Genomic DNA, 238,910 nt, shown 5'->3' on the forward strand with positions numbered 1-238,910 from the left:
TGGATATGCAGACATAAGTAAGTAGATTAGTTTGTTTTAGCAGATTCTTGCACCTACTAGAAAATATTTTCCATCAATGGGCATTCTTTCTCTTTTATTTTAAAGGACTTTTTTCATTTTGCTTGCTCACTTAACATATAGGATTAATCATTAAGAGAGCAAGAGATTTGTCTTTAAGCAATGCTATTGCATGTTTTCACTATTTAAAGATTATCAGCCATGATATGAAAACCAGATACTCCTACAATGTTTACTATTTTAGCTATGTGAACAAGTTTCTTCTTTCTTGATTTTTTTTCTTACCTGCTTAGAAAAACAAGAAGTTATTAAAGGCAGATCCAAGTCTTACTTGTTGTAGGGCCAGTGCTTTTGTGCTCATCGAGAAGCTGCAGAAACACTGCCATAGATTTCATGTTCACTCAGCATCTGATCACTTGGCAATTTTTGGACTTCTGCAGATTTACAGATTTAAGACATACATAGTAACATTTGCTGTGACAGATTGGGCTTATAGCTGGAATAAATCGGCAATAGGCTTCAATTGAAGATAGCTCACTTATGCTAAAGAAGAATTGGATCCAATAGTCTACATTAATATTGGAAGTGCCATTTCCCACATATTTGTAGCCAATATCTTGTTCCATTTTCTACAACCAAACCAAAAACAGCCACCAAAGGAACTCTTCCAAGTTGTGTAAGTGGTATAATTTACTTCCTTTGATTTGATTTTCAGGAGTTAATCTGCATGAATTAGAATGACTTCAATTTAAAGTGAAAATGGCATAGAGAAGGAACTAAACTTCATCCAGGCCCCAGCTGGATCTAGGAGACAGGAGCAGAAAGGAGACTATTGTCTTAGTCCCATATGACACCAAAGATGGGCAGAGAAACAAAATTCAAGCATTAGAGCAGAAATTTCATACTTTTTCTGGCTCCAGATCCTATTAATTTAAAAAAAATTCTCAGAACACACAGAAAAAAATCAAGATACACTAGTAATAAAAAATTGGCTTTATTGGGTGTTACAAGGGATAGCGATTAACCAGTCTTTTATAGAAAGAACTCTATGACATCTTCATGGAACCTTGGGGGGGGGGGGGAATTTCCAGAGTTTGAAAAACATTAGTATAGAGAACTATAGCAAATCACAAAAATCCAAATGACCATTAAATGTAGCAAGGAGATACTGAAAACACTATATTTGGCTACCATTTAATGATATACATCTAGGTTTTTTGCAATCTAAATCTAGTACCCATATAATTTTTATAAGTAGAAGAAGGAATTCTGTGTATACTTCCCTCTTTGAAGAGATCACTAGGAATGCTTGTTATTGCCATACCTATGATAACTCTGGAATTGAAGTACATAAGTAAGTGAATGGGGAACACATATGAAAAAATAATATTCTTATCTTTTTTCCTTATTCCTCACCATGATGAAGGTGAATGCTATAAGCTTAGAGCCACCAGAGCAAGGCTTGAAAAATCAAGCTGCACACTAGAAAAATCCAGATGACGTGCTAGTTGCCATCAAAAGAACTACCATTTTCTGTATCTTTTGTACCTAGTGGGTTTTTAGTAAATATAAATAATGCTGAACCATTCTAAGGTGTGTGTGTGTGGGGGGGAAGCTGCATTGTTACTAGCAGTGTAACCTTAAGTTTACAGCTCTCAACAGAGTTTCCTAGCCCTAAGATTTGTTGTGTTCAATGGGAATAACTTCTGAATAGGTGTACATAGGTCTTTTGACTGACAGGTTTAGAGCCCTGCAAGTATTTTGGGAATTAGTAGAGCCAAGTCTGGTTTAGAACTATAGGCAGATAAATTGAGTAAACTGGTTAACCTATCAAAGCTTCATGTAGCATTGGAACAAAGTCAGCATTAGAACAAAAGGAGCCAATATTGTTTTGTTTTAAACTGCCAGAACTGTTATTTTTAAGGAGTGAAGCATTTGGTAGTAGAGATTTGGTGCAAAGGAGTGGGGGGAGGAGATCCCAATAATCACAAAAATGGGAAAATTGAATAAGACAAGTATATGTTGCAAAGCTCTATTTTCATTTTTAAGGGTTTTTGCAAACAATTGATCTAATAGTTTTTCAGTGCAAGAATATGACTCATAGTTTTTAATTACTTCATTTTTTACACTAAATTACTTTTGCCAGTAGTGAAAGATATAGTAGTAGAGCAATCACGCTGCCATTCAAGGATTTTAAGTTAGGGTAAGGTGCACTTCAATGCTGACCATATACAAGTTGTGGGATATGAATAACAGCTTGTAATCTTGAGTGAGGGAAAATTTTGAAATTATCATTGTTTTTCAAACTGAGTTCTAAAGAATTCTGAGGTTTCTTAGAAATAGGTTAAGAATTCCAATACAAAATCAAATTAACTTCCATTGAAGTGAATTTGCCTGCTAATGTGCAATGCACATGGTGTCTAGTGATTATTCCTGAACTCAGGAGACTCAGATCCCGGTTCCCACTCACTGGTGATGTATTCTGAGCATCTAGTCGTGTTCCACTTGTTAACTGTCCTATGCCACAGGATGGTTATGAGAGTAAAGGAAGGACAGTGCTACTGTATATGCTACCATGAACTCCATGGCAAAATGGTGGGTAGAAATGTAATAGAATAACAAAGCTTTTCCTGTTGCAACAGGGACTGTATTATTGACTGTACTGTGGAGTTTAAGTTCATGAAGGGGAAAAGTGAGATCCAACAGGGCTGGACAGTGCCTTGTGTTAATAGTGTGTGCACTTGAAAAGTATCCCTCTAAACCACTGGAAGGAGTTAATATGCCAAGTGCAAAAGAGTTCTTCGAAGGCAGATGTTTAAAAACTGCTGTACTGGACGTTAAATTAACTGAAAGTATAGCGGTGGAGAAGCCAATGTTTTTTTTAAGAGTTGGACAAATTAAATGCTTATTTTCAGGAATGGAAATGGATGGTAACACCAATATTTCTGTTTTCCTAATACACTACATTCATTTATGTGCTAATACTTTAATACTTTTTTTATTTACATCAGTTTGTTATGCTATATGCCAACTTGTGTGAGCATTTGTTTTCAGCGTAGAATAATATGCATACATACATATGTGTATGCTTGAAAATCAGAAGAAACAGTTATATCCAGAGTTTGTTTCTTTTTAAAAAAAACAAAGTATTTCTTTATTATTGTACAAGAAAATAAATAAATAAATAGTAATTGATTTAAACTTCCTGCTCTGTGTGTTGGTTCCACTTATTCCTTGGAAAGAGATAAAAAGGACTATACTGAGTAGAGATAAGAGTGTTGCCACTAAAAAAAACTATGGTTATGTTCCCGTAACCCACTCTGGTAAGAACTGGGGAGGAAAATCCACACTTGCAGTTTACTCCATTACCATCACAAATCTCCCCACCCCCCCATGTTTTGAAGTTCCAATTTAACTTTTTCTGACCCAACTCATCTCAATTCTCACCAAGCAGATGGTCTTTAGTATTTTAGTATTCTTCTAATCTAGTAACAGTCTCAGCTCTGGCCACAGCATCTAGCCTTTCTCTGTTCAAGACTATCTTGTACAATCATTTTGTCTTCGGATGCCCAGCTTTTATGTTCTCTGGTGGTGTGGTGCAATCTCCAGCTAAACTAGAAGGAAGATTGAAGAGATTAGTGAGTTTAGAGTCATTGCAGGGCAGAGAACAACGCAGACCTGAGTGTCTCCCCCCCACCCCCTTCTGAAACCCTTATCTGGCTATTCTCAAGAGTATGCAATCAGACTGGTGAGGTTATTGTAAATCGGTCAGCAACAATTAGCAACTGTGATCAGTTCATGGTGTCATTTGGGTTCATTGTGCCTGATATAGTGGCCAACAGCCACCTTTTCAAAAATCAGATTGCAGTCAGTCCAAGAATGGCAGAAGAGTATGAACCCTTTTTTTCTGCTATGCATGGCTTATTAATTAAGGCATCAGGCTTACTATTTCATTTGAATCCTAAATGACCACTAGCTTGGACTTGTGTACTATAAATTGTTGCAAATTAAACCAATCCAGAATGGTGACTATAGTGGATTTCTGAACCAGAGATTAAACCTTGAACCTTAATTAAAGAACCCTTGCATGATGGGAGTAGTGACTTTTTACACATTGAAAGCTCGTGATCCAAGCTTTCTTGCCAAGTGGGTTCTACAAATACATATAAGAACATGGTATTTTGGTTCACTCACCTTGCTGTTCTCATGTTCATCGCATACTTAGGACATTACTAAGCATGAGATGAACAAGGGAACAGCAATGTGATTGAACCAAAATAGTGATGTCGTAATGGGACCTTATTTGGACACAGTGCTGATCTATGTTTAGAATCATATGCACATCAGCTGAAATCAGAAGCTGTTGTTTCATCTGGAGTACCCCAAATCCTCCCCAGTCGGATAAATAGTAACGAAATAGCACTCCTGTCAAAGCTATATAAACACAAGAAAAGGAAGAACACTGGGTTCCATCCTAACAACTTGTTTGTGCCGATACCCACTGAAATAACTGAATAATTATGGCTGACTTCTCACTAATCTCAAAGAAAATAAGTAGAATTGACCTTAAATATCTCCAACCCACCTGTCCCCCCCCCAAGGATACAGCAAAATATTACTTCAGTTTACAATTGTCCTTCACTACTGGTGGTGGATCAGCAAACCAGCCTTCCATTTTTTTTCTGTTTGTTTTTATGAAACAGAAATAGACACTTATAGAAGTTGTTAGGTGAGAAAAGACAGTTTGATCTTCCGGTTCATTGGTTTCTACAGCAAACCTCCTGCACATGTTCAAAGCAAACCAAAACACTGGAGTTTGCTCTCGCCACCCAGTTCTCTATCTAAAAATGGAACAGCCCATAAATCTGTATTCCAAGAGTTTAATTTGTGCAGGCTGCAAACTTCAACACAGCAACAACTATTCAAGCATACTAAGCAATAAAATACTTATTAATATTTCTATGTACTTCAACTCATAGAAAACTTTGTATCAGGATACGAGGCAACGCAGATCCATTTGAAATGGGAAGGGTTGCAGTCTCCCAAGTCTTTCCATGGGTTTCCTTCTCTCAAGAAATGCAAAACAGCCCCCCATTATTTGATTAAATGGCCACCTATTTCACACACATGATTCTGGCTAGCACACAACTTTGAAATAAATAAAAATGCATAACATTGCTAAAATAAAACCAAAGTAAAACACATAACTGCCAGAGAATCATAAAATGCTCTCAACACAGACAGAATTGTGAACCTGGTCACAAGAGGGCAGTAAATATCTTTCTCTGCAGCACTTTCAACCAAAACCACTAGATATGATGGCATGTCTGATACTGCTAATGCTCAGACTGCATTTTTATACCATTCGGTGCTTTCCATTTGTTATTTGCATCACGAACGGTAGTGTTTGCAAGGCATCAGAGCTAGTCAGTGTCTAGTTTTTAATTAAACGTTGTATGCTTCCCAGATTCATTTTTATGTGAGGTAGGCAGTTATGCAAATATGGTTCTCAACCTGTGGCCCACGGACCTCTGGAGAGCCATGATGTTATCACATGGGGTCCACAAAGGCTTAAAGAAACGTTATGATTTAAATCTGAAGTCTTGGGGTTTTGTGTCCGTGGTTTGTGGCCACAAAAGGTATTTAAAGGGGGTCTGTGGTGAAGAAAAGGTTGAAAAACACTGTTATAGTTGATAGGTAGGAGAGAGAGAAAGAGAAAGAAAGAGGAAGGGAGAAGGAGAGGGAGGGAGGGAGGGAAGAAGGGAGAGAGAGAGGGACTGTCATTTCTTCTTGAAAATTATGCAATATGTGAAAACCAATAAAGGTTTACAATGCATGCCTAGAGGCACCAAATTCCTGGGATGACCTGGTTTTGCAAGGATCTGTAAGGTTTTATCTTTGCCTCAATAGCAGTCTCCCTCCCCCCACTCTCTCTTTCTAACCTGAATGCTGGCTAGCATTTGCATTATCTTGCTACTTCTTTCCTAGCTGTTGATCTGGTTAAAAATGTTGTCTGAACACAGACTTTTTAGATGACTGTCCATTTCAAGGTTTGACAGAATTTTTTTTCTGAGGGAAAGCATTTATAAAAACTCAGAAATTGCATAGCTCTTACCCTAGCAAATGAAATGCGAGCTTCCTGAGAGAATTTGCTTTGAAGGAAATTGGACTTTTATTCTCACTTCTTAGTTTATTTGCGTGTTTTCCTTGTTCTATAAGTATTAGAATCATTCTCAAAGAGTGCATGTTCCTAATTTCCAAGTTCAACTCAAGAAAGTACCATCGTAGGGATAGTTAAGTATCCATAAACTTCTTTGTGCCTTTGTTATCTACGTGTGACATTAAATAAAATGAAGCCAAATGTTTACTTCCCAGAATGACCCTAGAAAATAAAAATGCTGTTGGTTGATTCTAGCATGCTGTTTAAAAACTGGGCCCAGAAAATAACAAAGATAAGTTCGGATAACAAAAATTTTTCAGGTCAAGGATGCAGATAGGGCTAGTTGGAATGACTATGTTGTCAATAATTACTACAGTGAAAATAGACTTTTTATGAAAGGGTGGCTAATAATAATAATAATAATTAATAATAATAATAATAATAATAATAATAATAATAATAATAATAATAATAATAATAAATAATAATAATAATAATAATAATAATAATAATAATAATAATAAGAAGAAGAAGAAGAAGAAGAAGAAGAAGAAGAAGTTGGAAGGGACCTTGGAGGTCATCTAGTCCAACTGAGACCGGCAACTCCATCGCTAAGCAATGGTGTCCTAAAGAGTGACATCACATAGCCCTGTTGACTTTTGGTGGCAATTATGGCAGTTCCAATTGTAGTTGTTAAGCAAATCCCATGTGGTCGTTAAATGTGATATCATGTGATTGCCATTTGCAGCCTCCTGCTGGCTTCCCCATTTATATTGTCTATTGGAAGCTGGCTGTGAGGGTCACAAATAGTGATAATGTGATTGTGGGGATATTGCAATGGCTACAACTTTAAGGAAGTAAGTGCTTTTGTTCAGTGCATCGTAACTTTGAACATTAATTGAACAAGCAGTTGTTAAACAAGGACTATGTGTAGCAGGATAATGGATAGCACTTTAACTAAATAGTGGGGAAGGGCCTTTAATTTCCATGAGAACTAATTGTTAGAACAATGGGAACAAGACAATCAGACTTTGTCTTCTTTCTTCTTTGGATTTAAAATGATGACGCAAATAAGTCCAGATTGTGGTTTTGAGAAAGACTGAGGAAACACATTGGGTTGAGTTTTGGGCCCTGGCTGCCTTTTTCTAGAGACTGGATATGGGAACAGTGAACTTTCTGTAATATGTTGGCATGACAAAAATATGTCCTTACTGATCCTGAACCAACATATTCATAATGAAACAACATCTACAGGTAGTCCTCGACTTAACGACCACAATTGAGTGCAAAATTTCTGTTGCTAAGCGAGACATGTGTTAAGTGAATTTTGCCACAGTTCTTAAATGAATCACTGCAGTGGTTAAGTTGGTAACACAGTTAAGTAAATCTAGCTTTGCAATTGTCTTTGCTTGTCAGAAGGTAGCAAAAGGTGATCTCGTGACCCTGGGATATTGCAACCATCAATATGAGTCAGTTGCCAAGCATCTGAATGTTGGTCATGTGACCATGGGGATTCTGCAACAGTCATAAGTGTGAAAAATGGTCATAAACCACTTTTTTCAGTGCCATTGTAACTTCAAATGGTCACTAAACAAACTGTTATAGGTTGAGACTACCTGTATTTATCTTTATAATTATTAATTTAAAAAAATAACTTTTTTTCAATAATAAGCTTTCAATGACATCCTTACAATATAAATCAAATCTAACTAGAAATGCTATACAGTTGAAATTTCTCAAGATAGAAAGATGTGTGATACAGTATGTGATTTACGAAGGTTTAAGTTACATAGGTATAGCCTTTAGCTCTGCTGGCTAGGAACTCTGGAAATTGTGGTCCCAATCTAGGGATGAGCCAAAATGACTAAGAGCTGCCCCAACACGAAGGGCAGTAATAATGAAAGATTTGTAGACAGGATATTAGAAGCCATTAATAGAATTCCAGGCCCCTCTGAAAACTAGCCAGATTCTTTTAATGAAATATAGAAATCTAAACAGTTGTACAGTCAATACAAAGTTTCTACTGTGACATGCTCTTAGAACTTTAGGTATTTTTTTCTGAAATATTAAAATGGTGACTTTGTCACTGAAGGCACTGAACCTCTGGTTACCTGCATTTAGGAATGTTTACTATCATAAGGACTTTGAAACATGTTTGCATAAAAATAGTTAGTGGTTAGATAATATTCTCCAGGTGGGGAAATTGTGGAATCAAGCTTAGCTAACTGGGGCTAGCCAAATAAATAGTGCAAATAAAAGAACAGATAACTATGTACAGCAAAGATGCAAAAGTGGCAATTTTATTTGTTTCAAAATATTGGCCTTATTGAGGTGTACAGATTTTAGTAACAGATACAATACTATTCACAACATGCTCTTCATGTGAGGCTGTCCAAAACATGAATACTTCCTTGCGGCTAGTAGAATAAAAGCCATGGCTCTACTTCCATATGGGGTAAACCAGCTGGGCTATGGCAAGTGCAGGCAGGAAGCCTACAAATTCTGGAATAGCACTCACTGTTCTTTTTCCATCTGGCAAACTAATATAGGTCATATTTATGGTGCAGAGTGATATGGGAACTCAGTATACCATTTACATCTTAAAAGAAAACTATCATTACTGAAGGAAGGGAAAGGAGGGAGATACTTAAAAGTTGTCACTGTTTTACAGCTAGACCCTCTACCCTGTGGTATGTTCCACATGAGACAGAAAGCAGAAAAAATAATCTGGAAAAAAGTGGGAGAGGAAGAAGCAAAACTACACCTTTTGATTTCTACATGGCAATTCTAATTAGCCAACTGCAATAAAGTCTATGTTACCTTTGAATGGGGTGATCATAGCAGCCTTGAAAGAACAAATTAACAGAGTGGTTGACATAAAAAGACTGACTCTTTTCTGGAAACTAACATCACAAACATCTGTTAAGCTAAAAGGCCCAGTAGCATGAATTTGCAACCACTGAATCTTCCATTTCAAGCTATTTGGCTAGTAAACCAGCCATTCAATTTTCTGATTTGTTCTAGGTAGATGCAGTCCACTTTATACTACCACAAACTTTTAATTCCATTATGGTTTATTATTTTTATATCACTTGTTTCAAAGTAATGTTCATTTGGAAAATAAAATAATTCTATATACTAACACAGTAACATACAAAAATAGCTATGAAGGAGCTTAACATTTGACTTGTAAGAATACAAACTAACATGCAATTCTTGAAAACAGTAATTAAGAAACAATAGGGAGTAATGGAGGATAAAAAAACCCTACACAGAGTCTATAAGCATTCCAAATGTGAACTTCTATCTCACACTCCTGTAAATTATTGTTGTTGTTGTTGTTGTTGGTTGCATAGTCATCTAAATGTTTTGACTGGATTTGGCATTTTTATCCACCTATTGAGTCCTTCCCAAGGATCTGGGCTAGGCAAATGTTGTTTGATGGTATTAAAGGTATTGTCATTACCTTTACATGTAAGGTATAATTACAAATTATTATTATTATTCCATTTATATGACTTATATCCAACATAAACAATCTTTACATAAACTATAGACAAGTGGTTTATAATTTTGCTTCTTGATGGGAAAGAGCCAAAATTGGTAACCAGTGTTGTCTCAAATACTTTGTCTTGGGGGAAAAATTATTATAAAAATAAATATGCTTTAGTCCAATTGGTGCTAAATATGTGAGGAGAAATAAGCGTAGGAAGGAAAAAGTGATTCTCCTACATTATGAGAAAAGACTCCTCATTCCAGGCCTCTTTCATGTAAAACACATGTGGCCCATCATATCAAGAGGAAAGTCCAGAAAGGATATTCTGTGTTGTCATAGCTGATATATTGTAATCATCTTCTTTAAACTGTTCCATTTCCCTAAAGAACAAAGAAAAATAAATGTTGGCTAATGTTAGTCATAGTTTAACATTCAGATAGCATTTTATTGCAGTAAGAAACCCAGGTAAAATTTACCCTATCCAGGGGTGTCAAATTGCTGGCCTGTGGGCTGGATGCGTCACGTAGAAGCTGCGCCCACTCCATTGCCGGCAATGGAGAAAAAGCTCTGATACGTCACGCGAGTTTGACATGTCTGCGTGTAAGCCCTAATTTAGTAGCCCTCTTTTATGTCTAAAATGTGAATCTTAGGGCCAAAATCCAATGTGGAAATACTCCTAATGTGGCAAAGCCTTGTTTTCCCAGTGGTCCCTTCACCCTGCCTTGAAAATGAGATCAATAAAGTTGACATCCTCACACAAAGGCAGGGGTTATGATTTTGACTGCTGCTGCTATCAGAAGAGTGAGGAGCTGGGGAGAGGTTTTGTCCACTTTCTTCTGCTGCTTCTTTCCACTGTACCATCCTAGAATGGGTCCTTCACCACCTCCCACCACAACAGCCCCAATGCTTCCCAGAAAGCATGGAGAAAAGGACAGGGATTCATGTGGAAAGAGATAGCAGAGGTTAATGGTGGGAAAAACAACCTCATATAATAAGTCAATATTGCTACAGGGGCGAAAAATAAAAAAAAGAGCTCTGATTAGCATTCAGGAGCAGGATGTGCCAGAGATGGTGTGAGGATGAGATCTTAATGAGTGGTAAACATGCCTAGTGAATTCTTTTAGATGGAGGCTTGGCATGCACAAATTAGAGAGGGAAGTTTTATATGGAAGGAGATCAAGCATTGCCACATACAAATGGCTGCTCAGAAGGCCATTAAAATAGATCTACAGTATTAGAAGCTAGTTTAAGACCTAGGCTGACAAACTAAAATATGATGATTAATTAAATTATGGCACAAATAACATGTATGCATATGGACATGCTTTACAGCAGCTACCCATTTTTGCTTTTCTCACGTGTATAGATTTAAAGTACTTTTTTTTTAAAAAAAAGTCTGATAAAGAAACAATTCTACTGCAAAGTTCTGGAAGCAAATATGTTTTTTTCTTAGAACACTTCTACACAACTTAGCATCTTACAAGCCATAGTAACAACAAAGAAATGGTGCTCCAGCTTAGGCATCTTCTCTGAAAATAAAATTATAGATCTAGAAGTCTCATTTAGACCAGGGATCCCCAACCCCCAGTCCGTGGACTGGCACTGGTCCACAGCATGCCAGCAAGTGTCCCACACAAACAAGCAAAGCTCCATCCTTGGGATGCAGGCAGTATTCAAAACCACACACCCTCTGGTCCATGGAAAAACCTTTCTCTATGGCACCAGTCCCTGGTGCCCAAAAGGTTGGGGACCTCTGATTTAGACCACTGAGTCTCATCCTGTGCTGTGTATAAGAATCAAAATTAAAGTATTACTAAGAGATGACTGTTCAGTCATCAGAGTGTTGTGACTCAGGGCCAGCCTGTGGGTCCGACAGCCGGGTCCGATGTATCGGAGGACTCAGATGTGGGGGAGGAGGGAAACGAACCGGCTGATGATGATTTGGAGACTTTGCAGAGTCCTCAGCCGGGAACCTCTGCTCAGCTGTGTGAGCCCGAGAGTGCGGAGGATGATGACCCACAGCTGGCCCTGTTCAAGGACGCCCGACGCAGGAGGCAGTCGAGCAGGGACAAACAAAGGAAGGCTATGGGACTCCTCGGGAGGAGGCACAGGGAGACCACGCCCTGAGCTCTCTATAAAAGGAGTGTTTGGGGAGGGGCTGGTTGCTGAAAGCAACTCTTTTGCTTGAGAAGATAAGCTCTTGTGTGTTTACTATTAAATCTTGGCAGAAGCCTTTTAGCCTTGGACGCTTTCCAGTCTCTTCTTTTGATTAGGGGTGCGAGAAGAGGGCTGGTTCAGAACACAGAGAAGAAGCTTTCAGTTTCTTAGATTCCACCGTCAATCTGAATTTACCAACAGAAAGTCTTTTCTGGTACTCAAAGAGAAACTGCCGTCTTGTCAATTTGTCATAAGTACTTAAGAAAACACAATAAGCCAACAATAAGCAAATCAATATGGAAAATGAGAAGCTGGCATACTGGAATATGGAAGCATTCTTACCCCACAGCACCCACAACATTTGCAGTCTCCACAGATAGTTCCAAAGAGACCATTGATTGCCTGAATGGCACACAAGACCAGCTGAACTCCACTCATTATCAGCAGCAGAGAAAACAGTGTTAGATTCCAGGGCACAATGGATTCTGGGGACTGGCATAGGTTCCATAAATTATGATCCGCAAGGTAATCCCTGCAGGGGAAAAAAGAATATTTCTCTCTTATAGAAGCCATGGTCTGCATATTATGTTTACTTGGCTAGCTCATGTGTCTGCCATAACCCAGGATGGATGTATGCACATTATAAAATAGTATTGATCTATGGTATCTACTGGGTTCTATGAGGAATTAAACTAATACCCCCATTTGAGAAAGGATTAAACTGTATCTTGCTGGACACAATGGATTACAAGAAGTATGTGGCCGGTGAAATATCTCCCACCCTCTCAATATTTTTTTTCAGAATTCTTCCCATACAGTCTACATGGAACTGATCTTTTAAAAAACTTCTTCTGTTACATTTTGGCCAAGTTTAATTTATGAAAAATGTGGCCATCAAATCTGGAAAGGAAAGGACAGCTGGAATGGAACATAACAGGAATTGAGGTTCCTTTATTGTCAAAGTGGGATGGTTCGCTGCCTGAAGGATTCACCAGAATTATTCTCTTAATTTATTAATAAGAATGAAACAATCCAGTAAAGTTTCTAAGGGATCTAATGGTGGCAAATTTATAAGCTAAAATAAATAAATACTTTAAATAAATCTGCTATATCGAATGATGTTCAGATATATTAGACACAATAACAGGGAACTGAAGCCATTATCAATAAGAGAATATACTTGGCATTTGAAAATAATTATAGCTCAATGTTTCTAACAGATTTTGAGAACTGAGACTAATCTGATCCACAATACTTGCATAGTACTTCTGTGAGTTCGTATGGAAATATATATTTTTTTAAAAAAATTCCTTATTTTGTCCAATCAACAGAACTCAGATAATGATAAGTTTCCACTAAAGAGTCCTTATTTATGTTTTTTGGAATGATAAATTTCAGGAAAGGTACTAGCCATCTTTATTTTTTTTCCTGTGTTATACTTAACACAGAATGTACTTTGCCATTTCATATTTTTGTTATGGCTTCCTTTCTATATTCAAAGAACAAATCAATCCAGAGTTGTCACTCAAAGCACAGATAAACAGACTCAAATTGTTATATTTTGAATATATTATGCACAGATGTGGGTCTCCTGAGTAGTCTGTAATGCTGGGAAAAGTGGAAGGAAGGGGAAGGATGACCAGTAGCATGGTGCATGGACTCAATTACAGTGGTAATGGATACACTTTTGGAAGACCAGAAGGGCCAGTTTATTGATAGAACATCCTGGACATCATCTATCTCTGTAGTCAACACCAATTTATGGCACATAACCAATGTTTCTTATAATTTTTTTTTAAAGGTGAGATCACAGCATGCCTTCCAAAACTATTTCCAGCAAGTTGTCCTCAGGTTAGTAGGACTACAATACCCACCCACATGAGGAAGATGTAGCCCCACATATTTGAAGAGCATTGACTAAAAAAACTGTCTTTCAGTAACACCGCACAATGTCAATCATGTTGCTACATAATGGCTAAATAAGAATAGCAATAACAATAAAATCTATCCCAGGTCCTTGGGAAGGACACCACAGGCAGACAAAAATGCTAAATAAAGTCTGAACATCTGGCTGACTGTGTGACGAAACATAATAGTACATAAAGATAACAGTGTTGAAAGTATCTTACCCGTTATAAAATGGATATGTCCAGTTGCTACTACTGCTGCTATCAGTGTTACACTTCGGGCCTCTGTTCAAAGCCACAACTGACACAATAAAACTGTATCCAGCTCCCACAATTCCAACTGCTGCAAATATTATAGAACTAAACATCTGCCAGCAACAAGAGAAAAGAAGAGATCAAACCTGAAACTTGCATGTTTATATAATTAGCTGGTTTATTTCAGACATAAATGGCATATGAAAAAGTAAGAAATCACTATTTCTAAATCTACTGAAATTTTCTTAGTTCAGGAATCATATGGAACTTCATGATAGAAGTTCATGATTAAAGTAATTGGCCTTGTAGGAAAGCTGAGTGGTGTACTCTAGTCAAGACCTCAGTCCAGAGTTTTTAACTTTTAATTTAATTTTAATAAATCAATTTTATGTCCCTTTATCCTGGGGGGTACAAAGCCAAATATTTAGCCTTCTTTATTTCATGAATCTGATCACTACTTCCCAAAATTTGTTTCAAATACCCACAAATAATTGTTAAGATAGTTTGACCAATTTAACTTTTAACATCCTAAGTGTAAACCCACAAAGTCCCACCACACGTTACAACTGGATTACAATTTTTAATCTAGCAGAAGGGAGAAATGATTAAGCATATAGGGAAAAACTGTACCAATCAATGAATTATCTCATTACAATCTATATTCAATTTAATTAAATCATGTTTTGTCCTGGCCCCATCCCTTTGGGGAAGTAGCATCGGCAAAGGGTCAAAAAAGAGGCTATGTTTGTGGAATGTTGTCTAGGAAAATGATCAAGGGGTAGAATGGTGATACAGGATAACAAAATCATGAATAGGGCAGAGAAAATGGATAGAGAAAAGATATGTAAATCCTTTACCTATTATAATAATACAACTGAGAATCATCTAACTTATTAGCAAGAGATGTGGTCTTTTCCGCCACTGCATCATTGCATTATGGAATTTTCTGTCAATCTAAAGTCTCCAAAATACAGTGTGCATCTAAGAAATTTAAAATTACATATTGTTGTCAGTGAGCCAGACAAAACCATTTCATTCAAAAAAATTCAAAAACTTTGCAAAAAGAAAAGTTGGGGAGGGAGGTTCACAAACTATTCGTGATTTTGTCAGGGATAAAATCTGGAAAACCAATAAGAGTCTATTTTCAGAAGTAAAATCTAAAATGCTTTTTTTCTTATGTACTTCTTTGGGTGTGATTATAGTTTAGCAAGGCCCTCCTTTATAAGGTAATGTAATGATGAATGGAATATATATTTCCTTCTTAATCATTAGACTGGGATTGGAGATTGTTATTGCTTCTATAATTACCGCAAATCTTTTCCCACAGCTTTCATTTCCACAACATCCACAACAATCATTATTCTTAAGGCCCAAAAAGACCACAGCCGGAAACACCATCTGGAGAAAACAGAAAATCACAATGAGGCCATAATCTTTCTCTATTTAATGGCATCTAATCTAGATCCTACAATGCCATTTCTTCTTTCTTTCTGAAATGTCATCATTGCAACCAGCAGGTTTACTGTTGTGTAAGCAACAGGATCATTCTAGTCCAATGATGCTGTCACCCTAAGCACATTGAACTGGAAAAAGTCACTGAATGCCGCGGGAGTCATTTTCAAGTTTAACAGTTAGCATTGACTGGAAATATCCCAACACAAAAAGAAAAACAAAATAGAAAAAAGAGGAAAGTTAAACAGTAATATATTTTACAGAAATCTGTTTATATTCATACTGCTTTAACAAAACTGCTCTAATATAGTGTCGGTCTGATTTAACAAAATGATGCTTATCTCTTTATTCACCAAAGACATCTAGATAGATATGTGTTGTTGTTACTGCATCATCAGATAAGCATCTGCTTTCTTAATAACAGATTTCATTCATATTCAAACTATATTTTTAAACCTGCTTATTCATCAGATAATAATTTAATTTCAATGATAGATTGCAGCAAAGTTCTCTATATTAGTAGATGAACTTCTATAAAGCCTGTAAACTCTAGATGATAAAAAAGAAAAAGAACATGGTACTTGACATACTCACCAGTACACCAGAACCCAAAATTCCTCCAAAGTACCAAACTTCATCTGAAATATTGTCACTAACTTCAATTGTTCCCCCAGGAAAAAATAAGAGAATATTCGCGAGAACGCATAGTATAGTTAAAGGGATGAGAGTAACTCCAACACACTTGGCACACCCTCCACAGCACATATTTCAAAATTGTACTGCAAATTCCACTAAAAAAGGTAAAACTTTCCTTGGATCTTGATGTAATTTTTAGCAGAAGCTTCTTACAGTTTGCCTCAACCCACTTGTGTTTTCGATCCCACTTTCTTTCACAGAGTTCAGTCTGCCAGCAGCCCAAAGCTCTGGCAATTTATAAGCCTGACATTGTCGTGATCTCATATTTCTGCATCTCTCCCGCCCTAATGAGATTATGTTCAGAACAGCCTCTGAATTTGTCATGACAACAAGAGGCTCTGTTAATATTCTACTAGCCACCCCAAGAAAGTCAGTAGTTTGAAGAAGATTATTGTAACCTCTCTTCCCAATGATAGTAGATTTGGACCAGTGTACTTTCTCTCTCATCAAATTGAAAAAAGGAAAAGATTTCAGATTCTTTATCCACAGTACAAATAAAAATGAATGATTATTTTATGTACATTACTCACTAATTTCAGTGGGTAGCATACTAATAATCTATTGGATCTTTCAAAGAAGAACAAGATAAAAGCTGTAAAAGCAAAGAACGATAGGCAGATGACACACAGAAACTGAGTAAGCAGATCAAAGGTTTGTTAGCTACTTTTTCTACATGGTTCAATAGAATTTTTATATTGAAAAAGAAGGCTAAGAATATGCATACATTTCATAAGCTCTGTGGAAATTTCATCCTACGTAAATACAGCTTGGACACTTTGGATCATCTATCAAATGTTTGTGTTGTATCGTGTGTAATTTATTCAAGAAACCATAATTAGGCCAACCCTGAGTGAACAGAATGTATGTATTTCCCAGACCTGCCCCAGTCTGATCCCTTAGAGAAGGAAAACTCTCAACTCCATTTGGTTGAAGCAAAAGGTACTTTTACTAGGAGATGCTGATTTCATAAAGCCAGGCAGAATCTAAAGTTCCCGTGCAACAGTACAAAACTATGCCTTTGGTTCCCCATCCCTCCCCCCATGACCAGTCGTGTCTTTAACCAATCTGACATTGCCGAGATGATTTGGGAAATACTGTGGTGTTTAGGCTGATGAAATTCCACTTCCAAATGGCCTTGAAGATGCCAGGCACAAACCGGATTCCAAAATAATCTGCTCTTCTTCAATGGTTCCTCCTTCCTGAGTTCTCACCATAGACACAGACAGCTTTCTTGCCCATTTGTTCCCCCTCCTTTCTCCAGTGCTTTGATGGCAGGACACCAGTGAAGCACCAAGCCAAAGATGGTGGATCTGACAGTATTTCTATTATTAATATCACTGGAATCACTTCAGGTTGGGGTACTGCACATTTTTTTACTTAATCTGTTGAAAGATTAATGTATTTTTATATTACCAAAATTTCAGCGGATTTAGGGAAAACTGACCTATATCTTAACAAACACCACCTGATTTATGCTATCGCCAGTTATCTGTTGGAAATCAATTAAAATGTTTTGTTCAATTTCATCAGTTTCTCAACCTTCACTTTCAGCTCTGTTTGTAAAGAATGGAACATTATCACGGAGAAAATATTTTTCATTTTTTTAGTTTGGAAGGAACAAGGCTTCAAGCTCCTATAAGAATCTAATGCCTGATGATCAGAGGTGGAGCTGATGCTAGCTCTGGGGAGTGGCTGCATATACAGATGAAGCTTCTCTTGCTTGCCTGCTGCTCACCCCCAGCTGTACAGCCCAGTTCCTAACAGGCCACGGACCAGTACTGGTCCGTGGTTGAGGGTTGGGGACCCCTGGTGTGGGGGGAAAAAGTGAGAATGGAAGGGATGCTGCAACCTAGTGTGTCTGGTCTCCTGACACTGAATTCAGAGATCAGAAGAAAGAGCTAATTTCATGTTAATCTTCCCTCCTGGAAACAGATGGGAATAAACCTATGATGAATCATGCATCAAACTGTCATCTCAATCACAGTGGAACCTATTGTGTGGGTTTGTATGTCATACTAGGTGAATATCTATCCAAGAATGTCAAATGAATTAAGCCATTGATATCAGTGCACTTATGTATCACTGATTTCATCAGATCTGTTTTAAGAATGGTTAAATTTTAATATTCGTCAATTTTTGTCTAGCTTTTATATTATGCATTTCCGTGAATTAATTCCTCTGGGCACATTACAGGTGAATATGTACTTGAAAAGCAGAAACATTATCTCTGAGTGGAATAACAACCAATGAGAGAACTAGCTTTTTATTTTTTAAATTAAGCTGTTCTTAGTATGTACAATAACTTTGTGCTATCAAGTTTTAGTTCTACTTGCATTTTTTGTGTACATAATTATTTCATTGGTGCAAAACTCAATCTGAAATTATTTAATTTACATCTGTATTCTATATTTTGAGTATATTAGTAAATTACATGTATTTCCTTACTGGTGAGCTGAATGCAAGAGTAAATTGAGTTACAAATTATTGTCTAGGTTAGAGATCCTACTCTCAGGCTTCCCCCAATCAATAATGAAACTAGAAGCTTTGCAAATGGAGATTCAAGGACAAATCATAAACTCTATTGGAACTGAATAAACAATTTAATAATGAATCTAACAATTGCTAAGTATAAAATAAAAGCTATATTTATAGGAAAAGCAAGGTATATTCTTGCCTCTCTTTCATCCATCCTAAACAGGCTCCTGCTTTGGGGCCAGAAGGGCAATTGATCCATCACCTATCTCTTATTAGTGTGATGGATGCTTGGTTGTAACTTTGCCAGATCTAATCTTCAGACTAACCTTGCACAAACTATCATGAGCAGCCAGGTTAAACTGAATGTTGCTTGACACTTATGAAATGCCAAATTATGCCAGAAATTATTGGTTTTGATCTTATCATTACCAGAGAATGCTGCATGGCCATAGATAGGACTGAGTTGGTAACCTAGGCAACTGCTCATGAGAAGTGTTACACGCTAGAACTAGATGCTATAGGAGGCATCTCAGTGCAAGTTGGTGCCAAGACGTCCTTCCTATCTATGTTTACTGCACAAGGCTGGGCTTTTTAAAATAAGTTCATTGATGGAAGCCCCAACCAATCAGCCAATGTCTGCCCCCCTCCCTCTTTTTTTTGACCAGGTGAAATTGAGAAGAGTTTTGCCCATTGTTCTTCAAGTCCCTACAATGAGAAGATGGTAAAGTAGTCTGTCCATTCATCTTTTCAAGCACTCCACTGATAGATGCATCAGATAGGTAGATGCTGTCAGAAGAAAGGACTCATTGGAAGACCCTGATACTGGGAAAGATTGAAGGCAAAAGGAGAAGGGGATGGCAGAGGATGAGATGGTTAGATAGTGCCATCGATGCAATGAAGATGAATTTGAGCAAACTCCAGGAGACGGTGGAGAAAAGGGAAGCATAGTGTGCTATGGTCCATGGTGCCATGAAGACACTACTTAGTGACTGAACAAGATAAGAAGCAGTCAAGGAAGAGGAGTTGATACAAAAGGTTTACTAGTGAAAACTACATGTCAGATACCCAAACATGGAAATCTGTTGGAACTTGCTTTCCTGGCCAAGTGGCAAGTTAAAGTTTAGTTCAAGCTTGATAAATAGCCATATTTATCTTGGCAACAGTGTAGAAGTAGTTTGTTCTTACTTTTCTTCAGAATATTGTTTCAATATTCTTTTTCAAAAATATTACATCATACCAGCGTATCTTCTGAACAGAGACACAAGTATATATTGGTCTGGAAAATTTTATATGTGTGTGTTGCAAGGTATATCACAACTGAACAGGATATTTTTTAATTTTTTTTATACCGGTACTTGTTTTCCATTAAATCCCAAGAACAGAACTTCTGACTTTGGAGAGATTAGTAATTAAGTTTATTTTGACAGTGATAGGAAATTGGAGTGATCACTGAAAGTTACATACCAGCAACCAGGATTAAGAAATTAATGATTTATAAATGAGACTATGCTCCACTCCCAAGAGAACAGATGCAATATTTATTTATTGATTATTTAATTTTTATAATTGCCCATCTCAACAAATGACTCTGGATGGCAAATAATCATAGAACAATTAAAAACATGCACAATACTACTGTATAGTAATCTGCTGCTGCATTTTTTGGGGGGAAAATATCTGTAACCCACATTTTGATTGTTGCAAGGCTCTTAAGGTCAGTACATGAATTGAATGAATATAGTAAGTCTTAAAGTACCTTAATGAATTGAGATAGGTTACTATAAAAATTAAATAAATATTTAAATATTTAAAAAGTGTAATATATTGCCTTTATTCAAATAGCTCTGAAGAAGATATTATTACTATGTGAAAGGCATAAGGCTTGTCATTATTTTTGCAAAATACATTTTTGCATGTTTTTCTTTCTGCCCTTAATAAGAGCAGTAAGAGCACCGATGCAATGTTTGTTCACTGCTGGTTAAGTCCCACATTCCAGATGGTTAATTATTTTGTTATAGCATATATTCAAACAAGCCCTGTAATATCTTAAAGGCTAACATATTCTCTTAGGATGGACTAAACTTTTGTGTTTGTGTTTAAATGCATGAAATGTATTTGTTGCAAATACATGCTATAATACATGGCTGAGTGGAAGGGAAGGAAAACAAGTGTTAGGGTAAACAAAGCCACAGAATGCAACATTAGTAGTATTTCTAGTAGTAGTAATACCAGTAGTAGTATTAAGCCTTACATGGCTTGAAGCCAGAGTATTTGAAGGAATGCCCTTCCACTTTTACCCAGCCCAGTAGGACAAGAAGGCAGGGTATGTCCCATTGATTAGGGGTGCATATCTGGTGGGATCATGGAAAAACGCCTTCATGGTAGTGGCCCCTTTTCTATGGAACATCATTCTCCCCCCCTCCCCCCAGGTAAGAATGGTCCCACCCTGTTGATTTTCCAAAAGTCCCTAAAGACATAGTTTTGTCAGCAAGTCTAGGAACCATAAATGAAGATGAACCATGAATGGAATCAATCAAATGCTTTATTTAATTATGTTGCTGCTGCCATGGGCTGGGGAGGAGGTGGGTCTTTATATTGCATTTTTTTAATGTTGTAAGCTGCCCACAGTCACCTATGTGTAAGTTAGGTGGCCACATAAATTTAATAAATACATTTCTATGCAGTTTCCTTTTTAGTAGTGTTTGTCAACTTTAGCAACTGTTAAGTGTACAGACTTCAACTCCACATGAATTGAGGTCCACACAGCTTAAAGAAGCTAAGGTTGAGAAATTCTGCTTTGCAATAATAATATGTAGAGTTGTGTTATCCAATATAAGAGTACTCTAGTTACTTTGAAGGACTATCTTCATCATCTTCAGAGATGGTCTGGCTAGCTGAAAAAAATCAGTAGTCTTATCACTTCTGAACCATGCTCACTTCTGGGAAGCCAATGGAGGGATCAAAGAAGTCCATGTCTACTGTTGCATATCAATGTCAGACCACAACATTCTTTTGCTGAAGAAAGGAGATTTTTAGTGAGGAGGCACTGGGGAAAAATTGCTCCCAGACCACACATGAAAAGGGAGGTCATTCAAAGTATGATTCTGTAATGGGAATAGCTCAGAATGATCAATATTTTTCTTCAAGGCTGTAACTTAAACCAGTTAAACTATAATTCCAACACTCCAGTTTTGGGGGTTTTCCTAAACATCCCTGCTTTACCAGACCCCCCCCCCCCATACAATGAGCAAAAACAGTGAAAAAATGTACTAATGTAAGGTGCAATTAGAGGAGGAATGATGCAAAATTGTTTTGAAATGGAGTTGAACCGCAGATGTCTATCAACCTTCGAACTGTTGCAACATCGGAATGCTAAAAAAAATAGTTACCACGGACTGACTGAAGGTCACACCTGTTAAGTGCATCAAAGTATTCTGCCGAACACTTGTAGCATAATGGATAACTCAGATCTGCCTTCTTTAAAGAGGTATAAGGCTAAGGCTGAGTTCTTTTATAACGAACACTGCCGTGGTAAAATACCTCACAAACGCACATTGGATATGTTAACACCTCATTAAACAAGCTAGCACCACAACTGAGGACACTTCCAGATACTCCTGCTCGAAGCGCCAACCCCCGTTTTCTGTTCTATATAACATCTTTGACGCCTAGCGGCAGGAAACCAGACTGAACAGTCATCACGTGTTCTGCAGTCACGTGAATACAGCCCAAATACTGGTACTTATTGATCTGGTTTCCCGAGGCGTTTTTTGTGTGTGTTTGAAAGTCAAGTGCCCTTGTTGCGTCGTAAGTTGCAACGCGAAGGTAAGAGGAGGCGGACTTTCGTCCTGCTAGTTAAAATAGGGCTTTTGCTCCGTTTGCGTTTGCCTCCTGTCGACGAAGGAGCAAGGGTGGAGCTGTCTCGTCTCGTCTCGACCTGCCTGCGTTAGGAGAGGGTGCACGTGGGGATGGAGTCATTCTCGTGGTTGGCTTAATTCGTGCGAAAGAACCGTCTTCTGCAACGTGGCGCCTTCTTCCAGATAGGTTGAACTTACGGTCTGGTGGCCAAGCATGTCCTTGACGTTCTTCTTGATGCCAAGCTGAAGAAACCACGATTCCCCCCCCTCCCCATAACTTTTTACTGGCTCACACCTAGAAAGATGCTTTTTCTGTTGGCTAAAGTCATCAGCGCTTTCTCCAAATAACACGTGCTTGCCCGGGTAATCCCGACTTCCTGGTGTTTTAAAAATAAAGGATGCCCTTTGAGAAATTTTAACTCTACAATATAGTTCTCCAAAATGCTCAGCACTGTCTCCCAATAATATGTTTCATATACATATTTGGGGATATCGATGAGCAATTTGAACCTTCATGAAGGGGTCAATGAGAATTTGGGGACTCCTGCCCTATAAGAACATAAGTGTAACTTAAAAGTTAGTAGAAATACACTGATTGGGTTGGAGCAGTTCTCTGAGCTTGTTTTCACATTTACAGACATTTCTTGCCAGGTGTGAAAAGCAAAGTTCAGAGAATCCCTGTATCCCAACTATTGTGAATTTGAAAAGCTTTGTGCATTTGTCTTTGGTGTACAACAGCAACCGATCTTTGATGGGATATAATAAACAGACTTTCTCAGTTAGAATACCTGTTGTCAGGAATTATGTTTCCTTCTGCCCCAAGATTCATATGGTCTCCACCTTGCCCCTATTGAACTGAGCTCTTAAAACCTGGCTGTTACCAAGACTTTGGGTGAGGGTGATTGGTAGATCCCTGGGGTATGTTTCTTTTGGTGGTTGTGCTGGTCTTTTTCCAGGTACTTGTTTTGTATGATCTTGATATTATTTTATTTTTAATGTCTTCTTGCATGTCAGCCAGAATTGAGATGGAGTTGGCCAGACTATGTAATTAAAAAACGGAAAGTATATTTTAATGTATTTATTTCTTTATTAAACTTAAATGCCACCCAACACTCCATGACAGCATGCTGGCCACATGACCACAGAAATGTCTTTGGCCAACATTGGCTCAATGGCCTTGAAACAGAGATAAACACCACCCTTTATAGTCATCAATTCCACTAGCAGACAGGGACTCCTCTCCTTTCCCATCTCAAAATCCAAAGCACCTCTGGACAGCATACAAATTGAATAAATATATAAATAAAAAGATACTTTCAATTTTTTTATTGAATAAACATTTGATACCATCCTGATTCTGGCTAGCATACAACGTGTGGCTTGACGTGCCTTGTAACTATATTCCTTTCTTTTCTATGCAGATTTCACATTGACCTCAGTTCCAGAAAGATGTCACAGCTTAAGTTCTGTTCCCGACGATCCCCCGTGGTTTGCTGTAATGCCTGTGTTGCGTCAAGCCAGTCTCTTGCCACGAATATTGGCCTTGGTATTTATTTATTTTTCTTCAGTGGTTGTAATCTTTAAATTTGGGGAGGATAATGTCTTATTATTTCATAGTATTATTCCGCTACTGCCGTATTCTTAATGAAATTCTTGGTTGCAGATATTTTAAAGATGGGCGGCAATGCTGTAGACGCTGCTGTGGCTGTCGCCGCCGCTTTAAATGTTACGGAACCTTTTAGTACAGGGCTGGGTGGAGATTGTTTCTGCCTGTACTATGAGGCAAGGACAAAGCAGGTGCGTGGTCTCAATGGAAGGTGAGTTCCGAAAAGGTATATATGAGGCTAGCACTAAAGGAAAGGGCTGGGCTCCCAATACCAGGTTCAAGAAAAGAAACAAAATATGCAGACGTGCCTAATCAAACTAAAGCATTCATTCATTTTTGTCCCACCTTTATTATTATTTTTTATAAATAACTCAAGGTGACAAGCATACTGAATATTATTTCCTTCTCCTATATTCTCCACAACAACCCATCCTGGGGGAATGGCTGGCTCAAAATCACCCAGCCGTCTTTCATGCCTAAAACAACACTAGAATTCACAGTCTCCTGGTTTTAGCCTGCTGCCTTAACTACTAGACCAAACTGGCTCTCCAGGCAGAACAAAAGCAGTAAACAAACAAGCATAACCAAGTAAAAAATAAAGCTTAGGATATAGGTTGTAGAAGTAAAACCTCCTAGAAGAATAGATAGAAGAAAGAAAAAGTTTCACCATTCACAAGGAGTATTTGCTCAATACCCAATACAGGGTGCCTGAAACTTTGCAATATAAAGGCTTATCTGCAACAAATTATTTATTTGTTTATTAGATTTTAGACCAACTGAGTTGCACTTGAAAATTAGGGTTAAAATAAGGAAAAACAATTGGAAAACCCATTTTGGTGAAAAAGAAAACCTATTATATATCACATAAATATAAATTAAAAGCAGGGTAACATACCACCCCGCTCCAGGGCTCCTTAAAAACCCCAGGTTTTGTAGCCTTTTTATAAAAGGAAACAGGATTGAAGCTTCAGGAGGCTATACCAGACACTGATAATTCCTTTGTGATAGAAATAGGAGTGGAAGGGAAAGAATAGATGAATCGTGTCTAAATGAGTTGTGGAAAATATAGCTGAGACTCTGGATAGCTTCATTGAATTACGCAAGCCCCTTCGCCACGACAAGGCAGTAATCCATGAAGGGGATAGGCTCTTTGCTCAGAGCCAATAAATTAAAAGCAGAAAAAACACTTGAATCGAGGACTGATTAAGCCTTATTGGTGATACAGTATTGGGAGAGGATGTATAGCTGTTGCTTGAAGTGTGGAAAAATTGGTGATGGAGAAATAATGCAAAGAAAGACTCATTTAAGGAAATAATGCAAAGAAGACTCCAGCTTATTACAACTAATACTTCCTAAACAAACAAAGGCACTTTTTCTGAACTGATTTTCTGGATTGAATTTCCCTGAACATTACAATGTAATGATAGCTATTAGGATTGCTGCAGTTCTCACAAGCTTTTTGTATGTGCAAATAGTAATTGCTCAATTTTTGGATTTGTACCAAAAGGCTCGTGTGCCCGATGCCACTTTATTTTTAAACTGTCCCTGCTAGTGATTTTGTGTATATAGAATATTACAGTGGATAGAAAGTTTCATTTGGGAGTTTTTTGTATTGAATTAGAAGGTCAGAATTCAGCTTTGTACCTCATTTCCTTTTCTTTTCGTTCTGATTTTCTTACGTCTGACTTTTGTTGAACTTTTGGCCAGTGCAAAGGGAATGGCTGCCCTTCTGCTGTTGAGCTTCACTAAAGTGAATAGCAAGGTGCCGTAAAAGTCCACTCAGTTGATTTTTTATTCTTTTTCTGTTGCGCTTAGTCAAAGGGCAAAGAGCAGGATGTTCTGTCTCTCATAAATCTGATTTCCAAACATACCCGTCTCTTTGAACATTTCACAAAGAAACAGGAAACAATATCAAATACAAATGACTTTTTCCCATATATGACATTAGAGCAAGCACTATGGTGAAAGTATAATTAAAAGGTTTTTTTCTAATGGAAAATATTTTTTATGATTCCATGCAATAATTTGCAGTAAAGGCATATTAGGTGTATAAAAATAACAGTATAACAAACTAATCAGAATTCAGGCTTAGGGTTTGATTTAAAAAACAACAACAAGACAAATGTATGAGAAGTTTCAGAGACCCTGGCTGTATTCATGCACAGCTGGGAAAAAGGATAGTGATACTTGACTTGAAGAAACTATTTTTCTGAAAAAGGAAAGTAGTAACTGCCATGGAATTAAAATGATATTACAGTTGCAGAGAATGTCTGCACTGCTTAATACACCTGTATGGATGTGTAACAAAATGAGAGGCGCCATTTTCTGGCAAAATTTCTACTGTTATCAGTTTATCAGTTGTGATTAACATATAGAACCGTTTATTATTTGAAGTGTGGAGTCATTAGTGCTCTCTGAGCTTGGTTGTTTGCTTGCAGGTGTTTCATTATCTGAATAGGTAACAACTTCAGTGCTAGCTTGTACTAGCCTTCAGTCCTGAGCTACATATATTATCCTCTATTGGCATCACCAGAATAACCAAGCAGGCCTGATTTTATCCATCTTCCGTATGATACTCTCTTTTGTTCAGTTCTCAGGCCATGATTTAAGAACTGCTATCATTTCCATACCACAAAATATCCAGAGCAACACATGGGAGTGATTGAAGAAAGAGAGGATGATATAAACATTATTTCAACAGTTCTTTCTCTTACCACAGTACAGGTTGGATTCTGCTAAGGTTCACAAGTGAGGAATCATTCTTATTGGATGAATCTTTTCTATGGTTGCATATCCTTATCATGAAAACTTCATATGTTAATATTTTGAAAAACACAGAAGCCTGTCAATGAAAACTATGTTTCTGTGAGATCTAAGTGAAAGTGTCATTAGAAGTATGTAGACTTTCACATAATTTTATATCTATATGTCGTAAATTCCTGTGTCGCACTGAGAAGTTAAATCTTAATATATTATTATTATAAATCAAACACTGTGTTGGGTATTATACTAACTCACTATTATATACTAACTTAGTATTATACTAACTGATTTATTATATTCATCACAAATCAATATAATGTACATTACTAAATGTTTACTTGAATGCTATCAAAATTCCATGTGCATTTTGCATCCCTGGCACAAAAAAGAAAATCTATCTGGAATTGCATTCCATATCCTCGCTTGAAAATTAGATTAGCCTCCTCTTTCATTGCTTTTTAGATACAGCTTTTCTGAAGAATTTTTGAACAGGAGGAGGGTTATTTTGTTTTGAATGTTACTGTTTTAAATTTTTCTTTCACTTAGCCTTGACAGTTTAATTATGTTGTGTGCTTTTTTTAAAAAAATGTTAACTACTGGGAGTTCCTATAGATATACAAATTTACTGACTAAATAAATACATCACAAAAGCTTATACATTTTATCCATTTGGAAAAGGGATGGGATAATGGCAGCTGCTGGAGGAAACTATGGCCTTCATACTGCTGTAGCTAATGACATTTTTGGCTTCTTCATGAGCTGGGAACGAGATGAAGACAGCATTATGTCGACAAGGGAGAAGACGGCTGGATGAGATGGGATTATTGTGGGGCAAAGGGCAAGTGGGATAAGGCCTGAATGAACAAAAGGTTATTTTCCAAGTACGTTCTTAATTATAAATTATGTGTGACTTTCACATGATCCAGGCTTCCGTCTTCCATTTGCAACTATCCTTTCCATTTTTTTCCTTATATCAGAACACCTATGAAGGAGGGAAAGACAGAATAGCCTTCAGATGGACTTTAGAAGGGTGCTACTAAGAGCTGTTGGGAAGAATCCTAAAATGTTGAGATTAATTGTAGAACAAGAATTGGTTGAAATAACAAGAGTTTCAGGAATATGAACTGTAATGTTGTAACCTATTTAAAAAGCCTGGAAATCGCTTGCATTATTTTGAGTGGTTGATCCTCGGGGCTCTGTTAAGCTGATTGTGATGCATCAGTCTTTTTTCTTTTTCCTTTTAAAATTGAATAAAGCTTGGGTTTTATATGCCTCACCTGTGTATCTCTGATTGCTTTGCAGTGGACGGTCTCCACAATCCCTCACCCTGGAGCTGCTAAAAGAAGATGGCTTTGATGAAGCGAATCCTTTGCCTTTACGACATGCATGTAACATCACAGTCCCTGGTGCTGCTGCTACATGGTGTGATGCTGTCACTTTGTATGGAAGTAAACAGGTAAAAGTCTAGCAAATGTTCTTGCTCAAAACATTGATTACAGGTAGTCTTTGACTTGCAACCATTTATTTAACAACTGGTCAAAGTTACAATGGCACTGAAAAAAGTAATTTACACTTGGTCCTTGCAGTGACCCCCACAGTCACATGATCAAACTTTGGCTGCTTGGCAACTGGCATGTAATCAATGTTGCAGTACCCATGAGCCATGTGATTACCATTTGTGACTTTCCCAGCTGTCTTCTGACAAGCAAAGCCAAGAGGGGAAGCCAGATTCACTTAACAACTATGTTATTCACTTAAAACTGCAGTGATTCACTTAACAACCATGGCATAAAAGCCATAAAATCAGGCACAATTCATTTATCAACTGCCTTGCTTAGTAATGGAAATTCTGGTCCCAGTTGTAGTTGTAAGTTGAGGACTAGCTGCAGTTTTATTTCATAAACGTTTGCTTTTTTTAAAAAAAAAGTACCTGAATTTGCTTTTCCTTTAATTGCACCGTTTCTTCTGCTTGCCTAAGATATGGGGAAGGGCAGGCAAAAGAACAGGCCATTGACCTCTCCCCTCCCTCTTTTAAAAATATCGCTGTTTCTTATTGTCACCTGCTGATATTTTACTAATTTCCTTTATGTTTTCAAGCTAAGCTTATATTCTGCCCATTGTTAGATTAGAATTCATGTGTGTGTGTGTGTGTGTGTGTGTGTGTGGATTGACAACAATGCAATATTCCTTGATTCAGCTTTCCATGGGGCAGATTTTGCAACCAGCAATAGAAATGGCTGAGAAAGGCTTTCCAGTGTCTGAAATTACTTCTTACCATTGGAAGCAAGATGCTTATGTCCTTCAGTCACCTGGAAATCAACATGGAAAGGACCTCTTGATCAATGGTGAAGCACCAGAGCATGGCCAAGTCTTCCAAAATCCTCTTTTGGCAAACACTTTAAAGGTAAAGAGAGTTGCTCTTCATTGTCTCTGAAGGTGCAGTTATGCATTAACTTAGTAAAATTTATTGATTGTAGCCACACACCTTTTGAGTTTTACTGTTGGTTCGGTTATGTCACATATCATCACGGTATCCATGTATGTTGTTATAGAACAATTGAAATATATTTACTTAGATGATATACAACTAAGCCATACTATGATAATTTGGCTTAGAACACTGTATGAAACCACCTGTTAACATACCTCATTATTATGAACTAGGCCATTATGGCTTATTCAGTAACTCATGGTTAAAATATATTGTAGCCTTATATATAGATGCAATCAGTATGGATATTTCTATTTAAAATCAGTTCTGTATATTGGTTCTGACACTCTTTTCATCCCTTGCTTTTATAGAAATAGTTGAAGAATAATTATTCAATATTGGGGGGGTGTTCCCCCTTGGTTAACACAGAGCATTTTCTGAAGAATAAATGACACAATTGCTTCACATTCTTTTATGAGTGCTTTTAGAAGCAAATAAGGGCTTTTTGAATAGTACATAACAGACAGACTGTTATATTTGGTAAAAACAAACGTAGCTACTAGTTACATTTTTCATTTCTTTAATAGCTTCATAATAGGAGCTTTTGAATTAGGAGAAGGTTGTCTACTTTCCATATACAGAACAATGGACATTGTAGACTGATTCTTGAATTGGAAGTTGATGAATACACATGCATGTATGTGCCATTCACATGCAGGTAGTCCTTAACGTATGACCACAATTGGAATCAGCAATTCTGTCACATTGTTAAGTGAGTTGTGCCCAATTTTCTGAACTTTTTGTGCCATGGTTATAAGTGAATCATGTGCCCTTTGAGCAAATCCAGCTTTCCCCATAGACCTGGCATGTTGGAAGCTGACTGAGAAGGTCGCAAATGCAGTTATATGACCGCAAGATACTGCTACCATTTGTAAATTCATGCCTGTTGCTAAGTACCTGAATTGCAATCCCATGATCACTGATGGTCGTAAGTATGAGAGCCAATCATAAGTTAATTTTTTTCAGCACCATTGTAACTTTGAATGGTTGCTGAACAAATGGTTGTAAATTCAGGATTACCTGTATACCACACATACATTTTATGTAAACTCAGACACTCACCCACCCACTCACTAGTGTGTTTATTAGAAGCAATCAGAGATCCTGAGCAGAGTTGCCAGGAAACATCTACCTCAGTCTCGACAATTATTACAGATGATTACTTTTCCACTACTATCAGCACAAACCTAATTTTTGATTGCCTGGAAAAGCAGTTGAAATTCTGGGTGTTTCTGCAGCCTGTACGTTTTACTAGGGGTCATCCACATCTAATACACACTGAAATTTATTGAAGAGTTTTATTTCAATACATGAATTTCAACACAACATTCAGAATGAAGGCAAATGTACGTGTCCTAGGATAATGTTACAGGATCTGGTCTAGGTTAGTCACCAGGACCGAGGGTTTTGTCTTCTGAGCTTTTGGATTTGTGCTGGAGCCCATCTTCAAGGAACTTCTCTCTAGCCCTGAAAATGGGCTCCAGCATTAAGGGCTGACTGACCTAGATTGGATCCTACAACATTGAGAGAACCAGATTCTCAAGACCATGTAGCTCATTGTGAATTTCATTGTGCACAGGTTTGCAAAAAAACACCATATCAGTTTCTAGTGCTTTGGGTGCCTAGTTTCAGTGATAAGATATGCCTTATCTCTTTCAACTCTAATTCAAACAAATGATAAATGTCATTTAAGAAGTGGTTTTTAAATTGCATTTTGAACACAAAGAAGATTCAGGACAGAATTCCCCCATAGAATCTGACCCTTTGTAACCTACTTCTGTAGCTGGCTTCTTCTGGGTCTCTTGGTTGGAATCAAGAGTTATTGTCTTTGAAAAAACTGAAGGCTGATATTTATCAAAAGAGGGATATTTCATGTGATGCAGGGAAATTAGTGGAGCATAGCAATAATGTACATCAAATTTAATTTTATTTCCACAGCAATTGAATTTGCTTCCTGGCTAACTTAGTTACGAAAATCGTAAGAGATTAGGTAGCTGTGTCTGGATGCTATTCAGCAGCATCTCTGTCTCATTTTTTAGCTAATTATAAATCTTAGTATCCTGATTTGACAGATACTGCTTTTTAACTTCATTCTGAGACTTATGTAATGTTGAAAAAGCATTCAGAGATAAATGCCATAGAAATCAGTAAATGGCAAAAGGTAAAATGTATAGATGGTGTCAGATTGCTTACTTTCTAAATTCTCTCCTGGAGGGAGGAGGCAGAAGCTTACTTGCTTATGCCTTTTTTCCACCTGCATTTGAATTATTTTATTACATGACACCTTAATGTAATAATTTTCTTACTTCCCCTCATTTCTATGCATCTATATATTCCTTGTATTTAGAGTAGTGTGTAACTTTCATCCTCAGTTTTACAAGACGAAAATGTTGGTTAACATAACAAATATTCAGTCTATTGGCTAAGAATTGTTAGATAAAGTATCCGTAGATATCTATATTAAAGTGTACAGGAGGAACATGCTGTGATTATATGTTTTGCTTGGAATCATATTCTGCAGTGTACAGAATGGAGTGTAAAATGAGGAATAATACATCTAGGACTAAGGAGTGACCCTTAGTTTTAGATGTACTACTTCTTGAGATAACCTTCAGGTAACTTCAGGTGACCCTGAGGGCACAGTTAAGCCCCCAAGTGGCCTCAAGAGCTCTTAGGGTGAGTGTTAAGACCAGATGACTGCCAAAAAAAAAAGATCCTTCCAAACCCGTCCCCCCATCCTGCCAGAACTAATCCCTCCATAGCGCCAACCATCCTGCCAGAACCAATGAAGCTTTTTCAGTGAGAAGCAAAATGTCTTCTTCCTCAAGGAAAAAACAGTCCAGTTACCTTTTGAAAAAGCACCTTTGAGACAGCTGTGACCTGCATGACTGAGAATTGCCATAGATATAAGGAGGTAAAAGAATTCTGCAACAGATCCTTTTGGAAGCAAATTATGAGAGTCAACTACAATCAGGCTTTATAGAGACAAAAATGCTGTTAAGTATTTAAGTATCTTTTTTCAGATCGAGAGACTTTACAGGGGAGAATTTGAATTTGATCTTGGATCATGAACTCTTGCGTGTCAGAAGAATAAAAGCAGGATATTTTCACACATAAAATTTCCTTGGCCAGTTATGCTACTATCTGTGTAACTTAGATGTGTACAAAGTTCATTATTTATATAAGTGTCTACAAATTTGAATTTTAATCTACAGAGAAATCCATCACACAGGAATATTGCTTTTAATGGACTTTGCATGAATAAGCTTTTACTAATTTATACATATCAACTAAAATTGCACTATTTGTATTGATTTGATTTTCTTCTTAAGTGAATCAGGTTCACCACATTCAAAGTCATCAAGATGTTTGCTTGCAGATATTTCATTACCTATCTGTAAAGGCCCTGGATAGATGAAATTTTGGATATGTCAAATTCTTTGAGAAGGTGGGGTCTGTGAGGTAGAAGAAAGGTCTAAGGGCCCAGCCAAATGAATGACATTAACATGAGTTTCTGACATTCTTGATTCAACAGAAAACCTGCTGTGAATTGTGCTGCCCCCACCTTTATTGTTGGTCAGTAATAAGACTGGGTGGTGTTGCTGCCTTACACAATTTAATATGGGCACTTTCAGGGCAGTGAATGGTGGATTTCCTGGTTTAGTTTCACTCTTATCACAATTCTTTCCCGTCAACAGGAAAAACAAACTCTGATTGATGTCTCTATGATAAGCAGGGTCAGAATAATCCAGGTCCTCTTTCCAGATAGGTAATGTGACATCTGCAAGCAAACATGTTGATGACTTTGAATGTGGTGCTGGTGTAAATTATTGTCTGTACCATAGAAAGCCAGCAGCTATTAGAGAGATGCTGAATAGATACATCACTAGAAGCCAAAATCAGAAGACTATGTCTGATTTACTTTGGCCATGTCATGCATGCAAAATCATTGGAGAAGTCAATGAAGGTGTCATGGTTCTGATAGATAGAGGCAGATAAATCAGAACTAAGCCTAGAGACTTCCTCAAAGAACCTGTTTATTGGATACAAAATATCGGCATGGTCAAAAGTGAAATCAGGTCTAAAATTCCCTACTAAAAGATACACTATGACAAAGTTAAACTTCCCATCCTAGAGGTATGCAATCAGCTATGTTCCCCAGTAGAATAGTTTGGTAGGCTTTCTAGCAATCCACCCAAACCTCTAGCATAACCGACAGAATAACCTTGGTTCCCATGGGACACAGAATTGTTTAGATTAGCACAAATCCTCCGCACCCCCTCCCATTCATATGGCAACCTAGAATGAGCAAGATGGCTGCAGCCAGGTTCGCTGTAGAGTTGACATGTTAGGAATGGTTAATGGAACAAGACGAATGGCAAGTAAAGAAAATGCTGGCTTGATACCATCAAAATTGATGCAAAGATGAATATCCAACAACTGAAAGAAGCTATGCTTGACAGGATAGCATGTAGAGCACTTGCCTATAAAGTTGCCAAGAGTAGAACATGACTAAATGGTTAAAACAACAGTCCAAGCAAACAACCGTGCTCAGAGAGCACCAAAGGATTCCTCAGCCCGGAATTACATATATTCTCTTCTATTGGTAATGTTATAAAATATCTGACTGTTTGTAATCAATTTATTGGATGAAACTGTTCAGCTATTCAGCTTCCTTAGTGGCTAATTACATCTTGTTAATATTTAACAATTTGGTGCCAGATGGTAATCCACTGCATGGTGAAAGGTATTCTTATTTGTCTCAGTATATGAAGTGACACATGCTGTTTTGTCTTGGTACCAGGTACGAACAATTTGCCATCCCTTTTGAATTATTGAGGTTGACGTGGCTTTTCTTAGAATTAGGTCAAAGGCAGGGCAGTTTCCTTTTGTATACATAAGCTTTCCTTGTGTTTTTTTGCCTTTTTTAATGTAAATTTTATTGGTTTTTATAAGGGTGGGGAGGAAAATGAAGGGATAGGTTGTGGGGTTGGGATAGCGGGGAAAGTTGGGGGAGGGGTTGGGGTTTCCCCCAATTACATTCAATATTTAGCAAATAGCATATTGTCTGGGTTGATATATATCAATAGAAGTAGTGAGAATAATGATTGATAACAGTAATAGATATAGCAAATTATAGTAAACAATGTTAAATTTTCAATCTATAATATTTTTCTTAGTAGAATAAGGTAAAAAATAAGTATCACATTCCTTTTTCTCTAATTCGTTTGTCTAGCCCAGGGGTAGGCAACCTTGGCTCTTTTATGACTTGTGGACTTCAACTCCCAGAATTCCTGAGCCAGCCATGCTGAGGGAAAAGAGAGAGGTTTCCAAGCTGAGCCATGAGAGAGAGTCCAATCAGCAAGGACTTAGCTACTGTGCCCCTCCACCCATTCTCCTTAACTCAGTTTTGTAGCTTTTCCCAGCAGCCTCTGGCGGTTTAAAAGCAAAGAGAGTCCAATCAGCAAGGACTTAGCTACTGTGCCCCTCCACCCATTCTCCTTAACTCAGTTTTGTAGCTTTTCCCAGCAGACTCTGGCGGTTTAAAAGCAAAGAGAGTCCAATCAGCAAGGACTTAGCTACTGTGCCCCTCCACCCATTCTCCTTAATTCAGTTTTGTAGCTTTTCCCAGCAGCCTCTGGCGGTTTAAAAGCAAAGAGAGTCCAATCAGCAAGGACTTAGCTACTGTGCCCCTCCACCCATTCTCCTTAACTCAGTTTTGTAGCTTTTCCCAGCAGCCTCTGGCAGTTTAAAAGCAAAGAGAGTCCAATCAGCAAGGACTTAGCTACTGTGCCCCTCCACCCATTTTCCTTAACTCAGTTTTGTAGCTTTTCCCAGCAGCCTCTGGCAGTTTAAAAGCAAAGAGTCCAATCAGCAAGGACTTAGCTACTGTGCCCCTCCACCCATTCTCCTTAACTCAGTTTTGTAGCTTTTCCCAGCAGCCTCTGGCAGTTTAAAAGCAAAGAGAGTCCAATCAGCAAGGACTTAGCTACTGTGCCCCTCCACCCATTCTCCTTAACTCAGTTTTGTAGCTTTTCCCAGCAGCCTCTGGCGGTTTAAAAGCAAAGAGAGTCCAATCAGCAAGGACTTAGCTACTGTGCCCCTCCACCCATTCTCCTTAACTCAGTTTTGTAGCTGTTCCCAGCAGCCTCTGGCAGTTTAAAAGCAAAGAGTCCAATCAGCAAGGACTTAGCTACTGTGCCCCTCCACCCATTCTCCTTAACTCAGTTTTGTAGCTTTTCCCAGCAGCCTCTGGCGGTTTAAAAGCAAAGAGAGTCCAATCAGCAAGGACTTAGCTACTGTGCCCCTCCACCCATTCTCCTTAACTCAGTTTTGTAGCTTTTCCCAGCAGCCTCTGGCAGTTTAAAAGCAAAGAGAGTCCAATCAGCAAGGACCTAGCTACTGTGCCCCTCCACCCATTCTCCTTAACTCAGTTTTGTAGCTTTTCCCAGCAGCCTCTGGCAGTTTAAAAGCAAAGAGAGTCCAATCAGCAAGGACCTAGCTACTGTGCCCCTCCACCCATTCTCCTTAATTCAGTTTTGTAGCTTTTCCCAGCAGCCTCTGGCTGTTTAAAAGCAAAGAAAGTCCAATCAGCAAGGACTTAGCTACTGTGCCCCTCCACCCATTCTCCTTAATTCAGTTTTGTAGCTTTTCCCAGCAGCCTCTGGCTGTTTAAAAGCAAAGAGAGTCCAATCAGCAAGGACCTAGCTACTGTGCCCCTCCACCCATTCTCCTTAACTCAGTTTTGTAGCTTTTCCCAGCAGCCTCTGGCTGTTTAAAAGCAAAGAGAGTCCAATCAGCAAGGACCTAGCTACTGTGCCCCTCCACCCATTCTCCTTAATTCAGTTTTGTAGCTTTTCCCAGCAGCCTCTGGCGGTTTAAAAGCAAAGAGAGTCCAATCAGCAAGGACTTAGCTACTGTGCCCCTCCACCCATTCTCCTTAATTCAGTTTTGTAGCTTTTCCCAGCAGCCTCTGGCTGTTTAAAAGCAAAGAGAGTCCAATCAGCAAGGACTTAGCTACTGTGCCCCTCAACCCATTTTCCTTAACTCAGTTTTGTAGCTTTTCCCAGCAGCCTCTGGCAGTTTAAAAGCAAAGAGAGTCCAATCAGCAAGGACCTAGCTACTGTGCCCCTCCACCCATTCTCCTTAATTCAGTTTTGTAGCTTTTCCCAGCAGCCTCTGGCGGTTTAAAAGCAAAGAGAGTCCAATCAGCAAGGACTTAGCTACTGTGCCCCTCCACCCATTCTCCTTAATTCAGTTTTGTAGCTGTTCCCAGCAGCCTCTGGCGGTTTAAAAGCAAAGAGAGTCCAATCAGCAAGGACCTAGCTACTGTGCCCCTCCACCCATTCTCCTTAACTCAGTTTTGTAGCTTTTCCCAGCAGCCTCTGGCGGTTTAAAAGCAAAGAGAGTCCAATCAGCAAGGACTTAGCTACTGTGCCCCTCCACCCATTCTCCTTAATTCAGTTTTGTAGCTTTTCCCAGCAGCCTCTGGCGGTTTAAAAGCAAAGAGAGTCCAATCAGCAAGGACTTAGCTACTGTGCCCCTCCACCCATTCTCCTTAACTCAGTTTTGTAGCTGTTCCCAGCAGCCTCTGGCAGTTTAAAAGCAAAGAGAGTCCAATCAGCAAGGACCTAGCTACTGTGCCCCTCCACCCATTCTCCTTAATTCAGTTTTGTAGCTTTTCCCAGCAGCCTCTGGCGGTTTAAAAGCAAAGAGAGTCCAATCAGCAAGGACCTAGCTACTGTGCCCCTCCACCCATTCTCCTTAATTCAGTTTTGTAGCTTTTCCCAGCAGCCTCTGGCGGTTTAAAAGCAAAGAGAGTCCAATCAGCAAGGACCTAGCTACTGTGCCCCTCCACCCATTCTCCTTAATTCAGTTTTGTAGCTTTTCCCAGCAGCCTCTGGCGGTTTAAAAGCAAAGAGAGTCCAATCAGCAAGGACTTAGCTACTGTGCCCCTCCACCCATTCTCCTTAATTCAGTTTTGTAGCTTTTCCCAGCAGCCTCTGGCGGTTTAAAAGCAAAGAGAGTCCAATCAGCAAGGACCTAGCTACTGTGCCCCTCCACCCATTCTCCTTAATTCAGTTTTGTAGCTTTTCCCAGCAGCCTCTGGCTGTTTAAAAGCAAAGAGAGTCCAATCAGCAAGGACCTAGCTACTGTGCCCCTCCACCCATTCTCCTTAATTCAGTTTTGTAGCTTTTCCCAGCAGCCTCTGGCGGTTTAAAAGCAAAGAGAGTCCAATCAGCAAGGACTTAGCTACTGTGCCCCTCAACCCATTTTCCTTAACTCAGTTTTGTAGCTTTTCCCAGCAGCCTCTGGCAGTTTAAAAGCAAAGAGAGTCCAATCAGCAAGGACTTAGCTACTGTGCCCCTCCACCCATTCTCCTTAACTCAGTTTTGTAGCTTTTCCCAGCAGCCTCTGGCGGTTTAAAAGCAAAGAGAGTCCAATCAGCAAGGACTTAGCTACTGTGCCCCTCCACCCATTCTCCTTAATTCAGTTTTGTAGCTTTTCCCAGTAGCCTCTGGCGGTTTAAAAGCAAAGAGAGTCCAATCAGCAAGGACTTAGCTACTGTGCCCCTCCACCCATTCTCCTTAACTCAGTTTTGTAGCTGTTCCCAGCAGCCTCTGGCAGTTTAAAAGCAAAGAGAGTCCAATCAGCAAGGACCTAGCTACTGTGCCCCTCCACCCATTCTCCTTAATTCAGTTTTGTAGCTTTTCCCAGCAGCCTCTGGCGGTTTAAAAGCAAAGAGAGTCCAATCAGCAAGGACTTAGCTACTGTGCCCCTCCACCCATTCTCCTTAATTCAGTTTTGTAGCTGTTCCCAGCAGCCTCTGGCAGTTTAAAAGCAAAGAGAGTCCAATCAGCAAGGACTTAGCTACTGTGCCCCTCCACCCATTCTCCTTAACTCAGTTTTGTAGCTTTTCCCAGCAGCCTCTGGCGGTTTAAAAGCAAAGAGAGTCCAATCAGCAAGGACTTAGCTACTGTGCCCCTCCACCCATTCTCCTTAATTCAGTTTTGTAGCTTTTCCCAGCAGCCTCTGGCGGTTTAAAAGCAAAGAGAGTCCAATCAGCAAGGACTTAGCTACTGTGCCCCTCCACCCATTCTCCTTAACTCAGTTTTGTAGCTGTTCCCAGCAGCCTCTGGCAGTTTAAAAGCAAAGAGAGTCCAATCAGCAAGGACCTAGCTACTGTGCCCCTCCACCCATTCTCCTTAATTCAGTTTTGTAGCTTTTCCCAGCAGCCTCTGGCGGTTTAAAAGCAAAGAGAGTCCAATCAGCAAGGACTTAGCTACTGTGCCCCTCCACCCATTCTCCTTAACTCAGTTTTGTAGCTGTTCCCAGCAGCCTCTGGCAGTTTAAAAGCAAAGAGAGTCCAATCAGCAAGGACTTAGCTACTGACAGCATTTAACAGCTTGGTCCTTCCTAAGTTTCCTTTTCTGATATTAAGCCACTAGCCGATTACTCCCTAGACAGCTTCTCTTCCCTTCTTCTTCAAGGTCATTCCCACATAGCATTTCAGAGCGCCTAAATAAGCTATCTCTTCTTGAGCTCCTTTTCTCCATAGACCATGTTGTCCCTAAAGAGTTGTATCTGCAAATTTACAAGTAGTCCCCAACTTAAAATCAGTTGTTCAGTGACCAAAGTCACGCCAGACCACAAAAAAGATGCTTATGAACCTGATTCAAAGTTCCAATGGCTACGTGCGCGCGCGCACACACACACACACACACACACGTACACGTTCAGGCGACTACATTTCAGACACTCAGCAACTGGCCTGTATTTACAGCTATTTATAGCATCCTGCGATTGGGTGGCCTTGATTGATGATATTTTTTTGCCGGAAACCAGCACTTACTTCCACTTTCTACTGTCCCTGTCTACGTAACTGAAAGGTACCAGAGAAACATTTATGAAAAGATACTATTGAGAAATGCTCTTGAGGACATCACTATTCTTTTGATTTTGTAATTTAAGGACTTTTTTTCCCCTCAGGAGTTAGCAAAATCTGGCAAAAGAGGCTTTTACGAAGGCCATGTGGCTAAAGCAATCGTGGATGTTATTCAGAATAATGGTGGAGTAATGGATTTAAGAGACCTGAAAAGTCATGTCACTGAAGAAGTTGAGCCTATTGTCACAAATTACAAGGTATGCCAGACTCAATCATATGGAAAGATATAACTACATGGATGCTTATATGATTCTTCATAGGTTTTTCTCAGAGGTTTAAGAAGTACTTTGGTTTGACTTCTAAACATGGAGCAAGTTATTCTTAACCTATCTGAATCGTCCCCTAACGTCTTGCAATATTTGATAGTGCTGGCTTTCCAACATATATTATGCTATTCTAAGGAAACCATACACAATAGCACGTGGCCACAATACAGTGGAAGTTAAATGGCATGCAAGGCTAGAAAGATTTGGAAAGGTATAGTGAATGATGCTAATGTAAACAAGATTTAGTGAGGTGTTATTTCCTTTTATCTTCTGCCTTTAACTTTTTAGTTTATTATTTTTGATCCCTTTCCTTGCTCTGTATAATGAATGGATGCATGGTACTGTACAGAAAAGATGAGAGATTTGAGGGGCTTCCAGAAAGAAGAGAGGGGAAACTTATTTTCCAAAGCACCAGAAGACAAGACAAGAAGCAATGGATGGAAACTAACCAAGGAGAGAAGCAACCTAGAACTAAGGAGAAATTTCCTGACCGTTAAAGCAATCAACCAATGGAATGGTTTGCCTTTTGAAGTTGTGAGTGCTCCAGCACTGGAAGCTTTTAAGAAGAGACTGGATAGCTATTTGTCTGAAATGGAATAGGGTCTCCTGCTTGAGTAAGAGGTTAGATAAGACCTCCAAGATCCCTTCCCACTCAGATGATGTTCTTTGAAATGCTGTAATAGTAAAATGTACCATCAGCTATGGAATAGTAGTAACCAGACAAATCATTGTCACTTTTAACACATAGTTTAAACACATAGCATCTTTTTCATGAATATAACATAAAATACATATTCTTTGTATCTATGTATACTTGTCTGTCCATTTGTGTTTATTCCATTACAGATAGTCTTCATTTAGCTGCTGCCTCATTTAACAAACATTTGCAGTTATGATAATGATAAAATAGTGATATTGTGATTAGCCCTCCATGTGTATGACATTTGCAGGCCTGTAAAGCAAAGGCCTGTAAAGTAAGATCATTAAAAAATGTGATGGTTCATGCAATTGCTTCACATAACAACAAAATTCATCATCCCAACTATCTAGTGACTAAATAGGACTACTTGTGTTCTTGTTATTAATTGCTAAAGATTAAACTCCAACTTTGTAAAATACTTAAGTTAAACGGGACTTAACTTTAGAAACTGGATGTAGACTAAAACCAAAAAATGCAAAGATCGGGAGACTGTTCTGTGTGGTGATTCCTTTTTTGTGTTACTTCTACCTTAGAACATTCCATAAACAAGAATACTTGACACAGTCTGTTTTTCTCTACACTTCAAAGGAGTTAATTTCAGTCATGTAGCCAAGTCTAAAATGAAAAGGAATTTTCCTTGCCAGGTCATTCTTGGGACTTCACTCCTGCCTTTGTTCTATAACCTCTTTTTGATATTTTTCCCCTTAGCATTATTAATAAATCTTTGGCAAAGATCCATATCCGGAATACAGATCTTGCAAATCAAATTCAGCTTTAATAGTTTCCCCTGCAAAAGAGAAATAGAAGATTGGAGTTCAAAACTTTCTTGTAGCTGATGTAAATGGAGTGATATAAAACAAGTGTTCTTCAAAACTAGCTCCAGTATTTATATACAATGTTATGCCTCTAACTCTTTGAAATGATAAATTAAATGCATATTGGCATGCTTGCGTTGCTGTTTTAAAGGAGACTAGGTAAATTAAATTTAATCTCCTTCAGAGTGGGACACTGGGTAATCTGAAATAACCTGTTAAGATATAAAAACAGTATATAAAAACTAAAAATTTAGAAGGACGCAAGGATGATTAAACATGATTAAAATAAGTTCAAAGGTGACGGGAGGGTTCTCAAGAAACCAGCCAGGTGCCCCTCCCCCAGCTGCAAACTGTTCTGGGCATCCCCAAACAATACGGATCCTGTATCAGGATTCCTTCTTCAAACTTCAAATGCTGACAGCCTTAGCAGGTAGACTAGACAGGAAACAACCAGATAAACTAATTCTATTTTGCTGTAAAGCTACAGGAACAGAATTTTACAAGTCTGAAAGGACAGTTCTCCTGCTGTCACTTTTACAGCCAGGGAGCTTAGGAAAGGTTTCTTCTGAGCTTCTTATTCTCTGCTGCCTCTTATCTGACTATTCCCTAGGCAGCATCTCTTTGACCCATCTCCCAAGAACTTTCCCACATACCATTGCAGAAGATTCTGGTCTTGACTGCTTCCAAAACATGAAGGAATGGTGTTTTGGATCTCTGGAGGCAAGATGTTCTATAAGAAAGAGAAATTTGGTGATATACTTTGAATTGTTGTTATATAATTCATAAGTATATCTCACTGATCTTTGTAATAACTATATTATGAAACCAAACAATATATATATAATTTATACAGATACCTATCTTACCCAAATGACTTCGGCATCTTACAAGGTTTAAAAACATAAAACCCAACTACATAAAAACCCCAAACACCCAAGGTTATTGGTAGTTCAGGAATGACTTGTGGAGTCCTTGGTACTCATTGAGCTGGGTTATTCGTTTGCAGATGTTTTATTACCTGACTGGGTTACATCATCAGTGCAGGGACCAAGAACTCCACCCAAAGATAAACAATAGTTAAATACAGAGTACCCTCATCAACAGCAGAGTTCATCCTTAACCATTTTAAACTCCCAGCACTCCTTTTTTTAAACTTCCCTAAAGTTTCCAGTAAACATAGTTGAATTATTTGCCTTAAAATTGTAAGATACTCTTAGCTTTTGTTTTGTTGCTATGGAATATTACAACTGTTTATTCCAGAGTTCTGGCAAGTAATTGTTCTAAAGGATAAATAATATCCTTATAATTGTTTATATGAATTCAAACATATTCCAATCTGATAGTAATTTGCAACTTGAAAGTGTTGTTAGTTAATGTTGCTGGACTAATGAAATCAGAATATGCTTTAATTGAATATTTTGCCATTTTTCAATTTTAGACAGTTTACACTTCTCTTGTTGTTGTTAGCTGCGAAGTCGTGTCCGACCCATCGCGACCCTATGGACAACATTCCTCCAGGCCTTTCTGTCCTCTACCATCTTCTGGAGTCCATTTAAGCTCACGCCTACTGCTTCAGTGACTCCATCCAGCCACCTCATTCTCTGTCGTCCCCTTCTTCTATTGCCCTCGATCTTTCCCAGCATTAGGCTTTTCTCCAGTGAGTCCTTCCTTCTCATTAGGTGGCCAAAGTATTTGAGTTTTAGCTTCAGGATCTGGCCTTCTAAAGAGCAGTCAGGATTGATCTCCTCTAGGACTGACCGGTTTGATCGCCTTGCAGTCCAAGGGACTCGCAGGAGTCTTCTCCAGCACCATAGTTCAAAGGCCTCAATTCTTTGGCGCTCAGCCTTTCTTATGGTCCAACTTTCACTGCCATACATTGCAACTGGGAAGACCATAGCCTTGACTATACGCACTTTTGTTGACAGGGTGATGTCTCTGCTTTTTAGTGTGCTGTCTAGATTTGTCATGGCTTTCCTCCCCAGGAGCAAGCGTCTTTTAATTTCTTGGCTACAGTCCCCATCTGCAGTGATCTTGGAGCCCAGGAAAATAAAATCTGTCACTACCTCCATTTCTTCCCCATCTATTTGCCAGGAATTGAGAGGGCCAGATGCCATGATCTTGGTTTTCTTAATGTTAAGTTTCAACCCAAGTTTTGCACTCTCCTTCTTCACCCGCAACAAGAGGCTCTTTAGTTCTTCTTCACTTTCTGCCATTAGAGTGGTATCATCTGCGTATCTTAGGTTGTTGATATTTCTTCCGGCAATCTTAATTCCAACTTTTGATTCATCTAGCCCTGCCTTTCTCATGATGTGCTCTGCATATAAGTTAAATAGGCAGGGCGACAGTATACAGCCTTGCCGGACTCCTTTCCCAATTTTGAACCAATCAGTGGTTCCGTGTCCAGTTCTCACTGTTGCTTCTTGACCCGCATATAGGTTTCTCAAGAGACAAATAAGATGGTCTGGTACTCCCATCTCTTTAAGAACTTGCCACAGTTTGTTATGATCCACACAATCAAAGGCTTTAGCATAGTCAATGAAGCAGAAGTAGATGTTTTTCTGGAACTCCCTAGCTTTCTCCATGATCCAGCGTATGTTGGCAATTTGATCTCTAGTTCCTCTGCCTCTTCGAAATCCTGCCTGTACTTCTGGTAGTTCTCGATCCACATACTGCTGAAGTCTAGCTTGTAGGATTTTAAGCATGACTTTACTAGCATGAGAAATGAGTGCAATGGTGCGATAGTTTGAACATTCTTTGGCACTGCCTTTCTTTGGAATTGGAATGTAAACTGATCTTTTCCAATCCTGTGGCCACTGTTGAGTTTTCCAAATTTGCTGGCAAATTGAGTGTAGCACTTTTACTGCACTGTCTTTTAAGATTTTGAATAGCTCAGCTGGAATACTGTCACCTCCACTAGCTTTGTTGTTGCTCAGCTTTTCTAAGGCCCACTTCACTTCACATTCTAGGATGTCTGGCTCGAGGTCAGTGACCACCTCATTGTGATTATCAGGGACATTAAGCTCATTCTTGTATAGTTCTTCTGTGTAATTTTGCCACCTCTTCTTAATCTCTTCTGCCTCTGTTAGGTCCCTGCCATTTTGGTCCTTTATCATGCCCATTTTTGCATTAAACGTTCCCTTCATCTCTCCAATTTTCTTGAAAAGATCTCTGGTCCTCCCTATTCTATTGTTTTCTTCTATTTCTTTGCACTGTTCATTTAAGAAGGCATTCTTATCTCTTCTAGCTATTCTCTGGAATTCTGCATTCAATTGGGCATATCTATGTTTTTCTCCCTTGCCTTTCGCTTCCCTCCTTTCCTTAGCTATTTGCAAAGCTTCCTCAGACAGCCATTTTGCTTTCTTGCATTTCTTTTTCTTTGGGATGGTTTTGGTTGCTACCTGTTGTACAATGTCGCGAACCTCTGTCCATAGTTCTTCAGGCACTCTGTCTATCAGATCTAATTCCTTAAATCTATTTGTCACCTCTACTGTATATTCAACAGGGATATGATTTAATTCATACCTGAGTGGCCTAGTGCTTTTCCCTACTTTCTTCAGTTTAAGCTTAAACTTTGCAAGGAGAAGCTCATGGTCTGAGCCACAGTCAGCTCCTGGTCTTGTTTTTACTGACTGTATAGAGCTTCTCCATCTTTGGCTGCAGAGCATATAGTCAATCTGATTTCTGTGATGACCGTCTGGTGATGTCCATGTGTAGAGCCGTCTCTTGGGTTGTTGGAAAAGAGTGTTTGCTATGACCATCGTATTCTCTTGACAAAATTCTATCAGCCTGTGCCCTGCTTCATTTTGTACTCCAAGGCCAAACTTGCCTGTTATTCCGGTTATCTTTTGGCTTCCTACTTTAGCATTCCAATCCCCCATGATGATAAGAACATCATTTTTTGGTGTTAGTTCTATAAGGTGCTGTAGGGCTTCATAGAACCGGTCAATTTCATCCTCTTCAGCACTGGTGGTTGGGGCATAGACTTGGACTACTGTGATATTGAATGGTTTGCCTTGGATTCGAACTGAGATCATTCTGTCATTTTGAGGATTGTATCCCAGTATTGCTTTTCCTACTCTTTTATTGACTATGAAGGCTACTCCATTTCTTCTGAGGGATTCTTGCCCGCAGTAGTATACCTGGTGGTCATCTGAATTAAATTCACCCATTCCTGTCCATTTTAGTTCGCTGATACCTAAGATGTCGATGTTCAGTCTTGTCATCTCTTGTTTGACCACGTCCAGCTTTCCTTGATTCATGGATCTTACATTCCAGGTTCCTATGGAGAAAAAATCTTTACAGCATCGGACTTTCCTTTCACCACCAGACACATCCACAGCTGAGCGTCCTTTCGGCTTTGGCCCAGTCGCTTCATTCTTTCTGGCGCTACTAGTACTAGCCCTCTGCTCTTCCCCAGTAGCATATTGGACGCCTTCCGACCTGAGGGGCTCATCTTCCAGCGTCATATCGTTTTGCCTTTTGGTACTGTCCATAGGGTTTTCATGGCAAAGATACTGGAGTGGGTTGCCATTTCCTTCTCCAGTGGATCACGTTTTGTCAGAACTCTCGGCTATGACCTGTCCGTCTTGGGTGGCCCTGCACGGCATAGCTCATAGCTTCATTGAATTACGCAAGCCCCTTCGCCACGACAAGGCAGTAATCCATGAAGGGGACACTTCTCTTGTAATAACTCAAAAGGTTTAAAAGCTGACTGACATAAGTTGATCTGAAGTATAGATATCTATAATTTCCCATATCATGTTAATCACTCCTTTCCAATATTTTAGCTGTTGTGTTATGAAAAGAAACTAGAACTCAGTGACATACTTATGACAATATTGAAATTTATTAAGTACATATCAATAAAATTTAATATGTGTGGTCTAAAACACTAAGGCTTAGACATTCAGATTCTTCAGGCCCAGTGAGAGGAGTCATAGGAAATATGTGAACATAACAATAAAGCACGGTATAACTATTTTTCAGCTTCCAAATGGATTTTGTAGCCGACGATCTATACAATTCATGATAGGTAAAAAAGATAAAGGAGTCCCTGTGGATTTTATTCTGCTAGTCATTGCTTATAGGGGGCAGCACTTACCTTCATTACAAGGCCATTGAGCCATCACTGTCTGAAGACATTTCTGCCCTTGTGTCCAGCATGATGTCATGGAGAGCTGTTAACCTTCCCACTGTAGTGGTACCTATTTATCTACTTGCATTTGCATTTTTTCGAACTGCTAGGTGGGCAGGAAACGGGGCAAAAATGGGAGCCCATCCTGTTGCATGGCACTTATACCCTGAGCTACTGTGCCATCCCACAATTCATGATAGCATAATAAATATATATACTAAATGCATGATAAAATTGTATAATTCATAATTATATAATATGTAATATGGTTATAAAATTTCTAATAATATATAATACCATTATATAATTCATAATACAAAATTCATAATGACTAGTTTCATCTAGCACCCAGATGATATTTGTTGCAAAGTTATTCTTTAAATGAAAGATGAGATAAGTGATAATTTGGAGAACTGAATCAAATAGAAGATGTAGTCAACATTTTTAAGGTTCAGAGAACTTCTTATTGCAGAAAGAAAGTGAGGCAGTTTCTCACTGATTTGGCAAGTGTATACTGTAAATCTGATTATTCAGCTCTTGCTCATGGATATCAAATAACCTACTAGCAGTTTAGAATGTAACAGCTGTCTGTTACAGAAACCATGACGCCAAAAAACTCACGTAAGAAAGAGTAATGCTTATATACCTAGTTGTTAGTAAAAGTGTGCCAAGTTCTTCAGTCATGCCAAAAATGGTATGTTTTAAAACCCAGGTGTAATATTACATCTATTAGTCATGTTAGAACCACAAAAACATTAAAGAACCGTGTGTTAAAAATGATCAAGCAATTGTACGTTAATGAAAAATATATTACTAATAGCTATTATTATTAATAATTATTTGATTGTTTGTAAAATCTATCTTCCTAGAAGTCAGAATCTATTAGAAAGATGCATTTCATTGTTAAATGTCTTTGTGTGTGTATATATAGGATCTTCAGAAATGTTTTCAAGAAATATCAGAAACGTTTTAGGAATTATTACTATGAGCAAGTATTTAATTGATACGAGCATATAATCGATTCAAGAATTTAAATACATGCTGCATTGATGCATATATTGTTGCTTAAAAATTAATGACATTATTTTAATGTTATTTGCATCATATATTGCATGTATGTTTGATTATATTTTTCTTATTAAGGTAATCCATGTTAAAGTGTTAGTGTTTCATTAGTTGAAAAATAAGTAAAGAATTTCATTTAGAATAGTATCAGAAAGATTTTATTTATTTGGTTGATGGTCAGTATTAAATAGTATCAATCATTTTTTAGGGCATGAATATTTGGGAAATTCCTCCAAATGGACAAGGAATCACAACTTTATTAGCCCTGAATATTTTAGAAAATTACAATATGAAAGGTATGATCAGCTTCTAATTTGTACATATCTGTTGTTTCTAAGAAAAAAAGTGCCAGATATTTCTACTTTAGGAAAAGAGGAGAAAAAACCACCTTTTGTCAAAATTTATATTGAATGAAGGATCATTAAAAATAAGACTTATTTAAGAGACATTTATAGAACTATGCAAAAGATTGACAAATTTTGCCATGTCAGCAATTCTAATAGCTATTAGCTTAAATACTAATAATGGAAAACCAGAAGAAAAAAAATGAGAAAATGGCAAATTTCTTCTGTGATGTTTCCAAGGTAACAAATTTAACATATCCATTTAATTTCCCGGATTCACTCAATTTGAGCAAAAATTTATTTATATAAATCACAATATTATTCATTCAAACATAGAAATTCATAGACATAATTTTAATATAGGAGGCAATTAAGCCTTTTTAGAAAGAATAATGTTTTATTTTTATATTAGAAAAATTCCTAATCATGTAGCAATGTATGTAAAATTACATCCATTGTAATTTAGATCCCAATCTAATTGTAGCAATATATGAAAAATTGCTTTCATAAGGAAAACAAAAAATGATCATTCTTGATAAATACCCGTAGCACTACACCATCCAACTCTCCAGGAATGTTCAGGGCACAATTGTAATCTAGCTCCCTATTCTAATGATCTCAATGATGATAAGATAAATTACAGTTCTAAAAAGCTGATTGTAGAGAATATGTAGGTGAGATCACAGGTGAATATAAGGAATACTTGAGAAATCATAAATTTAGGCCTCCTAGCCTGAAGTATTGGCTTTTTTAAAGTATATCGGTGGCTTTGGAAAGAGTATTAGTGTAGTGAAACATTTTTTAAAAACCTGTCAAATACCATCTTGAAAATCCTGTCTCTTATGGTGGAGATTAGCTTTTATGGATTGATTTTATGATTTTATTAACGGTTTATCTCAGATATTGTAAGCCAGCTGGAATGAGAAGAGCAGATGGCATATACATTTTGATAGCAAATGCCAAAGTACAAAGACAAGTGGATGGGAACAAGGGGGAAGATCCATGAGAATCAGCAAGAAAGGAGGAATATTAGTTTACCTTGGAAGAGAATGGAGCAGAAAAAGAATGGCACTTTTGTCCTAGGCCGGGGGTAGGCAACCTCGGCTCTTTTATGACTCATGGACTTCAACTCCCAGAATTCCTCAGTCAGCTGACTGAGGAATTCTGGGAGTTGAAGTCCATGAGTCATAAAAGAGCCGAGGTTGCCTACCCCTGTCCTAGGCTGTCCCATAGGTCTGTTTTGATTTTTCAGGGAAATATTTTTCCAGACAAAGTCAGAAATTGAATGGTATGATATGATAGTAGGGCCAAAAGAAGGACTGGACCTGGGGCAAAAATAAAATTTAATTCATTTTTAAATTTAATTTAAATTAATTACATACACTTAAATATGATTATTTTTCATTAAACCCATAATCTTCCTTTTTGTCAGTTGGAAAAAACTAGTGACAATTTCTGGAGGTGCTCTGGTGACGATAGGGCACATCCAATGCTCTCAGGCATCATCTTAATTAAATTTGTATGCTGCCCAGCTCCCAGCAACTCTGGGTGGTTTATAAAATCATCAAGAACATTTTAAAGCAAGAAAATACAAGACAAAAAGTAACAAAAATAGCCAGAGATAGAAAGCTTAAACAGGAATAAGAAAAAGAAGAAAAGGGGCTTCAGTCACACTAACCAAATGCCTGGGCAAAGAGCATCCTCTGTTGTAGAAAACAATGTATGAATCAATATACTATTTCTCATCAGTAAGTACAATATACACAATTATACTTCTATGTATGTGAAGAAATTTATGAATTGCAAACAATAATTTATGGTGGTTTCTTTCTGCAGATCTGAACCATAATTCTACTCGTTATTTGCACATTTTAATTGAAGCATTCAAGCTGAGCTTTGCTGATAGTTTTTGGTTTTGTGCTGATCCAGAAAAAGAAACAATACCTGTAGCACAGCTCCTTTCTAAATCTTATGCCAGAGACCGTTCAAAGTTAATCAGTTTACATCGGTAAGCTCTCTTGCTGTTACAAGTGCTGCTACTTATTAATTACTTATTAAATATCAAATAATACCACAGTGTTACTGTTAGTGGCTTCACTTTCTTTTAAAATAAGTTTTATTAAAATATTTACTAGCTGTTCCAGTTGCTTAATTATGCAGTTTTTCTCCAAACTGCATGAGCTGCTTTCAAAACAACTTTGTTTCATAATTAATTTTAGATAGATTGGGAGTATCTACACTTGGAAAATCCAAGAATAATTCTTCATAGGAAAATAATTCTTCATAGAGGTTGCAGAGGCGGCATGTGGAACTCGGGTTAAGGTCCACTCTCAGAAACTGAAGCTTACTGAGGAATTTTGGGTCAATCATTCTGGCTCTACTGTATCTAACCTACCTCACAAGATTGTTCTGGAGAAAAATAAGAGGAAGGCATGCTAATATGATCTAAAATAGCAACAACAACAATAATAATACAACGGTAATCCTTGCTGAACAACCAGAATTGGGACTGACAATTCTACCACTAAGCAATGTGATTTTATTTGTGATTTTACTTCTTCATAGACTGTACTTGTTGAAAGCTGGCTGTGATGATCACAAATGGTGATCTCAGGACTGCAGGATGTTGTGATTGTCTTAAGCACCCACTGGTTATGAAATGCTCAAATCCTAGTCTTGTGACTGCAGGTAAACTGTCCTAAGTGTGAAGACACAGTTATAAAGTCTCTTTTTAGTGCTATTGTAACTTTGAATGGTCAATAAACAGGACAGTTTACCATTATGCTGGAATATTTTCAGATTGGCCATAATGACAGAATACATCTTGAAAATCCCAGGGATCTGTCTGTTAAAAATACCAACATTTGTACTTTAGATAAAATGTTTGCTTATTTTGGGATTAACCTCCCAGTGCAAACACTTCTTAAAACAATCCAGTTGTTACCTGTTCACAGTAGGTCATTTGATCATTTCCTATGTAACTTTGCTTCAACTTTCTAAAGTACACAGTGCAGTAAAAAAAATGTTGAAAGTTTTCTTAATTGGCCACTTTAATTGAAAAATAAAATACTCTACAGTCCTGATCCAGAACATTTCTATATGTTTTGAATTCCCACACCATTTTTCTGCAAAAAAATAAATAAAAAGGTGCATTATGCCTCCATGTTTTTTTTCATAGTCTCAAAACCAAAAAACAATGGACAAAAAATCCTGGTCCCGTCTCCTCTTGTAGTCATAGCAGTTCTATTTATTACTCAGTTGTAGAGTGAGAGTAGAATAAAACAACAGTTGAAAAAATATAATTATTTGCAAACATTTTTGTGGATTTTGGATACATAGAAGTGGATCCTTGCCATAGACTCTGGCCCAATATAAATAAACAATATCCTTAAATAAGTAAATTGAGAAATATTGCTGCAGCTAGATTTCAGCTCTCAACACTTCGTAAATATTACAAACAATACCATCATTTTAAGTTTTCTGCTTTCTTTCCTCTCACCAGAGCAACTGCCCAATATAGTCATGGAAATCCCTCCCCGGTGGGCAGTGACACCGTTTATTTTAGTGTGATTGATGCTGAAGGCAATGCCTGCTCTTTCATTAACAGCCTGTACAAAGGATTTGGTGCAGGGCTGGTGCCAGAGGGCTGTGGATTTACCTTGCAAGTGAGAAAGTATTTTTCAGCATTATGAATGTGTGCTTGGTGAAAATATTGTTTTAGCATTAATTTTTCAGTGTGGTATGCTGTTAATCCAAATCAGGATTGGCTTGAAATTATTCCTAATTTAAGTGTAGCCATTTCAAATTCTTGTATTTTTTTTAAATCAAAGTTAGTTCATTTTCACAGCCAAACTCAAGGCTTTAGCTTCATCCGTATGTGCAAGAATTTCTTCTCTATTTAAAGGTTTCCCTTCTATTTCTCTTAGTCACCGGAATCTTTTCAAAAACTATGTTGAAATATTATCACAGCCAACACAGTGCTAGGCTGCATTAACAGAGGGATAGAATCAAGATCAAGTGAAGTACTAATACCACTGTACAATGCTTTGGTAAGGCCACACCTAGAATACTGCATTCAGTTTTGGTCACCACGATGTAAAAAAGATGTCGAGACTCTAGAAAGGGTACAGAGAAGAGCAACAAAGATGATTGGGGGACTGGAGGCTAAAACATATAGGGAACGGTTGCTGGAATTGGCTCAGTGGGTTAGGACGCTGAGCTTGTCGATCAGAAGGTCGGCAGTTTGGCGGGTCGAATCCCGAGTGCCGCAGAACAGAGCGAGCGCCTGTTACTCGTCCCAGCTTCTGCCAACCTAGCAGTTCGAAAGCACGTAAAAATGCAAGTAGAAAAATAGGGACCACTCCGGTGGGAAGGTAACAGCGTTCCGTGCGCCTTTGGCGTCTAGTCATGCCAGCCACATGACCACGGAGACGTCCTCGGACAAGCGCTGGCTCTTCGGCTTTGAAACGGAGATGAGCACCGGCCCCTAGAGTTGGAAACGACTAGCACGCATGTGCGGGGGAACCTTTACCTTTACCTTTTTAGTTTAATGAAGAGAAGGGCGAGGGGTGACATGATAGCAGTGTTCCAATATCTCGGGCTGCCACAAAGAAGAGGGAGTCAAGCTATTCTCCAAAGCACCTGAAAGCAGGACAAGAAGCAATGGATGGAAACTAGTCAAGGAGAGAAGCAACCTAGAACTAAGGAGAAATTTCCTGACAGTTAGAACAACTAACCAGTGGGACAACCTGCCTCCAGAAGTGGTGAATGCTCCAACACTGGAAGTTTTTAAGAAGAGACTGGCCAGCCATTTGTCTGAAATGGTCTAGGGTTTGCTGCCTGAGCAGGGGGTTGGACTAGATGACCTCCAAGGTCCCTTCCAATTTTTTATTATTATTATTATTATTATTATTATTATTATTATTATTATTATTATTATTATTATTATTATTATTATTTAAATATCATGTAATTAGGAATCTTTTCATCTTCCTTTTACTGATGTCTATTTTATACAAATATTTTTATTAGCCGTGGTGACGCAGTGGTTAGAATGCAATACTGCAGGCTAGTTCTACTGACTGCCGGCTGCCAGCAGTTTGGCAGTTCCATCCTGACTGGCTCAAGGATGACTCAGTCTTCCATCCTTCTGAGGTCGGTAAACTGAGGACCCAGATTATTGGGGGTAATATGCTGACTCTGTAAACAGCTTAGGGCTGTAAAGCGTTGTGAAGCGGTATATAAGTCTAAGTGCTATTGTTATTGCTATTATTATCAGTCAATGGACTGTTACTTTTTTGCAGTTTTTTATTATTACATTGTTTTATTATTTCCTCTATTGATAATAAGAGAATATTTGTAGCTCAGGGTTGAACTGTGGAGTCCTTAGTACTCTCTAAGCTTGGTTGTTTTCTTGCAGATGTTTCATTACCCAAACTGGGTAACATCAGTGCACTGATTACGTTATCTAGTTTGGTAATGTCTGCAAGAAAATTAGCAATCTCAGAGAGCACAAGGACCCTACAGCTCAATACTGAGCTACAAATGTTCTCTTCTATCAGTACTGCAGATAACTAGGATTCAACTCCATGAATTGCTTTATCTGGCTGTGACTTTTAGTGTACTGATTTATCTCTAGAACAGAGGAGCCAGTTTTTCACTACAACGTGGTCATCCAAACTGCCTAGGCCCTCAGAAGCGGCCCTATCATACACTTATACCAGCTCTGGCCACTGCAGCTGATACAGGAGAACTTTTGTGCTGCTTTGGAGTTATGGGAGGATTCATGCAACCACAAGCTCAGGTTCAAGTAAGTATCTGTTCCCTCTGGGTGTAATTTATTCTCAGAAAATCCTTTGGACCTCAAAGCTTACATGACTGAATACAGTTTACGTTTTTAAGCAAATTTGGGGAAAATTTCATGGGCACTTTCACAAAGTAACTGTCATGAAGTCAAGGTCAGCCAAAAAAACAGCAAAATTGACACAGGGGTGTGACTGTTTCTCACCATCATAACTTCTCCAAGACAGTTTCTTCTAACTCCACTTCCATTTACATGTTAACCTTTGTCAGAAGAATTTCCCAGTTCGTTTCCAGCTGGGGAAAGCTGACGAAGAAATTTGAGGACAGCAGCTACCGCAGAGCAGGTCTTTATTTCAGGAAGGCAAAAAAGTGACAGAGAAGTGACTTCAGCGTTCCTGCCTTGCAAGGTGGTCTCCCAGTCCTGAGTTGTGATTTTTATATGCTTTTTCTGCCCTAGGGCTGTGGGTTTGCTGGTCCCTTCTTTTGTGTTTTAATGGTTGTCCGATGTTCCCTTTCTTGTCTTAAGTGAAATTTCTTTTGTCCAGTTTCTATTTTGGGAGTTAATCCCATCAGGGGCAGGGGCAGGGGCAGGAGTTCTCCTCAGAGATATTCCTTTTGTCCAGTTTATGTTTTGGGAGTTAATCCTATTGGGCAGGGCAAGGAGTTCTTGGTGGCTTTGCTATCGTTTCCCAATTGCTGGCTTGCCTCAGGCAAGCGGGGGTGTTGCAACATTTTAGAGGTGTCACAGAAGTTCAGCAAAAGGCTTTTACAGAAAAAAGTGTGTCTGCATGTTTTTCTAATGGGGATGAGAATATGGGAGTTTTGTCAGGGTAAATCTTCCAACACCTTTTTCACCGTAAAGCAGGTATACTTCCAAAAAAAGAAGAGTTGTAGCTGCCTATTATTTTCATTTGAATAATAATCATACTCAGCGGCCTCTATGACATGTGTGTTTGTTTGCTTAATGTGTTGTTTGAGATTGGGATTCTACCTTGTAATATATCAGCTTTTGATTTATTTTTTAATTAAAAGAATATAAAAATAAAATAAAGTCAGCTGAGCATTCAGCCTGTATTTTAGTGGATCTAAGGTTTAGGCAGGATATGTTGTTGTTGTTAGTTGCGAAGTCGTGTCCGACCCATCGCGACCCCACAGACATGTTCCTCCAGGACTTCTTGTCCTCTACTTTCTTCTGGAGTCCATTTAAGCTCACGCCTACTGCTTCAGTGACTCCATCCAGCCACCTCATTCTCTGTCGTCCCCTTCTTCTATTGCCCTCAATCTTTCCCAGCATTAGGCTCTTCTCCAGTGAGTCCTTCCTTCTCATTAGGTGGCCAAAGTATTTGAGTTTTAGCTTCAGGATCTGGCCTTCTAAAGAGCAGTCAGGATTGATCTCCTCTAGGACTGACCGGTTTGATCGCCTTGCAGTCCAAGGGACTCGCAGGAGTCTTCTCCAGCACCATAGTTCAAAGGCTTCAATTCTTTGGCGCTCAGCCTTTCTTATGGTCCAGCTTTCACTGCCATACATTGCAAAGGCAGGATATAGTATGCTTGAAATAAGCATCAAATTACCTTGAGAGTAATTTCGTGAACATAGCAAAATATATATAGAAAAATATGTTTTTATGCAACAATATTGTCTAGATTGTTGGTATTTTATGAATGAATTATTCCCATAGTAATCCAGGTTGCATTTTCCCCTCTGTGTCCCTATAGGTACTACTGAATATGTTTGAATTTGGAAAGAATCCACAAGAGGCTTTGGATGCATCTCGTTTTTATTTGGAATATAGCAAAAAAGGTAAGACTATAAAATGGAATTTATGTTCTATTTAAATGAGCAGGAAGAAATCCAGAGTAATTGTCAGACCCTCATTATATTGACACTGTGCTACAGATGCCAAGAAAATATTGTTGATTAAGATTTAATAGCTCAAGTTTGTATAGCGGTAAGTATTCTACTATAATTAAATTTAGTGATGGATTCTTTTTCTCCAATTAGCAATGAAATAAAACCCATACAGTTTGTTCTATGTTGAAATCAGTACAATGGTATTTCATACTCTTATGTTGCATTTGGTTTCTATTTATTAATTTGTTTTTCCTTTTGGTTTATTTCATTTGCCTGATTTTATTTTACTGGTGCTCTTGGGTCAATGGCTGCAGTAGATGTAGCTCTCATAGAATAATAGGCTTGAAAGAAATGGCAAATGGAAACCTGTCATTTCTCCACCCACCCACACATAGATTTACTTCTGATGATGTATTTTAGTCTCTGTATGTTACTTCCAAAGGACCAATGTGGTGCAGTGATTAAGGCATCATGCTAGAAGCTGGGAGATTATTTATTTATTTAATTAATTTATTTTATTGAATTTGTATACCGCCCTATTCCCGTAGGACTCAGGGCGGTTTATAGGGCAGTTAAAACCATGAAATACAGAAATTAAAATCAATTAAAACAATTAAATTAAATTGAAGCCCCAAGAGTAAATCTAAAACCCAATTAAATTAACAACTCCACAGTCTGGACCAAACAGCTCAAAGAGCCAAGTTTTCAGGTCCCGGCGAAATGAGCGAAGGTCGGGGGCAGTCCTAAGCTCCATGGGTAGTTGGTTCCATAGGGCAGGCGCACCCACAGAGAACGCCCTCCCCCTGGGAATAACCCACCGGCATTCATTAACCGGCGGTACCCTGAGAAGGCCCTCCCTGTGGGGGCGCACAGGACAATGGGAAGATGATGCCGGTAGCAGGTGTTCCCTTATATAGTCCGGACCCAAGCCATTTAGGGCTTTATAGGTCATTACCAGCACCTTCAATCTCACCCGGAGGGCAACCGGAAGCCAATGTAGCTCACGGAGAAGAGGTGTTACATGGGAGTATCGGGAAGCTCCCATCACAACTTGCGCGGCTTAATTCTTCACCAGTTGAAGCCTCCGAGTGGTCCTCAAGGGCAGCCCCATGTAGAGGGCGTTGCAGTAGTCTAACCGGGATGTCATGAGCGCATGAGTGACTGTACATAGAGCATCTCGGTCCAGATAGGGACCGATTATGAGTTCTAATCCCATTTTAGGCACAAAGCCAGCTGCAAGACCTTGGGCCAATCATCCTATCTCAGCCCTAGGAAGGAGGCAATGGCAAACCACTTCTGAAATCTGTGTAGGCTCCACTTGATATAGCCCAAAAAGAGGAACCTATCCTGAAGGCACAGTAGAATATAAATTTTATAAGCACACATATGTATGTATATAAGCTTGTTTGTGTACACACACATAGTCATGTGCTGGTAAATATATGAGAACTAGCTTAGGTGGCTCCACGGGCACGACTGTGCTGAACCAATAGCCATTGAACAGATTTTCAGCACACTAAGCATAGTAGCTCAACTCTTAACAGTTTTTCAAAAAAATTTACCAGTCACTTCTTATGAGCCAGTACAGGCTGGTTCCAACACACCTCTCTCTCTCTGTCTGTGTATATGTTCATTTATTTTTCTGTATTTACAATATATAGGAACATAATTTTAAGAAGTCATAGAACGTAGGTTTTGTATTTATCTTAGTTGAAGAGTACTCAGTTAGATCATCTACTTAGACCCATTTCCTGATGGTAAAATGAGACAAGGTTTACTTAGAAGCAGGTTTCAATAGTCCTTCAGGCAAGCATTAACAGCTAATTGCACAGGATTGTCTGTTAAAACAGTCTTTCTTAACCTGGTGGCCTTGGGGATGTTGACTTTCTTGATCCTTTGTTGATGCTAGGCTGATGTGAAGGCTGCTTGAAAGCCTGTCTTTTCACCCAAAAACTTACTCAGAACCAACCTGGACAAAGATCTCTATTGATGAATTGCATTATTAGTAGGAAATTCTTAAAGCACAAGCTCAACATTCCTCTAGCCTTCCTCATCTGCTTGACTGAAACATAAGGTGTGAAAGTGAACAGGAAGGAAGGTCGTAAACGTGCAGTGCAGCAGTTAAATGTTGTCCTTGGATCAGGGTTATCCCACCTGGCCATGAAACTCACTGGGTAATTTTGGATCTGTAATTCTCTCTCAACCTATCCCACTTCACAGGTTTCTTCTCACAAGGATAAAATTAGCAGGGACAGCCTTTCTGCCCCTACCTGCACCCTGTATATATCCCACCCTGAGGATCTTGGCCATTTTACCGAGATTTAGCATAGTGTGCAATGCATACACTTCTGCATAGTGTGTACAGAAAGAAAAGGAGAAAAGGAGATAAATAAAATCAAATCTGTTCTTTAAAGCTCCATATATTCACTACAATTGTGTGGCTGGTGTCACAGCCAAAACGATTTAAAAGAATTGAATGTACGTGTGTGTGTATATATATACGTATATGTATAAATGTATTTGTCCCTGCAGTTATGTTGGCACGATTTTCAAAAATGGTTTGCCACTGCCTTCTTCTTAGGGCTGAGAAAGAGTACCTGGACCAGCTGGCTTTGTGTCTAAGGTGGGACCAGAATTCATGGTATCCTGGTTTTTTTTAGCCTAATGCCTAAATCATTACACTGAACCAGGTCTCAGAATTGAATGTATATTCCAGTTTAATCAATTAAATGCAGTGAATATTATTTTGGTGTATTTCATCATGTTTTCCTGATGTTGCATTAATCATTACAGTTCAGCATTATGGAGGCTACATCCAATATGTTAAAAAAAAAGTCTGGTTGTAGGACCACAGGTTGTGTACAAAATTACCAATTAACATTATATAAAGAAGCTACATAGAACAAGGGCTCCTGCCCACCTACCAGTTCAAATGTATACAAATGCAAGTAGATTAATAGGTACCACTTTGATGGGAAGTGTTCTGTGCTCCTTTGGCATATAGCCAGTCTGGGCACATGAGCAAGGAAAATGCCTTCAGGCAACGCTGGCTCCTTGGGCGAAGAAATGAAGATGAGCACCGCCCTCTTGAATCAGACATGACTGGACAGGGAAACTTTTATCTTGGGCCTCCAAAAAGGATGCCTTGTTTTCCTTTCTCAGTTGTAAAGAGGATGCAGGTTATGTAGGATGCTTCTTAGCTACAGAGTTATAGCTGTCGTTCAATAATTTTAAAGGAGTTGCTTTACAAATGTTCCTATTCAGACTCCCTTTCCTATTCCTCTGACGATGGGTGAGAATATTTTATTCTACTTTTGTGGGATCATGCTTAAGCGCTGAAAAAATATTTTAGCTGGTACTTGTAAAATAATTAAACATTTGTTCAGTATTGCAAAGCTGCAAATAAAATCCTGAATGCTGTTCTTTCAATCATTAGATGCGTGGCAGGTGTTCTTGGAAGATGGCATTCCTCGAAACATAAGAGATGATTTGAGAGCCATGGGCCATAATGTCATGGAACCTGTACTTGGCTATGCCAGGAGCATGTTTGGATGTGGTCAAATTATCACCAAAGGAGAATGGTGGAGACCAAAACCTGTCTCTTCTTCCTACAGTGTACTTTGGGCTGGATCTGATCCTCGAGCTGATGGTTGTGCATTGGGATACTAGTATGAAAAGAAAAGATGGCTAGATTGAGTGAATAGAAACAGATTTCAAAGGGACACAGTATGATGATATGCTAGAAAACGAAAGGTAGTAGATCAAGATCTGTTTGATCTATTAGCATAGTTAGATGATAACAGTCCATGTTTTGGATGGAGAAATCCCAGGTTCAGTTATTTCATTTATTTACGTTTGAGTTAGGAATGGGATACTTATCTGCTACTCAGAGCATATTGGCTGTTTCCCACCCCTCATAATGCTTAATCATGGTTTATTAAACAAACCAGGAAGATAAAAGTAATTCTGATTTTTTTCAACCACTTCTTGGTTTGTTTCCTCCATGTTTTTTCTTCCAATATTCTTGGATTTTCCGCGTGTAGATACTCCCAATCTATCTAAAAACCAGAAGTCAGAATTCCAAGTTTAAAAAGAAAAGAACTGTTTTAAAATCAAGACCTGAAAATCAGTAAATCATGTTATCCAATTATAGTTTGTTGCAAAATCATTTTTTTTATTTTTTGAAATGTGTTTGCATATTGTATATCATTTTAAAAACATATTATTATTTAGTGTTTGTATAAACTGAGTAACTATAAAGTATGTTGATTATATTCTTTATGAACATTTTTAGTCACAATAATATAAAATGTTTTTGTTGACATTGTATTTGTTCTTCAAAACAAATATAAACATTTGAATAACTGACAAGCCCAGGTTATTTCTTCCCTAGCCTTCCCTAGTTTATATGTTTAATCAACTACTGTTAATGCATTCTAAGAAAATGTTGGTATTTTAGATTTTTATGCTATACTTCTTTATAAATAAATATAAATTATCTAATCAGCAAATAAGAGATATCCACAAAAAGGATTTATTTGTCAGGATAATATTTCTTAATTATCTTTAATGTATATTCTAGTAGGACATGTTATATAAGACAGACACAAACATTTAAAGAGTTTAAAAACAGGAGTCTTAAAATTCACACTTTGTATTCAGAAATGATATATGCTGAAATATTTTTAAAAAGATTTTTCTTTATCTCATTTGTGATAAAAAATTATTACTGAAAGTAATTAAGAAAAAAAAATGTTGCTGAAAGTGAAAGAAATGTTAAATTCTCATGGATATGTGTAAAATCCCCTAACTCTGCAGTGTTTATTACTGCATAAACTATGCATTTCATATTGTTCTGCACTGATACAGGAAGGCTAATTTAAAAAGTTGGATTTGGGTTTAACTTCCCTTCAGTGAAAGGAGCAGAGTTCATAAAACAGGGCTTTCCTGTCACTCTGCTCTGTTGATCTCTTAAGATGGGTGATATTTAGAAACTGTGCTAAACTACAGAAGAGGAAGCAGGTGGGGGAATTGGCAAAAGTGAATAGAATAGCAGCAAATAGAACTTTTGACATTCATACTTATTTTTGTAATATTAGGCTTGCCTCTGTTGCAGTTTTTGTAAATATTGAAGCAATAAGGAAAATTAGTTACTTCATTTTAAAGTTGCCTTATCAGTTAAATGGGTGGCATATAAATTTTATAAATAAATAAATAAGAAATAAACCAATTTATATAGCTGCCCATCTACCAAAAGGAACTCTGGGATGGTGAACAAAAGTAATACTAAACAGGGCCAAGGATACTTTTGCAATAGAATGTTCTGGTCAATTGTTCTGATGATAAATAGTTATTTCATTTATTTTATGCAACTTTGTGTAATCAAAATCGGTTCTAAAGTCTAAACATCAATACATACTGTAAGAGGATGTTACTGAATAGAGCAGATGGAGGAAGTTTTCACAGTTTGATTAACAGCTGGGTAAGATGCAGACTTCCCTTTCTTTAGAGTAAAAACAGGAGTCTTTACCTCTGACTTAACTGCATCAAAGCCAAAATGCTATCACTTAAAAATCCTGCTTAATCTGATAAGGTTGGAAGGGGAAGGATATTATTGTGTTTTGGAGGAAATCATGAAGGCCAACATCTACTTAACTTGAGAGAAGTCCCCACCCCCACCCCATGGTCTTATTGTAGCCTTTGGTGAAAGATCTAGTATTGCTTAGCTGCCTTAAAAGCAATTCCAACTAATGATGCAGGAGAAGGGGGCAGAAAAGAACAAATTCCATGAAATTCCCAGTCATAACATGAGACTTCACCTAAACGTGGCTTGCAATTTTACTTCTGGCTTTTCCATTGACCCTGCTTGTCAGAAGCTGTCCGTGAAGTGCAATTGCAGGGACACTGCGACCGTTGTATGTGTAAGAACTGGCTGTAAAAATTACATTTGGCAAATATTTTTATTTTATTAGCTCAACATTGGCTCATATTACAAACCTTGTTCCTGTTCAATTGTTTGTTTAAAACTTAACAGATTTTTTTTAAAAAAATCTGATAACAAGATTTTGTTACATATGCGCAGAAATTTATCAGTATATTTAGTAATCTAATACAATACAGCAATGTGTTATTTAGGTTAAAACCTACATCTACTTGAAAATTAATCCATATGGAAATCCATGACACCATCATTTGAATGGTTTAGTATAGGATTGTCTTGATACAGTGAATATAATTCAAATGTTTATGTCTGCTCTGGTAATTGTCAATGATACAATTTTCCCTGTTCTCCCAAGGTTTTATTCATTAAGACTAGATGACCCACAAGCTCCAGAAACCTACCTGTGCAACTCCAGAAACCTACCCTAATTGTTATTGTTAAGCACTGATGGCACCTTGAGCCTCTCACATTCTCTTAGCCTTAAGAAGAAAGCAATGGCAAATCACTTCTGTAAATATTGCCATGAAAACTGCAAGGACTTCTTGAGTTGGTCACCAAGGAACCAAGACTGACCCAAAGTCATCCCCTCCCCCAGTCTTCAAACTCTTTATGCTTATCTTGTTCCCATTCCCGTCATCTTGTTCCCTTTTAGTATAAACAAAAGTATGTAGAGTGCAGGAACGCAGCAAGAAATACTTAGCCAAATAAATTTAGTTTGTATCAATACCCATCCCTGTACACCATCATACCTTTCTATTCCTATCTTTGCTTCTGTCATATCCAAACATTGATTCATACTTTGCTTTTTGTTCTTTAGCTTTTATATTTCAGACCTAAAGTTTAAGGAACCTTTATTTTTATCTAATTATTTCTATTCTCCTTTCCATTTGAGAAAAAATGGAAGATGCAATTTTTGTGCATGGGCTAGTTTCCTTCAGTTTGACTTATTGTATGAATCTAAGCAGTGTAGTTTTTCAAGTGGGGTTTATAGGTAATTAATCTCCAGGAACCCTGCCCAGTTTGGTTTATTTGGGATTAAGCAAACCATGTTTTTTTCAGATGTGAAGGCAGCAGATATTGTTTATTCTTAGAGTACAGTTCCATACCTAATTACATAGAAAAAAGTCCCTTTAAGCCCCAGTTTATTGTTGGGGCTCATGTTAATTCAAAAGTCAACTGTGTCCTATTTTTGTATCTGCAGTTTAAAAATAGTCTTGCTCACTTGCTCACATAAGCATAATTTTAAGCAAATACATTTGAAGTAAGGTATTTGTACGGTACTTAGAACTATGTTTGAAATAGTATTTTAGATGTGACAAATTTCTTTCTGGTTCCTACATGAATAGAATCCTATTTTACATTGAATATTACTATTATTCAAGCCAATTACTTCTAGAATAATTGAAAATTAAGAATTTTAATTTGGCAAATGAATTGAAGTTGATTAAATTTGGAAGAGGCAGTCTTGTGATCATTGTGGGAAAGATTTATATTATTTAAGGATGACCAAAAGCTTAATCCTGGTTCATATATATACGTTTAATTATCTGGAAACTTGAATTCATTTTTATTTTATTTTTACATCTCTTTATCCAGTTTAAGAAGTCGTGCTGTTCTGCCCCAAGTACTTTCTTCTTAGAGTCCCTCTAGCCATTTTTACCTCTGTTGCCCAGAAGTCATTTGATTAACCATTAAATGGTATAATCTTTTGGTGCATAGTCCAGCCTAGGTGCTATCTGATCTAAAGAGATCCCAGAGTTCCCTGTGGGAGCCAGCCAACCAGAAGTCCTCCAATGGAAAGTGCAAGCACAAGAAAAGGTTGGTTGCATTTCTACTATTCTAGGAACCTTCCTCTTCAGCTTATTGTTACAGTTTGGCGGGTCGAATCCCGAGTGCTGCGTAACAGAGTGAGCGCCTGTTACTCGTCCCAGCTTCTGCCAACCTAGCAGTTCAAAAGCACATAAAAAAATGCAAGTAGAAAACTAGGGACCACTACGGTGGGAAGGTAACAGTGTTCCGTGCACCTTTGGCATCTAGTCATGCCGGCCATATGACCACGGAGACATCCTCGGACAAGCACTGGCTCTTCGGCTTTGAAACGGAGATGAGTCCCGGCCCCTAGAGTCGGAAACGACTAGCACGCATGTGCGGGGGGAACCTTTACCTTTAAGAATTATTTATCTACAATTTACAGAAATACCAATTAAGCCATCTATCAAAGATAGCTCTCCAAGTCTTTTAAAAACCCTTTAGAGATGAAGAACCCACAATCTCCATCAGTAGGCTCTTCCACTGTTGTATAGATCTCTTACCATCAAGAAGATTTTCCTTATATTTAAACAAAATCTACATAGCTGCAATTTATATCCATTATAAATTGAGACTATGGAAAATAGCTCTTGGAACATTTTTCCTCTAGCTTTCTTTATGTATCTGAATGTGACTAACAAATCTCCCCTATGTCTTTTTTTCTTCTCACGCTGGAATACCCATGTTTGTTCAGTTTAAGAAACAATAAACTTTCCTGGGCTATGTGAAAGCATGATATAATCACCATTTTAAATGGGACTTAAATATATTTTTTATGAGAATAGTAAATGTTAAGTTTGGGGTCTTCCTCAGCTAGTGCCAGTAGTTTCCAAGTAAGATTCAAACACTATGGTTGGATGGATATATCTCAGTTAAGTGCTAATCAGATTACATGCTGCTATGTAGACAAAAAGCAATCAGTCTCTACTTCCTTATTACACACACATCTAATTCTTACTTTTTTCCTTTCAGATGATTTCTGTTTTCCTCAGATTGATTGAGGTGTCTGAGTAGAACCATAGAGAATTCCCTTTACAAGTAGAGTTCTCCAGAGGAACGCCCATCCCACACCACTTCCAGCCCCCACTTCTCAGGATAAGACAAGAATTCAGCCAGTGCTATTTCTCTGACTGTATTGTTCTACGACAGCAATACTTTTATTTGCCAGGAACTGGACTTGTCAGACAAGAAACATATCCCAGCAACTGATTCATGTAAATGCAAAATGTCTCCATTCAACCAAGAAAACAAGAGCTTTTGAACACTTGAGCAAGACTGTGTCAGGTGTTTTCTCTGCTCTTTTGACATGGGATTACAAAAGTGCAGCGGCTGTTTGAGTTGCCTGTTAATCCCCCTGGCACTGTGGAGTATTGTTATAAATATTCTCCTATATTTTCCTGATGGGAAATCTTCATATGCTTCCAGCAGTAATCACACCATCTATGTGTGGCATTTTGAAGGAATCTGTTTCTCAGGTATTATGGTAAGTATTGCTTCTCTGATTAGCTGAATACATCTTTCATTTTCTCCACTGGACTCTTTGATTCTGAGATGGTAGATGGTCCAGGAAGGGGAGATTTCAGGAAGGGACAGAATCAAAATAAGTATTTTGGGAGCAGTATCAAGAGCTAAATCAACATGTCATTGTACTGTACTGAACATTTTAATGTTGATAAAGGGATTTTTTAAATGTAACTTGGTTATTTTTTCCCTCACTGATGGTTTATTTTATTTTATTTTATTTATTTTAATCCCATTTATATCCCACCCTTCTCTGAAGACTCAGGGCGGCTTACAATCTAAGCACAAATCAAATATGCTTAGCAATAGCCTTCATTCTATGTATATGCCTGCTTATTAGGGCTTCCCCCCCCAAGCGGCATTATTACAAAGTCAGCTTATTGCCCCCAACAATCTGGGTCCTCATTTTACCTACCTCGGAAGGATGGAAGGCTGAGTCAACCTTGAGCCTGGTGGGATGCGAACCTGCAATAATTGCAGGCAGCTGGTGTTACTTAAGGAGGCATTAGCCCACTGCTCCACCAAGGCTTTAAACATCATTTACTGCAGATCGTTAAATAGATTAGAATGATTGATCTAATGATGGTTGTATACATGGATTAATACTAATTTGTGTGTGTGTGTGTGTATGTGTGTGTGTATGCATGTGTATATACACACATACACATGTGTATATATATACACACACAAATACACACACATACACACACACATAGTGAAATTTAGTTGGAATAAAATCACACTAACATTTTTATTCATTCTTTTATATCAAAAGACTTCTATCCCAATTTCCTATTATGAAGATAAATTTCAAACATCTTTGGCCTGTAGAATTAAAGGATTTGTTTATATTTCATGATGATGATGTTCCAAAATTATTGAACTCAATAAGATGGTTAACTTGAAAAAAAACCAAAAATGGCTTTTTGTTTAATTGTGGTAACCATTATTTGGCTTGCTTTTAAAATCTGCTGTATTTATATCTCTTAAGTCAGTTGTGGGATCCTCAAGGATCCCACAACTTTTAGGCAACATCTTTATTGTATAATCACTCAAATTTGGATTTTATGGAAGAACCAACCAGGGCCTCTTTCATTTGTAATGCTCACATTTTCCCCAATACTTCTTTACCCTTTTTTGTATTTTTGTAAAGGCTCACAACTGCATTCATATAACTAAACATTGGGAGTGAGGGAATATTATTTCTTAGATACCAAGTGCAGATATTCTTGAATAAGTTTTGAGGATCCCACAACTGACTAAAACCGCTTCCTTAGTTTTTGTTCAGAAAGTGCTTAGTTCTGCCATTCATTTGGGTCCATTTTCCAATTATTTTCCAAGTGAAAATAAGTAGTGCACAGAAAAAAGAAATATGAGTATTTCTTTAAAAAGTGAGCCACCTGTCACTGTTGGTGTTTCAAGGCATTCTATTGACTTGTAACCAGTATATAGTTAAGGTTTAATGTTACATAGTCACTGGCTACACTCTGGTGCTTCTATATATGTTTTTACGCACCCATGAAGATCTTACCTATTATAGTCTTCCCAACTTACTTTACCAAAAGAAACAATGCAAGGGATTGGTTTATTTGCCCTTTGATCTATCTAAAGTGAGAGATATTTTTCTTAGGTACAAGATGATTCTTTGGAAGATGTCAAATTCTTCAAAAAAACAAGGTCTTCTTTTGAACAAATCACCTTTTACCTTGTGATCTGCCAGTTATCCAGACTAGAACCCCCAGCATCCCAGCCAGAATGCAAAATGGTAGAGAGATTTTTTGTGTCCAAATTGATACTGTTACATTTAGGGTTTTTTTCCCTTTAAATATAATACAAATACAAAGTATTTCACAGTTTTAATATCAGGGAGAGTGGTTTATCCCTTTCTTTGGCAGCCATGAATGGAACAAAGATAAAGGACCCAGCGCCCATAAAGAAAACATAGGGGGGAAAATGCCAATTGGTACCAATTCTATTATGTCTACACCACCCATGCAATTTAGAATATTTCTTTTTGGGAATTATTCATTCTTTTGTTTTTCTGTCTTACTAGTTATATAGGTGTCTTTCAAAAGCTAACATTATAAGTTCTATATTTTAAAACATTTTATATCATATAGTAAGGGAAGTACCGGCACGTACCATATCCAAAAATTGGCAATGTTCAGCATAAGTTGAATGTTCACGCATAAGTTCTACCTTTATAATTATCTATGCCTATGAGGAACACATAGACTACATTTTCCTTCTATTTCTTTTGCATATGTTTTTCTTCTGTTTCTTTTGGAATAAAGCATTTCTGATATATCTTGGTTCTCTACTTTGTGGTGCAAAGTAGCTACTCAACATCATGCATTATCTAATCAGAATATATGTTTCTGAAAGAAGGACTTTGTGAGTTTAATGTTCGGAGACTCAATATCTTCTGTGCTACTGTCTTCTAGATTCTTATTCTAGCAGCACTTCTGGTAATTCTGGACCGGGACACCTTTTATGAATGCTTCCAAAGTGAAAGCTGCACCAGAACATATAGAGTGAGTGTATGGTTTGCAAATGTATTATGTTTTGCTTTAAAAAGACCTTCCTTCCTTTTTTTGATACTTCTGACTCCCTGCTGTTGTTTCCTTCCTTAGTCTGTGATGGAGATTAAAAAAAGAAAAAGAAAGAAGCTCTTTGTTATCTCTGCAGCAAATCTGCAAAGGCAAAAAAAACAAGAACAGGAAAAATAGCTGACCACCATTCTAAAATAGATGGACCAGTATCAACAGACATAACTTTAGACTTGTTGCCAAATGTTTTTTCCCCTAAATTCCATCTCTCTGTTAAGCGGTCTCATGCTCTCCAAGTCTGTTGAACCAATTAGTGTAATTCTGAGTCCATATTAGTGAAGATGAACCTAGTGTGCACTACAGCATTGAGGAGGAAGCAACACAAAGATGATTGGCCTATCATCATGTTTCAAATGAACAGTTATTATTTTCCTTAATTCCACCTTTTGCCTCAGCCTTAGAAATGCAAGTCCCAAAAGCTATTGCCACAACAATCACCCCCTGTCTTCCTCCCAAGAAGCATGACATAATATTGCCCTCTCTGTCATCTTTAGTCACATGAAGAGCTTAGCTCTATGAGATCACCCTGGTCTTGAGAGTTTAAGGATCTGTTTGGTGTTTTGTGAGATGTCAGTTTTGGCATATTGCATTAAGAATAAGACAGTCTTATTTTTATGGAGTGATGCATTTGCTTGATGTTGTATACAGTAAGTGGGAAAAATAATATTTTGTAAATGTAAGTACATGAAGAACAGTTAATTTTTAAAAAGAGAACTACAGTAATGACTTATAGTGACTAAGAACTTATTCTGAGAGACTGATTCAAATTTGCTACAAACTCATCTACGTGACTATGGTTCTTGTACACCCATATCATTGGGCAACATTGGTGGCAACCAAATGTCATGATTTTGAGTATAAACGAGCAAAAACTGAATGGTTGTATATATGGTAGCAACAGTGAGAGGTGTTTATGGGATTTTTTTGGCTCATAACCAAATAATGTTTGCTAAACATTCCAATTTAGAGGAGAGGTGTTTGTTCCATTTGATTCGATTTATCAGGTGGAAAAGTTATTTGGACTAGGCTAGCTTCAATAGAGAAAATACCCCGTGAAAAAGCAAACTGCCAGTTTTCATTCTTCCTGCACTTTAATAAGGGTTATAGCAACAAACTAGTTTTATATTGATTCCTTTCAAGTCATATCATCCCAAACTACTGTAATGGCTTTACAGGAAACAGATCTAATACTGCCTGAAACTCCCTTAGCTGGAAAAGAGCTTTGTTGCTAAGTTTGGCCTAGAGTCCAACAACCTTTTGGAGTTGAAGGACACATTCAGCATTTGCAAAATGGCATAATGAAGCTCACAAATTACCACATAGATTTAATCAGTTCCAAGGGCATCCAATACTAATCTGTTTACTTATGCCTTATTTATACATTGGGGTTATTTTCAAACAAAACACTTGGCTGCAACTGCCCATTGTGGTGGTGATGATGATGATGATTTTCAAACTGCTCTCCTCTGTATCTTTACAGCTTCTCATTCTTTTTTTAAAAAACCAAACAGCTTAAAAATATAGAGCCAGTGGTAAAGGGAGATTGGAGAGCGTGATGAAAGTTGCTGGAATCACATGTACAGTAACTTTGAGGCTTGCAGGCAGGATGCTCATGACTTCCAGCCTTGCCTAACCACAGGACACAACTATACATCTATCAGCCATGTTCTCTGATTAGCTGAGAAGAAATGCATCTTGTGTTCTACAAGTGGACAGTGCACTAAGTTTTAGATCAGCACTACCTGTCTTCCTAACTATATTGCTTTCTACACTTGAGCAAGGATAAAATATATCTAAGGATATAGATCAGGAGTGGGCAATTAATTTTCCCAGGGAGCCACATAAGAAACTGGAACAGTTCTGGAGGGCTAAACCAATAGGGCCGTGAAGGTGCACAGGCACACAGATACATAAATTGAAGGGGGGGAAAAGTAGATGCTTTGAAAATAAAAACAATGCAGCTGCTTTTCTACACCATGTTCAAAATGTACACCATGCAGTTGTGTGCATGGTGTACATCAGACATGTCAAACACAAGGCCCGGGGGCCAGATCCGGCCCGTGAAGTGGTTTCATGCGGCCCACGAAGCCATCCTGGAAACAGGGAGGGAACGGCCCCCACTGCCTTGGCCCTGGCCCAGAGACCCTGAGATCTGTCCCACTCCTGCCCAGGCCCCCATAGGCACCCTTGATGTGAACGATGTAGAGCTGGCCATGCCCACCCAGTAGGCCATATGCACTTTAGCCACGCCCACCCAGTAGGCCACACCCACCCAGGCCACACCCATCCGGCCCCCTGAGGGCAACCGCAATGCTGATGCGGCCCTCAATGAAATTGAGTTTGACACCCCTGGTGTACATTTATTTACATTTGATTTTTGATTTCCAATGGACCTCATATGGATCAGACAGGGACAACCAAAGGGCCAAATGTGGTCCAGAGGCTATTAAAATGCCCAGGTCTAATGTACATACAGTAGTTCATTATCTGTAATGATGGAATCTTTTCATTCCCTCTCACTCTGCTTCTTCTTCTTTTAATGCAGCGTTTCATTTCTGTTGTGCTTTCCCTACTAGGGATTGCATTCTCTGGCTACAGTCTGATCATATCTGCTTTGAGCTTAATGCAAGGCCCTTACTGCAAAACCTCAGCAGGCTGGGAATATGCCTTCAAAAACACTGCAGGCAGGTAAGAAACAGGCTTATCTGTAAAGCTAACTTTAGATACATTGATGTCTTTAGCCAAATATTAAAATGAAATGGCCAATTGATGTGGCCTTTTGACCTTACAAGGAGTGGGTTGGACGGCTTCTCCTTTCTATTTTCAAAGAGCCTTGGTGGAGCAGTGGGCTAATGCCTCCTTAAGTAACACCAGCTGCCTGCAATTAGTGCAGGTTCGAGTCCCACCAGGCTCAAGGTTGACTCAGCCCCCCCCGAAAGCCCTAATAAGCAGGCATATACATAGAATGAAGGCTATTGCTAAGCACATTGATTTGTGCTTTAAATTGTAAGCCACCCTGAGTCTTCGGAGAAGGGCGGGATACAAATGGGATTTTTTTTTAAAAAAAGTTGTTTCATTCAGCCAAGTCCATTTCCAGATTCTTGAATTCATCTCTGGAAGTCTGATAGATGAATGGACAGAGTCCTTGGGCTGATAACTGTGGGATGAGATCACCTGACAGTATGTTTACCTATATTCGTGGTAATAATCTATTTCCATTTTCTTTATGCTATTGTTTCCTCTGATAGCTACCTCATGGATCCTACTTCCTGGTCCCAATGCACTGAGCCTTCTTATGTAGTGGAGTGGAACATCATTTTGTTGTCTATTCTGATAGTTCTTAGTGGCCTCCAGATCTTGATCTGCTTTCTGAAAATAATTGCAGAATTAAGGCAAATCCTGTGTGGAAATTATCCTATCTTTGTTCAGGTAAGAAGACACAAAGTTTTCTTTTTACATACCATAATTGCTTATGTTATTTTTTATTCTTCCAAATGTTATAAGACTGTTTATTTTTCTAAGCAAGCTCTAATACAGTTCATAAATAGCTGAGAGGATCAGCATCTTCAGCTTTGCCTTGGCATGTGTATACTTTAGCTGTCCAAATTCCCACACTTTCTCCAGCCCTATCTGACTGCAGTTATCAAGCCATGATTATTTATTACTTTATTTATATACCATTTTTCTTTGAAGAGGACACAGGGAATATCCCCTTATTTAACCTCACAGCAGCAACCCTGTGGCTATAAATAATTTGTGGTCCAAATATGCTTAGCTAAGAGTAGATATGAGCCTGTATCTCCCCATCCATTACCTTAATCACTACACCATTCTGGCTCACATTTATGGCTTTTTTACTGACCAATTAAAAAGAGAGAGAATAGTTGTGGGTTGCAAAGCTCTGGACATCCATTAGATGGCATTAAGGAGAGTTTTTGGTATCTTGTCCAATTAAAAAAAGGAGCTAGTGATGTGATGAGGCTTTGCTGATATTATCCTGATGTGAGATCTCATTGGGTGTTAGGCACTTCTTGGAGAAAGCAGCTATGGACTCTATTCTCAAAATTATAATTTAGACCCAATATTCATATGCTGCTAGAACTACTGATTCAGTCATTGATCAATTGAGACTTTTGTGTTATGGATCCAATGTGAATTCACAGGAAAATCTTAATGTGCCCAAGTTGTCTTGACTGAAATAATTTGGATATAAAGGTATTTATTTATTTATTTTAACTGATATGACATGCCCATCTCAACATCATGATTCTGGGTGGCTAGCAACAGTTCAAAACACACAATATTACAACAATCTCGTAATAAATACAATCAGTGCCCAGATTTTAAAAAAATCACAGCTGTCAGCACAATCATCCCACAAGCTGTGGTTCTGTCCTAGAACCACATCCATTAAAATCTTGTATCTTTCTGTTCTTTTTTACAGCCTGCACTGATCTAACGGCCTTGGGGAATGACTCCACCATGACTCCATTGTATCCCTGAGCGTACATTTTAATACTAATCCCATTTTTAAAACAGGCTTTTCTGTTTCTGTGTTGACACAAGGACTACCAATTTTTTTTCAGTGTATTATTCATGATGCTCCACACATTTCAGCTAAAGTGAACAGTTTTTGGATAGTCTGTTTTTCTCGTTGCCTGTTTGCATACCCTTTCCCTTTCTTGCATTTATTATATATCTAAATTGCGAGGCTCTTACTCTTGAAAAATGAAGAATTTTTTGTGTTTACATAATATAAAGCACTTACATATCATCGATACTACATGAATGAATATTTGGTTCATTGAACTGTCACATTGTGAACAACAGCAACTTTCTTAGTAAAGAGATAGATTACACCTTTTTGGTTTTGGCTGTGGTTTGTTCTCCAAGCTGGTTTTGATATAATTTCTGAACGTTTCGTTAACAAACTAGGTAACATCATCATCGGGGTTTTCTTGTCCTATTCTCCTTAGCTTATAAATGTCTTGTGTGCCAGTGTGGTCAGTTGGTCATGTGATTGGTTTTTTGTTTGGAGCTATATTTGAACTCTGAGCAGCTGATTGGTTCTCTTGTTGATTGGCACTTCAGATAGTCTGGATTCTTATATTTTCATATGCTGGATCTAGATCAATATGCATCTAGCATGATTAAAGGAGCAACTGAATAAAATTTGCCCTGCACAGGTGTTGGGAGAAATGTCATAGTCTGAGATGATATTTAGGGAATGTCTTGCATGTAGAAATCCATAAGAATAGACTTATATTAGTTCACCCATTGAGCAAGAAGACTTGAATGGTTCCTAATTTGCCTTAATGAAATACAGTCATATTCACTTTGGATACTTCTTCATAGGGAGTATTAAAAAACACTCCATATTAATAAAGATACTTTGTACCTCTTCATATCATTCTGATCTCTTACAGGTAGTTTTCAACTTAAAAGCATTTGTTTAGCAACTGGCATATATTTACAATAGTCGCACATTATGGGTCAAATGATCGGCATTTGCAACCTTCTCAGACAGCTTCTGACAAGCAAAGTCAATGGGGAAGTCAGATTTGTTTAATGACCATGTGATTCACTTAATAACCATTTTGTTTAGCAACAGAAATTCTGGTCTCAGTTGCAGTCATAAGACAAGGTCTACTTACACTGTCTTTTTATTGTTCAACAGCCATTTTATTTGTGGCTCAATTGCAATGTTTCTGGAATCACTGTAAGGGCTCCCTTTGCATTTGTAGTACAGAAGCTCTGCAGAATTTACCCAGCCGATCATTTCCTCATTGGTGATAGCTGGCATTTTTACCTCTTAGGAAAAAAAGTATTGCTACTGTGTGATAAGTGGGTCAGAAAAATTGGATAAAGTTGCTCAGAAAATCTAATAAAAAACATACATGAATTAGATGGGTACATTTTAATTAACAAAAATGTAAAATAATTGTGGTTGTGCTGAAGTTAATTTTTGGTTCCTACAAATCAACAGCCTTGTAAATGTCAGCTTTTGATGAGAAGAAACTGAACAGGTATATAACGGATTAGTAGAACAAAAAAAAATTAAATATTCAGATTGAATTGTAGAGCTTTTAATATAATGTTGCAAGATTTGTCCCAATTAATCAGTTATGATATGAATCACCAAACAACCAAGTTTTCAGGAAAAAGTGTTTTTAAATAATATGGATAAGTAATGCCAGTCTTATCTGAAATGTGATAATAATTGCACTGACATATTATTAACTGCTTGGTACTTTGGACATTGTCCTGCAGTTTAAAGCTGAAATATAACTTTCCCCATGTTGTGAAATGCAGGAAATTTCAGCTGTATCAAACAGAAGGAACAGGAGAAAATTGATGTGCTGGGAAACTCTCAAAGCATTTCACCTTAGCATGGACCTCTTTAAATTTTTTAAAAATTGTTTGATTAAGAACTTTTTTCAAATTCACATATTGAGATATAAAACATTATTTTACATTGGAACAACATTAACTGTGATAAAAATGGGGATTTTAAAAAACTGTTTCAATAATCCATGAGTTGCCTAAGAGTTATTGCCATCAAATCTGACTGACAGGATTTGTTTAAACAAGAATTGTGCAAACTTCCAGGCTGTTGAAACTAAACAAAAGCTTGCAAAGGGGGAAATACTGAAGATATTTAAAGAAGCTGTTCCTGGATGAGTTCATTGGACTAAAGCAACCTCGAACATGAAGCTGTCTGTGCTAAGCCATTTGTTGGCTTATTACTTGTTCCAAGTCTCTGCAGTAACCAGAGAATACTACATTGGAATTAACGAAGTTGATTGGAATTATGCTCCAGGAACAAACAACATCCTATCTGGGAAGCCCTTTTCAGAAGATGAGTAAGTCTTAACTTGTATTCGTTGGGCTCATACTGAGTTTTACATTTTATTATGAACTCTTTATTTCTAGCCAGCAATTACTGTATGCAAAGAAGGATAAGTGCTTGACATTTATGCTAGCCATGGAGAAGACATTTCAGCCTGAAAACAAATTTGCAGAAAACGTTTCGCCTGCCAAAATCTTAACACAGATAACACTAAAGGAATTGGAGCTTTGCCTCTCTGCACCTGCATGTGATTATAATCTGACTTTTATTTTTGTTTGTGTTGCATATGATGCAGATTTAGATCTAGAAAACAGAAGTTTTATGATTACAGGTTCAGGTGTTGGGTTTGGGAGAAAGGAGCACTTTCTGCTCACTGGATCAAAACCTGACACTAGATCCTACTTTGCACAGGAGGTGGCATAAGAGAAAGGAAATTATCCAAGAACAGTGTAAATATGTTTATCCTAAACTATTTAGAGGTAATTTGTTTTACTGCTTAAGAGAAGAATCAGTAACCTTTTCAGGCATTGCAATGCATTTATTTGGGTGTACTTTCATGAGATATCATTTGGAAACACCAAGAATATAACCATTTTATCATCATTTAAATTCATTTTGGAAGTTCTGCAAGTGCTTTTTCTGAAGATCAAAGGTGCTCTAGAAGATCCCATGGTTGTGGCACTGCTGACCCTTGATTCTCAATCTTGGAAACATTATGAAGTATGGACTTCCAGAATTCCCCAGTCAGCATGGGAACTGGGAGTTGAAGTCCCCAAGTCTTAAAGTTCCCAAGGTTGAGAAACACTTCTACGTTGTTCAAACAGAGAGGTTCTAGTGGTAACAATGAAAAGCTGTAGTGAAACTATTCAATTTTTTATTTTTCAGTTTTCTTAATAAATAGAGAGTGGCAGGTAAACAGGAGGCATATGGATGGGAACAGTTATGATAGCTGGACTTTTTGTAAAATGCCTGGAACAAAGAGTAATTGTAGAATATGGAATTCTAGTGAAAAGTTGGTACAGAGTACAACTAAAAGTTCTACTGCTTGGTATCCTGTTTAAAGATGATGCAGAATGCTGGAGTAGACTAGGCTGGCACAGATTAGTCTAGATTTTTTTAAAGGAAGCTGAATATTCAGGCAAATATTTGCAGTGTTACAGAAGCAGATTGGCCCCTAAGTGTTCTCATGTGGCCATAATACTGGGCTTGTTTCTTCTGATGGTTTCTTCCTTATCATATTTCCTTTCCTCTTTACAAGAAAAGCCAAGAGGCAACCTGCAACCAACGTCTTTGAGGACTTGGAGACAGGATGTGTAGATTCACATTCTCTCTTCCCTATATTAATATATGTTTTATTTCTTCCATTGTCTTTTCTCCACTGAAATCAATAACCCAGTAGTCATGTTTCTGCAGAGAAAGTTGGAGTGCTGAAATAAATCTTGTCATTATAAACTGAAAAGTATTGTTGTTTGAATGAAGAAAAATGATGCTTCTGGTCCTTTCAAACAGTTAATTATACTTTAGAAGGGATCCCTTCATATGTGAAACCTGACATGATTACCTTTATTAATACACCTGTTTTTTTTTTAAAAAAATCCAGGGATATATTTCTTCTCCCCAGCATAAATGAAATAGGATAGATGTCATCATAGCAGTGAAAGATATGTCACCACCTTGTAGATTCTACCTTTCTGATACCTGGATACTTTCTTTAGTTGTGAGAATCAGAAAAGAGCAAGGGTTATTTTTAGAACTACCAAGACATTTCTGATAAATCAGAGTGAAGTTATTGAAGTTATATTGAAATGGAAGAAAAACCCTTAGGTCTACAGGTGAAACTCAAAAAATTAGAATATCGTGCAAAAGTTCATTTATTTCAGTAATGCAACTTAAAAGGGGAAACTAATATATGAGATAGACTCATTACATGCAAAGCAAGATAGTTCAAGCCGTGATTTGTCATAATTGTGATGATTATGGCTTACAGCTCATGAAAACCCCAAATCCACAATCTCAGAAAATTAGAATATTACATGCAATCAATAAAACAAGGAGTGTACATAGAACAATATCGGACCTCTGAAAAGTATAAGCATGCATATGTACTCAGTACTTGGTTTGGGCCCCTTTTGCAGCAATTACTGCCTCAATGCGGTGTGGCATGGAAGCTATCAGCCTGTGGCACTGCTGAGGTGTTATGGAAGACCAGGATGCTTCAATAGCGTCCTTCAGCTCTTCTGCATTGTTCCGTCTCATGTCTCTCATCTTTCTCTTGGCAATGCCCCAAAGATTCTCTATGGGATTCAGGTCAGGTGAGTTTGCTGGCCAATCAAGCACAGTAATCCCACGGTCATTGAACCAGGTTTTGGTGCTTTTGGCAGTGTGGGCAGGTGTCAAGTCCTGCTGGAAAATGAAGTCAGCATCCCCATAAAGCTCGTCTGCGGAAGGAAGCATGAAGTGCTCCAAAATCTCCTGATAGACGGCTGCATTGACCCTGGACTTAATGAAGCACAGTGGACCAACAGCAGCAGATGACATGGCTCCCCAAATCAACACAGACTGTGGAAACTTCACACTGGACTTCAAGCATCTTGCAGTGTGTGCCTCTCCATTCTTCCTCCAGACTCTGGGTCCTTGGTTTCCAAATGAGATGCAAAAGTTGCTCTCATCAGAAAAGAGGACTTTGGACCACTGAGCAACAGACCAGGTCTGTTTTTCTTTAGCTCAGGTAAGACGCTTCTGACGTTTGTTGTTCAGGAGCGGCTTGACAAGAGGAATACGACATTTGAAGCCCATGTCCAGGATCCGTCTGTGTGTGGTGGCTCTTGATGCACTGACTCCAGCCTCAGTCCACTCCTTGTGAAAGTCCCTGTTGTGATTGAGGGTCAGCCTGTGGGTTCGGCAGTTGGGTCGGACGACTCAGAGGAGGAGGAGGAGGGGGGTGTTGAAGAGCTTGATGAGAGCCCCCAGCCAGGCCCCTCTCATCTGGTCACGACGCAGACCCAGCTGTGTGAGCCTGACAGCGTGGATGAAGATGACCCACAGCTGGCCCTGTTCAGGGACGCCCGACGCAGGAGGCAGTCAACCAGGAGTAAACAGAGGAAGGCAATGGGGCTCCTCGGAAGGAGGCAGAGAGAAGCCACGCCCTGAACTGTATTTAAGGGGGAATGCGTGGGAGGGCTGGTTTGCTGAAGGCAACCGCTTGAATAGTTCCTGTTTCATAGCTCCTGTTTCATGGTTGGTGTCTGTTTTATGTTAATAAATTTGGCAGGCTTTATTCCAGCCTCTTGCCGTTTGTAAAGGGGTTGTCCCTGCCTTTTCTGCAGGGCCGGTAGCAGGCTGGTACAGAACAGTCCCCAACACTTATGAATGGCCTTTTCTTGACAATCCTCTCCAGGCTGTGGTCATCCCTGCTGCTTGTGCACCTTTTTCTTCCACACTTTTCCCTTCCACATAACTTTCTATTAATGTGCTTTGATACAGCACTTTGGGAACAGCCAACTTCTTTTGCAGTTACCTTTTGAGGCTTTCCCTCCTTATGGAGGGTGTCAATGATGGTTTTCTGCACAACTGTCAGGTCAGCAGTCTTCCCTATGATTGTGATTCCTACTGAACTAGACTGAGAGACCATTTAAAGGCTCAGGAACCCTTTGCAGGTGTTATGGCTTAATTAGCTGATTAGAGTGGGACACTTTGAGCCTAGAATATTGCACCTTTTCACAATATTCTAATTTTCTGAGATTGTGGATTTGGGGTTTTCATGAGCTGTAGGCCATAATCATCACAATTATGGCAAATCATGGCTTGAACTATCTTGCTTTGCATGTAATGAGTCTCTCATATATTAGTTTCCCCTTTTAAGTTGCATTACTGAAATAAATGAACTTTTGCACAATATTCTAATTTTTCGAGTTTCACCTGTATGTTTTGACAATGCATTTTTAAAATATTTCCTTATAGTTCATCTCAGGTTGAATGCATCAATAATAATAGGTAACAATAATTCTTTTAAGCATTTCTAAATGAGTAAAGCTGACCTTGGCATTCAGCCTTCATGCAACTTGGGATTAATCAGCTTATGTTTTCTGTAAAAAAAAATGTAGATAAGGAAAAAATGGAAATTCTCAGTTCATTCTATTATCATCCAGTGGTTGTCCAGATTTTTATAACTTGGATCTGTAGTTCTAGCAAGAGCAAAAAAGAACATGTCTGAAGAATGCTTGAAAAATACAAAGTATGGTGTTTCCCCAAAAGTAACACCCGCTCTTTCTTTTGTGCTCTGAAATAAACACTAGGACTTACTTTTGGGTAGGGCTTACTTTTTTACTGGTACCAGCAGGCCGCAAGCACATGGGGGCTGTTCAGTCCCAGCCTACTTGAGTCCTTGTTAAGTTCACAAGGAGAAACCCCTCTTCCAATCAAGCAGGCAGAAACTGCAGGAAAAACCCAAACCCCTTTTATAACTCACAGACCTGAGGAAAACACAGTTCATGGAAACTCGATCCTTAACATGAACAGTTGCCTTCGGCAACCAGCACCTCCAACACCTTCACTTTTATTATGCAGCCAAGGCGTGGCTTTCCTAATGCCTGCTTCTTTGCCTTTGGAGCTGCCCCATTGCATTCCGATCAAAGTGGCAGGTGGAGTGCTGGAGGCTCGGGGAGGGAGGGTGCTGAAGCAAGTGGGCTCTTTCCATCAGTGCCCATGTTGGCTGCCCTTTCCCTGTGGAGCTGGAGAGCTTGTTACACCACTGCCCAGTGTCAAAGCTCGTCCTGCAGCAGGCAGAGCGAAGAACCGAAACAGGAACGAGAGACCTCCACTGCGAACTGAAAGCACTTTATTTCTCAAGGCAACAGCTGCAGCAAGAAACAAAGCCAGCGTTGGCCGCTACCCGCAGCCAACGCTGCTATATACACGCCCAAAGCACCCACCCATACTCCACCCAAACACGTCCACGCCCTCCCATTCCCTATATCTTCCCCACCCCTCCTCTGCAAACCCTTTCGCCCAGCGCCTAATCAGGTAAGCCCCCGCCCGTGCTCCGCCACCGCCGTGCTCCACCCCCATTCCCCCTCCCTGCTGCGCCCGGCTCCGGTCCCCTCCGTGGACACCTGCGTTTGGGCCCCCCAGCCACCCAGGCATCGCGGCGGGAATGGGTCCGTCCCCCAACAGGTACGTCGGCTCCTGAGCGGAACTGTCCCGCGCCCCGGGCCCCTCCGCCGAATGTGGTCTCGGCAGTTGTAGGTGTGGGAGGGCCGGTGAACTGTACTGCGCCCCGAGCCGCTCCGCCGAACGTGGTCTCGGTAGTTGTAGTCGTGGGAGGGCCGGTGACGAGATGTGGGGTCCTGAGGCAGCGGCCGCCGCGCCAGTCGTCCCAGAGCCTCTGCCGGTCGTGCCGCCAGCCAGGGTGTCCTGTGCAGGCGCGGCGTCGGACGGAGACAGCAGTGGCGGCGCGGCTGCCCAACGAGCCTCCCGAGCCTCCCGGGCCGCCGTGGAGTAGGGTGAGTCCGTCGGGCGCAGGCCAGGAGGTGCCGTAGGGGTGGAGGGACCCCCCCTTGAATGTCGGGCTCCCGAGGCCCGACACCCAGATGCCCTCGATTCCCCCAGGAATTCCATGTCTTTGCTTACCTGACTTCCAGCCCCGTCCCATTTCTCCTTCATGTTCTTCCACCACTGTGTGCAGAGAAACAAAATAAGTTTGGGGGGGGGAAGGTCAATCAATCAATTTCAACTTCTTGCAAAAAAAAAAGTAAAAAGAAAAGATCTCGCGAAGTTGGACTTGATTGATTGATTCCCCCCACCCAAAACTGCTTTTGTTTCCCTGCATGTGGCAGCGGAGGAGTATGAAGAAGTAACGGGACAAAGCAGCCGGCATGGGCACTGGTGGCAGTAGGTTTATATTTAAATGAAAGCCATTATCTTTGCAAAGAAGTATAAGGAAAAGGACATAATGCCCATGTCAACAGGAAATCTGTACAGTTCTAGCAAGTCCATACATGCATCTCTAATCTAGTTAGTGTCTCACAAAGCTTCCTGAAAAACAAGATTGTTAATAATTTTTACAAGGCAATATTGGTTTGCTTTTGAAACTGTACAGTCCTCTGTGTTGGTTGAGGCTTTGAAGCAACTCATTGGTTAACTGAGAAAATCAAATTGCGAGACAGTCCCAAGGTTGCTGGAAATCAAACAGTGAAATGAAATAAAAAGTAAACGCTGTGATGTGTGGAATTTTTGAACAGAGGCAAAAGTGACTGATAGAGTTAAGAGGTTAGCCTGGGGAGACAAGATGACTCTGAAATGTAAATCAAGTGATCAAGGTGACAAAATAGTACAATGTTTGTTGTTTTGTCAATTCGGGCACTCCCATCTCTGCCTTGTTCTGCTTTTTGAGTGGCTAGATAACTTCTAAAATGAGGGTGCAATGCAGTTAAAAAAACACACCAATGTCTTAAGTACAATAATGGAAGTTATAGGCAAGAAAAAGACAAGACAAAGTAATCAGGTCAAATTTTTAATGAAAAAAACAGGATTCCCAAATGCATAGTCAAGCCAGGCATGAGCGAAAGCTATGACACAAACTTTGATCCAGCACTGACCTGTAAATTTTTATTCTTCGGACTATACAGTTAAGCTAGTTAAAATTGGCTGCTAAGCTTTTGCTGTTAAACAGCCATAATCCACATATTTGAATTTCTGTTCTCAAAATGAATTTAAACAATGCTGCACATTTATTTCCAATTTGCACAAGTATGCATAATGTGATCAAAAAGCAGATAACAATTACAATATGGTATTTCTGTTATTATTTCCCAGAAGCAAGCTCTTATATGCTACTTGAGATAGGAGAATATCTTATTTCTTCTTCCTTTTCCTTATTTACCATTCTCTTCTCTCCCCCATTATTAACAGCAGAGATGTAGACAACTGTTTCACCAATGAAACATAACTATAAAAGAAAGAGCAAGCCAGCATCAGAAAGCAATTAACTGGTCATTGTTATTGTAGTAAATAATATATATTAAATCTTCAGTTTAACAGACACCATATTTCAGATATGACAAAACCTGAGTACGGGCATCAATCCAAAGTAACAAAATCCTTATCCAAAGTACTCTAGAGAATCCACATACAATAACATTGTTTGTGTCCGTTTACCTCAGAAATGGTATACATTTGGTGCACATATTGTACAGCTGGATTTATCAAGACATTAAAATATAACAAACCTATTTCGTCAAATAGTTCATTAAATGACTCCACTGTAGTAACTTAGCCTAAAGTTGGTCTCCAGACCATTGTTTAAACAACTGCAAAGAGACTCCCTTGTCAGTGAATAGATAGATTCCTTGTAGGTTCATAGGAAGACTATGAAGCAGAGAATCAGAAAACTTTTACCTTAAAATATATCCATTCTAATGTGAATATACTTGCCATCTAATATACTTGCATTCCTATCTTTCTTAATAAACTTTACCAAAGAGAATTCTGTGAGAACTGTGCTTGGGGGAAAAAATTAGCTCAGGTAATTGCTGTATACTGTATGGCTATCATATCTGTGCTGAAAAAAATCCAGATGACCACTAGCTGACCACAAAGAAACAATGAAGCCACTACTTCTTGTGTTGCTTATTTATTTATTTGATATAACTGCCTGTCTCACACAAGTATCTCTGCATAAGTTACAAATATTAAAACATAGAAAGCTTGCCCCATTAAACTCTGGCCTTCCAAGATTTTTTTAAAAAATCCATCCAACAAAAAACACATCAATAGTAACAGAGCTCATCTATTCCCCTGACCTGGATGCCCAGGGAAACAGTGAGGCTAACAGAGTGACTCAAGATTTTAGCAGACTAGATATGATATCCCAGAGTAAATAATCATGTAATAAAGATAATCTTGTTCTGATATATGGAGAGAATTATAATTCCTTCTTTAAATACTTTGGATGGAGACACTTAAGACATGCAAATGTTGGCCTGAAGTAGATAGCTCAGGGTCTATGTTGAGGTATGAATCTGTCAAAAGAAGCAAATGTGGTTGTACAATTATGGTCACCTTGTTACGGAACAGTGAAGAGTGAGTCACACTTGATTTTTACAACCTTTTTTTGCCACGGATGCAGTGGTGGGATTCAGCCGGTTCTCATCACTTCAGCAGAACCGGTAGCTAATTTTTTGTTGCCCAGGCCCAGAATGGACTTCTGAAAGTGGCACCCACACAAAGAACCGGTTGTTCACATATTTGAATCCCACCACTGCATGGATGTTAAGCAAAACACTGCAGTTGTTACGTGAATCATGCAGCTGTTAAGCAAATCCAGCTTCCACCATTGACTTTGCTTGTTGGAAGACAACTGGGAAGATTGCAAATGGCCATCATATGACTCTGGGACACTGCAGCTAATGTAAACACATGCTCATTGTCAAGTGCCCGGATTTTTATCATATCACTGTGGGGATGCTGCAAAGATGATAAGTGTGAGGACCCGTGTAAGTCTTTTTTTCAGGGCTGTTATAACTTTGAACCATCATTAAACAAATGGTATTGTAAATAATACATTATTTTGAAAGTCTTGTATTGATATAATTGCCTATATGTTTCTGTTTCAGGGAAGCTAGTGTCTTTCTACAGCAAGGCCCAGATCGCATAGGACGCACATATAAAAAAGCTGTGTACATGCAGTACACAGATAACTCATATAGTCATGTTGTGGAAAAACCACCATCGCTGGGCTTCATAGGGCCAATTCTGAAAGCAGAAGTTGGGGACATTTTTATGATTCACTTAAAAAATTTTGCTACAAGAGCCTACACTCTACATCCCCATGGTGTCAAATACACAAAAGAAAATGAAGGTAAGTGTTATGTATGGGGATAAATAAAATACAAGCAGCGGCTCACTGTCACGATCAGGTGGCGCTGTACCGTGACAGGATTGGCCGAAAGTGCCTGGCAGGAAAACCATACAAGGGGATTGGCTACCTGTGTACCTAGCCAGGTATATAAGGGGGTACAGGTAGCCCCCATTGTCCAGCTCAGAGTTTTCCTAATAAAGAGTGGCCATGCTGAAATTTGTCTGTTGTATCGCCATGCGGTTGAGAACCCACAACACAATAGTAAGATTTATGTACTCTTTTAACAAGGCTTCAGTTGAGTGAGTTTAGAATTCCTTTTGGGAAAAAATATGAAAATTGTGTTGTATCTTGTAAGGATTGCTTTTATTTATAACCACGCGATTCTGCAGACCTCCACATATCAATCCAACATTTACATCAGTTGGATTCATATGACACCTTTGGATGTTCAACTGAAAGCATAAAGTGGAGTACATAACATAGATTGCCAGCTCCTGTTCAGTCCTGGGGTTTCACCTCAAAGTTCTCTGCTTAAAACTGTATAAGTATAGAGCTTTCAGTGTAATCCAAAATAGTGTTTAGTGTATTTTAATATTGTTAATGTTCTGCTGTGCATATATAATCCATGAGAGGAATGTGTCAACCCATTCTAATATGTATTTATAAATAAGTCAGACATGCGCCTACTCCCATGATCCCATGTGAATCTTGTACATTGAAAGTATATGTAAGTAATTAGTTGATTATAGGTAATTTTTGCTTTTTTATTTCTATCAAGGACCAACTTTGAAAGAAACGAAAATCATTCTGAATGCTTTTACTTGATTTCAATAAGTCTTTTTATATTTTCTATACCTACAGACATTCATATTTAGGTATTAGGTAAAGGTAAAGGTTCCCCCGCACATGCGTGCTAGTCGTTTCTGACTCTAGGGGCCAGTGCTCATCTCCGTTTCAAAGCTGAAGAGCCAGCGTTTGTCTGAGGACATCTCCGTGGTCATGTGGCTGGCATGACTAGATGCCAAAGGTGCACGGAACGCTGTTACCTTCCCACCGTAGTGGTCCCTATTTTTCTACTTGCATTTTTACGTGCTTTCGAACTGCTAGGTTGGCAGAAGCTGGGACGAGGAACAGGCGCTCTCTCTGTTACACGGCACTCGGGATTTGACCCACCAAACTGCCGACCTTCTGATCGACAAGCTCAGTGTCCTAATCCACTTAGCCACCGTGTCCCTCTATAGGAACATATATAGGTATCTGAATGCATATATTTGATGTACATGCAAATACATAATAAATCTTTCTGAGAAGTCACAGGTATTTAAAATCACAATCACTGCAGGACAAATTAAGAAACAACACAAAAATGCAATAACTATATAACATGAATAATTTCTTGTACTTCTTAGGATCTTTCTATCCTGATAATACCAGCCATTCACAAAAGAAAGATGATGCTGTGCAGCCAGGAGAGCAGTATGTTTATAGGTGGGATGTTACTGAAGATCATGGTCCAGCAGAAGGAGACAGTAACTGCTTGACAAGGATCTATCACTCTCACATAGATGCCCCAAAGGATGTCGCCTCTGGACTTATTGGACCTTTAATCACTTGCAGAAAAGGTAAAAATATGATAATAAATTCATTGAATCATAAAGTTGTGAAGTCTATGGAGATTCTCAGTCATCCAGTTCATAGTTATCTCAAAGGTGCTTTTTCAAAAGGCAATTGGACTGGGGTTTTTTTTTGGGGGGGGGGGGGAGGGTTGAAAAAGAAGACGTTTTGCTTCTCATCCAAGAAGCTTCATCAGTTGTGAGGGTAGAGGGTGGAAGGATAGGTTGCCTTTTGAGAGAGAAAAAAAAGCACTTTTGAGACATAGAGTTGGGAGTTTTGGACAATGCATCCATTCTCTTGCTTGGTGCAAGAATCCAAATTCAATATCTCAGAGAGGGGGCTGGCTAGCCTCTGTTTGAACACTGCTAATGAAGAGAAGCTCAAATTATCTCTGGCTAACTGGTGATAAGAGACCTATTGGATATTTTAATTGTAGCAAATGAGAGTCAAGGCATATTCCGTTCAACTACAAGTGTGCTGCTCAAAATGTCTTTGAAATTTCAAATGAAATTTTGTGAAACTCATAAGCTGTAAAGAATAACTACATTTTTTACATTTCTCATTGTTTGTAATGATTGAAGGTGTATGAATTCAGGAATTCTTTGGGCTACATTAACATTCCATATTCCACTCACTCATTACGAAGAAATAGAATTCAAAAAGTTGGAGTTTTATAGATGGCAACCATTGGTCTTTCCACATATCCCTACCTCATCTAGTATGATGATGGTCATAGTGGTAATGCAGCTTTTTGCTACCTTGTGCCTCTAGATATGTTAGGAGTACAACTGTCAGTGATATGCAGTTAGGGAATTCTAGGTACTATTGTCCAGATGTGCAGATGGCATCAAGTTAAAGAAAGCAATTGAAATAATCATTTTCATTGGGGAATTGTCTTAAAAATGATATTTTCTCTTAAGGCACTCTGCAGAATGGAAAAGATAAAGATGTTGACCGTGAGTTTGTCTTGCTGTTCTCTGTGATGGATGAAAACTTTAGCTGGTACTTAGATGAGAATATTAAGAAATACTGCTCTGAACCTGACAAAGTGGACAAAGAGAGTGAGGACTTCCAAGAAAGCAACAAAATGCACTGTAAGAGCATCTTCCAGAATAAGTTTTGTTCTTTTAAGAACTTTGTTTGCATGAATATTTACATTGCCTGGCTAAGAGAAACTTAGCAAGGTTTCTGCAGTTTTTCCACAAAACCATCTGATTCATGAATATGGAGCCTTATTTTTGCGATAATGAATAATTTTGCATAGTTTCACAAATGTTTGCACAATGTCTCCACTGAAACATATAAACAGTTTTTCATTTCTGCAGATATTTCTTTTATGGCAACTCTTAAAGCTAAGCAGATTTAGCTCTGGTTGGTTAATAAATGGGAGACTGTTGAAATGCCACTGATGTAAGTTATAAAATATAAATGCAAGATGTACGTATCATTACCACCATTGATAAAACCAATTTAATCAACATTTCTATTGTGTAAGATTTCAGGAACAACATTTTGTTTAATCTCACCAACCTTGATTGATATTAAAGGTTTGTTAAAACCAGTATAAGTGATATTTCTCTTACTCTCTCTCTTTTAAAGCAATCAATGGATATATGTATGGATATCTTCCCAATGTCACAATGTGTGCAGAAGAGAAAGTGAAATGGCATCTTTTTGGCATTGGTAATGAAGCTGATGTCCACTCCGTTTATTTTCATGGACAAACCTTGACAGAAAGGAAGCATCGTGTCAACACAATCAGCCTCTTCCCAGCTACCTTTGTGGATGCTCTTATGGTGCCCAAGAACGATGGTGATTGGTTGCTTAGCTGCCAAGTCAATGATCATATAGAAGGTATGAAATAAATGGCTGCTTTCATAATGAAAACTTCCACAGGGCTCTGAGCTAATTTGAAAGCTTCAGAATTCTGTGGTCTCAATGGTACAAGAGCTGAGCACATTTATCTGGATTATTCCTGTAGTGTTTCTTCCCCCTCCCCAACATCTCCTGGTCTTTCAAATTGGAAAAGTGGAATTTTAGTATATCACTGTGTTCCCACATCATGCTACAGTTGATTTAATTAATTAACAACTAGTTAGTTGATGAAGATTCTCAGTCATTCAGGTAGAATTGTCTGGCAGTTGAGTCATAGCAACTGAACTTACTTTCTTGTTGATTTGAAACATTTTGCTGACCATCCAAGCAGCTTCTTAAGTCCGAACAAGTTGGTTAGGGAAATCTGAGTAGGCAGAGAGTCACTGGAACGTGCCACTTATAAAATTCTAAGGAATATCCTTAGGAATATGCATTTTGGGAGGAAATCCTGAGGTTGGTGTGGGAATACTCCTAAAATGTTTAGGAGTTGGCACATTTCAATGAGTCTCTGTGTCAATGCTGCTAACATCGAATGTTCTTGCTTTGACAACAGATGGAAATGCAGCCATTTTTCTTTTCTGCTTTTAGAGTTAGTTGATGCTGGCAGGGGGGATGTGGATGAGTGTCCAGTTAGTCATAACAATAATAACTCAGCCGTGGGAATCCAAGGTTGTTGCGCCCAGAGCTGATAAAGATTTGGCAGGCTGGAGAGCTGGGGAGAAAGCCCATGCTTCAAGCTAATAGGGGAATGTGATTTATGACTGTTGATTGGAGGAGGGAATTGTGCTTTGCTACTTTGTGCCCAGGGGAGGGGAATTCAGTTTTTGGCTTTACCTATGTAGTGCCGATATTTTGTTTCTCGAATAAAAGATTCTTTAAGGTAAACAATGCCTTGAACGGTTTCAATGGTTGGAACCATGACACTCTGCCTACTCAGATTACCTTAATCAACTTGTTCAGACTGAAGAAGCTGCTTGGATTGGCAGCAAAAAATCTCAAACCAATAAAAAAATAAATCCAGTTGCTGTGACTTAACTTCCACACAAATAGTTAGATTCACAAAACATATTAAACTATAACTTGCAAAGAAATGTGGCTTAATGAATTACTACATATAAATCCAGCAACTTATATTGCGGTGGTGGTGAAGGTGGCATGTGTGTCTTTAAGCCAGTATTGACCCTGGCAACTGTTTGGCCCCAGTCTCTACAAGGTTTTTTTTCCAGCAGTTTGCCATTGCTTTCTTCCTAGAGCTGAGAGACAGTGATTGGCCAAAAGTCACCCAGCTGACATTGTGCCTAAGATGGGACCAGACCTCACAATTTCCACATTTTTAGGCTGGTACATTAACCACTACCTCAAACTGGTTCTCATATTTTGGCTTAATGAGACTTCATTCAATTTAAATCTTGATACATCTTTTTGCACATAGAAAGTAAAATAAAAACTTAAAAATGGTCTTCTTACAATCAAATCAAGCATTTTTGTAGATAACTCCAATTATTATATTCAGCAATTTGATTGATTGAGACCTATGAAAGGATCATGGAAATTATAAACATTGTTATCAACTGAGTGTAAAAACTGTAAAGTATTATGTGATGTTCAAGAGTTACTATGGATACTAACAGTTGGGTTACATGTCTTGAAAGAATAAGATAATAATTTTTTTGATGTTCTGATCTGAAGAATCCAGAGACTTAGACAGATAGAGAAATAATAGATAATAGACAAATGAACAGATAGGCACAGAGATAATATTTGTACTGGTTTTCTTCAGTATAAATAAATAATTCAAAATCCTAGAAGTAATTTTCTAACTACAGTAATGTCACAATGATGAAATATATGCCATGTCATCACAGAGCAAATTCCTCCCATTCATACTTTTATCATGTACAACATGTAAACACATAAGAAGTAAAGTTGTGTTGCAACGTTCTCTTCTTAATCCTTCAATGGATGGCTTCACTCAAAGAAACTTTTGGCAGTGAACTATTTCCTATCATGTTCCTTAAACTCTGTCTAAGGCTTTCATTGTCTAGATGTTACACAGTGAAAATTATTCCTGTCTTATATCTGTTTGGTTTCTGAGTTCCTTGTTGGCATGGGACAGGGGAAAATTTAAGTTTCTTAGTCTATGAACTTCTTGATCCTAGATTGCTTACAAGATCAATGATCTTTGTCTTCCTTTTCTTCAGGTGGCATGCAGGCCATTTTTAAGGTGAAAAACTGTGAACACCATTCTCCATCTCTTACGAACCACCCTACCGTCATTACCACAAGATTCTATTATATTGCTGCAGAGGAAGAGGAATGGAACTATGGCCCATCTGGAACAAATGAGTTCACAAGAGAACCCCTTGATCTAGATAAGTAAGTGATGATTTTTTGCAGGCAGCCAAACCATTTCATATAAAAGGTATTGCTGGCATTTACTAATATCTGGTTATAGAAGTGGATATGAAGAGGTCCAAGCTAGTACACGTTTTTTCTTCGGTGCAAAAGTCCTGGTATCAGCTCCTAGTATACTAGATAGCAGAGGGAATTTTGTGTCTGAACTGACATTTATGTTGTAATAGGAGATTTTGGAGGAAGTCTTTGTGACTTTTAAGCCAGTGCCCTTCTCTATAGGGAATTGAAGGAAATTGATGAAGTAATCTTAAATTATTTAGATAACTTTTAGAATAATGAATTTGATGTCCTGTTATAATTCATGAATGAAAGGATGCACAAAACAATGTCCAGAGCTTAAAATGAAGTTAATACAAGAATAATAACAACAGTGTCTCATATAGACTAGATGCCTCAGAAATCTTCAGTAAATATTGGTTACTATGAGTTTCCTGTTGGAGATCCAACTTAAGAATTTAAACAATTCACATAGTTTGGTCTTGTCTTATTTTAGACTGATATGAATAGCACTGTTAATATTTCTCTGGCTACATTTTAAAAATGCTATGTTTTTCTTGACTGCAATCTATAGTATTTGGAATGTAGTAAAATGTCAAAGTGTGGATGTTTGACAAAGGGCTTAGCTAAAGATTTATTATATACAACACAAAAGGAGAAAGCTATACCAGATTGGCTGGTGGTGATACATGCTATTATTGTCTAGATTATTTTTTATTTTTTATTTTTGAGAAAGGGAAAAGGAAAAAGAAAGAGATGGTAAAAGTTGAGTTAATCTATTTATGACATAATTTCCAGGGCTGTTTTTTTTTGTATTTTCTGTTGCTATGCATATCAGTTTTATGGATATATTAGTCCTTTCCATGCTGTTATGTTAATTGTATCTGTACATTTTTGTTAGTTTGAATATTAACATTCCTTTCAGAATCCTGAGAAAAAACTAATAAAGGATAATCCAAATTATCTATTTCCTAACATATGAAATATCTTTCATTCTGCTGCTATACAAATGGAAATGATGGTGTGTTTTGTTTTGTTACAGGGATTCCAAGACATTTTTTGAAAAAGGCAAAAATAGAATTGGTGGGACTTATAAAAAAGCCCGTTTTTTTCAATATACCAGTGTCGACTTTATTAGACGCTCTATGAGGCTTCATTATGAAAAGCATCTTGGACTTTTGGGCAAGTCTATCTGATAATTTTGTAATTTGCAATTTAGATGAACTATATAACACTACTGTGAATTGTGACAATATGTATGTGTCTGAAATCTGGGAAGTTTATCTTCTGAAAATAATCAAGGATGCAAGGGGGCCTGCACAAATGCTATGATAATAAGACCTATTAAGGTAAAGGTAAAGGTTCCCCTGCACATGCGTGCTAGTCGTTTCCGACTCTAGGGGCCAGTGCTCATCTCCGTTTCAAAGCCGAAGAGCCAGCGCTTGTCCGAGGACGTCTCCGTGGTCATGTGGCCGGCATGACTAGATGCCAAAGGCGCACGGAACGCTGTTACCTTCCCACCGCAGTGGTCCCTATTTTTCTACTTGCATTTTTACGTGCTTTCGAACTGCTAGGTTGGCAGAAGCTGGGACAGGTAACAGGCGCTCATTCTGTTATGCGGCACTCGGGATTCGACCCGCCAAACTGCCGACCAACTGATCGACAAGCTCAGCCTCCTAACCCACTGAGCCACCGCATCCCTAAGACCTATTAGTATAGTACAAATTATATCATTATAGAACATGTTCAAACTGAGACTTCTAAATTCATATAACAAGTAAGACTCAGCAAAATTTGTATAAGTTATATTGCACTAATATTAAGTGCATGATTGCCAATATGCTGGATATTTAAAGCACAAGTGGAAAATGGAACATACTTAACATTTTCACCTAAAATTAACATTAAATTAAAAAAGGAAGCAGCTAGTTAAGTAGTTAGCTCAAAGGGTAGATGGATAGCTATATCATCTCTTTTGGGATCAACTAATTTTCTGGTGAAGCTACAGATGTGGCCATGTAATTTTTGTGACAACAATCTCAAAGTGTTTTGCATTATCTTTTTCAAATATGTTTTTTTTTGTGCTCGCTTCAGCAACACATATACTAAAAAAAAGAATTGGTATCCTTGATTGGATCTGAAGCTGAATAATACAGAATGATTTTTTTAAAAAAACTTCAATTTTGGCTACCACCTGAGGATTTCTCAGGGCTCTTCTACTGAAATGTTATACGGATCCAACCCTATTTAGCTTTCTGAGATCAGTGAGGACCAGTCACAAACAAGAATGAAGGTTAATTAGGTTGAGCTATGATGGCACAGTGGTTAGAATGCAGTATGGCAGGATAACTCACTGCTGACTCCAGGAGTTAGATTCTCACTGGCTCAAGGTGAGGTCAGTGAAATGAGGACCCAGATTGTGGGGACAATATGGTGAGTGTCTAAATGGCTTAGACAGGGCTGTAAAGCACTATGAAGTGATATATAAGTTTAAGTGTTATTATCTCTGTTTTAACTAGGGCCGATCATCAGAGCAGAAGTTGGTGACTATATTGAAGTAGTCTTCTTCAACAATGCAAGCCGCCCCTTCAGCATTCAACCACATGGCCTGAGTTATACCAAAAGCAATGAGGGCTCTTTCTACCACACTCTGTCCGGAGGTAAATGCATGTATGTTGATATAATTATGTAAGTGTTAAAGAAATCAACCAAATGTATAGGTTCCCTGCTTGAGCAAGGTCTCTTCCAAATTCTATTCTATTCTATTCTATTCTATTCTATTCTATTCTATTCTATTCTATTCTATTCTATTCTATTCTATTCTATTCTATTCTATTCTATTCTATTCTATTCTATTCTATTCCATTCCATTCCATTCCATTCCATTCCATTCCATTCATATTTCAGTTGGGGGAGGACTGTTGATTTTTTACCTTTCAATTTTGAATATATTGCAGGTATTCCAAGTCCAGGCTCACATGTGAAACCTGGAGAGAAATTCATCTATAAATGGGAAGTGCCAGAAACTGTGGGCCCTACGGCAGACGATCCAGATTGTCTAACCCTGCTGTATTATTCAGCTTCAGATCCAATCAAGGATACCAATTCTGGCCTGGTGGGCCCACTCTTAGTGTGCAGAAAAGGCATAATGCCTGCTCCATGGAAACCGGTAATAAAAAACCCCTAAAATCACCAGTTTATTCCAACGATTGTCCTCCCCTTCCTGAAGTATGCTAATAAAAGGGCACTGATAAAAGAGGTGCATTTTAGAGGACATATTTACTGTATATATTAATATTATAAATTATGTATGCTTTCTTAATGTTAAAGAAACTAATAAACTAATGTTCATCACCAAGCAGCTTACAACCATTTAAAAAGTGTATATATTGATACACTTGTTCATCACTGTGACTTCCATCTTCTGGCCTGCTTCATCTGGCTAACGTAGGGCAATTTGTCAGACAACTTCAGAGTGGAACAGGCAGGCGTCTCACTTAAAACATCCAGCTAGTGCCCCCCAAACATGGTTTTTATCAAAGTCTTGGTTTATATTCCTCTTTAGACTGCAAAAACAAGAGCACCAAGCACCCAATGGGACAATCCCTTTTCTGCACAATGGGGAAAATGTTGCATAGGATTTGCAGTATTTACATCTCAGGATGGCTTTCATGGGATGACAGCAAATTATCCCATGTCAATGTTATTTATTGCACTATTTGAAGCGTGTGCTGTTTGATGCACATAATTGAATTCCATTGGTAACGTTGACCTTAACTTCTTGTTGAGTTTGCCTAATGAATACATTTGTAGAAGTTAATCATCAGTTAAATGTTTGAATAGTCCAAGTAATTGATTTGCAGTCAGGAATTACATTAATATCATCCAGTGGATATAGGAAACATCAAGATCTAATAGTAGAACCAAGTAGTGTTATTACAATGAAATTATTATTATTATTATTATTATTATTATTATTATTATTATTATTATTATTATTATTATTATTATTATTATTATTATTATTATTATTATTAATTTTATTTGTATACCGCCCTTCTCCCGAAGGACTCAGGGTGGTGAACAGGGCAGTACATGTTAAAAGACAAAATACAAAAATTAAAAGAGATTAAACAAAATGCCCACAACTCTTACAATGAATAACCCTTTGTTGGCATTAGCATTTAAAACTTTTTAGATTAGAAATTATATACTTTAAAAGTAGCTTATACGTGCATCAAAATGTCTAATTGACATGTTAACAAAGGCAGCATTGTTTTAAATAATTAACCAACTGTCTAGTCTCTAGAAGAAAATGGCATAATTTCAGAACAATAATAATAATAAACCTTTATTGTCAAAGTACAACATGTGTACATTGAGATTAGCTGAGCCTCCCCCCGTGCTCTCTCCCCCCAACACACAGTGACAACAAACCCTCCATCCTACCACACCATGTGAACCAACTACACCACACACCGGCCTCCCAAGTCAATTCTGCATAAGATTATGTCCCATTTAAAAGCCTAACAGCCCACGGAGAAAAGCTATTTTTCAGCCTGTTGGTACGGCTGGCTATATTCCTATATCTCCTACCGGATGGTAGGAGAGTAAAGAGATACCGTCCAGGGTGTGAGTCATCCCTGAGAATCTTCCTCACTCTTCCAAGGCAACGAGCCCTTCATTAATAAGTTAATGAAGACCCCAAAATGTGTCTTGAATAGAATATCTGCAAAAGGGATAAAGCTGGACAACCCCTGCTTTCCTAACATGCAGGCAAAGGACTCTTTTCATTAGGAATGGAACACCTTATTCAAAAACAGAATAAGACAATTGTTCATTTTCTTATTGTCTCTCTTCCTGGCTAGGAAAACCCATTTAAATCTTGCAAATCCTGACTGATTTCATCACTGTAAAAATATTATAATCTTTTTTAAAGAAATAGTTTCTCCTAAGCATTTAAATATTATTTCTGAAATATACAATTGCAGATTTTCTGACTTTTAAAATAATTCTTAGCTGATTATTTTTAAATATACTAAGATCAGTTACAGCAAATCCCATCATACAACTGTCTTATACCACATGAGGTTATTAAGCATCCAAGAAGCTTCTAAATATTTATAACTGTATACAAAATGTCTTATTGGTTGCTTAACAAACATAATTTTGTTATAACAAATAACCCCATTTATTGTTTTTTGCATATTCTTCTTTTTCTGTCTTCTCTTTCCCATAGGATAATGTAGACAGGGAATTTTTTCTGCTTGCAACAGTATTTGATGAAAATCAGAGCTGGTATTTAGATGACAATATTAATAAATTTATAGAACACCCTGAAGAGGTTGATAAAGAAGACGAGGATTTTCAAGAGTCCAATAAGATGCATTGTAAGAGTTTGTGTTTTGTCATATTGTTGAATATAGTAAATTAGTTATCTGTTGTTTTTAACTTTATTTGCCATTGAGATGAAAGGAGGGAACAATGTTCATACAACAGAGTTCCCTAGTTTTACAAATAGCAGGACTAGAAGGTCTGATGAATGGAGATGTATATAAAATACAGAGGCAATTAATTAAATCATCTCACTGCCTACTGTAGATCATGTCATGGTTTGCATTGAAAAGGTATTTTAAAATAACATTACCAAAATGAGTGCCATAATTAAAATTTGGTCACTAGAACCTCTCCTAGTCAAAACCTCAATCTCAATATAATGACATTGGTCTATGAGGATGAATCTACCCAGTGGGCATAGGATGCAGGCTGATTTTTCAAGAAACGAAAAGAAATGTAAGATTTGAGCAATGAAAATGGAATTTAATAGCTGGAATTTTGATCAGAATAGTTAACTTTTTACCCTGTTTGAGATTACTTTTTATTTAAAAAAAAGGAAAGAAAGAAATGTTTAACTCTTCTAGGGACTAGATTTCCAATCATTGCTAATATCACATTTTTATTTTTCATATGAAGGGCTGGATATTATCTCATTCACTTCCACAATACTTTACACAGAGGAAAGGTTTTGTGGATTGAACACAAATATGTAAAATGGTCATATCTAGGCTGTAAAAAAAGATGACTATTAAATAGATGACTAAAGACTGTAGAGTTTTGCAGCCTAGTGTAACAAACCTAATAAAACAGGGTCAGTTGGTTGAGTTGGCAGGCTATAGAAATTGAGAATAAAATAAATAAATAAATAAATAAATAAATAAATAAATAAATAATAAATAAATAAATAAATAAATAAATAAATAAATAAATAAATAAATTCATATGTAGATGCTACATGGTTGTTTAGCCCCCACTAACTTTATGGGATAAAGTTACATAAACCTGAGCAATGCATGTCCCAGATATATATATTTAGGAAATTATTTTATTTGTTTCTGATGGCTTCTGTATGTTTCTAAACCAAAACAGTGGATAGCCCCAACCTTTTATGGGTCATTAGATGTATCTAAACATTTGACAGTATGTTATGGGCACTCAGAAAGGTTGCCATGGTTGATATGACCAATCCCCAAACATACTTATACCAGAAGACCAAAATAAAAATTATAAAAAATACTGACTGAAGCTACCTGCAATTTTATTTTCTATTGGGGATCCTGGTGATAAAGGATCATGTAGATCAGACATGTCAAACACAAGGGCCGGGGGCCGGATCCGGCCCGCGAAGTGGTTTCATGCGGCCCGCGAAGCCATCCTGGAAACAGTGAGGGAACAGCCCCCACTGCCTTGGCCCTGGCCCAGAGACACTCCTCCTGCCAGAGACCCACAGATCTGCCCCACTCCTGCCCAGGCCCCCATAGGCACCCTTGATGCGAACGATGTAGAGCTGGCCACGCCCACCCAGTAGGGCATACGCACTCTAACCATGCCCACTCAGTAGGCCACGCCCACCCTGGCCATACCCACCCGGTCCCCTGAGGGCAACTGCAATGCTGATGCAGCCCTCAGTGAAATTGAGTTTGACACCCCTGACGTAGATGTTGCTGTCAGTTTTGTTAATTGGATAACATGCTATAATCTTGTTATTAAATTGCATGCTTTTTCTTTTGCAGCTATAAATGGATATATGTATGGAAATCAGAAAGGCCTTGTGATGTGTCTTGGAGAGATAGTTTCCTGGCATTTGATCAGCTTGGGAACTGAGGTTGACATTCATGGAATATATTTTTCAGGAAACACTTTTGTAACTGAAGGGACTAGGAAGGATACGGCTAATCTTTTCCCACATACTTCTGCCACAGCTGTTATGAAGCCTGACTCAGAAGGTGAACAAAATCACATTTACTATTTACAAAACTCCTTCCCAGATATTATTGCAGTGGGTCCAAATGCACCTTTTTCTAGGGTTTTTCTGAATGTGGAATGTCCTATTTCCAAATCATAAATTTGATTCTCTGATCCTGTCCTCTTGCACTCCTAATCCATAATCCAAGATTGTATATCACATTGAGCAGTTTATTTTCATGATTTTTTTTTCTGAGAAATGTATATTGCAACCTGATGGGCCCTTAATGGAGTTCATAACATAGCTGAAAGAAAGAACAATATAATTGAGGAATACTTGGTGTCTTCTTGAAATATGAATTATGATTTGTGACTTGGGGAGAGTCAGCATCACATTTTTTTACAAAATAATCTCTTTTATCTTGTTAAAGTAGCAGAAGGAATTTAGGAAATAGTGTGATGCACACTAGCATCCACCAAGTGGATTTGGAATTGCTTTCCTGAGAAACTTCAAGTGTGTCATGAGGAAATAGTCTGATATTGTTTTTTCCAAATATGAAAAGAGACAGCTGTTTTGTTGTGAGTCAAAGGGCCCTAGAATCACAGAAATGATATTTCATTGCCTTGATACTGCACCAGTCTGCCACCTTCTGGAAGTATAAGGGACAGAATTCCCCAAATTTTCAACTATCATAAATACCAGATTGTGAAGACTGATCTACTGTTTTGAAAATGGTGCTATAATGCAGGTTAGATATTGCATCTATTGGGATTTTTTTTATCTTATTTGCTTGTTTCAACTAGTTGCTTCCTATTCTTTCTCCAGGTCTTTTTGAAGTGGCCTGCCTTACAACAGATCACTACACAGGTGGTATGAGACAAACGTATGAAGTAAAGAGATGTGGTTCATCAGCAAAAGATGAGCAATACACTCATCAGAAGACTTTCTACATTGCAGCTGAAGAACTTGAATGGGACTATTCCCCTAGCAGGGCATGGGAACAAGAGAGGCATCAGTTCCATGATGAAAGGTAAGGCTGCACTAATGAAAATAAAAATAAAATCTTTGAAAACTATTTATTTGCTGATGTATCTAAATTTGTTAGGAAATCAGTTGAGTCTATGTGGCGCAATGGCAACATTTGTAACATTCCTTATTCATGTAATTTTGTTGGGCATACAACTCTGTGTAGGTATGTGAAAGTTAACTTCATTTTTTCTTTTAGTCCAGGAAATCCATTTTTAAACAAGGAAGATAAATTCATTGGGTCAAAATACAAGAAAGTGGTTTATCGGGAATATACTGACCAAACATTTAAAATCCCTAAAGAACGGAATGAAGAGGAAGAACATTTAGGAATCCTAGGTATTGGCTTCAAGAGTTTCAGTAAAAATCAGGATTTTTAACATTACATGTAACGTATTTTGTAACTATTTGTGGGAATATCTGAAACACAGATTTAGGCAGTGATTTCAGGATTGAACCAATGGGTCAAACCAGAAGTTTTCAATGTCTACATGGAACCCTTTTATCTATATATTTGTTTCTACATTACCTGAGCTGATTCTAATAGATTCTCATCATTTTTCAAAGTCAGCAGTAGCAATAGCAACAACACTATATATCATTTCACAGTGCTTTATAGCCCTTTTTAAGTGGTTTACAGAGTCAGCATATTGCCCCAAACAATCTGGGTCCTCATTTTTATTAATCTCAGAAGAATGTAAGGCTGAGTCAACTTTGAGCCCTGTCAGGATCAAACTCCAGCTGTGGGCAGGGTTTGCCTGCAATACTACTTTCTAACCACTCCGCTGCCAGACAGTGAATGACAACAGTGTGCAGAGAGTTCTCTATTTGTATCTACTTGCTTATTTGTGCTAATATAATTATGAATAAATCTCCCCTTGTGAACTTTGTGAAAATTCCAAACACATAGATGGCCTAACCAATTAATACTAGTGTGCATAAAAATCTTTATTAAATTTCATATCAGCCAAGGTAGAGACTCTTCACTTGAAGCTGAGTGTAGTTCATCAAAGACAGGGGTTTCAAACTCGCAACGTCATATGACGTGTCGCGATATATTGTGACTTTTTTGCCACTGCCGGCAATGGGGTGGGTGCGGTTTCGCTATGATGCATCCAGCCCACAAGTCCTGGAAAAACAGTTGGTTCAGTTTACATATAATGCTGAACCATAAATCAAATATAACATTATGAAGAAATTGGGTGCACTACCTAGTTTTAACTAAGTACAGTTTTTTCTTATATTCCAGGAACTTCAAGTAGCTAGTTAATTTAAATTATGGCCATTGGTGGTGCCTATGGATATTTACCTTTGTATCTTGAAGACTTCTTCAGATTTTTTTTGTCATTGTTTATGGCAGATATTTTATGTCTTCCCCAATAATGCCCACAAAATAATGCTTTCAAAATTCCAAATGTACTAACTACAGTAATCAAATCAAGTTAAGGTCCAAATGTCATTTCCAATGGCTGATTTCAATACTGCATGTAGTAGTTTTAAGTAACCCTAATTCTTATGGTTATATACATATCAATACATATTTTGGAATGCAATTTCTAACTGTGGTTAAATTTAACTATGAAGATCAACAGAGGATTATGGAATTATGTGAGCTTCAAACTAATTTCCTTGTTTGGCACTATGAGGAACCATTAAATCTTAGTTTATTGTTACGCTGTACCTGATCCAGTTAGCTTTAAGGTTACTATTTAAAGCTTTCTTGATCCAGGAAAAGGTCAGCTTGCCTTCATTTAATCTGTTAAATTCTGATTTCTTAAATAATTTTATACCTTTATACTTTCTTTTACTTTACTTTTATATGCTTATTTTTACTTTTTCAAAGGTCCTCTGCTTCTTACACAAGTTGGAGATATACTTAAAATTTTTTTCAAGAACATGGCCTCTAGGCCTTATTCTATCCATGCACAAGGAGTAAAAACTAAGTATCCACTTGTAACAGAAACACATCCAGGTACAGTAATTCATTTGTTAGTCCTGAGTTGATAATAAAAAAAGAAAAAATAGATATTGAAAAGTTACTTTTAAATTGACCCAGGCTCCTTGTGTCTTTGTGAATATTATTTTCTGCACAATATAAAAGTTTTTGCATTGTCTTCTTCCAGAATGTTTTCATTAAGTCTTGTTGTAGCCTATGTTGTTTGATGATCTGTAATCAAAGAATTAACCAAGTTCAACCCTTGGTTAGTTATAATTAAATTTGTAGTATATTCAGTTCAAAGACTGAATCATATCATAATCTATAATTCTGTCAATTCTATTTTGTCACCTGATGTAATGATTTATAAAAGCTTGGAGTGTATTGAGTTTCCATGGAAAGGAAATTATACTTTTTTGCATTCTATTTTTGTACACATGAGCCTAATGTTAATGCTATTCTCTGCAGCTTTTCCTTGATGTCTACTCAAAAGCACGGATCTGATTCTTTTATCATTTTTGCTATCTGAAAGGGAAAAATAGTATCTGTATTCATATCATTTTTGATGTACCATGTGTATATTGCAATATGATTTCATCTATCTATTCAGGAGACGTTGCCACATGAATTCAATGGGACCTTATCCCAGCTAGGACTGCAGAAAATAGTACACCTTTAAAATATTATTGTCCTAAAATTATACTAAATCAGAGGTTTTGTTCTTAAGAAAATTAGTTTTGAATAAGTACTTTAAAATTTATTATTTATTATTTATTTATTTTATTAATTCAGTTTATATACCACCCTACTCCCAAAGGACTCAGGGCGGTTTACAAGGCAAAATTTAAAAACAATACAATATAAAATTAAAATACAATAAAATTAAGTCTAGCCGCAAAAAATTAAAATCACAATTTAAAAACATTAAACCCCTCAGTCCAGACCAGATAGCTCAAAGAGCCAGGTTTTTAGGTCCTGGCGAAATGAACGAAGGTTGGGGGCAGTCCAGAGTTCTGTTGGCAGTTGATTCCATAGGGCAGGCGCGCCCACAGAGAACGCCCTCCCCCTGGGGATCGCCCGTCGGCAATCCTTGACCGGCGGTACCCTGAGGAGGCCCTCCCTGTGGAAGCGCACAGGACGATGGGAAGTTGATGCTGACAGCAGGTGCTCCCTCAGATAATCCGGGCCCATGCCATTTAGGGCTTTATAGGTCATCACCAGCACCTTGAATCTCACCCGGAGGGAAGCCAAATTTGTCAAGGATGTCACAGAAAGACAAAGGGAAACAGAAGCCAGTCCATCCCATTTGGTGTGAGAGAAGAAACTCAAAAAAAATATATAAAAAAAATAAAAATAAAACAGAAAGCCCCTGCTTCTTTTATTTAGCTTGTATAGCAAAACTTCTTTTCTCCACTGGCGTAAGATTGCAAAATTTATCTAAAAAGCACTTCCATTGCTTGTTTTTAAAACATTGATTATAAAGGGAAAAACAATCTACAAAAATAAATCCGTATCTACAATGTATGTTTCATTCAGGTGCAACTGAAGAGTATATCTGGAAAATCCCAGCAAGATCTGGTCCTGAGGAAGGAGATTCTACCTGTATTCCCTGGGCATATTATTCCACTGTGGATAGAGTGAAGGTAAACTCATAGCGACTATGGTCAAGGTTGTTCTCTTTTTTGGGAAACAGTATTTCTAACGTAGCTTGATATATTAAGTATACAACATTCTATAATTTTATAATAACTGAAAGATTAACAAAGGCAGCTGGACTGGACTTGTACATCTCACTGATTCTGGAGTGGAGTCTTTTTCTAAAAGGAAAGATGGAGACTCTGGTCTGATGATTCTATTTTGATAGTTGAAAACACAGATGATCTGCAAGCTCTTATAATGTGAGCCAAGGAACACAATGAAAAAATAGGACTACCGTTAAATATAGAGATCAAACTAATGACATCAGGTATAGTAACCGATCTTAGAAACAAATAAATTCAGAGTGCTCATTTGAGGAACAATGACTAGTTTCAAATTATCATATCTAACTCCTTTGAGATGTCCTTTATGCTGGGAAAAGTAGAAGGAAAGCGGATAACCAATGGCAAGGTGGATGGACTCAATTATATTGGCAAAAGTGTACTATTAGAACACCTGAAGAACATGGTTGGGGGAATAAAAGAAAATCTATTTATGTGGATGCTAAAAGTCAACAATCACTGATGGCATCACCAGAAATGTTATTTTAAGATCTACATTTGGAAATGTTCTAATATATATTACTTGATTTTTGGGGGGATGAGCCTTGGTGGAGCAGTGGGCTGATGCCTCCTTAAGTAACACCAGCTGCCTGCAATTAGTGCAGGTTCGCATCCCACCAGGCTCAAGGTTGACTCAGCCTTCCATCCTTCCGAGGTAGGTAAAATGAGGACCCAGATTGTTGGGGGCAATAAGCTGACTTTGTAATAATGCCGCTTGGGGTGTGTGTGAAAGCCCTAATAAGCAGGCATATACATAGAATGAAGGCTACTGCTAAGCTTGTAAGCCGCCCTGAGTCTTCGGAGAAGGGCGGGATATAAATGGAATTAAAATAAATAAATAAAATAAATAAACTTAACAGTACCACAAACCATGTTAGCAGAAAACACATTTCTATTTAAAATGAATGTTAGTATAAAAGATTTGATCCACATTAAATCATGTATAGATTCCTTGTATAGTTAAAAGCTATATATACATGTGGCTATCTAGGCATATTGTCCTAGTGATAGTACTAGGTGATTATTTTTATTTTTGATTTCAGGACCTCCATAGTGGATTAATAGGAACACTTGTTGTCTGTCGCAAGGAGGTTTTTCCTGTAATTCCACATCCCAAAATTCTGCAGTTTGCTCTCCTTTTTCTGGTGTTTGATGAAAATGAATCATGGTATTTAGATGAGAATATCAAGTTGCATTCCGCCAATCCGGGAGATGTAAACAAGGAAGATGAGGAATTCATTGAAAGCAATAAAATGCATGGTATGTTTGGATCTGGAATTCCAGTATTTTGGAATAACAATTATCTCACATCAGTTAAAGTGACACTGCATAAGGCATAAATGGGCAGAAATGCTTTTTTGTGTTCTGTGTCACACGCACGATGCATGCACACATGTACTATTAGCAGTGGAAAGCTGCTGTATTTGTAAGATTGGGACAGAGAACATACAAAAATTTGTTTGATCTTGTTTAGCCTGAGGAAGGCAGTAGCCCTTCACAAGAGTTCTGGTTTCTCATGTGGCACACTGGGAAAATTAATTGTCCACCCCTGACATAAAGACTGTAGCGCAACTCTGCAATCGCGACCCTATGGACAACGTTCCTCCAGGCCTTCCTGTCCTCTACCATCTTCTGGAGTCCATTTAAGCTCATGCCTACTGCTTCAGTGACTCCATCCAGCCACCTCATTCTCTGTTGTCCCCCTCTTCTCTTGCCCTCAACCTTTCCCAGCATTAGGCTCTTCTCCAGTGAGTCCTTCCTTCTCATTAGGTGGCCAAAGTATTTGAGTTTCAACTTCAGGATCTGGCCTTCTAAAGAGCAGTCAGGGTTAATCTCCTCTAGGACTGAGCGGTTTGATCGCCTTGCAGTCCAAGGGACTCGCAGGAGTCTTCTCCAGCACCATAGTTCAAAGGCCTTAATTCTTTGGTGCTCAGCCTTTCTTATGGTCCAACTTTCATTGCCATACATTGCAACTGGGAAGACCATAGCCTTGACTATATGCACTTTTGTTGACAGGGTGATGTCTCTAGTTTTTAGTGTGCTGTCTAGATTTGCCATTGCTTTCCTCCCCAGGAGCAAGCGTCTTTTAATTTCTTGGCTACAGTCCCCATCTGCAGTGATCTTGGAGCCCAGGAAAATAAAATCATGAAGATTGTCCAAGTGTAATTAGAATGACTCTTAGATTGCTCTGATCTTTGAGCTCAATTTGAATTAGTGGACCAGCTGTATATTTTGGACAATGATCTCTGATAAACTTTTGATAAGGCTTGATCTTTGTACTAAATTTATTAGATTGATATGTAGCTCCATAATTGGAAATAAACAGCACTTTTATAACAAATATTTCTCTCTTTAGCCATTAATGGAAGATTGTTTGGAAACCTGCATGGTCTTACAATGCATGTTGGAGACAAAGTAAACTGGTACTTATTAGGAATGGGGAATGAAGTTGATATGCACACCGCACATTTCCATGGGCATAGCTTCGATTACAAGGTAAAAATAAGCATTTTTTAAAAAAGAACTAAAAAGAAGGTACTTACTTAGCTAAGAGAGAAAGCGGTATGCAGGACAACTGAACACATAAAACTTTCTTAAGTCAGATAACTAACTCAGTTAACCTAAGTCTGTCTATTTTGGCAGGCCATTGTTTTATAGTTTCCAAATAGGTAACTGATTGGGAACTGAAACCTAGACTTTATCCCTCAATTTTACATTTCTTTCTCTTTCCTCCCTTTGTGAGTTTAGCAGTGGAGCAAATATATTCTATTTCATTTGCCTGATAAGGATCTGTGTGTCTAGCAAGTCTCCTAACATACATAGGTTTACATCCTTGTAAATTTGGAAATTGTATACTCCGTACACTGCATACTAATTCAGTTGAAAGCAACTTTTTGACAAATGGATGAAAAAAAATTAGTCTATTGTTTTCCCAATAATCCAACTGCCATATCTGCAGTATTATTTTTCCCTTGAGGACAGAACAGATTTCACTTTCGTCCACTTTCTACTAACATTAATTGGCTTTAAGTAGTAATTGAAGGTCTGTAAGCATAGATGTTTAAGTGGTGGAGTTTTCTTAAGTTAGAAAATGCTTATTTGTTAAAATATTTAAAATGGCATAATGTTGTTGCATTCTTCTAATGAATCAATTAGTAGACAAATTTATGATTGGTTATTTTTTTCCCCTCTCCAAAAGTATAATAGAACTTTCCGGGCAGATGTGTATGACCTGTTCCCTGGGACATTTCAAACTGTTGAGATGTGGCCAAAATATCCTGGGACGTGGCTACTGCACTGTCATGTGACTGACCACATCCATGCTGGCATGGAAACTACTTACTCTGTGCTCCCAAATGAAAAGTAAGTATTAATTAATTTGCTTGAAAGGAAGGAAAAAATTTCTTGAGATGCAACCATTTTTCCACCTGATGCTATTCAGGCTTTGAAATTTATCTCCTGGAATCTATATTCAGTATGCAGTATAGTCAATGCTGTGCCAGACAGGTATTTTGAGCATGACATCAAGGTGGCTGGGAAAAATTGACCCATTAAATGGCCAGTGAAATGAAGTATAATTTTATTTATCCAACTTTTTTTTCTGGATTCCCTGAATTTTATCTCCCATGCCAAACTATAGAAATCAAATAGGATTTCAAGAGTGAAAACTTAGCAGCCACATGCCTTATTGTTTTCATCTTGTCATTTGTGTAAGGGATGGGGGAGATGAGGCTTCAAATTGGTTAGTTAGAGAAATGAAATTTCTCCAGTTCTGCAGACGTTTGTTGAAATACAGATGTATGGAAACTTTTTGAGGACATTCTAACTGTGGGGAAGAAGACAACAAAAGGTTCTCAAAACAACGAGAAGCTATTTACATAAATTACGTGGACATCTGGAAGCTTTGGCTGGGAATGACATTGTTATATGCTTTGGTTATATATCTTGGGATTTTAGAGTTAGTTTTCCTTCGCCTATACCATGACATGTTTTCAACAAACTAGTAAGATCTTCAGAAAGGAAAGAAATCCTGGACTTTATTTGGATACTTAAGCTGGAGGTTGACGTTAAACTAACTCTCATAATTTTTGTAGCCTACCTGGGTTTATCTCCCAGGAGTGCTAGTACATTTTGAGTTCTGCAATGGAACAGAAGACCGAGGAAGAGTCAGCTCACAAAAATACTTCTCTCCAGCAACTACAGTTGCAAGAAAAAGTATGTGAACCCTTTGCGATTACGTGGTTTTGCATGAATTGGCCATAAAATGTGCTCTAAACGTCATGTAAGTCACAACAATAGAAAAACACAGTCTGCTTAAAATAATACTACACAAACATTAGCTGTTGTCATGTTTTAATTGAACATAACATGTAAACATTCACAGTGCAAGGTGGAAAAAGTATGTGAACCCCTAGCCTAATGACTTCTCCAAGAGCTAATTGGAGCCAGGAGTGAGCCAACCTTGACTCCAATCAGTGTGATGATATTGGATGTGTTGCTGACAGCTGTCCTGCCCTTTAAAAACACACACCTGTTTTGGGTTTACTGGTCTCAAGAAGCACTGTCTGATGTGAACCATGCCTCGCAGAAAAGAGCTCTCAGAAGACCTACGGTCAAGAATTGTTGACTTGCATGAAGCTGGAAAGGGTTACAAAAGTATCTCCAAAAGCCTTGATGTTCATTTTTCCACGGTAAGACAGACTGTCTACAAATGGAGAAAGTTTAGCACTGTTGCTACTCTCCCTAGGCGTGGTCGTCCTGTAAAAATGACTGCAAGAGCACAGCACATAATGCTTAATGAGGTAAAGAAGAATCCTAGAGTGTCAGCTAAAGACCTACAGAAATCTCTGGCACATGCTAACATTTTTGTTGACACATCTACAATAAGGAAAACATTAAAGAAGAATGGAGTACATGGGAGGACACCACGGAGGAAGCCATTGCTGTCCAAAAAAAATATTGCAGCATGTTTGAAGTTTGCAAAAGAGCACCTGGATGTTCCACAGCACTACTGGCAAAATATACTGTGGACAGATGAAACCAAAATTGAGTTGTTTGAGAAAAACACACAATACTGTGTGGAGAAAAAAAGGCACAGCACACCAACATCAAAACCTCATCCCCACTGTAAAACATGGCGGAGGGAGCATCATGGTTTGGGGCTGCTTTGGTGCCTCAGGGCCTGGACGGATTGTTGTCATTGATGGGAAAATGAATTCCAGAGTTTATCAGGACATTTTGCAGGAAAACATACGACCACCTGTCCGCCAACTTAAGCTCCGCAGAGGATGGGTGATGCAACAGGACAATGACCCAAAGCATACAAGTAATTCAACAAAACAATGGCTTCAACAGAACAGAATACGCCATCTGGAGTGGCCCAGTCAGAGTCCTGACCTCAACCCGATTGAAATGCTCTGGCATGACCTTAAGAGAGCGATTCACACCAGACATCCCAAGAATATTGCTACACTGAAACAGTTTTGTGAAGAGGAGTGGTCCAAAATTACTCCAGATCGTTGTGCAGGTCTGATCTGCAACTACAGGAAACGTTTGTTTGAGGTTATTGCTGCCAAAGGAGGGTCAACCAGTTATTAAGTCCAAAGGTTCACATACTTTTTCCACCCTGCACTGTGAATGTTTCCATCTTATGTTCAATTAAAACATGACAACAGCTAATGTTTGTGTAGTATTATTTTAAGCAGACTGTGTTTTTCTATTGTTGTGACTTACACGACGTTTAGAGCGCATTTTATGGCCAATTCATGCAAAACTCCACGTAATCCCAAAGGGTTCACATACTTTTTCTTGCAACTGTATAATCCAGACAGGAGAGATCGACTTGGGGGCGGAGCTCGCCCAAAGCAGAATGCTGGAGTGGTGGAGCAACCTCAAACTGTTGGAAGAGGAAGAAAGACAGAGGTTCTTTGTCCGGCACCATGAACTACTTGGGTGAATGGTCTCAGGAAGGCAGCAGAAGCTGAGTTTCCTCTGGTTCTGTCTGAGCCTTAGCCAACGAAAGCATCCAAGAGGGTGGCAGAGTAGGGAGAACCTCTGGATTGGAAACTCCCTACACCATCTTGCAGCCCTTCGGTGGAACAATTGAGAGAGAAGTTCAGTGGGAGGTTTGAGGAGATGCCCCCCCAAAAATAAAATGGTCAATCATGGGTACCTTTGCTCTCAACAGGGATAGCAGGAATTGACCAGCGGGGGAAATACAGGGATTGTAGAGGGATTGTAGGCCAGCAAATGCTGGGGGCCCCAAAAGAGGGACACTACCAGACCATCGCTAAACTGATTGGAGAGGAGGTCAGGCAGCATTATCAGCAGCAGGATTGCCACCTGGATATGTGCTGGTGAGGGAAGATCCCCAGCCTCTTCCTTTTACAGTTAAAAGTGATGGGGAACTGGAAAAGCTGGCTTACTTCCTGACCCAGGTGTGGAATTATCTAGAAAGGTATGGAGACAAATACCCCGATGATGGATCCTGGGTGAATGTTATTTCAGGAAAACTGGAAGGGGATACAGCAGATTGGTTGGTGTCTTTTTAAAATGAGGCAGCTCCAAAGCTCCATGATGTGGATGCCTTCATGCAGGAGCTAAGGAATCGGTTGTTCTGTACCAGCCTGCTACCGGCCCTGCAGAAAAGGCAGGGACAACCCCTTTACAAACGGCAAGAGGCTGGAATTAAGCCTGCCAAATTTATTAACATAAAACAGCAAAACAAGATACGAACCATGAAACAGGAGCTATGAAACAGGAACTATTCAAGCGGTTGCCTTCAGCAAACCAGCCCTCCCACGCATTCCCCTTTTATACAGTTCAGGGCGTGGCTTCTCTCTGCCTCCTTCCGAGGTGCCCCATTACCTTCCTCTGTTTACTCCTGATTGACTGCCTCCTGCGTTGGGCGTCCTTGAACAGGGCCAGCTGTGGTTCATCTTCATCCACACTGTCAGGCTCACACAGCTGGGTCTCTGTCGTGACCAGGTGGGAGGGGCCTGGCTGAGGGCTCTGCGGAGCCTCAAGGCCATCATCAGCAAGCTCTTCAACACCCCCCTCCTCCTCCTCCTCTGAGTCGTCCGACCCAACTGCCGAACCCACAGGCTGACCCTGAATTACAACATCGGTTTGATGACCCAGTCGAAGCAAGAAAGGCAGATGTGAGTGTCTGAACAATCAAGCAAGGGAAGACACTGGTGGCTGAGTATATTCAGGAATTCTGTAAATTGGTGGCTTGAGTCAGAGGTTGGCCAGAGCACATGTTAGTCTACCAATTTCAAGATGGATTAAAAACGGACCTGTATTATAACTGTTTACCCAGAGGGATACCCCATCTCCTTCAAGAATAGTAGAAGTTAATTACAGAGATGGAGTTAGACTTGATAGATTACCAACAGCATACTGGTCAAGATCTTCACCTTCAGCCTGCGGGGTAGAGACGGATGTCTGGCTGAGGAAGTAAGAGTAATATTGCCGGAACCAGGAGAGAAAGCTCCTTCAGGAAATGGAAGTGTGTTTCTGATGTGGTAAGGAGAGACACAGGCTGCGGATTGCCCTGCCCCACATCCAATGGCAGCTCGTCACCCTCCAAGCAATCCAAAGTGGCTCAACAGGTCGTTGAGGTATCTCCAACCTCAGGGCAAGAGGAAAAAACTCTGAACTTGGGGAAACAAGGATTGGTTTTCTATGAAAGTAATAATGAAAGGGAGGATGACCCAATGGTAAGTGGTCCTATTTCTCCTATGACTACCAAAGTAGAACTGTTTGTCCCTTCTTCGGGAGTAAAGGAGACCCTTACTGCCGTCTTGGACTCAGGCTGCCCTAGATGTGTAATCAGCTTGCCCACAGTAAAAAAAAGTTGGACTGTGGCTTAGAAAGTTAAGGCAACCCTTGGGGTTCAAGCATAGATTGGCCTCTCACCAAACCAGTGACTATAAAATTGGGCAAGCATATTGCAATCATTTGTTTTATTGTAGCCTCTAGAATGACTGAAAGGATGATTTTAGGTTTAGCCTGGCTAAAGAACATGAATCCACTTATAGATTGGAATAAAAAAGGGCAAGTAAGGAACAGAGCAGTCAATCAACAAAAGCCACACAAGGCGTCGGCTAGTCACTGCGTGCCGGTGGATAAGAAAGTGAGAGTGAGAAAAGGGAATATACAAAAAGCAACCAAGGCATTGGAGCACACAGATTTAATGGAAGTATTTAGTGAAAAGGAATTGGATATTCTCCCCCCTCATTGGCTATTGGACTGTGCCATTGAAGTAATTCCAGGACCAAATTTCCTAAACCAAAAATGTATGCTATGACACCAAAAGAAATGGAAGAATTCAGAAGAGCTCATTCAACCTGTAAATTTGAAAATTAGTGAGAACATTGTTAACAAAATTATTAATCAACTGTATGCCACACCGGTGGGGGAAAAGACTGGCTACATTTGCGTAGCCAGTCAGAAGCTGCTGTCAATGTCAATGTCAAGCACTATCAAGCAATCTTACAGCAAATTGGATGAAACTAGGTAAGACCCAAGCCTCTCTTTATGACTTTAAGACCTCTTCCTGAAAATCTGCCCAAAGCACTCTCCCCGAGGAGGGAAAGGGAATTTCCACCCCATTCCCTTAGGAAAGCGGCGAATTAATTATTTGGGGAAAAAGGAGAAACCTACAAGACTAATTTGGAATTAATATATATATATATATATACATATATGACTTGGAAATTTGGGGACTAAAAGAGCCTTGGTGGAGCAGTGGGCTAATGCCTCCTTAAGTAACACCAGCTGCCTGCAATTAGTGCAGGTTCGCATGCCACCAGGCTCAAGGTTGACTCAGCCTTCCATCCTTCCGAGGTAGGTAAAATGAGGACCCAGATTGTTGGGGGCAATAAGCTGACTTTGTAATAATGCCGCTTAGGGGGGCCCAAAAGCCCTAATAAGCAGGCATATACATAGAATGAAGGCAATTGCTAAGCACATTGGTTTGTGCTTAAATTGTAAGCTGCCCTGAGTCTTCGGAGAAGGGCGGGATATAAATGGGATTAAAATAAAAAATAAAAATAAATAAAAATAAAAGTGTTTTTTTATTAAAAGAAAGACGTGAAAAATTTACAATATAAGTTTTGGATTTAAAAACTGAAAAATGGCGTTGGTGAATTAGTGGTGAATTATGGCACTACAACTTATTTATGCCTAAAAGAAACCTGGCTTGAAGCCCAGAGCTAGATAAGCCTTTGGCTGGCCTTGAAGCTTTTGCTTTTGAGAATTGCAGCTGAGAAAAAGGAACAGACTTGGGGGCTGCTTATCTGTGTAGCAGAGACAATATTATTATTCTAAAATTGGTCTGTATGAACTGTATGAACAAAAATACTGACTTTCAGAACTGTATTGTGGAACTATTTTCCTGTAGAAGAAACATACACTGTTGCCTGATATGATGGAACACTGGATTATAAATCTTGATTGTTAAACAACCTTTAATGGTTCTTTTTTTCTCCCTGGATATTTTTCTCATTTGAATTTTACTTATATCTGCTTAGGGAAGGTTTATCAGCGGCTAGTTGACTGAATAAATTTAAAAAGGCTACTTACAAAAAATAAAATGGATGTTCCATACTTAGCTCTAAATAGTAAAAAAACAACAACACATCCTTAACATGTTTCCAGAAGCTTCAGTTTGCCATATCATCAAGAAAATACTGATGAGCCACAGAAAGAAATTGTCTCCATGTTGAAATTAATATAAGAAACAATTGCTTTAGCTCATGATGAGATTAAAAATAACACAAAAGGAGATAAAAGAACAATTTTCTAATTTAAATCTACAAACTCAGTAAATAACTACAGAGAAGGAACCAGCAACACAGAAAATAGAAGGAAAACTAGAGAATTCTGACACAAACACTGAGGATCTAAAGGAAGAAACTAATGACCAGACTCAGATAAATGAAGATTTAGAAGACACGATGACAATATTGGAAATAGAAAAGACATTTTACAAACCAAGGTTTCAGAACATACTGGAGGATGAGAGCTGATGGAATGGAAGATAAAGCCGTTAACAGCACTGTGGGGAACTGGAGAAGGAGGAAGGCTGTTTAATGAATATCAACCGACTAAGTTCTTCCAAAAATACTTTAATTAAATTGTTTCTCTTGTTTCAAATAATATACACAAAAACAGAGGAAGAATTATTTGATGATCCAAATGCACTGACTTGGATAGTTGGCAAAGGAAGAAAGCTAGAGTAAGACTAAAGGAAGCAGAAGCTTTGACCTATTAGAGGGGATGTTATATTACCAATTAGATGTTTGAATATGGTTAAGAATAGTTTGCTAGAAATAGAAGTATTATTATAACTAGATAGATAGGATTTGTAATCAGAATATCATATCTTGATATAAAAGGGAAATAAGAATATGCTAAGAACTTTGAATAAGGGAAGCTTTTGGTTACCCAAATATAACTTGTTCTGAAATTATAAATGATTGGGATATTTTGAACATAGATGGGGAATTAAAATGGAAAAAAGCAAAAAATAGGATATAGACTGAATAAATGGATATTGAGTGCAAATGTAATTAAGATATGCTTTGGTTAGAAAAGATATTCTAAACTGATATTATTGACACTATTAGAAAAATGTAACAAATGTTGATAGGCAATTGTATATTTACTCACAACAATAAGAATTGTATTTGCTTACTGTGGAAAAATGTCTATTAGCAAAAGAAGAGAAGATAGAGGGTGTAATATTGGATTTTGTTTGAAGAAGCTTACATGTACCACAGAATCACTAATGGACTCAGTCATCACATTGTCTATTAGGCACTTGATTGTAAAAATAGAAAATTAATAAAATATTTATGAAAAAAAGCACCCGGCCAGGGGGACGCAAGGCTCTAGAGGCACAAAAACGTTTTTGTTTTTTTTAAAAAAAGGTAGATAAGAAACGAGCCATCCAAAAAGTGTTTAAAGTAGCAGATAAAATATACACATCCACAAGATATCTGAATTTAAGAATACCAAGTAGAAAACTAGGACCAAAATATATAGATCCTTTTACCATCATAGGGATTATAAACCCCATTACATAAAATTACAGTTACCAAGCGTATTTAAACGGATACATCCAGTGTTTCATTGTAGCTTATTGAAGCCTTTTCAAGGTTCCAGATTGAGACCAATTGGAAAATCACCTCGGCTTCCAATTTTAAGTTAAGAGGGAAAGGCATTATGAAATTGAAGAAATCTTAGATTCTAGATATAGCAGGGGGAAACTTCAGTATTGACTAAAATGGAAAGGATTCCCCTTAGCTGAAGCACAAATGTTAGAACAGATAGGCTAATAAGAAAATTCCATTCAGGACTTTGTCTATAAAACAGTGGTAAATTCATGTGTGTTTATTATTTTTTCCAGATCCTTTCCTCTCTCGAGAGGGCAGCTTGTCAAGAGTGAAAACTTGGCAGCCACATGCCTTATTGTTTTCATCTTGTCATTTGTGTAAAGGGGGGGGGGAATGAGACTTCGAATGGGTTAGTTAAAAAAACGAAACCTCTCCAGTTCTGCAGACGTTTGTTGAAACACAGATGTATGGAAACTTTTTGAGGACATTCTAACTGTGGGGAAGAAGATAACAGAAACAACGAGAAGTGTTTACATGAACTACATGGACATCTGGGAGGCTTGGTTGGGAATGTCATTGTTATATATATATCTTGGCATTTTAGAGTTAGTTTTCCTTCACCTATACCAGGGGTCAGCAACCTGAAACAGTGAAAGAGCCACTCGGAACCGGTTCCCTCACAAAAGGAAAAACTGGGAGCCGTAAAAAATGTGTGCGCATGTGCGTACATGCGTGCATGCGCAGAACAGGGTTTGACTGAAGAGTGGAGCCAAGGCGAGATATGCACCTACCCTGCATATTTGAATTGATTGGTTGAACTTTTTTAGTCCCACTTTTTTTTTTTGGACTGCACATGGCAGAGGACCGGGAGCCGCAGGAGACAGCTGAAAGAGCCGCATGCGGCTCCAGAGCCGCGGGTTGCAGACCTGTGGCCTATACCATGTCATGTATTCAATAAACCAGTAAGATCTTCAGAAATGGAAGAAACCCTGGACTTTAAATGGATAATCGAGCTGGAGTTGACAGGGAGTTTAACTTTAACTCCAGTCCAGATCCAACATTTTAAACACTGCAACCCTTATCTCTCTAACGAAGGTGTGTTTATTCAAGTAAACTGGTACAATTTTTAATCTCATAATGCTGATAAGCTGTATCTTTTTAATATCTGCATATTGTATTCATTTCATTCTATTGGAAGAAATTTGGATCCCTGTTTTCTCTTCTAACTCTCTCTCTTTCTCCTATCATCTATGTATCGTATCTTAAATTTGTTTCCATTGGCATTCTGGAAAGGACTGAAACTGTGAAAATAAGTAATACAAATATAATACCCCATGTTTGAAATAGCAGCCCTGGATGAAACTTGCTACTTAAATCGGTGCCTGCAAGCAAATATATATCTTCTCTTTGGACCTATCCACAAAGTCAGGTTTCAGAAACTACACTGTTATGTATGAAACCTGATGATTTACCAGGAGTTTTGGACTACAGCACTTATAGTTCAAAGCCATGCCTACTGGGTTTTATGGGAGTTGCAGATAAAATATTTGGAGTATACCACTTTGCCTAGTTTTAGCACAGACAATTACTTTTAGAGCACTAGTTTCTTCAAATTCTAGTCCTTGTTATATGAATGAAAGGGGGAAATTAAGAACATATCTACTTTGTGGCTATAGTAAATATATAAAATATATATTGGCTTAAGTGTTCTTTTGAAAGCCACTGACTTTCACTTTCTATCATTTACAGCAGTGACATCAGACAAACAAAATTATGAACTTCAGCCGAATTCTCAAATTGGAAAAATGGTTCGAATGTGATAAGATGAGCTCCATGTTTCCAAACATTGACAAATTTTTTTAAAAAAAATCCCTATTGAACATAATTAAAACTAGAGGAATGCTTTTGCATGGAAGTGTATCTTAGTTATGATCGATAGAACATTATTTTCTATTTCTAATTTCACAAATGTTCTGTTTTTAAAATGTCTTCTTTCAAAATAAACTAGTCTTGAAGATTCCTTAAAAGTTTAATATGAATATGACAAAATCATGTCTGGCTCATATTACAACTGCAGATATGGGAAAAATTAAAGGCAGATAAAGTAACAACCTTTGTCATTGTTGATGTAGGGACTTTGTGATACTTGCTAGGCCAACTTTATAAATTGCCTCCATAATCTGGTTTCTAATCTAATTTACTTTTAGAAAAATTGAAGAAACTCATTGTTTGCAACACAAATAGTCCGCAGGGCAGCCAATCTGCTGAAACTTTTGGCTCGTTAGAATTCTTGTGAAATTGTTCTTTTCTGTGTCCTAGCAGCCATGAGAAAGAAATATTCCTACTGAACAAGTTAAACATTACATACATGAGTGATGTTTAGGAAAAAGACCTGGATGTCAATCGCACTAAATATTTACTTAGAAAGGCCCCTTCACAACTTTATGTGATTTCTAGTCAGCTCACCTGCACCACCAGCAGTTTAGAGTGGTGAAACTTTTCCAAAACCTATCCCAAGCAGCAAGGGTAAGATAATGACCCTTATCAAATGTGTTATGATAGGGGGAGAATATGGAAGAAAGTTTTGGCCCAGTTTTCACTTGTTTGAGGGACAAGATTTACTTTTATACAGGCTTAATGAACCTATTGTATTTTGTCTCTCACCAAAATAATCTAGAGTCGTTGCTGCTTTTTTGCAGTGCTTTTTGGGAAGCTTCAAAATTTAATACAGAAGAGGCTAGGGATGAGGGTGCATATTACCAACATCTCCTCTATGTGTTTAGCTCAGTATTTATGAGCTCTGGGAGTTGAAGTCCAGACATCTTCATGCTGCCAAGGCTGAGAATCACCAGTTTACCTGTACTGTACTCCTACCACACATCGGATGACAATCTTTGGAGATCCATCAAACCCTACTCTTCCCGTGTACATGAGACTATGCCTGGGGTATCCAGCATTTAAAGTTTTCAGTTAATAGTTGCATCATGAGGTTTTGTTCATTTGAGTACTTTGCACCCCATAAGAACAATCCAAAATGGCTGATGCTTCTCCTTATGTTTAAGTCACCAATCTTCTGCTGCACTGAAGCAAGTGGGGCAAGAAGAATGCTGCATTCCCATCTTCAGGTAAAACATTAAGGAAGTCTCTCAATTCCAGTGCCGTGGCAATGACTGATAATGTTTCTGGACAAAAAGGACACAAACATTGTGTTTAATACTCCTGAGTAAAGCTTGGCTTACAATCTTTCATTTAGTGATCATTCAAAGTTACAATAGCACTGGAAAAAAAAGTGATTTACAACTTATCTTTACACTTACAACCGCCATAGCATCGGTCAAGTGATCAAAATTTGAAAGCTTGGCAACCAGCATGTATTTACAAAGTCCTGATTGCCATTTGTAACCTTCCCAGCCATCTTCTGAGAAAGTCAGTGGGGGCAGGAAACCGGATTCGCTTAACAACTGCCTGATTCACTTAGCAACTCTACTGATTTGCTTAATATTCGTGGCAAAAAGGTAGCAAAACTGGGTGCAACTCACTTAACAACTGCCTTGCTTACCAACAGAAATTCTGATTCCAATTGTGATCATAAGTTGAGTACTGCCTGTATCTCCACCAACTTTTAATGTGGGTAAGATGGGTGGCGTAAAAATTTAATAAATAAATAAATGAGCAAACATTGCTCCTTGAAGATTGTTACTTGTGGTCTGCATGTAAGAAAAATGTGTGATTTGCACTGAATCCAGTTCTTCAATTTAGTCACTGAAGTGTAAACACTCCACAACATCTTCTTGAGAGCGAAAGGCTATTCAATGTACTGCAAAAGCTCTGTGCTATAAAAACTCATTTTGTTACCTTGCAGTGATGACAGAAATACAGGGTAGCTTTCACCAACATGTCTGGTTCGTTTACAGAGTTCAGGAAGAAGTTTGTTCCACCACAAAGCCTAAAGCCAGTCAGAAAATAAGATCCAGATAGAAAATCAAGAGTGTTATTCTTAAAGGAATCCAACTCTTCTGCTGCTGCTGCTTATATTTACTCATAAAAGCATGGCAGTGAGCATGTTAAATAGCAAAATATGCCAGACTTGCTGCTCCTGTGTTCAAGATGTGATTCATTCAGGAGAGGTTCAAGATCTATCAACCAATGAAGTGGGATGAGAGCTCCCTCTAGTGCCATTCAAAGTGCCAAAGAGCATTGGGGAAGGACAGTGACATTCAACGGCCTGTGATAACCTGTGAATATTATTTATCATCTTGTCTCCTACCTAAATTATTGGAGTAATTCAGAACCTCAGGTAGTTATTCTGAGGTTCTGAAAAGACACTGTCTAAATGGAATAAATACAATGACTAGCACTGATGTTTGGGTAATGAAACATCTGCAAGAAAACAAGCAAGCTCAGAGAGCACCAAGGACCCCTCATAATTATATTGCTCCATTTTCATTTTAGAGCTACAAACGTCACTGAGCATTGCCTAGACTAGCCTTTTTCAATCTGAGAGTCTGCTGGTTTTACTGGTTAGAAAATTTAAAAAGCATGGACTCAAAACAACTGAGGTTGGGCAAGGTTAGAACATACAAGACTTCCTGTTGATTCTTAAAATGCATACACAGGATTAGTAACCCAATATACTTCCAAACACATCTATGATCTATTGACAGCATAACCTACATATGTGGTTATTATTAAGAAACTCCTGCACAATTTATTCAGCCAGCAAGTATCAAAGACATATATTTATATTTCAGGAGAACACGATCACTTTACAGTATGAGATATGATAAGGCAAGCAAATGCCAGGCTGGGAAACTACATTGAGGAAACAATAGAAAATACTTTATAATCTTCAAAATTTTGCACCATGTGTTCTGACAAGTATGCCCATTTCACCATTTAAACAAAATAGAAGTTATACATTTCCCACATTCAACATAACGGGGTCACTTTGTTCAGTTTTAAAACTATTGACTAGATATGGAACAATAAAATTACATATGAGGAACGTATGTACTAAAATGTTCATGTGAAACTGCAATGGTTTGGATTTTAGGAGGAAAGGGAAAAAATGGCAGATAGCTATGATTATTAACGCTCACCTGATGTTCATCCCTCAGCTCATGCTGGGCATAAGGTATGACAGCTTCAGGGCACTTATCCAGAAGTTTGTCAATAGCTGCTTCATGCTGTCCTAAACATGTATCACAAAGAACATGTATGCTCAGACCAGAAATAGAATCTTCTGGAATATTCTTCACAAATGAGAGAATGGAGGATATTTTGAAGGATGGACTGCATAAGAGAGACTGCAGAAAGAACAGGAGAACATATTATGGTAGGTCTGGAAAGTGACATCAAAATGGGGGGGGGGAATTGCACAACTTATTTTGATATGAAGTTTCTGAACTTAAGGATTTAAAAGTTATAGCTCTCACTGAGGTTTTCATCTTTAAAAACTGCAAGGTTGATTAAGACAGTACAGAACTGAAGCAACTACAAATCTGAATTTGACTTAGACGCTAAGTCTTCCTTCCCCTTTGCTATTTGATGATAGTCTGTAAAAGAATAGCCAGTAATAACTATTTTGCTCAGTCTAGAACAGTTTTCCTTGTTTAATACTAGGATATTTTCATACTGATGCAAAGTATTATATCTTCAGAATTGGTTTCAGTGTGTGGGGTGTGTGTGACTCAGGACAGAGTGTTTAAGGCAGAAGTTTTTGAGAGATTGTGCTGAAGGGAAAACACCAGCATCCTTGTGAGTAAGCCACAACACCAGATTTTGAATGTCTGCAAGTCAGTGCTGATCTGGAGAAGAGTAGCTGGGGGTGGGGGGAGAAGAGTTGGGGTGAAGGTTGAGGGAGACAGTAGATGCCAGAATAGGACAAAGAGAAGCATGCAGAGAAAGCACCTGCTTGATTACCCTTACCAGGCCTGCATAAACCAACTCTCCCATCCTTCTATGGTGCCTGGTTGGGAAGAAAAGAGAGCTGACTCCTTATGCTAGAAAATCTTACTCACGTGGAGGGAAGAGACAGAGATTACTCAAGGAAGGAGTTGGTTATATGCTCAGCATTTGAGGCTGGAAGGCTTATTGAAATTATTAGTGTGACTGCAGAAGACTTCCTTCAGTTTGTCCTTGGGATGCAAACATTTGTGAGGAATGTGAGGAGAAAGAGGCTGGCTCTGTGGGTTTTATTTCTTGCACAACACTTGCAGTCATCCATCTCCTCCATGGCAGGACACTGTCCATTCATTAAGGCAAGGATGTCAAACTCAATTTCATTGAGGGCCGCATCAGCATTGCGGTTGCCCTTAGGGGGCCGGGTGGGTATGGCCTGGGTGGGCGTGGCCTACTGGGTGGGCATGGCTAGAGTGCATGTGGCCTGCTGGGTGGGCGTGGCCAGCTCTACATAGTTCGCATCAAGGGTGTCTATGGGGGCCTGGGCAGGAGTGGGACAGATCTGAGGGTCTCTGGCAGAATGACGGTCTCTGGGCCAGAGCCAAGGCAGTGGGGGCCGTTCCCTCGCTGTTTCCAGGATGGCTTCGTGGGCCACATGAAACCACTTCGCGGGCCAGATCTGGCCCCCGGGCCTTGTGTTTGACATGTCTGCATTAAGGGAACATTTTTTAAAAAGTTAAAAATAAGCGTCTAAATCTAGTATGCCTATGTTGAAACCTAACACCGAGACACTCAGAAACATGGACTTCCACTATTCATCCCAATATTTCAAGATTCACCTACTGCTTTATTTCCTTATCTAATCATAAACCTATTGATTATAGAATAGGAGGGAGAGGGAGAGGGAGAGGGAGGGAGGGTGTGAACATATGTCATACTTGTAATTTTGAAAGGTCATCACATGAATTCCAATCAGGAAGAGGTACTAATGACATCATGAATATAATCCAAGAAAATATAAGTCCATAATCACTGCAGGAATTTATCTGAAACCACCAAACAAAAGTTATTGTAAAAAGAAAAAGACAGTCATTTGAACTGAAAGCATATTTAAATTCAGCTTTCTAGTCTCATTTAACATTTACTGCAAAGATAATCAACTTTACTTAATTAAAAATAGTCACAATAACCTACTATTTGATATTGCACTATTTTCTTATGAAATGCAAAGCCTTTATAATTAGACATTTTTAATAGTGCATTTAGACAGATAAATAACAATTTCATAACAGCATCAATTCTCTTAAGCATCCTCTATTTCTGGTATCTGTGGATTTAATATATCATTTTTTTCTCAAATTAAACTATGCAAAGAGTTACACAGCCTAATTTCCCTTTGCTACAGTAATAAGATCACAGAATACTCTCTGTGCTGCCCAAGCTACATAGAAATCTCTAATACAGCTGGAAGCACATTGTAGGAAAACAAGAAAATCCACACCAGCAATTCATGTCTAGCAATTTTTTTTAAAAAAAATGTTTCCTACCAAAATCTAGTTCCAATTTTCTCTTCAAAGCAAAATAAACTTGGTATAAGAACTGTCTCCAAGAAATGGATAGTTTATAAGGCCACATGACTACAAACCATGGAACCAAGACAATTATCATGTAGTATACAAGAATTCAAGCTGTAGTTTTTATTTTTAAATAAAAAATTACATTGGCTCATCCCACCCAATCAAGCAGAGAAGGTATGTTGCAGACCAGTTAAAGAATTCCAAATGGTGGGGGCTAGGAAGAGAGTCTTCTCTGTCATTGCCCTTGCACTATGGAATATTCTTCCGCCGGAAGTGAGGCAGGCCTCCATTTTCCTGGAGTTAAGATATGGTCTGTGGCCTCCTGTGAGGAGCCTAGGAAAGCACATAGCCATGAGGCTGACTGGTGTTCTGAGAGCCCCCCTTTGCCTTTTAACTAATTTTAACAGTGTTTAATCATCCTCCTAAAATTCTAATTTTGATATACAATAAAACATTAAAATATAAAAATAGTATATCACCCAAAGTCCATCTCCAAGGGAGATGGGTGGTTCAAAAATGTGAAAAATAAATAAATATTTTATTCTTTCTATTTCTGAAGGCCACAAGAAAAAGCAATTTGGATTATAATAAGTATAATTTATTTAAAATAGTGTTCTTCACGAACAGTAAATTTTTAATTCACTGTTAAAGAGATGAAGCTCTTTGTATATAGGAAAATCACTGTTCTATGACTTTTCTATACAAAGAAAAAAACTAAGTTTGAAGAAGAGGACTTTCATTACTACCAACTGAACAATCCTTTTGAGGGCTGGTAAATCACTAACACAAGACATTTATGATGAACCCTTTAATGTTCTGCATTATACATTTGTGCAAAGTTCACATTTCACTGTCAGGATTAACAGATCTAGACTGCAAAAATCTAGACCATCAATAGATAGAAGCAGAGTAATTTTTTTATTATCTTTCTCTGCTCCCAACTACTGCTTGCAGACTAGATCTGATAGCTCTAACCTGGTTTGATCTAGCTTGTGATATGGATTTGATCAACTGTGTTTTTTCCCCATTAAATGGTTTCAAGAGCCCTGATGGTGCGCTGGTTAGAATGCAGTATTGCAGGCTAATTCTGCTCACAGTCTGGAGTTGGATCCTGAACCGCTCAAGGTTGACTCAGCTTTCCAGCCTTCTAAGGTTGATAAACTGAGGACCTTGATTGTTGGGGGACAATATGCTGACTCTGTAAATGGCTCAGAGATTGTAAAGCATTATGGGGTTGTATATAAGCCTAGGTGCTATTGCTTTGTTATTCCAGCCTTGGCTTATCCTGATGTACACTCTGTCTCTTTTCCCTATCCAAAGTACTTTACCAAATCTTCAGTGGTTTTTAAAGGCTCAGTGTCAGGAAGCTCTTTCCTGGATAGTCTCCAAATATATTGTGTAGCAAGTTTAAAATGCAACTTCTGTGCAATCTCTTCCTGAGCACATGCTACAAGCAAAGCTTCCCAGAAGTCTACCAAGAATTGGGGAACAGCATCTTCATTTTTACCACTCAGCATCTGCATTCCAAAAATATATAAAAAAGGAATTACTTGCACTGTGCAACACTGCAGCTCTTTTCCCCTCAAAAGCTGGGGAGGTCACTGGCTATCAAAGATTGCTCACTCCAACATTCAATCACAGTTTATTTTAAATAGTGCTAAGCTTGAATCGGTGGGTTCATCCTTCACTTTAAGTCCAACCGCAAACAAGCCTTACTTTGGTTAACTGATATGCATACTATTACATTCAGCTATAAATACAAAATTAGGAAAGAATAGATGTATTTTCCTGAAAAAAATCCACACTTAGAATTGATATTGCTTTATCATGCCATTTTCCCATTAAAAGCCATGCTTTTCAGTGACAGCAATTCAAATCAATCTTTGGCTGTATTAATTGTCTATTACATGAATTAGACTACTGAATTTTTTATACTTCTTTGGTAGAGTAGGAGAAAAAAATATGACTCCAACTTTTATATATCATTTAATCATAAAGTCTATAGACTGGAAACAGAACTATTTTGATAGATTTTAACTACAAGGATGGTAGGGGTTATGTTTTTTATTTTATTTTCTATACTTTTAAGCCACCTAGAGTCACTATGAGTGAGTAGGCGGCCATGTAAAATTTCCTAAATAAATATATAAATAAAAAGAGCAAAAAATGGTGCACAACAAACCTTGATATAAGAGTCTGCTTCTTCCAGTTCCATTTTGTTATTCTCATGTAAAGCCAATAATGAAGCTAGGAGAAATCCAGGTCTGGTGTCTTTCAGGTACAAAGCAAGTTCAGTTGGGAACATTTGTCCTTTAATGTGCTGTTTTAGAAGTCTTGGCTCCCGAACAAAACCACATACCAATTTCATCTGCAGACAAAATACAAGATCTAGCTAGTATTCCACCCTACATTTTGAATGGTAGCCAATTCATTTTTTAAAAAAAATCTAGCCAAAATATATGCCTAGACCATATTTATTTCAAAAGACCAGGGTGTAGATGGTATTCCTAATGTTAATGGATATTACATGGCAAACAAGCTAAGGGATCCAATGTTTCATTGCTTTCCTTTGCAGAATGATCAAGCCATGACACATTCATTGCTGTGGTTTACACTCACATTGTACTGACAGACGTTTTAATCATGCTTTACTAAGTCACAACTAATTAGGTTTACATGCATAAAGCTGAAAGCAGCTTTCGCCCAGGTTCGCCTGGTGCGCCAGTTGCGGCCCTACCTGGACCGGGATGCCCTGTGTACGGTCACTCATGCGCTCGTGACCTCTCGCCTAGACTATTGTAATGCTCTCTACATGGGGCTTCCCTTGAAGACCACTCGGAGGCTCCAACTGGTACAGAATGCGGCCGCGAGAGTTGTCTTGGGAGTTTCCCGGTACTCCCACGTTACACCTTTGCTCCGCGAGCTGCATTGGTTACCAGTTGTCTTCCGGGTGAGGTTCAAGGTCTTGGTTATGATCTTTAAGTCCTTACATGGCATGGGTCCGGGATACCTCGAGGACCACCTGCTGCCGGCGTCAACTCCCCTCCGCCCTGTGCGTGCCCACAGAGAGGGCCTCCTCAGGGTGCCTCCGGTCAGGGAATGTCGACTGGTGGCCCCCAGGGGGAGGGCCTTCTCTGTGGGTGCCCCGGCACTATGGAACCAACTGCCGGTTGAGCTCCGGATGGCATCGGACCTCCGATCCTTCCGTCGCGGGTTGAAGACCCACTTGTTTGAGTTAGCTGGTCTGGCCTGAAGGGGAATATGGGTTTTTAATTGGTTTTATTTTTTACTATTGCTGTATTTTAATTGGGCATGGTTTAATTCTTTTTTAATTTTTGTACAGTTATTTATATATGCCCTGTGAACCGCCCTGAGTCCCTAGGGAGAAGGGCGGTATAGAAATCCAATAAATGAAATGAAATGAAATAAATACATTTTGAATTAACATTAACTCAGTCACCAGCCAATAGCTCTAAATGAGCTCTATCAAGTTCATCCTCAGTCCATGACCTGAAAACTGTAGAATTAAAAACTGATTTGCAAATAATGCAATTATTATTTGTAAATACTGTATATCCACTAGGAGTAGTCTTATTGGAAAGGATGTGAAGAAAGATTGTTCTCAATTCCTGCTGCTCATTATATCCATAGCTGAACAGGACCTAGTATTTTCACTTAACTACTGAAATACATGCACCACCTCTCTGAGCCTCAGAATTTTGTGATGAGACAAAAACATGTTCAATCCCACAGTCTAGATTTAGCCAAGAAAATGTAGAGAATGTTATGCACAGGATAAGCTTCTCTGAGAAAGAATGCCAATAAGATTGCAGCAAAAAGATGCTGTTCCACATGGAGGTACACAATTCCTTTCTGATACTTAAAACATCCATACTGAACCTGGTACTCTGCTGATGTGGTGGATCACCCCCATTAACCCTGTTACACTATTTTCAGTTCAAGTCATCTGGAGGTCATTGGAATAGGGAAAACTAACAAAAATGTGAGGAATGTAAAACAGAGGAGGGATATTATATTCATCTGAAAAGTGCTATAACTAGAGCATAAACTCATCCATCAAATCTCTTATTCTGCAATGTATCTTCTATCTTTATTCTCTAACAATGTGAATTGCAAAAACACTATATCTAAAAGAAAACAGAACAGCCATTTACTCTTCCCTCATGAAAAAAGGAATCATTCATTCAACCTTAGGACTGAATGCCAAAACAAACCCTTCTCACTTCCTGACTGCCACAGAGAGGATAATGGAAACTTACCCCATGCTAAGACATTGGCCCACCTAGATTGTTGCACTATAAGGAATAGTTGCAACAGGGATTTTTCCCCTTTGTCTGAGATACTGGGGTCTAGGACCTTCAGTCTGCAGATGGGAGCTCTGCTCCTGTACCTCTGTTCTTCTCCAAAACAGTGAACAGACTGAAATGTCTGCAGGGAGGAAAACCTTCATGGAAGATCTACTTCCAAACACAATTGTTAGCAGAATGTTGATACCAATTACCTCTATTGTGCTGTAATGATGTGTATGTATGTATACATATAGGATATGTATCCCCCAATGATCTGTACCTCTGCTTGGCTGTCTAGCTCCTTTTTAGATCCATCCCAATCCCCCTTTTTCAGAGCCACTGAAGCCTTGGCCAATGTCACCACAACAGATGGAGCCACCTTTTCTATCATTTCCAGATACTTCGTTGCCATTTTAGGGCATACATTTTTCATGCAAGGACTGCAGAGGATGTGGGGTATTTGGTTTGGCTCGGCACGGTGGAATATCTGGAGCACTTTTGCAGCCCAGTCCTAAAAATGCAGACAGATATATCAATCTAGTTCTTGTTACAATCTTATTTATAACACAAGGCATAAATGTAATCAGCAGTTATCAAACTCTCTAAAAGGTCATAATAACATATCAAAAATAATGTGAAGCAGCTCATGAGAGAACTGGATAGATCCCTGAATCATGAAATGCTCATAATTTGCAACAGTTCTTTCAAGATCCAACTTTTTCTGTCTACTTACTTGGGCAAAATACATCATCTTTGGAGGAACCTACAATATTAGGCATCTGAGAGCATGTAATGGCTGCATTCACAGTCAAAGGAGATTTGCCAAATATAAACTATCCTGGGAAGTCCTCTACTACGCCAGTGGAATTTCTTGCCTTTGTGGGAGAGCAGAACACTCTCAAAGGCAACCTGGACAATTGTCTGCCCTTTGAGATAATCACGTCATCTTCTCAAGAATGATTTTTATTTTTGATGCCTTCAAGTGAGTCTTGACTCCTGGCAATTGCCTGTATTAGTCCCTGTAATTTTCCTGCTAAGATTTCAGAAATGATTTACCATTGCATACTTCCTAAGGGTGAGAGAATGTGATTGGCTCAATGTCTCTCAGCTGGTTTTTGTGGTTAAGACAGGACTAGAACTCATGGTCTCCTCCTGGTTTCTAGCCAAGTGCCTTAGCCATATAGATAGTCCTCAACTTAAAACCATAATTGAACCCAGAATTATAGTTATATTTGCTGCTGGTTGTTAAACAGGTCATGAAATGATCAGCCTGATTTTATAACATTTTTTGCAGTGATCGTTAAGCTAATCACCGTGGTTATTAAGCAAATCTATGGCTGTTAAGCAAATCCATTGCCTGCAATATACATTTGAAATGGAAATGGGGATTAACACCAGTTTTCAAGAAAAAAAAAGCCAAGTAACTGGTCGTAAGTCAAGGGCTGCCTCTATCCTAAACTGGCTCTCTTTTATGAACAGCACAGGGGAAGTATAGCTTCTCAGTTTATAACAGAACACCTATTCACTGTTTAAGGTTGCAATCCCAAATCCACTTACCAAGGATTAAGTTCAACACGACTAATTTCTGAGGAAACATTGAGTTAGTTTCCCTGCATATTTATTTAACATTCTGGTGGCCAACAGTAACAGTAGTCCCACTCATTTTCTTAAATGCTTTATTTACTCTATTGACTTTGTTCATTATTGTGAATGGAAGAAAAGAATCAACACAAGACATGAACCTTATATGTAGGTAGGACAAGCAAAGAAATCCATCATCTTACTTCATTTAGCTTTTCATCTATGTCTTCATACAAGGAGTGCTGCAAGTAGAATATAAAACCTTTTTCATACTTCTGGGTTTTATCTTCAAATGTTACTCGCTTCAGAATGTCAGATATAGAAAGGCCAGACATTTTATAGTAAGGGAGTGCAAGATGGAAGTCTTTGGTGTCAAACCTGAAAGCATAGAAGTCAACAAAGAGACATTAAAATCCATTTAATACACAGCACTTTAACAACGTAATCATCTCTCTGTATGGGTAACTAAAATTAGAGTTGGTCTTACAATAGTCTTGTGCTGGAACTACAGACACAGAGCTAACGGATCAGGTTTATTTTGTAAGAAGAGGACATGATATTTTTCATAAATGTGGCTCTAATTTAGCTCATTATAAAATTTTTCTTACATAATTTAAAATTTAGTCTTTTCCAGGCTGTATATCTCCCTCCACAATCTCTAAATGTGATTTTAACTTTAATTCTAGCCACTGTAATTCAAATACCTCTGAAGAAAACCAAGACATGGAAAATAGCTTACAGAATATTAAGTTCAACCATTAGAATGGGAAATTTCAGATTTCATACTTTCTCTTCAAATTTAGCATGTGCTCTTAAGGTAGATAAGTAGAGACCACAGTACAAAATTAGGAAAAGAGCCAGGAGAATAGAAGTTGAGATGGGGATGAAGGCAAGCTAGGTTAACTACAAAGCTCTTGTTCTGTGTGTATTGTCTTGACTTATAAGAGAAAACTCCTTTTGACAAAAATGTGGGCAGTTGAAAGCAGAAATTCAAGCTGCTTCTTAATCATATCCTATATAAAGAAAAAAAAGGTGGGGATTGGAAGATTGATTGCCACGTCCTTTATTTTCTTAGACATTCTGCATCCTCGAAATGAATTTACTCCCATTTTCTGCTATTATTAAAGATTATGGGTCTTGCAGTCCAAATCAGTTGAAATCCTCCACTGGTATAATATATACTGTGGAAATATGTATGTGATACACATACATATATACATATCTATAAAAAGGTAAAGGTTCCCCTGCACATGCGTGCTAGTCGTTTCCGACTAATATATCTATATCTATACATATATACATATACATATACACATACATATATATATATATATATATACATATACACACACGATACACACATGTATATGTGTGTGTATGTGTATATATATATATACATGTGTGTGTGTACGTGTGTGTATGTATATGTATACATTCAAAATTTTGTGACTGTCACAAAATTTTGAATTTACAGTGTTCACAGTAGTGATGTCTGCCTCCAAAAAATGCTCCTAGACTGGAGCGAAATGCAGAACAGACTGCTTTATATTTATTAGACTGGGTGCTCCACCCCCCCACACACAATATATATATACAGTACATATATATATTTCTGGGCTGACCTATTCTCCCTTATTTCTTTTAGCTAAGCTGAAGATGTACAGAGATTATTTATCTTCCTTAAGACAAGAACATAGTAGTGCTAATTTTGAATCAAAGGTGGCCTCTAAGGCAGTGCATGGTCTTTAAGAAGACAATTCTCCAATTTCATCCCTGTCATATGATTGAAATAAAGATTTTTCTTGCACAAAATATTCAGACCTGCTGTAACAGTCTCCAAGAAGAGCACAACTCTCATGAAATGCTGCTAGGAGAGTTTCCTTCTCCTCCGAGTCTTTCAGAGCAGGATCCATTAAAGCTGTTCTGACTAGCAAATGAGCCTCGCTTAAGAGATGAATACAACTCTCTGTTCTTACATTTTCATAGGTCTTGCTGTAGTCTACCTAAAGCAGAAAAAAGGGGTCACTTTCAGGTTCTCGTTAGGCCACAGTACATTATCCTATTTCTGTAAGTCAATAAAATAAATGCAGAATAGCACAGTACCATTTCTTTGTAGAGTTGGAGAGTTGAAGTTGTGTTCACAATATACAAATTCCATCCAGGTTCAGATTCTGAGGGAATCTTAGGTTTGATGTTATCAGCCTTTCGGTAACTGAAAGGATACATATGCATTTGTGAATTTTAAGTTTACACAACCATAATAATTTTATCAGCTATTTTAGAATCGGTAACTGAAAGGATACATATGCATTTGTGAATTTTAAGTTTACACAACCATAATAATTTTATCAGCTATTTTAGAATCCTTTCAATAGCAACGGAAAGGCAAGAATATATGTTCCAGATGATCAGTTGCTGAATGATCTCCTTTTGGTCCCAAACATCAAAATCTTGCCTCCACCCCAAAACATGAAACCTTTATGCTTACAGGAGTCTTCGTGAAAGTGTTTTTTTCTCTAGAATGTCCTCAGAACCTGCTTTTGTCAAAATGATGATATGGTGTTTGAAGTGAGAGATGGCTTTCAGCCCTATAAAAAGCTGCATCCTCAAGGTACAAACATCAAGAGATACAGGGGGACAAGCCTGTGAAGAAACAGTATATCTTTGCATTATTACATCTTGAAATTCTCTAGAACAGAAAATGAATCACCTGGCAACCTCCAACACCCATTTGTGACCCCAAAGCCCCCTCCCAGGTTGGCCAAAAGTTTCATCCATCCATCTGATCCTTAAAATTTGCTCCAAGAGTCACTGGAAATCAAGTGGTATCCCAAATAAATGAATAAAAAATTCTCCCCAAACCGGGTAATAAAATCAGCCCAAGGTTCATTATTTTAAGGTTTCTTAAATCTCAGTGGGCTTCTTAATAATAGTTTTATAAGGTGTGATGATGCTACAGCTTTATACATATTTATAAAGACATTTGATTTCATTTTATTTTCCTAATAATTCACAATTTGAAAGCTGCATTTTTAAACACTATTCAGGTATCATTAAATTAGGAGTACTTCTGAACCCTTCTAATAAAATGCTACCCAATGAGATTGGAATGATATCCAGTCATCTGTTTCCAGAGATTTTTATTGGACAAAACTCCTAATGGGGTTTAAATTACTTTTCACTGAACTATCTAATTCAAGACAACTTCCTTGATCAGATACTGACAGCTTTAATTTTTCAAATATGCTGATGAAGTTAGGATATTTCTTTTGAAATGCACATCACTTTATGTTAGTTTTGCTCTTTTTGTGTCCATCTTGGAACTCTTCAAATCCCGTTTTCATCTTCACCATGAAGTCATCCCACAGCTAGTCAATGCTGCCTCTAATGCAGTATTTGAGGTTTTCTTAACCTCAGCTACATTAAGATGTGTGAACTTCAACTCTCAGAATTCCCCAGCCAGCATGCTGAAATACACACAAGTCTTAAAATTGCTGAGTTCAAAAAAACACTGTTCCAAAACCTTTGTCCTTGTACATCTGGAGCATGTTAACAGGTTGGGATGGAGGCTGAGCTGTTCACTGAAACAGCCTAATAACAAAAACATCTTTTACTTCTCTTTCATGACTACCTCACCTGGTTCTCTGGACGTGCCCTGCCCTCTGGACCTGCTCTACAACTAATCCTTTGGATTTAATAGGCAGTCTTGGTTATTTTCAACCTTGACTGAATTTTGACAGTTTTTGCTATATTTCATCCGATTGTCCTTTCTGGGTTAACGACCCTCGCAAATGACGCATATTTTTTATTGTTTGGTTGATGCGTGCTACCGCATTGTTTGGAAGCCAATCTCCATGTCACTTTTCTCTCCATTGCCCTCTGGACTACCCCACTCCCCATGCAAACGCAGTAAACCAGAACAACCCTGGTTTTGTCTAGAGGTATAGAAGAGCTTCTCTTTTGGATCCTTGGAAGGGCAAGAGTCAGGGTGGTGCTCACTATGACTCTTGCCCTAAAAAAATGTTAAATGAGGCTAACAGCTTCCCAAAAGTTGCCTACTTTTGCATCACAATTAAGGACATGTGGACTCTGGAAACAAACAAAGCTAATTGTTCTGTACCAGCCTGCTACCGGCCCTGCAGAAAAGGCAGGGACAACCCCTTTACAACCGGCAAGAGGCTGGAATACGCCTGCCAAATTTATAGCTACAAAAACAAACAAGACACGAACCAAGAAACAGGAGCTTTAAGAAACATGAACCATCCGAGCGGTTGCCTTCAGCAAACCAGCCCTCCCAAACATTCCCCTTATATAGAGTTCAGGGCGTGGCTTCTCTCTGCCTCCTTCTGAGAAGCCCCATTGCCTTCCTCTGTTTACTCTTAATTGACTGCCTCCTGCGTCCTTGAACAGGGCCAGCTGTGGGTCATCTTCATCCACACTGTCAGGCTCACACAGCTGGGTCTCCGTGGTGACCAAGTGGGAGGGGCCTGTCTGAGGGCTATCATCAGCAAGATCTTCAATCCCCTCAGCAAGGTCTTCAACACCCCCCTCCTCCTCTGAGTCGTCCGACCCAACTGCTGAACCCACAGGCTGACCCTGAATCACAACACTAATCTCAGAAATGAATCAGAGCACCTTTAGTGTTGTATCAATGTAGGGGTCTTGGTTCCGAGCTGCTGCTGCACTACATCTCACTGTAAAGCACTGCAGGTTGTTGCTAAGGGGAAAACAAAGAGGAATTAGGCTGGAATATATCCATCAAGCCACTGCCAAGGTATTATATTCCAGATGTGTTATAACTACAACTCCTAACAGACTATGCAAGCAGGAGAATTTTAAGGGCTGAATGCTAAAGCATATAGAATATTTGGTTGAAGAAAACACAATATTGATTATTAGTGTGTAACAATGTAAACACAATACACTGTGAAATATATAGAACTACTGTTTGAACTAATCAGCTAGAGCTAGAGCTAGATTCCAGATAATCTCCTTCAGATATGTCCAATAGAATCACCTCAACAATCCCATCTTGGAGATGCAAGTCATTAAGTGCTCTTATCAATAAAGAGGAATTAATTAAGATCTCTACTGAATAAGAATATTGTTTATAAAGTCTGGGTTGCGATAAAACCTTCTATATAGAACGGATGAAATGTCATGTGCAGATTTGATAAATTTAAGCTGAATAATAGAAAAAAATCTTGCTAGTTCTGTGCAAACTCCCAATATGATTACTATGGTTTGGGAACAATATTATATGGCTTAGTACCACAATATTATATGGCTTAGTACCATCCAGCCACTGCAAGTTAACCAATTACAGTTAAATAATGGCTTGTCCAGAATCTATGGTATAGTATAATTCTTAAATACAAAAGACATAAGCTTTTAGATTTCTACTGCAGGCTATAGAGAGAAGGATTTTCTACAATAAAACTTCTTTCCTTTCCAGCATTAAACTCCTGTCTCATTTCATGTTGCATGTGGAATTTTGTCTGTATATCTGGTGAAGGAAACATAAGTGCTACTTTCTTATCAATAGATATTCTTGGTCAGCTGTCCTCAAACTTTGCAACCAATTTCTCAACATAGAACCTGAACCGCTATTGGAATGTTCTGGACCATAATGAAGGATGATGGACAATAAAATGTGATACCTTGTAATGACATGCAGGAACTGAGGTGTAAGAACTGCTTGCTGGGATCTTTCTGAATACTGGTAGGTAGAAATAAGTTCCACTAAGTCATTGATTGTGTATAGGTATGCCACGTGTGGTAGGGAGAAAAAGCAAAACAAACTCAGGAATTCTTGTTTAGTTGTATCTTCTTTCTTAGCTGTGACAGAAGTCCCTAGATGAAAAAAGAGAAAATCTATCACCAGATACTAGGTAAGAGCTGGAGCCTTCTCTCAATCCAGCAACTTTAGAAATTTTGAATCAGATGAACTGTAGAGGTCTGGCTAATTTGAGATGATGATGATAATGAAGAAGATATATTTGATTTGTATGGCTACTCATCTCATTCATGGGTGTCTGGATGATACACTGTAACTCAATCCACAAACAAACCATCAAGCCGGAGAAGGAAGATATATGTTAACAAGCTTTCTGTAACAGCCAATTCCACTGCAGCAAAAATGGTGCCAACCCATGTAAAATAAATAAATAAATAAATAAATAAATAAATAAAAAACCCAGCAGGCTTAAGAAACCTGAAATTCCTTAATACAAAAGCCAGACAAACCTCGTGGAAAATCGCAAAGGGAGGGAAGAAATTCCCTACATACATATAACCTACGGTAATTCAGAATTGAGTACATAGTGGAGCCAGAATGTTGATATTCTGATGGGAGAAAAAAAACCCACAAGAGGAGCACAAGAGGAACATTCTGGAAGAAGAAGAAATGACTGATTAGGCAATTTCTTGGTGCAAACCATCTGATGCAGAGCTTTCTTACATGCTGTAAACTCCAAGCGATCCTGGAGCAAAATTAACATTAGTAACATTAGGGCATCTAAAACTAGATTAACATTTATACCATATGAATTAGGAGATATTTTGTGGGCTGAGTACAAGAACCCTGCAATTTTAACAGCTGAAATAAAATAACCCAGAAACTGAAAGTGTACTGAAAAAGCTCTTACGTATCCAGGAAAACTAACATATGCATGGCATAGAATGAGGATGTTTTTGGAAAGACCATATTTAATATCACATTACAAAATACCAAAATGTCAGGATAAAGATTTTCAGCCCAGTTCAGTAAGATCCAATTGATCTTACACTGATGAATTTGGTATTAAATCTAGAAGATCAACAGAAACTAGAGTTCTGATCCCTGGAACTTGCCATTAATTGTATGTGAAGGGTGGACAAAGTTGATATCAACCTGAATATTCACAGCTTCTGGAGGCAGGTTGTTCCACTGATTAATTGTTCTGACAGTTAGAAAAATTAATCAGTGAAACAACCTGCCTCCAGAAGCTGTGAATGCTCCAACACTGGAAGTTTTCAACAAGAGACTGTCTGATAGGGTTTCTTGCCTTAGCAGGGGGTTGGACTAGATGACCTCCAAGGTCCCTTCCAACTTGTTTATTATTATTACTATTACTATATTATTATTAATCATTGCAGATTATTTATTATTACACAGACTGTTCCTACAGTCTCTTCTCATAATCAACAGATCCTCCTTATTCCAACTTCATTACATCATGTTACAAGCTGTAACTCTAAGAAAATTTTAAAGTAAAAAATGAATTCAAAACAGAAATTTGTTTTAAAAAATATTATAACCCCCTAGAAGTTTTCAACTGAATTTATATAGGTTTCTAAATTGCCACAGTATTCCAATTTATGATTGGATTTATGATTCTGAAATTCTCACAATTAAAACTATTTTAAATATGACTCTGATCCAAATTCTGAGGTTACTGAAATTAAAGTTTGCTGTCAATATATGGTATTGCATTTATTGAAAATATTTCCCCAGTATAAGCTCTAGCTTTGTCTAACATTGGAAATGAGATGGAATCTAATATTGGAAATGAGATGCATTTCTCCACAACATCCATAATGATACTGTAGATCAGGGGTGTCAAACTGCCGGCTGTCGGGCCAGACGCGTCACGAGGAAACTGCGCCCACCCCATTGCCGGCAATGGGGAAAAAGTTCTGATACATCACGTGACATCACATGACGTCGCAAGTTTGACATGTCTGCTGTAGATTCAGAAATGTACCTGATTCATGTATTGGCAGCAGCTGAAGAGAGTGCAGTTTGGCATCTTCAGCAGAAAAAGGAAATGAGGACACATCCAGAGCAAAACGCCTACAAAGAAAAGTGACAAATGAAAAGACGACAAGCTAGCTGTTTTCTACTTTTACAATGAGATCGCAGGAATCTTTATGCAATTTTTTTGCTCTTTCATATTCATATTCATCTTCTGCTCAAGTCAGAAACAGCATCCAATTTAAGCAGGGCATAACAGAAGTAGTTAAGATCTCTGTGCATTAGTAAACAAGTATGTAACACTGACTAGTCTTCAAATTCAGGGCATTCTTTAACAGTTTTAACAATTTGCATTTTTTTGGCTAAAATAGCCTTCGAAAACTGGCACATAAGACATTGTAAGTGTTCCTATTGTTTCCTTGGTGAATTAGAACAGAGTAATAAGAGTTGGAAGGGACCTTGGGGGTCTTCTAGTCCCAACCTCCTGTTCAAGCAGGAGACCCTATATACCATACCAGAAAAGTGGTTGTCCAGTCTCTTCTTTAAAACCTCCAGTGATGAAGCACCCACAACTTCTGAAGGCAAGCCATTCCACTGGTTGATTGTTCTTATTGTCAGGAAATTTCTCCTTAGTTCTAGGCTGGATCTCTCTTTGATTAGTTTCCATCCATTGTTTATCTTGCCTTTTACTTAACATGGAAATCAAATGAATGTGCCCAGACTGATTTTACAAGTATTTTTACCACAGTTCTGGGTTCCCCAATTGACTCTGCCTGTTGGAAGCCAGCCGGGAGTCACAAATCAGAATCACATGACTGCAAGAGGCAGCAACTATTATAAATGTAAACTAGTTGCCAAGCACGGGAAATGCAATTTCATCCCCTTGGGGTGCTGTGATGGTTAACTTCAAGGATAGGTTGTACCCCAATTTTTCTAAGACCATTATAACATTGACAGTATATTGACAAACTGTTGTGAGTTGATGATTGATTTATTTTGGAAAATGTTGGATACTGATAACTTTATATAATTTATGAAGTTATTTATAATAACATAATCTATAGAATATATCACTATATTAGCTAACATTAGCTGCTGGAGAAAGAGACATAAAATACTACATTTTCAAAGCTAGAGCAACACTATCAGAGAGGAAATCATGCCATTGGAATAACTAGTTTTTAGAGAATGCTTGCTGTTTTGTCATCACTAGAGGGAAAACAATATGCATGTGGACTCTGTCCTAACAGCTAAAGAGAAAGACAAAGAGATGATTTTAACATTGCCTATTTATCTACAGTTTGGAAAAAGAACATTTTGTTTATGCTGTTTTGGAAGACACCCCCCTTAACTTAGATTTTAAGTGAACCATGGATGTTTTATTTTTTATTTTATGTAAGCTGCTGACAATAATTTCATCATAGTAGATAGAAACTAGAGATGAATATCCACAGAATGCTTTGTTTAGTTTTAGCTTATTGTAAGCTGTAAACATACTTTGCAGCTGAGCATGTTATATGAACCAGGTTACTAAGATTTGCTTGACAAATTGTTAAACCAGGTTTGTGGATCCAGCCAACCAGTGATATTAGATGATGATGCTTTGCCCTACTATAGGGCAAAGTGAAAGTATGCATTTCAAAGAGGAATTGTTATTAATATTGTGTCATGTATGTACAATACATATCTAAAAAATATATTATTAGTGATCTGTTTTATTACCTGTACAGAACATACTGCACTTGGAAATTTAAATCTTCACCAGTTAAGCTAATCGACTCCAAAATAATAGGTATCTCACACTTGCTACTTTCTTCTCCAAGAAGCTCCACGGGCTGCTGACAGAAAACAAACCCATCTGATTCTGATTGAGTTTGATCAACTTCCTCTCTTGTACCTTTAGTAAGTGGAAAAGAATGTTAGTATAAAATGTCTTCAACTCTCAAGAAAACCAGAACTTAGTACAGAAAACACTACCAGCCTAATCTTGTATAGGTGGTCCTTGCTTACCAATAATTGGGACTGGGAGCTATTGCTACGCAATGCAGTCATAAAGCATAACATCACATGCCTCACACTGACATACTAGCAATCCCAGTTGGTTGTTAGATGAATCTCACATGATTGCAGCATCCCATGGTGATCACAATCATGTGATTGCCATTTGCACCCTCTTGCCATCTTCTCCATTGATTTTACTTATTGGCAATCAATGTGGAATGCCATGATGTCATAACTGTAAGCTGGTTGTTAAGCATCTGACTTGCAAACATGTGATTACAGGAAGGCTGCAATGGCCGCAACTATGAGGACAGGTGGTTAAGTTCCTTCATTCAGACTGTTGTAACATTGAAAGAATGATTTTTTAATGATCAACTGTATGCTGCTTTTCTCAAGACCAGAAAACCTGATCTTGGGAGGCACAGTCTTAATCTGGGTATTTTAAATATCATACTGACCTTCATTAACGGGTATTTCAGGCTCTACAAATTCACAGATATGCTGTTTGCTATTACCAGCCAAAGTTACTTTCTCCCCAGTTAGTAACTTGAAGACAAGGACTTCCAGTTCTGCTGTGACAGCAACATACCCTGCACAAAATGCAACTTCTGTTGGGGTGAATTTCTCCATGTGCAAAATTAAGGAACGCTCAAAGTCCATCACTTTTACATCCTCACTCACAATTAAATGCTTCAAGTGGAATAATATCAACTTATTCTTGCAGCCAATCAGTAGGTCTCCTGATAAAGGGCAACAGGAGAAACATGTGGGAGGATCAGAAAGAGGTATTTCTATGATTGACATTTGTTCTTTAGAACTCTCAGTATAGGAAGCTTCTGGGTTATGACCTTGCATCCGCACACAAACGCGTGAACTGCCAGAGGACATGTATCTCCAGTTAACGTAAACTCGTAAGAAGAGGGTGTTGTGTTTCTCCTCAATAGTGGCCACATAATCTCCTGAAAAGCAAAAACTGATTTTGAAAAAGACTGGCCATAAACACAAATGTCATAGTAAAACATAGAAGTTTGTATAATCAAACTATAATGTGAACTAAGTTTAGCTCTTGAATTAGCCGGAAATTCCATCAGAAGATCATGCCAAATGCGTAACAGTGCCCTGAGACTTTGTATTTGTATTTATCATAATTAGCAAACTTGTATATTGCAATACCCTGATTTACTACATGGGGATTGTGTAACATCACCGACTGGGTAAGACTGTTTTTATATGCCTTTTAAGAACAGTTACTCGTCCCAGCTTCTGCCCACCTAGCAGTTCGAAAGCATGTAAAAATGCAAGTAGAAAAATAGGGACCACTACGGTGGGAAGGTAACAGCGTTCCGTGCGCCTTTGGCGTCTAGTCATGCCGGCCACATGACCACGGAGATGTCCTCGGACAAGCGCTGGCTCTTCGGCTATGAAACGGAGATGAGCACCGGCCCCTAGAGTCGGAAACGACTAGCACACATGTGCGGGGGAACCTTTACCTTTACCTAATATGAAAATCCTAGCAGTTTATTAACAAGGATGCTGATCATATTGATTATAGAATAAGTAGAATAAGGATTCTTAGACAAAGTCTTGGCTCAACTATAAAACTCAAGTTACTGGAAGGATAAACTTGTGATTACAGTATGAGGTTGCCTTCAAACTAAGCACTAATCATTAGTTTTGATGTTGCACAAACCTCATCCTTGCTTTTTGAAGGCATGATTTTCAGTTTACATTTGGGGTTCCTCAGTATGCTGCCTGGGGACAAGCCCATACTTATAACTGGCCTCTTCCTCTAGCTCATTCTTCTTTTAATTCAATAGGAAACTGGTGTAGGGCAAAGCAAAATGTCAGCCTCTAGCATCATCTTTGTTCAAGCCTGCCTCTGAACTCATAATGAGCTCCAGAAACTTCGTTTATAAATGCCTCCACATTCCGAGAAAAAGTATCAAGGTAGGAAGGGGAACAAGGGTGGTGGTGGTAATTAACATAGTGGAAATGATATAAAAGTTTATTATTTATTAAATTTATATGTCGTCCAATTTTCTATCTGTTAACACCTAAAGAGTTAGGTGTTTCCCCGGCATGATTTCATAAAGGATCAGTGGATTAGAGTGCCCACCAGGCCAACAATGGTCACAAAATTCCATAAATTTTTGTCTCGCTCATCAAGACAAGAAGCCTAGCTTCGCCTGATGTATGAGCCCAGATGTCGTTTATAAAGGAAATGTCCGTTCTTTGGAAAAGGCAGCATATTTAGTGAACTGCCTTCCTTCCCTCCGACTCGGTTTTGGATGTTCAGTCAGGCTTGCGCTTACCCACTTCGCCATACGCCATGGACAGTACTCGGCCCAGAGTACTGAAGGAGCCGAGTGGTTCGCAGAGTTCTGCAAACACTTCCACCTTGCAGGCGCCGGGGCCGCAGACCACCAGGAGTACGTCGCGCCCGCAGCAGAAGAGCGCCGGTTCCTGCTTCAGAGGAACGACTTGCTGCGACCCAAACGGGTGCAAGTTGTAGACCTGCACCATGGCTCCAGCTAGCCCAGGCTCCCGATCCAAACCCAAACGCCTCCTGCCCAATCCTCGCCTCTCTAGCCGCTGCAAAGACTACCGCTTCCGCAAAGGGCACCGCCCCACGCCGGTCAGCTGGAAGGAGACGTCAGTCTCATCCCCCCCCCACCCCGCAATCCAGCCACCACGAAGGCAGCTTCTCTATCGAAGGCTGCTTGAAGCCATTTATACCGGGTGGCAGGGTTTAAGGCTGCAGCCTGAGTGGAACCGGATTGCGCGCTACCCTCTCCACAAGAGAGAGAGGCGTTGTCAGCCCAATCTTGCTCTCCGCCGGGGAAATAGTTCTCCCACTCCTAAAAGTTATTTTAGTTGGGATCGGGATTGCGCTTATTTAACAGTGAGAGGAAAGGCGCTTTAGACGTGCGCTCATGTACTCCGGAGGGAACGGGTATTTTGCAAAGAAATTACTATGGTATTCAATGGGATCGTTGCATTCCATTAATGGGCGCCACCATTTCTTTGGGTAATTGATTCTACGGTCATAATTAAGTTTTCGTAAAATGCCCAAGAGCAATTCAATTTTCTAATTATTTTTAATCGCTGGGTAAAAAAAAAAATCTCAGTAACCACGGCAACACTAATAAAACAGCTTATTCTAGAATTTGTCTATTATGGCTGATTGCGGTCAGCCAAATGCTTAGATTCGATTGGCATCTTGTCTAACCTATCCAGTCCTTCCTAAAGAATAAATAGGTAGTTATTTAACATTAAAGTTATCGTCGCAGGATGTTGTTTCGAGTAAAGCTTTCTTTTCTTGCAATTGACTGGTGGTGATTTTTATCAAAAGTTAAACACTCCCATGACGTAGCTCCATATAAATGTGATAAATAAATATCGCCATGTGACAATCGAGCAGTCAAGACACGTACAAATTTATATCTTTCGACAGTCAACGTTTTCATGCCTTCGTTTGTTAATTAACAACCACGACCAGGTTATAAAGCCCATTATAAAGCCCTAATACATTTTAAAACAACCAATGGAAACGTAGGCATACGGAGCCCAGAGCACCGACTGTCTCTGAGTTCCTTATTGGCTCAAACATCTGGAGACGATGTCAGCGATTGGAGGCAGCGTCGCCGCGTTCGACCAATGAAGATGCGCGCATGCTCTCTGGCAAAGCGAAGACGTTGGGCGGAATTTGCTGATCTCTGCTGTCTCGGCTGCCTGAAGGGAACGTTTGTAGCCTGTGGCGGCCGGAGCTACGTGGTGTTGGGATGGCTTGGAGGTTCCTGAGGTGAGCCTGATATCCAGAGATGCCAAGCATGTAACGAAGCGAAACATTTTAGCCGGGTTAATGAGGCCGTGAACCGAAGCCTTGCGGGGGTGGGGAGGGTCGAAGGGCCGCTTGGCAAGTTGTTGTTCCTGCGCTCTATTTTTTGGCTCTTTCGCTTCGTTCTGTTTTCTGTTATTTGTGGTTCATTCCGAAAATTATGGCTAAATTATCATCTAAACAGATCATCTAATTGTGAGCGGGTCAAGAAGCAACAGTGAGAACTGGACACGGAACCACTGATTGGTTCAAAATTGGGAAAGGAGTCCGGCAGGACTGTATACTGTCGCCCTGCCCTGATGCAGAGCACATCATGAGAAAGGCAGGGCTAGATGAATCAAAAGTTGGAATTAAGATTGCAGATAATAACAATAATAACAATAAATAATAATAATAATAATAATGATAATAATAATAATAATAATAATAATAATAATAATAATAATAATAATAATAATAATATCATCTTAAGATATGCAGACGATACCATTCTAATGGCAGAAAGTGAAGAGGAACTAAAGAGCCTCTTGTTGTGAGTGAAGAAGGAGAGTGCAAAAGTGGGCTTGAAACTCAACATTAAGAAAATGAAGATCATGGCATCTGGCCCTCTCAATTCCTGGCAAATAGATGGGGAAGAAGTGGAGGTAGTGACAGATGTTATTTTCCTGGGCTCCAAGATCACAGCAGATGGGAACTGCAGCCAAGAAATTAAAAGACACTTGCTCCTGGGGAGGAAAGCCATGGCAAATCTAGACAGCACACTAAAAAGTAGAGACATCACCCTGTCAACAAAAGTGCGTATAGTCAAGGCTATGTTCTTCCCAGTTGCAATGTATGGCTGTGAAAGTTAGACCATAAAAAAGGCTGAGCGCCAAAGAATTGAGGCCTTTGAACTCTGGTGCTGGAGAAGACTCCTGCGAGTCCCTTGGACTGCAAGGCGATCAAACCGGTCAGTCCTAGAGGAGATCAATCCTGACTGCTCTTTAGAAGGCCAGATCCTGAAGCTAAAACTCAAATACTTTGGCCACCTAATGAGAAGGAAGGACTCACTGGAGAAGAGCCTAATGCTGGGAAAGATTGAGGGCAATAGAAGAATGGGACGACAGAGAATTGAGGTGGCTGGATGGAGTCACTGAAGCAGTAGGCACGCGCTTAAATGGACTCCAGAAGATGGTAGAGGACAGGAAGGCCTGGAGGAACGTTGTCCATAGGGTCGCGATGGGTCAGACATGACTTCGCAACTAACAACAACAATTGTGAGTGTGTGGATATCTATGGAGATTCTCAGTGTTCCAGGTCATGGTTGCCCAAAGGTACTTTTTCAAAAGGTAAACTGTACTTTTTTCCCCCCTTGAAGACATTTTGCTTCTCATCCAAGAAGCTTCTGACTGGTGGAGGAGAATGGAAGGATTTATATTGCTTACAGTCATCTAGTAGTTGGCACTGAGAGTCCTTGAGGTCACTTGGGGGTTTATCTGTGCCCTGAGGGTCACCTGAATCAAAGTGCAAATGGATGTGGAATCTTTGTGGAACTGCTGAAAGGACGCTCCACCATTTATTCAAAATCAAAGAAACCTCTTGGATGAGAAGTGAAAAGGAAAAAAAAGCAAAATGTATGCAGTACAATGTAGCGAGATCTGTACAGATCTGTTCACTGGAGATACAGAACAACCACTTCACAAACACATGGCACAACAGGAGAAAAAACCCATCAGGACAAGACTCAGCAGTCCATCTGCCTTTGAAAGGCAAAGGTTACTCTTTTGAAGACAGCAAATTCCATATCCTGGACAGAGAGGACCGCCGGTTTGAAAGAGATTGAACAGCGCTTTCAACAGGGGGTGTTCACAACACAGTCCTTTCAGCAGTTCCAAGAAGGTTCCACATCATTTACATTATTTGGGTGACCCCGAAGGCACAGATAAGCCTCCATGTAGCCTCAACTGTTCTCAGAAAGAGTGCTAACGATTGCAAAGAATATAAATCCTTCCATCTTCCACTATTCAGCTCTGAATTCAAGAAGCTTTTTAGATGAGAAGTGAAACGTCTTCAAGGAAAAAGTCTGGTTGCTTTTGAAAAAAAGTACCTTTGGGACAACCATGACCTGGATGACTGAGAGTCTCCATAGATATCTACATTCTCACAAGTAGATGGATTTCTAAGTGTCATCAAATCAATGCATTGTTTTTCCCAGAATGTTCATAAAGTTAAAATGTAGAGAAAGAACTAAAACCTGAGACAGCCCAGAGTGGCTGGGAGACACATAACAAATGCTAATAAGATTTTAAAAGTTGATTTCCACCCCCCTGGAATTTTTGAGGGAATAATGGATTTTCAAAACAAAGTGAGACTGAACAAATAGTCCGTGTTCTACTGCCTAGCTCTTAATATATTTTTGCCTGTTGCATTTATAGAAAAGGGTTGAAAGTTGATTGTGTCAATTGAAAATCTAGCAGTGGCATTAGTATAAAATTTATGCTAATTGTATAATCTTAGAGTTTTTATGAGAGTGCATTGTTTTTTTAGCATGCTTGCTCAGTTCACAATTTGATATATAGCAAAAAGAGGAAAGAAAGTTATCCAACTCCATAACATCAGGCTATTGAATGTGGGGTTTATATATATCTTGTAATAGTTTCTCCTGTTAGTGCTAGTATGGGTGTGGTTTTGTTTTTGGTAATTCCTTGATTAGGGTTTTGTTTTCTTTTGGATTGTTTGATATTAATCTCTTTCTGGGTATTGACTGCTGCAGAGCTGGTATTGTCTTTTTATTTCCTTTTTATTGTCTTTTGAATGGTGTGTAAATGTGATTTATTTCTATGTGTCTGTTGATGGCTGATTTGTCTGGTGGAGGCTTCCAGAATTCCCTCCTGGGATAGGGTGTGGGTTTCTTTTTTGATTTGGGATTCTAGGATGTTCACAGAACAGCAACTGGGAACAACAACAGTTCTACAGGTAGTTCTCAAGCAGCCCTCCCTCGGGGTGCTTATGATCCAAATTTAAGTTCCAAGACTCATGCCTTCCTCTGGTCCCATGACCACCAGCTGGGCTCCATTTATGGCTGTTTGCAACAAACTGTGGTCACATGAGTTTTAAATGATGGTTTTGTCATAAAACATTTATTTCCAGTTTTTGGCAAAACTGTTGCCATAGTGATCCATTGGTTTTGTTAATGACTATGGTATTTACTTGATTACCACATTGTTTAATGACCACTGCAAAAAAGGTCATAAAATTGGGTCAGTCATGAAAATTAGAAATGGTTCAACTATGAAACTACCGTATTTTCCGGCGTATAAGACTACTTTTTAACCCATGAAAACCTTCTCAAAAGTCAGGGGTTGTCTTATACGCCTGAAAATTTAGGGACAGGGCTGGCTGGAAAACCTGGAGCGGATCTCCCATTTAGTCTGCGCAGGGAAAGCGGGACCAATTGGAGAAGAAGCTGCAGTCTGTGATTTTTTACAGGCTGGGGTCTGGGCATCTTTCCTTCTAAAGTTGAAGAGCAGCTGTAGTATATCCCAATTTGAAAGGCAGGTGGGGAAGGCAGCAGCCAGAGAAGTGGCTTAGCTCTAAGGACACATTTGACTCAGGAACTGGGCGGGCTGGCTGGAAAACCTGGAGCGGATCTCCCATTTGGTCTTTTTTTTAAAAAAATCCCATTTATATCCTGCCCTTCTCCGAAGACTCAGGGTGGCTTACAATTTAAAGCACAAATCAATGTGCTTAGCAATAGCCTTCATTCTGTGTATATGCCTGTTTATTAGGGCTTTCACCCCCCCCCCCAAGCAGCATTATTACAAAGTCAGCTTATTGCCCCCAACAATCTGGGTCCTCATTTTACCTACCTTGGAAGGATGGAAAGCTGAGTCAACCTTGAGCCTGGTGGGATGCGAACCTGCACTAATTGCAGGCAGCTGGTGTTACTTAAGGCTCTGCGCAGGGAAAGCTTTAGAGTGAATTAGGAAAAGTGAAAAAGTGAATTAGGAAAATAGGGAACGGTTGCTGGAATTGGGTATGCTAAGTTTGTAAAGCCGCCCTGAGTCTTCGGAGAAGGGCTGGTTATAAATGGAATTAAAATAAATAAAAAAATAATAAAAATATGTGTAGTTTAATGAAGAGAAGGGTGAGGGGTGACATGATAGCAGTGATCCAATATCTCAGGGGCTGCCACAAAGCAGAGGGAGCCAAGCTATTCTCCAAAGCACCTGAAAGCAGGACAAGAAGCAATGGATGGACACTAGTCAAGGAGAGAAGCAACCTAGAACTAAGGAGAAACTTCCTGACAGTTAGAACAATTAACCAGTGGAACAACCTGCCTCCAGAAGTGGTGAATGCTCCAACACTGGACGTTTTTGAGAAGAGACTGGACAGCCATTTGCCTGAAATTGTATAGGGTTTCCTGCCTGAGCAGGGGGTTGGACTAGATGACCTCCAAGGTTCCTTCCAACTTATTATTATTATTATATCCTCTAGCAGTGAGCACAACAAACTAAATCTAATTTAGCTCTTTGCATCACACCTTGTTAATGGTTTTATGTTTACATGTTTGATGACAAACAGCCTTATGTTTATAAGTGACAGTTTTCCTACTAAGCACCTGCATGTCATAAGCATTTGAATTAAAATTACCATATTAAAATCAAATCTGATGTTTTTTAATTTTTATTTGGTGTGCGTTGGAAGAGGGGTAGTCTTATACGGCGAGTATAGCCCAAACCCTATAATTTAACAGGAAATGTAGGGGGTTGTCTTATACGCCCAGTCGTCTTATACGCCGGAAAATACGGTAAGCTTCCTATACTAAGCTACTCCCCGCATGCCCCCCACCCCCTTTTTGCCTAGAAATCCCTGGTGCTCTTCCATCCAAGTAATGATGTAGCCTAACTTTAATTTCCTGTAAAACAAGGTACCTGATGAGTTACTAGGAGAAAGATAAATCTAATTACTAATTTAATTATCTAATAATGAGAACTTGGGATTGTTTGGTAATGGACTGCTTGAAGAATAAATTAGCCAAGTAATTGTTTGCTTTTAAAAAAAATGTCAAATCCAAACCTTGAAGACCTAAAATAACTTTCTATGTAAAAATTGTTTTAACTTGTCTTCCACCCCCCCCCCCTTTTTATAGAGACTTCTCATGGGAATTGGATCCTGCTTTGTATGGAGATAGGCATTATAATGTTTTTACCCGTGAATTTTATCCCAGCTTAGAAGATATTATGGGAATTGTTACTTCAGGGATTGATGAAGATACAGATTCAGCGGTATTATTTGGAACTTTGCGAGGAAGTGTGGTTGGTTTACGATATTATACTGGTGTGGTAAGTTCGGAATGATGAGAACTGGTGATATGAAGCTCTAGCTTTGTTGAGATTGAACCCCCCCCCTGTTTTTAATATTATTCATATCTTGAAACACTGGATCAGTTCGTGGACCACACAAACTATGGTATGTTTTTCCAAGTGTCAGAGCAATGATCAGGTGCCCAGACAATTGCTTTTTTTGGATTCAGAGACAATGAGCGGTCCAATAAACAGGGTTTTTAATCTTAATTGTTGGCTAAAAGCATATTGTAAATAGCATACATACAAAGCAAAGGTGACACCAAGGCTGCCAGGAGCTCCTTAATAACAATAGCAGAGATATCCTGTGGGCAGCTAGTTTCCACAGCACCTAACGCTCACTGGGTTTTCTGCAGAAGCTGCCAACAAATAGCAACAATCCCACAGTTTTAGCAAAACTTGGCAACATGACTTCATGGCCCTGCTATAGTCAGGAAATTGTAAGGTCTGACCTGTCTCTGGGATGCAAATCAAAAGTCTTGAGAGTTTCATGGCAGGAAAATCTTTGAAGCTATGTGAAGGTTTCCTTTCTTTCCCATCTCCCCTTCTCCTTAGTTCAGGAAGCAAGAGTGAAAAACAGGCTAGTTCAGAATGAGCTCTAAACTTAACTTTTCTTAACATGAAAGAATATGTCACATTCCTTGCAACTATAATGATCTTCTGCATTGCCATTACATGGTGTAGTTTGTTTAATTTGAATTTATGATGTTATATGAAGCCAGTAAATATGGCTTGTAATTTATGGTATTGTATCCTGTACAAATCAGTAGATAGGGATTAAGCTACAAATTAATGTTATATGTGAACCAAAATTTGTGTGCTTATCAGTAATTGTCTGAAAAAATGTTCAGATTATTCCCATTTTAGCATGCAAGTAATATCAAGAAAACCAGCTGTCAGTTCAATTGTTAACAGTTATCTAGAAAGCCTAAATAATTAAACACTGCTTCCCCAGTACCATTAATCCATGAAGTAAGATAAGATTGCAAGGTCCTGTTGTGATCCCACAAATTAGATTGGATGACAAAAGATAACTAAGAGCAGGGCCTTTTGGATAGAATCCATTATTTAAAGATAAAACTGTCTTGGTTAGACATTTAAGAATAACTTAGCAGTCTTTGTGTCTGGTTTAATTACAAATGTTAATTTTACAGGTCAATGATGATGAAATGGTGGCTCTCCAGAGAGAACCTAATAATCCTTATGATAAGAATGCTGTAAAAGTAAACAATGTGAATGGTGATCAGGTAGGCCATATAAAAAAAGAACTGGCAGCCTGCTTGGCTTATATCATGGACAACAAATTGGCAGTAGTGGAAGGGTAAGTATTCATTTTGAATGCTATTCCTCCCCCCCAAATAATGTTCTTGATCAGCAATCCAGTAGTTAAACATAGCAAAATAAAAAAGTTTAGTAGTTTCTAAATGAAGACTAACATTCTGTTGTCAATGGAAATTCTTGGTCATTCATGTCATGGTTGTCTCAAACATGCTTTTTAAAAGGCAACTTTTTTCCTTGAGGAAGATGACATTTTGCTTCTCATCCAAGAAGCTTCATGAGTTCTAACTGGATGGGGGGGGATGGATGGAAGGATTATATTTCTTTGCATTCATCTGGTTGTCAGCACTGTCTAAGAGACCTTGAGGCCACTTAGAGCAGGGCTTTTCAACCTTTTCACCCATTGTACCACTTTTAGGATATGGCAAAATCCGAGTACCACCAGTCGCCTAGCAAGGTGTCAAAAACTTAATGACAAAAAAAGAAGAAAAAAGTGATGAAGTACAGGTAGTCCTCAAGTTACAACTGTTCGCTTAGTCACTGTTCGAAGTTACAATGGCACTGAAAAAAGTGCCCCCCCAAGCCATAGCCTGGCGGCGCTCTTCCTCCTGTCCGAGGTTTTCATTGTTGTGAGCATTTCTGTTGAGGATTGACAGCGGGGCTGGGGTGGGGGCGGTGTTTGTTTTTTATTCCTCCCATCTGCTGGGTGGTTATAACAGGTTTTGGTCATTTCACATGACCCTGGGACACTGTGACCGTCATAAATATGAATCAGTTGCCAAGCATCTGAATGTAAATCACAAGACCCCAGAGATGCTGCAACATTCCAGCTGATCGGTGGTTCTTCTGGGCTCAGCAGAAGTGCCAGGATCAGTGCCAAGCTCCAGCTAGAGCCTGGCGCTGATCCTGGTGCTTCCGCTGAGCCCTGCAGCTCCACCCATCTCTCGCTCAAGCTTGTGCGGTGCTGCCACCGGTTAAGCTCATTCCCCTCCCCTGCTACCACTTTTCTAGGATGGTCATGTACCACCTGCCAGGTGCCAATGTACCACAGGTGGTATCCGTACCACTGGTTGAAAAGCCCTGACTTAGAGGTTTATCTGTGCCATTAGGGCAGGGGTGTCAAACTGCTGGCCCGCGGGCCAGATGCGTCATGCGGAAGCCACGCCCACCCCATTGCCAGCAATGGCAAAACCGTCCCGAAACATTGCGTGACGTCACTTGACGTCGCGAGTTTGACATGTCTGCCTTAGGGTCACCTGAATCTGAGTGCAAATGGGTGTGGAATCTTCTTGGAACTGTTGAAAGGACTGTGTTGTAGACAGGGAGAGGGGGAAGAGATATGGTCCCATCTCCATCCTTTCAGCAATTTCAAGAAGATTCCACACCCATTTGTATTCGGATTCAGGTGACCCTGAGGGCACAGATAAACCCCCAAATGGCCGCAGTGGCTCTCAGAGAATGCTAAAGACTAGGTGACTGTAAAGAAATATAATCCTTCCATACACACACCCAAGTCAGAACTGATGAAGATTCTTTGATGAAAAACAAAATGTCATCTTCCTCAAGGAAAAAACATAGTTCAGTTGCCTTTTGAAAAACTACCTTTGAGGCATGCTAGCTGTTGGTTTATAGCATCATTTTGCACGTGTTTGTTATGTGTGTGTTCGTATGATATACATATGATAAAATGATCACGTGGCATAATAAAATGTTGCATCAATGAAGTTTGATTTTATATAAAATACTTTGTAAGTTCTACCTATTAAATATTACAGAATATTATTAATCTTAGTGATTAAAAGCAAGATTTATTTCCATTTATTATTTCAGTTATCATTTGTTGATTTTTGCATTTCACTGATTTTAGGCACTGACTTCTGTCTTTTTGAAGGCATAAATTGAATACTTTGAAGTTGTTGAGAAATATAGTTGTGTTTTAATTAACTAAATTTGTTTGTATGTATCATTTTGTTCAGGTTATGTAAATAGTACTTTTCCATTTTGCATGGAAGTTTGTTATTTAAAATAAATTCTCTCAATTTTTGTAATAAAAGTTTTCCCCTTTATCTGCTAATTCCTTTCTCATTATTACTGTTATTTTTTTTACACTACTCAGGGAATATTTAAAGGAATTATATTTATTTTTGGGGAACAGCCTTAAATATCAAATTAGAATGGCATAATCTGGATTCCAATAGATAGCAAATAATTAAGCTTGCTGATAACATTGTGCTAGTCACTATTTCTCAGCCTGTTTCATTATGCTTGGAATAATAAAAGAGGAACATAAGAGAGGATAAATATGTTGTCTAGAGCTGTGTAAATCCTTTGAAAAAAGTGTTAATATGCTGCTTTAACTGTTTAATAAGTTTTGCAAGTGCTCCTTTGAATAATAAGCACAGCCCTAATATATGTTTTCCTGAACTCTTTCTACAAAGGGAAAAACAGACATGCAGTATAATACCATTGCTGTTTTTTTTTCTCTTTAGGGTTGTTCCTCATGGAGCAAATAATGCTTTCACCATGGCAGTGAAATTGAGCTTTTGGGGAAAAGAAGAGAATAAGCCAGCACTTCTAGAAAGACTAAAAATGCATGGATTAAAGTTAGCACCGCCAGGAAAATGTGAGTTAAAACTTACATTATCATTAATCAAAATATGAAGGACTTTCTCGTATAAATAAAAAAACTATAATATCCAAACATTTACTAGTTCTCATTTTCTTCAATGGCATTCAGTTTCAGGGTTTTGTTTTGAGACTGGCAGAACATCTGGCAGAGGTAGAACCCGTTACAATGGTCCAAGTCATGGTGCTATCCAAATGACAACTGAACAGGTATCATGACTCATGCTTGTTATAAAAATAGTAATAGCAATAGCACTTAGATTTATATACTGCTTTATAGCACTCTGAGCAGTTTGCAGCGTCAACCTGCAATTTGGTTTCTCATTTTATCGACCTCAGAAAGATGGATGACTGAGTAAACCGTGTGCCACTCGGGATCGAACTCTGGGCAGTGGGCAGTCAGCCAGTAATACTGCATTCTAACTACTGCACCACCACAGTTCTCAGAACCAAGCAACTCTTTATAGAGTTATATGCTAAAAGAAGTAGGACAGGGAATGTCAAGTCTGCCAGCTGCAAGATTATTTCTCTTTCCTTGAGCAATGAAAGGCATGGACTGGTCACACCAAATTGCTCTGCCTCTATCTTGAGAAAACAATTTTGTCAGTCAGTAGCCATCAGGTGAATAGAGTTAGGTCGAGGGTGGTAGGGTTTACTTTGCTCTGATCAGGAACTTCGTGACCCCTCAATAATCGTGTTCATCTGTCTTGCCTTTGGCCTGGAATATTTTCCCAGTAGATTTGAAATTACAATTAGTATAAAATTGCTCATTTTAATTTTAAGTTACAATTTCAATGTATTTTCCTTCCATCAGTCTCACTTTACCATGTAAAGTGAAATAGGATATAATATAGGCCTGTTAATATAAATATAAAATATAAAAAAGTTGAAGAATGTGTTTGAGTGTATTTTATTGTGTGAAGTAATATAATGTAGATATTATAAGGCTATTAACATATTATCCTACATTGTAGCTTAAAACCGAATTTGACAAACTTTTTGAAGATCTGAAAGAAGATAATAAGACCTGTGAAATGGAAGCAGCAAAGGTATGTAATTTGAATAAGTCACAGTGGTTAATGCTGTATTGAATACATTAATTTGGGAGGGGGTGTGCCTTCTGGTTAATTTTGACTGCTAGCAACAGCCTATAGGAGTGTATGCTATTTTCTTGGCAAGATTTTTCTAAATGATTTGCCACTGCTTTTTTTCCCGAGGGCTGAGAGAAGTGACTGGCCCATTACCTTGTTGCCAATGACTGTAATCAGTAATTAGTTGTAAGTAAGTTAAAGTTAGATGAAAAGGTAGAAAATGACAGTGAAAAAAATGAACAGCTGCTGGTTGTAGCTTTTTGCTCTGAAGAAATATTTAAACTGGAATTGTTATTTTCTAGGCTGTTTTGACTCCTTTACTTCCACACCAGAAGCAAGCTTTAGCTTGGATGATTTTGCGAGAGAACAATAAGGATCTTCCTCCATTTTGGGAAGAGCGTGATAACTTCTTCTACAACACAATTATACATTTTGCTGAAAAAAATAGACCAGAGAATGTGCTCGGAGGAATATTGGCAGATGATATGGGACTGGTAATTATTTTGCATGAGGATGTGACTAGTTATCTGTCAAGAATATTTTAACTTGGATTCTTCACTGCACAGGGATCTGAAAAGCTAATTCCAACTCTGCTTCTGTGAAAAAAAAAGGTAACCAATTGTTCAATGTATTTTAGGGCAAAACACTTACTATGATTGCAGTAATTCTTACCAACTTCCATAATGGGAAGCCTCTTCCTCTTGAAAAGAAAATTGATCAACTGGAAGAGGTGAGATATTTATCGTCTGTCATTCTGTTAAGAATTTAAGTAAAAAATAATCCATATATTTAAAGTAAGAGAAGAAACAACAATTAATTTTTTTGCTTCTGTTTTACCTTTTAGAAATACATTCCTACTGCACAAAACAACTTACAAGGTAATTTGGTCAAAATAGTACTGATTTAAGAATATTTATTTCAGATCTGCCTCAGATTCATGTGAAGTTAACATGTAAATTAAATCTCATTAAAGTCAGATTGAAGCATGTCCTAGTCTGGATTGAATTCCTTAAAAATGAATTAGAGAAATTATTTTTTTACATTAAATATGTTTGTTTTCCAATGGCTTTACTTCTAAAATAAACATTTTTAAAAATTTTCTCATAAGCACTGAATTGTGGCTCGCAGCTGAATGCTTCCAGTTCAAAAGAGGAAAGTGACTCTTTTCCCTCGCAATCTTCCAAGTCCTATCCAAAAAGGTAGAACTTTTTCCATTCTATTAAGAAGTGTGTATGTTTTGAAATATATTCAAAATTTGGATATTGCATAAACACCCCTCTCTTTTGTTCATTAAGTTAGTATTTCCTAACCTTAATAACTTGCCAGGATTGTGCACTTCAGCTCCCATAATTCTTATCAATGGCCCTATTGGTTGTGGATTTCTGGGATTTGAAGTCCACACATACGGAAATTGCCAGTGTTGGGAAACAGTGCACTGAAGGAACTTGTTTTTTTCTGAGGAACCAATTCCTTGAAGTCCAGGCGACTTGACAAATAGCAGCATGTTATTTTTTCATTCAGATTTGCCCAGAAGCTGGAAAAAAATCGAGTTCTTTAATGAATAGCATTGTGAAAAAAAAATGACTTATTATCATTTTTCACACTTATAACCATTGTAGCATCCTCATGATCATGTTATCAAAATTCATACTCTTGGCAACTGGCTTATGTGATGGTTTCAGTGTCCTGGAGTCATGTGATCACCTTTACACTTTTTGACAAGCAAAGACATTGGAGAAGCCAGATTCATTTAACAGCTATGTTATTATCTTAACAACTGCAGTAATTCACTTAACTGTGGCAAAAAAGGGCGTAAAATGGGGCAAAATCCATTAACAAATGTCTCGCTTAGCAACATAAATTTTGGACTCAGTTACGGTTGTACGTCAAAGTTTGCCCTGTAAACCACCATAATAACCTCTTACTTATTTAGGCAGGTATTTAGATGTTTATTAAGTGACCTATATGATTCTTTATGGTTCGGTGTGATATCTTAATTCATGAAATTGGATTATTGGATTAAGCCTTGAGTTAAGTTAATCATGCTAAGTGTTTAGTACAGACATACCTAGTGGATTCCTACATATTCTGATTTATTTTGACTCTGGCTTCTTCCTAAAAAACTTGTTGCCTTCTGCATATTGATGAATTACAGCTCACAATATCCTTTTTATTGTTTTATACTATTAGAACTACTGAAGTTTAGAATTCAGCAGTATCTGACAGCCACATACTACAGAAACTTTTTGTTGTAAAATGGGTGGGATATCTAGTTTTGGGGAGTGAGTTGCACAACTATCAACTATCAATTCCAAGCTCAAAGAGTGATTGGCAAAGATGGTTGTAGTCAGCACTACTTTATTTTATCCATCCATCTATCCAATTTCTTAATTGCCCATCTCCCACAAATGGGTCTTATTTATGTCACCAAGCTTGTTTATAGGTTGAGCAAGTAAAATTTGTATCTTAAAACAGTTGGATATAAACATATAAAATATTACTTTTTTCTCCCCTCTTCCCTCATTTTCGGTGCTTTAGAGTTATGGGCAAGAAATTGAAGTGCACAATAAGCAGTGACACAGAACCTGACCAAGAAGTTGCACAACAAATAAAAAGTGAGTTAATTATTTTTGATTCTATTATTTTTTTTTAGTATCTTTTCAATTTTGCTTACTGTGATAACGTATTTTGTTTTCCAGCTAAAGGAAAAAAACCAAAATCAAGAGCAAGGAAAAGGAAACTAGGTAATGATACTTCACCATTCTGTTTCTTCTCTCCTGATTCCTTAGAAATCTGATAATACTAGGATACGTTTTAAAACTGCACTGATTATTGTTGTGGGATTGCAGAATAACAGAATTTGAAGGGATCTTGGAGTCTTCTAGTTTAAATTAGGTAGTTAGGTAGGTAGATATGTGACCTAATATTGGATTAAATAGTACTTATAGCTATCCTGAAGGTCTTGGTATTGCTTATTACAAAGAGATAGATAAAAATCAACTGGATTTATTGAATTTAATAATTATTTAATCAACCACTTTACCCATAGTGGCAAATCATGAGCCAGAACTAATCTCTTTTTTTTTTACTTCAGCTATGATTCTGCATGTAGTTTAATTCCTTCTTCCAGTTTTCATTTGTACCCCTGCATCTGACTGCTTTTAGCAAAATTTACAAGATGTCCTTTGCTTTTTTCCATCTCGTATATAATGATTAGGGGGCCTCACTGGCTGGGGATAAGGATCCAGGCAATGAGAAATTGATCGTTATCATGAATCTATTGTGTGTATAACTATTTTAACTTTTTCATCAACTGTGATAAGGAAAGTAATGGCTTGTATAAATGTATACATCAATGTATAAATCAAGAGATGCATGTTACAGCTATAGCTGTCTATATAAATGATGTAAATAGAATGCATGTAAATCTTTGATTTTAAATTGACATTATCTTGACTCGTGTAACTTCTGTTGAAGATTAAGCAAAAACATGAAAACTGCTAAATTAGTAGTTAGTGATAGCTCAGAATGAATGACTGCATTTTATATTACTTAAGAATTTCAATGGCTGGGTAGTAAAACAGGTATCAGTAGGATTATAGATGATATGCTTGGAGTAGAAATATCTTCTTATTAGCATGTAGTTTAGTCCTTAACTGAATAACACTAAATGAACTATATAAGTACCATAGCATATACAAGTTGATAATTGTATTTTTTCCTTCTTTCCAAGATGATGTTCCTGCACAACCAAAGAAAAATGAAGTTGATAATGTTAGAGGGACGCTGATAATTTGTCCACTTTCTGTCTTAAGTAACTGGATTGTAGGTTTATAATTTACATAGTTTGTACTTCTTTTTTTTTTTATTGAAAAGTTTTAAAATACAGTTTTCCCTTAAGAAACCCCCCTTCCCCCTCCCTGCTCCCCCCTACCTCCCCCCAACCTCCCTCCCTCCCCCCCTCCCTCCACCCTCCCCCTCCCCCCCCCCGACTTCCCAGAGCTAAATACAAGGTATATATATAAAAAGCAATCATAAACAATCATATACTAACAACTATAAGTTCTAAAATCCATCACTCTCTAGCTTATATAGGAAAAGACACACCTTAACAATATTAAATATATATAAAAAACTAGAATTAAAAAAAACAAGAAAAAAACAACGAAAGAAGACTTATTCAAATGCTACGTAAAACTTCTTAACCCTATACTTGTTCTGGATAAACTCAATCCATTTTCTCCATTCCATAATATAGCGTTCTTGCGAATGATCTTTCAAATAAGCCGAAATCTTCGCCATCTCTGCCAGGTCGGAAACCTTTAAAGTCCACTCTTCTATGGTCGGCAATTCCTCTTTCTTCCAATATTGGCCTATCAAAAGTCTTGCCGCCGTAATTAAGTTCAACATCAGCTTAGTGTCCACAACTGTAGCGTCTGCAATTATTCCCAACAAAAAAAGTTGCGGACAAAACTTTATCCTCTGTTTAAAAATCTTCTGCATATTCCACCAGACTTTTATCCAAAAAGCCTTAACCTTTTTACAAGTCCACCATATGTGGAAATACGTTGCATCTTCATCACCACACCTCCAACACTTAGGCTGATAATTCGGATACATACTTGCAAGCTTTTTAGGATCTAGATGCCATCTGTAAAACATTTTGTAAAAGTTCTCTCTTAAATTTTGAGCTTGTGTAAATTTTACGTTCCTCACCCAAATCTTTTCCCACATGTCCATTGTAATAACTTCCTGGATATTTTGGGCCCACTTTATCATACAGTCCTTAACAAGCTCTGTTTCCGAGTCAATCTCTATCAATGCAAGGTATATCCGTTTAATATGTGCTGACCCCTGATTTCTAATCTGCTTTATCAAATTTCCATCAGTCATTGTAAATCCATTTTTCTGGTCTTCTTTCCACCTGGCCTGTAATTGAATATATTGAAACCAAGTTTGAACAACCTTCTCTTCTCGCAAGAGGCTATATGATTTCAAACACCAAACATTCCTTTCCAGGCTTAAAATTTCCTTGTACGTAGTCACATCATGTTTGAAACCAGCATGTATATTTTCTATTGCGTGTTTTGGAATTGCCCACAATGGTATCTTGCTGCTTAGCTTATGTCTATACTTCTTCCAAACTCTCAGCAATGCCTGTCTTAAAATATGCATCCTAAACACAGTATCTACCTTCTTATCATACAACAAATATGCATGCCAGCCAAACAACAAATCATGGCCCTCAAGATTTAATAACCTCAATTGCGTCAAATTAATCCAATCACTTATTCCTACTAATGCAGCAGCTTCATAGTATAATTTAAGATTAGGCAGTTTAAGGCCACCTCTCTCACGAGTATCCTGCATAATCTTAAGTTTAACTCGTGGCTTTTTCCCTGCCCACACAAATTTATTGATACCTCGCTGCCATTCCTCCAAATTAGAATCTTTCTTAAGAATCGGTATCATTTGGAACAAGAATAAAAATTTGGGCAGGACATTCATTTTCACTGCTGCAATCCGTCCCAGCAAAGACAATTGCAATTTTTGCCAACTCTCCAATTCCTTTTGAATTTTCCCCCATAGTTTTTCATAATTATTTTTATATAGCTTTGTATTGGAGGGCGACAAAATCACCCCCAGATATTTAACCCTTTTAACAATCTCAAATCCAGTTAATCCTTCTAAGAGAGCCTTCTGTGAAACTGTCATATTTTTAGCCAAAATTTTAGTTTTCTGTATATTTACTTTAAATCCAGAAACCTTCCCATATTGTGTTATTATCTCCATCAGGTCCACAACAGAGTTCTCTGGCTGGGTCACTGTAACAACCAGATCATCTGCAAATGCTCTCAATCTATAGTCCTGATCCCCAACTTGTATCCCTTTAATTTTTTCCGAGTTCCGAATCTTAACCAATAGTATCTCTAATGTTAACACAAATAACAAGGGCGATAACGGACAGCCTTGCCTTGTGCCCTTCTCAATATTACATGCTACTGTCAGGCTATTGTTAACTATGATTCGGGCAGTTTGTTTTTGATATAATGCCCTAATCGGCTGTAAAAAATTTTCCCCAAAATCCATTTTATCTAGAACTTTCAACAAAAATTGCCAATTCAATTGATCAAAAGCCTTTTCAGCATCTAAAAAAATTAGCGCTGCAGAGATCTGGTTGTGCCTTTCCAAAAACTCTAACACATCAACTATATGTCTCACATTATTTTTCATTTGCCTACCACTAATAAACCCCGTTTGATCCCCATGAATCACCTGTTGCAGAACCCTCATCAGTCTATTAGCCAAAACCTTAGCAAATATCTTATAATCTGTATTTAAAAGCGATATCGGTCTGTAATTTTTAACTAAAGTAGCATCCTGGTCTTCCTTCGGAATCAAAGAGATAAAAGCTGTTCTCCAAGACGGAGGCACCTTTCCCCCCCTCTGGATTGTCTGGAACAGTTCCTTTAACGGTTTTATCATCTCTAATTGTAAGTTTTTATAGTAGGCCGCAGTCAAGCCGTCCGTGCCTGGTGCTTTATCCACCTTCAGTTCCTTAATAGCTCTAAAAATTTCTTCTTCTGTAATCAGTTGATTAATCCCCTCTTTTTGTACTTGCGTAAGAACCGGGATGCTAGCCTTCTCCAAATACTTATCAATATCTTTTGCATTAATGTCCTCTTTAGTATATAATTTCGAGTAAAAATCCACAAAGGCGTCCTTAATAAGATTCTGTTGATACACAACCCTTCCTTTATACTCAATCTTATCTATATTAGATACCCTTTGTTTTTTCCTCAGTCTATAAGCTAACCATCTGCCTGGTTTATTAGCATTGCAGAAAGTATTATGCCTAGCAAACCGCAGATTGGTCGCCACTTGGTCAGCCATTAATTTATCAAATTGTCCTCTTAACAGTCTAATAGCCTCCTTGATCTTCACATCCTCTGGGTTCAAAATCAAAGCCTTTTCTTTTTCCTTTATTTCATTCTCCAGTTCTTTCCTTCTAGTTTCCACTGCACGTCTATGTCTATTATTCATATATATCAACACTCCTCTCATGTAAGCCTTGCTAGCATCCCAAACCATATCCATAGAGGTACCCTTATTCATATTACTCTCAAAAAAATCCTTCATCCGCTGTTTGCATTCTTCCACATTTCTCTGATTTCTAAACAAATTCTCATTTACGCGCCATGAGCGCCTATCTCCTTTTTCCTTATCAATCTCCAACCACACTGGACTGTGATCAGAGATAATTCTTGCGCAGATCTTCACCTTTTTAGTTCTCAAAAGAAAATCATTAGTCAACAAAATAAAGTCAATCCTTGAAAAAGATTGGTGTCTCTCAGAATAAAAAGTATAATCCTTCTCCTGCAGATGTCTCTCACGCCAAATATCTCGCAATTCCAGGTCATCCTTCATTTCAAAAAAAGATTTAGGCAGTCTAGCATGACTTGGAATGCGCTTAAAGGCTCCAGCCTTATCCAACTGTACATCCATAACTCCGTTCCAGTCCCCCATAAAAATAAAGAATTTATAATCCAACTGGGTAAGCTTTGTATGAAGTAAACTAAAAAAGTCAGCTTGTTGTTGATTCGGTGCATATAATCCAACTAAAAGCGTCTTTTTACCTGCTAACAACAGCTCAATCATAACATATCTTCCATGCTTATCTGCTTCGATTAGATCCGCTGTTAAGGCACTTTTAACATAAACAACCACTCCATTTTTCTTATTCTCTGCAGAAGCAACAAATTGCGTACCCAGCCTCGAGTTCAATAAGTACTTTTGATCCAAAACTCTAATATGCGTTTCTTGCAGGCATATAACATCTATCTTAAATTGTTTTAAATATTGAAAAACTTTCTTCCTCTTCTGCGGTGAATTTAGTCCATTAACATTCCAGGTTAAAAATTTAGTTGCCATGTATATCCTCGAAAAGCTCTTGGACCACAGCTTTGATAGGACTAGCTTCCTTAGGCCGTGCTCCTCCCACAGCTTGGCTATGAATGCGTTGTGAAGAATCTGAAGGCTTTTGCTGATCTTGTTCTTTTATTTTCTTTGCTCGTTTTAAGGCAGCACGTGTCACTCTTTGCTCTCTAGGATCATCCAAAGAAATTGTAGCTTGATCTCCTCCAGCACCAATTTCCTCTGTTTCCTCCTCTTGTTGTTCTTCTTCTCCAGATCCCTTTCCAGCTTCCAGAAGCGTTAATGGGGTTGCTTTTAAGACATTATTGTAGAAATCACGCGCTTGCTTCACAGTAATCAGCCTGTACCTTTTACCTTCATACATCACCATCAGCCCATCTGGAATCTCCCATCTGAACCTTATATCTCTTTGCTTAAGCTCTTGCACAAGAAATGTATAGTCCTTTCTTCCCCTTAAAATCCTTGGAGGAATTTCCTTTAAAACCAAGACTTCTTGTTCAGCAATCACGACCTTAGCATCATAGGCAGCTTGTATAACTTGATCTCTAATTTCTCTTTTTGCAAAATAAACCACCACATCTCTAGGCAATTTTCTCTGTCTAGCAATCCATGAATTCACCCGAAACACTTTGTCCATAGCTGCTCTTATTTCAGATGCTGGCTGGTTCAATACCCCTTCGAGAGCCTCAGAGATCAGCTGCTTTAAATCTTCTTTAACATTCTCTTTTAAACCTCTGATTCTGACAGCAAACTGCATCTGGTAATATTGGGTAAGGCTTAACTCCCTTTCCAATTTGCCTCTTACATTTTCATTCTCGCGTGCTTTTACTTCTAATATAGCATTCCTTTGAGCCAAATCATCCACTTTTTCATCTAAATCTTCCACACATTCCGCCACTTTATGCACTGAAGTCAAAATGTCTACCCTCATCACGCTATACTTCTGTTCCATCCTCTCTTCCATTCTTTCCTCGAATTTCTCCAATTTCTCCTCCATCTGTGCAAATTTATCAGCAATTGATTGATTAATTGACTCCAAAAGTACCTGGGCATGTTTATCCAGAGCATCTCGCAAATCCTTCGATGTCAGCACTTCAGGAGGGTGCAACGCCTGTAGTGATGATTGTTGCACCGGCGAGGATCCTCCACTCCGGAGAGTTTTAGAGGGAGGTTTAGCCGCCATCTTTTAATCCTCAATTATGACGCACTTTTAATTAAAGTTTAAAAAGTCCAACAAGTTCGAGAGTATAATAAAATAATCCTCTTCACCTTTTTCCCTCTTGCACCGCTCTGCCTGCTCCTTTAAATCATAGTCCTTTCTTCAGGCAGGGATGGTTCGCAGACGCCTGGCTCTGCTCCAAAAAAATCGGAGCAGAGACGACGGCCAGCTGGGAGCAACCCAGGCTTCGGGGGAGTTCGATCCTTCAGCCGCCCAAGCTCCAAGCTCAGGCGGCCTCGGAGAACTCTACCCCTACCTGGGGCCTCACCCCCTCCTCTTCTCCCGAGGAGGGGGCTTCAATTTCGCCCGAACAGCTGATCGGCGCTGTTTCGGGCGAAAAAACAAACAGCTGAGCCGCGGGCAGCCAGGGGAGGCTGTCTTCGGCGCCGCGCCGCCACCGGAAGTCCCATAGTTTGTACTTCTTGATGTTTATAGATTGCAACTCTTAAATGAATGCGGGTTTTTCTATATTGAATGAAGTAAAACACTGTTTTTTCTTTAAATTCTTTTTCAACTAGAATATTGTTTTGCAAGATAATTTACAGTGCATTCAGAAAGTATTCAGACCTCCTTCATTTTTGTCAATTTTGTTATGCTGCCGTCAGATTCTACAGTTGTTGAAATTCATTTTTTTCCTCATTAATCTACACTCAGTGCCCCATAATGACTAAATGAAAACAGAATTTTAGAAATGTCTGTAAATTTATTAAAAAAGAAAAAAACTGAAATATATTGGAATAAGTATTCAGACCCTTTGCAACAACACTTGAAGTTTAGCTCTGATGCCTCCCATTTCTCTTGATTGTGGCTGACATATTTCTATACCTTGATTGGAGTTGTTGAGGAAAAAATAGGACTGGTAGTTATGTTTGCCACCTTGGTGTCCCTGTGGGTTTTACCTGCTAGTTGTGACTGACTTTAGAGAGTAGTGTTCATCTCCATTTCTTAAGCAGAGAGCCAGCATTGTCTGGCGATGTTTCCACGGTCATGTGGCTGGCATGACATCACACCTCAGCAGAGAGTGTATGGTGAAACTCAGAATGATACCTTGCCGCATGCTTATTTACCCTATCTATTTATCTACCTGCATTTGCATGCTTTTGAACTTATTTATTATTTATTTATTAATTTTATTTGTATACCGCCCTTCTCCCGAAGGACTCAACTTCTAGGTTGGCAGGAGCTGGGACAAGTAATGGGAGCTCATACCGTCTTGGGGCACTCGGGTCTTGAACTGTCGAGCTGTAGACCTTTAATAGTCTAAGACTCGGCATCCTAACAACTTTCAGTTATATATAAAAAAGGCAGGATATGATGATGATGATGATGTAGTTTCTACTTTCACCAAAGTAACTAAATCTCTTAATCCCTATACTTGAAAGAAAGGCACATCATTTTTTAATTTTCTTCATATCAAAACTAATGTAATTGCATTTCCTCTGGAATCATAACTGAAGAAACAACTGACAGCAAATAAATCTGTTTTAGGTGAATAATTATCACTGTATAGCTTTATTTTTTTTGTACCAGGAAACTTAATGTAACATGGATTAGAGCAGAATTTGCAGGTTATGAAATTTATGGCACAGCCAGTTGTACCTTTTGGTCAATTCTCATTTTAGGACCAGCTTGACCAACATGTTGATCCAAATATTCAGCTAAACACTTATGTTTACTACGGCTCAGAACGGAACAAAGATCTGACAGTACTTTCCAAGCAGGATATTGTCTTAACAACGTACAATGTTTTAGCTACTGACTATGGGGTGAGTATACCGAAAAATTCCAAGAGCTTTTTTTTTAAAGAAAGGGTAATGTAAAATTCATATAAATTAAGACATTTTCTCATGCTGAATTTAGTTTCAAACTTTTTAAAACTGCTGGGAGTAGTTTCATTGTGCTACTTTGTTTTTCAAATCCTTCATGCATTGTTGTTTGGCATTAAGGAGGTTATAGTTTTCTAACAGGGCTGCCAGATTTCATCTAATATTACCTGTATTGATCCTACCTCTTTCTTTAAAAGGCTGAAAATAACTTGGTAGAACTGACAATTGTAAAAAAAAGTAATGCTTTCTTCAAAGAGAGCTTGATTCCAGCTGACTTCCTGTTGTTTTCCTGGGAACTGTGTGGAATTGATTTGCCATTGTCTTTTTTTCATGTATTCCTCCAGTTTGTCCATTCATGTTTTAATCAGGCCTGACCCTGTTTGACCTTTGGGCCCAGACAAGGTCAGCTACTGTCGGCTGGTATTGACAATTGTAGGGATGGCACAGAACTGGTAATCTAAACATGAATCCAGCTGCTAATATTCTGCTGTGAGAATGGTTTTTACAGAAGTGAAAAGAACTTTCAATATTCCAGATTTTATTTTGTATTGTATTGTATTGTATTTATTAAATAAATAGATTTATATGGCCGCCTAATTCACACACAATGACTTGTATTCCACTTTGTAAAATCATTCTTCTGGGGAAATTCTCAAAATTCCTTCTCTCTGTGTGTGTTTTAAATAAGATGACTCATCCCCAAATGCTTGTTCAACGTTTTATTTATTTATTTCAGATACCAAAATAGCTAATGTATTTTCCCTCTTCCACTTTGCAAAATCATAAAAGCTCTTCTGATGAAGTTGTCAAAAACAAAAAAATATTTGCCTTTGTATTTTAATAACGACAGCAACAACAATAAAAAAAATTCACCCCCAAATGCTTGTTCGGCATTTTTTTCATTTCAAATACTAAAGTGGCTAATATATATATCTATATATCTATATATTTCCAGACCAGAGATAACAGTCCTTTACATAAATTAAAGTGGCTGAGAGTTGTGTTGGATGAAGGTCATACAATACGAAATCCAAGTGCTCAACAGACAAAAGCTGTTCTAGACCTGAATGCAGAAAGAAGATGGATCTTGACAGGTATTTATGCTGTAGATCAGGGGTGTCAAACTCAATTTTATTGAGGGCCACATCAGCATTGTGGTTGCCCTCGAGGGGCCGGGTGGGTGTGGCCAGGGTGGGTGCGGCCTACTGGGTGGGCGTGGCTAGAATGCGTATGGCCTACTGGGTGGGCGTGGCCAGCTCTACATCGTTCGCATCAAGGGTGCCTATGGGGTCCTGGGCAGGAGTGGGACAGATCTGAGGGTCTCTGGGCCAGGGCCAAGGCAGCGGGGGCTGTTCCCTCAATGTTTCCAGGATGGCTTCAGGGGCCGCATGAAACCACTTCGCGGGCCGGATCCGGCCCCCGGGCCTTGTGTTTGACATGTCTGCTGTAGATTCAATATTGCAGTATATACCAGGTTGGGGACAGTTGTCTTAACAGAATGCTGCATCTTCCTAACCATTGTTCATGGTCCTTCTCTTTGAAAATTTGAAGTGCCACACATATCCACAAATCTGAGGAATGATAAGATTCAGTAGTTCAGTCCTGTGCAGGTGGTCCTCAACGTTTGAACATTTGTTCAGTAATTGTTTAAATTACAGTGGGGCTGAACAAAGGGACTTGCGTTCAAGTGTCCAACGTAAGGACTATTGCAACACCCCCCTGAATCATGTGATTAAAAAACCCTGCACTTTACTACCACATGGGCGCTGCAACTCTCCCCACCTGCCTATCTCCCACACCCCCAATTTCAGCCACCCAGATGGCCCACTAATGCACGTAAAACTGCCGTAGCTTGAGAAGCCTTATCACCCACCCAGCCCACTAGAGTAAACAAAGCTGCTGTGCTTCAGGAAGATTCACTGCCTGCCCAGCCCAGCGTTGCAAGCAAAGCTGCCTCAGTTCAGGTAGCCTCATTCTCCTGCTCACTCACCAAGCCTACCTGGCCATTTTTCTAACAGGCTCGATTCTTGCAATTCTTTGGAAGCAACCATCTCTATAGGAGAAAGGCTCAGACAGTGGTGTGAGGCAGCCTAAGTAAGAAGGCTACCTTCTCATAGACTGGGTGTTGGAACCAATCTGGTCACTAAATGAGGAGTGGAGTATGAGATACTTTTTTGTTAAGCAATCCTTGAGACTTATTTTACCTAAACCGAGTAAGCGTGATGCACGGCGTATTTTTTTTCTGTCCTTGTTTCAGGCACGCCTATTCAGAATTCTTTAAAGGACTTGTGGTCTCTCCTTTCCTTCTTAAAGTTGAAGCCTTTTACAGAGAGAGTGTGGTGGCACAGAACAATCCAGCGGCCTGTCACTTTGGGAGATGAAAGGGGGCTTAAGTATAAACTGCATCTAATATATTCTAGATATTCTATGAAGATTAGCACAATACATGTGTAAACTAATGCTTTTAGCATTTAAAATATTCTTTAAAACACTTTTAAGTATTGAAACCTTCAAGTTTAGATAACATTCAGAAAATATTCAACTTTACCTTGTGCACAAGAGCTGGCTTTGCGATTTTGTATATGGCATGTCTGATATTATAGATTGTTTTGTGAATATTTCCATATTTGTGCGTGATATTTTTGTGAATGTTTCCATATTTTCTGATTGATAGGATTATAGATTGTTAGAATATTTCTGTATTTTCCTAGGCGTTTACAATCTCTGATTAAGAGCATTACTCTTCGAAGAACTAAAACGAGCAAAGTTAATGGGAAGCCAGTTTTGAAGCTCCCAGAACGTAAAGTATTTATTCAGCATATTACACTTACAGATGAAGAAAGTGCCCTCTATCTCTCTGTGAAAAATGAGACTAAAGCTGCTATAAGCAGGTAAATAGTGCCAGCTGTTAAATGGGAAAATAATTCCATTACCTGTATTAAATTCTGATTTATATAAAGAAGTAGATTTTATACAGAATGACATTTGCATATTTTAGGATAAACATTGCTAATATGATTAATAAATGATGACCAGATTAAAATAAACTATGAAAACTATAGTAACATTAATTTATTCTAATCAGCTGTTGCATGGTTGTATGTTTATACAAAGTGGGCTTTTCTCTAAGTACATCTGCAAGTTTAAGTACGTGTGAAAAACAGTCATAAGTCACTTCAGTGGAAGACTATCTGCATTGCATACTTTAGTTAGACTGACTCATTAGTTCAATTTTATAATCGTTTTTGCTGCTAAAAAGGGTATGCATGTGCCTATGTGTTTCTGCTTTTGTTGATGGTGTCAAAGAAATTGTAAGATCTATTATGTATTATGTTATGCATCTATTATATTATGTGCTATCATTGGTGTCCATTATGAAAGATAAAGCAAAGTGGAATCTAAAAAATGAAGCACAATTTATATAGAATGATCTAGATTGCACTCAAGAGATAAAACCAAAAATTTCTTAATGTGAATATAATGGGAACAGGCTTGTTTTAAGACATGAGAGCTGGTGAAAAAACAATGAGAGAATGCTTGGTTTACTGGATCAAATTTTTTGCAAAATTCTATTCCAATGCAATAATTTTGATTCAGTAAATAGAATTTGCAAAATCCTATTATAACAAGTTTGTTTTACTATCGACATTATTCTTTAGGTATTTTACTGAGGGAAGTGTTTTGGCCCACTATGCAGATGTTCTTGGTGCTTTGCTCAGATTGAGACAATTGTGCTGTCACCCATCTCTCTGTTCCAGTATCTCTCCATCCAGTTCTCTAGAAAGTGAGTACATTTTAACAGTTCAGTAGACATGTAACCTGATTTTTTATTAGCTATTATATAATAGAGTGGTAATTTGTAACTGCATATATATCAGGGCTGTACATTGTTTCAATTCAGAAGAAACATTGTGATTTGAGAATCAGATAAGACTGCTGACAAATACTGAATTCCAAAAGCTCTTCTTTGGAATTGATTCTGAAGCACAGTCCTAATATATACATAGCTTACAAGCTCTATCTATAATATTTCTTTTTAATGTGTAGGTACTTCTGAAGAACTGCGTGATATATTGATACAGAAGATGAAGTTAGTTCTAAGCTCTGGATCAGACGAAGAATGTGCTATTTGCTTGGATTCGCTGACTCTTCCTGTGATAACACACTGTGCCCATGTGTTCTGTAAGCCGTGCATTTGTGAAGTCATCCAAAAAGAAAAGGCAAGTTATTACCATCAGGTACCTGCACAAAATTATTTCAGACTGATGTGCATTAGTCCAAGATGGGTGGACAGTACTTCGTTCTTTTATTTTCTTTTGCTCACACTAATGTGAATGTTCTCCAGTATCCTATGGCTGGGGTCCCCAACCCGCAGTCTGTGGACAGGTGCCAGCCCAGGGACCATTGGGATCTGAGCCACTCAAGTGACAGGCAAGCATGTGAAGGTAGCCCACTTTGCCGCCACTGTTGGACCATTGGGATCTGAGCCACTCAAGTGACAGGCAAGCATGTGAAGGTAGCCCACTTTGCCGCCACTGTTGGACCATTGGGATCTGAGCCACTCAAGTGACAGGCAAGCATGTGAAGGTAGCCCACTTTGCCGCCACTGTTGGTCCACGGAGCAAGAAAGGTTGGGGACAGCTGTCGTACATTACTTTCACAGTGAACTTAATGTCTCTAGAAACAATTTTTGTCCTTTTTATATATAATATTTATTTAAAGTTAAACTAATGAGTTATCAGCTGATTTTAGATGTTAGTTAGATGGTTTATCTGCAGCTCTGTTATATAATTATATAATATATAATTATATCTGCAGCTCTAGAAACAATTTTTGTCCTTTTTATATATAATATTTATTTAAAGTTAAACGAGGTATCAGCTGATTTTAGTTGTTATTTAGATGATTTATCGGCAGTTCTTTTATATAATTATATAATATATAATTATATCGGCAGCTTTGTTATATAATTATTTTAAATGTACTTCTGTCTGTACAGCTCATCGATTACATGAGAATTTGAAAAAACTAAATATTCGCTACTAGATAAACTACTAAGCCTCTGCATGAATGCACTCTAAGGCAGTGCAAGTATATCTTGTCAGTCAGCTAAACTTTCTTGGGAAAAAAAGGTTCTTATATCTCTATATTTTAGGTTAAAAGTTCATATAATCTCTTGGAATAACTGTCTTCTGAGGCAGCACAAATACATATTGGGTCTACTCTTTCTAGTCTGATTAATATAAATACATATTTTTACTTTAAACTTTTTTGTGGCATTATTTGCTTCCAGTTGTGTGCATTTTTTTTACAATAAATAGTTTTATTTTTCAGGCATATGCAAAATGTCCTCTTTGTAGAAAGCAAGTTTTGTCAGAACATTTAATAGAATGCAATTTGGAAGAAACTCACGATGAAAAAAATACTAAACAATGGACATCTAGTTCAAAGGTGAATTCTGCATTTCATATGTGTGTGTGTGTGTGTGTGTGTGTGTCTGCTTTACAAAAATGTGTCGAAGTACACCAAACTATTGTATTTCAAATAGTACAATATTTGGATAAATTATTTAGAAACTGATGGGGACTGTAGCCAAGAAATTAAAAGACGCTTGCTCCTTGGGAGGAAAGCCATGGCAAATCTAGACAGCACACTAAAAAGCAGAGACATCACCCTGTCAACAAAAGTGCGTATAGTCAAGGCTATGGTCTTCCCAGTTGCAATGTATGGCTGTGAAAGTTGGACCATAAGAAAGGCTGAGCGCCAAAGAATTGAGGCCTTTGAACTATGGTGCTGGAGAAGACTCCTGCGAGTCCCTTGGACTGCAAGGCGATCAAACCGGTCAGTCCTAGAGGAGATCAATCCTGACTGCTCTTTAGAAGGCCAGATCCTGAAGCTAAAACTCAAATACTTTGGCCACCTAATGAGAAGGAAGGACTCACTGGAGAAGAGCCTAATGCTGGGAAAGATCGAGGGCAATAGAAGAAGGGGACGACAGAGAATGAGGTGGCTGGATGGAGTCACTGAAGCAGTAGGCGTGAGCTTAAATGGACTCCAGAAGATGGTAGAGGACAGGAAGGCCTGGAGGAATGTTGTCCATAGGGTCGCGATGGGTCGTACACGACTTCGCAGCTAACAACAACAACAACAACATTTAGAAACTGGATGTTTTGAATTCAGCTGAATGGGTACTTAGAGGTATTTTCCTCTGAGAAATGGTTAGAGGAGGAACATTTATGATGGGGGAGGAACCTTTCAGTATTGGAGCAAATTTGAACTGTCAGTCTTGTAGATCTGCTTACAAAGAAAAATGCTAACTAAATGATCTTCCTCAATGACCATCAACAGTTCCAAATGGATGCAGTAGAACTTTGCTGCATAAGCAAGTTGCTATTCAGTGTGCTGCATAAGCAAGTTGCTATTCAGTGTGGCACAAAGGTTGTTGGCATTCATTCAGACAGTCTTGCCAATTCCCTGCCTTTGCCTTGTTGTTACTTTATCTACTATGCTGGTATGTGGTTGTGAACTTGTTTTTAGTTGCAGCCAGTCTGACTAAGATTTCGATATCTGGATTCTCTTGACTGAAATTTAGTTAAAATTTAAAAGAGGCAATCAGTGATCAATTAATGCTTAATTATGATGTGCAAAAGATTGTTTTGCGTAGGTCATACCCAAAAGAAAGCATGTGTGTTTAACGTGATTTAATCAAATGTAGCTGTTCCAGGCAACCTGGTTCAGGAGGTGAGTATAAGAATTAGGGAAAAAAATCATAGACATTGGCAATGATAGCTTATGTGGGGGAAAGGGGGAAGAAGAGGAAAGACACTAGGAAATTTATGGAGAGGGTGGGAGAGTCAGAGAAGGTGTATTAGGATATTTGGTATAATAACCTCCAGGGAAAGAGCTGGAAGATAATGAATGGTAAGTAGGTAGTATGTGCCATATTGGGATACTGGTAGTTAAGATGGCCGCAGAAAGACTGAGATTTTTTTTTTAGAAAATTTTATTAAATGTACATAATAATCCCTTATTAGGGATTATTAATGATAAACTCAGCAAAGCATCTTTCTATTTATTATTGCATATTTTAACCGCAGCAAGATTGTCATATGCCCAAAAATGGAAAAGAAAGGAAACACCCACTGAAGAAGAAATAATAAATAAAATTTTATCCTGCACCGAAATGGACAGGTTAACCCTAGAGATCAAAAATAAGACTGAAACAGAGTATTACGAAATTTGGCAAAATTTGTATGATTGGTTAGACATAAGGAGGATTGCTGAGATGACTATTGTATGATTAGTTGTTAATGTAAGGACGACTTATTAGCACCTATATCAGGACACAACTGAAAGATATGTAAATATAATGCTGTTGACTGAAAGACAGTTTACCAAAAAATTTACAGATGTTATATGTACAGTTTGTTATACTCTGTCCTGTCATAGAATGTATTTTAAGTTTTTGTTTTTTCTTTCTGTAACATAAGGTAATACTTTCTGTAACATAATACAGTGTTGTAGCCAGGGAAGTTGAATCATGTCCACTTTTGTTTTTAAATGTACATTTAAGGCTGAGATTTTTGGAGTGTTTAGTCTTCCTTAATTTCAGCCATGCTAGGAAAACTTTCAAAGATTTGCACTGGCTTGTCTGTATGTATTTCTCTAAATCAGGGGGAGGAATTGGATTTTTGCATTAAATGGCACCTTCCAACTTTGTGATAAGACATCTGAATAAAAACCAATATGTAAATTTGATTCTGTAATTATTACTTTTCAAAAACTATTCTATACAGCACTAAAATATGAATCAATTATTTTTCAGGTTTAACAGTTTAGATCTCTGAACTATAACTTTCCATAAAAGAAACTAGCTTTCTTTGTAGACTTCATAACATTTCAGTATTAATTTGGGAAAGCTAATTTGCTTAAATTTAATTTGCTTAAGTTGCAAGGACATTGCGTAGTTGGGTGTAGAAAATGAAATCACATTCGGCTGGCAAATAAGACAGAAGATACGCATGGATTTCATGAATAATGAAAAAACCAGAAAAAAAAAGAAATCATTTTAAAAATTAAAAAGAATTATTTTGTCTTTCAGGTCAATGCACTGATGCATGCTTTGATTGAGCTAAGAAAACAAAATCCAGCTATTAAGAGTTTAGTTGTTTCACAGTTCACAAAATTTCTCTCTGTAATAGAAACTCCACTAAAGTAAGTAAAATGTTTCCTTTAATAAAATTATTTTAAGAATAATTTATTTTTTAAAAAAAATAAAAAACCTTGCCCAGTCACCGGCAGTTGGGCAGCATGTGTATGTTAATAATAAACTAATAATAAAAATGTGATTTGGAAAACATAAAATCAAAACTTCATTCCAAGGATCAGAATATAAAGAGACTGACATTTGTATAACATGCTGTTCTTGTTTCTCAGGGAATCTGGATTTTTCTTCGTTCGTTTAAATGGGTCTATGAACCAGAAACAAAGAGTAGAAGCAATTCAGCAGTTCCAAAGCCATGAAACTGGATCTCCAGCTATACTGTTGTTATCACTGAAAGCTGGAGGAGTTGGTTTGAATCTAACAGCAGCTTCCCGAGTATTTTTAATGGATCCTGTAAGTATAAAGTCCCTGCTGACATTTAATATTCCATACAACTATTTAGACACTTAAGCAGGAATGAGGAATGAGGCTACTTCTAGTATTGGGGAAGAGGGAACAACTTTTAATCAATTTGGCTGTGTTTGGATTAAAACCTGAGCTATTATTTATTTATTTTATTTTATTACATTTCTATACCGCCCTTTCCCGAAGGACTCAGGGCGGTTTACAGGGTAGATTAAAAAAACCGATTACAAAAGTTAAAACAAATTTAAAAAGAAAAAATTGTATATGCCCCTGTCAAATAAAACCCCCATTAAAATCAGATTTCCTCAGCCTGGGCCAGAGAGCTCGAAGAGCCAGGTCTTCAGGCCCCGGCGGAATGAACGGAGGTCGGGGGCAGTCCTCAGCTCCACTGGCAGCTGGTTCCAAAGGGCAGGCGCCCCCACTGAGAAGGCTCTATCTCTGGGTGTTACCCGCCGGCAATCTCTTACCGGAGGGACCCTGAGAAGACCCTCCCTGTGGGAGCGCACTGGACGAAGGGAACTTGATGCCGGCAGCAGGTATCTATATAATATGTGTGCTTTTCATGTTAATTCTCTGATTAGCACAACATTTTGAAATGGAATGCTTTCCCCTCCCTCCAAATAGTGTTAATTATTTGGAATTGAAATGTAAGATGATGTAATATTCATAAGAATAGGCATTGTGTTTTATCTATAAAACACAAAAAGCATATACAACTATTTTTTTCTGGGGAAGAAATGGCATAAGTCTAGAAGTGGAGCAAACCATCACAGCAGAATGAAACCCTCAAATAGACTGGTTCTTCAGAATTCCTTTCTGCCCGAGATGGCCCATAAGTGCTCCAGATAGATGCTCCTCATGAGGAGACAGAAAGATAGGATCCTGGTGGGTTTTGATCACGAGATGAGAAGAGCCATCTTGTTGAAACCATGGTTGGCACCTTTAAAAGGATACTGGGTTCATATACTTCCTTTTCTAATCACTTTTGGAAATTTCTTATTAACTGCTTTTCAACAATTAGGAACCTTTGGATTGATAAGTCTGAAAACATCTGGGGAGTTTCCCTCAATATTTAGTCAAAGAAACTTTAAATACAACTTTAAGGACTTAAAAAACGTGTGTGTGTGTAATAAACAGCAAAAGGATGATTAGAACTTCAATTTTAGAAAGTTACAAATGGATTAAGGGTCCAGATGGATTTGAAACAAAATTTTTGGAATTAATTATAAGAATATTTCCCATGGGAAAATATTTATTTTGAATTCTTTTTTTAAAATGATAGGATGGGACTTTGGGGGTTGGACAGTAGAGGGAACCAGAGGAATGAAAGGTTACAATTAAAGGAGAAGAACACTTAAATTCAACTTACAGAATGAACTTTTTTTAAATCATTGGACATATTGAAGAGTGGATCCAAAAGTTAATTTTAGGAGAATTTGCCTCTATATATAATGCTTAAAATATCTCATGGAAGAGGAACAAGTTCTGCCTGACAGGATTGAGACTTATCTGAACATAGATTTAAAAATCACAAACAGAGGAATGATGGGGAAAAATGCAACACTGGACATACAAAAGAAATCTCCTGATGCCTTAATAATTGAAAGGAATATACAAAGAACAAATGAATATAATTTTTCTATATTGGATTTACAAGAGGCTCATTAAAGCATTGAATAATTTTTTTGAGAAGGAATACTCACACACATATCAATGAAAAGAATCAAATTCTAAAACTATTAGATGAGATTAAACAAGATTGTTAAGAAGGAATAGAAAGTGGGTTTATTTGAGATCAGGGTTAAATTAGTTATGTTATCTCTGATAACTGTAGTAAATTGCTTATTTTTTTCTTTATATTCTCTGCCTTTATTCTTGTTTGTGTTAGTTTTTATTATTGCAGTTGTAATTTTTAATAAAAAATAACAAATACATTATTCTAAAATAAATTATCTTTGTCAGGGCTAGGTTCTGTGGAAATTTAGATATGAATACATATTTCTTTGTGTACAATTTAGGCTTGGAATCCTGCTGCAGAGGACCAGTGCTTTGACAGATGTCATAGACTTGGACAGAAGCAGGATGTTATCATCACCAAGGTGAGCTGATAGTTATTTTAATAATCTGCACTTCTAAAATAACACATTTGCTCTTTTGAAAACAAATTATATTTTTCCAATAACATCTAGAATTTGTTTACTTGCTAATTTGTAGGATAATACATCTATATTTTATAATTCTTTTTTCATGTGCTCTGAGTTAAGTAACTTTATAATGGTAGTTAATTTTGTTTTGCTTTACCTTTTTTTTAAAAATTGCTCTAGTTCATTGTGAAGAATTCTGTAGAAGAAAATATGCTTAAAATCCAGAACAAGAAGAGAGAACTTGCAGCTGGAGCCTTTGGAACCAAAAAACCTCCTACTGGTGAAGCAAAAATGAACGAAATCAGGACTCTTATGGATATGTAATTTAAAATATTGCAACAAATTCAGCTTTAAAAATAAGTTGATGTTACATGTTTAGACAACATAATGCTGAAAATAATATTTCTAATAACTGCAAGGGTTTTTTCCCCAAACAGCAAATGAGGAATCATTAGTAAACATACTCATACTGGGCAAATGGTCCAGAGTAGTAACAAACTTTAGTGTAGTAAACTCAAGTCTAAATGTTCAGTTTCTATACTAAGAGCAAAGCTTCATTAGAGTTGAATATATACGGTATATTGTTAAATGATGTTTTTGAGTTTTTGATATAAGCACCTGAGATGTAAATTTTGTTGCTTGGATTATATCTATATCTGTTGCAAGTTAACTTGTAACTTCTGAAGCTTTACACACTGGAGTTTAATGTTACTGTGTATTATGTCTTGTATTGACTATATATTAGCAACTGAATAGAAAAAGGCTTACAAATAATGCATATTGGGGGGAAATGAAGAAAAGTGCATATGCCAGCAGTGGCATTCCTGTTGGTTTTGCCTCATGTTTTTCCAAGTTAGTAGAAACATCTGAAAAGGGATTCAAAATGTGTTCAACTGAACTCAGACTTAGGTACAGGCCCCTAAACATCCTTTATGCCTGCATTTGGTTTCTGTTTATTGAACAATAAGGAATCATTTGAACTGTTTTTCTGCTGTTAGTAGTAGTATAAAACTATTGTATATTTCTAGTTTGATTTCTGGGCAAATAAAATTTTTATCAAGACTTTGGGTTGCTGACTAGATGCTTTTTTGTTAATTCTGGCCATAAGTGTTAGATTTATGGATTATTAAAGCTTTTGAAATTGGAGGGATTTTACTAGAGTTCAGAAATATTTAAAATTCCCTGCATGCCACCTTTCATGTGTATAGGATTAATGTTGGAAGACAGAAGTTTCCTTCCATCTCTGGATTTTCTCCACACATTTGAAAAGTCTGACACTTCAAGATCCCAGCTGGTGTAGAAAATTTCCAAGGAGAAAAGGGCCCATCTATGGACACTAACTGCAGTGACTTGACTGAATAGGCACCATCTCACTTAACTCATAATCCCTGGAATGATATTTTAGCCATTCAGAAGTATTGTTCATCTAATTCCTTAGGATAATAATTTACTAAGGATTGTTAAAGTGCCTTGAAGTTAAAGTGGGTATGCTTAAAAAGTTTTTGGCTGTGGTTTTTTGGATGTAGAAATGCCCAGCCTGTAAAGTCAGAATTTCTGACACCATCTTATGACAGCATCACACACTCCTCTTATTTCCTTCCCATCTCAGAAGTGCCACCCTGATGAGCTTTCAATTAATGTAGACATCTTCTGTGGCCTTTAACACAGCTGCTTTTAAGTAGAACACAAACATTTAAATAGAAAGCAGACTTACTCCAGATCAACTTTTAAGAAAATCCTCAGTGGGATTGATTTGAAGAGTGTTGAAGACACAGACTACAAATGCTAAGTAACAGACTTCAGAGGGTCACAGGTTTTATTGCCATTTGATGGGTTGACAACTTTCAATGATGTTTTTATTTTGTACTTTGAATGCCATTACAGTTCACAGATTTACTTGTCTCAGTCATATAGAGAACTGAACAAAAGAATTTGCCATGCTGTAGTTTTGTGCATAGAAATCTGGTCAGAAATGACTGGAACTGGCAAAAAGGTAACTTTACAGTTACCAAGTTGCATATACGTATGCTAGTATTGTAAGGCTCTTCCATTATAGCTGCCTGAATCTCTAGCCATTATTTTATTGTAGCAAGCAGAACATATTGGTGTGCATGTGTGTGAAAGGAAGGAGAGGTAATGCACAGTCTTCTAAGTAGTATGTTTCAGGCCAGGCCAGTGTCCTGTTTTCAAATTCTTTGCAGGCTTATTCATAGGTTTTTGAGCAAAAGAAAAAGATCTTGACTGCTGGACACATGATTGGCACAAGAATTCATACAAACAGCTTTTGCTCAGTTCTTACCTGCAGTATTACCAAAAGCCTTCAGTTGAGCAGTGGCAATGCTGCTGGCAAACTTAACTGACCCTAGCTGACTTTTCTAGTTGCTACAGCTCTGAAACAAGTCCTTGTATTGCTATTTGGGGGAGCAAATACAAGTGCTTTTACTGGAGGTAGGTGTCAAGTTTTTTCTTGATGTTGTCAAAGCTGTCTGCTCCCATGTAGTCAGCCTGGCCTTGCTCCCATCTTTCTTTACGTTCTTCTGAGGACATAGCTGGTGGTGATGGTGGCAAATGTGGCATTGCTGCTGCTGAAAGTGACAGGTGGGACACTGCCTCTGTTACCTCTTCCTAAAAAGAAATGAAAAATAAGTGGGAGAAGCACAATTATATACTACAAAAAGGTGTAAGCATAAAGCAACCAAGCAGAAGGTAAGAAAACATGAGATCCCATGCAAAACAGCAAGCACCATTAATGCAATTTAAAGAGCTAAGAACACATAAATAAAAAGAGTATCTGGGTCAATGAAATAGCAGACAGGTAGTTATGTTTAAGTTCTTCATACCTCTCTACAGAAGCCACAAGAGAAAGCCAGTGTATAGACCAAGCCCGACAGCTGCAAATAGTTCATTAGAAAGTTGAAATACAGACAACAGAAAGCACAGCTCAAGAATCGATCAGTATGTTTAGTCACAGGGCTAAGTATTTAATTATTGTGTTCTGTATATCAAGCCCAAGTAATCAATGTCGCATTACTAGTCTGCATGCATGAGAAGGCAGAACCAAGTTATTTTAACTGGCAAGATATGTAAAAACATCAGTAAAAAAACCCACAATTTTGTAGGTGTACTATTGTAAGGCTGTTGAAACAAATTTTAAGACAATTGGTCCTTCATTCACCCTCAATTTATCAGACAACAGTTTGCAGTGGAGAGCAGATGTGCCCCTGCAGGCATCTCCATGGTCTGGTTACCGACTGCAATTTTCTAAACATTTTCTCTTAAGACAAATAACTTGATGCCAAGCATAGTGCAGTATATGAAGCTCTGAAAGGCCTAAGTCAGGGGTAGGCAACCTCGGCTCTTTTATGACTCATGGACTTCAACTCCCAGAATTTCTGGGAGTTGAAGTCCATGAGTCATAAAAGAGCCGAGGTTGCCTACCCCTGGCCTAAGTCCATATTCCAAACTGAATCAACATTTTAATGAAAATTAATAGAACTGAGTCATTGAAAGTTGCTTTCAAGATGCAAGAATTAAATGATGTCTGCTGGAATTTAACAGTGCTCTAAGTCTTAAGACATGCCTAACCTGTGAAGAAATGTAGAGGAATCATGAATGCTTTAAGGAAATTCTTCAAACCAGCTACATAGATTTACGGTGTGCAAATCCATTGTAAAAAAAGTGATATTCATATCAATCCCATTCAGATTCCTTATAGACTTCTAAGTTCTATTGGGTGAAAATAAGAATTCAGCCATGCTACCTGGGGTACTGTCCAAAAGATGGTGGTGGGGAGTGCAGAATACCACTGGTTTCGATGAGTCTGAACTTGCACAAAACATTTGACCCTATTTTAATGTATGTAATTCCTGTCCTGAAGTGCCTTGAAAATTGATTTGGCACTCTTTTCATCATATTCTAGCACTGAATATACATTCATATTGGAAGATACAACCTTATATGAATGGATGATCAGGATAAGAAAAATATCTGCTTGCATTATTTTTTTGCTCTATAACATTTCCTATGAGCTCTGAGAAAATAGATTTTAGGGACATGCAGTCACTGCTAACTATATTTAGGATGATAGGGAAACATGATTTGACTAAAATGGAGAGATTCAGGAGATAAGGGATTGTAAATTTATAGATCTCTGTAGTCTATAATCTACATTCTTGCTTAAACTCTGTTGTAGGATAAAGACTTCTTATGTTCCCATTCTCCAAAAACACCCATTTTAATTATCTGGTTAGTACTAAAGACATAAATGCAGGCCTGCCCATGTTTGTTTTGGCTACCCCATAGCCCCTTAAGAACAGTCTAGAACCTCAACTATTATTTGGTATTCTAATAAGCAGATCAATATGCTGCATTTATGGGGAGCAGACAAAATGTTGCAATACTTATGAGGTCAGCTCACTAGCTAATGCACAGTTGCAAGCTATTTTTGTAGCAAACATGCTGCCTTCAAACCAACTCAATTCCAAGCCAAAAAAGAAATCTTTTCTACATCCCACATTGAAGTAGAGAATGTCCATTTATGAAACATACCGCTTTTACACCAGTAGCTGTATCTTTGATTACACCATGCTGCTGTAATAATGGTAAGATATTTGTGACAAAAGTGTCCCACCACATATTGAGGAACTCTGGATGAATCATTGTGGGATCTTGAGCGTCTTCTTTGACACTTTTTGCTTTGGAGTCATATGTATAATTCCATGGTTTCACTCTGCCCAGAAAGTGCACAACTTTAGCATTCATCCCAAACCTGTCAAAATAAGAGGTCACCTTTATATGTGGGTAAAGTCACAGCACCTAATATAGGAGTGGATATCCTTTATATATAACTGAAAGAATAATTGCTTATGTTTTTTTTTAAAGTTAAATACAATTCAGTTCAATATTCTGTATGGATCTGAATTCTTATGTCTATCAGAAAAACACCTTTACTGGCTTTACCACAGCCAGAACTGGTGATGATGAAGACTGCAGTGAAATAATTGTTACATCAATTTGCATAATTAATTCAACTTGTTTTTGTCAGTGAACAGTAAGAAGCTACAAACTGAAGATCACTAAAAGTTCATCCCTGAGAAGGGATCAGAAATTCCATCCTGAGTTTTGCTAGCCTGATATTGTGAATTACTATTGATACATATATACTTATTTTTTTACAACCAAATGCCTAGCAATTATCTACCATACTTTAGACATTGCCCCTTCCTCATTTATTTATATTAGAAAATTTGGATCCCGAGTTCTTTTAATTTGATAGACAGCATAATAGAACAAGGAGTGTTTGAAATTGAACATGAAAGAAAACCAGTTCTACAAGATGTCTTAAATATTGTATGTGAAAAACAAGTTGATTTGGTGTGCTATTTAATAAATTAATAATTATTCTAGCATTGTTCATTGACTATCTGTTCAACACTCCATCTTTTTTCCTGTACAAAAATATTTTGTTTTAAATTTTGAGTTCACACCTATATCTGTTAAATACATTCTTCATTTTCAAAAAGCATTCAGTGTGACCATAACAAAATTTAAGCTTATTCTGCATTTGGCACAGTTGATTATCCTGCTCTAATGGCATGCTTGGTATCAGGCATGGCCATGCTTAAAATTTGGGTAGGACTGAGAAGGAATCTGGTCAGATTTTTATTTTTTTTAACTATGATACACCTATTTATGAGCTTATATTTCATTTGCACTTTGTTCCCTACTTCAAGTGGAAGAAACCCATGCTGTAAAATTTCACCAATCATGGCCAGAATGCCACCAAGAGCTATAAGAATGGAACTGAAGGACTCCATGTAGTGCAAACCTGAATGTAGGATTCTTTGTAGAACACTTCATGTAAGAGGAGCTGCTTGCAATCATAATTACATCACAATTCCATTCACCAAGCCAGACACTTTCCACCAGCCACTGAGTACAATGTATTCATTCCAGTTTGCATGAAGATCCCAAAATAAGGGCTCTAATTTTAACCTGACGCTCAGATCATAAGACACAGTTGAACCTTAATCAATGAAAACAGTGATGATGTCAGCTGTTCTATAAACTCATCATCATTCAATGTTGCCTAGAGACTTGTTCCTACTGCACACTTACTTCTGGATCTTGTAAGGGGCAGAATTTAAAGAGATTTATTTGGCTTTCCCTGAGATGTAAGACAACGTAATGCCAGGAATTAACAGAGTTTAATACAAAACATGAATACTTCAGAAATGAACATGCTACCAAGGTAGGTTGCTTCAGAGAAGAAAGTAAGACATTGCCATAGTCTCCATTTTATGGCACCAAGAGCACCCTGACATTGTGCCATTGAAATCCAAAGATTAAAAAAGCATGTTTTAAAGGTTTCACCTAAAACATGGGACAAAAATAGCATTTGACTTTTGGTCTTAAGGGCCCCTTTTCATAAGTGAAATCAGTATAGAAGCAAGCTTCTCTTCTTAAATAGGCATATACATTCTGGGGTTTCTGACCTTATAAAACTATATATCTTCTTCCTAGCCCTCTACTATTTCCCAGGAACTGTCTCTTGATTTCTTCATTTTTTTAGTAAATTGATCAAATCCATCAGCTCCAGAAAATCCACCAACACCTATTTATGATCAGCAGCAGCAAATTTGACCTTTACAGGTCCAAATTTGCCTATTAAACCTTCTAAGAGAGTTACCCTGCAACCTAACATTCCTAAACTGAAATCCCAATGCCTTCATAATTCAGATGCACTGAGTTCTTCTATATAATGGCCATTTTTAACCAGGTCCATGTTGGGCTTCCATCAGTACTGTCCAGTCTTCATCAACTCTTCAGGCAAGAGAATTATCCACGATGGGGAATTCTAGGCAAGCCTTCCTAAAGATTTATTCTTCCAAAACATCTTTTACATCTGAATACCTGAAATTCACTCCTTCCTTTTCAGCACTCTGAAGCTCTTATGTCCATTGTACTTTTGAAAGATATCATTGCTTTCAGCCAGTTTTACTTTTTGTCTTTTTAGGATAGATCATAGGTCCTTAGCAGTAATCTTTCACAATCTCACTAGCTACTTCTGGAATAACTCCCCAAAACATAGAGTTAAGCAACCTTTCTGCTACAATACTTTCTTCTAAGACTGTTAATCTGCTCACACAACAGATTAAATGTCACTATCTCATCCACAGAACTATTCTTTCTTCCATATGCTACTGTGAGACAATTCCACTTTACTTCAGTTTGGCACGCCTTCTTGATTTTCTTCTCAGTTACGTAAACATTTGCCAAGGTCAATGTTCCAAAATCAATCTTGATCTTGCATTTGGTCAAGATATCTTGCCTACATTCTCCCAGCTTTTAGAGCCGTTGAAACATGGGTTCATTCTTTACATGGCCATCATGCTTTTGTCTTTTACAATTTAGGATAGTTTTGCTTAAATAAACACTTGTATTCCAATGACCTTTTAAAGGGTGTGGTCTTTCCCTTCAGCATTTCATAAATCACAATTTATGTATTTATTCAACTTCTATAAATGCCCATATCAGACAAGCGTCTCTGGGAACAAATGTATTAGCCAAATTATTGGCTAAACAGCCATGTTATCTTCTGATCTACACTTGCTGCACAAGCAGTCTTCCTCTTGGACTCTGCATTACTGAAGTTGTGCTGGTCTTCCTCCAGCTTAAAAGCTTGCTAGCCTTTCTTATGTGAATCATTGACAATACGGTAAAGAGCTGATTTCTTATCTATAACTGCAGTTCTTTGAATAGTCATCTGTGAATTCATATAACTTCAGTGCGGTTCATTCACAGGTAACCACTCTGTGGTGATAGGTAACTAATAGTCCTTTTAAATTTGCTGGCTTATTCTGCTGAGATGAAACAAAGGAGTGATACCATAACATTAGTGTGATTTTAATAGGTAAAGGTAAAGGTTCCCCCGCACATGCGTGCTAGTTGTTTCCAACTCTAGAGGCCGGTGCTCATCTCCATTTCAAAGCCATAGAGCCAGCGCTTGTCCGAGGACATCTCTGTGGTCATGTGGCCGGCATGACTAGATGCCAAAGGCGCACGGAACGCTTCCCACCGTAGTGGTCCCTATTTTTCTACTTGCATTTTTACGTGCTTTCAAACTGCTAGGTTGGCAGAAGCTGGGATGAGTAACAGGCGCTCACTCTGTTACGCGGCACTCGGGATTTGACCCACCAAACTGCCGACCATCTGGTCGACAAGCTCAGCGTCCTAACCCACTGAGCCACCGCGTCCCTTGTGATTTTAATATAACCATCTAATTCATATTATTCATTCTGAAAAAAACCCTGAAACCAACTAAAGTTGGATACAGATGAGTGTCACTTATTATAAGACTCACTATAAATTGTTTTATTCGCATTTTAGCTGTGGGGTCTTTGCCTTGCCATCAAGAGCAAATAGCATAATTCCTCTCACACTATTTGAGTCTGGAAGCACAGAATGAATATCAAATCATACATATTTAATAGTTCAGCCTACTTTGTCTGCATGCATAATCATCTACTTACGCTTTAAATGCTGGGAGGTAGGAGTAAATAGAAATACTACTTAAGTTATAAATAAATGGGAGATGCTTGCTAATATCTGTAGTTGCCCAACTGCTGAAGAATGTGTTCAACAGTCCCTGGTCCCCACCTGAGGGAGGGAGGAAGGAAGAGAGAGAGAGAGAGAGAGAGAGAGAGAGAGAGAGAGAGAGAGAGAGAGAGAGAGAGAGAGATGAGTAAAAAAAAAAGCAATGGTTTAAAAAGACTTTAAAAATCATTTTCAAATATTCTTGACATGCTATACATAAAATGAATCCAGAAAGTCAGAAATGTGCGTGTCTCATCTGAAATATTACTTTGGTAGTTTTGTTGAACAAAATTTAACAAGTTAATTAATGCAATTTAAAATCCTGTTTTGGTAATGAACAAGACAGCTTTCCAAACATCCATAATTGATTAAGTGAAGATAAGTCATCTCATTATTTCAGAAATATGAATCTTTTTTCATACCAAAGTTTTTGCTGGTGGAAATGAGTTTAAAAATTGCTTTACAATGTGTATACCTACTTTTGCAAATAAAAGTTATTATTTTAAAAAATTTGCTTAGTTCTAAAAGAACTATTAGAAGTTATGAATATGCCCAATAGTGATGTAAATGGTTACAACTGAACCTTTCTGATGAGTGTTTTTTTGTCTTTATTGATCACATCTATTTATCAGGTTTTTTTCTCAATGAAGAATGTAATCATCCATGCACTGATTTTTTCTGCAAGCATCCATGACTCATCATGAATTAACATTTAAGGCTTCCAAGCTCTTGGCATCTTATTTGGAATACTAGCTTCAGGGAGCCCAGTTCGGGTTACATATATCAATCTACATTCGTTAAAATTATTTTGTGAGGCAACAGATGTCAAGTAACAATCATTTGGGCCAAGGAACTGTTTATGTTGCCTAGTTCAGCTTAGCAAACAGAATAGTTAGCAACAGAATGACAACAGCATTTTAGAAGCAACCTAATTCCTTGGATTGATCTACAAAAATTAAGAGTGGGGACTTTTAACTTAAATACTTTGCAAAGTTATTTGTTCAGTAAGGATTAAAGGCTGTGCTGCTACAGACACACCAAAACTTAGCAGACTATGGTAGGTTTTGGTTGGCTTTATCAGAGAGTCAAGATCAAATATGATTCACATTTGAAAGCTGGTACACTTGATTTATATAATTTCTAGCTTTAAAATAAAGAGTTATCTCATTCATTTTCTAAATCGTAAAGAGATTCATTTTACAAGTCAGAGTAAGATAAGGAATATTCTTTCCACAGTCCTAAGCATACAGATGGAACACATTACAATAGCAGTTCTGAGTGCATCTGAAGTTACAGTATTTGTAATTTCAAGTTTGGCAATTCTAGTTGCTGTACCAATTTAAGATTCAGGGCATATTGAACATAGAATGGAAAAGACCCAAACAATTAACATATTTCTAAGGAAACAACATCTCTGTTTCAATTTCCCACAGCAGAGTTGTTGTCTGAAATTTGTTCTCAGTGTACCATGGCTACTGCCAAAACACACCCCTTGGTAAGATTTTAAGTGAAATTCAACATGCTTGCATTCTGGGATAAATTTCAAAATAAACTTATTAAGGCATAGCCAAGGAAGGCAATATTAAGATAATATAATCAGAGGGAACACAAGACTTCTATCTGTGTTTTGCTTGAGACAGGAACCATGCAATCTTAATTGTTAATGTAAGCCATCTAGTATCTTTGCCAGTTTAACTAGTGCCAATACTCATTAATTAAGCCATATAAAAAAACCAAGAGTAGGACTTAAGACTTAACTTTTAAATGACAAAAAGTAGCACAAAAGTAGAGTCCTAAATAACTCTTGCTATTTCATATGTGGACTTTTGTTTTCCATCTTATTTTGCACTCCCATGCTAAAAGAGGCACAAATAAATTTACTGAAAAGCAACAAAATTTAGACAACCCAAACAGCTTCTTTGGAAATTTCTGTTAGCTTCTATCAACTAACACAAGCACTCCTAAAGTTAGAAAGCAGCAGGTTTAGTTCACATGAATGAAGCTTTAAAATGTGGCTATTCTTAAGGGAGGAGGGGAGGGAAGAATTTTCCTGTGATACTGTCTGCAGTAATGTAACCTAATTTTCACGCATATTTTAGCAGAGGGAATACAACAATACAAGTGTGAATAATATCAAAAATATGCCCATACATTATACATCTATGCAATGTTTTCATCTCCTTTTACAATTCAGTATAGTTCCTCTAAAAAACATCTTCCACATAATTTTCAGCACAGACACTTCACCCAGAAGGCATTTTCACATTAGGAGCAATTATAGCAATGCAAGCAATAAAGCAAGATCCTGTTCTACAAGATAACAACCCTATGTCTCATGGACTATTTATGAATCATTTCCAAAATACAGAAAAAATACATAGGGTCAGAATCCAGAATGACAGAGTTAGTAGGGACCTTGGAGGTCCAACACCCTGCTTAAGCAGGAAACACTATACTATTTCAGATAAATGGCTGTCCTCTCTCTTCTTAATAACCTCCAGTGTTGGAGTACGCTCAACTTCTGGATACAACCAGTTCCACTGATTAATTGCGCTCTCAGAAATTTCTGCTTAGTCCTAGGTTAGTTCTCTTTTTGATTAATTTCCATTACTTTTTGTTTTGCCTTCAGATGCTTGGGAGAATAGGTTGACCCACTCTTCTTTGTGGCAGCCCCTCAAATATTTGAAAACTGCTGTCATATCACCCCTAGTCCTTCTTTTCACTAGATTAGACATACCTGATTCCTGCAACTGTTCTTCATATTTTTTAGCTTCTGGTTCGCTACTCATAGTTGCTCTTCTATGCACTCTTTCTACAGTCTCAACTGCTAAGCTTGTAAGCCGCCCTGAGTCTTCGGAGAAGGGCGGGATATAAATGGAATTAAAATAAAAAAAAATATTTTTTATATTGTGTGACCAAAACTGGATGCAATATTCCAAGTGTGGTCTTACAAAGGCATTATAAAATGATGCACGTGATCTTGATTCTAACCATCAATGAAGCCTAGTACTGTGTGGGTTTTTTGGCAGCTGCAGTGCACTGCAGGCTCATATTTAAGTGATTGTCCACTAGGACTCCAAGATCAGTTACTATTATTGAGCCACCTATTCTATACCATTTATTTTTTCTTACCTAAATGTGGAACCTTACTTTTTTCACCATTGAATTTCATTTTTTAGATAGGGCCCAATGTTCAAGACTGTTCAGATACTTCTGTATCTTGATCCTATCTGGAGTGTTGGCTATTCCTGCCAGCTTAGTGTCATCTGCAAATTTGATGCGTTCTTCTTCTATCTGCTCATCTAAATCATTGATGAAGTTATTGAAGAGTACTGGGCCTAAGACCCCTACTGCATACTTCCCTCAATGTAGATACAGTTCCATTAAGGACTACAGTTGGTCAGCAATTATGAATCCATCTATGGTGATGCTGTCTAACTCACATTTTTCTATCTTATCAAGCAATAGATAGTGTTCTACTTTATCAAATGCCTTACTGAAATCCAAGTAAGTTAGATCCACAGCATTTCACTGGTCCACTAATTTTGTCACATTGTTAAAAATGCAATAAGATTTGTCTGGCATGATCTGTTTTTGACAAACCCATGTTGGCTTTTGGTTATGACTTTGTTTGCCTCTAGGTGTTTGCAGATTCATTGCTTATCTTTTTCAGAATCTTCCCAGGTATTGATAGGTCTGTAGTTTCCTGGATCCATTATTTTTTTCCTTTTTTTGAAGATGGGAACTATATTAGCCTGTGTTTCACTGAAAAAGGTCTGTTTTTAGATTTTTTATCCTGCTTTTATTATACTTATAATTAATTCAAGATGGCTAACTTATCTAATACTCCTTCCTCCTCCTATTTTCCCCACAAGGCCACCCTCTGGGGGTGGTTGGGCTGAGAGTGAATGATTGGCCCAAAGTAACTCAGCTGGCCTTCATGCCTAAGACAGGACTAGAACTCAGACTCTTGGTTTCTAGCCTGGTGCCTTGACCACCAGATCAAACTGGATTTTATTCAATTTTTAACTTGTATTTTATTATAAATATTATAAATGTTGCTATTTTTATTACCTCTTACTCAGAAAAATAGCGTTTATTTATTTATTAAATTCATTTGCCACTATTCTCGCCTACCGGTAACTCCAGGTAGCTTACAACAGAGAAACAGTTTCCCAATTCTCTGCCAAGAGAATCAAGCTAAGTGTCCCTTGAGCCAATACTGTACAAATTAACTTCCTGCAATCTGTACCTACTATTCTCATCAGCCGCAAACAATATGGTCAAGGGTGATGGGAATTATAATAGAAACAACACTAAGGAAAGACTACTGTAGCTTTTTCCACGTTATGCTCTTGCTTTCTGCATGTAAAAGATTGTGGCCTAACTGTGGAGATTAAAAGCCCAAAAAAATCATTCTCCTTCACGCAGGGGGTTATAGAAACAAATAGAAAAACAGGCCAAAATATTACAGTACATTCTCATTTACTATCTGCAATGATTTTCTTCTAGATTCTAGCTGGCCATGACTTCTGCAAAGGATCAAGTAAAGTACTGTTACATAAGCGAGTCTTTTCTCGTGAACTAGGCCAATCTTCTTTGGAATTCAAGGGAGGGGGTGGGGTGGGGAGAGAGAAACTGTCTTTTTAAAAGCCACTATTTTTATTTTTGTTGCTTTTAACTACTTCAGCATGTGTTATGATACTCTTAGAAGTTTCAAAGCCTTTGCTTTCAATGGTAAATATGCCAACCTGCTATGGCAAAAATGGTAAGTAGCCTTCTTTCCTTGAGTGCTAGATATCTGTACTTGAAAGACAGACAAACCACACCAAGTGTAGCAACTTTTTAAGGAGTCTTGCATGGAAAATTGAAACCTGTTCTTTGGAAAATGTTCCAAATTCAAAATGTCTTAAGTTTGAAATGCCCTAGTTTGACCTCACTGAAAATACTCCAATCCCATTGCAATCATTTTGGAAGTGTTCAGAAATGAAATTAAGGTTGTTTGAAATTGGAAACACTTCAGGACTGCTTGGAACATTTCTGGAAAGTGGAGACAACTACTATGGTGCTATAGCATACACCTTAGCTACTCTTTTATTCTAAAGTGAGGATATATACCGGTAATTGATGGACTTAAGGTACAAGAAAACAAATTCTGACTGATAGGACAACCGGCAAGATAACTGATCTAATTACTTGGAGATGCAGCTGAAAGCTTCCCTTTGCAAAGTTGTACTCAAGCAGTGGCTAGAAGCAAAGAGGTTTCTGCAAAGATGCGGGAACCAGTCTTGATGACTTAAATGGCCTCTTTAAACTCTGATGCTACGAATGTTCTTATCAGGTCTTCTTTTAAGAAAGGTCAGTAGCAGTGTGCATTGATATTTTTGCCAAATGGATGTTGTGGTTCATTATGCATTTATCTAATCATGTATTATGGCTTGAAATATAACAATGGTCTGTTGTTTTTCTAGAAGAAGCAGAACACACTGCCCTATTCAATATGCCATTAGGTAATGACTCTTGATCTGTCGAAAGACTATCTATTTGAAATTCCTATTGTAATCATATACACACAGCTGGATTTATTGGCAGATTGTCCACTTCCTTTTTACTCCACTTTTAGGAAATCTTATTAATGTTTCATACATTCAGGTCCATTGAAATAAAATCCCATCTACTGAAAGCTTCAGAAGTACACCATTCTACAAGCATTACACATTTGCTGCAGATTTGTTTTGAATAATCTGATTTAACATATACCCAGACTTTAAATAAAAGATTTTCCTATCACCCAGATAAAATGAGATACGTACCATCAAAGCTGCCTTTCTCTGTGGCAAGTTGTAACAGTTGATTGAATGTTTCAATGGAAGGCCTATAGACGAAAACTCCTGAATTGAAACAGTCAGGCCAGCCTGGATCTGGGGCTGCAGAAAGTTCTTCTCTTTCAAAAAGTTCATCAATGTTTGACAAGACCTAGTAGGAAAGATATGATTTGCAGGTACAAGTGTATTATTCACCAGCAAAAGAAATGGTAATTTCCTCTAAGATACATTGTTATTACATTGTTTAGACCTATTAATGTTGATATTTTTTTTCTGGAAACTAAGTTAATTGAATGCATTTCAATTCACAATCCATGCCCCATTTTCCTTCCCCAGTTTAAAGTTGTTCTGAAGAATCCTGTCTATATGGCAAAGAAAAGAGACCAGGTATTTTACATAATGGATATATTTCTATATCTAGCACTACCCCAAAATTCTGGTGCAGTCTGACTTTTTCCTTAAAACACTGCCTATTTATCAACAGGACAATTAGATGCATAAAAAGTAGATGCTTTTAATGCAATGGATGAAACCATATTTACTGTAGCAAAGTATGCAGTTTCTACATATGTCTATTTATTTAGCGTAGGACAGAGTAAATGGATAATAGTAGTAAAAATATATAAAAAGAAAACAATGCTATGGTACATGTATGATGGATATATGTAGTCAATTTTGTAAGGTATGAGGAATTCAAGAAGTTTTATATATAAGCTATAGGTTGTACTTTAAAAGATGTTGATTCATGACAATGGAATAAGTATTCTATAAATTAATACCACATATGTCTGAAGAGGGGCAAATCAAAAGCATCTCATTGACTCACTATGTGGCATATAAATTACTAAAAAGGATTATCAGCAGCAAGAAAGACATACCATTGTATCGGCATCCATAAACACACACTTTGAATACTGTGTTAGTTCCCAACAGTGGAGTTTTGTCAAAGTAACACCAAGTTCAGGCCTTTTCAATAGTGCAAGATGGGCTGAATCACCGCTGTCCAAAACATCCACCAGCTTCACTTCATCGAAGACCTTTTCTAAGACTGTCCTATTGAAAGGAATGGTCATGGTTTACATCAATACTCAATGCCACTCACACTCATCCAATAACTGTCTACACTATGCCTAGAACCTGTGAGAACGCAGACTTCTATATCATATTTCTGCAAGAGCCTATAGGAATTTGCTTGAAATAGATTCTCCTGACAGCAACTGTTTATCCCCTCTAGTATATTTCAAACTTAAAGTGTACAGGAATGTAGACTTGAGATAATGCACTTGAAAGGTGGTAGATTAGTTGCACTGACAGGCTCTCAGAGCTACACAAATAGATGGGTCAGAAAGACCTACACTCTTGATAAGTCAACTGGCTATTTTAAACTAAAGAATTATGGAGTTTTTAGCATTTATGGGATGACCTCTGGGCAGTAGCCACGAATATACTAGGGTTGCAGAACATACCCAGAGAAAACTGATAAGGTTTGAAAACTCTCAAAAATATTAACAATAACTAACCATTCAGGATTTGCAAAAATGGAAAAGGGGTGTACTGAAAAAAGAAAAAAAAATCCAGATAAACCGAGTTCCAGAATAGAGATGTAACCACAGAACAGGAACAGGAAACAGTGGCAGTGGTTCTAAATTATACCAACAAAATTCATCTTATTTTGAAATTGAAATTTCTAGTTAGCCGAGTTTACACTAAACAAGAATAATAGTGTTTTGAAGTTTTAAGTCTAAAATATTTAATTATTAAATCACCTCTTTAGGGGTCTAAATTTAGGGGTCTAAAAAGCCCTAACAATGTAATAGTACGTGGTACAGAGACCTTTCATACTACTGCTCTCTTTTCTGTTACTCAACACAAAAGCAGAAGTCCTGGACAACTGGCAATACTGAAGTACTTCCTCTCTACCAGTTTTACCCTAGGAGGTAAAAGACTTACTGTCACTTCCCAACAGATCACTGTTGCTTCCTTTATAGCTAGATAGACCACTTTTGTCCAACTGCCCATGAAACACATGCTGAAGATGCTTAATTATGAAAATTCTGGCATAATTTTTGCCTTTAACATTTCTCCTGGAATTGAAGGCATTTTTACCACATTTATTTAGACTGGGAGAGAAGAGTAAGTTCTCTGTAAAAGTTCAATTTATGTAAAACTTTAAACAAATTTAAACACCCTGCCCTCCATCAAAAATAGAGATCTTTCATAGCATTTGATACAACTGCTAAAGATTTAGCACAGCAAGCCACAAATCTCATTACACAAATATTTGAGCAAGCTGAAAAATGTAGTGAAGTTTCTCATATCCTTAGGAAAACATTTAGAATTCAGGCTACAACTTAAATTAGCCTTAAGTTAAGAAAAAACTATGACTAATTAAATCTGCTAACACACTAACACTATCTTAGTTATCCATATATATACTTGTCTTTCTTGTTTACACTAAGAGTAAGTAGTCTAATGTCTCATCTTTATAAACACCCCCAGTTGCTAAAATCTTGGTCCTGCATTATTTTCAACATCCGTTCTTATGAAGCAAAAATCTTTCAACTGTGTTCAGGGAAGATGTTAAAGCCCCAGTGTCAGCATCTTTGTTGTTTGCATAGAATCAACTTGTCTGCTCTTCATCCAGCCCAAGACCCTTCTCTTTACCCCACAGTCTCTAGACAACCCTAAAGTCAAAGGGCCTTCAAGGGCAATTTCCAATGAATGTAGAAATTAAGAGCCAGGAGAGAAAAAGCTATCAATATACACGTTAATTCACTACTTAATGATGGCTAGAAAGAAATAATAGTTCCAGGCAGGTTCAGGTTTATTACTTTACAAATAAAATGCTGATTAATTTTTTTCAATGGGAACTGTAAAACACTGCTTGTTCCATTAAGCGAAACAGAAAATATTAAACTATGAAATAACTATTCACATTATTTCTGCATATGATTCATCTTAACAAAAATGGATGAGCTATACTCTTAAGGGAAAGTTCACCCAGCTGCATTTATTTTTAATTTATTTTTAACCAAGCACCCACTTGACCTTCAGGTGCACTTTTTCACTGGGGCTGGATGACCATAACGCATCAAGCAACTCACCTCATTGCATCAGATACATGGGGAGTGATCAATACTGTCAACTTCCTTGTCGTTCTGTAATTCCGTAGTGATGATCCTAGGACAAGTGCTCCTTTGACATAGGAATCATTTGTGGCTAGTGTCACAAAAGACTGGTCTTAAGGAAAAGAGATATACATTTCATTAATATAGAAAAGACCTGTCACTGCCCATAGTGCATTCTTAGGACCCATCACTCCATTTTAATCTGGCAGTAGTTCCAGAAAGATAGGATTTATGTTTTAGGCTAAAAAGAATTACTGTACTTATACCAATAGACCTTGACTTACAATCACAACTGGGATGGTTCCTGTCATAAGTTGCATCAGACCCAATTTTACGACAATTTTTACAGTGCTTAAATAAATCACCTTGGACATTTAAGTGAATAACATGGCTGTTAAGCAAATAATGCAGCCATTAAGTGAATCCAGTCCCCCATTGACAAAAAAGAATGCAAATTGTGATCACATGACCATAGGTTGCTGCAACCAGTTGTAAATATGAGCGGTTGCCAAGGGCTGAATTGTGATCGCATGACTGCAGTAGTGGTACTATAGTCATAAATCTGTGTACAAGTCATAATTTTTTTTTCCTCAGGTCATCTTCGAATGCTTGGTAACAGTCGTAAGTCAAGGACTACCTATATATCTAAACAGCATGAGACACTTGATTGCAAGATGAGTGGCTATATGACAAGTAAATAAAACAATTTTTGAGGGATCACAAAGTAAAATATTGCCTTTCTGTGGGCTTCAAAGAAGCCTTTCGCTGATCAGTTTAGGAATGTACTATATTAGGGAAGAGGAAGGTAACCTGGCATTCTCCCACCCACTTCTGGCTTTGGCAATACAGCTGGGGTTGATAATTACTGCCATCTGCAATGTTTAACTAATATTAATTGCAGGTCCCATAGAGAAGTACATCTATTGCAACCAAGAAATACAGCCTTCTCTATGGAATGTTATTACCTCAAAAATAATAAACCTCTGTGATACTTTTCTGAAAGGCCTTGAAGACATGGTTCTGTCAGTGGGCGGACCAGCCAATCAAGCATCTGGTTTGATTGTTGCCACTGCAGGGTGGAGTGGGGTGGGGTACTATACTGTACTGTGGATTTTTAATTTTGTAAACTGGCCAGAGTCCTCCGGTTATGTAAAATATGTTCATTAAATATATAATTTTTAAAAATAAAGAAATCAAAACTCATGCATATCTTGATGCAGTTGATATATACAATTATCTAACCAATAGTGTTAAAACATCCATATTGTAAAGTCCTACCTGTAAGATAGGACCAAACGTCATAGTAATTTAATCCTAACAAAGAACACTTTTCTTTCCTGCCTTACTGGACTAATGTAGGAGTAAACAATAAAATACATAACCTTGAACAGAAAACATTCAAAGGGACATCCTCCCTACACATTACTGGGATACATTGTTCCCTTTGTAGAGTTATACTTTTGTGGAGCTGAAACTATCAAGCTTCGCATCATCTGGAAAAGGGAAACTTCTATGTCAGTGAAATTATTAGGAAATCTGTTTAGCAATTCAAATTGTGCAAGATACACTGGCTGTCACAAGTTTAAACTATACACACCAAATGGATTTCTAATTACCGGTAAATGCATTGTTCGCTACTCTTGAATGAGATTCAACTTAGTGGGTCGCAGTACAAATGGCGCAGGCCTTCCCATCCATGTAGTACTAAAATAAAGTTTCTACAAATTCCTTAATTTCTCCCCCATGGAACCATTACCTAAAAGTTTACAGGCAGGTTACAGCAGACCAGCCTAGTCTACTACAATGCCCTCCTTAGGCAATGTCCACATGTTTATATGTATCCAATTTTGCAATGGAATATCAGAACTGGTTCTTTGATCATCTCTGAGTATGTGTCCTGAGATGTCTATCGTAAGCAGGCTGATAAACTCAATAGTGTATTTTAATTCCTTATTCATTACTTGAATATATTTACACAACCACCTCGCCCATCCAATTGTAGTGGTTGTGTGCCCAGGACTGGGTTTGGAGTGTAAATATATATTTTTCACATTATAAGCTTCCTTAATCAATTGCTCTGTTGGCTAAAAAGAAAACATTTGAAGATGATGCAGTGGTGGTAAGGCAAAAAAAATACTTTTTACATGTCTCAGTACTACATCTTCTTTATGAACAGCTAATCTATTTGAGACAAAGCCTTACAAAGCCTTCTACCTGGTAAGCAAGCCATATGACATCTGGAAATTATTATTCAGAGGAATGTAGGCAGCTTAACTCAGAGATATTTCTGCTCTACCAGTAGCTAGCAACTGAAATATAGATGAGAGGCTCAAACTAGCTGATTCAGTGTTATTATTAGTTGCATATGAACGTCTTGTCCTTTCAACCTGAAAACCTAGCTAGAATTTGTGTTATTAGAGTCTGGACAATGTTCTAATTAAGCCAATGCTAAATTTGCCAATGGATATGTACTCCTTGCTGCTGAAAGTTAAAGTGTGATAAACTGGCACTTGTAGCCTGTAATTATCATTTAGGAAAGGATGAACAGCCAGTCTGATGCAATGGTTAAGGTGTTGGCCTAGAAAGCAGGAAACTCTGAGTTCTACTTCTTCTTTAGGCATGAAAGCTGGCTGTGTGACCTTGGGCCAATCACTCTCTCTCAGCCCAACCTACCTCAAAGGGTTATTGTTGTGGGGAAAATAGGAGGAAGAAATATTATATATTTGCTGCCTTGTGTTCCTTATAAAGGTGAGACAAAACACAAATAAATGTTATTTGCTCTTACTTAAGAAAGATAAATTGAATGTAAATTCCAAATTGGTAATGTTTAGTCTTCAATATTTTTCTTAGTTATTCAAGACCAATGCTGCTCAAGAACTTCATGCAATTGTATAAATGTTTATTAAATGATTTTGTAGAATCAATCTTTTATTGAGGACCAACATAAGAACAAGAACAAAAGCAAAGACTCCAGAAACAATCTAACAACTTTACCATATAGAAAATATTGATTTTATTAATATATATTAATAAATTTGTATAAACATAAGATACTGAATAAAGATGGTTGTTATATTAATGCCACATTTTGGCTAAATCAGTATTACTCTATAGGATCAGTATGGATTATGTATAATTATATTGAAATAACAAACTAATACAGCAATGCAATACAACTGAGATCACTAATATATTTTTGAAGAAAATTTAATAGAATACACATTTTATGAAATGTGCTGGCATAAATTGGGGGCTCAAGTGCTTAGGATTTATCAGCATACATAAATTTACAATAGATAACAGTCAGAAAATCTGATATAATCTAGCAAACTCTTATATTTCTGAATATATACTAAACCTGATGTACTATCAGACTAATTATTATTGTGCACCTAATTACTGTACACATAATCCAAAATATTTTTCCAATTTAATATTTCTAAAACTGTTCTTTTACCCCAAAGGTTATTAGTAAAACCACTTTCTTCTTTGGGAAGATGTGATGAGTGGTTTAAGGCAAATGTATCAATATAAATATAAGAATATTACCCAAGAGTGTGCATTACTTACACCACTTTATTATAACACTACCACAATAATAGGTTTTAAGTCCAATTTCCATTTATTGCTATATCCACACACATTTTGGAAAAATCAAGAGAAAACATACCGGTAATTTAGCTTAAACTCAAGGCTATCTAACATTGGCCATTACAATTGCTTGTGCCTTTTACCACTAGTTGTCAGGCCCAAGCCCAAAGATGACACAGTTAAATCCAAGCTAGTCCAATACTTTATTTGCTCACACCTAATAGACAGCATCACACCAGGCTAAACTATAATGGCGTAACATAATAGATACATTCTAAGAAATTCTAGGGTGTGGCTACTTTGAACCTTTTCCTCCCTCCCCAAACCTCCTGGACTGCTCAGACTCTTATTTTGGGCTTCTCATTGGCATGTTCTGGATCCTCCTTGGGAAACTGCAGTGCTCCTGCTGAGATCTCCCTCCCTTCCCCAATTCCTTCTCTTAGTGTACATTCCATCACACTAACCTCTAGAGGGGCAGATAATAGCCATGTACAATGTTTCATGACACCCTTTTTTCAGCAGGTGCAGCACTTGGCTGACCTTGTCTGTAAAGGAGGGTCAGACTTGATTAGTATTTGGATGGAAGACCACTGGGTAATTTTATGCCTGTAGGTTAAACCACAACACAACTTGCAAGAAGGCAATGACAAGGCTACTATACTAGGAAAACTACATGTCCATGTCCATGAAGTCATCAGAAGCTCAAGGTGATTTTTTTTTAATAAAGCACCCTTAAGATTATGTTAAGGGACGCGGTGGCTCAGTGGGTTAGGACGCTGAGCTTGTCGATCAGAAGGTCGGCAGTTTGGCGGGTCGAATCCCAAGTGCCGCGTAACAGAGTGAGCGCCTGTTACTCGTCCCAGCTTCTGCCCACCTAGCAGTTCGAAAGCACGTAAAAATGCAAGTAGAAAAATAGGGACCACTACGGTGGGAAGGTAACAGCGTTCCGTGCGCCTTTGGCGTCTAGTCATGCCGGCCACATGACCACGGAGACGTCCTCGGACAAACGCTGGCTCTTCGGCTATGAAACGGAGATGAGCACCGGCCCCTAGAGTCGGAAACGACTAGCACACATGTGCGGGGGAACCTTTACCTTTTTACCTAAGATTATGTTGCAATTTAGAAAATGAACAAGTGCTTCAAAAATGTTTAATCCCTGACACCTGGAGTTAAATGGATTGGGCAGCAATAATGAAGAGAGCATTGCAATTGTTTTTATAAGGTCTACTTCCCAAAGCACACAATACAAGATCAGATAGACTATAATATATCCTGACTCAGCACAAGATAGCACACATGCTTGAAACCAAGTTATTTATGCAAAGAAGCATACCAGAGCTGAATTGGATTGGGGGGGGGGAAGGGGATGTTAGGGTTGATATTAAGAATGGATGAATGCAGAAGGCAAGGCCTCATTCATGAAATTAATTAAAATGAGAAATGCCTAGGCCTTCACTTAGTGAATGCTTATGATAGTTATTAGGTAAGAATCTTAACAGACTGCAGTGATCAACAGGCTAAACTCTCAAAGTAGAGCTACTTATGGCAGAACAAATTTACATGCAAACATTTAGCATACTATGTGATATTACAGGCATACCTACCCAAGGTTTTGAATTGTGTTTCTCCCTAACAAGATAGCATAGTCAATAAAGGCTAAGCTTTTGGAGAACACTCACAAAAACAAAAATGAAAGGATGACACTTGGTGGAAAGAAACCCCAAGTGCCACAGTGAGTAGTCCTTAAACCTTTGGGAATACGTTATTCTCATCTACATAACCTGTGCAGCTGGCATTATGGCTGGATGGAAGAAAGTTCTTCTGAATAATTTGCAACAGTAGATTCCTACTTCTCATTCAGTTCTTAGGGCTCCACAGCAACCCAGTTGTGTATCAGCTTGAAAGTGAACAGGCCACAGGTTTAAGTGTATTATTAAGAATAACACCATGGTTCTGTGGTAAGGTTCCCAGAATGTATGGACTATAGGCATACTTCACATTTTGAAAATAGGCTCAGGATCCCTCCAATTGGTATTGTACTACATTGAGTTAGTGATTGTGTTAAAGTATCAAATTTAAAAATTTATATTCTGATTATGTCGTCAGAATATAAGATTTGCCAGAATGGTCCTTATTTACCATCCTCATTTTTGGGGAACAGGTGGATAGCCACCGAAATTATTTCTTTAAAAGGTTTATGCAGCTGATTGAGATGTTCTGGAGTTCTGCTTGCAATACTTCATCTTACTTTTAAATTTATGAAAATGCAAAGAAGACAGAGGACCTGATGACATTAAGGAGTGTGTCTCCCCACGATCCCTCGGACTACTAGAATAGGAATCTACAGAGGTTGCGGTATCGGCAGCTCCAGACAAGAAACACAGCTAACTGGCAAATTCTATCATAGAGCAGATTTATAAATTTCAAACATGTAATCTCATTTACATGGTGCCTCTTCTATCCAATTAGGTAATGTTTTTTTATCGGCCCATAGATAAAAAAGAAAAAAAAACTGACACATCATCGACCAACCCCATAGAACGGTCTGTCTGCGCCCTCCGGATTTGCACGAGCGATACAAAACAAGGCTGCCGCTTTAACAGAAGATACCCAAGGAAACATTGCGTATGTGCCGCGCAGCATGTACAAATTACAAGAGTTAGATTTCCCATCTGGCCGCCAATGGCTGTCACCCGCACGTGCCCCAGACATTGCTCTGAAGACCCCAAAAGAAAGAGGGCGGACGCTGACTTGCACTACCTGCACGCTACAACCCCCCCCCCCCCGGAAAAGGCTCACGCGCCAGCCTAAAAATAGGAGCCGCCATGTGTAATACAGGGCAGCCCGAGGTCTCCCGAGGACGAGCGTTGCCGCAAGCCGCCTGGCCCAGCGAGCACCGCTTTCGTTTCCTTCGCAGGACCAGCAGCGCCGGGAACGAGGAAGTGCCGCAGCTGCTCTGGCTTGTCAGTCACTTGGCTTAGAACAGGGGTCGGCAACCTCGGCTCTTTTATGACTCGTGGACTTCAACTCCCAGAATTCCTGAGCCAGCTATGCTGGCTCAGGAATTCTGGGAGTTGAAGTCCACGAGTCATAAAAGAGCCGAGGTTGCCGACCCCTGGCTTAGAAGATAACGCTGGACCCGGGGCGAACTGGGCGGAGAAAAAACCCGGAGAGGAAACTCGGGCGGATGCATGACCCGCTCTCCGCAACTGCTGACCAAACCGGCGGGGAAAGGACTCGCCGCCAGCCTCCTTCCGGGGGTGGGTGGGTGGGGGAAAGCGTCATTCGGGCTTACCTGCCATGGTGCCGCTCTCAGCCTTACAGCCCGACCTCACCAACACCCCCCTTCCAGACACTCGCTCCCTTTCCGGAGCTCCACCTCTTATATAGGGCAGGCGGAGTCCGGCAGAAGGGGCGGAGCCTCCAGAATGGGCCAAAAAGGGAATGCCTCCTTTGCCGGGGTGGGAGGGGGGAAACGTACTCACGCCTGCGGTGTACTTGGGAAGGCCGCGGTCTGGCGAGGAGCGCGTTGTGGCGCTTTATTGGGCGCACGAGCCGCGCAGCGAGAGCTGTGGTGGAAAAAAGATACGGTGGCTTGCTAGCTAGAACGGAAAGGGGGGAAAGCGAAGGCTGCATCCTTGTAGAATAAGGTCATTTTAGGCTGGTAGGGAAGATCCGAAATCCCTGGAGAAGGGATACGCTCCAGGAACTTGCTCGCTTGAATGGTACCCACTATAAAATGCACAGTAGGGTACCGTAGCTGCTCTGAAAAATTTGGCCAGTGAAAGCAAGCCTGTGTTGGCAGACACGTCCTCCTGTAAAGTCATGTGGACTAAGAACTGTATGATGTGCGGAATTTTCTCTAATCTTGAGACCTGCTAGATGTGTTTGACTACAGCTTCTATGATGCCCAGTTACTATGTAAATTGGAATTTGTCTAGTAGCCATGGAGGAAATTTGTTTGGGAAGGACTCCACTGTTGTAATTTGCTTAAAGAAGACGTGGTGCATCTTTTCTAGATCACACTAGAGTAGGGTCACTGTTCTTCAGTTTACACATTGTATTAAACCACCAGGTAGTTTGTCTTGAGCTTAGTTGTGTGAGCCTATACCAGGGGTAGGCAACCTTGGCTCTTTTATGAGCCAAGGTTGCCTACCCCTGGCCTATACCATAATTTAATCTATGAACCCATTTCTGCTGATGTGGATAATGCCTTCATTCCTGATGTGAATAAAGTCCAAAGTCCAGTTGATGAATTTGAATTTTTAAAAATGCTAGATACCTGTACTACTTGAGAGGTTGTGTGAATTACAGGATTGCTGAGGCTAGGATGGATGATAAAGTAATAATAGAGGCTCTCTTGAAAAGTTTTGGATATTTTGCTGGACCACCTCCTAAAATCCATGCACAAAATGTTTCATTAAATACACACAAATATGTACATAGCGAACACTGGCGTTTGAAGAAGCAGGGTAGAAAGAGTATTGAAGCTTTTGGGCTTTGACCCTTGAGAATATCATGAATAGTCAAGGAAACAGTGTTGAACAAATTTACTTACATTAGTGTTCAATGTACAAATGATCAGGCTGAAATTATCATACTTTGACCATATGATGTGAAGGCTGTAATGGTGAGAAAGGTGGAAGGAAAAAGAGGAGTAGCAGCAAGGTAGAAGGACTTAATTACAACAATTTATTTACTTATCACATTTTAAAATTGCTCTGCCCCTCACAGAGGGATAGTGATAGTGCACTGTTGAAAGAACTGAAGGATCTGGTTGGGGACAGATCATAATAGAGAAAAATCTATCTGCAGGTAATTCTTGACTTACAACCATTCATTTAGTGACCATTCAAAGGTACAACAGCACTGAAAAAAGTGACTTGTGACTGTTTTCACACGACCATTGCAGTACCCCTATGGTCACGTGATCCAAATTTGGACGCCTGGCAACTGGCATGTATTTATGATGGTTGCAGTATCCTGTGGTCATGTGATTACCTTTTGTGACCTGACAAGCAAAGTCAGTGGGAAAGCCAAATTCACTTAACAACCATGTTGCTAATTTAAAACTGTGGTGGCAACCATGTTGCTAACTTAACAACTGTGGCAAGAAAAGTCATAAAAGAGGGCAATCCCAGTGGTGGGATTCAGCAGGTTCGCACCACTTTGGGAGAACCGGGAGCTAATTTTTTGTTGCCCAGGCCCAGATTGTACTTCCGGAAGCGGCATCCACACAGAGAACCGGTTGTTCATGTATTTGAATTCCACCACTGGGCAAAATTCACATAACTGTCTTGCTTGGCGTTGGAAATTTTTGGGCTCAGCTGTGCTTGTAAGTTGAGGACTACTTGTATGGGTTTGCTAAAAGTCTACATTGTCTGACACATAATCACATATAAACAACTGAAGACTTGCCTTTATACTGCCTTTATACTTCTTTTTATGATCAAACAGCTAGGAAATATTTCTCATATTTTGGAATCAACATTCCTCCTGATTCTTTAATTAAAATAAAATGAAAACCCTATATTGTACAGACATGTTCTGATCAAAAGGACTTCAGATTATCAGAACACAACGAAAAGGCATTAGCCTGTTTAGTCATGCTTAAAGTTTACCTGTTTTTCCTTCTTAGTAATGAACTTGAAATTCAGCTTGCAGCCCTGCATAAACCATTCTGTCTCGTGTCTAGTCCCTAATATATAGCTTGAAATGGTGTAAAGACTTATTTGACTCAAGCTCAACTCCAGGATATGTCCGTATAATTTTCTTGGCAAAAATACATAATAACATGCTATTGTCTTGTTGAATACTTTTTTGACTTCCTGATTTAGCTTACAACCCTGAGATTTCCTAGTAATAATCCAAGTCCTAACTTGGTCTGACCTGGTTTAGGGTTTCAAGATCAGCCATGGAAGTACCTGAATGAACATAGCCTATGCAATATAATGTATTTGTATAATTTAGTCATATCCCACTTTTCATTGAGTTCATCTTGTCCTCACAGCTTCCTCCTTATGAGGTAGGTTTGGCTGAGAGAGATTGACTGGTCTGAAGCCACTCACTGGTCTGATACTACTACATTTCTATCAGATTAGTACTATTATGTTAGGGTAAGTATAACAGTGCTTGAATGTATTATATAAGAATGTATAGTGCAAGAACATGCTGGTTGAAACCTAAAGCTCACTAGATATTTGTCTTTCAGTTTCAACTGCTTAGAAGACTGGAGGACAACCAGGTATTTATTTATTTATTATTCATTTGCTCTTTTCTGAGATATTTGTATAAATGATAAAGAAGTCTAGATATAAATAGTGACAGTCTGAATCTTTGAGGGGACTTCTGTTTGATGCAGGAAACAATTTTATTACATTTTTATCCTGCTTTATTATTTGATAAATAATTTAAGGCAGTGAACATATATAATATTCTTTTCTCCTTGTCTTTCCCCCCCCCCCCAACAACAACCCTGTAAAGTGGGTTGGGCTGACAGAGGCTGGCCCAAGGTTGTCAGCTAGCTTTCAAGTCCAGGTCAGGACTAGAACTCACAGTTTTCTTGTTTCTAACCTGATGCCTTAACCACTTCACCAAATTGGCTCTCCATTTTTATATATGTATGATATTTCATAACCAGACTATATCACGCTGAGCTTTTTAAGAGCTAGCTAAATATAAATTAATGTAGTGCAAATGTAATTTGAATTTTTGGTTTGAATATGCTTTTTGAAAAGACTGAAAGGGTTCTGAACATGGCTGTATTTCTGTTTATGATTTTTTTTAATGCTTCTCTATATCTTTTAAGTCTGTTTTGCTGCATTAGTTAAAACTTATGAAGAGAAATTCTCTCTTCCCTACTTACTGCATGTATTTCACAATACCCCTTACCTTCCATTATATATATAATTTTCTATTGATAACAAGGAGTGGGCATTTGTAAAGAGGAGCAGAAACAGCAAACGTTATCCTATATTGCTATACTGCTATGTTTGGTGTATTTGTGAGTGGGTGTGTGGGTAGGAGTGATTACTGCTTTGGAAGCACAGCATAATTCTTACCCCTTCAATACAAAGAATTGGTCTTTAATTCCTATCCAATCCTAACCAATCACACCAGTGTTAACTCTACTTTAGAGTAATGGATCATTGATCTTATGCAGTGGAGGGAACCTGATAGTGACACACCCAGAATTGGAATTTAAAGAATATGTTTAATGGCATTAAGAATTATAGATGAGCATAATGGAATATCCGGTGTACTAGAAGAGCTCAGGTAGTGTGTGGGAAGCAATTTCATCAGGAATCTTTTTTTGTACATTAAGGGGGGGGATGTTTCCAAAAGGCGACAGACTATATTTCAGTTCATTCTGAAGTTGGAGATATGATGTGGTGTTTCTTTTCCCATACCAGTCTGCCTTGTCTCTCCATATGCATATAGAGATCCTTTTCTACCTAGGTCTGAACTGTGGTGGGGGCATATCTAAGGAGAGAAAGGCCTTTTTAGTCACCTCACTTAGCTATGAAATTCTTTGCCCAGAGGAGCTAGAGTTCTGGGATTTTTTTAGGAAGACATTTGTTCTTCAAACAATTTAAATTTCAGAAGAAGGAATGTTCTGCCTTCTCTGCTTGTTCTAAAAAAATCCCCCCTAATGGTGTCTTATTTTCATTTAACTTGGGCATTAAATTTAAATTCAGTCAGCCATCCTGAACAGTGCATAAAAAAGAAAGGGCATTTTGTTTTTCCTGGGCTACAGTAAATATAGTCCAGCCAAAATGGCTCTCTTGATTCTCTACAGAAACATGGGTTGATCCCCAATTTTTTTGTTTATCTTCTTTGGCCAACTTACTTACGCTTTCAAAGATTTCTTTTCAGGAGCCAATTCTATACTGAACTCCGGACTTGTGTGACTGCAGCTGTTAATCATAGTGGATGACTCGAAAGCAGAGGAATCTTTGTTGTCACCACGATAACTTGGCACAGAAGTGTGTAAATTAAAGCCAGTTATACAACCTGCTTTTATACTGGCAGACAGAAACCTTTCCTGTGTTCTGAGAGTATGATCTAAAAGTAACTACGGTGTAGGGGGAAGTGCATGCTGGAAGATAAAAAAAATAAAAATTTCTGTTCTCAAACAATGGGGGACTTAAATTGGATTTTTCCAATGTGCCATTTCTGTCTTGATTTGGATAGTGTAGAAAGCATGTTAAATTTCATAGCTTCTCCAAATCAAGCTAAATACCTTGTACTTTTTGCTCTATCACTTTAAAGACTTCTTACATTACTATGAACATTCCTATTCCCCCTTTCTTTTTTTCAAGTAAGGAATTAAAGTTGTTTCTTTTATCAAACAGCGGTCCTTTCAAAGATTCAGTTTGTCACCATTTTTATCTAGGATTGTCTTATTATTTATACAAGTATCTTGGAAAAATGCAAATGAAAGATGCTTCCTACTCTATTGTGTGTTCATGGCCTAATTAATGGAATTTTACAATATGGCCTCAGTATCTTTTTTCACATCTAAGCATCCTGTAATTTGACATTATCATGTTTGTCTCTTTCTAGAGAAAATATGTTAAGATATTACAGTGACTTGATTTCTTGTGCTATCTGTATGAAATCTTCGTAGGTTAATAGTTATTAATATGAATTTTCTAAAGGAACCACAATTAGGGATCAGAAAAGGATTCTATTAAGAATTTTTTTTTAAAAAAATTGATTGTCCATGAAGTCAATGAATACTATTGTTAGTAGTATATATGCTTTGCTGCATTTAAAAACAGAAAAGTAAAAATTTAACTTCTTTCCTGCTATTAGTGATTTGCTGACTCTTTTCATGAGTGGAAGAACTTAATTCCAGATTTGGATGTAGACTGATAAGCATGCTGGAAACTCATGAATAAACACATGGGCATTTTAGATGGCAATGTGTATTATTTCACTTTCAAATGTATCAAATCAGCATTGCTGTATTTGGGGACCTTTGTGTCAGTTCTGCCCCAAAGACCTCTCCCAATGAGGCCACTAGAATTTTTGATCATTCAACTGAGAAGTGGAATGTAGATTCCTGCCAGTCTTCACACTAACATAGGAATTAACTTTCATTAACCATGGTGGTAGAAATTTCCCCATTGCTGTATGTGAAATATGAGAACATGCATTTTAAAAGAGACAATAGAGGCAATGTTGTACACTTTTCTCTTGCTTCTATTTGTTGTTCACATGCCTTCGTAATATTTTAAAAACTTTAAAAAACTTACTTGACAAGACAACCAAAAGATATTTGCTTCTATTTTATAGGGGGGAAAAAATCATCCATCATGCTAGTTTCAGTTCTCTTAAGTATAGCCTCCAGCTTTAAACTTGCTTAATATTCTTGTGGTTCCAATTTTGCAACATTCCAATATATTGGAATGTTGCAAAATGATTATATTTGTAAAGGTTTTTGTGGGACCTTGGACTGGCCTTACTTATGAGCTACACAAACAAAGTCAATATGATAATTTATCTTAAAATCACAGACTTCTTAGCAAACTTTGGACTTTGATGCCCTGTTCAGAAAGGTCTCAGAGGCATCAAATGAAAATTCTTTTGATATGAAGTGTGTTCTATAGTTTTTAAGAGTGGATGATGCATACCATGGTTGTAATTTCAAAAGCAAGATAGCAAACACTTAAAGATAGTGCAGTGGTAGTTCATGAAATGTTAATGAATAGAATACTCCTGTTAAGAGAGCAAAGGTTCCAGTCTGTATTGTATTAAGCACTTAATACCAATATGGCTTCTATTCAGGTAGGCTATTTGAGCATATAGAGCTGTTCAAGAGCCTTACTTATGTGAGCATCAAGCAGGGAAGCTTTTTGTGCTTTCAGTGAATAAGGGATGCAGTGGAGTTTGGGATGCAGTTGAATGGGAGTTTGATAAGCCCTGAAAAAACAGAGGTTACCTTTGGTGTGAACTTTGGATGGATGGACTTCTGACTTATTAATATTTATTATGCTTTCCTTCTATCTTCTTCATAGTAGCTAAATCATCTCATTTTATCCCCACAATAAACTTGTAAAGTAAGTAAGACTGAGATCAGTAAGTGTGATGGCCTTGAAAGAGGTGCTTGTACAAATTATTCTAGTTCAAGTCTCTGCCTGCCCCATGATATTGAAATGGCATCAGAGCAAACCTAAATCAATATAATCCCGATGCTTAGTTGGAATCCTTCCCAAGATATAGCCTTCAACATATAGTGAAATGGGCATCCTTTTTGAGTAAGGCACAATGGAAAAAGGCACTGGTTTTTCCCAGGATACTTACCACTTTCTCAAGCGTCAGTATTGAACCAAAAGTCTAGAAAGCATCCTCTGGTATTTGCTATTAATTGCACTCAGCTTTTATGTATTCTTTCTCTGCATCAGACAACTGAATGAGGTGTACGATCAGTACACATGATAATGTACTACAGTGTTTCAGGGAAATGTTGCCATAAATTAGGAATGAGTTGCCTTAAACACTCTGAGAGATTGTCAAAGTACTTAGAGTATCCATTTGAAGAATTTGAAGCCACAGATTAATACTCAAGGTATGATTTGAGAGTTTTTTTTAGTTGTCTTAGAAAAAAACTTTTGTACTGCTTTTGTTAGTTGACTGCTGTAGTCAATTTTGTATATTTGTATATTGATCCTAGCCATAGCTTGTTTACTATTGTTGTCTGAATAAAGCCGAGTTAGCTGAGTTTCAGTAGCAAATATTCTACGTTCTGTGTAAAAGAATGTAAACCTGGATTTAGGAATGAGAAAAGAATGAGTGAACCATTAAGTGTGTGTGTGTGTGTGTGTGTGTGTGTTTGTGTGTGTAAAGATAGTCTTGAAAAAAAGGAAAATGTAAGACAGACATACAGAAAACCCTAATTTTTGAATGTATTTGGTATAAAGCGGAGTACAGAAAAACTTGGGGAGGCTGTCAAGATTGATGTCAGCCCTTCAAAGTAGGCAAGATCAAGAAACAGGCACAGCATGGATTCTAGGAATTCTCTTTATTTTTTACTGAGTAGAAAAACAGAGATCTGAAAGTTGTAATCATTTTCTGAAATTTCTTCTTCTCCATTCCTAAGGCCAGGCTTACCTTCTTTCGCATATATTGATGGCTGTACGGACTGATTATTTTCTATCAAATTGGTGTCCATTCTTAGTGACCAGATAGATTGATCTTCTCTTTCAGGCTGACTAATGGTGCACTTATTCCCGCTGTAACTGAGTCCATCCTCCTTAGTGCTGATCACCCTCTTCTTTTGTTTCCTGCCACATTTCTCAGAATTGGAGCCTTGTCCAGAGAGCTGCAACTTCAAACAATGTGTCCAAAGTAGGATCATTTCAGCCTGGTCTTTGTTGCCTCTAGTGTGCCTCTAGTGTTCGCATCCCACCAGGCTCAAGGTTGACTCAGCCTTCCATCCTTCCGAGGTAGGTAAAATGAGGACCCAGATTGTTGGGGGCAATAAGCTGACTTTGTAATAATGCTGCTTGGGGGGGGGGCGAAAGCCCTAATAAGCAGGCATATACATAGAATGAAGGCTATTGCTAAGCACATTGGTTTGTGCTTAAATTGTAAGCCGCCCTGAGTCTTCGGAGAAGGGCGGCATATAAATGGGCTTAAAATAAATAAATAAATAAATAACTCTGGATCGATTTGTTTGATGATCCATTTGTTTGTTTTCTTGGCTGTTCACTGTCCTCTCAGGAGCCTTCTCCAAGACCAAAGTTCATCTTCCCTATCCTACTTCTTCAAAGTCCAACTTTCACTTCATATGAGTATCACAGGGAAGGCCATGGCTTGAATAATTACAATTTTGTAGGCATAGACACATCATGGCATCTGAATATCTTTTCCAAGATCTTCATGGCTGCCCTACTAAGTGCTAGTCTAATGACTCCTTATGTCATTAATGTTGTTCACATATATGGTTTTACTATTTGGGCTACCTGATCTGGTTTACAAAAGTACAGAACACCATTAGATGGCAACCCAAAGATACAAAAACTTTGCTTCTTTGCTGCTCTCTAGAGATTACCTGGATTTGGAGCCCAAATATTGTAGACTAGTGATTATGCATTAATGTCCTACCATACTTCCAAAATATGGCATATACAATAGAAGTGTAATAGAAGCTCAGCTTATGTTGCAAAGGGAATGTCACCAGGCCTGAGAAGCCCAACTGAAAAATTCCTGATCAACTGAGTGGTTAATTAATGACCTTGAAAATGTAACAGTTGGCTTTACACATTGCACTACAGCATAAATACAGTAGTCAGCCTGAAAGTTTATCATGCACACACGTGTGTGTGAATGTGTGTGAGATGGTCTGGGGATGTTTAACTAACCTGTTAATGAACCTGAAAATTAATATGGCCAGAGATAACCTAAGAGGCAGCATTTACCAAGTTCACTTTTTTAAAAAAAGTAAATTTTATAATCGCATCACACAGAGACACTGAGGCGCTTCCGGGTTGAAAGAATTAGCAAGTAACATTACTGTTGCCCAGGAAACACCCAGTTGGGGGCTCCTTTCATGTCTCCAGTAGGAGCTGGAGCAAAGGATGGGTGCTCATCCTGCCCCACAGCACTCAGGTCTCGAACATAAACTTTCTGCTTGTCAAGCCAATGTCCTAACCATGTGAGCCGCCATGCTCCTAAAGCTGATAATGGTAGTTTATTGAAACCAAAAGCCAGAAACTGAACCATCACATCTCTTAGATCTCTTAAGTGGGCATAGGTAAAGGTAAAGGCTCCCCCACACATGCGTGCTAGTTGTTTCCAACTCTAGGGGCTGGTGCTCATCTCTGTTTCAAAGCCGAAGAGCCAGTGCTTGTCCGAGGATGTCTCTGTGGTCATGTGGCCGGCATGACTAGATGCCAAAGGTGCACGGAACGCTGTTCCCACCGTAGTGGTCCCTATTTTTCTACTTGCATTTTTACGTGCACTTGAACTGCTAGGTTGGCAGAAGCTGGGATGAGTAACAGGTGCTCACTCTGTTATGCGGCACTCGGGATTCGACCCGCCAAACTGCCGACCTTCTGATCGACAAGCTCAGCGTCCTAACCCACTGAGCCACCGCGTCCCTAAGTGGGCATACAAAGGTTGAATTTGAGCTCTTCTCAAGAAAATATTAATTTTTCATTGTCTTTCTATTGTTTTTGAGAATAGACTGCAAAAACAGAACAGATTTGCCTATATTTGATATCAGTTACCACTCTTAATGTCTAGTACTAAGAGTAGACAGACAGCAGCTAAATCTGATTTTAGGATATATGGTTGCTTGCTTGGAATGTGTCAAATTACAGGGTTAAAATTCAGAAATTATTCCATGCTTATCTGCTTCAATTAAAGCATGGAAGATACATTATGATAGAGCTGCTGCTAGAAGGCAAAAAGACGCTTTTAGTTGGATTATATGCTCATAATCAACAACAAGCTGACTTTTTTAGTTTACTTTATACAAAGCTTACCCAGTTGGATTATAAATCTGTTATTTTTATGGGGGATTGGAATGGTGTTTTGGATGTACAGATGGACAAGGCTGGAGCTTCTAAGCGCGTCCTAAGTCATGCTAGACTGCCTAAATCCTTTTTTTTGAAATGAAGATTTTATATTAATAGTGTTTGTAGTTATTCTATATGAGCTAGAGAGTGATAGATTTTAGAGTTTACGGTTGTTAGCATGTGGTTGTTTATGATTCTTTTTTTTGTTTTTTATACCTTGTACTTAGCTCTGGGAAGTCGGGGGGGGGGAAGGGGTAAGGAGGGAGGGATAGGGGAGGGGTAGGGGGGTTTGTTAAAGATAAAATGTATGACAAAACTTTTTAATAAAAAAAAAAATTCAGAAATTATTGAATAAGCCTGATGGATATGAAATGTATACTCTTCACTCTGCTGAAACTATTGCCTATATATTTGGACAATATCATATCAATAGTAATAAAGGATCTACCTGCATTTTCCTTACAGAGAAAAAAAATCAGAAAAAATTATCTCCTTTGTCAACTACATTAAACCCAACCACTATAATCTGGGAAGCAATAAGGTGTTCATTGTAGTATGAATAATACAGCAAGTTTGTTATATTTTCATTATGTAGGTAACTGTTCTGTGTTTGACTATATAAAATCAGGGCCGCTGCTTTATGTCTGCATATAATTGAATTCAGGATGATTCAAATGCTCTGATGGAGCAAGACAGCGCAATTCTACTATGACTAATGGAGCTATACAGATTTGCACTTGGCAAGAACTTGCTTTCATTTTTTTCTTTTAGTACCACTCATAAAATAGTTTCTGAAAACAAAACAATAGTTTGGAACTATTTATTTTTATAAGGCAGATGCAAAAGTAACAGAGTTAAAGGTAAGCACTATCCTTTACGTGCTTATTAATGTCCACATAAAGATGATTCTTATATTTATCTTTCCACTTTGGTTTGTTGTTTTCTTTTGCTTTTGTTGCTTACTTGCAATACAGGCACCTGAATGGGCCAGAGCAGCATCGAATAATTTAAATTTTGCATATTTTGCATATTTATTTATTTTTAACTGACAACACACAGAGCCTATAAAGGTTACAGGGTCTGAATCTGCCACACAAACATATCTAAGATAAGTTTAATATATATAGTCACTTCTATTATATGAAGAAGGTTTGAATGTTGTTATGTGTGAATCAAGAAACTGGCTCTGAAAATACACAGAACTCAATTATTGTTAGCCTTCGATACATGCTGTTTCATCATAACAGGTTGGTGTTCTTAGAAGGGGCGAACAAAGCATACAGCATATGGCAAGAGTGTATAGGGTATTCTGTTCTCAATCATATACAAATCTGAGATTGAAAGTTAGCATAATCTTTATGTGCATGAATCCTGCAAAGCTCCTTGATTTTCAGAGGAACTCATATAATGAAGCATATGAGAGACACTGAGTATTCTGCTGGAAGAAAATGAAGAACTAAACTGTGTAAGGATAGGAACCTTTCTTAAGGACGACCTTGGGGTGGCAAGGGTAACAAAATGTAATTATTTTCATGCCCCCATTGAAGTTGTGAAGAGGCAATTTGTGGCCTACTTACTTCTGGATAACGAGAATCTGGAGATACATTCACAAAGCTGCTGCAAAGATTGTTTGTTCTTGGTAGCTATCAAATAAAGTTGCTTGGATTTGATAAAGCTATAAAAATTTTCTATGGAACTGCCTGAGATAAAGTCATGTACTGTTATCTATGAATAGTTAGAGTTAGTTAGTTTTGATGAAGTAGACAGGATCCTGTTAGCTTGGTCTCCTTGTTTTATATCTATGTCCTTCCCTGCTGGATAAGGCCTTTGGAGGAGACATATGATTGAGTCCATGCAGTGTTTGGGGATAATCTGTTTTCTCCTCGAGGCTTCATCACTAGATTGATCAGAATTGGACAATTTTCAGCCAGTCTCCAAGTTTCTCTTTTTAGGGAAGGTTATTAAGAAAGTATTGAAAGGCAGATGGCTTGGGAGGGAATTGATTATCTGGATCCTTTTCTGTCAGGTTTTGGGATTTGTTAGAGTACTAAGACATGCTTATTGATAACTTTTGGCAGGATGGGTATAATGCATCTATTCCAGCTTTTCTTGATCCCTCTGTGGGACACCATTGAATAAGGTATCTCTTTGGGCTGATTGGTTTATCCTTTCTCCATAGTGACTGGTTCCATTTAGTGTTAGTATGGAAGAAAAAGATGCAGTTCTAGACCCCTGCTTTATCATGTACTTCAGGCCTCTGCTCTCTCTCCACTCCTAATAAACCTCTAGCCATTGGTGAAGTCATCCATCAGTACAGAATGAGGGATGATCACTACATCAGTGATACCTAACTGTACATCCGTGTTCTGGATTAAGCAGATGTTGTCATCAAAGATCTTTCCTAGTGTCTGAAAACTATAGGCCTGGATGGGGGTGAATAGGCTTTGATTCAACCCTGGGAGGGCTGAGTGGTTGTGGTTTTGAGGCCACTGAAATCTGGAAAAAAATCTTTAATTCTGAATGGATTGCAATGTCTCAGACAGAGTTGGTGCACAACTTGGGGATTTATTGGAGTCATGGCTCCTACACAAAAAGTAAGTGGCAGCTGTGGTCAAGAGGGCATTTGCACACATTTATCTATTAATAGTTTAAAAATTAAACTCTAAAAGCAACATGATTCTATTTAATCCAACATGAGATTCTCAGAATAAAATTTGGACCATTATAATATTCATAGAATAAGTTGAAAATAGAGGTGACAAATTCTTTAGAGTTTCTGCCATATAACTTCAAACGTTTCATCACAATAATTTTCTGAAATATTCTGTGTGCATCACTTTAAGGCAGAAGGACCAGAAACGAGGAAACTACAATATAAAAACATTCAAATTAATAAGAGTCTATAAAGATGTAGTGCCGAACCAAAGGTGAAAATATTTTATTCCAAGTTAAAAAATAAAGTTGCTCTAAAATTGCCTAAAAATAAGGTCTTACTAAAGACCAGAGACCGCTCCCTTTAACCACTTGCTTTCCTGAGTTGGCAGCTTGTTGGAGTGTCCAAAGATAGACTTTTCTGGCAATGTTCTGTTATATACTGTTTGTGCAACCATTGTAGAAGTATCCATCCTATAGGGAACGGTTGCTGGAATTGGGTATGTGTAGTTTAATGAAGAGAAGGGTGAGGGGTGACATGATAGCAGTGTTCCAATATCTCAGGGGCTGCCACAAAGAAGAGGGAGTCAAGCTATTCTCCAAAGCGCCCGAAGGCAGGACAAGAAGCAACGGATGGAAACTAGTCAAGGAGAGAAGCAACCTAGAACTAAGGAGAAACTTCCTGACAGTTAGAACAATTAACCAGTGGAACAACCTGCCTCCAGAAGTGGTGAATGCTCCAACACTGGACGTTTTTAAGAAGAGACTGGACAGCCATTTGCCTGAAATTGTATAGGGTTTCCTGCCTTAGCAGGGGGTTGGACTAGATGACCTCCAAGGTTCCTTCCAACTTATTATTATTATTATATCCTCTAGCAGTGAGCACAACAAACTAAATCTAATTTAGCTCTTTGCATCACACCTTGTTAATGGTTTGATCTCAGTTGCCTTATTCCAGAAGTTATGAAAAAATATATTATTGAAATTAATGTCTTTCTTAATTTCTTTGGCGGGGGAATTCTAACATATAAGAATGTAAAAAAGGTTATGAGATTGAGATCAAGGAAAATCTAGTTCAACAGTATGATGCACATGTATTCTGCCACTTCATAAGTTGATGGCATCTGAGTTTGCATCAGACTGACTCTCTCTCTCTCTCTCTCTCTCTCTCTCTCTCTCTCTCTCTCTCTCTCTCTCTCACACACACACACACACACACACACACAAACTGAATGTTTTCAATCCTGGAAGTAATTTTGATATCATGAGAAGTAAACATTGATTAGCTTATCTTCATTGATTTTCTTAATTAGGAATTGATAATGTAGTAAGGGTGGGAACTGATATATCATTGGGCACCTCCCTTGTTACACACCCATCTTCCTGCCACAACTGCTACCTTTCTTTTCTTCTAAAGGGAGGCCTTTTATAAACTTCTTTTCCTTTTTCTCTTTTGTTTTGCACATGGACAGAAAGTTATACTGTATATATTGTCTCCTTGCCTCTGTCTTTGTATGTAATATCTCACTGGGATGATGCCAAGTATTCTGAAGGGGCTTTGAATTCTTCAAATCAGCAGCCCCCAAACATTTGGGCACCAGGAATCAATTCTGTGGAGAGAGGTTTTTTATGTGGATTGGAAGTGGGCATGGTTTTGTGTCTTGCCTGTATCCCATGCATGGTGCTTTGCTTATTTGCACGGCCCAGTTTCTGACATGCTGTGTCCCAGTGCTGGTCCATGTACTGGAGGATGGGGACCTGGGCTTTAATTGACTATGTTAGCACCATTTTGTAAATAGACAAGTCTCCTAGAACAGGATTATGCCACTCAAATACCCTCCTGGCTCTCAAAGATGGGCCACACTGATCTAATTCTCCTTTAATATCATTCATATTGGCAGTCATTATTACATCTTGTGAAATTGTTCCTAGGATAAGAGATTGTGAGATTAAATTTTCTTTAAATGCCCAGAAATATCAAGATTTGTTGGTTTGTAACATGGTTCTGCAATATATAAGACTTGTAATAGCATACTCTACCATAACACATTAGGAGGACTCATATCCTGAAAATATGTGCAATGCACACACTGTAATGTAAAACAGAGTCTCAAATTGTTCATACAAAGTTGAGAAGAAGGCATTCGTTCTTCACTCCAAGGGTGGAGTAATAAGGCATATTCTTCCCAAGAGCTTAACTCAGTGCTTCTCTGTCCTCTCAGAAAATATCAAAATAAGTAGATATTTTTACCTGAAGAATGTTTTTCTTGGAAACTTTAAGGATCCTATTGATGCTGTGGTTGTGGTGTATATTTGTGGAGTTTATAGAAAGTGTTTCTTGAGTTGCGGCTCTTAGTGTTGCCAAGTTTTATTTTATTAAGGAGATGTTTATATTTCCTTGGGGACTTGCTGTTTATGACAGTTCAGGAATGAATTTGGTTTTGTGTCCAAATATAAACTCACTGATGTTTTGATCCAAGCTGTAGGTGAATTAGTAGGAATTTGGCAGAAATAATAACATGGTAATGGGTATCCAATGAAGATTCATTGTGACATTGTGGTGGAAATACTGTGCTTTACATATCTGAATGTGATGCCATGATGCATATACAAAGGCTGGAACTTGCACTGTGATGTCATTATGCATAACTTGTCATTTTGGTGTCTTATGGTTACGGTACAGACTTGTGAATACAGATTGTGAAATTAATTCTATTTGTAGGAACACATTTCATTTAAGATAGAATCTGTCAGTGATCTTTGTAAGGGGCTGGAGGGTCAAAAGAAGAAGAAGAAGGAGGAGATGGTAGTTCCAGTAATGCTATCAAAGCTCTGCTACTTCGTATATGAGTGCAATATTATCAGTTACAAAACGGTCTTGGCCATCTTGACTTTTCTTTTATTCCCTCTGTGGATATCAGTGGATACCATGTTATGTTGATTCATAGTAAACTAATTCCAAATCAGTTTTCTAAGTGCACTCCAGAATCCTCCCCTCTTTTTTCATTTTTAAAGGGTAAGATTATTTGCATCCCGCATTAAGAGCAACTTATAGCCCTGCCTAAAAACTCATTAAAGTACCGCTATGAACTTACATAGTTGTTTAGATATCCTCCCTACCCGCAACTAACTTTTGTGATGCTAATCTTAAGGTTTGCAATGGAAATTACCTTAATAGTCCTGACCAATTGTGACAAGTCATCTTTCTTTGAGCAAATAATAATATGCATTAGGTTGTGATGGGAAATAAAAAAGACACAGATGATTCCCTAAAATGTATTATTATGATCTTCATCACCACCACCATTCAGCACACCATTGTTTTTATTGGGAAAAACAAAATGTTTTTACCTCTGTTTACAAAACCATGTCTGGCTAATTGAACCATGATTTAGCCAACCTATTTACTGGATTTGTGAAAAGACACTAAATCAAAAATAAATCTAGTGAACTAGATTTACAGAACTAGTATTGGCTAGTTTGTGGTTCAGTGTGTCACTGTCAGGTTCCAAATGCCAAGAAAGAGATGCTGAGGTTCTTCTAAGCAGTTTCCTTTATTACTCCTCGCCTACACATAGAAATCTTGCCTAACTAAAGCAAACTTCTTACACTATTAAACATACACCCTGAGAACTCTTAGGGAGGAAGCATTTTAACTCTCTTCCTCCCACTCAAGCTATCTAAACCTCACTGTCTTTTGCTCCTCTGGAATGCAGCCCTCCCTCTTGGGAATCCAGACTACATTTCACCATATAGTCTATGTGTGAAAAAAATAAACAAACAAGGATATGACACTTGAATCTGTCAAAGCTACTTTTTAGACTTTGACAAGCTAATAGTTTCATAATCAATTGACTTGGATATCTGACCAAGTATCTTAAGCTAAAGCTATTTCAATGCTGTGTATTGAACTTGTGTGTTCATAAAGAAATACAAATATTGTAACAATCTGAAAGATGGCAAGATGGCAGCAAAGGCATACAGGAGGGTATAAGTCTTTGCTGCCATCTAGTTGTTATCCAAAATATTTCAACCAAGACATGGTTTGCATAATCATAAATCTCCTGTGACAGAAGCCTTCATGACTGTATAGCAAAAATAGTACCTATGTGAAGTCTGAATAATTACTCAATATTCATAAGTATGTATTTCAAGATAAATGGCACTTGCTTGAATTTACACAGGCTATGTGAATGTCAGAGATTTAGAAAATATCTGTTAATCTTTGGTGCTTATTTAGGTTGCTTTCCTGCAATAACTACTGTTTCTCTTTTTCCCCCCTTCTCTACTTCCTTCCTATGTGTTTGTATTTATTTAACATAAAACACTCCATAGTTGGCTCTGATGAAGTCAATTGTGGCTCATGGAATCATGTTTTGTCCTAATATTTTTCAATCTTAAAAGCTGCTAACAGTCTTTTTCTAATTTTTGGATACCCATATGCATGCAGACTCATATGCATGCACAGAGCATCCTTGCACAATGCAAGGAGGTGAAAGACAGCCTTGCTGTGAAAAAGAAAAGGAATTACCTATTTGACACCTTAAATATATAAGTTTTGGTTGGTAGGGAATTTTATCAAATCATTCTTTCAAATCTGAATCTGCAAATCAAATCTTTGAATTTACTGTGTCCAATTATTTTGAAATTGATTTGATGACTTTTACCTTTGAGCACATACACCTTTTACTTAATAGAACTGAAAATTGGAATTGCTGTAAATTAGCAGATTGGTTTGACTGAACTTATTGAATTTATTCAACTTGTCAGATCAGATTTTGATTGTTTTGATACCTCCATTAAATGAGACAGGGGGGGGGGAGGAGGAGCATGGGGAGGAGAGAGAGAGAAACAGAGATTACATATAAGCATTGCAAAGCTGCAAAGAAGGACAACTTAATGAAGGAAAATAGGGGTGGAGGATAGGAAAAAGCAGTATAATAAAGGTGTAAGTAATCATATGCAGGGGTTTGGGATGATTACTGTACAGTACAAAAACTGCAATAATAGGCTTTTCTTTTTTCAAACAATAGCCTTCCTAAATAGTTAGGTCTACATTATCCCAAGTACTTACTAGCGTAGTCAACATTCTGCTGACTGGAAATTCTGTAAAATACAGCCCTAGCTCATCTGAAATTCAGTAGGTTATAGAAAGTTGTCATTCAACATTCAATGCTATTTAAATTCTGTAATGAGTATTTACTAGGCATACATTTCTCTACATGAATAAACTGGAGTCTATTTCTTTGTGCAAAAAATTGGAGTTAGGACAGGATGACTTAGTATATGAAGAAGGAAAAAAACTGTTGATAATTGTAGACCAATTTTGAATGGCTCATCTTGCTTCTTTGTAATAAAGTAGCCTGCCGTCGCCAGCAGACCTAAAATGGGGCAAAATAAATTCCTCATCTCAAATTAAAATGGGAATTTTGCTGGCTTTGCAATACAGACATCCACTGTAGCTCTATAACAGAGTTGGCATCAACATCTGGCATTGATGGATATCTGCCAGATTCTACTGCAGAATCATATTTCAGGATTCTGTTCCAGATTTCTCTGGAAATGATTTACAGGAAGCTGTCTCACTCAGTGTATAATAATAATTCCGGTCAAACCCACTAGGGCAGCTTTTTGAGGGAAACAGAGGTCAGAACTTGGGATCTGGTGTTCCACAAGCTCCACTAAAGGGATAACATTTCTGTTGACCTTTGACCCTCCACGTCTTACTAGAAGGTCACATTTTGCTCCTGCCCACTGCTTGAGAAGCTTCTGCTGTGTGGCTATGCTTTTCAGGAAAGCTGGGAGACCCTGAGGCTTTCAAGAGTTTATTTGAAGATCCTGAATTATTACTTGACAATGTATCCTTATAATCTTATCTGCAGGTGGAAGCTGCAAGCAAACAAGGACCTCCTTCTCATGAAAAATGGTAGCCTGTTCATCAACACCATTCCTAACTTCAGCATACTTTTCTTTCCCATTAATAAATTATTTTCACTTTAAGGAACTTTTGTCAGCCAAACGCTCAGAATAGTATTGCACCATTTTAGAGAGTCCTGCTACTCTGCATGATGCAGTGATTCTGTGCTTCAGAACATCAATGTAGGTCCAATGTAGGCTTCCTTACAGCACATAATAGCGTGACTTGCTTTCCCCTGCCTTTTCTTCTCTGATTGTTTAATTCCCACGGCTGTCAGCAAGTTTATACATTTGTTGTCTTTCTTGCCTGAGGTCACTGCTACATAATTTGAGACTTCAGAATAGATCAGGCTATCTCTCAGGAAGAAAAAAAAAGCTACATGCTAAGACAGAGCAACATGTCAATTTCAGAGTAAACACTTTGCCAAAAGGGGCAATGTGAAAGTTTAGCAAAGTATTAAAAGGGAAAGCTCTTTAATTAATGGCCCTCTAAGAAGGCCAGCAATTTCTGTTAGAGATTATTTAAAAAACCCAATTTCCTCCTAAAAACATTTTAAATGAAAACAAAAATCACTATCACCTTAACTGTTAGACCCCTTTCTTGATAGCGCAATATAGGAAATGCAGTTCCTCCAAATTCCAAGAAAGGCATTATATTATAGAAAAAAGCATACAGTCTTGTAGTATATGAAAGACTATGGGACTTAAGACAATACTTTGTATTGTGCCATTAAATGATTATGTGTCCTCAAGTTGTTTTTGACTTCTAATTACCACATAGATAATTTTCTCCATAAATTACTCAATTGCCCTGTATCATTTAAAGAATTTTGGAGAGGTGGGAGGGAGGGAGGTCGTCAAACTTGAGTTTTCCAATCACTTTTAATGTTTTGATTTGTAATCCAAGGAAACTGGGAACATCTTAACAGATTTATCATGGCTTATAATTTAGTTATTTATGGATTTGTACCCCACTTTTTTATAGCATATACACAATCAAGTCATCTTACAATAATAAAATACCAAAAAAATACAATGCATAGTAATAGAAATAAATAGGTTTTTCCCCCTCATGTTGGGTGAAACGATTTGCTGGCGATTGCACTGTGCTCCAGGGATGCCCAGTGTGGGTTCCTTTTGTGTCCCTGTGAAGTTGCCCACTGAAGTGATACCCATCAATCTACCCGTGGTTGCCCACTTTTCAACTGCTGGGTCAACTGGAGCTGGAGTGTGTGATTGGAGCTCACCCCACTCCCATGGCAACAATGGGTCTCAAATATGAGCCTGCTGATTGGCAGCCTAGCACTCTAACCTCGTGAGCCACCACCTTCCCTAAAAAAATAATAATAGTGAAACTGATTCAGTTAAAACCAAACTTAAAGTCAATCAATAGTTAAAATCTTATAAAAACAGTGCATTGTACTATTTTTGTAGACGATTGAAGTTGCTTGTCTAGAAGCAATTTTTCTAGGTAGATACTGGTGCCTAAGCTCTCAGTGGAGTCTTTACTAATTTAAACCCCAAGCATTATCAATATTCATAGAAAGAAGATGGCTCAGACTATAATACAAGAAAATGTAACAAGGCAAAAGGGACTATCAAGCTAGTCCAAGCTACATCTAAATGGAATTCAATTTTTTTTTCAGGAAATGATGCTCTGTCATTAAATAAATATCTAGAGCTTTTCTTCTGAGCCAAGTTAATGTGCTCTCCACTCATGTCTCAGAGAGAAACTATACCAGCTTAGATTCCTATCCTGCTCTAGGCACAGTACCAACAAATACTGTACCGATGTCCTTATTTGCTGTTTGTACAATAAGGAAAGATATTGGTAGATTTCCTTTTCTTTGTTTTCTTCCTCTCTTACTGGCCATAACTAGGTAATTGGAAAAACATTGCCACCATCACCCCTGTCAGCTAGTGTTGAGATTTCCAAGCTGAGGATTGGCTATAGAAGACAGTACCCAGGGATCAGAGGTAAGCTTGAAGTGTCTAAGAGATTATGGGTTGATCCCATTCCATTGGTCTTTTCATGCCAGCATTGGCCAAAGATTTAGTCAAATTTGTCAAATTATACCCAGAGCAAAAATATTATGGCTTGTTGCTTCCTTAAAAAGGAAAGCACTATCACCCAAACAGTGAATGATAGCTTCAAGCTGCCTCAAGTATGCTTTGTGGATGAGATGAAGGCAAATGTACTGAGAAAATGGCAGAAAGAAAAGTTGCAAGGTCTCACGTGCTGCAATTACAGTAGATTCAAATGGAGAAAAAAATTCCTAATCTCATAACAAGACATTTTCCTATCATTAGACACTGCCAAAGGACACTTAGATTCTCTGAGATTTGTTGACTTCATTTGAAGAATGTTTTATAACAAATTTGGATGCAGCTTGACTCAATGTAAGTTTATCAGAATCTCTTTTGGTTCTGATTTATAGGATTTATTAGAAATTCAGGATGAGCTCTACTGACTCCACAACATTATTTGTGCATCAGGAGCTGACAAAAAAGCCTTTTCACAGAGGCATCCACAGGATCATGACATTAACATGACAAAATCAGTGTCATGCCATCACACTGCAAAGTCTGCATCTTTCATATTCACAAGCACTATCACACTATAAGTAGAAAAGGAGCAGAGCTTGTTGTGCAACAGTGCAATGCTTACATTAGACCGTAAGGAGAATAGACAAGTCCACAAAATGATACGCACATGTTTCTCTTATGTATATACAGTACACAATATACAATTCTGTTTTACATGCTTTATTAAATGAACAATAACAGTATCAGCTAGTTCAGGGCTTTTCAACCAGTGGTATGGGTATCACTTGTGGTACATTGGCACCTGTGCGACCATCCTAAAAAAGTGGTAGCAGGGGAGGGGAATGAGCTGAACTGGTGGCAGCATCGCACAAGCCTGAGCGAGAGATGGCTGGAGCTGCAAGGTTGTCAGGGTTTAGTGAAAGCACCAGGATCAGCGCCAGTCTCCAGCTGGAGCTCGGTGCTGATCCTGGTGCTTCTGAGCCCAGAAGAAGTGCCAATCAGCTGGAATGTTGCAGCATCTCCAGGGTCTTGTGATTTACATTCAGATGCTTGGCAACTGATTTATATTTATGATGGTCACAGTGTCCCAGGGTGATGTGAAGTGACCAAAACGTGCTGCAACTACCCAGCAGATGGGGGGGAATAAAAACCAAACACCCCCCCACCCCACCTCCGCTGCCAATCCTCAACAGAAATGCTCGCAACAATGAAAACCTCGGACAGGAGGAAGAGCGCCGCTGGGTGGGCAGGCAGGTGTCTTGCTCGGCTGTGGATTGGGGGGCACTTTTTTCAGTGCCATTGTAACTTCGAACAGTCACTAAGTGAACTGTTGTAACTCAAGGACTACCTGGACTTCATCACTTTTTTTCCTTTTTTTTTGGTCAAGTTTTTGACACCTTGCTAGGCGACTGGTGGTACTCAGATGTTGCCATATCCTAAAAGTGGTACAATGGGTGAAAAGGTTGAAAAGCCCTGAGCTAATTATCCAACTTCCTTACCCCGCCCCCCCTATTGTCAAACTCAACCCCTGTATAGGGCAGAAATCCAAGACAACCATCCTAGACAAGCCTCCATTGAATATATACACCTCTTCCCTTTTTCAAAGAAGTTACTTGTCAGTAAAGTAAGATTAGTGCAGCAAGGTTTGCTCTTCATAATTACATGTCGATCTGGGAATTATCACATTGTTTTCAAGGTACTTTCAGATTTTTGAATTGCTGCAGACTGTTCCCTGACATTGACATCACACACCTGTAGCTTGTTTGATCTTGCTTTATCTATACAGGGACATATTTTGGTTGCTTTAGTTATCTGGGCCTTCACCAGTTCTCCAGAAATTCTCAAAGGTAATAAATAAAAGTTCAGTTCCATGAGCCCCTTCATCTTACTCTTCACAATTTTTTGGGTGGAACACGTTCTTTTTTTGTTGGAAAAGACCGAAACAAAAGAGTTGAGTCAGGGTTTTTTTTGTCATAGAACGCTCAGAACGGAGTTCCGGCACCTTTTTTGGATGGAACCTTGTAGGGTAGGCAAGGCGGGTTGTATGACATGTGTGAGTTCCGGCACCTTTTTATTTTACAAAAAAAGCACTGAGTTGAGTAGTTCTGTTTTTTCTTTATTACCTGCTTATTTTTTATTATCTTCAAAGAGCAGCTGGTAAACTGCTTCTCCTTTATTTTTGGAACATATTTAAAATTCTTTGTATTCTTTCTAACTTAAGAGAATGCTGGAAAGGAATTATACAAAGGGGCTTAGAACTCTGTCTGTCAATGAGATAACTTTCTAAAACGGAACAGAAGAGGACTATGTTTTGTGTTGAGGAAGAAGCTTGTTAATGGATTGAGTCAGGCCAGCAATCTGAAGAAAAAAAGCCCCCCATTTCCCCTACTGGATTCCCAGTGTCTGAGAAAGACAGCTGTGCAGCTATTTGGAATGGTGATGATCGCTCCATTCTAAGTTCTCCTCTCTCCTGGTCAGATGACCTGTAGCCTAGTGTATATATTTTGCTTTATGCTTTCGAGTATATAAGACAATTATTGGTAAAGGAATTAGAAAGAATTCCAGAAGCCAAGTTTTGCATACTTTCTCTGTTTTGTTATTCTTAGCATCTGCTCATTCTGAATGTTCGTTTTCATGACACCAGCAGTTTATGATCACTTTCCCCAATGTTTCGCTACTTCAGCTGTCTTCCTTATTGATTTGTATCAGGACAATTGACCTTAAAAGGGACGTGGTGGCTCAGTGGGTTAGGACGCTGAGCTTGTCGATCAGAAGGTCAGCAGTTTGGCGGGTCGAATCCCGAGTGCCGCGTAACAGAGTGAGTGCCTGTTACTCGTCCCAGCTTCTGCCAACCTAGCAGCTCGAAAGCACGTAAAAATGCAAGTAGAAAAATAGGGACCACTACGGTGGGAAGGTAACAGCGTTCCGTGCGCCTCAGGCGTCTAGTCATGCCAGCCACATGACCACGGAGACGTCCTGGGACAAGCGCTGGCTCTTCGGCTTTGAAAAGGAGATGAGCACCGGCCCCTAGAGTCAGAAACGACTAGCACACATGTGGGGGGGAACCTTTACCTTTAATTGACCTTAGATTTTTCTCCATCTTCTGAAGGGTCAAAATTGTCAGCAAGATATGTCAGGAATTTATTGGAAAGAGCGCACAATATACAGCCGAATGGTAGGGAAAAGTATATCAATATTATGGATATTTTGCAAGTGGCAGAAAGCACTGAGAACTCCATGCAGTTCCTTTTGTTCAGCTTCTTGTCCAGATAGTCCTTCAATTGCCTTTCTTTCACATAGGGTGCATACTGTCCCACAATCTGTTCTCCCTCTCTGTTTAGAAAAATCAGTGTTTTTATTTGAAATTTTGTAGTTCTGCAGAAGTTGTATGAAGTCTGTTTCCCTATTTGTCTTATCCCAGAATTCAGATTCCAGTTCTGAACCCTACCACCCCTCCCCCCACCGAAGATTTCCAAGAGGCAAGGAAGTTTGATGGCTTTGCAGCCCTCATTGAAGTTTCTCAGATTAAAACTAAAAACCTAAACAATGCAAACAAGATGAAATTAGAATGCCTCACCTTCTAAATGTTGACTTGAGGGGATGGGACATCTGGAAAAGTTATTCTACTTTTCACTGAATTGCTGTATGATTAATTTCAGTAAAAACTGAAACAACACTCTGTTTCTCACAAGTCCTGATTTTAAGCACAGATTAAATTTCACCAATTTCATCTAGCAAGTCATGGATGATGAACGGGGTCTTTCTTTTTCTTAAAAAAAACCCCCTCCACAACCCTAACTGAGTATGGTTTAGCATGTTTTGGACAGAAATGTTTTTATCCCACTATAACCGACCATAGAATATTTTTTAATCATCTGTGCAGTTCAGCAACAAGGGAGAGAACTGTACTGCTGGTAGTGAAAGTTTGCTGCATTTATGAACCTCTGATTTGGATAAAGGAGCTCTACTATGGACATGGCTAAATATTACTGCCATGTATTATCAAGCAATCTTGTGAAAAAAATGAACTTTCGTTTTGAATGACTGAGTGCTTATTATTAAGTGACTACATTTCTTATGAGACTTATAAGAAATATTTCAGAGAGATAAATGATTTAGGTACATCTTAAAACTGTAATAATTGTGGGGGCAAATAGTACTTGCACAAAGTTGCTTGAAGACAGGTAACCACATTGCACTGTAAATTAAAATAGTTAAAGGAAAATAGTTGAGCAGGCATATACTGAGCAATTAGTATAGGTGGGTAATGTAAGAGTCTCTGCAGGTTTTACTTCACTAGTCATTGTCAACTCTAGGGGGCAGTCCTCATTTTTGTTTCAAGGCCATTAAACCAGCACTCTCCAAAGACATTTCCATGGTCATGCAACCAGCATGATGTCACGGAGTGCTGTTACCTTCTCACAGAAGTGGTACTTATTTATCTACTTGCATTTGATTGCTTTCAAACTGCTAGTTTGGCAGGAGCTGGGATGAGGTTGGGAGCTCACCCTATGGAGTGGCACTTGGGTCTCAAACCTGGGCTCCCAGCTTTTCCAGACAAGAAGCCCAGCGTCTTAACTGCTGAGCCATCACACCACCCCCATCCAAATCTTTATTTATGTGAAAACCTAGCTCTAGGCAAAATAAGTTTAGATGATTGTTTTGTTTAGTGAATTTTAAAATAACAAACAGCTATTACAAAAGCTTTGTTGTATGATTTTAGGATTATTAGTGATACATGCACAGGTGGTAAATCTAGGCCAGGGGTGTCAAACTGCTGGCCTGTGGGCCAGATGTGTCACATGGAAACCACGCCCACCCCATTGCTGGCAATGGCAAAACCATCCCGATATATTGCACGATGTCACGTGATGTGAGTTTGACATGTCTGATCTAGGCAATAATGAAGAATAAAGGTTACACTAAGCCTCAGATGTGCTGCATCTAAACTGTTAAGATGTTGCCAAGAAACATGCTGATTTCTTTCAAAATTAGAAAATGTATGGGTTTTCTACATTTTCACAAATTCTTCCATTGTTTTGGGTTTGTCTTATAGTTTGCCTTCTAATTGTATGAAGAAGAAAAAAGTAATTCTGCCTTTCCCAGCCTGGCACTTTCCAGAAGAGCTTGGATGATAAATCTAAGAATTTCTGAAAGTTGAGGTCCTAGCACATCTGGAGTAGAGGGAAAGACTGAGGTTATCATTAGTGATTGTACCTACTGTATGTTTTGGATGGCTAAGGAGCACTGACCCAAAAGGAGGGTAGTATTGAGAATCAAAAAGGAGAAATCAGTAAAGTAGGATCCCCAAATGTGGCAGAATAGGTAATATTCTTCAGGGAGAAAAAAAACCTATCTAAGCCAGGGGTGTCAAACTGCTGGCCCACAGGCCAGATGTGTCATCAGGAAACCGCACCCACCCCATTGCCGGCAATGGAGAAAAAGCTCTGCTATGTCGTGCGACGTCACATGACATCGCGAGTTTGACATCGCGAGTTTGAGGGTCTAAGCCCTCAAATCAGCCCAATGAAAAATAAACGTGTTGGAATTTACTTGTTGGGTATCTGCAATGGAAAACTAGAAAGAAGTGAGGAAATGAGATATCCCTGGATAAAAAATTCTTTTTTTTTCTGTTTTGCAAATGAGCTGTCTGAATATGTTCCCTCTATCCTGATAGCAAACTTGGAGGAAAAGCCATGAGTCAAAGCATAAATCAGCATTCCAGGATCAGGAAAGCCACTAATCCAATGGAACTTTTGACTGTGCAAATGCTTTAAGCTGGAGCTTGAATAGTATTAGGCACATTGTAAGCCTTTGGGAGGGCTCAAATTATTATCAATTAATAATAATGGGAGGTACTTTAATTGATCTCTTCAAAGTTGCTGAACATTATGACAATGCTATGCAGAGCTTTTTGCTTTTAAGAATCTATGTACTTCTGACAGCCACAATTCTGCACTCATGTACTCATTCAGCCATTCTGGAGGCAGACCATACTCATTAGGCTATATTCTAAATGCTCTCCTGTATCCAGTGATGGAAATTGGACCCAGTCCATTAGTTGGAACTATTGCAATATAATCTGGAACAAATAGTTTTTACTGAAACCTGAAACAGGGAGCTTGAGATGCGGGCTCACTGCAGAGACATAGGACTAGTCAGATTTCCCCTTGTGAGGCTACAGAGAAGGTCCAGAGGGTGAAACCTTACACTGGATTCCGTTTCTGAATCCCTGGCATGTTGCTCTTGCACTTAGTCACGGCATAATCATTCCTCGTCAACAGCAATTTTCACCTTTGTCCACACGATGAGGACAGTCTTGCTCCCTGCCTATGAATGAGACAGGGATAGGTCAGTTTTTGATTGTTATACAACAGCACCCTTAAGATATACAGAATTTGTTTTCAGCAAGAGGCTGTTATATCTCCCTCTTTATTTATGCAGATGATACTGTGACAGTGTCTCAGATGGCAGTGGATTTAAAAAGGGCATGGAGAAAGCTGGCAGAATATTGTAGGTGAGAGCACCTTCTCATCAAAAACCCAAGGACATGTCTTTTGCCCAGAAGCCTAAGTGGACCTCATGGCATAGAGATGGGCATCAGATCAGGTTGAGGACTACCTGTACTTTGTAAATGTGCTCCCCTTTCACTTAGTAGTTCTCTACTTTTTGCACCTCAGATCATTACTTGTATCATTGCTATTTTTGTCAAGAATTATCTGGAAATACTCTGAAGAGCCAAATTAGACTAGACTAGACTAGACTAGACTAGACTAGTCCATCACTGGAGGTTTTTAAAGAAGATATTGGACAGCAATTTGTCTGGAATGGTATAAAGTCTCCTGCTTGAGCAAAGAATTGGATTAGAAGACCTACAAGGTCTCTTTCAACTCTGTTACTCTGTTATTCCATACTTCTGGTTCTTCAAAGGCCCGGAACAGACTGATAACTTCCTTGATGTGTCCTAAATACTACCCTTCATCTGGAGATGGACACAATTAAAGTGGATGATATCTTGCCTCCCTAACACTGTGGCTGAATTTAGTGTAGCTATAAAAGATTAGTTCTTTAGTTTTAACCCAGGACAGTTACCTGGGTTAAGACAATGAGACTGAAATTAAGCTTCTTAGGATGAATCATGATAGGGCTAAGGTTAAACAATTAAACAATCCTTGACACAGAATATTAGGAAGATATTGGAAAGGTCTTTTTTTTGCCTCAGAGTAGTTCAAATATCCAGTGGTTCCTATGGGGTCTCTCCTGCAATTGGAAATACTGAGCCACAGAAAAACTGTCAAGGTGCCAAACGCTAGCCTTTGCTGTTCTAGTGGGCAAGCATAAAAATTGCCCAATGGCTCAAAGGCTTTGCTCCTGGGATACAGGATAACATGTCATCCTCCATTGTCCATTCTAAAGAAATCTGAGGGCAAGGCTTAGTTTTCCCCTGATGATAGTGGGTACCCATAGATCAGTCTCACCTTATGGCCAATTTCTGTTATAGGGTGGTAGTTCCTATATTGCAAAATTTTATGCAACTGCTTATCAAATTTGACAAGCACGTACTGAGCATAGCACCCGTTAAATATGTTGGCTTTATACTTGCTTCTCTCTGATGCCACAATCAATTTTAGACTCATTGTCTTTTAACTTCCATGAAGCTCACCCAGTTGTCGATTTTTTTATTGCTACTATTTTAACCTGCAGTTGAACATACAGGCTTGGTACTTTTAATGAATTTTAACTCTGACTTGCTGGACAAATGGAATCCATTATCTTATTTGTTTTATTGTTTTATTGTCCTAATTGTTCTAAAAGCAATTTTTCTAATTGGTCTAACACCAAATTTGATTGAAAACAAAAATCCATTGTACATCACTTCCAAGTTGAAATCAAGCGACTAGTAATGGGAGTGATCCCTGTGGGAGCGCACAGGACGAAGGGAGCTTGATGCCGGCAGCAGGTGTTCCCTCAAATATCCCGGACCCAAGCCATTTAGGGCTTTATAGGTCATCACCAGCACCTTGAATCTCACCTGAAGGGCAACCGGAAGCCAATGCAGCTCGCGGAGTAGAGGTGTTACATGGGAGTATCGGGAAACCCCCATCACAACTCGCGTGGCCGCATTCTGCACCAGTTGAAGCCTCTGAGTGGTCCTCAAGGGCAGCCCCATGTAGAGAGCGTTGCAGTAGTCTAAACGGGAGGTCATGAGCGCATGAGTGACTGTGCTTAGGGCATCTCAGTCCAGGTAGGGTCACAACTGGCGCACCAGACGAACCTGGGCAAAAGCCCCCCTGGTCACGGCTCCTATGTGGTCTTCAAAATTGAACCGTGAATCCAGGAGGACACCCAAGTTGCGAGCCCTATCAACGGGGGGTAACACCTCAATCCCCCCATCGTTAAAGATGGAATAGTCTGGTTGACCCGAGATGCTGGTATGCACAGCCACTCAGTCTTGGCAGGATTGAGACGAAGCCTGTTTCTCCCCATCCAGACCCGGACCGCCTCCAGGCAACGGGACATCACGGTGAGGGCATCACTGGGTTACCAATTTCTTACCAAATTACCAATTTCTTCTTCACTACACTGTCCTAGAAATGCATTAGGTCACATAAATGCAGGGCTTTTTTTCTCATAGAACGCTCAGAATGGAGTTCCGGCACCTTTTTTGGATGGAACCTTGTAGGGTAGGCAACGCGGGTTGTATGACATGTGTGAGTTCCGGCACCTTTTTCTTTTACAAAAAAAGCACTGCATAAATGTATCTCTCACTGGTGGTCAGTTTGTATAATAAAAGTGTTAGTAATGGATACTCATTTTTGGATGTATTTTCTTACAGGAATAATTGAAGTATTACATAACCAATACAATTAATGAGGTTATGTAAGGGGTGGTTGTGTCAGCTTGTTGAGTAAAAAATGAGAAATTTCTTATAGCATTTTAAAAATAAATTTATGATGGCCTGAATGTACATGTGACAAATGAAAAGGACTTGTTTTTGTGGAACTGTAGCTAAAATATTCAAGTACTGCATGTTAAAGCCATAAAATTGCTTGGCTCCAGTGATCTGTTTTCATAAGAAATATTTCTTGAAATTCTATATTATTATTTTTTTACCAAGGCCTAGCTGAGCAGTGGTGGACTCAACTACAGCAGAAATTCAGCGAAGTTCCTGCATGGCTGAGAATGATGGGATAATAAATAGGTAGGTAAGTAATGGATAGAATACTAAAATAAAAAGAGCTGTGATTTTTAGCTGCTCTCTCAACAACTGGTGCCTGAGGATCACATACTGTATTTTAATAGAAGTATCACAAAATGTATAGTCTCAGGAGGGAACTCTTGTATTTTTCAGTATTTTTCAGATTACAAACAGGCTTGAGTAGACTCCAGGGGATTTTAGGTTTTAAATGGGCATGAATGGTTACAGCTATTGACATGATATTCAGGATAGTTTTGGGGCAGAACAATCAACTAATTAAGAGACCTTAAATAAAAATATAGATCTCTATACTCTTTATAAACTCACCAATATCCCTTTCTTTGTATTTCATCAGAAAATTGCCTTTCTGGAATAAATATTTAGAGCACGAATCCTGATCATACTCAGTTTTACAAGTTTTCTTGAAAGCAGGATGGTGGACCAAATCATTTTGGAGCAATGACATTTCCTACCATCACCATCTCTCTTTTCCCCCCCTGGGTTGGTGAGTACACACTTTAGTAAAGCAGTAGAGTATATCTACCTACTGTTTTCATTTTCAAAGAAACTCCCTGGGATTTATAAGCATGCTTGCAAATTATTATTTTATTTTTTAAAAAAATCAAGGAGCCCTGGTGGACAGTAATAATTAATTCTGGAAGTATACCATATCCAGGATGCTGTGTTAAATAACCTAAGTTACATTAAGTGATGAATTGCGAAAATCAGAGGTAGTTTACTCTGTCTGGATATTCATAAACAGTTATGAGAGTTCCTAATTTCTTATACTGTATATTATTCATTCACAGCCAGAGCATCAATTTGAGGTAATAATGCCCTCTGCTGGTTTCATATCATAAATGACAAATAGCGAATGATTTAATTTACTCTCTAAATTAGAGCAGACATGTCAAACTTGTGACATCACATGATGTCGCATAACATATTGGGACAGTTTTGCCATTGCCAGCAATGGGGTGGGCACAGCTTCCATGTGATGCGTCCGGCCTGTGGGCCAGCAGTTTGACACCCCTGAATTAGAGAGTAAATTAATAAAATTAATGTTTTATTAATTGACTCTCTAATTAATATTAAGTAAAATTAAGACTAAGTCTAAACTGGTTTAAGTTTTCTGTGGATGGAGTGTTGAGAGATTATTAGGTTTTCTTGGAATTCTGAAATTTGTTGCAAGAGGACCGAGTGTTTTTGAAAAATAGAATTAAATAAATGATCAATTTTAAATTTACCAATCAAAACAAAAATAAAACTAACTTTTTTTAAAAAAAGACTGAAGGTCTTAGGCCACTAATATGAACCTTTAAGAGAATTTTTAAACCACTAATTCATTTTTTTTGGCCTAACTATGTTTTACCTTGCTCTTGAGATACAAAACTAGGAAAAAACACTGAACAGTGGAATTTTCAAAGAATGTGAGCTATTATTATAACACCCTTCATTCCATTCTATTTTATGAATTCATTCACGATGCTAATGCAAAATAAAGCAACCACATTAATGCTTAGCACAGTGGCAACTGCCAATAAACTATACCTTCTCCACTTTCCTTGCTTAATCTCTGTTCTTATCCTGAGTATCCCTTATATAAGAAGTTTAGGGAACAGTGTATCTATTTTTTTTGTAAGAGTAATATTTGTTTCTTATTTTCTTTCCAAATTCCAAATCATTAATCAACCTTTGAGAGAGTTCAGCTACAGTGTGCTTCAGAGGAGTCATACTTATGTCTACTTCCAAATTGTTTTGATTGAGAACATATGTAGACCTATGTGTGAGAGACTGTGCTTGCGTGCAAAAGGGATCAGTTAATTTACAAATGGAGGATTCTTTTAAAGGCAATTCATTTTAATGAATTACATTGAGATTAATTGCTTAGGATTGTTTAGGTGGAGTTCATGTCAACTCTCACTATATAGATAACTTTCTCCAGGATGACTTATCTCTAAACCAAAGATTTTCTAACACCTATCATTGCTATAATTGAGTCCATTCATCTTGCTGTTGACCAAATTTTTCTCTTTTCTTCCGGATTTCCCAGCATTACACATTTTTCAAGAGAGGTAGGACTTTGCTTGTATAATGTTTCAAAATTAGGATAAATTGAAGGTAGTCATTTGTGCCTTGACAACTCTGAATTAATGTTTCTATGATCTATTGTCTTTTTTCTGCTATCCATGGGTGGTCAATCAATCATGTGTGAATATTTTGGAATAAATATGCTCACACAGGTATAAAAATTCCCTCTCATGCATAAATTTATTTGGGATAAAAGGTCTCCTGGGTTATCCCCTGGGACTTCAACTGATGTTTACACACACATACATACATAGCACGCATGTGTGGGGGAACCTTTACCATTACCTTTAGCAAGGTTCCCCTGCACATGCATGGTAGTCGTTTCCAACTCTAGGGACTGGTGCTCATCTCCGTTTCAAAGCCGAAGAGCCAGCGCTTGTCCGAGGATGTCTCCGTGGTCATGTGGCCGGCATGACTAGATGCCAAAGGCGCATGGAACTCTGTTACCTTCCCACTGTAGTGGTCCCTGTTTTTCTACTTGCATTTTTACGTGCTTTCGAACTGCTAGGTTGGCAGAAGCTGGGACGAGTAACAGGGTCGCGATGGGTTTGACAGGACTTCGCAGCTAACAACAACAAAGCAAAGGAAAGCTGAAGTTTTGAAGAACATAAGTGTCACTGCACTTTTTTTTTGTTCGTCAGAAAAGTTCATTTCTAACTGTACATTTCCCTTGCTCTCTGCACCTGTTGTGATAACTTATCTGGTAACCATAGTGAATCCCATATGAGTAGTTATGTTATGGTTTCAGTCTGTTTAGTGCGCATGTCTAGAAAAAGTTCTCAGAGTTATTGTTTATTGTTTTATTCCCTTTGCTGCTACTGTCTGTTACGTTAGGATGTAGCTAGCTAGCTCTGTTTATAATATATATTTAGTTTTTATATGTTTGTAAGTAAAAGGTATTTAGTAAGATTATGCGTCGTGTTTTTATTTCCTTCCTGCATGCATATCATGCATTCTCTGAAGCACGGTCCGTCGCCCTCTACAAAGGTGATTTTTACCTTGACATTTTGGTAGCAGAGGATGGTTTGATTTATGTTTTTGGAGATGCATGTTTCTGCGGCTGTTATCAGTTAGTTAGTGCTAGTGAGGCAGCAGTGATTAACTGCTGAAACATGTCAGGAAGGAAGCCACGGCTGAAAAGGAGTCTTTCTGTGGGCCAGCTCCCTTCAACTTTAAGAACTCCGATAGCTTCGGCCACACGCCTTGGAGAAGACGCACCTGCTCCTGTCGACGATGCAAGGTCAGTCACTCCTTTTTCTACTTTTCCAAGCTCCCTGGCAGCTGTTTTTGGAAATGTTCACACTCCAGGGGCTCAAGATGAATTTCAAAGGCTTGGAGTGAAACCTAAAGTTCAGCCGAAGAAAATTCCTTCTGCTCCTTCAAGCCTCAAGCAAACTATGCGAGATAGGGCTATGCAAGGCTACTGTGAACAAATTGGGGTTTTTGAAAGGCGTTTGCAGCAGGCAAAGAAATATGTGTCAATGGTTCAGCAATATGAGAGGAATTATGAGCATGAACCGGCCATATTGCCACACCCACAAGGAGAAGCCATATTGCCTCCTTCTTTCCCAAAGCCAAAGTCACGCCCATCATTGAGTGTCATGCAAGACGAATGGGAACCGGAGGCTCCTATGTCACATGATCATGGGCTGTCCCAAAGGCCATACAGAGCCACAGTGATGCCTGAAGCAAATGTTATAGCACCATCTACTGGTGAAGCTGCATTAAGACATGAATTGGAGCTCTCACTCTCGCAATTGTCTATGGAGGAGTCTTTGCTCAGAGATACAAGATTTCTGCCGTTATCTGAGGCTCCAGCCCCTGATGGTGCTAGGATTCCTGTTACTGTTGCTTCTCCTGTTAATATTGCTTCTATGCAAGCCCCTCTACCTGGCAGAACACAGCCATATTTAACCCACATGCAATTGCCACCGGGTTCTTATATGCGAAGGCCAGTGTCATCTGCAGGTTATGCTACTGCACCAGCCCCAGCCCCAGCGCCTCCTGCTGGCCAGGGTGGAATAGCAGCTCAAAGACAGTCACAGCCAGCACCAAGACTACCGGCAGCTTCAATGCAACTGCCGCATGTCCAGGCACAGACGCCACTGGTGCCCCCTGCAGGTTATGGTCAGATTGCACAACCTGCACAGCCAGTACCTCAATTGTATATTCCTCATCAAACACCTTCCATTGTACCACTGGCTGGTGATTCAAAATTAAAGAAGTCAGGACAGAATTACAGGGCATGGGTCAGTGAGGTTGGACTTTTGTTACGCAGAGAAGGTACTCACATGATGGTGTTTAATCCTCCTGCCCAGCCATGGACTCCTGACATATGGGACTTGGATAATAGAGCATGCACAACATTATTGATGTCAATGGACACTGAATTGCAGCTCACGTTTTCACAAGATGCAACTGCCCAACAAATTTGGACTCAGTTAGAGACATGTTATCGGCCTACATCAATTGAGTCTACATGTTTACTTTTGTCTGAGTTCCATGGTTCTAGATTAAAACCTGGTGAACATATTGGAGCACATTTGACTAAAATGAAAGGTATTAGAAAAGAACTGGGTGAAAAAGGCTATCCTATTGATGATTTTCAAATGATCAGCATTATCATCAATTCTTTGAATCATGAGTGGAAAGATGCTATTTCCATGATTAATCAAGTGCCTATTGCTCAACGCACAGTGGATCATGTATGCAGGATTTTAGCCGAAGAAGAGGCACTTATGCAAGCTGTGCCACATTTAAGGGAACCACCTGCATCAAGAGCTTCAGCGAGGCGTGCCTTCCGTGGAAGGACCTACGTTCCAAGGATGCCAAGATGCTACATCTGCAATCGTGTGGGACATGCCACCCGGGATTGTCCCCAACGAGTTCCAGCGCCCATCACATACCAGCCCAGAGGAACAGATTCCAGAGGAGGCAGAGGTAGAGGCGGACGACAAGGTCGTGGTCGTGGTTCCAGGCGTGATCCACAAGCTCCACTTGTCACATTAGTTGTGACCAACGATCCACAGCCTCAACCAGAGTACGACAGACGACTTCTTTGGACTTTGGACAGTGGAGCAGCATTACATGTTTCCTACAGAAAAGAGCTTTACACAGAGATGCACGAGCCTGAACCTGAACTTCGTGAACTTTACTCTTTTTCCAATCATCCTGTTCAGGTCATGGGAAAAGGAACTGTTTATATTGAAGAGCTCGGTGCTCTCATTCCAAATGTTTACTATGTTCCGTCTGCCAGTAGTAATTTGCTTAGTCAGAGTCATTTGTCTAGGTTTTCTCATTTTCAGGTCCACCATCTTGAAAAAGCAAGTTATATAGTCAAAGACGGAGATATTGTTGCTGAAACCATGTTGATTGGTGGTGTTTATTACTTAAAACCAAAGTCTAAGCAGCAAGAGCAGGCAAGTATACACGTTCCAAAAAGCACAGGCCCAGAGAGAGACGTCCCAGAGAGAGATCCTGTTGCTACTCCAAAGGTTCCTAATAATGATAAAAAGACAAAAAAGACACAGGTTGCTCACAGCAAGCCTGGGGTTCCTAATAAAAATGCTAATGTTGAGAATTCACTAACAGGTAAACCTTTGCATTCCAGGTGTATCCATAAGTGGCACAGAAGATTGGGTCATGCCAGTTTCCGTGTTCTGAAGAAGATGCCAGAGTTCGCAAGAGGTTTGGATCTTAAGGGGTGTAAGGTGTTCTTGGACTGTGCTGTCTGCAAGAAAGCCAAATCCAAAGCAGCAGCAATTCCAAAACGCGCTACACGCCTGTCAACATGCATTTTTGATTTGGTACACACTGACATAGTTGGTCCTTTTGCACCAACACTTGGTGGTAAAAGATATTTCTTGACAATCGTTGATAATTATTCTAGATATGGATATGTATATCCTATGAAAGAAAAATCTGAGACCTTTCAGATCTTTAAAGATTTTGCTAGTCTTGTCTATACCCAATTCGATGTCAGCATTGCCAGAATCCAGAGTGATCGCGGTGCTGAATTCATGTCTCAGCGTTTCCAGGACTGGATGCGTGAGAATGGGATAGTACATCAGACATCTGCTCCTTATACGCCAGCTGAAAATGGGGTGGCAGAACGCAGAAATGGGGTTTTGCAAACCATGATGCGTTGCCTTCTTGAAGATGCTAACCTCAGTCTTCCATACTGGGGTGAAGCTATCAAATATGCTAACCATATCATCAACCGCACTTGGAGTAGTGTGATAAATCAGACCCCTTATTTCATGTTGTATGGACACAAGCCTGATCTCTCACATCTCCATATTTTTGGTTCCTATGCTATGGTGAATATTCCATTAGCCCAAAGAAAGAAAGGGGGTCCTGCAGCAAAAAGGATGAGATTTATGGGCATTGATGATAATTCAAAATGGAGCAAATACATTGACTCTCATCATGTTATTGTGGTTTCACAATCTGCTACTTTTGAGGAAGATGCTGACTGGTCCAGGATTCATTCTAACGATCCTGGAGTTTATTTTCCTAGAGATGATGTTGCTGATGCCACGCAACCTGATGATCAAGATTCACAGGATAATGTTCCTTCCACGAGTTCTTCTCAACCTACTGTTCCGTCTTCGCAAGCCGCTGATGTTGCTGCTGTCGACAATGATGAAGACGAGGACGACGCGGAAGAAGAATGGACGGTTGGCCCGAGACGTTCCAAGAGGACCACAAAGGGAATCCCTCCAAAACGTTATTTGTGGCAAGTAACAAAAACACCTGTACCTTTGATTTGTAATGTTACACTTCCACCTGAGAAGTTCACACAGATCAAACATCTTCCTGAATCAGAACAAGATAAATGGTTTGAGGCGATGCAGGCTGAAATGGACAGTCTAAAGAAACTTCAAGTGTTTACGCCTGCAAGCCCTCCAGCAAACAAGAAAGTTATTGGTACTCGATGGGTCTACAGGATCAAAAAGAAGCCGAATGGTGAGTCGTTGTACAAGGCCAGACTTGTAGCCCAGGGTTTCGCTCAACGTTATCCTGAGGACTATACAAATACATACTCACCCACAGTGCGGACTGAAAGTGTGAAAATTGCATTAGCCACTGCAACTATCCTTGGCCTGGAAGTTTTTCCAGTTCGACGTTGAAACGGCTTATCTACACGCTGATCTTGATGAAGAAATTTATGTCAAAGGTCCTCCAAAGGTTCAGACAGCAAGAAGGGGATACCTGGTTTCTACACAAAAGTCTTTATGGTCTGAAACAGTCTGGTTTAATGTGGTACTTATGTCTTTCTGACAAACTAAATTCAATGGGCTTTATTAAGTCCGAAACAGATGAATGCGTGTTTACTAAAAGATCCGGTAATAGGTATGAGATAATTCTTGTTTATGTCGATGATATTGTTTATATTGGTCCAAATAAGCAGATGAGTGAGGTTTTTGCTAAAGCTTTACAAAAGTTTTTCACGTTGAAGTGTTTAGGATGTATTAACACTTATTTAGGTGTTCAAATTGCCAAAACTCAGAAGGGGTTCAGTCTTACACAGGAAGAGAAGATTGAACAACTGTTACATCACTGTAACATGGAGGACGCTAAGCCTGTGAGTATACCCATGCAAACTGACTTTCACATTTTGGCACATGAACCAAGTCCTGAGTTCGAGGATCAAACACTATATCGCTCAGTCATTGGGTCGCTGCTGTATATTAGTAGTTGGACTAGACCCAACATTGCACTTAGTGTTAATCTGTTATCACGACACGTAGGCAAGGCAAAACAGTTTCATTGGACATGTGTTAAGAAGTTATTGAGGTATCTAAAACACACCAAAGACATGAAGTTGTTGTTGGAACCCACACATACTGACTATGCAGAGTTATGTTGTTTTGCAGATTCAGATTGGGCGAGTGATAAGAAGTCACGGAAAAGTACATCAGGTTATATGATGTTTTTGAATGGATGTCCTGTTTACTGGCATGTGCGTAAACAGAATTTTGTTTCTTGTTCCTCTACAGAACCTGAGTATGCTTGTGTGTCTGATGCATGCAATTCTTTAACCTGGTTTGATGTTTTAGTCACAGATATCTGGACACATCCGATTCGACCGATCACAGTGATGGAAGATAATGAATCTGTGGTTTATATTTCTGAAACACGTTTCACAGGTTCAAGGTCCAGACACATTGACATCCGATATCAAAACATAAGGCAACTGGTTAAACAAGGTTTTGTGACATTACAGTATGTGCCTACACGTGATCAAATTGCTGACATGCTGAACAAACCACTTCCTACAGCCCAGCATGAGTATCTGCGTGAGAAGATGTGCCTTACTTGAGTCTTCACTTTGCTGACGAAAGAAGGGGAATGTCACTGCACGTTTTTTTTTTGTTCGTCAGAAAAGTTCCTTTCTAACTGTACATTTCCCTTGCTCTCTGCACCTGTTGTGATAACTTATCTGGTAACCATAGTGAATCCCATATGAGTAGTTATGTTATGGTTTCAGTCTGTTTAGTGCGCATGTCTAGAGAAAGTTCTCAGAGTTATTGTTTATTGTTTTATTCCCTTTGCTGCTACTGTCTGTTACGTTAGGATGTAGCTAGCTAGCTCTGTTTATAATATATATTTAGTTTTTATATGTTTGTAAGTAAAAGGTATTTAGTAAGATTATGCGTCGTGTTTTTATTTCCTTCCTGCATGCATATCATGCATTCTCTGAAGCACGGTCCGTCGCCCTCTACAAAGGTGATTTTTACCTTGACAATAAGTTCATAAGTAGAATGGCTGTTTCACTTAGTGACCACTTTGCTTAAAATTGCCAGTCTCAATTATGGTCCCTAATTTATGACCACCTCTGTGTTCCATCCTGTACTTTTAAGATATTACTTTTAAAGCAGAATATAAATTTTTGCCACAAGGTGTCACTGTTGATTTAATTATTGAGTTTATGGAAGAATAAAAACACTATATAGGTTTATAATTCCATCAAAAATACATTATTTTTTCACAAGTCACAGTTGATGGTGATCTTACCGAATGTGCTAATTTCTGAAACTGCACAAACATGATAGCAAAGAAGTTATAGATAACATAAATGTATGATATAGCCACATTTGAAAACTTGTATAAAAATGATCACTACACCTCATATTGCAAAGCTAGAAAATAATTGCAAAATTAAGAAACTGGGATGGTCTGCAGAATGGAGTAACTCATCTTCTCTCAAGCACAAAGGAGCAGGAACATACATTAAGTTGCAGTTCAAAGATTTATTGCTCAAGCCTATACACAAGAATCTAGTCAACTAAGTTCAATTTTAAAATGGCACCAGATAAGATTCAACAGAATTTAAGAAGTGTTGAACTTAGTTCACTTGTGGCAACATACCATTTCTAGGCTGATGACCCACTTGATTTCGCCCCTCCCCCCCAGCTCTGCCTTTCTCTACGTCTTCAAAAAAAGATTATATGTATGAAGCTATTTTGTTGGCATCCAAGTACATCTGCCTGATCCCAAGAGCCTCTCATGCTATATATGATGTTTGCAAACTACCATTCAAAATTGCCAAAATGTTTTAGAATAACACTGTGTTTTTAGTTTTATTTCACTTTATTTATTTTTTAATTTAAAAGAGCACAGAATATAAAGCAAGATACAGAATAATGACAAAATTAAACTAAACATCCATAAAAATAAAAACTATAAAAAAGAGGAAAAAAAGAAAAGTGAAAAAAGGAAACAACAAATCTATCATATATTAAACTGACAATTGTCTGGTGCTTTACACAAATACCATATATTATAATATTATTATAAAATATTATAACATTTATGCCATACAAAAAGATATTTCTTCATCCTTTTACCAGTAGAACATTTTGTCTTTTCAGAAACAGATATATTTACACAATTCTAAAAGCCAGTCTTTAGTGTCTATAGTAAAGTCATCGTTCCAATTTCTCAATATTATCCTTTTAGCTACCCACCCCCCACATACATAGCATATGGGTCAATAATCCTTTTTACATCTTCCACAGAGAAAATCTCAAGTACTTCCTTTGGGGAGTCCAATACACTCTAAATATATATTTTTTTGATGAATCAGTTTCAGTCTGAAATTAATCAATACCATTTTAACACCTTTAAGAACACGAAGCCATTGATGGAGCATTATCAGTGTATCTAATCCTTTGGTCTGTTTGATATATCCCACTATTATTCACTTTAAAATGTTCAACTTTTGATAAAGAGATATTATGGGTTTCTGTTATGGATTCCATCAACTGCAGCATCTCAGATACCTTTGAAGTAGCCAAAGTATCTGATCTATACTGAGCCTTTAAAATATGCTTGAGTTGAAAATACTGCAAGTATTGTAAAATACTTGATTATCCTATTTCAGATGGAAAAATATATATTCTATCCTCTCTGACATGAGATTCTTGCAAAAATATAACATCAGATATTTAAAGAGCTAGGTAGAATCCTTTGATTTTTAAGGATGTTTTAGATTCCGCTCATTCCAACTTAATATACTTAAATTCAGCATATGAAAATTTTATACAATATAATTATACATAGAAACAATAGAAATTAAGCCACCCTTGAAAGCATTAAAAATAGCATTATGGATATACAGATAAATAATATATGGCTTCAAAGAATTATTATGAAAATAATCCAACCAGGAACAAAAGAAACTGTACCTAGAATTAAAAACATAAAACAAATATACTTACACAAAAAGAAATTAAACCAACAAAATAAATAAAAACAATGACTTCCACAGAGAACAAGTTCACCACCTCAACCACCTTAGCTCCCATTCTCCGACCCACCCTTTTTAATAAAAATTAAAATTAACAACTGTGTGCTTAAAACAAGACCCAGCAGAGGGCAATGCTGGCTAAACAATGCACCTACCTAAGGAAGGGTGGTCATTTCAAGATTGCAAGATTCAGTCAATGCACAGTGAAAAATGTCAGTGCTGGTCAGGACCCATAAAGTGCTTGATTTGGTCAGAGATGGTCAGACAGAAAATTGTAGAAAACAAGGGAAAAAAACATTGATTTTCTTTAGTCGAAGTGGAGCAACAGTCCTTCCTCAAAGAGACTGAAGCAGGTGAAATATTGAGTAAGATTTAAATTTTATGCCATTTAAAGTTGTGAATAGATATCATGAATGGCCACACCATGAAATTTAATAATAATCTGAAAATGCATGGGAAAAAGAGAGATAATGTAAAATAAGAAAGTTGTTGGAGGATCTCCAAAAGGGCTTTGAGAAACTGAAACAAATATATGCTGACTAATTCTATTGGCTTGTGTAGTGTGCTGTTTGGACAAGCATGGATCAGGGAATGAGAGGACAATTTTTAACAGGTCCATGGCACTGTTCCCCTTTCTTGGTCTACTTGGAGAGTAATGATCTGAAGTCATGGCAAGTTTTAGGATGTGGGTTTATACATATCTTCATTTCCACCCTTGAAAACAGGCAGGCACATTTGGTCAATAATAGCTAAGCAGTAACATTTTGACCCTGAATCACCAGAGAAACTGACTTTGTAGAATAACCTAAAATATGAAAATAGTTTAATTGTTTATTGGAATACTTGGGCTAAGCAAGGGATCAATATATTAAATCAGACAATTTTGTGTGGTTCTTTTAAAGGCTTCAAAAATTGCATGTAGAACATGACTACACTTGGCCTTATACAATCAAAACATGTAGAATCTAAATGATATTGCTTGGATACATTTTCAGGTTAAATCAGAGGTCTTCAAACCTGGCCCTTTTATGACTTGTGGACTTCAACTCCCAGAATTAGATGACCTCCAAGGTCCCTTCCAACTTCTTCTTCTTCTTCTTCTTCTTCTTCTTCTTCTTCTTCTTCTTCTTCTTCTTCTTCTTCTTCTTCTTCTTCTTCTTCTTCTTCTTCTTCTTCTTCTTCTTCTTCTTCTTCTTCTTCTTCTTCTTCTTCTTCTTCTTCTTATTATTATTATTATTATTATTCTTCTTATTCTTATTATTATTATTATTATTATTATTATTATTATTATTATTATTATTATTATTATTATTATTATTATTATTATTATTATTATTATTATTATTATTTCCTCAGCCAGGCACACTGGCTGAGTAATTCTGGGAGTTGAAGTCCACAAGTCATAAAAGGGCCAATTTTGAAGACCCCTGGGTTAAATCAACAGAAGCCTAATTTTTAAACTGCAGAAAGCAATACTTTTACTTTATTTTGCTGATGTCAGACTAATATCAGCTATGGTGTCCCATTCTGAACATCTCACTTTAAAATGAATTCAGAGAACGTGGGACAGGTTTAGAACATGGCAAGGAAGATGATCAAGAGACCATAAATTTTATAAAGAAAAGTAATCAGACATGGGTTTGAGAAAAGACACGAATGCATAATGTTTTTATAATTTAACCAGTGGAGAAAACACATAGATAAATAGTTGCCTTTTACAGCCATCTGAGTATTCTAATTTATGGTTAGATTTAAGTTTTATATCTGCATCTTTTTCTGAAACTAAGAATAATACAAAATATAACAACCTATGTACTCAGTACATCTGAATTCCTCTGAAACAATTTTGGGGACTGCAAAAGGTTCCTGCCCTTGCTGCCACTGGCATCTTTGAGAACCAAACTATCATATTCAGTGGCTAGATTCACCTATCAAAATACATCATGAATTGTTTAACAGGTTTGCTTGAATAAGGAATGATTGGCTGGACTCATGCATATATTAAATCACAATGAAGCAAGCTACATTATGGCTTAATGTAGCACATAGCTGCAATAATTCTAAATAATGTTAATTTTGTGTGACTGTTTTTACACCTGTAAATAGCTCTCATGAGAAGAAAAAACATTATTGAAACAACAGGAATTTGGGAAGATGAGTTTAATCTTTTTCCCTCATGACCTGTTACAATGAAAATCACCTCTGGGAGATGTTACTTGCATTACAAGACAAACTTTAATTCTCAGCAGTGAAACTTCTTCCAATATAAAGAAAAGCTTAGTATGAAGGAATAATTTTCAGCCTTATCAAAAGAAAAGGTAGTACATCTGATCCAGTACAACATGGTCCAGTCCTGGTTTCTTCCACTTCAGCTGTGATTTGCACTTGTAAAAATATCCACTTAATCTAAGGGACACACAAGATGCCAAAATATTATTTGGCTGTGTGCATCTTATAAAAATTACACTATAGCCTCCTTTCATTTTGATTTCTAATGAGGGATTGGGTGTTCCATTTGACTTTCATTCAAAACAATCATAAAAACAAAAGAAAATCCCTTTATTTTTCTATTTAATTCTAAGAAAATATATACCATAGCTAATTTAATTCAAGTTGTCTTAACTGACTCGTCTTTCAATTAACCAAAACCATACATTTTCCTTAATTCAGAATTTGTACAGATATTGAAGGTAAGTATAAAAACCTTTCTTTTCTGGA

The 238,910-nt window shown here is 38.3% G+C and overlaps 8 protein-coding genes across 10 annotated transcripts in view; 5 read left to right on the top strand and 3 right to left on the bottom strand.

Moving 5' to 3' along the window:
* WWTR1 (WW domain containing transcription regulator 1) overlaps positions 1-3,214 on the top strand; it is a 105,811-nt gene extending 102,597 nt beyond the window's left edge. Inside the window, exon 6 of the mRNA XM_081329838.1 lies at positions 1-3,214. This exon is cut by the window's left edge and continues 2,016 nt beyond it. The gene's annotated coding sequence lies outside the window, so the exon portion shown is untranslated.
* Positions 3,215-10,036: 6,822 nt separating this feature from the next.
* TM4SF4 (transmembrane 4 L six family member 4) lies at positions 10,037-16,210 on the bottom strand (the record flags this gene model as incomplete). Its single annotated transcript, XM_081329126.1, has 5 exons — positions 10,037-10,054; positions 12,174-12,363; positions 13,961-14,106; positions 15,302-15,391; positions 16,040-16,210. The coding sequence occupies 5 exons, from the start codon at positions 16,208-16,210 to the stop codon at positions 10,037-10,039; spliced, it is 615 nt and encodes a 204-aa protein (XP_081185252.1).
* Positions 16,211-22,333: 6,123 nt separating this feature from the next.
* On the top strand, positions 22,334-58,926 carry LOC308669100 (glutathione hydrolase-like YwrD proenzyme; the record flags this gene model as incomplete). Its single annotated transcript, XM_081329598.1, has 12 exons — positions 22,334-22,441; positions 23,895-24,019; positions 24,137-24,290; positions 28,145-28,298; positions 29,040-29,246; positions 39,324-39,476; positions 47,468-47,555; positions 49,440-49,611; positions 51,106-51,268; positions 53,242-53,412; positions 55,122-55,206; positions 58,694-58,926. Exons 2-12 carry the CDS (start codon positions 23,923-23,925, stop codon positions 58,924-58,926), a joined length of 1,677 nt encoding a protein of 558 aa, XP_081185724.1. The 5' UTR covers positions 22,334-22,441; positions 23,895-23,922.
* A 5,250-nt stretch (positions 58,927-64,176) lies between these two features.
* TM4SF18 (transmembrane 4 L six family member 18) lies at positions 64,177-71,941 on the top strand. Its single transcript, XM_081330095.1, has 5 exons — positions 64,177-64,490; positions 66,973-67,062; positions 69,683-69,825; positions 70,386-70,566; positions 71,582-71,941. Exons 1-5 carry the CDS (start codon positions 64,314-64,316, stop codon positions 71,594-71,596), a joined length of 606 nt encoding a protein of 201 aa, XP_081186221.1. The 5' UTR covers positions 64,177-64,313; the 3' UTR covers positions 71,597-71,941.
* Positions 71,942-73,845: 1,904 nt separating this feature from the next.
* Positions 73,846-114,360, top strand: CP (ceruloplasmin; the record flags this gene model as incomplete). Its single annotated transcript, XM_081329337.1, has 19 exons — positions 73,846-74,000; positions 82,600-82,844; positions 84,254-84,466; positions 85,379-85,552; positions 86,058-86,312; positions 88,535-88,709; positions 89,788-89,927; positions 91,265-91,405; positions 91,703-91,914; positions 93,985-94,135; positions 95,816-96,028; positions 96,814-97,018; positions 97,214-97,353; positions 98,858-98,986; positions 100,487-100,593; positions 101,754-101,970; positions 103,067-103,206; positions 103,910-104,073; positions 112,127-114,360. The coding sequence occupies 19 exons, from the start codon at positions 73,846-73,848 to the stop codon at positions 112,212-112,214; spliced, it is 3,264 nt and encodes a 1,087-aa protein (XP_081185463.1). The 3' UTR covers positions 112,215-114,360.
* Positions 114,361-114,519: 159 nt separating this feature from the next.
* On the bottom strand, positions 114,520-137,512 carry HPS3 (HPS3 biogenesis of lysosomal organelles complex 2 subunit 1). Its single transcript, XM_081329336.1, has 17 exons — positions 137,251-137,512; positions 135,397-135,897; positions 134,660-134,834; positions 132,948-133,036; positions 130,863-131,055; positions 129,838-129,919; positions 127,691-127,845; positions 127,306-127,414; positions 127,024-127,205; positions 125,406-125,580; positions 123,902-124,132; positions 121,494-121,679; positions 120,640-120,828; positions 118,673-118,780; positions 116,933-117,139; positions 115,689-115,779; positions 114,520-115,015 (listed from the first exon to the last, which is right to left on the bottom strand). The coding sequence occupies exons 1-17, from the start codon at positions 137,459-137,461 to the stop codon at positions 114,891-114,893; spliced, it is 3,009 nt and encodes a 1,002-aa protein (XP_081185462.1). The 5' UTR covers positions 137,462-137,512; the 3' UTR covers positions 114,520-114,890.
* A 991-nt stretch (positions 137,513-138,503) lies between these two features.
* Positions 138,504-171,930, top strand: HLTF (helicase like transcription factor). Of its 2 annotated transcripts, XM_081329067.1 has the most exons (24): positions 138,504-138,740; positions 143,908-144,100; positions 145,276-145,442; positions 147,889-148,022; positions 148,137-148,234; positions 148,999-149,073; positions 149,418-149,609; positions 149,753-149,845; positions 149,960-149,993; positions 150,224-150,314; positions 151,654-151,730; positions 151,815-151,859; positions 152,849-152,940; positions 159,892-160,035; positions 161,051-161,189; positions 162,353-162,488; positions 162,807-162,986; positions 163,755-163,879; positions 164,143-164,315; positions 165,430-165,546; positions 168,197-168,309; positions 168,532-168,712; positions 170,743-170,823; positions 171,049-171,930. In XM_081329067.1, the coding sequence occupies exons 1-24, from the start codon at positions 138,721-138,723 to the stop codon at positions 171,190-171,192; spliced, it is 2,844 nt and encodes a 947-aa protein (XP_081185193.1). In that variant the 5' UTR covers positions 138,504-138,720; the 3' UTR covers positions 171,193-171,930. The 2 variants fall into 2 exon arrangements, 1 of the variants encoding a protein (XP_081185193.1); XR_014026604.1 differs by lacking the exons at positions 165,430-165,546; positions 168,197-168,309; positions 168,532-168,712; positions 170,743-170,823; positions 171,049-171,930 and adding an exon at positions 164,683-164,963 and having other exon boundaries at positions 164,143-164,540.
* Positions 171,177-195,377, bottom strand: GYG1 (glycogenin 1). 2 transcript variants are annotated; one of them, XM_081329069.1, is made up of 7 exons: positions 195,303-195,377; positions 188,393-188,523; positions 186,167-186,341; positions 185,277-185,439; positions 179,400-179,526; positions 175,417-175,636; positions 171,177-173,493 (listed from the first exon to the last, which is right to left on the bottom strand). In XM_081329069.1, exons 2-7 carry the CDS (start codon positions 188,395-188,397, stop codon positions 173,308-173,310), a joined length of 876 nt encoding a protein of 291 aa, XP_081185195.1. In that variant the 5' UTR covers positions 188,398-188,523; positions 195,303-195,377; the 3' UTR covers positions 171,177-173,307. The 2 variants fall into 2 exon arrangements, with proteins under 2 accessions (XP_081185195.1, XP_081185194.1); XM_081329068.1 differs by having other exon boundaries at positions 188,393-188,528; positions 195,303-195,367.
* Between the last annotated feature and the right edge of the window lie 43,533 nt (positions 195,378-238,910).

This window comes from Vipera berus (assembly GCF_964194415.1).
Source record: "Vipera berus genome assembly, chromosome: 5".
Classification (NCBI taxonomy): Eukaryota; Metazoa; Chordata; class Lepidosauria; order Squamata; family Viperidae; genus Vipera; species Vipera berus.

Bases quoted from the DNA above. Each gene is read 5' to 3' on its own strand.
- HLTF (XM_081329067.1), top strand. From the start codon at position 138,721: ATGGCTTGGAGGTTCCTGAG. The intron at 168,713-170,742 runs GTAAGTATAAAG...TGTACAATTTAG, and splicing joins GAGTATTTTTAATGGATCCT to GCTTGGAATCCTGCTGCAGA. The intron at 170,824-171,048 runs GTGAGCTGATAG...AAATTGCTCTAG, and splicing joins AGGATGTTATCATCACCAAG to TTCATTGTGAAGAATTCTGT.
- HPS3 (XM_081329336.1), bottom strand. From the start codon at position 137,461: ATGGTGCAGGTCTACAACTTGCACCCGTTTGGGTCGCAGCAAGTCGTT. The intron at 133,037-134,659 runs GTAATAAAACAG...TTTTCTTTGTAG, and splicing joins GTGCAGTATGTTCTGTACAG to GCGTTTTGCTCTGGATGTGT. The intron at 115,780-116,932 runs GTGAGCGTTAAT...GACTGGCTTTAG, and splicing joins AGCTGAGGGATGAACATCAG to GCTTTGTGGTGGAACAAACT.
- GYG1 (XM_081329068.1), bottom strand. The intron at 186,342-188,392 runs GTGAGTTGCTTG...TCCTTTCAATAG, and splicing joins CATGTATCTGATGCAATGAG to GACAGTCTTAGAAAAGGTCT. The intron at 179,527-185,276 runs GTACGTATCTCA...TCCCTCCCTCAG, and splicing joins AGAGAAAGGCAGCTTTGATG to GTGGGGACCAGGGACTGTTG.
- TM4SF18 (XM_081330095.1), top strand. From the start codon at position 64,314: ATGGGATTACAAAAGTGCAGCGGCTGTTTGAGTTGCCTGTTAATCCCC. The intron at 67,063-69,682 runs GTGAGTGTATGG...CTTTTAATGCAG, and splicing joins GCTGCACCAGAACATATAGA to CGTTTCATTTCTGTTGTGCT. The intron at 69,826-70,385 runs GTAAGAAACAGG...TTCCTCTGATAG, and splicing joins TTCAAAAACACTGCAGGCAG to CTACCTCATGGATCCTACTT.